Source organism: Cryptomeria japonica, chromosome 10 (genome assembly GCF_030272615.1).
Source record: "Cryptomeria japonica chromosome 10, Sugi_1.0, whole genome shotgun sequence".
Lineage (NCBI taxonomy): Eukaryota > Viridiplantae > Streptophyta > Pinopsida > Cupressales > Cupressaceae > Cryptomeria > Cryptomeria japonica.
Genome location: NC_081414.1, coordinates 195,713,429 through 196,001,786, shown reverse-complemented (window position 1 = coordinate 196,001,786; position 288,358 = coordinate 195,713,429). Strand labels below are relative to the sequence as shown.

General features: G+C 36.9%; 4 protein-coding genes across 5 annotated transcripts; 3 read left to right on the top strand and 1 right to left on the bottom strand.

The window, feature by feature from the left end:
- Window positions 1-55,548: 55,548 nt before the first annotated feature.
- Window positions 55,549-67,101, top strand: LOC131079169 (uncharacterized). Its single transcript, XM_058017077.1, has 2 exons — window positions 55,549-55,854; window positions 66,862-67,101. The coding sequence occupies exons 1-2, from the start codon at window positions 55,549-55,551 to the stop codon at window positions 67,099-67,101; spliced, it is 546 nt and encodes a 181-aa protein (XP_057873060.1).
- A 15,766-nt stretch (window positions 67,102-82,867) lies between these two features.
- LOC131079124 (myosin-1) lies at window positions 82,868-200,973 on the bottom strand. 2 transcript variants are annotated; one of them, XM_058017005.2, is made up of 23 exons: window positions 199,406-200,966; window positions 196,081-196,182; window positions 195,819-195,962; window positions 195,537-195,687; window positions 195,276-195,303; window positions 191,998-192,163; window positions 191,720-191,783; window positions 191,573-191,586; window positions 191,406-191,490; window positions 167,894-167,997; window positions 167,648-167,786; window positions 164,836-164,954; window positions 164,570-164,722; window positions 164,346-164,435; window positions 130,330-130,407; window positions 125,553-125,711; window positions 125,247-125,450; window positions 124,939-125,144; window positions 124,711-124,846; window positions 84,808-84,937; window positions 84,542-84,688; window positions 84,289-84,437; window positions 82,868-84,114 (listed from the first exon to the last, which is right to left on the bottom strand). In XM_058017005.2, the coding sequence occupies exons 1-23, from the start codon at window positions 200,018-200,020 to the stop codon at window positions 83,356-83,358; spliced, it is 3,942 nt and encodes a 1,313-aa protein (XP_057872988.1). In that variant the 5' UTR covers window positions 200,021-200,966; the 3' UTR covers window positions 82,868-83,355. The 2 variants fall into 2 exon arrangements, with proteins under 2 accessions (XP_057872988.1, XP_059069015.1); XM_059213032.1 differs by lacking the exon at window positions 82,868-84,114 and having other exon boundaries at window positions 84,546-84,688; window positions 199,406-200,973.
- LOC131859377 (uncharacterized) lies at window positions 86,776-88,415 on the top strand. Its single transcript, XM_059213033.1, has 4 exons — window positions 86,776-87,079; window positions 87,188-87,523; window positions 87,657-87,729; window positions 87,832-88,415. The coding sequence occupies exons 1-4, from the start codon at window positions 86,852-86,854 to the stop codon at window positions 88,359-88,361; spliced, it is 1,167 nt and encodes a 388-aa protein (XP_059069016.1). The 5' UTR covers window positions 86,776-86,851; the 3' UTR covers window positions 88,362-88,415.
- On the top strand, window positions 183,954-184,626 carry LOC131859378 (uncharacterized). The gene is made up of 2 exons (XM_059213034.1): window positions 183,954-184,145; window positions 184,248-184,626. Exons 1-2 carry the CDS (start codon window positions 183,977-183,979, stop codon window positions 184,481-184,483), a joined length of 405 nt encoding a protein of 134 aa, XP_059069017.1. The 5' UTR covers window positions 183,954-183,976; the 3' UTR covers window positions 184,484-184,626.
- Window positions 200,974-288,358: the final 87,385 nt, after the last annotated feature.

The window sequence follows — 288,358 nt, the reverse complement described above, 5'->3', positions numbered from 1 at the left end:
GTTATATACTTTGTACATAAGCTTGACCCTCCTTGATGTGTACTTATGATGTGTGCTTCACCTAAGGGATCTCTATTTACTTTAGTTTTTGAAATATGGAGATTAGTAGTATTTAGAAGAATGTATAAAAGGTTTTCATTATATCATGAGGGTACATGGTATGTATGCTTATTTCAATCTTGGAAATGTTTGTAGAATATTGAACACAAAATGCAGGCACCCTAAAATGATGTATGAAAAAAATGTATTTCTTTAATGCACTCATTGAAGTGATTCCCTATTAATTAATCTTTGAATTATTCTAGAATGTGAGAGGATAAGAGAAGGTCTAAACAAATTCCTAAAAATATAATCACATAGCATCAAACCATGTTTAAACTGAGATCACAACGGCTGAGAACAAGCTAAAATCATCTATGTTATAATTTAGATTTAATAATTTTAGAAGTCAAGTTCACAAACACAAGATCACCTCCAGACCCACAAAAATGACCAAGGATAGGAAAATATTCATATTCAAGTGGAAAATATATTTATCATGGTAGATATATAACTAGGCATATAATTAATGTATATCCTAAGTAAATGCATTGAGATGTGTGTATGGATTAGGTGTGAGTAAATGCATGGGGATATTTTTTATGGAGCTAAATCAAGGTTGTGTAAATGAGCCCAACTTTGCGCAAGATTGCACCATTTTTTTATATGTACATATAGTAAGACATTCTTCCTAAATGGACACACAAATCATGGGAACTGCCATGGACATGCACAATTTACCATTACAATATGGAATAATCACCTAAACTATTATGAAATGTGTCTCAACCTTTCTTCTAATGTTAAGCATATAAACAATGCATTTTTAAAAACTATGGAATACATAAAACTCAAAATTTTAGGTTATAGACTTCATTTTTTTTGGGCCAAATAAAATTGTAAGTTTTTTGACATTTCTTTGACATATTATTGTTGCATATCTTTAAAATATCTATTTTTTAAAAATTGGGCCTCAGCATACTTTGAATCAAAAGTTATGGCCTTCAGAAGTTGGGCCTCACGCATTGGAAATGTAAAAATGTATAGGACATATAAATATGATAAGAGGGAGTTACACTTGTTAACCAACTTATGGATTGTGTTAGAACACATCATAAGGTATCTCTGACTTGAGATAATAAAGCAAAAATAAGTTGATTACCACGTTCTTATGAAAAGGCAAAGGAATATGTTATTTTTAATTTGTGAACTTATCTTGGGATTAAGATGTTAGTTAGTTTTTTAAGGGGGGTAAACGCTTTTGACCCAGAGCTATGAATCGATGAGGTCACAAATGGGGGACCTCATCCCAAATTAAATATTCAACAAAAGAACCCCAATGGAGTTTGAACCTTGATAGAAAGAATTTTGAAACAACATCACAACTTAACCATCACAACATGCCATCACAGGCAATTATTACTTTTTAACTAAGTATTTGAGTGCCAGATCTTTTGGGGATTTTAGATAATATTTTTTAAATATCGATTGATACTTTTGTTATAAATTATCCTTTTTATAGGGTTCTTGAGATGGACCAAGTATCAACCCAAGATAATACAAGGTACTACTTTTGACATGATTGGAACACGTATGTGCATATGGATGTAAGCATAGGTGTAACAAACGATTAATAATGGTGAATATATTGGAATGTGTGTAACATATAAATGGGCTAAGTGTTAATCAATATAAATATATAAATAGGTGTAAATGAATGTGAAACGTATAGGAATAAGTAGCATCTCATCAATCAAACTTAACACTAGAGTGTGTCACTTGTTGCTATGTAATTGTGTTAAATTATTCTATTAAAAGGAGGCAAAGACTAAATGGAAATTGGCATAGCCATAAAAAAATTTGCCACTGAAAGACTAAAGTAATTAAATTATCATTTGTGCAAAGTTGAATGTCACATTGTACTCAACTATTTTACTAGCAAATAATAAAGTCTAAAAAAATACATTGAGAACTAAATTTTTACCCAGCTATAAATTCATGATCTCTTATCATGAAATATATCCCAAAAATATGTAACAAAAATAATTATTTGTACAATATTGAAGAGTAGTAGTGCAATAACTTCACCATACTCAAGGATTTGAACTAAGGACTAAGGATTGGATACATTTTTTCAAACTGTAAGAATCAAGAAGCCCCCTATAAGCTACAGTTTGGCAAGTAAAATTTTTAATGTCATTGATGGCGTTGGTGTGACATGTCCTCCGATACCACATGAGTAGGGGGAAGACTAGACCTTGTGACCTCATTCTTTATCATAAGAATCTCTCATCAGTCAATACAAACCCCAACCTAGACTGGATACATTATTATAAGGGAAAATAAACCACTTTTACAAATGATATATGCCAACTAGTTAAATAAGGTATTTAAATAACCAATAGATGTAGATGAATAAGTTGGCACTAAAAACAATATAATGTTAAATTAATTATATAAATTTAATAAATTTAATTGTGATACTTAGCTAGAATTTAGTGTTGAGAAAACGATGCTAAAAAACTGAGGAATTGATTCACCACAATTTTGGAATTGTAGGACTTGATCAAACAAGTATCTCAAAATCCATATATTGACTATCTGAGTTGTTTCTCAAAAGAAAGCCTATAGTCATAAGAAAGAATTAGAAAAATGTGACTATTTTAATAGATTTCATCTTGATCTACTAATGTTGGAATCTTAGTAACAACTAAAGGTGCTTAGAAATAATTTTCAAGGAATCTACTAAATTTTGAAGTTTATATTCTCCTTAGTTAGACCCCCAGGATGATCAGTTTAATGAATTTAGAACAATGTTCAATGGAATCTAGCAAGGGTACATTGGGCCTAGGATGTTTTATGTTGGTGTAATTGTTTAATAATGTTGTTATGAATTTTTTGAATAATATATGATAATATATCATTCAATGATTCCTAAGTGATTTCAGAATAAATGAAAGGATGTATTTAAATTAAAAAAATACATGGTACAAATCAACATGAACATCACTAGGTCAACTCACAATGACTATTGATGAGGATAAAATGGTGCAAAATTAAATTTTGAGGTTTACATTGCCAATTGCATAAATGAATCTAAAGAAATCTAAACATCTAGATCTAACCTAGGGTGGTGAATAAAATATCTTAAGATAAAAATCACTCTAGGTGTAAGTGATTATCGACCTAGATAGAGTGAATTAACAAGTTAAATTCACACAAGAATATGCTATTTGTGAACTAGTCATTACATTAAGGCACTCTAATCCAATCAGGGCAAAAAAAAAAGAGAAAATGGTGTGGGTATGCAATATTCCCCATTAAATTTGTTTAATATCTATAAGTAACTCTACAATTTAAATATTTTCATAATTAGCAAAGAATTATTATTAATTTGAAGTTGGTTTTTCTAAATATATCACAATTTTCTTATATTATTCATATAGAAGATTAAAATCTTAGGCCAGAGGCCTTGACTTCAAATGTATATTCTTTTGTGTATTTTATGTTTTTAATTTTTTAAAAAATTAAAAAATTAGTTGAATATAGTTTTTATAAAGTAAACACTATAATTTATTTGTTGATAATGTTGGCCATTTGGTGGAATTGATTATGTGTTGCATTGATGTTTTGTCATTGATGTCAACACTAGTTGTTTGGATGCTTTACCGGCACCCTTCTGGTTCCGGTAGGTTAAGTAGTTTTTGGTTAACTTGGATTTGACATGATCCAGTAGACTCCAGCATAATCTGGTGATGGAATTGGCTTGTTCATGATACTCATACTCATATTTGGTCAACTAGTTTTGGTCTAATGATTGGATTCTATCCTGCTTGCTATGAAGATTGGTTTCTAGTTCCGGCAAGGGTATCATCGGCAGAGCTTTTTGGTGGAGATCTTTGATGCATTGCTTAATCGGTGTTGGTGCAGCTTCTGATGGAGTTTCAGGATGATGTTGGTGATCATGTTCGCGACTTGGCATTTGGAGATCATTGTTGAAGTGTGTGGACCTATACTTGGTCCCAGTTGATCTAGGTTATGGATCGGCATTAATGTAATGTGTGGATAGGACCTATTGTTGTATTTTTGGGATGTCTTATGTGTTGGATATTATTTGTTTGGTCTAAGGCCAACATGGTTTGTAATTATGTAATTGGTTTATTGTCTGGTGGCCAACCTGATTGTTTATGGTTGAGGGTTCGTAAAAACAAGATGTAAGATCTCATTATAGATCATCATGGTTATTGTAAGAGGGCATCGTCAAGGAATGTAATGTGCGAATAATGTAATATCATTCAGGCAAAGGAGTTGGTCAATCATTGGAGATCGAATTGGGTTTGTGTAAGAGGATTTAGTCCTCTGGTATTGAGCTTAACTGGAACTGTACTCAGGCATAGGAGATGCTATATTTTGCAGTTCAACACTTCTTCGAATTGTAGTCTGGATTTATATGTAGTTAGTGAGGCTCCTTTTGTGATGAGAAGTGTGCTCTAGGTTGTTGGCCTTCCTACAATTGCAGGCCCCTTCATTGTAATTCACATACTTACTGCAAAAGTATTATCTGACTGCGGGTAGGCTTCCCACCGTGGTTTTTCCCTTTACCGAGTTTTCCACGTACAAATCTTGGTGTTGTGTGGATGGATTTTATTTTGTGATTATTGTTTATGCTTAATTGGATTAACTTCTATTCTGGTATTATTGTTTTGGGTTCCGGTATTAAATTTTTAAATTGCTAATGCTTTTGGTAATCTATGACAACTAATTCACCCCCCCCCCCTCTCAGTTGTCTTGCAGTTATCTGAATTGTCTAACAATTGGTATCAGAGCTTCCTCTCTATAGAAATATTAACCACTTGAGGAAAATCCTATGGCGACTAACAATTCAAGTTCATCCAATTGTTCTGGAGCTATCTTTCGAAGGGATATACCGAGGCTTGAAGGAACAAACTATATAATATGGAAGATTCGGATGGAGACTCGTCTAAGATGTCTTGGCAAGGAGATTTGGGAGATCACATAGAATGGTGTCACACCCTATAATCTGGGATCTGGCAATCCTCCTCAAGTTAACTTAGACAAGGAGCTTGAGAATGATTGTAGAGCAAGAGAAGCCCTCTTGTGTGCACTTTTTGATCAGCAAATCATGGGATTAATAGACAAATCATCTAGAAAGGCTAAATGGGATAAGTTGTAGACTCTTAATGAAGGTGGCCCTACAATGAAGATTGCTAAACTTGATGGTAACCGAGTGAGATATGATAACCTGAATATGGAAGAAGATGAAAGGATTATTGCATTCATGGAAAGGGTAAATGAGATTGTTATGGGAATTCAATGTTGTGGTGGAACTCTAAGTGAAGATGAAATTGTTTCTAAAGTCCTAAGAGCCCTACCACCAGCTTACAAAATAAAAGGCTACTGCTATTAATGAGTTGAGAACAATGGCTAATACATTATCAACAGAGATACTTAGGCTGGGAAACTATCTACTTTTGAACTTAAGGAATTAGGACCTTCTGGAACTGCGAAGACTGAACCTGATTTTCATGCATCTACATCTACAACTGGTAAGCAAGACTGGAAAGATTTATATGCAAAATAACTAGAAGATATGAAGAGAGAAGATGATGAATTTGAGCAAATTGAAGCACTATTTTCTATAAGAGTACCGAAAGGACCAGGAGGAAGTAAGTATGAAGGAAAAGCACCTTTTAAATGTTTTGCATGTAATAAGATTGGTCATTTTGCATCTAGATGTCCTGAAAGAAATTCAAGATTTGAAGAAAGAGTTAAAAGATCATTTAAGCCTAATCATGAATATCAGAACAAGTATAGATTCAAGAAAAATAGAGACAAATCATGCTACATAGTGGATGAGGAAGGCATTACTGATTTAGATGATGAATTGGCAGAAGACTCTTCTAGTGGATCCGGCAATGGGAAGGAATGGGTATTCTTGGCTATTAAGGAAGATGATCCAGCACTGGAAGAGAATGTACCTGAGGAGAAGACACTTGCAGCTAGAATTGAGGACAAGGATGAATGGGTAATTGACAGTGGTTGTTCACATCATATGACTGGAGATAAAGCAAAGTTTTTGTCTTTGCAAGAAATTGATGGTGGACTAGTTAGATTTGGAGATGACAAGGCATGTATGATCAAAGGAAAAGGAACTATATCATTGGATGGTAAGAATAATACTACCAATGTTTATTATGTTGAAGCCTTGAAGCATAATCTTTTGAGTGTAGGACAATTGGTAGATAAGGGATTTCAATTACAGTTCAAGGATGGAAAATGCAAAATCATTAACAGATTTGGCTTGGAGATTGCAACCGGTACACAGACAAAAGGTAACATATTTCATTTGAACTCTGGTGAGAAGACAAGTTTGATTACATAGATTGATGAGAGTTGGTTATGACATAAAAGGCTATGTCATGTGAATTTTGATTGCAATGTGAAGATCATTTCAACTAAGGATGTTAGAGATATACCTAAGATTATGAAGCCCTATAATCCGGTATGTAAAGAATGTCAAATGGATAAACAGGTCAGAACCTCTTTTAGGAGTATACAAGATAAATCAAATGATGTTCTTGATCTTATTCATACTAATTTGTGTGGCCCTGCTAGAGTTAAAAAATTTCATGGTGATAGATATTTCATGCTAATTATTGATGATTATTCTAGAATGATGTGGGTTACTTTTTTGAGAGGAAAATCTGAACCATTTGAAAAGTTTAAAATCTTTAAGGCTAAAGTGGAAACTGAGACAGGATTAAAGATTAAATGTTTGAGATCAAATTGTGGTGGATAATTCACATCCAATGAGTTTAATAACTTTTGTGACAAGCATGGTATTAGAGGGCAATTTTCTGCTCCCCGAAAACCTCAGCAGAATGGAGTTGTGGAAAGGAAAAACAGAACTATCTTGGATGTTGCTAGAACAATGATGATGGAAGCTAATCTACCTCATATCTACTAGAGAGAAGCAGCGAGCATAGTGGTTTATACATTCAATAGAGTACATATCAAAGGAGAAACTGGTAAGACACCTTATGAATTATGGTTTGGAAATACACCTACAGTTAAGTATTTCAGAATTTTGGTAGTAAATGTTATATCAGGAGAGATGATACTATTGAGAAATTTGATCCTAATATTTCTTGGTTATTCTAATGAAAGCAAAGCATATAGATGTTATAACAAGAGATTGCAGAGAATTGTGGAGAGTGCTAATGTCAAAGTAGATGAGCTGAACAAAAGTCAAATCAGAGTTTATGAGAAGGAACGGGCAGTGGAAATGATTATATCTGAACTGGTAGCACCTTTATCGGAACAAAGAGGTGAACCAGTTACTCTAGCAACATCAGAGAATTATACAGTAACTAAAGAACATGGAAGAGGAACAAAGAGTCAGAAGACTCCTAGGTATGTGAGATTGAATCATTCTGAAGATCAAATCATTGGGGATAAAAATAATGGAGTGATGACAAGAAGAAGACTGGAAACTAATGAGGCATGTTTAATTTCACAAGTTGAACCGGTATCAGTAATTGAGGCATGTAAAGATGAATTTTGGATAAAAGCTATGGAAGAAGAATTAGATCAGATTGAGAAAAATAACACATAGACTTTGGTTCTCCGGCCTAAAAATAAACATGTTATTGGAACTAAATGGGTTTTTTAGGAATAACTTGAATGAGGATGGTCAAGTTATAAAGAATAAGGCTAAATTGGTTTGTAAAGGATTCTCAAAAGGAAGGAATTGGTTATGGAGAAACTCTTGCACCGGTAGCTAGGATTGAAGCTGTAAGATTATTTCTTGCTTATGTTGCTTATAAAAACTACAAGGTTTATCAGATGGATGTTAAATGTGCATTATTGAATGGGGATCTTAATGAGGAAGTTTATATTGAGTAACCTGATGGTTTTTCACTATCAGATGATACTGATATGGTTTGCAGGTTAAGGAAATCTTAATATGGATTGAAACAAGCACCTAGAGCTTTGTATGCAAGGTTGGATAAATATCTTATATTATAAAATCACTGATGATGATATAATGATTGTTGAGATATTTATTGATGACATTATTTTTGGAGGTGAAGATAAATTATGCATAGAATTTTCTAAGAATATGAAGAAAGAATTTGAGATGTCTATGATTGGTGAGATGAATTTTTTCTTAGGTTTGCAGATTACTCAGACTGACAAAGGTATTTTTATCCATCAAACTAAATATGCTAAGGAATTGTTGAAGAAATTTGGTATGGGAGATTCTAAACCAATAAGCACACCTATGGTTACTAGTGATAAATTGACAAGGAAAGATATTTTTGCATCGATAAATCCTACAAGATACATATCTATGATTGGAGGTCTACTTTATTTGACTCAGACTAGGCCTGACATTATGAATGTTTTTTGTAATGTTTCAAATTTTCAGAGTGATCCTAGATAAAATCATGAGATGGCGGTGAAAAGGATTTTTAGAATCTTGTAAGGTACATCAAAATAAGGTTTGTGGTACCCTAAGGATGATAATTTTACTTTATGTATATAGATGTTGACTGGGCTGGAGATGTTGATGACCAAAAAAGTACTTCCGGTAGAGCTTTCTTTCTTGGAAAGAAGTTGGTTTCATGGATCAACAAGAAATAGTCATGTACTTCTTTATCTACTGTTGAAGCTAAGTATGTTGCTACTGCTACTAATTGTACATAGTTTTTTTATATGGTGAAAATGGATACAATAATAACAAACATTGAAAGACTAAATGGATTCAACCACAAAACCCTAGTCTAACAATGAACAAAGATCCACCATAACATATGAAGATAACCTAAGACAATGCAAAATAACTCAAAATCACAAAGATTATACCATCACATGTCCAATAGGGTTTTGATCTCCATTCTTCCTATCTCCATTGATCTTGTTTGATATATTTGCTCTCAGATTTTTATATGCACAAGAGCTCAACAAAGAACGGAATGTGGTTGCAAGTAGGATCGTAGTGTAGTCAATTGCATAAAAGATCATTAGCATGTGTCATTAGGGTTTGACAATGAAGAAAGCATCTCCTTAAATAGAAGACACAATATGAAATGGAGGGTTAAGATTGAGAGGTGTAAAAAGAGAGGTCGGCTAGGATTAGAGGGTAGGTAAAAGAAATAGTAAAATAATGAAAGAGGTAGGTAGTGCATGAATTAAGAGATGAATGACATGTGTCATGTGTAGAAAAGGATAATGAATTAATTAAATAAATAAAGATTTATTTAATTAATAGGAGAAGTAGGACAATTAAATAAATAAGATATTTATTTAATTTAGGAAAGGGATAATTTAAATAAATAAATGTATTTATTTAAATGAGAAATAAGGCTAGAAGAGGATAAATGAATTAATTAAATAAATAAAAATTTATTTAATTAATAGAAGAATTAGGCTTAGATAATTAAATAAATAAAATATTTATTTAATTAAACTGGACAATTTTGAGTGTCTACATTTTGCCCCTCTTTGAGACAATGCGGCTTGTCGCGTTGTTTCAAAGAAGATAAGATGAACTGATACAGAATTGCCCCAGAATGGGAATGATATGCCCCCTCGAGAGATTGGATGAAAATGTCTGAAAAGATTGCAGACAATCTCTCGATAAGAAAGACGGGATAGAATGGACTGATCGGATAAAGTGACAAAGTCACGGGATGAAGAATACTGACCCGGGAAATGAAGACGAGGGCTAGGGTAGGCTATAAGATAGACCACGGGCAAAAGACATCCTCATTGTCATCCACACCCTTAGAAGATCACAGTGCAGAGTGAGAAAAGAGCAGCAGCAGTCAGCAGCGATGGCTTTCATTCATAGATTCGACCGCGTTCGCCGATTCCAGCGACCAGCAGATGCAGGAGAGCCGGTAAGTACCCGAAAACCTCCTCGTACTTTCATGCATTTCAAGTTTTATCATTAATGCATGCTAAGTAGCAATAAATGTGCTAGGAATAGGGTAGTTGAAATATGCAAAAATGCGGAACCGCGTCTGTGTCAGTGCCAGGCGCGTCTGTGTCGGACAGGCGCGTCTGTGTCGGGTCCAGGCGCGTCTATGCCTGGAACCGCGTTTGTGCTGAATACGGACGCATTTGTGAAATGTAGAAGCGTCTGTGCCCTGTAGGGGCGTTTATGTCATGTAGGGACGTCTGTGTTCCCTGGTCGCGTTTGTGCATGGTATAGGCACGTTTGTGTTGCAGAAAGCGCGTCTATGTTGCAGAAGCGCGTTTGTGCAATCTATAAGCGCGTTTATGAGTTTAAAGCGCGTTTACATTTGAAAAGTATGAATTTGCATCTTCTAGGTCAAATCGGTAGTTTTGTGATGAACATACACTGTCGATTGGATAAGCTGCTGAGAGGATACACTCAAGCAGGTCCTCTAGGAAGACTAGGATAGATCAAGGCACTTTGTGATGAACAGTGAGTACCAAGATAGGCAGCACTTTGTGATGAACACGGAGTGCGAATGTGAGTAACACTTTGTGATGAACAGGGAATGTCACACACGTAGTACTTTGTGATGAACAGGGAGCACTACTAGGATAGATAGCAACACTTTGTGATGAACAGTGAGTGTCACTAGGATAGATAACCATATGCATTTAGATAGCAAATAGCATTTTGTGATAAACAGTGAATGCCACGATAACTGACATGATTGATTGGTTGACTACAGGAGTATTTGCCTATGTTGGAGTCACGGGAGAGATTCCCATCGACTCAGAGGTTGCGACCAGAGTTGTCGATTCAGGACATGATTTCTATTGAGGAGATGGGTCTCACACATGTGCTATATGTGCCCGAGTTTCGGGCAAACATGGGTTTGCTGACTGCACTGGCGGAGAGATGGCACTCCGAGACTTGCACGTTTCACTTGCCTATGGGTGAGATGACAGTGACGCTTGAGGACGTCTACAGGATTCTGCATATTCCGATCGATGGAGAGTTGATTCCATATGATCGAGATGGTGACAAGGAGGCACTGAGACGGGTATTCTAGGATCCCGAGTTGGAGATGCAAGCAGGTCACGTGGCATGGGATACCATGACCGCTACAGGTTTAGCTTTACCAGCTGTTATCGGAGGAGTCATCAGTGGGTACTTGTGTCCGGACAGAGCTACACGAGGATTGGCAGTTGGCTGGGGAGGGGCATTGGAGAGACTGGTGACTGAGCACACCAGATATGCATGGGGGCCATGTGTCCTGGCCCATTTATACTATGAGCTGCATCAGTTTGTGTACCACGGATCAGTGGGCTTGGGCTGCGGAGTGACTCTCCTACAGGTGTGGGCATATGAGCACCTGCCGATCACATGACCTATCCACTTCAGAGGCAAAGGGCATGGACAGAGCTTTGTGCATTTGTACGATATGATTACATCACAGCCTCGGATTGGTCGATTGGAGCATTGGAGACGCGTCATAGATGATACTGATATGGTTATCTGGAGGCCATACCTGGAGTGCGAGGAGTGGGATGAAGACGCATTGGAGCTACCCTATGCATTCAGGAGCAGGTTTCTGATTGGGCGGACGCTCTATATTCTGGAGAGGCAGCTTGTTGACAGGGTATGCAGACAGTTCAACAGGATTCAGCGGATGCCACGAGGCTCGGGCATGTATGCCCGTACAGTCAGAGATCAGGTACAGTTCGGGCCGCTGTTATCATATGATCAGGCCGTGACACAGCTGGCAAAGATGATGCCATTACCATGGGACATGTGGCCGGAGGTAGAGGATGCAGGGATGGACGCAGAGTACTCTGCGTATTGGGCAGAGCATCCCTTTCCGAGATTGACAGATCCGGGAGAGCTGTTGGAGGGAGAGGCTGGAGGGGATGATGATGATGATGGTGGAGGAGATGGAGGCAGGGGTCGACGGAGGCGGAGGGGAGTGGTGGGAGAGAGGCGAGTAGCACCTCGAAAGGAGGGAGGACAGGAGAGAGCAGCTCAGGTGGTGAGAGGTTGAGGTGGATTGCCCCTACAGGTACCAGCAGCACAGGGTCCTAGAGCACAGGGACCTAGACAGGTGCAGGGACAGGGACAGGCACAGGGATAGGTACCTATTCAGGCACCTAGACAGGTGCAGGCAAAGGCACAGGTACAGGCTCCTGCAGAGGAGGAGCCACAGGCAGAGGCTGAGGGTGGAGATCCTGAGGAGGATGAGTTGTTGGAGCTGCGAGAGATCTGCCAGGGTCAGGCAGACAAGATTGCTGATTTGGTGCGGGAGAGGGATCGCCTCAGGATCAGGCTCAGGGACACAGAGCGGGAGAGAGACCAGGCCATCCAGAGATATACTGAGGCCGAGACAGCTCTGAGGGCAGGGAGGTGGGCAGCAGAGGATGCAGGGGCAGGCTATGCATATGTGCTGCGAGCCGGAGAGGAGATCGCCTACTGGAGGGATCTGTACTATGGTGTCGTGCCAGCGGATCAGCGAGCGAGGAGCTTCCATAGATCGTCACGCACAGCGACGGCTACGGGAGGGAGCCGTAGGAGGCAGGCATCCAGTGGTGGGGTCATGGGACCTCCACCACAACCAGACAGGCAGGGGGATCCTGGAGCGGGACCATCTAGAGCTCAGACTCCGTCGAGGCTAGGCGGCTCCGAGGGAGGGAGTTCATCACAGCCATAGAGGGCTCCCCTTGTATCAGTATATGTACCATTTTTGTATTGTAGACACCTGCGGGTGATTTTGTAGCCATATGATTCTTTTGACATCATTGTATCATGACACTTTTGATTATATATCAGAGATGATCCATTTTTGCGGCAGCTATATGCATGTGTACCTTATGTGATGAGATGTTCTTATGTGATGTATGTTTTATGATACGGATGCTTATATGATGTAATGCAATATATTTTTGTTCTTTTATGTTGTATATGTGATGCATGATACAAATGTGAATGTATGTAATGCAAATGAATATGATAATGCAGATGTAAATTATGCTAACAGGTGTTGTGTGCAGGATGTGTTGCAATTGTGATATCTATATGTATGTATGAAATACTTATATGTGGTAATGTAGGTGCAGCTACATGAAATGCAAATGTTTTTTTTGTGTGTCATTATACTCAGTCATGTGATAGCAGGCTATGCGGACTCGAGAAGGACAATGGAAGTCAATCAAGAAAGGGGGATGGAAGACAGAAGATATGAACGTGAAAGAGCTTCTTGTGCGTTATCATCATTGAGCTTATTATGGCGAGTAGGTTATGACAATCGAGGCATAAGTTTGACCCAGAAAGTCATTGTACCCGTTTGCATGGAGATAAGACAATCACAAACAAGGAATGCCCCAGTTCACACTAGACGCACAGTGTCCTCATATCCTTGGACAAGTCATAGCATTACTAAGAGACAATCCATAGACAGCAAATAGAAATAGGTGACGATACCCCATCCTCACCTTTCTAGTCAAAGACATCCTGGAGACAGAATCTCTAGTCAGAGACATCCTGGAAAAGCTAAAAGACATGTCACCAAAAAAGATGAAATCAAAAGAAAACCAAGACTCGACACCAACATCCACTGTAGTCCTCAAGTTTAGTGTCTCTTGTCACTTGTTTAAGTCTTATTAGATTGTGGTCACAATGTTCACTTTCACAAAAAGGATAGATAGCACTGAACCATATGTTGTTTGAGTCTGTTGAAAGATTTGATTTGTTGAAGCCCATTGTTGCTGCTGTGTCTCATTTGAAACTGACTGAATCCATGAAACTAATACCTTATTGCGGAGAAGATGGAATTTTATTGCAGATCTGTGATGCAAATGTTGCTTTATTGTGGATTGTGCGCGGATAGACTTGAAGGAAGCTGGAAGAAACTGTACTCCTCGAAACATGTGATGTTCTCAGTTCCACACCCATCACTAGACGTAGGATTTTGCCTTAGCCACAGATAGGATCCGATTTATTATGGATGGAAAGGGAGTGAAAAGGGAGATTTATTATGAATGGCTAACCAATCTTGCGTAGATCAATAACAAGCCATGATGGGACTGGGTAATTTTATTATGAATGAGTAGGTTGTGAGTGTGTGCGAAGTGAAAGGATGAAAGAGAATCCTGAAAGAGAGAGGAGCAAAGTCTCTATGCATGGTGCTGGTGACCCAGTTTTCACCATGGTACTTGCCCAGGGCGCCATCGAAGTGGTTTTCACCGTTGGACGAAATTATTTCTCTTTACTTTTTTGAATTTTTCAAATTTTTTTTGTGTCACAAGGCGCCTATTTGCCAGGTTTTCACCAAGTAACGATTTTTTTGTTTTATAATTTTTTTGTATTTTTGAAATTTTTGATTTTTTTGTATTTTTTTATTTTTGAATTAGGATACTCTGAAGAGCTATGTGTAGAACCTGCGAAGGTGCATGCTATTGATAGGATCCTCTAAGGGTTCACCTTCTGTAGTTGAGAGCTGATATGCCCCAGATCCATATACTGTTGTGATGATGTAAGGACCAAGCCAATTTGGTTCGAACTTGCCCTTCTTATCTCTGTCTTGCTGATTCTTGGGGTTCTCTCTGAGGACTAAGTCACCTACCTCAAATGTGCGAGGCTTAACTTTGTGATTGTAACTGTGACTCATTCGTTGTTGGTAAGCCTTGAGATGATTAAAAGCAATGTGCCTTCGTTCCTCCAGCAGTTCTAGTTCTTGTAAGCGAGAGACCCTGTAGTCTTCATCGTTGATTATGTTTCTCAAGGAGACTCGTAAAGAAGGTAACTCGACCTCAATAGGCAAGATGGCTTCAAAGCCGTAGACAAGTGAGTAGGGTGTAGCTCCTGTAGGTGTGCGGGCACTTGTGCGATAGGCCCAGAGTGCAGGATTGAGTTGGATATGCCAGTTACGGCCAACGTCGTCGACTGTCTTTTTAAGGATTTTGAGAATTGTTTTATTAGACGCCTCAGCTTGGCCATTACCTTGGGGGTAATATGGTGTGGAGAAACGATGGGAGATATGGAAGCGCTCACAGAGTTCACGAACATCCTGATTTTTGAAGGGACGTCCGTTATCAGTAATAATGGAAGTAGGAATCCCGTATCGGCAAATGATGTAGTTCAGGATGAAGGTAGCGATTTGCTTCCCAGTAACTTGTGTGAGAGGCACGACTTCAATCCACTTTGTAAAATACTCTATGGCTGTGATAATGAATTTATGACCGTTGGAAGAAGGAGGGTGAATCTTGCCTATGAGATCGAGTCCCCACTGACAAAAGGGCCAAGGAGATGCAAGTGGTTGTAGTTCCTATGCTGGTGCATGTATGAGGTCTCCATGAATTTGACACTGCTTACACTTCTTGACAAACTGATATGCATCTTTTTCCATAGTAGGCCAGTAGTATCCAGTCCTGATGAGTTTCTTGGCCAAGGTAGGACCACTAGTATGCGGACCACATATCCCTTCATGCACTTCTCGTAACGCAATCTGAGCTTCGTCACTCTCTAAACATCTAAGAAGGGTGCCATCTAGACCTCGTCGGTATAGGATATCTGCTAAAATGACGTATCGAGAGGATTGGCGAATGAAAGTGCGGCGTTGATTGTTCGATAGATCGGGAGGTAAGATATTGTCGCGAAGGTATGTGAATATGGGACCATATAACTGGGATTCAGGACCAACAACACATATCATTTCCGTAGGAGTGATCTCATATGACGGAATCAGCAGATTGTCTACCAGAAATTCATAGCAGGTCTCATTTTGCGGTAGATCAATGAGCGAAGCAATTGTAGCCATGGCATCAGCAGCGCGATTCTGTTCTCTTGGTATCTGCTCAAACTCTATCTTTGCAAAGTGTTGTTCCAGATCATCTACCAGTTGTTTGTAAGGCATTAGCTTTTCATCTTTTGTTTGATAATCATCAGTTGCTTGACGGATGACAAGTTGAGAATCCCCAAAAACACGAAGTTCTTGGATCTTCCATTGAACTGCAATTCTTAACCCAGTTGTTAATGCCTCATATTCCGCTATATTGTTAGTGCACGAAAATGATAAGCGGTATGACTTTGGTATAGAATCGCCTTGGGGAGTTATAAAGAGTATACCCGCTCCTGCCCCGTGCTGTGTGTATGAGCCGTCAAAATATAATTGCCATGGCTTTGTAGGTGATATTGTTAGAATGGACTCATCTGGAAATTCTGACTGTAGAGGAGCATCATCTATCATGGGAGCATCTGCCAATTGGTCTGTAATTGCTTGTCCTTTTATAGCTTTTCTGTCCACGTATTCAATGTCGAATTCACTCAAAATCATTACCCACTTGGCCAGCCGCCCAGTAAGTGTAGCTTTGTTGAGAAGATATTTTAGTGGATCAATTCTGGCAATCAACTTAGTCTTATGAGTGAGCATATAATGTCATAATTTCTATGAAGCAAAGACCACAGCGAGACATGCACGCTCGATTGGTGTGTAGTTTAGCTCATATCCCACCAATGTGCGACTGATATAGTAGACTGCTTTTTCCTTGCCGTCAGGTATTTGTTGTGCTAGGAGTGCCCCCAGTGCTGTCGGAGTAGCTGATATGTAAAGTAACAAAGGTTGATCTAGAATTGGTGGCATCAAGACTGGTGGGTTCAAAAGATAATCTTTGAGCGTCTGAAAAGCTTGTTGACAATTCTCATCCCATTTGAACTTGATGTTTTTGTGTAGCAGGTGCTGAAAAGGGTTACATTTATCTGCAAGTTGTGCTATGAATCTTCGTATAGACTGGAGTCTCCCTTGTAAAGATCGAAGTTGACTGATATTCTTGGGTGGCGGCATGTCCAAGATAGCCTTGACTTTTGCTGGATCAGCTTCTATTCCTCTTTTAGACACAATGAATCCTAGGAGCTTCCCGGAGGTTACTCCAAAGACACATTTCTTTGGATTTAATCTTACCTTGTATTTTTCCAGTCTATCAAAGACAACTGAAAGTATGTCCAAGTGTGTGTCTCTGTCTATTGATTTTCCCAAAAGATCGTCAACATAATCTTCCACGGTTATGTGCATGAGATCATGAAAGATAGTCGTCATCGCTCGTTGATACGTGGCGCCTGCATTTTTCAGCCCAAAGGGCATGACATTCCAACAAAAGGTTCCCCATGGACAAGTGAATGATGTTTTATGTTGATCTTTAGGTGCAATCCTGATCTGATTATATCCAGAAAATCCATCCATTAAAGATAACATTTCATGGCCTGTTGTGAGATCAACGATCAAGTCAATGTTTGGTAATGGGAAATCGTCCTTTGAAAAACCCTTGTTGATATCTCTGAAGTCTGTACATATTCGGATGCTGCGATCCGGTTTGCTGACAGGTACTAAATTGGAAATCCATTCAGGATAATCAATTGGGCGTATGAATCCGACATCCAATAATTTCTCTAGCTCTGCCTTGACTAGCAATGCCACTTGTGGATGCATTTTCCTTAATTTCTGCTTTACTGGTTTTGCCCCTGGTTTGACTGTTAAATGATGCATCACCAAATCCAGGTCTAGCCCAGGCATATCCGCGTAAGACCATGTGAAGTTGATTTGTCGTCCCTTAAGGAAGTTTATAAATTTTGCTCTCTCGGCCTCTGTCAATGATTGAGCCAAAAATATGTTGTGTGGAACCTCTGTTGTACCAATGTTTGTCTTTATAGTCTCCTCTACCAACATGGATGATTTTTCCTCGTATGAGGCTGGGAGAATGTCGAGCCTTCCATCTTCGGGCACCTTAGAGAGGTTTTCACCCTCAGATACGTCCTTTCTTTTTACTTTTTTGGGGTCAGATAGCGCCACAGTGTGGTTTTCGCCATAAGACCCTTGTTTTGTTTTTATTTTCACATTTTTGCAACTAGAAGGCCCGACACCCTCACCAAAGTATGCTATGTTGTTGAGCTCTATGGCGTATCCTGCTTTGTGGTCTCCAAGGGGAAGATCATCTCGAATGCCAAGGTAGTCGATAATAGCTTCGTCATTTTGAAATGTATCAAATTGTGCTGGTCCTTCATGATCCCAGTCAATGAGTTGGGGGTGAACAAGGGGAAGGTCATTAGTGTTTTCAGAGTTTGCAAGGCTAAGAGTGAAGATGTGGTTATATTCGGGTATGTCAAGGCAATCGTCGAGGTCATCGATGGCACTCTCCTCATCAGTTTCGATCGTGAGCAAATCCAAATTGTCATCACTAGTAGCTCCTTCTGGGACAGGTGTCCTCATCCTATGTGATTTCAACCTAGGACCTTGAAACGAAGACTGTGCGGGATCCTTATGGGTTGGTTCTTGACCAACTCTGAACTTTTTGTAAAATTCCTCCTCCTCTGTGGATTCATCTGGCTCTCTGAATGTTTCAGTGAGCTCATAGTCATTGGAGGATTTATCTGAACCCCATTCCCATTCGTTGGAATCTGTGGAGCAGTAATCTTCTTGTTGAACTTCGGCAACTTTGATTCGCCATGCCTCTTTTGTTCTTTTATTTTGTAGTCTGGGATTCAGAAAACCAAGCCCCTTGGAGCGTTCTCTTCTTGTAGTTAGCTCAGGTTGTAAGGGCTCCATGACACCTTCTTTGCGTAGTCCGAGAGGGCTTTTTCCATCATACCCGAATCTTTGCAAAATTTTGAAGCCTTTGCCATAGTTCTCACAGGGTATAACAATCTGATCATGTGTGTCCTCTTCAACGTCCTTATAGAGCATTTTATATAAATTTTCTTCTTCTAGTTCACCCCATTTTTGAAAGATGGTAGGATCCCATTTGAGCATCATGATGGAGATTTGCTTGTTAGGATGTGGCCTCCCATATTCCTTGGGAGAGGTCATGACTTGTCGTAAAAACATTGTTTGATTCAAAGTGTATTCTCCCATGCCTTTGTCTTGAAACTTGGCTCTAAGTTCACCTTGTTTGGATGTCGAGGGCTTTAATGACTCAGGATCAATATATGCTGAAGAAGGAGTAGCCTCACGATTGCTAGGGATGATAGTCTCAGTATGTGATCTCAAGTTATTACAATATATGAATGGATTTGGATCACCATTGACCGTTACCTCGACTCCATTGTGAGGAAACTTAATGCACTGATGGTATGTTGATGGGACTGCCCTCATTTCATGAATCCATAGACATCCTAGCAATATGTTATACGTGAGATCTAGATCTAGGACTTGACAAACCACATCCTTTGTGACTGGCCCTATTCTTAGTGGTAAGGTGACCGTGCCCTTGGACGAGCGCTCCTCATCATCATAAGCCTTAATGGTGATTTGGTTTGTAGAATTCACAGCTTTGTCAGAATATCCCAATTGTCTGATGGTACTCAAGGTACAAATATTAAGACCTGCTCCTCCATCTATAAGGACTCGCTTTATTCGGTGTTTATGTATGAAGGCTTCAACATGTAGAGGTGCATTATGTGGCTGACTTATGGAGGCGTCATCGGCTTCTGTGAATGTGAGGGAGTGTGGAACGGATAGGTATCCCACCATGGCTTGAAACTGGTCCACGTTCAGATCAGTAGGGACAGCAGTATCTCTCAAGATTTTGTCAAGGATAGCTTTATGTGCAGGAGATATACGTAAGAGCTCAAGAATAGAGATGAGTGCAGGTGTCTTCCCTAGTTGTTCTACAAGGTCGTACTCAGGCTTGGTTGATGAAAGATTGGTATTCTTAGTGGAGGCACCTGGTAAGGTGATCTTACCTCGACGGGTTGTAACATGACATTCAGAGGTAGATTCGGATGAAGATCCCACACCTTTTAGGACGATCTTGGGTCTCTGAGAAGAATTCTCAGGATTTTTGTTTTTGACAGTAATGGTAGAGATATGATTGTCCATCGAGATGTGATTGATAGTAGAATCATAATTGTAAGGTGCTCTAGTGTAATTGGCTTGATCATCTGTGACTTTGCCTTTTCCTTTGTCATGTTTTGGGAATGGTTCCTTAAACATCTCATGTTCTTGATTAGATGAATGTCCCTCAATCTCTATATCTCCTCTGTCAATGAGATCTTGCACAATGTTTTTCAATCGATGGCAATTACTTGTCTTGTGACCCTTGCTCTTATGAAACTCACAAAACTCATCATCATTCCACCAATTCGGTTTGACCTTTGGTTCATATGGAGGAAAGTCTGGAACTGTAATCACTTTGTTTGCTACAAGATTTTTGAATACTGATTCAAGTGGTTCTCCCAATGGAGTGTACTTCCTTCGTGGTTTAGAAGTTGTTTGATTGTTCACTTGATTGTTGGTAGAACTTGATCCAGAAAAGACGAACTTTGGTCTCACTGTATTGGCATCAACAACACCATCATTAACCGTGTTCTTGTTCTTATTCCAAAATTTTGGTTTGTCCTTTCCTTTGAAGTCCTCTTTGTTTTCTTTGAATAGTTTGATAACTCCTTGTTCAATTAAGACCTTTTCTGTTGCTAGGCCCTTTTCAATGACATCCTTGAATGTAGACAAACAAGCTTTTCTGAGATCATAGCCAATAGCCTTATTAACGTTTTGTGTGAACATCTCCACCATTTGTTTCTGCGGGATTTCACAAGAGCATCTGCTAGCTAAATTTCTCCATCTTTGTAAAAATGTTGCGAAAGATTCTCCTTCCTTTTGTTTCGTATTGCACAAGGTAGTAACTGAGACATCTGTTTCAATGTTGTAGGAGAAATGCTGAATGAATGCCTATGCTAAGTCGCCCCATGACTTAATACCAGGAGGTAATTGAGAAAACCATTCCATAGCTTGATCGCCTAAGCTCTGTGGGAATAACCTCATCAAGTATGTTTCTTCTGCCGCTACCTCAATGCAAGCTGTGAAGAATTGTCTTATGTGTGCCTTGGGGTCTCCTCTCCCTCTATATTTGTCAAATTTTGGTGTTACAAAGTTTGGAGGAAATGGAGGCATTGGAATGCTCTTATCAAAGGGATAAGGACATATATCTCTCATAGTGTATGTAGGTTTTGGTGTACTCATGTCCTCCATTTTCTTTTGTAGATCTCTAATTTGTTGCTCCAAATTATTCTTGGGAGGAGATGGATTTTTTGTAGCATACCCCATGTTTGAAACACCCATTTGAGGAGGAGCTTGTTGCATGTATGGATGATACTGATCATAGACATGTCCATATGGAGGTCTATATTGTTGTGACATATATGGAGCACTTGGCATAACTTCTTGTTGAGGGACCCCATATCTGTTTTGTGTGTATAAACCATATTCAATAGGCCTTTCATTTTCCATTGTGTTGCCCCCAATTTTGACATGAGGTCTCCTTGTGTCAAAATTTTGAGGATGTCCTTGAGTATCCACTTGTTTTGATTGATTCATACCTTGAGCATGTGATTGAGCATAAGGCCTCCATGATGGTCCTTGAGTGTAAGTATCATATGTTTGAGCTTGTGTATGTGGGATTGCTGGTTTTTGAAGCAAAACTGATGGTGACTCAGGCATCATATTATTCGGTCCTCTATTTCCTCCACTATTTGGTCTCCTTTGATCCATGTTAGGTTGAGTTTGTTGTGAGGGTCGACTTTCCATAAGTTGAGATAAGTCAAAATCATGCGGTATTTTAGCTCCACTTTGTGCCATCATGTTTAAAAAGTATTGACGATCTCTCCTCATTATCTCTTCAACCAATCTATTGAATTGAGGATCCATTATGGATTCTTGTATGTCTGCTAATAGTATTGAAGAATTGTCCACTGTGTCATTGTGTGTAGCATTGTTGTTTATAGTGTTTGCGCTTTCCACATTTGGATTGTGTTTATAAACATTCATGTCTGGTAATGTAGTGTGCTCCGGATTGTAGAATAGATCATTGTCATATTCATAAGAAGTCATGTTTATGGATTCTTGAGCTTCTTTAGCTATTCTCCTAGATTTTTGAAGGCGGGTTTCAACCATGAACTAGGTGTTTGACCAAGATGTGAGAGACTAGGTGGAAAATGAAAAGAGTATGGAAGACCAAGAGTTGTATGGAGTGTAAATGAATCTGGAGGTGTACTTGCAATGTCCAAAGTGTAAGACCAAGTATGTAAGTAGTAGAGTAGGTGTGACTTCCAAAGAGAGGATAGTTTCTCTTGATGAGGTAAGCTGACCTTGACTCTAAGTAAGACCAAATGAGACCCAAAGGTAAGAAACCTTGATGAGGGACCACTTAGCAAAGTGTAGTTGTATGTAGTTTGTTGAAAGAGTATAGTGAGAACAAGCAAGTGACCTTTTTGACTCAAGTTTTAGACAAGTATGAATGTAAAATGAGATGTGAAGCAATAAGGGACTGTATGAGACCTTAGGACAGGCTGACTGCTAGATGAAACCTGAAGAGACAACCTAAGAAGCTCAAGTATGCCGAAACTGATTTTCTTTGTTTGCTTGACTGTTAAAGTTTTCAAATCCTGACACAGACGCCTCTGTATACTTCATAGACGCGTTTCCCAGACACAGACGCCTCTCTGTTTGACACAGACGCTAATAAAAACACAGACGCTATTCTGTACTTCACAGACGCGCTTATCCGACGCAGACGCGGTTTGAACAGACACAGACGCGTTTCTGTAACCTTAGTGCAATTTTTTCTATCTGTGAAGTTGTTTTTGTTGTGACCAAATCTGATTGTTCGACTGTTTTTCGTGACAAGAGGACACAATGTTGATGACTCAATGTTTGTAAACTGTTTAGACTCCAAAATTGTGTTGTTTGATGTAAAAAAAATTTGCATACACTTGAAGACACAAAAGACACAATGTTTTGCTGTTTTGTCTTGAATGTTTGAGTGTTTAGCATAAGACAAGCACAAATCTTAGGGCTGGCCAAGACAATAATTGTTGATCCCACATAGGGTTTTACCCCCGAGGCTACGCTATTCAGAGCGGATACTTAGATGCTTGACCTCACTGGCTCCACCCTCGGCACTCACTTCTCGAGTCAGCCAAGCATCAGTCCCCATGAAAACTCCCCATGGCGAACTTTGTATCTCTACTAAGAACCGTATGTGTGTGGGCCGCTACCAGAGGTCCGACCTCCTGCCCCAACAACTAGAAGGATTTGGGCTTCTAAAACAAAAAGGTGCTAGTAAGGGCATCCGCTCATGTGGCCATACATGCGGCACTTTCAGCTCTGTAAATACAGAAGGCTCCCAGCCGATAGGGGTTATGCCCTACAAATGATCAAATAAATTTGATCAAACGGGTTTATGGGGAGACATGGTGTCGGTATGAACTAATCAGCACACGTTATTCATAGTTTTCACCATGAATACATTTGATTATAGTGGTTTGGATGAGGTGGGTTTTCCTCGCTACCACTTGGGTCGTTCTCTTCTCACTAGTAGTCCTAATGACCACACGGGAAGACAGGCCCTCTAAAGATCAAACAAAAAGAGCCTATTGCTCAAGACACAAAAGACAATGATTCAATTTTAGTGCACCAATGGAAGTGTTTGCTAATCTATGAAAACAAGGCACACAATAAAATTACGAAACCCTAGCTAAGGCCCTGTAACAAAATTGTTAGTAGTTTGGGTTGTTTCAAATGATCACCCCTTCCTGCAAGCACACAAGTTAGGTAAATTTTAGAAAACCCAAAAGACTTTGTGAAAAGGGGCCTTCAACAAAAACATTTTTGCCTCCAAAGCAAGCTGCACAAACCAGGTTAGCTAGATCTGCAAGGGTTAGCCGAAAATAAACCAGATCTGAAACCCTAAGTACAAAATCCGAAAATCCGAATCAAAGAAAATTGAAATTCGCAAAACAGAAAGCACAGACGCTGCTATACCAGACACAGACGCGTCTGTATGACACAGATGCGATTTTGTAATTCACAGACGCGATCAGAGGTCACAGACGCCTCTCCCAAACGCAGACGCGATAATATAATGCACAGACGCGGTTCTGAATCACAGACGCACCTTTCGGGAACCTGCAAAATAAAAATTGACAGAAACACAGACGCGATTCCCAATATCGCAGACGCTTCTGAAACACAAAAACGTGATCCGAACACTCGCAGACGCGGAAAAACCTAAAATATCGTCGAAACTATCCGATCATCACATGTCCAATAGGGTTTTGATCTCCATTCTTCCTATCTCCATTGATCTTGCTTGATATATTTGCTCTCAGATTTTTATATGCACAAGAGCTCAACAAAGAACGGAATGTGGTTGCAAGTAGGATCATAGTGTAGTCAATTGCATAAAAGATCATTAGCATGTGTCATTAGGGTTTGACAATGAAGAAAGCATCTCCTTAAATAGAAGACACAATATGAAATGGAGGGTTAAGATTGAGAGGTGTAAAAAGAGAGGTCGGCTAGGATTAGAGGGTAGGTAAAAGAAATAGTAAAATAATGAAAGAGGTAGGTAGTGCATGAATTAAGAGATGAATGACATGTGTCGTGTGTAGAAAAGGATAATGAATTAATTAAATAAATAAAGATTTATTTAATTAATAGAAGAAGTAGGACAATTAAATAAATAAGATATTTATTTAATTTAGGAAAGGGATAATTTAAATAAATAAATGTATTTATTTAAATGAGAAATAAGGCTAGAAGAGGATAAATGAATTAATTAAATAAATAAAAATTTATTTAATTAATAGAAGAATTAGGCTTAGATAATTAAATAAATAAAATATTTATTTAATTAAACTGGACAATTTTGAGTGTCTACAGTTTTTATGGATGAAGCAAATGTTGAAAGATATAAAGGTGGATTGTGATGCACTGGTGGTTATTCACTGTGATAACTCTGCTGCTATTGATATATCAAAGAATTCACTATTTAATTCTAAGACAAAGCACATATCTATCAAGTATAACTTTTTGAAGGAGAAGGTGGAAGCAAATGAAGTTAGACTAGTTTATGTGAACACTAAAGAACAAATTGCAGATATTTTCACTAAACCTTTATCCAAGGAATCATTTGAGTACTTGAGAGACAGATTGGGGGTTTCTGCCCCTCCGAAAGAGACTTGATTGATGCGGTTTGGCATCAGTCTGACATGCATTATTAGATATACTATTCATTATGACACTGATGTGGGATGCTACTGCTCAGAAGGAGTAGTCAGCTTTGAGATTTAGAGGATTATGTTTTTGCTTTGATATTTTTGTCAAATTTCTAGCATTGATGTCAAAGGGGGAGAGATAGTGATGTGAAAAAGAAATTCAGAACTTTACAAAGATTATTCAAAGGGGGTGAATCTTTAATATTCAGAGCTATATACAAGAGATTGTTGGATGTCTTCCACAGGGGGGACTTGTTTGGCATTTCTTGGTACTTAGATGTTTTTCACATCTAGCGTTGCCATCAATACCAAAGGGGGAGATTGTTGGCCATTTGGTGGAATTGATTATGTGTTGCATTGATGTTTTGTCATTGATGACAACACTAATTGTTTGGATGCTTTATCAACACCCTTCTGGTCTCGGTAGGTTGAGTAGTTTTTGGTTAACTTGGATCCAGCATGATTCGGTAGACTCTGACATAATCTGGTGATAGAATTGGTTTGTTCATGATACTCATACTCATATTTGGTCATTTGGTTTTGGTCTGATGATTGGATGTTATCATGCTTGCTATGAAGATTGGTTTCTGGTTCTAGCAAGGGTTTCACTGGCAGAGCTTTTTGGTGGAGATCTTTGATGCATTGAATAATCAGTGTTGGTGCAACTTCTGATGGAGTTTCAGGATGTTGTTGGTGATCATGTTCAAGACTTGGCATTTGGAGATCATTGTTGAAGCGTGTCGACCTATACTTGGTCCCGATTGATCTAGGTTATGGACCGGCATTAATGTAACGTGTGGATAGGACCTATTATTGTATTTATGGGATGTTATGTGTTGGATATTATTTGTTTGGTCTAAGGCCCACATGGTTTGTAATTATGTAATTGGTTTATTGTCTGGTGGCCGACCTGATTGTTTATGGTTGAGGTTTTGTATAAATAAGATGTAAGATATCATTATAGATCATCATGGTTATTGTAAGAGGTCATGGTCAAGGAATGTAATGTGTGAATAATGTAATATCATTCAGGTCGAGGAGTTGGTCGATCATTGGAGATCGAATTGGGTTTGTGTAAGAGGATTTATTCCTCCAGTATTGAGCTTAACCGGAACTGTACTCAGGCATAGGAGATGCTATCTCCTGTAGTTCAACACTTCTCTGGATTGTAGTCTGGATTTATATATACTTAGTGAGGCTCCTTTTGTGATGAGCAGTGTGCTCTAGGTTGTTGGTCTTTCTGCAAGTACAGGCCCCTTCATTGTAATTCACATACTTACTGCAAAAGTATTATCTGACTGTGGGTAGGCTTCCCACCATGGTTTTTCCCTTTACCGGGTTTTCCACGTATAAATCTTGGTGTTGTGTGGATGGCTTTTATTTTGTGATTATTTTTTATGCTTAATTGGATTAACTTCTGTTCTGGTATTATTATTTTGGGTTCTGATAAAAGTTTTAAATTGCTAATGCTTCCGGTAATCTATGATAATCGATTCACCCCCCCCCCTCTCAGTTGTCTTCCAGTTATCTGAATTATCTAACAGATAAATGGTAAAATTGAAGTTACACAAGGTGCCACACTTTATTTAATAAATTTTACCTTTTTTTTCTTCAATGTTTTTGTGTATATTGATAACTTGAAACTTTAGTGCATGGATATATTTTTTACTTTTTTTTATAAATATATAATTTTCAATAAATTTGAAAATTTGTGTGTGCTAAAATATAATTGTTTCCATCTGGCACCCTTGACAAGATAATCAATCTTATATTTTAGTGTTGATGACCTACTTTTAATAAAAATAAAATATAAAATATAAAAAATAATTAAAATTTTAAAAGATATATATTTTAGAATATTCACTTGTAGATCTATAAAAGGATATTTTTTATATTTCAAAATTAATATTATTTATAAGAATAGGAGTTGTTGAAATGTCGAGTTTTTCAAAAAAAAAAATGATAATTAGACCTAAAGTGATATAAAATCTACATTAAGTAGACACTTCCACTTGGAAAAGTCGTGGCCCATATATAACTTAGCTATAATGAATCTTACAGAACATATGTTTGACTAAAGTTGATTTTTAGCTAGAAATACTTAAATTCACTTGTGCTCATAAGTTGGCCTGAAACGTGACACAATCACTCTGGGTGTAAGTGATTATGGACCTAGATAGAGTGAATTAACGAGTTAAATTCACACAAGAACATGTTATTTGTAAACTAGTCATTACATTAAGGCACTCTAATCCAATTGGGGCAAAAAGCAAAGGGAAAAGGGTGTGAGTATGCAATATTCCTCAATAGATTTCTTTAATATCTATTAACTCTACAATTTAAATATTTTCATAATTAGCAAAGAATTATTATTAATTTAAAGTTAATTTTTCTAAATATATCACAATTTTCTTCTATTATTCATATAGAATATTAAAATCTTAGGCTGGAGGCCTTGATTTTATTTGCTAAAGCATCTTGTTATAGGAAAGAGGCCACACAATTCAATCTCTCCCCATCCCTATAGTACCAAATGGCATGTCATCCCAACATCATCGATCATGTGCAAAATGTTTACCAAGTGCACTACAGTTTAGAGGGGGGCTTACCCAATTCTTGCAGTCTAATATATATATGTATATACATATATTTTGTAGTATCTTAAATTTTATCCCTCTACAATTTCAACTCATTTTGGGCTCACTTTGGTCGTTGTGCCTCATGCCCCTAACTCATGATTGATTGTGATCATCCCATGGGCAAATTTTGAAGCTTAACATAATCTTGAGCTCATTGAACATATTTGTCTCAAATAGATAGGACTATGGCGCCTATCACTATAGTCCAATTAAAATGGACCCAAAATTGAATCCTTAATAGTTAGGAAAATGTGGACCAAGAACGTACTCCCTAATGTCGACCTTATTTGAAATTTAAACTTGAAAAGGTTTAAGTTGTGAATATATACAACTTCCTCCCTCATTTGAACAACTATCACTTTCAAATCATAATTCATATCACTCTAATTGAGCATTCAATCAGGCATCTTCAAGGCAATTAAGGAGAAATCAGAAGCTAAGCATTTAAGTTTAGCAATCATGATCAAGTTTTATGTGTTCACCCATGAATGAAGACATGCATGAATTACTATTAAGAAATATAAATATTTTTGTGATGCTCAAAGGGAAGGAGTTCGCATCAAGGTTTAATTTGTCGATTCAATCATTTCCTTAAGGTTTCCAACCTTTTCCCTACCAAGGGTAAGCTCTCTTTCATCCATCATTGTTGTAGTGGAGGTTAATTCCTACACACGGTTTGACTTAGGAAAACTCCTATACAACACAACATTTTCTCTCTTTGTGTGTAGGGTAAAAATCTAAAAAAAGAAAGTGCCAAAATTGTGCAAATCAAAATAAGACACTTAATTCCATATTTCAAACTGGTGAAAACCTTGGGAGTAATTTGATTAGCTCCATAGTCCAATACTTTTTGGCTAATTTTTGGAGAGAGCGAACTACAAAACCTCCTAATTTGAGGTTTGAAGCATCACCTTATAGGACACCTATTAGGACTATGGTGCCTAGTTGTATATCTATCTATGTATGTTGATTATTATATATTTTACATCATTTGCCATCTTAATCATATCCAATCATATCAATCCAAAAAGTTGAACAATTGATCATAGTGCTCAACTCTTCTACTGGACTAAAGTTGAGCCTAATTGATTGTTTCCTTGATGAAATGATATGTCAATTGAAAATGGTTCCTAGTTTGCATTTCTAAGCTAGAGATTACTAGTTTAACCATTTCATTTTGGTGAACCCAACATAGATAGAATAATTTTTGATTTGGTTGTTCAAATATAAGTTTAATAACATAAAAAAAAGACGTTAAATTTTGAAACCTTTTATGTGCTTGCTTTCATTGATTAGTCCTCATTTTATTAGCTCATATTTCTTAAATAGGTAGTTAATTGATCACTTATTGCTATATTGCATTGCTTAATCACTTGTTTAGTCAATTGTATCTTTGTTATCATTGCATATCATTTGTTAGTTGTTTGTATTATCATTCACAATTGTATTAAAGGCATTGAAAGCATAAACCAATCACTTTACCTTTTTCTATAGCCTTTCTTCTTTCTTTCCTAAGAGAAATTGTGTGTTGTTGGAGCTTGTACTTATGTATGATTTTCAAAACCCATTGTTCTGAATTGAATATTCCTATGAGAAGAAGTTATAGACTCGTGGCTTTTCATGTTTTTAATGCTAATGGTGTTGTTCCTGAGTTGTGTGTGAAATTATTCCCACCTAGGAGCTTGGGAAAATCATATTCTCTTAGTCAAGCACCTACCTTACCTAAAATTGTTAAGAATCCATCCTTTCATACTTCTCATGGTGAGGATGACCCTTTAATATAATTTCTAATGAGAAATTGGGGAAGATTGACAAGCAATTGGATAATCTTCACAAAATTGTGTGTCAAGAGCACGTGGTTGGAGAGACAGACCCATTGATTGAAGGTTTAATTAAGTTGATTCAAAATGATGAACATGGTGTGGAAGTTCTACATGGAGTTTCTCACATTATAAATGGGAACACTATGAAGTTAGCTAGTTACACGGAAGTGCTTGGACATTCCACTACTCCAACCCAAGTTGATATATCCATACCTATGCCTACATCAATAGCCAATGTTACTACATATGCATCTATGGATACTAATGCATATAATAGTAATGATATCCATGTTAGTAAAAGGGGAAATCCTATCAATCAATATGTTTATGCTACACCTTCAACCAATATCTCTTTTGTATCACAAAACATGCACCAATCATCTCCTCCGCCCACCTACCACAATGTTCCACCTACCTACCACACTATACATTCAAATATATCATAAACCATTTGTAGCAAATTGTTTAATTTTTACAACAATAATTAGCCCACATAACCCAATATCAATATACTATCCCTTTATATATTATAAGTAGCCCACTTTTTGTTGAGATCCTTCGAACCCCACTCCCACAAAACATTGAGGTGCCCCATTTTGAGAAGTATAATGGAAAAGGTGACCCCCATACTGATGTAAAAAAAATTGCTTTATGTAGTGACTTCTATGATGAAAAACTTCTTGCAAAAATCTTCCCTTGTTCCTTAAAAGACACAACTTTGGAATGGTTTTTCTCCTTGCCTAATTATTGTTAACTTTCAACAATTGGTGGATGCATTGTTGCAAAATTTTCAAAATAATGTTGGACCACAAGTTACTTTAACTGATTTATTTCATTCCAAACAAGGTGCTAAGGAAAAAGTGACTGATTTTATTGGTAGATATCAATGTTTGTATTATCAAATTTCTTATGTTGTTCCTAATATTGATATTCGAAGAGTGTTTATTGATAATTTGTTAAAGACTTTAGAGAAAATATTTTATTTTTTCAATATCCATCTTTCACACACTTTTGCATACCACTTCATCAATATCAACTTCAAGTTAGTCAATATGAAGTTTCTTCATCTTTGACTCTACTTGATAGAATCGAAGATACAAGCATCAAACATACCAATGATTGAGAAAACAAAATAAAAAATATATTAACCCCAACAACATTTTTTCCTACTCAAGTTGTAGCCACAACACCCCCTGTTGTAGCTCAGTATTCTTCTAAACCATGCAAACATCACTAATTCACACCCATTTTTGAGTCCTTGCATTTCGTTATGCTTTGAATAATTAACGACAACTTGATGAAGCTTCCCCCTATCCATCATGTAGACACCTCAAAAACTTTACCTCCTTCTTTTAATACCAAATCCTTTTATCAATATCATCATCAACTTGGGCATGACACAGAGAAATGTATATGTCTAAAGCATGAAATTCAAGACGTAATTAATTCTAATGTGGATGGTGTGAATGATAAAGGGTAAATCGGTAGCACCACCTACTCAAAACTTGCAAATTTTAACCAATTCTTTGCCTTCCCATTCAACTTGTTGTTGATCATAAAAATGATAGCTATATAGCCATTGATGACATATATAATGAGGCCAACAATGTTGTGAACTTGATAGACCAAGAGAAACCTAAGATCGGATGTGAACCTAATATTACCTTTAAACCCCAAGTGATATCATAGATGCACCTTATGGTCCAATATACAATACTATGAAAATCAAAGATAAACTCTAATGTGGAGTACTTGATCTAGTATGTATGGTGAATGTTATTACAACAAAAATTATCTACATGCATGGATTATATCAAGAAACATATCATAAATCAAACGTCTTGATCAAGATGCATGATGGTTTCACTTTTCCTACCATAGGTTCCATCACTCTCCCCATAGAAGTTGTTTCCAAGTTCCTAAATGATCCTTTTGCCATTACCCCTACCTTAGACTAATTTTGTGTAAATTTGGATCATTCTTGTCTCACATCCATGAAGGAAATCCCTTCTACCATCCATAAGTCTTTGAAGTTTCCTCACAATGGACAAGTCATAACTATACATCATAGTCCTTTCCATCCCTTGGATAATCATGAGAAATTTAAACTTAATTATGTTTGGCCTCAAAAATATCAACCACTTAAACCTCATAAAGATATCATATATCTCTCTTATCAAAATTTCAAAGCCAATAGGAATTTTCCTCATCTCCAAGTAATCCTTCAAAATTACTTTGACTACTACCCCTAAGGATCCTTCCTTGTCTATTGATACAGAGGTAGCTATATCTACCCCACAGGTGAGGAGTGAACTGCATAATGGACCTTCTTACTCCTAACATTCCTCCTATATATTTTGGCATTCCACCTCCACAATCATAAAAAAGACAAAGATGAAAAATGCCCAAATGGTTCCTTTCATTCCTAAAATAATAGAAGAAAATGAATCAATGTTTAATGATCTCCAAACTTCTTATCCACAAGCTTCAACTCATACTATGAGAGTTGACAAAGACATCATGCAAAAGCTCATGAGATTGCTTCTAAAGGCAATTCTTTTCCTAAGAAATTGAATGATGATTTGATCTTGTCTTCTCAGTCTTCCTTGTCATCTTCCACACATAGAGAGGGGCCTTACCTTGACCAACCTTGCCAAAAGTTAAAAATGTCAATTCAAAATGGTTCTTCTTCTTCTCATCCTCCTCCCTACATCATAACTCATATTGTGATCAACTTCAAATAATGATTCTGACGATATTCTTGAGGATGTTGACAATTCTAATGATGATATATCTTCCATATTTTTAAAAGAGTTTACTCTAGATCCTAGTGACACGCATTGTGATCCATAATTAGAGAATGGTCCATGTTTGGAATTAGATGTAGCTCCATCTACCATATACTAGTTGTAGATCCTTTGGCATTCTATCCATCATCACTAAATGGTGGTGAGCAAGATTAGGTAGAAGATGATTTGCTATACTAGCTCATTCAAGCAATAAATGATTTGTTTTGTATGTTTTCTTGCATGTAATGTGGTCTCTTGTATTGGGTTTCTTGGTGTGTCCTTGTGTTTGTTAAGTTCTATTTGGATGACCCTTGATACTATGTTGGTAAAAGGATACAAAGGGATTGACTCTATCATAACATTCCTCTATTTATATCTTCAATCTTATATGTGTCGTATATATGTAATGTTTTAATTGTTCTTTTGTTATAAATGTTATTTTTTTCTATCTACTTGGGGACGATGAAAAGTGTTGAGATATTTTTGGTCTCTTCCATGACCCAAAAAAAAAATGTGTTCATCTTATATGCTCTTCATCCATTGTGCTTTTAGTTCCACTAACTCTGGAGGATGAAGTCAATTCAAAACACTCATACTTAATATACTGTATGATTTATCTAATGCACGTATTGACCCCAGATAGTGGATCCCTCGTGTGTTATTTCATACCTTGTGAGCATCGGTGTTGATTTTCTTATGTTTGGGGGCATTTCATTGTTACCATGTGCTTGTCTTTTGGATGCATGTATGTTGCCTTAAAGCAATTTCTCCTAATAAGGCATACACAATCTCCTTAACATGGGGACATACACTCTACTATATGTTACACTTTGTGCACACACCACAAGATTGGTTTTCATACACTCTACTATATGTTACACTTTGTGCACGCACCACAAGATTGGTTTGTACACATTGACCATACACCATGATGTGTTTGGTGCATACTACAACACCCATTTTTTAGTTGCATTCTCAAATTATTTAGCAATAAAAAAATTTCACTCGTAATCTCCTTTAGCAAGAGTTAACTATCATAACATACCTTGCTAGACCTATTTGAATCTCCTAACATGACTTCTACTAAGAACCCCTTACTAGACCTTGATGGCATGCATCTTCTCTTATGTCTCCTAGTAATAATTCCTCACTAGTCTTATGATGGCATACCCTTCTTTGTTCTTGCATGCTTCATGTGTATGTGCATCCCATGTTGATCATGTGGATCCTTTTATCTTGATATTTTAGACAGACAAAATCCTAAGTCCTAGGGGCTTGGCGTTGTCTTATCTCTTTAATGTCTTGGTGAAATTCTTTATGCTATCTTATACTTTACCAAGAGTATAAGGTCACACTCCCACTAAATTGGGGGCTAAATATAGTGTTGTAAATTGTATCCCTCTAAAATTTCACTCATTTTGGGATCACTTTGGTGGTTGTGCCTCATGCCCCTAATTCATGACTAATTATGCTCATTTTACTTTCAAACTGAGATTTTCAAGTCTGAAGCTTTTCTTCCTTGACCTTATCATCTCCTTCATTAATTATTTAATTTACACCATACATCCTTTGACATCTTGTAGTGGATAACTCAGAATTAGTTAAATGACATATAATAGCATTCATTACTTTTGCATTATTCTTATAGGCCTTATTTCCAACTTGATCCCTTTGGAAACTATTAAGAATTTCATATCCATCCACAAAAGATTGTTGAACCTCAAATTCAAAAGCCACCAAATAAGATTTCATCCTTTCACTCAAAAAAATATAGTTAGATCCATCAAAGAGTGGAACCCAATTCGAATACAAACCTTCTTGAGCAACTAAGTATGTCATCTCATATCTAACTCAAGTTGTTAAACTTCTTCTAAGGAACCTACCAATTGAAGGGAACACGATAAACTGATAAGAGGGGTGAATCGGTATATCCATGTAGTATTATAAATTATCACCAGTCCTATTTACACCTCATGTTTGTACCCCTACATTAGCATGTCATATCCTCATCTCCTTTCTAGGTCCATTTGTGTCTATTCTCCCACTTGAAGGCCATGAACATCCTTTTGTGGGTCCTACCATGGAATACACATCTCATTTAAGCATTATTTTGGTCTTGATTGTGGTGCTACCAGGGCGTGAAACACCCTGGTTTGGACCATGGCGCTCCAAAACGCCATGGTCATGCTTAATCTGGCCCCAAATTGAATAGGGTAAGGGCTATATCTCATCAATAATATTTCATCCTTGTGGCTTCGCACGACTGTTGGAGGTTAGCCTAATCAGTAATTTGCCTAGAACCCCCTATATAAAGACATTTTATCAACCTAATTTTGTCTAAGCGATCCAACTCTCCATTCCTATCATTTAGGCATCTGTGAAGTGTTCATTATTAATTATTTTCAGACATCTTCAATGATGCATATTCCTCATTCAACCATTATGGAGCAAAATTACATCAATCATATGCAAGCATATGTGTGTGATTAGGGTTTTCTCATGTTCATGTCATTTCATAAAACATTTGTGATTACATCCAAAGATAAAAGATTCATCATCAACAATTATAGATTTGAGGTATATATATTCAGCATTTATTTCAGTAAGTTTGCATTATTTCATTCAAGGTTAATTCCTAAATCAGGGTTTGACTTAGGAAAACCCCTATTCCCAATCATTTCCTCTTTCTTTTAATGTGTAGGAAATAGGTACAGAGCTGCGTCGAGAGGATCGGCAAAGTTCGTAGAGATAAACAAGTTCAACTTTTGACAACGAGAAATTCGAAGGACCATGGTGACTTGATGCAAACTGGTCCCAACAAATCTGGTCGAACTTCTAGGAACAAATTCATGATATCTTATTTTGACCATATCTAGGTTAATGGCTCCGTATGACATTTGTAGCTTACTATTACTACCAATTTACATTAGAAATTCCTTGTTTTATCTTAATTTCAGCATTTCAGAAATGCATCCTTCAATATAGAAAGAGGAGCAAACAAACTAGGTGAGCCTAATCAGAATTTCAGACTTCTTCCCATTGGGATTAAGCCTAGATCCATTAGGTCCATCCCTCTTTCAAAGTGGTGGTCTCTAAAGTAAAATTAAAATCCCAAAAAATCAATTTAATTAAATATTAATTGCCATTATTAACTTCTCCAAGAATGAACCTTAAAACATCAATGCAACTCTTACAAATCTTCTTAATGATGTAGAAATTAAACAACACATAAAGCACACATCCACACAAATTACACCAAATATACGTGGAAACCCAAGAAGGGAAAAACCACACTAAGAAGATCTGCTTGGATCTACTGCCAATTCCAACATCACAAAGATAATGAATCACTTACAACATAAGTAGGCATCAATCTACCAGAGACACCAATCACCAATTTTGTTTGCAGGAACCAACCTACTAGAGACACCAATCCCCAACACAAAGATCTAAGAAATGACTCAATAGTTAAGACACTAGTCCTATCCAAATACAAAGATATGAAATGCGGACCATCAAGACTAAAAAATCAGCTTCTTTATCTAGTTAATCTTCAAACACTCTCCCACATTGTTTCTGATCTTCTAATGATACCACACAATGATGAGAATGCAACTCACATTACATCAAATTTGACTATTTAACAATCATTTTGATATTTACATTGAAACCCTCATTACACAACATTCCAACAACTACCACCTAGGGTAGATCCTAGATCACTACATATGCATTACAATCATAAGTGTAATCATATGCCAACCTAAAACATTTTAAAAAAAAAAAATTGCAAGTTAGCCACACCAAATTCCCTAATTAAACGTGTAATAGGCTAGGTCCAAAAGCACACACTACGTGTAGACCATCCACATGCTACCTTTGGTGAGCACACACTACAAGCCTCAGTCACATCGAACTAGTATAGAAACCTAGTTAAATATCACTTCATACTTTTTGTCCACTAAACATAAACTTTGAAAACTCTAGAAAATGATAAACAATGTGTAGGCATACTCTCCTTGCAAACTACATGACATAACTGACAACTATGAAGAAATGCAAAAAATAACAAGTTACCAAAGCAAGCACAATATCTGGGTAATTTACCTAATATATTTTGGATCAAAATTCTAGATCACTTCTACCGACAAGAATAGATGCAATACAATAATAAATACATTCCTCAATTGATTCCATCATCCTATCTAACCACTTATACTTCTGCAACTCAAAATTATTTGATATAATATGACAATATTATGCATTTGTCAATCTTCTAGATGTCATTGCATCAATCACATAATTAACCAGCACACCTGACACTCCCTTAACATCAAGGACAACATTTCTTTGTCATATATGAAAACATGTGTTCTATAGGTGGATAGAGGAGATAGTTGGTGCATGTTTTGATAAACAAAAGAGAGATTGGTTGAAGGTGGAACATAAGCATATGATGAATACTAAGAGGGGGGGTGAATTATTATGCCAAAAATCTTTGCTCTTAAACACTTTGCAAGACTAATAGTAAATTGGTAAAATAGTTTAGCAGACAAACTGGTTAACACACATGCAAACCAAATAGCTAATAATGCAATCACCCACAGAAGCAGAAACACCATAACACAAGAGATTTTGACGTGGAAACCCAAATGGGAAAAACCATGGTGAGATGGAACTCACAAGTAACTATCTGCAGAATAGGAACCAGACCGGTTAAGGTCTTACAATGTTCTTTACCAGAACAGATCCTGTTAGGAATCTCAATCTTTGTTAGGAGATAAGTTTGATTAAAGACTACCTTGCTAGAGGATTTTAGATCCACAGATGTGAACCACCTTGTTAGAAGATTTACAAAAGGCTTTTGGGCCTACCCGGTTAAGGGCTTCAAACTTGTCAAAGATGTGAGTAATCAACAAGTGTTTGATCTAGCTAATAGCACAGACTGCTCGGTTAGATCCTTGATATCTCATTCCTAATGCATTCCAGCATTACTTCAGTCTTCTACACATTCATATTCTCTCTAACTCCTCAATCACCTTAGCAACAATATAAACTTTTGCTACAAACACATCAACAACCTAAAACCCTAGACATGATGTCCTTATAAAGGAATCTGATTTCATGTCGGTTGAATAGGATTACATAACAATTTCCTAGGTTCAATGAACCTGGACATACTTGGTAACATGACACAAAAAGCACCGTTAAAGTGTCGGCACCATCAAACAATCGGTGGATGGTAACTCATCACAAAATGTCGGTTGGTAACTCATCACAGAGTATTACTAGTTCATACAAAATACCGGTTGCCAGTTTGACAAAAATGGAGACTGGTAAAAATGTGTTATGCCACTTTAATCCCTCGTACCGCTTGGGGTCAACATGCCGCTTCAGACTGGGAAACACATTCTGGCAAACACCAATAGTCTAAAGAATATAATACAACATACTGCTTGGAACAAATACCGGTTGTGCTCTAACTCATACATATAAAGGAGATCTCAATGCAAGTGTGTGTCCATCAATGACAATCACAACATAAACATCAAAAATGCCAACAGCATATTGATTGACAGAATTCCCCTCATTACTTACATGAATAGTATTACCATTTTGTGTAGTATTAACCATGATGGAATATGTGTATTTAGGACCATTGGCTATTGATGTAGGCCTATGTATGGATATCTCAACTTGGTTTGGAGGAGTAGAGTATCCAAGCACATTCACACAACTAGCTAATTTCATAGTGTTTCCATCTAATATGTGAGCTATACCACATGAAAGTTCTATATCATGTTCATCATTTTGAATCAACTTCCTTAAACCCTCAATTAAGGGGATTGCATCTTTGGCCAAGTATTCTTAACTCACAATTCATTGATGATCTTCTAATTGCTTGCCAATATTCCCTAGTTGTTCATTAGACACTTGTATTGAAGGGTCATCATCATCATGAGAAGCATGAGGGGAAGCATTCTCAACAATGTTAGGTAAAGTATGTGTTGGATTGAGAAAAGATAATTCACCTAAGCTCTCAGGTGGAAACAAATTAACACTCAACTTGGTCTCAAGACCATTAGCATTAGAAGCATGGGAATCCATGAGCCTATATCTTCTTCTCACATGGAGGATTCAAAACAATAGGTTAGATACACCTCAACAACACACAATTGCTCCTAGGATAGAAACAAAGAAGAAAGGCTAAAGTCAAAGGTAAAGGAATTGGTTTATGCTTTCAATAACTATTATGATAATGCAAGAAACTAACAAATGATATGCAATGATAGCGATCATGTAATTGATTAATCAAGTGATTACACTATGCAATATAGCAATGAAATTATCAGTTAACCACCTATTTAAGAAATTTAAGCTAAAAAAAATGATAATTAATCAATGAATGTAAGCACCTTAAATATGAGTTTCAAAAATTAATGTCTCTAAATATAAAAAATTTATAAAATCAAACTCAAATATAAACATCCATATCAGAAATTATGCAAGTGTGTAGGGGAAAAAGTGAGACTAAGTATGGAAATCCTAATCCCACTCTCATACACACTCATGGAATACGAAAGAGCCTAGAGAGGTAACCCACGTCAGCTACTCCTTATGAGAAAGAGAGAGTTGTGGATTACCTCTTAGGTTTTCTATTTCTTTGTTGTAAATGAGAGAGAGGAATGATGCAAAATGCAATCTAACCTAGAAAACAAGTAAGCAAACAAATCCTAATCTGAGAATGTAGATCAAAGAACAAATGATATACTGCTGAAACTACAGATTAGAAGGCAAAATCAAAGGTGCGCCTGTGTCTAAAATCTGAGCAAAAATGTCTGGGACCAGGGTGCCACGCCATTGTCCTGATTCTACAATTTTTGAGCTGCAGCTGAGAGGACGGATTCTGAGACCTGTGAATTGTTGTTCTGCCAAGTCTTGTTGATAGAAGGTAGGACCAAGGAGCCACGCCCCTGTCTTTGATAGGTTTCCTACACTTCTAAATTTTCTAAGTGATATAGATGCTTGTTCCAGACCTGTACCTGCTTCTAGATTCCTATTTCTACACCTGCAATCTGAAAAGGGAAGGTTTGGGGTGGCTATATAGGGTTTTGTCGTAGTCAAACCCCCGTGTTGGTGATTTCCACCTCCACGAATAGCCGATAATGTACTAAAAATTTATGTGCAAGAACCTTGTGTATATGCAAGATTGTGAGATTTTGCCAAGATCAAGAGCTCAATGAAAAGTACAAAATAGAGAGACAAAATATTGGACAAGAATAAACTGCATTCTCATCAATAGATGAATGATCAATTATTCAATAGTTACATACAATGAATATGAACCTACTTATATAGGCAAGGCTATATGGATATGTGAGAAAACAAACATGACATGTGGCTCAATAAGAAACAAGGGTAGGTAGGAGAAACAATATAATATTCCACATGAGGTGGATCACCCACCGAATGTGGAATGTAACAACAAGACCACAAAAGGTGGAGATTCTCCTACACACACTATCCCAATGTGGCACAAACACCCAAGTGTCTCATACCCAAACTACTATGAAATGCATTATCCTAAGTAAACTTAAGTAAGGTGTAATAACATCCAACATGAATAATTAATTAAACCAACACCCCCCCTTAAGTGCAACTTAATGGAATGCACTTAAGTCTACAAAGCAACTAAGTAATGCAAGATGGGTCTCGGCTACGAGGCCATGTTAGGTACCCATGTACAAATGCAAATTCATGCAAACTAATGCAATGAAATCTCTCACAAAGCGGGGAAAGAGAGAAAAACCCAATGGGAAAAAACCCTCCCCAAAAAGAGAGATGAAAACTAGATACAAAGAACTCTCATAGAAACATGTGAAGGAAAAAACCCCATGTGAGGAAAAATTCCCCCCCATATGAGAGAAGAGAAGCTAGGTATCCCCCCCTCAATATAGAATCTCCACCAATGATAGAAGCTCGAGAATGAATGAAGAAACTGCTCCATGAACGTCGAACAACATTCCTCACCTTAGGAAGAAACAAAACCAAAGGTGTATCCATGAAGTCTCCCCAATCATGAAGGGAAGATGTAGGAAAAAAATTCATGATGAATGAAGTCTTTGAAAGTTGCTCAAGTGTCCCCATGTTGATGCTAAAAAACACCCCCTCCAAAGGTGGTAAACTGATCCACACTGCTGAAAAAGGCACTCCAATATCTAGTGGAGATGAATGTAGAACAAGTCCCAAAGACTCACATGTCTCCTCTAAACATAAAGAGACCTCCTCCAACTATTGTATATAAGATCATAATCATATCAACCTCAAAAGAATGAACATGTAGAAAATAAACAAGAGGGTCAGAGTGCTCCCTCACAACAATAGAAGAAGGACCATCTTCACCAAAGAGAAGATGAATATCATCAATGATGTCTCCCACATCTATAATGTAGGATTTCACAAATAAACCTGCAATGTCTGTCAAGTACTCATCCCATGAAACTAAAGCTAGAAGACATGAAATATCCTGCTGCACTAAATCACAAGAAGGCAAAATTGTCGCACTATCTACATCATCGAGTGCAATAGATGATGTGATATCAATAGGAGGAGATGAAACACAAGGCTCAAGAATGGGGTCACATGTGAGAATCCCCAAGTTCAAGTACCCAAAGTTCTCCTCCAAGTCTGAATCATCACAAGAAGTGTGATCATCATGTGTGGAATCATCATATGTGAAATCATCCTCATCAACAAAATCTGAAAAGGAGTATAATCGAGATGCATGATCAACCACCCCAATCGCAATGATAGATCTAGTCTCCAAGTCTCTAATGAAAACTGACTCAGGTGTGAACTCCAAAATTCTCTTAGTTGCACCATGTGTGATTTGATAGATAGAAAGGAGGTTGTTTGTCAAATGGGGTACACACAACACATCATTGAAGGAGTTATCCCCAATGGCAATACATCCTTTCCCAATCACATCCATGTATGTATGATTTCCCATCAAAATATGTGGCATGGTGCAAGGCTCAAATGTAGAGAACATAGACTGCAAAGATGCCATATGATGAGAAGCCCCTAAATCTAGGAGCCATCTCCCTGAATCATGACTTGTAGTAGCACAAAGAGCTTTTCTTTTTCTTGTCCCAAAAGAGTGAGTCTTCCCACTTGTAGACGTCATGAATGATTTCCCTTTCCCCTTTGATTGTGAGGAAGTGAAAGTTGATGAATCATCCTTCCTGTAGGCATTAGGCAAATCAATGTTATGCTTTTTGAGGATGTGTGTGAGCTCATCAATCTTCTTCGAATGGCAATGACGCTCCTCGTGACCAACCTTTTTACAATAGGCACAAGTAGGTCTCTCTCTGTTTGGTGAATTGTCCCTCTTGGAAGACAATGAATCTCCTTGTTGTGGAGAAGGTGATACTTTGTCCTTAGGCTTTGATTGTCATTTCTTCTTGTTTGAGTTGTCCTTTCCTTGATTTCCTTTGTTCCCTTGATTTTCCACTAATGGTTGAGACTTAGAAGCCTTAAGAATTCCCATGCTTATCAACTTAGTTTGTTCCATCATCAACATTTTGGTGAAAGCATCAAATGTAGGCATTGTGTAGCTTGAACCCATTGTCATCCTATGGGTTTGGAAACTAGAAACAAATGTTGCATATTCTTGTGGAAGTTTGCCCATCAAATTAAAGATCAATTGAATATCCTTCTTATCAATGCCACAATCCTTGAGTTGTGCCCTCAACTCTTTTGCCTTAGTGACATAATCTTGTATAGTATCAAAGTTCTTGGGATCTAACATGGTGAGATCACTATCAATCTGATATCCCCTAATCTCATCAACTTGACCATACAAGTCCTGAAACTTTTGCCAAGCATCCTTGATTAAGGTACATTTCTCAATATGAAAAATTAGATCCTTTGATACATACTTTCTTAAGGTACCAACTGCCATGATATTTTTAGTGAGACAATCCAAGTGATCAATAGGATCAACCTTAGGATCAGCGGGAGCAACAATAGTTCCATCAATATAATGAGTTAGTCCTTTTTCCATAAGTTTACTCCATGCATAAATTTTCCAAGTAGCATAATTATGAGGAGTAAAGAGAGGAAAATTTGGAGAACCCATAGCAGCAAAAAGAAAGGAACACAAGAGCGCAAAATCACAAGAGACACCCCCCCAAAATCACTCAATCAAAGTACCCCCCCCCCCCCCAAATGATGATTTTGGCACTTTATATGTAGTGTGTGTAAAATAGGCCACTTGAAAACAATGGCAAGGTGGACTTATGATTTTATTTTAGAACTGCCCCAACAGGCTGAGAACTATAATGAAAAAGACCAGCAAGATAGATCTATGCAATACAAGTGCCAAATTGGCCAAAAAAGACCATATGTTGAAAGTACAATTTCTACTCAACATCTCTAAAAAATGATATCATATTATGAAAGTAAAGGAAAAATTATGCACTTCCAAAAACAATGGCACCCGAAAAGGAGTTCGTATGAGCCCAAACGGAGTCCCGGAAGTTGCAAAAACGGGGATTGGAAGGGTACAGTCACCAAAAAGTGAGATTTCTGAAAAATATGTCCATCAAAATTAGAAAATAATTCCACCACGAGAAAGTACACGAAAAATTAACCCATTTCAAAAATAATTGCACCAAAAAAGGAGCAAAAATGAGCAAGATATGTGTGAGATTTTGCCAAGATCAAGAGGCAATGGAAAGCACAAATAAGAGAGACAAAATATATGATAGAAATAAACTGTATTCTATCAAGATGAAAATACTGATCAACTAGATAATTAATCGTTCATTACATACAATGATTATGAGCCCACTTATATAGGCAAGGCTATATGGATATGTGAGCACACAAACATGACATGTGGCTCAATAACAAACAAGGGTAGGTAGGAAATAGGTGTGGGTAGGTAGGAGAAACAATATAATATTCCACATGAGGTGGATCACCCACTGAATGTGGAGTGTAACAACAAGATCACACCATAAAAGGTGGGAATTCTCCTACATGCACTATCCCAATGTGGCACAAACACCCAAGTGTCTCATACCCAAACTACTATGAAATGCATGTACCTAAGTAAACTTTAAGTAAGGTGTAATAATATCCATGATGAATAATTATTTACACCAATGCCCCTCCTTAAGTGCAACTTAGGGGAATGGACTAAAGTCTACAATGCAACTAAGCAATGCAAGATGGGTCTCGGCTACTAGGCCATGTTAGGTACCCATGTACAAATGCAAATGCATACAAACCAATGCAAGGAAATCTCTCACAAAGTGGGGAAAGAGAGAAAACCCCAATGGGAAAAAACCCTCCCCCAAAAGAGAGATGAAAACTAGATACAAAGAACTCTCATAGAAGTATGTGAAGGACAAAACCCCATGTGAGGAAAAAGTCCCCCCCATATGAGAGAAGAAGAAGAGAGACTAGGAAGCCCCCCCTCAATGTGAAATCTGCACCAATGATAGAAGCTCGAAGATGAATGAAGAAACCGCTCCATGAACGTCGAACCACGTTCCTCCCCTTAGGAAGAAACAAAACCAAAGGTGTATCCATGAAGTCTCCCCAATCATGAAGGGAAGATGTATGAAAAAAACTCATGATGAAAGGAATCTCTGAAAACTGCTCAAGTGTCCCCATGTCAATGCTGAAAGGTACTCCCTCCAAAGGTGGTAAACTGTGCCAATATCCAAAGACTCATATGTCTCCTCAAAAGATAAAGAGACCTCCTCCAAGTGTTGTTCAAAAGTATCCACAATCATGTCAACCTCTAAAGATTGATCATGTAGAGAATGCACAAGAGGGTCAGAGTGATCCCTCCCAATAATCGAAGGATCATCTTCATCAAAGAGAAGATGAATGTCATGAATGGTGTCTCCCAAATCTGCAATGTAGGAGTCCACAAACAAACCTGCAATGTCTGTCAAGTAGGTATTCCAATCAACTGAAGCTGGAAGACATGAAATATCCAACTGCACTGAATCATAAGAAGGCAAAACTATCCCACTAGCTGCATCATTAGGTGCAATAGGTGGTGTGATATCAATAGAAGGAGATGAAATGCAAGGCTCAATAACAGGGTCACATGTGAGAATCCCCAAGTTCAAATGCCCAAAGTTCTCCTCAAAATCTGAATCATCAACATAGGTAGAATCAACCTCATCAATAGGACTAAAATCTGAAAAAGAGTACAATCGACATGAATGATCAACCACCCCAGTCGCAATGATATCTCCACTCTCCAAGTCTCTAATGATAATTGAATCAGGTGTGTAACTCCACAGTTTTCCTAGTTGCCCCATGTGTGATTTTATAGATGGAAAGAAGATTATTTGTCAAGTGGGGTACACACAACACATCATTGAAGGAGTTATCCCCAATGGAAATAGATCCTTTCCCAATCACATCCATGTATGTATGATTGCCCATCAAAATCTATGGCATGTGGCAAGGCTCAAATGTAGAAAACATAGACTGCAAAGATGTCATATGATGAGAAGCCCCTGAATCTAAAAGCCATCTCCCTGAATCATGACTTGTAGTAGCACAAAGAGCTTGTCCCTTTCCTTTATCTGTCCCAAAAGAGTGATCCTTTCCTTTATCCTTGGAAGAAGAAGCTGATGTAGACATTCTAGAAGGTGGGTTGATTCTATTCTTCTCAAGAAGATTCTTCAACTCATCAATATCCTTCTTATAGCAATGATGTTCATCATGTCCTGACTTCTTGCAATATCCACAAAAAAGATTGTCCTAATATGATTTCCTCTTAGGTGAGAATGGTGAATCACCTTGTTGTGGAGAGGAAGATTGTGCTCCATCATGTTGTGGTTTTGACTTAGGTTGCTTTTGATTCTTGCCTTTTCCTTGATTACTTTGATTCCCTTTGTTAGCCACCAAAGCTTGTGACTTTGAAGATTTGAGAATCCCCATTGTGGTCAACTTAGATTGCTCAAGTATCAACATCTCTGTGAATGAATCAAATGAGGGAGAAGTGTATGAGGAACCTTGAGCTAACCTATGGGTGTGAAAGCTAGATACAAAGGCTGCATACTCTGAAGGAAGCTTGTCCAACAAGTTATAAACCAATTGAGCATCCTTTTTGTCAATTCCACAATCCTTTAGCTTTGCTCTTAGCTTAGTTGCTTTTGTGACATAATCTTGGATTGTATCAAAATCCTTGGGATCCAAAGTTGTGAGTTCACTATCAAGCTTGTAGCCCTTAATCTCATCAACTTGATCATACAATTTCTTTAAAATATCCCAAGCCTCTTTAATTGTTGTACACTTATCAATGTGAAAAATGAGGTCATCTGATACATACTTTCTAGGTGTTCCAAGTGCCATAGCATTCTTAGTAAGCCATTCAATTTGAGCATTAGGATCAGCCTTAGGATCAGGTGGTGATGTAATAGTTTCATTTACATAATGAATGAGTCCTTTTTCCATTAGTTTACTCCATGCCTTAATTTTCCATGATGCATAATTATGAGGAGTTAAAAGTGGAAATTTAGGAGAACCCATAGCACCAAAATGAAAAAACACAAGATAGAGAGAGGCACAATCACACAAGACACCCCCCCAAAACACTCAATCAAGAAATCCCCTCAAAATGGTGATTTTGGCACTTTATACTTAGTGTGTATACAATGGGCCACTTGAAAAACAAGGCAAAGTGGACTTCTGATTTCAATTTAGAACTTCTCAAAATGAGATCTAAGAGACTTCAACAAATACTGCTAGTGATCTAAACTGAGATCCAAGCAAAATACAAGTACGAAATATGTCAAAAATGACCAAATACTGAAAGTACAATTTGTTACTACTTATCAAATTGCCATTAGTTTTATATTCAAAGTCGTACTATATATTCTAGTCGATTATTATTACCGAATCATGCAGTCGGTAGACACAGAGAAGTCAGTATGAACAGTCTAGTCGGTTACAGAAGAAAGCAGTCACAGAACGCAGTATTCACCGAGTTGTTTACCGAGTATTGTTTCATGGCTACCGAGCAGTAAAGATAACTCACCGAGTTGATATTCATCGAGTGAAACGTTTTACCAAATACATTGAACCTAGACATGCACATGAAAATGTGTTACAAGATCGAGGCACATCTAACCATTTTTACATTGGAAATTGCACTAGAAGATTATGTTTGATTGCAAGGTCAATCTAACCAATGAAATATTTTGTTTAGTTATTCATTCGAGGAATCTTTTTGTAAGATCGAAGCAATGAATTAGATCACTGTTGTAAGAGATCTATTTATACAGCATGGGAAGAGAGAAATGAGTATGGATGAATGTGTATGAGTGTATGTGTGTGTATGCATGAAGGAAGACTGTTACAGAGACACAAAGAGGTCATCGAGAAGGCTATCAATGAACAATCGAAGAACAGAGTAAACAGAAGGGTTTACCGAGTTACAATATGGGTTACCAAGGTATGCTACAAGCTAGGTAATCCTATTCTGAGCACATAGAATATGCTATAACATTTCAGATGTAAAGTTGCAGATATTTGTAATGACTCTATTGTAATATTTTGAAGTTGTAAGAGATACCTTTAACAGGGTAAAAGACTCTAACCAAATCTATAAATTGTAAATCCTCTAACCAGGTGCAGCATTTATATAGTGTTGTGAAATCTTTTAGTAAGGTAGATCTAATAGATCTTGTTACTCCTAACAGGGTAAGCTATCAGAAATAGCTAAATGTAGCTCTAACCGAGCAATCTTTATTATTGCAGTAGTGAAGTTGTGGGTGCCATCCCCACCGCAATTTTTCTCTCTAACCAAGAGTTTCTGCGTGACCAAAATATGTGTGTTATGGAGTGAATCATGTATGATTTTTATCTGTTTGTTTTAACTTTATTTTATGTTACTGCACTATTCTATTTATGCATAACAGTAAGGTTATTATTAAAGAAAAATTTTGGAGTATTGATTCACCCCTCCCCTCTCAGTACATTAGCTTTCCATATTGGGCCTAACAATTGGTATCAGAGCTTGAATCTTGGAAAAGGGTTTAACTACCTAAAGAGAAAGATCTTATCAATGGAAGGCTACAAACAATCTCAGAGGATTGTGTATCTACAAGAAGAGCTAGATAATGCAAATCAAGTGATTGCAGACATGTAGAGGCAAATGCAAAAATCTCTGAAAGTAAGGACAAGATTATCTGATGACTTGCAGGATTCTCAAGAGCTAGTGGAACAAATCGAGACATCATCTGAGAACAGTATATCTAAAGAGACTGAACAAAAGATTGGAATGTTGAAAGAAAAGAACAAAGCATTGGTTGATCAACTAAAAGCAATGAAAAGAGAACATGAACATTTCAATACACAGATGACTGAAAATCTAGATGCATTAAGGATAGCTGAGGATAAAGAAAGAGATCTACAAAGGGAGAAACGACAACTTGAAGCTCTAGTATCTGATAAGGATGATGAAATCATAAGGCTAACTGGTATTTAACAAAATATGACAGATCAACTAGGTTATGCACATCATGAAGCAATTCTAAAGAATGATGAAAATCAATCATTGAAACTTGAAGTATCAAGGTTGACTGGTGAACTTGAAACAGAGAAGAAATTCGAAGAAGCATTGGAGAAAAGTTATGAAGCATCAAAGATGTTGGATGAACAACTGAATACAAGAAGACCCTACAAAGATGGAGGACTCGGTTACAAAGGAAAAGAATCAACCGAGAAAGGAATTCATACTACCGAGAGAGGAGAATCATCAAAGCAAGCTAGAAACAGGAATAACATCAAAAGGAAGAAGTCTATTTGCTACTACTATGGAAATAAAGGTCATACTGCCAACATATGCCAGATCAGAAAAGGTAAGCAACCGAATATCACTAAGCCCAATGGATATTGTTACAATTGCAATAAATATGGTCACACATCTAATCAATGTAGGACAAAGTCTGTTAACAACTATCAGAAGGCAAAATTCAAAGGGTTTTGTAGAAACTGCAATAGATATGGACATAGTACCGAGAAGTGTTGGTCTAAGCAAAAGAACTACATGTGGTATCCACACCGAGCAAACACTAGAGGTTACCGATCTCACACAGATCCTTACCGACAATATGCAGGAGTACCATGGGATTACAATACAAGGATATGGTACGAATGTTGTGGAAGATATGAACATATTAGTGCCAACTGCTTTATAAGGTTTGGAATGAACAACCGAAGATCATGGAGAAATCTTGGTATGGCATGTTTTCATTGTCACAAAGTTGGACATTTAGCTGGAGATTGCAGAGATCAACCTAGAAGAGACACTGAAGAGATAAAAGAAAAATTCAAGATGATTTGGAAAAAGAAGGAAACTATGTCAGATGAAGAAAGCACCTTACCTACCGAGTTAGGTGCACCTATTTCAAATTAGTCAAGAAAAGGTATGAAGGGACTACATTCTCTAAAGGTTAAATCATAACAGTTCCTATTCTATTATGTACAAAATTCAAAATCTACATAGTTAAGATGCAATTAGTCAGTTTATATACTATACAGGAAACATGTCAAGTCGGTGTATATAGGAAACCTGTCAAGTCGGTTAATAAAGGAAAGTTGGTTACTCGGTTAAAACACAAAAAGGAGTCAATCGGTAAAAGGTGAACCGAGTGCATTTAATGTCTTGACCTGACTTGCACGGAGCCCGATAAGGTATTTTTGAGTACTTAAAAGTGTTTTCGCGGTCATTTTCATTCACCAAGTTTTCGAGAAGCAGAGCAGAGTGAACCAAAGTGATCAAACTTCATTCAGACCAAATTTCAAGGTATTTACATCAAATTTATTCACTGTTTAGCTAGTTTCCGATCTAGTCAAATTGCTATTGTCCACCGAGTGTGAAGCATCAGTCGTTTGTAAACCCTAAGGATAATTTGTCAAATCTTACCCGAAATCTACCATGGCGCCCAAGATCCAAGACCCCATAGTTGTCAAAAATGTGGAGAAGCCCTCGCTGAAATATTCTTTAACTCCCAAAGTTGCCTCTGAACCGAATGACAAAACTGCATTTTCACTCATCCCGAATCGAGTCTTGTTAGTAGAAGATGTTAGATTCTTCACCAAATGTCGTGTTGAGGAACTCGGTCATGTCGAGATTAGTGACACATATGATGAACTTTGCACTAATGGCAAACTGGATAGCAAATTTGAGCATATCAAAATCAAGGGATTAACTGAAGCCCTAGTCTATCCCCATGTGTTCAAACCCCAGTGGGTTAAGTTTGTCTTGAGCAGAGTACATGATGATTTCATGTGGCTACAAGAGCAACTGTTTAAGATCACTAAGGAAGTCAATCACCTGATCACCGGGTATCCCATCTATGATCATGCACGAGCACAGAAAATGATATCACAAAAAGAGCTAATCAGTCTAACTGGAGTAGAATCTGATTACCGAAGACTGAAATTGAATAATGTCACTGATGCAAAACTCAAGTTTGCAATTAGAGTAATTGGTTATTGTTTCTTCCAATCTACAAGGGAAAATAGTGTACCATGTGTTGCAGTTGACTTGGCCTACAAAATAGTGAAGAAGGGAATGAAAGTAGACTTGTGTGAAGTGCTACTGAAGAACTTGTTTGAGAACCTGAACACAATAAGGAAGCTGAAGAAGAACAACTCGGGAAATACACTAAAGTTCGGTTCACTACTTGTATGTATATTTTTCTACTTTGAGAAGTTCTTTCCCCCAATCGGTAAAGTAGTATGGGAGCTACACCGACCTATCACCCATCAGATCAATGACTTCATCAAGAAGTTAGGTGATAACTTTAATGATATCATGGATGATTACTTCAGCAAGTTCCAAGAGAAAATGCACAATAGGTACAGGATTCCACCACAGCTGGTAGAAAAATACAAGGACAATATATGTTTTGAGGTCGACACTAATTATTGTTATGTAAATGCTATTGAACCGAGGACTCAATCATTGCAACCAATGGGTTATGAGATTGATTATGATATTACACAGAAACAAATTGATGCCTACTTATCATTGCCAAGGCATGCAACTGAACTAAGGTATGGAACCTATGAAGGGGTGAAGGAGAAAGTAAAAATGAGCATTGTAGTACCTAAGGCTACAAGAAAAGCTACAAAAATGATAAAGGTTTTATTTGAGAAATTCGGAGAAGAATCCTCCTCTACACCTATCAAAGGCAATCTTGCCATTACCGAAGAGGAATCAGAAGCTCAAGAGGTAGAAACAACATTAAGCACAGAGTTGCCTAAGGGTAAAGTTTTGAAAAGAAAGAAACAAGACATCTCAAAGGCCCTACCGACTCCACCAACAAAGAGACCCAACACTAGAGCATCAGCTGCATCATCGAGTAAGAAGCAAAAGAGTGTTATTGCACCAAAGGTAACCAAGACCTATAAGAAATCTACTCAGAGACTCATTTTGGCAAAAGAGTCGAGTGATACAGAGTCTGATGATGCAAATAAATTCTAGATTGTGAAAAGCAAAAAGGTAAATATTCACAGTGTTGAAAATTTTTGTGCCAATCTTAAAGAATATGGTGGATTTGTAGGATTTAGATATGTTAAGTATGAGACTAGGAATAATGATGAGAAGCGACAGATTGAAGAAGTTGTCATCTGTACACTTCTGAAGTTTCGGCTAGCTCCATTAGAACTAGCAAAGTCACTTCTGAGTGAACTATACTTACATATTGATAACACATGGAAATATGCAATGCACTCAGAGAGACAAATAAGAGAAAGAAGTCTAGTCCATCTATTTCCTGATATGTCCGTAGCAGAATTCAAGGAGCATTTGACCACATACAATTCTAAATTTCTTGTCAAACAGAGAGCCTTAAAATTGATGAATGGGCTATACATTGATGTGGAGAATGAGACAAAAGCCAAGTGGCAGGAGATCTTCAAATAAAAGGATGTCGGTGAACAATCTCAAATTGAAATTGTTGATGTCACCGAGCAAGATCCAGATGTCACCGAGCAAGGTCCAGACCTGGTTGACACTATTCAAATTGATGAAGATGTAATGGAAGAAGCAGCACTGGAGCAGGAAATGATTGAAGGCACTACCTATGCAAAACTTGTCTCTAGTGAATCTGTCTTAGAACAAGTTCAGCCTTATCCGCCGGTGAAGCCACCTGTCTCAACCGAAGCTCACAAGGACATAGAGCAAGGCACCGAAGGTACCAAATCTGAAGTAGCAGATGATACAACCAAAGATCAGACATCTCAAGCACAGACAAGCACTACAAATGTTACAGCTAAGACCCCTAGCACCGAGCCACCCAGGGACACTACAATGGCTACAGGAACCGAACAAAGTGTTGCACCTACCGAGCAACCTATCGAGGGTCAGCAAGCCTCTCAAGCACTTGTTTTAGTGCCACCGACCAAAGGAAAAGAAAGGAAGGTGAGAAAGCATAGTTTCAAATTTGACTTGTCTAAACCGATAGTGTTGCCCAATGTAGACATCTCCAAATTGAAAGGGCAAGCACTCACTGAATTCGGTGAACTATGCAAAGCAAAGACCAAACAGGAGAAGCAACTGGCCATACAAAAGAAAAATAATGTACTTCAGAAGGTTAGGACACTACTAATAGAAATGCTACCTTCAACAATAGTGTCAACCAATGCAGCCATCCATATTCAATTGGATGAACTCCTAAATCAGATTGAAACATCTGGAGTTGATGCATCTGAGTACTTAAGCAAGCTCAAGGATAAAGAGCTTACTGCTAAAATGATAGAGGAAGTACAGAAATCCATTGCTATTGGCAAGGTAAAACTTGTCAAATTCATTGCTGAGTTGTCCCCTCAACTCAAGCATATTCTTTATTTATTCCAGAAACTATGTACATTTTCCTTATTCATTAAAGATGTCAAAAATAAAACTGATGCAATTGAGAAAGAGATCACCGATCTCTCAACTAAGTTGACCACCGAGCCTAATTCAGTTTAGAATTTTTATACAAAGCTTCAACAGCTCATGGCTCAACAGTTAGAGCTCAAGAATGAAGAGCATAAAATCAGGATGGACATAATGACCCTTCAGACATTATTCCTTCCTCATCTCTCATCAGTATAGGAACAGATCAACAAAGCTACACACCTATCAACTACACAAGAGGGAAGCACTCTTGATGGCTTAATATCACTCTTAGCTGATATTCAAGCACAAAATTCCTTAATGGAAAGTGTAAAGGATTCACTCTCAGTCACCCTCACCAACGCCCAGACCAAGTATCAGTCTATTTTTGATTAGTTACCGCCTCCGGATGGAAATTAAGTTTTTGATGTTTGTCAAAAAGGGGGAGTAATATTATGATACTACATAGAGGAAAGTAATACCCGGCAAAGGGGGAGTAATTCTATATTTTGAGAGTGATACAGTTTTGGTAACACAGTTTTGAGTATTGTATACAAGGGGAGTATACCGACCAGATTATACAAAGCATTCAGAGCACTCAAGCACAGAACAGAACCAAGCAGCAAAATTTAGAGTTATGTACAGAATAATGATAAGGGGAGTATATCTGCATATACTATTTCATTGACTATTGTATATATTTTCAAGTGTAGTCATTTTGAAAGTATATAGTTTTTGAGTTATGACTTTGAAAGTAGTTTTTGTCAAACATCTCAACTAATGTCAAAAGGGGAGATTGTTACTACTTATCAAATTGCCATTAGTTTTATATTCAAAGTCATACTATATATTCTAGTTGGTTAGTATTACCAAATCATGCAGTCGGTACACACAGAGAAGTCGGTATGAACAGTCTAGTCGGTTATAGAAGAAAGCAGTCACAGAACGCAATATTCACCAAGTTGTTTACCGAGTATTGTTTCATGGCTACCGAGCAGTAAAGATAACTCACCGAGTTGATATTCACCGAGTGAAACGTTTTACCAGATACATTGAATCTAGACATGCACATGAAAACATGTTACAAGATCGAGGCACATCTAACCATTTTTACATTGGAAATTGCACTAGAAGATTATGTTTGATTGCAAGGTCAATCTAACCAATGAAATATTTTGTTTAGTTATTCATTCAAGGAATCTTTTTGTAAGATCGAAGCAATGAATTAGATCACCGTTGTAAGAGATCTATTTATACAGCATGAGAAGAGGGAAATAAGTATGGATGAATGTGTATGAGTGTATGTGTGTGTATGCATGAAGGAAGACTGTTACAGAGACACAAAGAGGTCACCGAGAAGGTTATCAGTGAACAGTCGAAGAACAGAGTAAACAAAAGGGTTTGCCAAGTTACAATATGGGTTACCGAGGTATGCTACAAGCTAGGTAATCTTATTCTGAGCACATAGAATCTGCTATAACATTTCAGATGTAAAGTTGCAGATATTTGTAATGACTCTATTGTAATATTTTGAAGTTGTAAGAGATACCTTTAATAGGGTAAAAGACTCTAACCAAGTCTATAAATTGTAAATCCTCTAACCAGGTGCAGCATTTATATAGTGTTGTGAAATCCTTTAGTAAGGTAGATCTAATAGATCTTGTTACTCCTAATAGGGTAAGCTATCAGAAATAGCTAAATGTAGCTCTAATCGAGCAATCTTTATTATTGCAGTAGTGAAGTTGTGGGTGCCATCCCCACCGCAGTTTTTCTCTCTAACCAAGAGTTTCTGCGTGACCAAAATATATGTGTTATGGAGTGAATCATATATGATTGTTATCTATTTGTTTTAACTTTATTTTATGTTACTGCACTATTTTGTTTATGCATAACGGTAAGGTTATTATTAAAGAAAAGTTTTGGAGTACTGATTCACCCCTCCCCTCTCAGTACATTAGCTTTCCATATTGGGACTAACACAATTTCTACTTAAAATCACTACAAACAGATGGCAGATTATGAAAGTAGATGAAAAAAATGCACTTTCAAAAAAAATGGCACCTGAAAAGGAGTCCATATGAGCCAAAACGAAGCCTCCAAAGTTGTAAAAATCAGGATTTCACGATTTTTGAAAAACCTGTAAACAAAAATCATAAAACTCCTGCACCACTGTACAAATCATGAAATTCTACCCTAAAACAAAAAAATTGCGCGAAAAAACAAGTCCGGATGAGTGAGATATCGCTATTTGAAAAATGCCTGCAAAATTATAATTTATGGAAAATTTCCGCTGCAACGTCAAACTTCAAATGCCTCTAGATTTGGCCTTTGAAGTCTGATTTGGATGAAACAAAAGGCAAAACTGACTTTCTTGGACCTCCTAAATCCAATGCTAACCTAAGATTTGACCCATCAAGCTTCAATAATAACTTGCAATAGAAAGCTCCAAAATGCAAACCCTAAATAGCATCAAATTTCTCTCAATTAGCAAACCAATGACACTCTAATGGCTTTGATACCATGTGAGATTTTGCCAAGATCAAGAGGCAATGGAAAGCAAAAATAAGAGAGACAAAATATATGATAAAAATAAACTGTATTCTATCAAGATGAAAATACTGATCAACTGGATCATTAATCGTTCGTTACATACAATGATTATGAGCCTGCTTATATAGGCAAGGCTATATGGATATGTGAGCACACAAACATGACATGTGGCTCAATAACAAACAAGGGTAGGTAGGAAATAGGTGTGGGTAGGTAGGAGAAACAATATAATATTCCACATGAGGTGGATCGCCCACTGAATGTGGAGTTTAACAACAAGATCACACCATAAAAGGTGGGAATTCTCCTACACACACTATCCCAATGTGGCACAAACACCCAAGTGTCTCATACCCAAACTAATATGAAATGCATGTACCTAAGTAAACTTAAGTAAGGTGTAATAATATCCATGATGAATAATTATTTACACCAACAATATGGCCTCCAAAGTTTAACTGCAAAACTAAAAAGCTCAAAACGAAGGGGGCTAATAAATTTTTGAAAAAATTAATGACGTCAGAAACTGCGGAGTTAAATTTGACGGCCATATGGTCGTCGTAGAAAACTTCACCCCCTACTGACGTGGTGTTTGTACTATACGGACGGATGACATTTTAAAATGTGATTGGCTGAAAAAATGACGTGTTCATACGAATGATGACATGTCAGATGACATGGATGTCGAGGTGGCAGTAACTGTGATTTGGCACCTGATCATACATTGATGTGTCGGATGAGTTGGCCCAGTGACTGGGCTACCATGTGGCATTGTGCAGGTCATGTGGCGGGGTCCATGTGGCTGGCAGGGGTCGCGTGGCTGGCAGGGTCGTTGATCGGCGATCAGAGGTCAACGTCAGTGGCGGAGGGCAGAGCTGACCAGGGAGGAGGCCAGCGACAGAGGCCCGATGAGGAAGCGGCCTGGAGGAGGCTAGCGGCAAAGGCGTCGGTAGTCAAAGTTGCGGCACGGGCGACGACCGGGAGGGTCGTCGGCAAGCGGCGGGAGATCGGTCGGGAGGGAACATGGCATCAGAAGACAAACGCCGGAGGAACTCAAGGGTCACCAATGGTGCTGCCGACAAACTGGTATCGACAAACGTGCAGAGACCGAAATTAATCTGCAGTGGTCCCTGGTGGGAAGTACAAGTGACGAGCTATGGGGAGGCAAGGCCCCCGAAAATGGTATGCCCTGCAATAAACGCAGGCTACGGCGAGTACGAGGGGGTGGTCACAGGACCCCCCTCAAAATATAAAAATTTTGATTTTTTTTAAATAAAAACTTTTACATACACAATTAAAAAACAGCAAAAATTTTGATATATTTGAAAATTAAAAATTTTGCAAAAAAAATAAAGTTTTTTAAATTTTTATTTAAATTTCATACCATTAGCCAAATTGGCTAAATTTTTCCTCCAAGCCCCAAATTTGACTTTCACCCAATATAGGCAAATTTATAGTCAAAATTCATGGAAACGGCCACTTAGACGTGATGGCGAGGTCGGATCTGGTCTACAACACCTCCAAAAGATGTTGCTCCTTAGATCTACCACTTGATGTCGTAATAATGCCTCTCAAAGAAGAATCAATGATGCTCTAATGGCTCTGATACCATGTGATATATTTCCAAGATCAAGAGCTCAATGAAAAGTACAAAATATAGGACAAGAATAAACTATATTCTCATCAATAGATGAATGATCAATTGTTCAATAGTTACATACAATGAATATGAGTCAGCTTGTATAGACAAGACTATATGGATAAGTGAGCACACAAGCATGACATGTGGCTCAATAAGAAACAAGGGTAGGTAGGGATAAGTAGGGGTAGGTAGGAGAAACAATATAATATTCCACATGAGGTGGATCACCCACCGAATGTGGAATGTAACAACAAGACCACAAAAGGTGGAAATTCTCCTACACACACTATCCCAATGTGGTACAAACACCCAAGTGTCTCATACCCAAACTACTTTGAAATGCATTATCCTAAGTAAACTTAAGTAAGGTATAATAACATCCAACATGAATAATTAATTACACCAACAAAGATCCAAAGAATGAAAGTAAACAACCTAAAGCAACCCTAAAGAGTAAACCCTAATTGCTTATAATTGACAAAGTAAATGCTCTAAATCCATAATGCAAAGTGATCTAAAGCATGAATATGAATCAAAATGAAGCTTATGCAAAGATTTGAAAACAACATGAAACCATACCCAACCCCAAGCGAGAGGTATAAGCCAATCGCTAGTTGGTGATCTCATGTTGTTCTTCTACATCTTCAAAAGCCCCAATTGATGAAATGATACTTGATGAATGTTTGATGGATGAATGTTAGATGTTGTTGAAGAATTCAAAGATCTACTCTTTTTCTGCAAAGAAGACTATAATACTCCAAAAACCTGCTCTTAGATTCGTATAAGAAGACCCCTTCAAATGAAGAAAGAGAGCTCTTAAGTATGAAACCCTAGATTTTAATTTCATGTTTAGACCGACCTAGGATTTGAATTTCTCACTGATATTTTAGGGTTAAGCATTATCATATCACAGGATTGTGCTCCTGAAATTTTGAGAAAAAAGTCACGAACCATGTGCACTTCCACCATGGTCTGACCAAGTTTTCACCGAATTTTCAAGGTCATTAGATATGACGATATTAGAGCGCATCCCAAAGTTACAGTCGATTTTGAGGTATTTTGATATGAGAAATCGAGCCTAAACGGTTGAAATAAGACATAATTAGGGTTTATGATTAAATGATTCATTGGAGGAATAATATGAAAAGGGGCACCCTTAGGGTAAAGGGACCAACTTTGTAATGTGTAAAGTGATGAGACATAACATTAGATTTAATTAAATGCTTAAAGGGCAATGAGAAATGCAAGATGCAAACACACTAAAGCGAGTGCTAACCTAAGTGTGAAATTGTACCACCCTAGCAAGGGTGTACAATTTATGACACTATATTTATCCCCCACTTTAGCTGTCATATGACACTATGTGCATATGCAAGATAGAGTGCAGAAAAGTAAACATCGTTTGAAAAAGGATATATCCATAAGTTGTCAAACGAAGCCCCCAACGGTATCTGCAGTACATAGTTAGGAACTACACCCTACAAAACCACATATTAGATCAGAGAATCACCTAATTCTTACTAAGGAAGGTGATGAAATTTGCGGGTACCTATATGCCCCCTGTTTCGCTTGCTTATTTGTGAGGTGAAACAAGGAATCATGTTTTCCACGGCGAATTGTGATAAAGATTGTGATGAAGAAAGTTCACAACAAGGCTTGATTATTCATCCAAGCGCATTATGGAACTAACATAGAGTGAGAGGGAAAACTCATGATTCCAATGCCACAATCGGTGTGAGAATCAGAGCTTCCTAGCTCAAGATATGATAGATTGAAGAAAAAGTCCAAAAATTAGGGTTTTAATTTAAAAACATAAAATCAGAAAATGCATAACACATAAATATGAAAATGACACCTTCATTTGTCACTTTCTAACTTTTTGTCACTATTCACTATAGAGGAGCCCACATAAAAGCCATCATGCCTCGATGTCGACCTAAGCGACCTACGCAGATGGAGATCATGCGCCAGCCCATACTCGTCGGCAGGCCACTTGACTAGGTGAGTTGACTTTCCATTGACTGCATTTGACTTTCTCATGTTTTCGTACTTTTTAGAATTTATGATGTCATCGCCTAGTCTGGGTCGGGGTCCACCCTTCTGACACCTAGGGGTCCTAGGGTACCCTGGTCCTCCTAGGGCACCATGGTCCCAATAGGGCGCCCTGGTCCATTCAGGGAGCTCTGGTCCATTCAAGGCGCCATGGTCCCAGTAGGGCGCCCTGGTCCATTTAGGGCACCCTGGTCACTGTTCAGGGTGACCAACTGCGACACTAGATCAGGCGATGAATGATAGGAATGATAGTGTATATGGTGAAAATGGATAACAATAACAACAAGATTGAAAGGCCAAATGAATTCAACCACAAAACCCTAGCCTAACAATCAACAAAGATCCACCATAACATATGAAGATTACCTAAGACAATGCAAATCACATGAAATCACAAAGATTATACCATCACATGTCCAATAGGGTTTTGATCTCCATTCTTCCTATCTCCATTGATCTTGCTTGATATATTTGCTCTCAGATTTTATATGCACAAGAGCTCAACAAAAAACGGAATGTGGTTGCAAGTAGGATCGTAGTGTAGTCAATTGATCAAGTAGTTAGGGTGCTTGATTAGGATGAATGATTAGGGTTTGATAATGAAGAAGGCATCTCCTTAAATAGAAGACACTATATGAAATGGAGGGATAAGATTGAGAGGTGTAAAAGGAGGTCGGCTATGATTAGAGGGTAGGTAAAAGAAATAATAAAATAATGAGAGGGGTAGGTAGTGTATGAATTAAGAGATGAATGACATGTGTCATGGGTAGAAAAGACTAATGAATTAATTAAATAAATAAAGATTTATTTAATTAATAGAAGAAGTGGGATAATTAAATAAATAAGAATATTTATTTAATTTAGGAAAAGGATAATTTAAATAAATAAATGTATTTATTTAAATGAGAAATAAGGCTAGAAGAGGATAAATGAATTAATTAAATAAATAAAGATTTATTTAATTAATAGAAGAATTAGGCTTAGATAATTAAATAAATAAAATAAAATATTTATTTAATTAGACATGACAATTTTAGGTGTCTACATTTTGCCCCTCTTTGAGACGATGCGGCTTGTCGCGTTGTTTCAAAGAAGATAATATGAACTGATACAGAGTTGCCTCAGAATGGGAATGATATGCCCCCTCGAGAGATTGGATGAAAATGTCTGAAAAGATTGCAGACAATCTCTCGATAAGAAAGAAAGGCTAAAATGGACTGACCGGATAAGGTGACAAAGTCACGGGATAATGAAGACTAACTCGGGCAATGAAGGCGAGGGCTAGGGTAGGCTATAAGATAGACCACGGGGGAAAATACATCTTCATTGTCATCCACGCATCCACAAGAGCATATTGCAGAGCGAAAATAGAGCAGGAGCAGTCAGCAGCGATGGCTTTCGTGCATAGATTCGACCGCGTTCGCCGATTTCAGAGGCCAGCAGAGGCAGGAGAGCCGGTAAGTGCCACCAATCCTCCTTGTACTTTGACGCATTTAATTTTGTCATTAATGCATGTCGAATAGGGCAATAAATGCGCTTAGACTAGGGTCCAAAAAGTGTCAAAAAACGTCCAAGCGCGTTTGTGTTGGTGTCAGGCACGTCTATGTTCGCTAGACGCGTCTGTGTTTGTGCCAGGCGCGTTTGTGTCTGGACCCGCGTCTGTGATAAATGCGGCTGCGTCTGTGCCGTTTAGGCACGTTTGTGCCAAGAAGGCACGTCTGTGTCAACTAGGCACGTCTATGCAGAGCATAGGCACGTCTGTGTCCGGCAGGTGTGTCTGTGCAGTCTTTAATAGCATTTGCGTCATGTAAGCGCGTTTGCGTTGAAAAATGCAAGTTTTGGTCTTCTAGGTCAAATCGGCAGTTCTGTGATGAACATACGCTGTCGATTGGATAAGCTGCTGAGAGGATACACTCAAGCAGGTCCTCTAGGAAGACTAGGATAGATCAAGGCACTTTGTGATGAACAGTGAGTACCAAGATAGAGTACTTTGTGATGAACAGGGTGTACCCAAAGTATGAGCAGCACTTTGTGATGAACAGGGAGTGCAAATGTGAGTAACACTTTGTGATGAACAGGGAGTGTCACACATGTAGTACTTTGTGATGAACAGGGAGTACCACTAGGATAGAAGCAACACTTTGTGATGAACAGTGAGTGTCACTATAACTAACATGATTTGATTTGCTTGACTGCAGGAGTATTTGCCGATGTTAGAGTCACGGGAGAGATTCTCGTCGACACAGAGGTTGCGACCTGAGTTGTCGTTTCAGGATAGAGCTGCCATCGAGGAGATGGGTCTGAGACATATATTGTATGTGCTTGAGTTTCAGGCAAACATGGGTTTGTTGACTGCGTTAACTGAGAGATGGCACTCTGAGACGTGCACATTCCATTTGCCGATGGGTGAGATGACAATCACCCTGGAGGATGTTTACAGGATTCTGCGGGTGTCGATCGATGGGGAGTTGATCCCATACGATCGAGATGGTGACAAAGAGGCATTGAGATGGGTGTTTCAGGACCCTGGATTGGAGATGAGGGCAGGACACGTGGCCTGGGATACCATGACAGCCACAGGTTTAGCATTGTCGGGCATGATTGGAGGAACGATCAGTGGTTTCCTGTGTCCAGACAGGGTGACACGGGGATTGGCTGTGGGCTGGGGGGGAGCACTGGAGACGCTGATGACACAGCATACCAGATATGCCTGGGGACCGTGTGTGCTGGCACACTTATATTATGAGCTGCATCAGTTTTTGTATCATGGGTCAGCTGGATTGGGCTGCGGGGTGACACTATTGTAGGTTTGGGCTTACGAGCATCTGCCAATGACGAGACCGATACACTTCCGAGGCTGCGGGGTGAAAAATTGTCTTATGTGTGCCTTAGGATCCCCTTTTCCTCTATACTTATCAAATTTAGGCATCACAAAGTGTGTAGGAAAAGGAGGCATTGGAATGCTCTTGTCAAATGGATAAGGACATATGTCTCTCATTGTGTATGTTGGCTTCGGGGTATTTATGTCCTCCATTTTCTTTTGTAAGTCCCTGATTTGTTGCTCCAAATTGCTCTTAGGTGGAGATCGACTTCTTGGACCATATCCCATGTTTGAGACACCAATTTGAGGAGGAGCTTGTTGCATATATGGATGATATTGATCATACACATGTTCATATGGAGGAGGTCTATATTGATGCGGCATATATGGAGCACTTGGTATAAATTCATGTTGAGGAACACCATATTTATTTTGTGCATGTATACCATATTCTACAGGCATGTCATGTTCCATTGTGTTGCCCCCAAATTTGACATGAGGTTTCCTTGTGTCCAAATTTTGAGCATGCCTTGGAATATCCCATTGTTTTGGTTGTTGATCCCTAGCTTGAGTATGTGATTGAGCATATCTGTTTGCGTAAGACCTCCATAATGGTCTGCGAAGGTGAGTATCATATACTTGACCATGTGTATGTGGGACCTCTGGTTTTTGAAGCAAAACTGATGGTGATTCAGGTACCATATGTGGTCCTCTATTTCCTCCACTATTAGGTCTCCTTTGATCCATATTGGAGTGAGGTTGTTGCAAAGGTCGGTTTTCCATTATTTGAGACATGTCGAAATCATGAGGTATCTTGGCTCCACTTTGTGCCATCATGTGTAAGAAGTATTGTCTATCCCTTCGCATTATTTCCTCAACCAATCGATTGAAATGGCGATTCATAATGGATTCTTCCACATCTGCTGAGTGTATTGATAATTTGTCCAAATTGTCATTGTGTGTAACATTGTTGTTTGTAGTGTCTGCGTTCTCCACATTTGGAATGTTTCTATAGACATCCATGTCCGGCAATGTAGTGTGATCAGTATTGAAAAATAAATCATTGTCATACTCATAAGAACTCATGTTTGCGGACTCTTGAGCCTCTTTAGTTTCTCTCCTAGATTTTTGAAGACAGGTTTCAACCATGAACTAGGAATTGACCAAGATGTGTAAGACTAGATGAAAATGGAAACAGTATGGAAGACCAAGAGTTGTATGGAGTGTAAATGAATCTGAGGTGTACTTGCAAATGTCCAAAGTGTAAGACCAAGTATGTATGTAGTAGAGTAGGTGTGACTTCCAAAGAGAGGATAGTTTCTCTTGATGAGGTAAGCTAACCTTGACCCTAAGTAAGACCAAATGAGACCCAAAGGTAAGAAACCTTGATGAGGGACCACTTAGCAAAGTGTTGTTGTATGTAGTGTGTTGACAAAGTATAGTGAGGACAAGCAAATGACCTTTTGACCCAAGTTTAGACAAATATGAATGTAAAATGAGATGTGAAGCAATCATGGATTTTGTGAGACCCAAAGACAGGTTGAATGCTAGATGAAACCTGAAGAAACAACCTAGGAAGCTCAAGTATTCCAAAACTGATTTCTTTTGTTTGCTGGACTGTAATAGTTTTCAATTCTGGACACAGACGCGACTGTATACTTCACAGACGTGGTTTCCTGACACAGACGCTACTATGTTGAACACAGACGTGTTTCTGAGATTTTATTGCTTATGTTTGCTGGACCGTAAAAAAAATTTGCAATTTTGAACATGGACGCGCCTGTATACTGCACAAATGCGGTTACCCAACACAGACGCTACTCTGTTTAACATAGACGCTGTTATAAACACAGACGCTATTCTGCCCTTCACAGACGCGTTTATATGACTCAGACGCGGTTAAAACAGACACAGACGCGTTTCTGTAAAATTTGTGCAATTTTTTCCAATCTGTGAAGTCGTTTTGTTGTGACCAAATCTGACTGTTTGACTGTTTTTCATGACAAGAGGACACAATGTTGATGAGGACTCAATGTTTGCAAGTGTTTAGACTCCAAAATGACTCCAAGAAAAGTGTGTTGTTTGATGTAAAATTGTTTTTGCATACACTTGAAGACACAAAAGACACAATGTTTTGTTGTTTGGTCTTGAATGTTTGAATGTTTAAAATAAGTCAAGCACAATTCTTATGGCTAGCCAAGACAATAGTTGTTGATCCCACATGGGGTTTTACCCCCGAGGCTACGCTATTCAAAGCGGATACTTAGATGCTTGACCTCACTGGCTCCACCCTCGGCACTCACTTCTCGGGTCAGCCAAGCATCAGTCCCCATGAAAACTCCCCATGGCGAACTTTGTATCTCTACTAAGAACCGTATGTGTGTGGGCCGCTACCAGAGGTCCGACCTCCTGCCCCAACAACTAGAAGGATTTGGGCCTCTAAAACAAAATGGTGCTAGTAAGGGCATCCGCTCGTGTGGCCATACATGCGGCACTTTCAGCTCTGTAAATACAGAAGGCTCCCAGCCGGTAGGGGTTACGCCCTACAACTGATCAAATAAATTTGATCAAACGGGTTTATGGGGAGACATAGTGTCGGTATGAACTAATTAGCACACGTTATTCATAGTTTTCACCATGAATACATTTATTTATAGTGGTTCGGAAGAAGATGGTTTTTCTTTTGCTACCACTTGGGTCATTCTCTTCTCACTAGTAGTCCTAATGACCACACGGGAAGACAGGCCCTCTAAAGATTAAACAAAAAGAGCCTATTGCTCAAGACACAAAAGACAATGATTCAATTTTAGTGCACCAATTGAAGTGTTTGCTAGTCTATGAAAATAAGGCACACAATAAAAATTCAAAAACTCTTGCCAAGGACCTGCAACAAAGATTTATTAGTAGTTTGGGTTGTTTGAAATAATCACCCCTTCCTGCAAACACACAAGTTAGGTAAATTTTAAAACCCAAAAGACTTTGTGAAAATAGGGGCCTTCAACCAAACGATTTAGCTTCCAAGGCAAGCTGCACCAATTGTGTTAGCTAGATTTGAAAATGTTAGTCCAAAAATAAACCAGATCTGAAACCCTAAATGCAAAATCCGAAAACTGAATCACTAAAATTTCAAAAATTTGGAACAGGCAATACACAGACGCGATTACCCCCTACTCAGACGCGACTCTGAGACACAAACGCGGTTCTGTGAGACACAGACGCGCGTAAAAATCACAGACGCTCTTTCCCAACACAGATGCGGGTAAAAATGACACAGACGCACTTCTGTAACACAGACGCGCCTCCTTGGAACCTGCAAAATGAAATATTGACAAAACACAGACGCGGATCCCGTTATCGCAGACGCGCCTGAAAATCAAAAACGTGATCCGAAAGTGCACAGACATGAAAATGTCGAAAATGCTGCCGAAAATGTCCGATCTGCAACTTCAAAAACACAAGATCTGCAACAAGGAGGTTAAATGCAAAGGGACAAGAGTCCCACCGGGCGTGCCAAAATGTATATGGTGAAAATGGATAACAATAACAACAAGATTGAAAGGCTAAATGAATTCAACCACAAAACCCTAGCCTAACAATCAACAAAGATCCACCATAACATATGAAGATTACCTAAGACAATGCAAATCACATGAAATCACAAAGATTATACTATCACATGTCCAATAGGGTTTTGATCTCCATTCTTCCTATCTCCATTGATCTTGCTTGATATATTTGCTCTCAGATTTTATATGCACAAGAGCTCAACAAAGAACGGAATGTGGTTGCAAGTAGGATCATAGTGTAGTCAATTGATCAAGTAGTTAGGGTGCTTGATTAGGATGAATGATTAGGGTTTGATAATGAAGAAGGCATCTCCTTAAATAGAAGACACTATATGAAATAGAGGGATAAGATTGAGAGGTGTAAAAGGAGGTCGGCTATGATTAGAGGGTAGGTAGAAGAAATAATAAAATAATGAGAGGGGTAGGTAGCGTATGAATTAAGAGATGAATGACATGTGTCATGGGTAGAAAAGACTAATGAATTAATTAAATAAATAAAGATTTATTTAATTAATAGAAGAAGTGGGATAATTAAATAAATAAGAATATTTATTTAATTTAGGAAAAGGATAATTTAAATAAATAAATGTATTTATTTAAATGAGAAATAAGGCTAGAAGAGGATAAATGAATTAATTAAATAAATAAAGATTTATTTAATTAATAGAAGAATTAGGCTTAGATAATTAAATAAATAAAATAAAATATTTATTTAATTAGACATGACAATTTTAGGTGTCTACAGATAGAATGATTGCTTTGATTAGATGATGATAGATGATTGATTGATTACTGATGAGAGAATGCTTTGCATTTTGCAGACACTACCTTACATCTGCGAGCATACCATCGGTCTCACCTTTCAGAGCCTTCAAGAGAAGATCCCAAGACTAACAGCAAGAAAGAGGGATTTGCTACATGCAGTGGGTTTTTGGGATGCAATGACCATGTCAGTCATCTGATTTCATTCTACTATGTTGATGGCGCTGATAGAGAGGTGATATGCAGATACCTCGACATTCTCACTACTAGTAGGGGAGATGATGGTCACCCTAGAGGATGTGTATTGTATTCTACGTCTACCCATCAGAGGAGAGACTGTTAGATATCGATCTGACCACAAAGAGGAGGACTACATGAGAGAGAAGGTATACGTTGTGGGGACAGTGATACGCAGCGAAACGAGGGGTCCCATTATGGTCAGTTGGCTCCTACACCATACAGGCGAGGTTCCATTGGTGAGGTGACTCATGATTGCGACCGTTACATTAGTTGTGTTCCCCAATGGGCACGACACACATATGCACAGAAGACTCATCTATGCCATACGAGCTATGGAGAGACACAAAAGACTATACTCTTGGGGTCGGAGCATGCTTGCACATCTCTATCACAACCTTGGAGAGTATGTATTTGGACAGGGATGCAACCTTATGACATGCACACTACTATAGGTGTGGATGTTTGAGCATATCACATGCACTAGACCTGGTGGAGCCCCTATAGAGCTAGTCCCAAAGCAGCCTAGGGTATATGTGATTCGGCAATCTCTTGTATTGGAAGTTGAGCATGGATAGATTGACAGTGGGAGAGATTATATGTAGACCCTACCTCAAGATGTCCATGTGGGTCAGACGTAGACAAATGTTTGGCATGCAAAGGAACCATCTACTAGAGGGACGGTATAGCCACATAGTCAATCCTTTCTACTTTGACCGAGTTTGGCTACAGTTTGGGTTCGAGCAATGTGTTCCTATTGACATGCCACTATACATCTGACACTCACGAGTGATGTCGAGGCTAGGAGCCATTCCTAGGCCTACAAGTGATGAGATTGATATCACTGATTCAGATGGGTCAGATCAGGACATAGCGACAGATTATAGAGATGATTCAGACGGGCACCAACGATACATCACATGGTGGAGGAGGACATACCTCAGAGCCATTTTCCCAATAGACTTCCCTAGAGGGAACCCCGGACCATGGAGACAGTTAGGCGATGGAGAGGGATCTGATGCATCCAAGGAGGATTCAGATGATCAGGATGACGACACAGAGGAGCAAGAGGCAGGTCGAGACGGAGGCAATCCTGATACCAAAGAGGGAGATCGAGATGGAAATGATGATGAGGACGAGGAGGACGAGGACGAGGAGGATGAGGACGAGTTAGGTGCAGTTCATCACTCCAGAGAGGATACAAAATCCATAGATCCATCGAGTCTCCCACGATGAGTAGAGAGGGGTCCCATAAGGGGTCTTGATCTTCATTGGCCTACACCGACTATATAGAGATAGTACGAGCAGGGAGAGCCTAGCAGATCCCAAGATCAAGTAGTTGTTATCCATGATCCTCACTAGCAAGAGGGAGATCCAGGTAATGTGCTCTATTATTGATTAACATATTCATTCTACCTGCTTTAAATTTGATGATATAGAATATTACTGATGAAAAACTTCTTTTTATCCTGCATCCAGCGTCCAGGAGTGGAGTTCTCTGATTCTCAATGACAAACCTTATTGTGACTGCACACATATAGATACCGCACAAATCCCAAAGGAGTGTGGGACATCACAAGGACCTTTTCTCCCCTATTCAGAAGGAGGTGGAGGACCTACGAGACAGATTACGATAGACAAAGCATGATCTAGTGGTTGTGCAAACAGAGGCAGCCACATACCGAGGGATCATGATGGAGAGAGATCGCAGGAGCTCCTCACAGAGTCACTCGCGGTCTGTATCATGATACATCCCCATGGGGCCACCTGCACAACTAGATCAAGAGGGGGCATCTAGCCACCATCCTCCTGCTACTAGTCCTAGGGATAGGAGATGATTTTGATGTATTCATGTATATATGATGACACTCATGATTATATTATTTGTAATGTTTAAACAATATACACTTTGCTTAGATTAGAAGTAATATATTGAGTAATGAGCATGTATATCTAATTTAATTTCCATGTGATTGATTTATCAATACTTCGTGATTAAATTGATACATGTGTGATTTAATTAAATAACTAAGTATTTAATCAAATGCTACTTTGATGATGTAAAATAAGAATGTACTAAGCATGAGAACTATATGACTAATGTGATTTTAATTAATTCTAATTAAACACAACGTGATATAATTCTACTTAACACATAAGAAATTGTATAATATGCTAACACATATGAAATGTAAATCCATTATAGTTTACATAAAAATAATCCAAGACAAACAATATAGTAATGAAACATGCTTGTCAAGAATGAAGTAATGTAGACCAAACAATATAACATCATTTAATCTTACATACTTTAATAAAGACATTCTAACATATTACCCAATTGTGAAGAAAAAGATAGAGAGAGAGAGAGAGAGAGAGAAGAACTAGGCATAGTATCTATAAAGGTGCATAGAATTTATGGGTTCCTTGAGAGGCATACCTTCCATATCTGCTATCCTATAAGCACCTAGTCCATAGACCTCCATGACGATGTATGGTCCAAGCCAATTAGAACTTAATTTTCCTTTCTCCTCAGGTAAGGCATTCACATTGCGTTGATTATCATAAAGTACTAAGTCCCCTACCGAGAAGGAATGTTGAATAACCTTATCATTGTAGCTTTGTTGCAAAGTTTTATGATACGCTTGAATATGTTCAAGGGCATTGATACGTTGTTCATCGAGCATCTCAAGTTGTTGAATTCTTTTCTCTCTATAGGAATCATCATCCACTATGCCCTTAAGAGAAACTCTCAAAGAAGGAATTTCTAACTCCAAAGGCATAATGGCATCACCATTGTAAACAAGATTATAAGGGGTACAACTCGTAGCAACATGTACACTCATGCGATAAGCCCATAGAGCATAGGTTAATTGAGTATGCCAATCCTTACCATGCTTGTTTACAATCTTTCGAAGAATTTGTTCAATTATCCTATTAGAAGACTCAGCTTGACCATTTGATTGAGGATAATAAGGTGTAGAAATTTTATGTTGAATATGATATTTCTTGAGAAACTTCTTCACATCCTTATTTTTGAAAGACATTCCATTATCTGAAACTAAGGCGGAAGGTATCCCAAATCGAGAAATGATGTTTTCCAAAATGAATTGACAAATTACTTCAGCGGTACTGGAACAAAGAGGAATGGCTTCCACCCACTTCGTAAAGTAATCAGTGGTAGTTATAATGAAAGTATGTCCTTGACATGAAGGAGGAGATATTTTGCCAACAAGATCCAAACCCCATGTAGAAAAGGTCCAAGATGCTACCTATGATCAAAGTTCTTGGGCAAAGGAATGGATTAAATTGCTATGTTGCCGACATTGATGACATCGTTCAACAAACGCAAAAGAATCATTTTCCATGGATTGCCAATAATATCCCATTTGGAGCAATCTCAAAACTAAAGACCTACCCCCGAAATTCCCCCACAAGCACCTGAATGCACTTCTTCGAGAGCGATACGGACCTCAACCTTGTTTAAGCATCGAAGAAGAAGACCATTATAACCCCTCCTATACAGAACATTAGAAAGGATAATATATCTAGTAGCCAATTTAAGAACCCTAGCTCTAGTATTCTTAATCGTAGATTCAGGAAAGCTACCATCACTCAAATATCTTATGACATGCGAGTACCATTCATCAGAATCTAAAACGCAACAATATGCCACATCAACAGGGTTATCAGCAATAGTCGCGGAAGTAAGGTTGTGAGTAGTGAATTGAAGGTCTACCATGGGGTCCTCTAGAGACACAAGAGAGGGAACACATGCCATCGCATCAGGATGTTGATTATCTTTTCGACGAATGGGCTCCGTAGTGTAAGAATCAAATTTTGGTAACAAGGATAAAGCTAGATCTTTATATTGAGATAATTTGTCTTGTTTAGCTTGATTAATTCATGTCACTTGTCTTGTGAGTAATTGAGAATCTCCATAAATATGTAGATTCTTCACACTCAACTCCAAAGTTGCTTTAATTCCAACTATAAGAGCTTCATATTCAACAATGTTGTCGGTACATAAGAAATTGAGATGATATGATAAAGGAATAGGCTTCTTTTTAGGAGAAATTAAGACCACCCCTGCCCCCGATCATGTACGACACGTAGAGTCGTCGAAGTACAGTTCCAAAGTTTCATCAACCTCAATGGAAAGAATGTATTCATTGGTAAAAGACTCTAAATTAGGTAGGGAGAAGGGTGAAGGAGCGTCAACTAAATGATCAGTCAACGCTTGACCCTTTATTGCCTTTTGTGAGACAAACTTAAGGTCAAACTCGGTCAACATCATAACCCACTTAGCTAAGCGTCCAGAAAGATTAGTTTTGGAGAAAATATGTTTAAGAGGATCAAATTTAATGATAACATGAATCTCAACATTCAAGAGATAATGCCTTAACTTTTGAGTTGCAAAGACTAAAGCAAGGCACTATCTTTCTATAGCAGAATATCAAACTTCGTAATGGAGTAGAGTGCGGCTTATGTAATAAATCGGGCATTCACTACCATCCTTATCACATTGTGCCAATAAGGTTGCAAGAGTTTGAGGGGAAAAAATAGTGTATAGAAGGAATGGCTTAGTAGGATCAGCAGGTTGAAGAATGGGAGGATTGGCCAAATAAGTTTTGAAGTCTTTGAATGCTTGACAACAATCCTCATTCCATTGGAAAGTGATATATTTTTTAAGCAATTGTGTGAAAAGAAAGGTATGATCTGTAAGTTGAGAGACAAACCTACGAATAGCTTGGATTTTTCCTTGCAAACTTTTTAGTTGAGAAACGTTCTTAGGAAGTGGCATGTTAACAATAGCATCTATCTTTTTCATGTCCACCTCAACGCCACGATGTGAAACTATGAATCCTAATAGTTTTCCACTATCCACACCAAAAGCATATTTTCGAGGATTCAAACGCATGTTGTACTTACAAATTTGCTCAAAGATTTGACGAAGGATCTTAACATGATCTGTATGGAGGACGGATTTGGCTAAGATGTCATCAACGTAATATTTTAAGGTCTTATGCATATAGTGATGGAAAATGAGAGTCATAGCACGTTGATAGGTTGTGCCTGCATTTTTTAATCCAAAAGGCATCACAATCCAACAAAACGTTCCCCAAGGAGTGGTAAAAGAAGTCTTATATTGATCTTGGGGATTGATGAAATTTTTATTATATCCTAAGAAACCATCCATAAAGGATAGTAAAGCATGTCCTGCTACCTAATCCACTACCATGTCAATATTCGGGAGGGGAAAATCATCTTTTAAAGAGGCCTTGTTCAAATCATGAAAATCAGTACACATCCTAATCTTGTTTTCAACCTTAGCCATAGCTACAATGTTTGAAATCCATGGGGAATAATCGATAGGACGAATGAATCCAGCATCTAACAATTTTTCAATCTCAGCTTTAACAAGTAATGCCACCTTACGGTGAATCTTTTGCTTCATAGGTTTAGCATCAGAAACTAGGACAATGTTATGCATGACAATCTTAAGATCTACACCAGGTATGTCAGAATATATCCAAGCAAAGATCTCGGGAAATTCATGTATCAACTCATAATATTGTTTTTGTTCTTCTTCATCAAGACATTTCCTTATCTTGATGATCTTATCTTCAACACAAGGATCCATCTTAATATCAATAGTGTCATTTATTAGGAGATTGCTTTGTTGAGGAGCATCTCTCAATTGAGGAAATTCTTTAACTATCTCATCGTTATTCCTTTCTTTCCCAAACTAGGCTTCCACATTTAAATAATAGGGAAAACTACAATTATGGTGATAACAAGGAAGGTTATCATAAGCTCCCAAGAATTCAGCTAAGGAATCATTGGTAGAAAAAACATCCAAAGCAAAGCCACAAGAAGGGTCAAAGTCAATATATTCTGGGTATTTTAGCGAGAGAGAAGTAGAAATGACATTAACACTAATAGATGGTCTCTTAGAGGCTTTAGTACGTTTGAAAGGATCATAATCAAGCCCAAATGTCATATCACGAAAGTTGTTTTCCAAGGGAACTTTAATCCCTTGTTCTTGAGCAACACGTTCATTTCCATTATATCCGCACCTAGCTAGGATGTGAAAACCAAGACCATAAAGGTTAGTCATTTCCGAAGAAGGAGGAGGATTTTCAAAAAGTGAAGGATCAAAATCCTCTAAACCAAAGACTAAGGGAGATGAAATATGAGAAGTCGCCATGAAGTTATTACTCAATGACCCAGATAAAGTAGATTGCATTTTAGGTTCTTCTTCTTCTTTCTTCTTTTCGACCTTAGGTTCTCTACGGGGGATTTTCTATTCCCCTACAAAAGTAGGATTGAAATCAAGGGATCCTCGATCACCTTTTGCAAGGATCTGTTCATGAGAGAATGTATTCTCAGTCGTAGAGTCGGATTGAGAATATTCTTTACTTTAGGTCCACCTAAGGAAGCATTGGGGATCGACCCAGATATCGGAGACAGGTTTGATGAACTAGTCACACTATTCGAAGTAGAAGCTTTAGATGAATTGTCTAAGATAGTTGGGGAGGAGGATTTAGAACTTGATGTTGTAAACAAGCCTGAAATCTCATGTCTCCTAACAAGGTGTATGTTGTATTGTTGTGAATGAATTTGATTTGCCTATGCAATGTAGAGGGAACAATTTGCATGCTATGAATCAAAGGTCTTCATACCAACAAGTTGTATGTCAACTCTCCAGACATAACATAGATAGGAGTAGGTAAAGTAACAAGACCTACCTTAATACGCAAGGTGATGATACCTAGTGAAGATTTAGCGACATTATCAAAGCAACGGATAGTGAGAGAATCAGGTTTGATAAGAGATGTATCAACATTGATCTTATGCAACAGGTTAATGCTACAAACATTAAGGCCAGAACCATTGTCCACTAATGTTTGTCTTATCGCGCTATCATTTATGATAACTACAATCATTAAGGGATCATATTTTTGTTGAATTTCACGAGAAGGCAGCTCAACTTGTGTAAACACAATCTGAGCTTTAGGTGATGTAATAGAGTGAATCAAGGAATCCATATTATTAGATGTCAATGCAGGTGGAACATTCAATGTTTTCAAGGCATCTTGTAGCATTCCATGATGAGTTGAGGAAGTTTGAAGCAAATCCCAAAGGGGTATCTTGGTAAGTTGTTTGACAGGATCATATTCCTTACCAAGGGTTTGTGAAATACGAGGTGCTTGAGGAAGAATGAGTTGAGGATCAAATAGAGGAGTCAGAACAACTGAAGGAGGGTTAGGTTGCCTATTGTTTCTGGTCTTGTAGGTATGGGCAACTGCATTATAACTCTCCTTAGTAAGTTGTCTAGCATAGCTATAAGGACTCTTAGTGGGATTCCTTCCTTGAACCGTAATGACAGGCTTGTTTGAAGTGCTAAAGGAATCATGACCATATCCACCTTGAACCATGAAAAGAGGTTGATTAGGAAGAGGTGAAGTTGGAGAAGGACAAGCACCTTGGACAACAAAAAGAGGTTTGCTATGTTCATTCACATTGATCATGTTGATTAACTTTTTAGATGCATTATTCTTGTTTGAAAGTTTAGGTAGAGACATAAATTCATCAAGGGCATCATCCAATAATGCATGGTCATAGTGATTGAAAGGCTTATCCTTGGATTCAAAAGGAGTCTTAACATCATAGAGGGAATCGTGGGAATCAACTATGTTGCTAGATCTAGTGGAGGAGTTGATAGGAATATACCCATGAGAGGGATCATTCAACTTATCTTTCTCATCACCATGAAATGGCATAGTAACAAAGTTGTATAATTTTTGGCAAAATGAGGGTTTAGAAGGCTTAGGGTTCAAAAACTCATCTAGAGCTTCATATAATTCATCCTTACTAAACTCATAATCAAAAAAATTGTATACATCATCAAAGGCATGAACTTCTTGCAAATAGAAATCTGACATTTTGAAATGAAAATTGCATGAAACTTAAACACACAATGCAAGGAAAATGAAAGAAACCTTCTTTTCTCTTTTCTCTTTTTTTTTCGTTTTGAAAGCAAATGAAATAACTAGATCTAGATCTAACAATGCAATGCAATGCAAATGAAATTGGATTCGCATTGGGTTCACCAAAGATGTGTAGGGGAAAAAGTGAAACTAAGTATGGAAACCCTAATCCCACTCTCATACACACTCATGGAAAACGAAAGAGCCTAGGGAGGTAATGCACGTCAACTACTTCTTATGAGAAAGAGAGAGTTGTGGATTACCTCTTAGGTTTTCTATTCCCTTGTTGTAAATGAGAGAGAGGAATGATGCAAAATGTAATCTAACCTAGAAAGCAAGTAAGCAAACAAATCCTAATCTGGGAATGCATATCAAAGAACAACTGATACACTGCAAAAAAGTACAGATCGGAAGGAAAAATCAGAGATGCACCTATGTCTAAAATCTGAGCAGAAATGTCCGGGACCATGGTGCCATTCCACTGTCCTGATTCTGCAATTCTGGAGCTGCAACTGAGAGGAGAGATTCTGAGACCTGGGAAATGTTGTTCTACCAAGTCGTACTGACAGAAGGCAGGACCAAGGCGCCATGCCCCTATCCTGGGAAAGACCAGGGCGCCACGCTCATGTCTTTCACAGGTTTCCTGCACTTCTGAAGTTTTTGAGTGATATAGATGCTTGTTCCAGACATGTACCTACTTCCAGATTCTTGTTTATGTACCTACAATCTGAAAAGGGAAGGTTTGGGGTGGCTATATAGGGTTTTTCTATAGTCAAACCCCCGTGTTGGCGATTTCCACCTCCATGAATAGTCCATAATATACTGAAAATGTGTGTGCAAGAACCTTGTATATATACAAGATCCTAACAATGAAAGTAAACAACCTAGAGCAACCCTAAAGAGTAAACCCTAATTGCTTATAATTGACAAAGTAAATGCTCTAAATCTATAATACAAAGTGCTTTAAAGAATGAATATGAATCAAAATGAAGCTTATCCAAAGATTTGAAAACAACATGAAACCATACCCAACCCCAAGGGAGAGGTACAAGCCAATCGTCAGTCGATGATCTCCTATTGTTCTTCTACATCTTCAAAGGCCCCCAATTGTTGAAATGATGATTCATGATTGTTTGATGGATGAATGTTGGATGGTGTTGAAGACTTCAAAGATCTACTCTTTCGCTACAAAGAAGGCTCTAATACTCCAAAAACCTGCTCTTAGATTCTTAGAAGAAGACCCCTTCAAATGAAGAAAGAGAGCTCTTAAGTATGAAACCCTAGATCTTAATTTCATGTTTAGTGTGACCTAGGATTTGAATTTCCCACTGATATTTTTGGGTTAAGCATTATCATATCATAGGATTGTGGTCTTGAAATTTTGGGAAAAAAGTCGCAGAACATGTGTATTCCCGCCACTGTCTGACCAAATTTTCACTGAATTTTCAAGGTCATTAGATATGATGATATTAGAGCGCATCCCAAAGTTATAGCTGATTTCGAGGTGTTTTGATATGCAAAATCAAGTCTAAACGATTGAAATAAGACATAATTAGGGTTTATGATTAAATGATTCATTGGAGGAATAATATGAAAAGGGGCACCCTTAGGGTAAAGGGACCAACTTTGTAATGTGTAAAGTGATGAGACATAACCTTAGATTTGAATTAAATTAATTAATTGAATGCTTAAAGGGGAATGAGAAATGCAAGATGCAAACACACTAAGGCGGGTGCTATTCTAAGTGTGAAATTGTACCACCCTAGCAAGGGTGTACAATTTACGACACTACAACAAGATATGTCGATTTCACCAAAATGAAATGTTCTAGAAATAAGAGTTCACTAGCTCAAACATGCAAACTAGGAATCATTTCCAACAAATTTTCATTGGGAAACAATCAATTAGGCTCAAATTCACTCCCTTACTAGAGGTGAGCACTTTGATCAATTGTTCCCTTTTTGAATGATATGATCAATGTGATTAGGATAAGAAACGATGCAAGAATTAGGTAGCATGCTAGCAATTGACAAGATTCAACATAAATGGATTGAAGCAAATCAGAAAGGAAACATAGAAGTACAAATTTGGAAATGAGATATAGATTGAAACCTGTCACTAAAATCTAAGCCTAAAAATATTAGTCGAGTGTGCTAGGGGTTGTAGACATGTGCTTTCGCTAATGAAAAACTTGGATTCTAGATCAAGATGCTTTGTAGATCACTCCCTCTGAATCTCAGCCAAAAAGTGTCGCTCACATGTGTTAATAGGCATAGACCATGAGTTTTCACCCTTTCAAAATCCAGAACTATGTGGCTTGATCTACTCTCTACAACTCCATGAATTCCAATTGTTAATTGGGAAACCTGCACACGAAAAAGTGGAAAAAATGTTGTGTTGTATAGGAGTTTGCCTAAGAATACCCAAGTAGGAAATAACCTCCACTACATTTATGATATGATGTGAGAGAGTTTACCCCTGGTAGGGCAGAGGTTAAGAACCACGGGGGCTTCACTTAATGAGCCTAAGTTATATCATGTGTGTTCATGGCATACTAAAGAATACCCCTATTTTCAAAAAGTATTGCCCTAAACTCCTTTTTTCACCCCCTCCCAATACACAACTCAAATTAAAATCCCCCCTATTTTCACCAACTATTGCATTTTTTCATAGCCCGAATTAAACATTAATTAAGGAAATGTTGAATTGACAAATGATACCTTTGTTATGAACATTTTGCGTTGAATCCTCATCAAAGATTGATGTTCCTTTATGGGAACTAATGCATGCTTTCATTCGTGGAGAAACAAATAAACTTGACCATGATTATTGAAATTGAATACTTGAATACTTGACTTCATATCTCTACTCCAATGCCTTGAATATGTTTAAATGTAATGGTCAACTAGAATTTGCATGATGTCAAGAGATTAGGACATGTTCAAATGAGGAGGGAGTTGTATTTATACACAACTTACACCTTTTTGGGATGAAATTTTGAAGAAGACCGACATCAAGGGGCACTTTCCTAGTCCACATTTTCTTGATCATTACAGGTTCAAATCTGAGCCTGAAAAGGCTAGACTAGGGCACTAGGTGCCATAGTCTAAGAGGTCTATGGCGCAAGGCACCATAGTTTGAGAGGTCTATAGCACTAGGTGCCATAGTCCAATATTTTTAAGCCAAAACTAAGCTCATAGCGCCATAGTCCAAGCTTTTTAAGCCAAAACTAAGTTAAATGAGCTCGACATTATGTTAGGCTTCTAGATTTGGCCATAGATTAAGCACAATTAGTCATGAATCAAGGGCATTAGGGCAAACCACAAAAGCAAGCCTGAAATGAGTGTAAAATTGTTTAGGGATATAATTCATGACACTACACAGGTTGAGTCAAGAACATACCTGAAAAATATTGAGTGATCTCAATACCCACTAAGTAGTGCAATAATCCCAATTCTAACATCAAAAATCAGTCATGGATGATATTTCTCATTACCTAAATGGTGGATGAGTGATTCCTTGGCATCAACAAGTCATCAACATAGAGAATCGAGAATGTCTAAGCATCATCCTATTGTAGAATATAGACATTCAAACAAGAATTGTATTGAGTGAACCCAAATTTTAGAAGGAAGGAATCCATTTCGGTATACAAGTCCCAAGAGGCATGTTTGAGACTATAAAGAGACTCTCAATAATGGAAAATAAGTGAAGAATCTCGTATGAAACCCTATGGCTACTCTATGTATATCCCCTTATGAAGGTCACTATGAAGCAAGCACTCTTCACATCCATCTTATGAACTTCCAATATGTGGGATATAGCAATAGTAAAGACAAGAAAAATGGATTTCATTTTGTGACTAGTGCAAAACTCTTAATAGTCAATCCTAGAAACTTGGAAGAATCCTTTCGCAATCAAGTAAGTTTTATGCTTGTCAAGCAAGTTATCTGCAACAAATTTTACTTGGTATTTTACTTGTATTGAAAAAACTTTCTTCCCTTATGAGGGGGGGCTTGATACCATGTTTTATTCCTCTCCAAGCAAATGAACTCTTCCTACATTCTGGCTAGATTGTGGCTTGCCTAAGTCTTTCAGGAAACTCTAATATAAAATTGGGCCTAGATATGAAAAGAATATATCCAAAGATATGGATAATGTGGAAATAAGCTAAATGTCAAAAATGTAGTATCCTCCAACAATAACTATATTATTTGTTATACAAATAATTTTTTAAAATATTTAATATTATCTGTGTTTTAGTTGATGTAATATTGTGTACATAAAATGAAACATTTAATCTTAAATCCTCCATTAACATAAGATGCTTATTTTATATTAATTCATCTTGAAAAAAAAAAATTGTTTTCTTTTCAACTCTACTTTGTTATTTCATTTTTTATTTTCTACTTGCAAAAGATGTCAAAATCCTTCACCATGTTTGTAAAACAATCACAACATTATTATAGCCTTATTAATTTTACAACTCTAATAAATATAGTAAAATAATTAGAAAAAATATGTCTCAAGAAATTGATATTAAAGATGTTAGTATTCTTCTAATTATTTTCTTTCACTTAATATTTTTAATTAAATTAAAGTCTTACTGCTACTCCATAAAGTAAAAGGGGAAGTGAGCGAAGAAAGATGTGCTTAAGAAACTAAAAGAAAGCTAGAAATTAAATTCTAGTTCATAGACAAATGAGACCTAAAAATCACAATAGTGACATAAGAAATAATAATAATAAGCTCTAAAATACCTTACCAACAAAATTGGAGAAAGAAGATAAGAACACTATAATGTGTCGATTCAACTACTAAACTATTTTGCTAACCTTCAAATCATGCTACCAACCTAAAATAAATAGAGGCATCCTTTGATCATCTAACTACAACTTTCACAAAATATATGTCTCATAATCACTAATCAACTACCAAAATATCAAAATATCAGTGCCTAAACATGGAAAAGGGGGTGAATGGGTTTATAATTTATTGGATTCCACTTCAATCAATCCCCCTAATGGCAAAGTTCAACCTTAAAAATATTATCATTGAGATGTTGGCAAGCCTATGGTACAAGAGTACATATGTGGTGGATGGTCAAAGATGGAAATATATTATAGAGGCATGGGAGATGCAATCCCCAATGGGTGTCATACAATATTTGTACATTCAATGGATTTAATAATTACTATGAATCTAAGGTGTTATACTACTTTTTATAAAAGAAGCACGGGATGGGATTTGGTATTGAAGGTGTTTATGTGAATGACATAAGATGGGGTATATTGATATGATAATTAAGTTTTTCTAATTTAACAAAAGCGAACATAGAGGAATAACTACTTAGCAATGGGTTTAGTATTTTATAAATTTCAATTCTCTTTGATAATTTTAGGATATTAAATTTAGTATGGACATTTCAAATAAAAATTGAATACAGAAGGAAAAAATAAAATTGGCTATAAAAATATCACAAAAAATAGGTACTTATAAATATTGAAAAATGAGTACTAAATTTTTTAAAATTGTATTAAGTGGGCAAGAGATATAATGTTGAAGAAACTGAAGTAGAGGTATAATTTGGTACCTTATGAATGAACACGATAAAGCATAAAGTCATATGGTGAAACCTTTGCGTATACAGTTTGACTATAGATATGTGTTCTGCTTTGTGAAAATGGAACAGAATAAACAGAATAAAGGAGATGGGTTCACTAAGATGCAATGAGGAGAGAACAGAGAATGGTCTGAATATTTTTGGCTATGAAAGAAGTATTGTTAAGGTATTGAGAATGGGGAAACAATAACAAAGTTGCTGAAAACTAGTCAGCAATATGGAAAATAACTAAAAAATCATAAGAGAAGAAATTGAAGCTGCTGATAATTCAAATAACTAAGAGAGCTTCAAATGTCAAGACATCTAAAATAAAACTTTAATGAGGATTAACATCCATCTTCTAAAAATTTGAAATCAAACCACTTGTTTCAAAAACATAATAGATTAAGAGATATGGTTTTCGAATATTTAAAATTTTGATTTATATATATGAACACTTCTATGGTCACACTAATGACAAACATCCCCATCATAGTTACACTAATGTTCAAATAAACAAATATCTTTATAAAAAAAGGAAAATTGAAAAATATATATTATTACAATTACAATTAGTTAGAGAAACTCTATTAAAAAAAAGACATTGTAATTGTGAATTTTAAAGCTATTTTAAAACATTCCCTGTGGAAAAGTTCACCAAGAAAATAACTACAGTTGTAAACAAAAGTATTTTGAGGGGGAATTTTGAAAATAGAATGAAATATTAATAACTTTTTGTTGATATTCAAACAATAATTATATTGATAACATATAGTATTTAGACTCAGCATGCTTAAACAGGATTAGTAGCTGCGAGTATCTTGGCCTCAGAATTGTTTATTTATCGTATATATTACATAATGATTTTCTCTTGTTTCAACTTACTACAAACTTCCAATTCAAAATTATCGCAAAGTACACCAATCATGCAGTCAAATTAATTCTTAGAATTCTAAGAAAATTGCTCTCAAACTTAACCTTAATTCCTCCCTTTGCTTTGATCTCTGTATTCACCCCTCACCAAATAGTTACATGACATACCCAACTAAGCATACTAACATCATATTTGAAAAATTCGGCCAAATGCCTTCTAAGTATAATCACAGCATATATTGTATAGCCAAACTTGTTTCTCATGATTTGAATATTTGCAACAAACGGATAATCATACCTATCTCAATTTCAACCCATTCCCGCAATGAACATGCATTTGAAATTGCAGAGGCATAATCATTGCTGACCCAATTTTAGCCCATTCCCACAATGAAGATCCCTTCAAATTACCATTTGAGATTGACATTAACAAAAACTTTTTAAGTGATAATTTGCAAGTTTTCGTCAATTTCTGTCTGCATAGATATACTAAATGTGCTGGACACTCACACTAATAGCCAGATAGCAATTGTGTTATAAAGGTGGTAGAGTTTAGTTAGTTAGCATGCCATTCTTAAATTCATGGTTGGTTAGCATACAGTTAGGATTCTATGCGTAGGTAAGTAGATTTAGGCTGATTGATTGGTCAAGGAAGAAAATTGTCGGCGAACTCTCTTCCCTATCTTTATAGTTCAAACCGTGGTGATTTTCCCTACCATTTATTTGTAGATTTGTCAGGCTGCATTTTACATCCTGACTAGCGATTTTTCTAAAATCTTGTGCAGTATTAACCTAAATAGTTTTTAGGTTCAAAGGTTTTTTAAAGCCAATGAATGCAAATTTCAATATGAAGCACATATAACCTTTCAGTTCCCATGAATCCTAACTCATGAATAGATTTCCAATGTTTGTTATCGCTTTATTTTGATTTGATGATGCTTGTTCGTCGCATAGCACAACGGATGTTTTGATTCAATACACGATCTTATTTTTTAAGATAATTTTTTCTCGCATGATTAAAACACTTAAATCACATCATCACCTGAATATACTAATAAGAAAATTTTCAGAAGATATCTTCTAGAAATATTCTTCCAAAAGATATCCTACTTTTCTAGAGCCATGGTGCATTATAACAACAAAGAAATTTTCCTTCTCATGGCTGTTCATTTTGACCAGTTTGTCCCACCAAGAGAGGTATCCTTGTATCCCCCATTTTTTGTTAAATAAGGAAACCCTGAATCATCTCTGGGGGCATCCCTCAGAAGATTAATCAGTCGGTCAAGGCCCAAATTCAAATGCCACAAACTTCCACAGGTCAGCCTCACTACCTTGCAGTCTTCCCACCATCTATCATGCTACAGTTGGTTGCCATTCCACATGCTATCAATGTCCCCTTCGTCTTGTGCATCAACCATTTCCCATCGCTCCTTTGGTCTTAGGAGGCATTGACCTACACCCCCAATACTTCACACCTAACAGCTCTCTGGCTCTCGACTCCAACACTGTCGCTTGTGTTCACTGATACCCTAGAACCCTGATCCCCAACAACACTTAGGAACGTGTCCATCAAAGCCTCTAACACATGACCTTCGACAATTCCCTGAGCAAACAACCCCTTATCTGTCTTTCAAAAAAGGGACATGACATCCCCACAGTTGTAAGTGATATTTCACCTAGTTGAGCAGCATCCCCAAATTTTGAATGTAATAGGGTGTTGGGCTCTGACAGCAAACCTACATACCAATAATCAAAACAATAATGCAGTGTTCCACGGGCGTTGGGGACGGGGGACCAAGGGCCTAAGTTTGGGGACGGGGGGGGGGGGACGGCGGTGGGGAGGTGGTGCTGAAAAGATGTATGACAGTATTACAGTATAAGAATTACATTTCAAATGAGACTATAGGAAATTTGAAATACTAAATCTAAATACCAAGATTTCTTCAATGCTAATTGTGTTGTTATATGGAGCCTAATCAGACTCGGAGATTAAATTTTCCCTACTTCTATCGGTGCGGTTTCCCCCTATATTTTTCAACGGGGGTTTGGGAGCAGCGTCCCCAAGTTGGGGTCAGCGCCAAAAAATAGTTACTGATGCACCACTTTGTAAAAGACGTATCGTTAGTGTCTGTTTCTGTTTCAAATTTAGAGACATATGTGTAATTTATATTGGTAAGAGTGACTTACACATCACATCATAAGCCTTTTTTACATGGCTGCCAGGAAATCCATTGCTGAAAAGTCAACTGCATCCCATCCCCACACCCACAATTTCTGGTAACTACATTTATATATAAGATAATCATTCCCTTACTCGTGTACCCTAATTTAATTGGAGTCCCTGTACCCATATACCCTTCATCACCTCGTAAATGTTTTTTGCTGAGTGTAATGGCTCAAGTTTTGAAAGCAATGATTTCAAAATTTCAACCATCTAGTTTCACCAATTATTACAGCTTTCAGACCTAACTAACATACATCTACAAAAATAATTATGTTTCAACTTCAAACCATTCTGGGACAAGAAACAATATTTATCTCATGAAACAAGAATATTATGTAACAATTGTCTCTGCTTACAACACTTCCGTGAACATGCAGGAGGCACAACAAGAATCCATATGAAATCTGCTGGCAAGCATGTTAATTGCTTTTGTATCTCGTTCAGATATCAGGATGCAACAACAGACAATCAATACCTAGACACCAAATTGAATGTAAATGGCACTCGTTTTCAAGCATCAGATTATCAACTGAGATGCTATCACACTAATATACATCTGCATTTCCATGAATAGCCACATATACAAAAATTTACATATACAACTGAACCTGAGCCTACGTCTCAACCATAACTTGAAGCCCCACATATTTCTAACTTCCTATGGCATTTTGATATTTTTTAACAAATATTAAGAACTGCAACCAATTCAGTTTTTAACCCTGTCGCTTTTGCTTCTTGGTGAAAAACCAGGCTCCTTCAGAAAATTACATTGATACTAAAAGAATGTTATAAAATTTCTAACTGACTCTTTTTCCCCACCATTTTCTCCTCGTCTTTTCAGATGGTTCAGTGTTTCCTAGTTTCTGTAGTGCTGTCTTGGTCTCACGTAGTCGAACTTTGAAGGCTTTTTTCCATATTTTAAATCTAATCTTCAGTTTCTGAAGTTCTTCATTGGGATTAATGTCTGCTTCTGTCTGACCTGACTTAACCTCCAGCAGAAAGTTGGCATCATCATTAAAAACATGTTTTCTTTGTTCAAACTCTTTCATTAGGTGGCTAACTACAGACTTCCCTGCATCATATTCCTTGTTCTGTCCATTATCAGAATGCCGAGAAACTTTGCCTGAATTAATATTGGACTTAGGGGTGTTTGCTCTCATTGAGGCAGCATCTTCCAAATCAAACTCGCCATTGTCGTGGGGCAGATTATGCCTGGTAACAGATGCTCGCTGGTCACTTGCTCGAAGAGTAGATTCATCATACTTCATTTGTTGAATCAGTAGTTCATCAGCTGCCAGATTTTTTTTGGTTGCAGCAGCAAGACTCATTTGTAATGACGACATTTGTTTTTGCCACATTTCCTCCATGGATGACATCTTAGCTTCATATTCTATCCATCTAGTTTCATATTGTTGTAGTCTCTGGCGCAGCACAGCATTTTCATCTTCCTTTTCTCTGAGTGCTGCATCTACAGCTAACAAACGGTTTTGAAAGTCTGCAGGAAATGAAGGTTGAAACTTCAATGTACTTGCTTGTTGAAACGCATCTTCAGATGACTGCCACAAGAAGAACAATAATCAGAAGAGCATATGGCACAAAAGAGAATGACACAAGATAGATAAGACCATTCAATTATACTTTCATATACAAACAAATGAAAATTCTAGCTTAAACCATTCATCCTAGTACAAATCATAGTTTTGTACTGTCTGAAATGTAGTACTTTATACCTGCTTATGTGCAGGATGTGTCTCATCTCTTCTGCCTGGCTTTAGATCACTGACATATTTCTCTGCAAGAATATTCCCAGCTATATTTTCAGTCTGCAACTGCTGCCGAAAAATGTTGGTATGTCTTCTAGCAAGCCATCCTCGAGTAACTGCAAAAGACCACCCATGCTCATTATTCCCAGTACGATATTGTCAATACAGACTATAGACCTATATGCATACAAAATGTACACAACAGCATCATAATTTTTACCTGCCTGGACTAGGATCACCATTTCTAAAGTTCTTGAATAACTTTTTCTAGCAATTCTACACCTCAATTTCTTCTGAATGGTAACCGCTGCTCGATGTCTCTCTTTCAATACTAAGTATTCTTTTTTCGCCATACTTGACCTCACCACTGTAGGCGAAATAAGTTGAATAAGTGAAATCAAAATTGTAACTCCAAGCACATAGTATATGAAGAATTGCAAACCATAGGAAACTTAGCAAGACATGATGGCACAAAATACAACATACATGCTTGCAAGAAAATGGTAGTACTCCTGAGCTTCTTAAACTGGCTACGCATTGCATGGGTTCGAAAGGCATTCTGCATTGAAATAATCCCACGAAGAGTTCTTGTCCTTAATTCTTCAAGCCTACTAATCTGTCAAGATAGATGATGTTATAATCACAGCCATGGCAAAAGTAAAATACCTCTCTGCATTGAAGATTAGATGAGAAAAATGTATTAAGAAACTGTCTATAAAGAAAAAGGTGGTACAAAAGTTATGAAAGTTTGAATTCTATCATTAGTTTAAAACATTCCCCATTGCAAATGCAAAGACATCCAACATTTTAAATTAAAAGCAAAGCTAATTGTGAATCTATTATATAAGTAGTTGGAGTCTATCATATAAGTAGCTAGCAAGATATACTCACACCTGCACACACACATGCACATGTGCATGCCTGAATACACACACCCATGTCCATGCCCTCACCCACACATGCACCCACACCCACACAATGCACATAAGCACACAGATCCTGGTCCACTTTGCTCGCAGACTGGTTCACTGTGGGTGCAGGCAGGATGCAGACTTTGTGCCCCAAATTCAGCCAGGTGCATACATCCATCGATATTCCCAGATGAACTTGGGTTCTAAATCCCTCACACACAGTAAACACTCTGCAAATTGTAGCTTTCTTTCTTCTTTTACTTAATTTTTTTGCATTTTCTTTGCATTCTGATTTTTTTTGTCATCACATTTCACGGAAAGAAAAAATAAAATGCCTTGAACCTCCCCATTACAGACACCATTTTTCTGGTAATGCTGGGGACTTTACAAACAGTACCATTACAGTTAGGAAGCTGAAAAGAATATGTTGGGAAGACTATTCTTCCCTGAGGCTGCTCCTACTTACTTCTCCATCCAATGATAGCCGATGAGTATGTGCATCAAATGATGTTGCTTAGGTGGTGGTGGTAGTATTGGTATTGGTATTTCTCCAGCTCCATGTTATTAAAAACAACAAATGCTTATTGTAGACATATGATTTCCACAGCCCCTAACATTAGAGTCCATAAAAGAATTAAAAATTATATATGTTTGTGTGTGTGTGTGTGTGTGTGTAGCGGACGTGTTTCCCCCCCAAAGGCCCAAGTCTCCCCGTCCCCAAAACTTTTTCCCTTTGTCCCCCTGTCCCCGAAGCCCGTCCCCCTGTCTCCCCATCCCCAACAGCCGTGGAACAATGATATATACTAAGTCACCAGGTTCGACTTCAAATTCGTGTTCAGTAACAATAAAATTCAGATGAGTTCGGCAAGGAAAAAATTCAGAAAAAAAAAATCTACATTAAATTTGACTAATATAAATAAATAAATCTATAAAATTATTATAATAAATATGTTAAATTGTATATATTATATATTAACAATTAGAAATCTAAAAAATATAATTTAAAATATTATATTTCAATGTATAACATAATATGTTAAAGAAGATAAAAACAAAATATAACAAATATTAATACTGTTAATGTTTGATCAGATTTAGAGGTTATGGTATTTTAATTTTTCTATATAAGATATTGATCACAAAGTCTTTATAATTTCTTCTTGAATATTAACATATATATATGTCTATCTGCAGAAATTATAATATCAATACTGATGATATGGAGAAGTAAACAATATGAAGCGATTGCAATATAATGTCGATCTTATTCACTGTTGTATTTATCAGAATTTGTCAATGCTGATTACACAGTATATCGAACTATCCAAGTTAGTATATGACAGACTTCTCACACTGCAGATCGCTCTATCTTCTCTCACAATATTCTCTGTTTTAATCATTAATCTTGACTGTACTTAATATTAACTTCCATATGTCGATTGCTCTCTATACTGTTTGTTGTGTATATCTTTGGCTTGCACTTATTGATTTCTGTACTTCCATTAGAATCGAATTCATCCATATTATATATGTTTCTGATTGGATGGGTGAAGAAGGTGGTTGAAGATGCAAAAAGTGTCACCAAATTCATCTACAACCATACTTGGGTGCTTGCTTTGATGAGAAAATACACAAATGGCAAGGACCTTGTGCGACCTGGAGTGACACGATTTGCTAGCCACTTCATCACTTTGCAGAGCATTCTTAGTGCCATTCCTCATCTTAAGCAGATGTTTGTGTCAGATGCTTGGTTGGGGTCTGCATACTCCAAAAGACCTGAAGCAGAGAAGATTGTGACCATTGTTTTTGATGAAGGGTTCAATAAAAGTGGAGAGGAGTTGACTGCGGTAAGTAACAAACACAAAAGTAAAATTTATACAATCTTGTCTATTTGCTGATTTTATTTTTTAGGGGTTGATTTTGTACTAATTTAAAATTTGTTTTAATTTTTTTAGGTGACAGAACCTTTGGTGAGGGTTCTTCGTATGGTGGATGGAGAGGGCATGCCAATGGGTTTCATTTATGAGGCCATGGATAGGGCCAAAGAGGCCATTTCACATTACTATCGTGGAAATGCAAGAAAATGTGAAATCTTTTGGCACATCATTGATCGTAGGTGGACAAACCAACTCCACCAACCGATACATGCCTTCGCCTACTTTTTGAACCCGAAATTCTACTTCTCTGATTCATTTAGGGCTGATGAGGAGGTCATGGCAGGTGTTATTACATGCATTGATAAGATGACCCCTGATCCTGAGTTGAGAGACAAGGTTCTTGATGAGTTGGAGGTGAGATTTGACATTTGCAATTGCTCTATCTTTATTTATGAATTCGGAAATGTTCATTATTGAATTTGAGTTTGACACTTTGACTATCTAGTATCTATTTTTGAATTTGGAAATGTTCATTCCATTGTTCAAGATCTACAAAAGTGCAGAGGGGAGACTCTTCTCATCACAACTAGCAATTGATAGGAGAGGAAAACAACAACCAGGTAAAACATTTAGTAACTTAGTTCAATAGTGCAAGAAAAAACCTACAAACTTGATTGTTACATTTTTTTCTCAATTCTAATATTTCTAAATGTTTTTTGTAGATTTATGGTGGGAGAATTATGGTGCCGGCACGCCTAATCTTCAAAAGATAGCTATCCGTGTTTTGTCTCAGCCATGCAGTGCTTCTGGGTGTGAACGAAATTGGAGTGTCTTTGAAAGCATTCACACAAAGAAGAGAAATAGATTGTCACAAAAGCGGCTCAATGATCTAGTATTTGTTCGGTACAACCTTCGCCTTCGAGTTAGACAGGTGGAGGGTGTTTCACATGAGGCCATTGACTTGGATGAAATTGATCCATATGGTGATTGGACCATGAATGAACAAAATGATGGTGATGATGTCCTCCTTACCGAAGAAGAAATTGCAGAAATAGAGAGAGGAGCAGCACAAGATGCAGAAGGAGCAAGATTGGATGAAGATGAGGACGAAGATGAGGATGATGATGAGGACTATGACTTTGAAGAAGAATCATCTCACCATTTAGATACCACAACACCCACTGCTACTACTTCTAGCTCAAGGCCTGAAAAATTGAGCTATATTAGGAAAAATACAAAGAGGAAGATGTAGTCTTCTCTTTGGTTTGTTCATTCACATTGCTGTTTTTCACATTTGCAGTTGGACTTGGACATATCATTATATCAGTGTTCCACGGGCGTCCGGGACGGGGGGACGAGGGGGACGCGTCTCGGGGACGGGGGGACCAAGGGCCTAAATTTGGGGACGGCGGGGGGACGGCGGGGGGACGGCGGCGGGGGGGTGGCGGGGTGGTGGTGCTCATATATATACATATAGTACTTGAAAAACTAGTTTTGAAAAGATGTATAACAGTATAACAGTATAAGAATTAGATTTCAAATGAAACTATAGGAAATACCAAGATTACTTAGATTAGTGATACGTAACTAATTGCTAATTGCTAAAACTAAAAGTAAATAAAATTTGACAAATGAAATTGTCAAATTGGAGATTTCTCATTTCTATCATATGAATATCGAAAAAGGAAAACGAAAAATATGAATATCTGATGCCATTGCAAAGTCTATAATAATAAAGATGATTACATGATTCATCATTACAATGAGTAGCCAAATACAAATACGTGTAGCAATAGCATTACAAAAGAGACGAGTCAAATACAAAATGACAAAACTGAAAAGTGAAAACTCAAACTGTAGCTAATGGAGGCCTCTAATCATCTGCAAACTCCTCCTCACTGGAACTGCTGGACTCCTGAGGATCAAGGTCCCTCAAGCTCACACCAACTAGCCCTGCATCTGAAGTGGTAGGATCATCCTCATCAATCTGTGAAGGCTCCTCTGGCTCTACATCCCATCGTGCCGCTGGACTCTCCTTGTACATAAGTGTCTTGCGGTCAATGAGACGCAAAGCACTATGTACAGCCACAAGCTTCTCTGCTCTCTTAGAGGTAAGTCTGTTCCTCTTAAGAGAGTGGATGAAGCTATATGTAGACCAGTTCCTCTCAGCAGCTGAAGAACTGGAAACCTGGGATAGCAGACGGATGGCTAGAGTGGTGGTCAAAGATTTCAGGCCATGACATTTCCACCACAAAAGTGGGTCCTCCTGTGCCATAATGTCTATATCCATCTTTGCTGCATCTGAATAACCTCTAAGAGTGGCAAATCTTCCCCACTCAGTGCGTATTGTACCGGCATCTCTGGAATCAAACATCTTCTCTATGCACCTAAAGAAACCTGCCTTCACCTCATCATCCTCAATCGGTGTCGTTCTACCCGGTCTAGCCTTGTACCACTTAGGATTCAAGGCAAAGGCAGCCATATGCAAAGGAGTGTTCAACTTGTCCCATCTACTCTGAATGATAGGCCGGATTTGCTCATTGTAGAATGCTAGAGAGGGGTCCTTCACTCGCACAGCAGCCCTCATCTGGCCAAGCATAGAGTCAATGCACTCATACACCTCTCCAAGGTTAGGTGCATCCCCATCCCCATATCTGATCACCTGGAATACTGGAGAAATGATGGAGACAATGTATTTCGTATCAGTCCAAAACACATCACTCTTCACTATCTCCTTCACCCTTCTCCCCTGCTCTGTCTTGGCCTCAGCCCACCTATTCCACTCATTAGTCATAACCATGAGTTGCAATGCCTCTTGCAACTCAATCATTCTCTCCAAGAGAATGAAATAGGATGCATATCTAGTCTCAACTGGTTTCAAGAACTCCTTCTTCGCGAAGGTCCTGAATAGTGCATGTGAAATGTGGTGGTTGCAGATAAACATCTGCACATCTCTCGCATCGGTGACCACTCCTCTAATCCAGTCAATCTTCCACATGTCCTTGAGTGCATTGTTCATGGCATGCACACAACATGGGGTCCACCAAATGTGTCTATAGGCTGCCTCAACGAGTCTCCCTGCTGCTCTACACACATATGTTGCATCTGTCACTACTTGGACCACATTTTGTGGCCCAACCTCCTCAATAGCCTCCCTGAGGACCTGAAACTGGAAATCAGCATCTTTACGATGCCCTGTACAATCAACTGCTCTAAGGAAGTATGGGCCCTCTGCACATGTGACCATGATGTTGATGAGTGGACGATGGCTAATGTTCGTCCACCCATCCATAACTATGCTGCACCCCAATGCCACCCAACATGCCTTCATCTTCTCCATCAAAATATTGATCTTGGAATAGCTTTTATCCAAGATCGAGGTCCTCATTTTCGTCTCCCCTGGTGGCACATAAGATGGTCCTCCCTTGGCCACCATATCTATCATCTTCCTATAATAAGGAGACCGTGAAACATGAAATGGAATGCCATTGGCAAAGAAGAAATTGCCAATGGATTCATCTATCTCATCTCTCAGCTGCACATTAAACATATCAGCAATGGGGTTGCTCTGTGGTGTATGCAACTTACGTTTCCCAGTCCTGGCAACAGTAGAAGTGGAAGTAGATGGAGATCCAAACATCATTCCTCCCGCCTGCGAAGCATGATAAGTATGTGGCACTGGCACATTACGGCTGTCGTGAAGTGATGCCCTAGCAGACAAAGTAGTAGGCATTGAAATATTTGTGTCATCTGGAACCCCCCAAAGCCTGTTAAACTCAATTCTGTACTGTATATTTTTGGGTTCCTCCAAAAACTTACAATGTTTCACGCCTTTTCCTCTCCAAAATAGAAAGTGTGCATTCACCCTGCTAATGCTACTGAACCATTCTCTGTCACAAATATTGCACTTCCACTTCCTTGTTCCCCCACTTGAATGTGATGCAGTGCCTTGTACTGATATTTGTGAAGCAAACTGTTTTAGAGGAGACTTAGGATCAAAATGACCCCTAGCATATGGTGCCAACAACTCTGAAGGGCAACCTGTACTAGCTGCTGCACTTGCCATAGAACTAGATTGGGCTCCAGGATCAGCCCCATGGTCACCCCCCTCATTTTCAGGTTCATATTCTGAATCATTCTCACTATGAGAATGGATTTCCATGTTATCTTGACTCGTGCCTTGGGAGCTCATTGTGAAATTTTCAAATTGACACTGCATTTCACAAAATAAAAATAAAAATAAAAATAAAATCAGCCTTGTTTAACAATATATTTTTAAATTTTTAAATTTTTTTTCCTATTCATCTCAAAATGAGATTTGATGTTGAATCTTGAGGGCAAAATGATGAATCATTTTGCCCTCAAGATTCAACATCAAACCTCATTTTGAGTCTTAAGATGAATAGGGAAAAAAAATTAAAAAAACCAAAAATGACATAGAACAATGAAAATCAGAAAGTAAAACAAAAAAAAAACAAGAAGAAGTTGAAAAACCCTACCTTGTGCTTGAAAAATCTCTCCAAAATGTAGAAGAATCTTCTTCTTCCTCTTCTTCTTGCTTCTTCTAGCTCCTATCACACTTGTAGTCACTTTTCTCACCTCTTCAATCAATCTTCTTCAAGCTGTTCCTCCTCTTCAAGCTGCTGGAAAAAAAATCAGTTTTGCATAATGAGAGTGAAATCCAAACTAAACATGTTTTTGTGTTGTTTTGGGGGGTGGGGTGGGGCCCACGTCCAATTAGGGTTACCCCTTAACCCCCCCCAAAAAGCACATGTCATAAAAATTTTTAAAAAAAATGAAAACTGCGCTTTTTATCCCGTGCGAACGCGGGAGACGCCTGGGCGTCCCCCCGTCCCTCGAGAGACGTCTGGGCGTCTCTCGAGGGACGGGGGGACGCCCAGGCGTCTCCCACGGAGACGCCCAGACGTCCCCCAGGAGACGCCCAGACGTCTCCGCGTCGGGGACGTCTCCCCGTCCCGGCGGAGTTTGGGTGGCGGTGGCGGGACGGCGGGGGACGTCGCGTCCCCGTCCCCGCGTCCCCGAGACGTCTCTGACGGGGGGACGCGCCCAAAAATTGGGGGGACGCGTCCCCGTGGTTCACTGCATTATATGTAATTTTGTGAACATTTATATACTTATGCTGCCATTATAGTATTATACATTTTAGAGTTGAAACTTGAAACTTGAATATGCTGCCATGAATGATGAAATTTCAAATATTGCGTGTTTGTACTTTGTAGATCATATGACATGTGTAATGTTTCAATTATGGCACTTATGTTCTCTAAATGCATTAATTTCTTTATGTTTTTTTGTAAAACTACGGTTTTTTTTTTTTGCCGAGTCTTTGCCGAGTCTTTCGCGAGTCTTTCACGAGTCCGAGTCCGAGTCCAAAATTTTGGTTTGCCGAGTCCGAGGCGAGTCCGAGATTTTCAACTATGGATTAAACAGACAAATTAATATTATTATATACTAAGAAATACAAATTTACCAAAAAAAAAAAACAAGCCTAATTATCAAAATAATTGTATACTCAAAAACACGTAGATTGCAAAAATTATGTAAATATCAAAGTTACCCCGAGTTTCCGGGACGGGGACGACGAGACGCGTTTCCGGGACGGCAAATTTTTTTCCCAAATTTGGGGATGGCGGGGGACGGCAAAGGGGACGGCTATATAAAATATAGGAAAAATTTAAAATATATAGGAAAATTTCAAAATTCTAAATGTTCATATGAAAACATGGATACAGCATGCATACATACATTATATTCATATGAAAACAATAAAACATGGATATAGCATGTGTATGATACTATGAAAAGTTGAAAACATTTTAGAATGTAAATTCTGAACATACAACATTGTTAATACTCAATAGACAATATGCAATTATGCATTCATAAATCAAAATTTCAATTCATTCACATTGTCAATATGCATATCAATAGACTCGGAGGTTAAATTTTCCCTACTTCTATCGACGCAGTTTCCCCCCATATTTTTCAACGGGGGTTTGGGGGCAGCGCCCCTTGCGCGCTCCCTATCGTGATACAGGGCAGGGTCGAGGGGCAGCGCCCTGCGAGGCCAAAAAAACTTATTCTTTAATAAAGGCGTTGGGTGTTATTTTTCTATTGACTCACCGAGTTTGGAGATTTTCTAATCTCTGTGTCAAAATACAACTTTTTAAATTTTTTTAATATTTTTTAAGGGCCTTAGAATGAGGGACGTCTGGCCATCCCCGAGACGGATTGGGGACGTCCCGGGGACATCCCCCAAAGCTAGGGCAAGCATCCCCCCGTTTCAGGGATGTCCCCTCAAAAAACAGGGCAATTTGGGGACGGGGGGAAACATCCCCTGGCGGTCCCCAAGTCCCCGAAACGTCCCCGGGACAGGGACAGGGGTTTTCAAGTCGGGGACGCATCCCCGGGTGCGCCCCGAGTAACTCTGGTAAATATGCTTAAAGAATACCATTACAATGAAATTCAAGCATGCACCAAATATTATATTATACTAAGAAAAACTGAAAACAAACAAACAAAAAGATATATATTATGAGAATAATCAACTACACAACTTAATATTAATGTATACTAAAAATGGATTGTAAAACCAGACATGGAAGGTTTTAAAAACTTCCTGGCTGAGAATGATACTCTGTTTAGCACCGAGCAACTGGGGAGGATCTTTGAGCTGAATGGAGGACTTATTTTCTTCTTCCACCAGCTCTAGATCCCATATGTAATCTTTTTATCTATTTTAATATAGGGAGCAGAGCAATTTGCAAAAAAAAAAATGTATACTAAAAATTACTAAATTATCAAAAAAACATGCATTCTAATAGTATAATGTACTAAGAATTACTACAACGAAAACTTAAATTAAAATTATAATAGATTAGATTAAACATACACCTTAATACTGTCATATGATAGGGGGGATGACCCCACGACGCAGCGGTTTGCTGCGAGCCTCCTTTGTGGGAGGTCGAGGGTTAGAGCTTGCTCGAGCCTCCTTGCTCCACCCAACTATGTTGCATGGAGTAGGTGGTGACGTGACCATGACTGCCTGTAGGGAGGTGTTTGTGCTGACAGAGATTTTGGCTCAACCAAGGCAGGCGCTTTGACCAAGGCTAAGGTGGGACAGCTCCCCGTAGCGTGGTTGATCTGCACACAGGTGGCATGCAAAAAGTGGCGTCACCAGCAGGTACAAATGCATGGCACAGGTCAACGAAGGATGTTACGGCAGGATTGGACAGTCACTGCAGTCTGTAGTGACATGGTGGAGGAACACAACAGGCCCCTTGCACAGCGTGACCACGACAGCCTATATGGAAGAATAGGCATGTTGTCCGGTCAGGTGTAGCTTGTGCAGAATGGTGGGCAATTCGTGGTGGAGGTATGATGGCAGGAGTGTGCTGGAGAGATAAGGTATTTGTGATAGTGGAGAGATAAGATGTGCACAATTATGGAGCGATAAGGACCGGAGTGATAAGGAGATTGATGGAGAGATAAGGATTGGAGTGATAAGGTGTGTATGGAATGATAAGGAGAGATGAAATTGGCATAAGGAGATATAAGGTGTTAAAAATGCCAAAAACATGTCTGAGGATGAGGCCCATAAAAAATGTGGTCTCACTGGTTCGTAGCTCCAGTCAAAAGCGATCTGGCTTCAACGCCTCACCAAGCAAAAAAAAAATATTGCTATATGCTAGGAAACACAAAATTACCAAAAAACATGCTCAATAATCAAAATTATTCTATACTAAAAATTACATAGGATATAAAAAATATGTGAACATGCTTAATCTAAACAATACAATGAAATTCAAACAAGCAACATAATAATATTATAGAAATACTGAAAACAAACAACCGAAAGATACATTTTGGCTGTGGCACTCCCTTTGGGTATCCAAACAAACCACCTAGCTGAAGTTGTGGCAGTCTATCACAATTTGAAATTGGCCTGGTCTAATGATTTTCGCAAAATTTGGTTGGAAGGGGACTCTCTTAATGTTATCAATTGTCTTAATAAAACTAATCCCCCTAGTTGGTCTATTGAATTATATATCTTTGATTCCTTAGCCATCCTCAATTCTTTGGATAGTTTTTATATCTCCCATATTTCCACCATAAGCTTGTTGTGTCCCTTCCTTTCTTTCTACTTGCCTCCTTGGAATTTGGTTAGAAAATCATGCTAGGAGTGCCAACTTTCGCATCATGCGTGAGGCTTTGATTTTGTTGATTATGAAGCACTTCAAAGCCCTTCCCTCTCCCTCTTAAAGACCCACTAGGGGTCACAAAACTAGGGTTGAGATTTCATCTGATTTTGGTACTAAGGATGTTGAGTCAGATGATGATGCAGAGTGGAGAGCAGAGGAGGATGAGGATTCATTTTTTGCACCTCTCTTAGAGAAGGAAAAAGGGGAAAATGTCAAATTTGCCAAGAAAAGAAAAAGTACCCAAGTTTCATGGTATGATAGATCCCAAACAAGGGATGAGGATTCTGGTATCTTGTTTACTTTGGAGAAGGGCAAGAAGAAAATATATGGAGTTGCTAAGGGTTATGTGCTCTCTAAAGGTAAGGAGAAACTTGATTTGACAGGGCTTGACAAAGACACAGCACCCTCAAAGGGCAAGGGGAAGGTGGACATGGATGTCATTGAGGATTTCCATAAGAGCCACAACAGTCTTCCTGAAAATGTTGGAAGACCTAATACTAATGGTGGTGATGTGGGTCTTTTTCCTGAAGACCTCCCAGATAACAGGGAGGATATTTACAATGTGTTGGGCCTTGCAAAGGAAAGTGCAATTGGTCAATTTAAACTAGCTAAAATGTTTCATATGGAAATTAATCAAATTAACATAAGATGTGATCCTCACAAAATAGGTTTGTTCCCAATAAGGATACTGTTAATGATTTGGGGTCTGGTGAGATTGGTGATTTTCAATCTGCCCTTGATGTTGTGAAGCAGGACGTGAATTCCTTAAAGAGTCTATTTGAGGAAAGAATTCAAAAATTGAGGACTGACTTTGATGGCAGGATGCAAGCATACGAAGAGCAAAATGCAACAGATTAACCAAATTTTGGAGAGAATTGTTAACGTTAGCAAATGCACTATTCAAAATAGTGTTGAGGCCATCCATATTCTTCATGAGAAGCTTAAGGAAATCAAAGAGGATCAGTATGTGGATTCGCCTATTGCAAGGGAGATGACAGGTTCTAGTCATCAAGGTCCTAGTGCTAGGACACGAGGCAAGAAGAAATCTATGGAAGTGAAAAAGGACTTACAAAAGTTGTATGAACTTCAATAGAACATGTACCAACAAGAGCTTGAAGCTGCTAGTACTCTGAACATGTTATAGTAGTTCTTGTTGCCTCTGTTGTTTGTCTGGTTTTTGTTGGGTGTTTGTTGTTTGTTGTTTGTTTGTTGTGGGTCTACTGTTTTTTTTCCTTTGGGGCAACTTTTTGTTCTCTAGTTTTGTTGCAGGTCTGTTGTGTCTTTCTTTTGTGCAACATTTTGTTCCTTGGTATCTCTACTTATTGCTATTGGTTATTGTTGTGATGTTTTCACACATCGCCCCATTGCAAATGGGGACCTCCACTTTTTTCCTGCTTTCAAGGTTAGATTTTGAGTCTTTTAGCTATTAGCCTTTGCTTTGAAGAAGTGTAGTATCTCAGGTGGCTAAGATATGATCAGGACGAGTCTCTCTCTTCAAGATGAAGTCAAGCATAGCATCTCCTTTGCCTAACCAAGCTGTCGACCTACCTCTCCAAACACTGCCTATGGTTGCCCAAACCCAATTGTTTCCCCATCTATCTCCCCTTTTCATTTCCACTTTTATCTCTTTCCACTCCACCTCACCTTTCAATCTTATTTTCCAATCTTTCCTCTACCCACACTTCTTTATCACCTAACCCTACACCTCCTTTACATCCTAAACCTTCCTCTCAGCCTCACTTCCCACCTACCACTCCCTAAAACCCTCATTTCATATCTCATACCTTTTAATCCCCTTAGCATACTCCTCATACCCCCCTTTGCTAACCTATCATAACTTCTTTTCCCATTTACCTTCCCTGATGGACCAGCTAGGACTCGAACCTAAGACCTTCCATATGCTGCTGGAGTGCTCTACCACTGAGCTACTAGCCCCTCTTGGACCAATCCATCATCGGTCTGGGTGTGGCTTATTTCCAACACCAACACCCCCCCGCTTAAGCCACACCTCTCGTGTGCTTGGGGCTCCTAGCCTAGACCTGGCTCTAATACCATGTTGAGACATGGACCAGCTAGGACTCGAACCTAGGACCTTCCATATGTTGCTGGTGTGCTCTACCACTAAGCTATTGGCCCCTCTTGGACCAATCCATCGTCGGTCCGGGTGTGGCTTATTTCCAACACCAACATTCCCCACTCTCCATTTCCTACACCATCACTAACCCCTTCCCCTAGCCTATCCCTTATATCTCCCATCACCCTTCTTTCCTACCCCTTTCTTTATCCTACCCATCCTAACCTATCCTACCCCTTCCCTTAGACTACCCCTATCCTACCCCTTACACCCTACACCCTTACCTTTTCCTTACTCCTTATAACTCCCATCATCATCCCCTTAACTAGCACCTTACCTGCCTTTACCCCTTTACTAACCAATGCAGCCCTTATAACTCCCACCACCCGACACCAATTCCCTTACATCCCCCACAATCCCTCCTTACCCCATGGTTTTCCCTAAACTCATCCCCTTCCACCTCATACCTTTAATTCCTTTCTACCATGCCACTTCTTACTTGGGCCCACCGTAAACTTTAGACATGAAGATTTAGGAAAAAATTCAAGAACTCCTCCTTTCTAACGTGGCATTACTTGGGCCCCACTATGAGCTTTTGCTTAGAGAATTAAAAGTTTTTTTGAATTTTTTTTTCTGGCCCCACCGAAACTCTAATATGGGAAAGTTTAAAAGTTTTTTTGAGGAACTTTTTTTGTGGTATGCTGGCCCCACGAAGCATTATAGAGCAGATTGAAAATTTTATTTTTAATGCCACTTTAGTAGAGAGTCAGAGTCTTTAAAACTCAAAAAAATACAAATAAATTTAAAAATACACAAAAAAAAAATTAAAAATTTGAAAATACAAAAAATCATGAAAATCATGAAATTTTGGCTAAGGCATGGAAAAATAAGTAGTGCCTCTGAATGTCATTACTGCTTTTAAGCAATGCCCCTTAATGTCATTGCTGCTTTTAAGCATTGCCTTTCAATGGCATTGCTTTATTTAAGCATTGCACTTTTCATGCATTGCTCATCATTGCACTTTTCATGCATTGCTCATCATTGCTCCTAGCAATGCAACTCACAAAATCAATAATGCCTTGCGAGCGCTCTACCGACGCTAAATCAATAATGCCTTGCGAGCGCTCTACTGACGCTAAATCAATAATGCCTTGCGAGCGCTCTACCGACGCTATCCCCACACTTACATTGCATGACGTATCACATTCCACGTGGAATACTGGAAGTCAAAATCAATTCAACTCGATTAAGGCATATTCAATGCGAGGTATGTGGTGTTTGAATTTCGAGCTAGGCAATTGAAGATTTGAATGCAAAATTCAACGCATCCCCTTGATGGTCGATTAGAGGATGATTAATAAAGGTGGCAATGAAATTATAAGTTGAAATCATCTAATGCTTGATGCTTTACAATCTATCGATTAAGGTGAGCTCAGCCAGTTTTTAAAGACACCATGAATTGATCAAACAGTTTTAAATGAGAATACCCAGCGATTTTGAAAAGCTAAGAATGTCATTTAAATTTTGTGAATGGGTATTAAATGAAGGTGCTGGAATCATTTTCAAGGACATTCAATGAGGATCGCCTAGGTGTGATGAGTTACCAACTGCTATTAATTTCAAATTGATCACTCCGTTGATCAATTTGTAAGTCGATTTGCTTTTATCTGCCCATGACCAAATTATACACAGCCAAGGTACATAACAGTGATTAGAATCTGACCAAGTTGGAGCGATTTTAGTCTGGTACATCAGCGAACTTCATATGCACCAGCGACTTTATCAAATTCTGATCAGTGAAAGCATCTCATACATCAGCGATTTTAATTTTTGAGAGGTGGCAAATTTTGTCTCTACACCTAGCTAAGGTCACCGTTGAGAGAGCAACGACTTTAATGCACCGACTATAATCTTTATGGGCAGCAAATTCATCTTGTGAGGGTGGCGATCTAAGCTTAGCATGATTTCATTTCAAGACATCAACAATTCTGATATGATATTACCGACTTTATCTTTGTGCATCAGCGATTTATCTCAGAAACTTACCGAATTTATCAGAGACATCAGCAACTTTATGTTAAGCATTCAACATTGATGAATTTGAGTTCGTGATTCATGTTCTAATCATAGTCATTTCGAACTAAGGCATCGATTCTAAATTTTGATCAGAGGTTTAAAGGTATCATGGCAATTTATGAGGCATGATTTCTTTGTCATCTACAGTTTTGATCATTTGAAATCATTTTGAGCAGTGAGCTGACATTGAACCTATCATTTTCAGTAAATCCAACCTTTCAAGGAGTGATATTGGATACAGATCTGAGACTTAGTTGTCTCAGTTAGCATTGGAATTGATCTAAAATCAGTTTTCATTCACATCTATTGTGTGCCTTAGAAGTGTGACATATCGAGTCCTAATCACCTCCCAAGGTAGCTAGTTGACAAGATTTTGAGGTTTGAATACAATCAGCAAGTACTAAGTGAAATTTTCATATTTAATCAGTCTGATATAAGATATTTGTCTCAGATCTCAGACAAATCAGACCTCATATTAGGACAGATTTGGTTTATTTTGAGGCCTTCATCTTTATCGTCATGTTATTGATGCTTAATTTAATTAAGGACAAGGTCATCATTAAGGATTTGATCAAGTCATCAATTATTTATTTGTAATATCAATACAACTAACTTAGTCAACTCTCACAGGTGCTATGGCAGGTTCATGGCAGGCTCTCATCAAGGCAAAAGATAAACGTCAGCGTCATGCACACAAGAAGAATTTTTTACAAGCTTGAATTTCTTCGAAAATCCAAGAATCTTTGCCAGTATAGCCAGATGAAAGTTCGCAAATGCAAGTGATCACAACAAGGCAAGTTTCAGAAGAGTTAATCAAAGTTAGAAAATTGACATGAGCGAAGTCATCGTCGCATCAAGCGTTGCACAAATGTGATGAGTTGACAATCAATCAAGCTGAGGTGGCGCCAAGTCATCATTACATCCAATCACATCTTCATGAGGAGGCATCCAGATTCGATGTACCTAACTCATCCATTGAAGAGGATAACTACTACAAGGGCACAAAATTCAATGTACCTACCACCGTCACCAATTGGTTGAATTTTCTAAAAAGGACACGTGTCCCATCAATTGTAATTGTATCATTGGTCAAGCATTAAATGCTTTACAATAGGGTTTCTATCTTTCGATCTTGGCCATTGATCTCAAATTGATCTGAGCAACTGGATGTAATGAGAGCACTATAAAAGGCCTCACTTCTTCATTTGTAAAGTTAATAGCAAATAGTAAGTAGGGAATAGTCAGTAGTTCAAGAATAGAGAATAGTGTAGCAAATAGCAATTAAAGTAGAATAGGAGTAGGCAAAGATTGTTGCCAAGACATTGTTGCAAAAGGCATGTAAACTTCATTGAAGATATGGTGAATTCTATATGTTAATTCAACAATTTACATGGTCTCTACTTCTCAATTTGATTTCATGTTTTTAGATGAATGGAAGACTTTGTATGATCAATGGTGAAATTCATATGTCCATACTACTAACACCTTGCCGATGGTAAAGTGTCTTGCGTACTCAACTAGAATCATTCAGCTAAAAGCTTAACTTCAATTATCGCTTCTTCATTGATATGCATCAACTTGATGGTGTCTATGCTCACGCTGATGATTTGAAAATCATAAAGCTATCCTTAGAGATCACACTCATAGTTCAAAAAATCGCGGACTCGCCACGGACTTGCGAGTCCTTGGGAGCCACGAGTCCATCTGAAAGACTCGCGAGTCTTTTGCACGGACTTGCAAGTCTTTCAGATGAACTCGCGCGACCCAGGAAAAACGTCATGCAACCTTTAAAAGTGAGTTTTTTTGTTTTTTTTTTGCCTTCATTTGGCATAATTGAGGGAGTGAAATATCTCATGAAGGGTTTTTTTGCCAATAGAGAAATAACACTCAACGCCTATATAAAATAATAAAAGAATTTTTGGCCTCGCGGGGTGCTGCCCCCAAACCCCCGTCGAAAAATATAGGGGGAAACTGCGTTGATAGAAGTAGTGAAAATTTAACCTCCAAGTCTGATTAGGCTCCATATAACAACATAATTAGCATTGAAGAAATCTGGGTATTTAGATTTAGTATTTCAAATTTCAAATATTGTGCGTTTGTAGATCATATGACGTGTAATGTTTCAATTATGGCTCCTATGTTCTCTAAATGCATTGATTTCTTTATGTTTTTTTGTAAAACTACGGTTTTTTTTTTTTCCGAGTCTTTCATGAATCTTTCACGAGTCCGAGTCTAAGTCCAAATTTTTGGTTTGCCGAGTCCATGTCCAAATTTTTGGTTTGTCGAGTTTGTGGCGAGTCCGAGTTTTTGAACTTTGATCACACTAGCCTTGTGGAGATGTTCATTGCATGTCAAAGCAAGACTTAGTTAGAATTTCATTAAAGATCATCCATTGGTCCTACACTCTTAGAGTTAGAATAGTCTCTCGAACCCTTTTCCTTTTTCCCTTTTTTTTTTAAATCAAGTCAATGAAGTCCCACATTCTAGGGATATCCAAAGCAGTTCAAGCATTCAACGTAAGTCCCCTCACAAGTACAACAAATCACATCAATACCATTGAAGCTATCCAACACGTTAAGACCTAACATAAAAGAACCTTAAGTCATCGCAAGTGATCCTTATGCAAATCTTCAGCATTTGAGAGTCTTTACTCAAGAGAGGATAGAGTATTCAATACTTTATTCTGTGTTCGATAGTGCATCAAAACACCATCAACAGTTATATTATAAGAAGCTCTATGTCAAGGGTTTCGGGTCCCTTCAAAACCTATTTTACCCATAATCAAAAACAATTGAAAAATATATATTATAATAAAATAGTTCAACTATACAACTTAATATTGCCAAATGCTAAAAATTATTAAATTCTCAAAAAAAAACATGCGATCAATACTTAAAATAATTAAATATTATATATCTTTATATTATTATAAAGGTTTAAACTATACAAATGATAAATTAAAGATAATGGATTAATAAAAGATAAAAAAGTACTAACATAATCATTACCAAAAAATAAAATAAAAGGAAACTATACATGTGCATATATGTATGTATGTATATATATGTATACTAGAAAAAATATACTAACATAAATCTATATATTATCAAAAAATTGAACAAGGAAGTTAAAAGGGCACTAACACTGAAAACTAAAAGTAAAACAAAAAAAAATGCTATAAAATTGACCCATAATTTGTTGATTTGAAGCACCCTGATAACAAAACCTTCAGAAAGTTGAGTCGTGCACTTAAACGGTGCCCATAATTTAGTAATTCAAAGCACCGAAAAACATAAAAGCTGCAGAAAATTGGCAGAATAAAGCAATTTCAACTAGTGGCAAGATGTCTGATCTTTGAAACTACGAGCTAACAAAACAAAATGGTCACAATTTAAACAATTATTCCAACAAAAATATCTTTCTGATTACTTTCTACCTAAGTTACCAGGTTCTTGTCTTGATGCCCAGAATCGGAGCCGAGTGCAGTCTGGGTTTGTCCCAGTTGCGTCCCGAGCACCCAGGACACACTCGGGCCAAACCCAGGCGTACCCACACCTGTGGGTGCCCAAAACAGGGCCCACAACTTAAAAAACAAAAAAATTTAACATTTTAAAACCTAAAAACCCTAAGTTCACCCTATAAGTTGACTCTTTCTACTCATTACTCTCATTCTTGATCATTATACTTGCATTTTTCACATTTGTTTCTCTCCAAGCTTATTTTGAAGGTGGTTGCATTTTTCTTCTAAGGTGAAGGTTACAAAGGTGTGAGACACACATCAAAGTCTTAGGAATCGTGGGATAAGGCACATTCAGCCATCAAAGGTGATGGATGTAATGTCCCTTATAAGATTCTCTACTTTGCAATTTTAAGGAGTCAATTATTCTTATAATTCTTATGGTCTTGATTGGAGATGTACAATGGAAATATTGTTGTGCAAAACTTAAACCACGCAAGGCTTAATAAGTGAGTTTTGTATGAATACGATTTGCTCTAATAGACAAGAATACAACCTTCCTCATCTGATACCAATTCCAGTATGCTATTCCAAGTCGATTCTGGAATCTAATATATATTTCAAACATACAAAGGGTTTAACAAATATAAATGCAGAAGGCACTAAGATAATTATGCTTCACTTATTTTATTATTGTTCCAAGAATGCAACTTCTGATCTTTACTTGGTAAGATCGCTATGGAATCAATGTATAAATGATTGAATTCTGACTTAATATGAATATATCTAATCTGCAGGAGTGCTTACAATGAAATGGTTGTAGATATTGATAAATATATGTAGTAGACCCGATCCTAGTAATGATCTGATTGCAGTCTCTGATTCATTTTTTTACGATCATGCGATTGAGTAGTGTATGTTTCTAAAACTGATCACTCTTCCTGTATTGTTGCTTGCTAATTCAAGCGATTCACTTCACACTGTTTCTGTCAGATTGACTCTTTAATCATGTGTTCAAAGCAAGGTAGTTGGTGGTAATGAACTTCCCAAGTACTAGGCAGATCGTGGGCTCCTTCAGTGCCTAGATCTGAAGTAGAATAAATAAGAAATACCAATATAATGTCCCCAATTTTTGAGTGATAATTAATTAACTTGATTTTTATAAGTTGTCAACAAAATAACAAAAAAAAATAAATGACGACTTGATATTAATTAATTTCATTAAATAGTAATAAAGTAATAAAATATTATTATAATATCACTTTATAAAATATATTTCTCCACCAAGTCGGCGGCCTATCTTCTAGATTCTTCTTGGAGATCCTTATAAGGGGGTTTATGATGATGTTTTGGGCATGCTTATGATTTGATAAACGATTCTTGATTTTCTGGAGAAGAAAACCTTCAACAACTTGATAGAAGCTATTCAAATAATATCTGTCTTTGTGTTATTAATGGTCATTTAAGTTGTTTCTAACTTCGCCTCTAGTTAACGATTGTATATTTCTCCACCAAGTCGGCGGCCTATCTTCTAGATTCTTCTTGGAGATCCTTATAAGGGGGTTTATGATGATGTTTTGGGCATGCTTATGATTTGATAAACGATTCTTGATTTTCTGCAGAAGAAAACCTTCAAGAACTTGATAGAAGCTATTCAAATAATATATGTCTTTGTGTTATTAATGGTCATTTAAGTTGTTTCTAACTTCGCCTCTAGTTAACGATTGCTTCTTTTAGAAACATTGTCTTTGTAACTCTATTTAAAAGAGCTTTGTCTCCTTGATTAATTGAACAACATCAATTCTTTGAAATCAATATGCTTTTGCATCTGTATTATGGTATCAGAGAAGAGAATAAATTTTTTTTTAAATTTCTTTGTTATTCTAAAAAATTTCAAAAGGAATTCTTTAAAAAAAAATTCAAAAGTTTTTTGAAGTGGTTTGCTTCCAGTTCATGGATTTTTTGCTGGAAATCATGTTGCATGTCTTTGCCCTCGATCTGCATCTCTTTCTCCAAGTGTTTTTGCTCGATCTGGTTCTTTCCTGGCCGCCTAGGGTTTTTGCAATTTTCGACTAGGGTTTTGACCCTTCAGTTCAAATCGAAATTTTATTCTAAATGCAGATTCTTGGTGGGTTTTTCGAGACCTCACCTAGGTCATTGTCAAATATTTTGGGTGCATCGTTTTCCGTGCTTTCATTTTTGAGCCATCAGATCTACATTTCGATTTCAGATTCTTGGTAGGTGTTTTGAGAGCTTTTTTGGGTTGGTCTCAGATTTTTCTGGGTACCTCACTTTCCGTACCTCAAATTTTGTGCCAACGAATTTACCTTGGAATTTGTACCTATACTTGTCTCAATGCATTGAACTTCATACTTTGGGTTTTGTACATTCAACATCTTCTCAGTATCTCATTTTTCATGCCTCGAAAAAAATGAAGATGGCTTATGGGCATCGGTGTTTGTTTCAGTTCTTAATATTTTTTTACCTAAAAAAAATTCTGATGGGCTTTAATATTTTTTTCCCTTAAAAAAATCTGTGTGTTTTAATAATTTTGTCCTCAAAAATGATCTGTGGGTTTTTAAATATTTTTTGTCCCTGAAAAAAATCATGGGAGGGTTTATGATTTTTCCCTCAAAAATTGTACTTTGCTGCAATCTGCTTTTTAGTCACACTTGGAGTTGTTGTGCAAACATCTGCACTAGTCTCTTGTTTGCAGTCTAGGGTTTTGACCCTTCAGTTCAAATCGAAATTTTATTCTAGTTGCAGATTCTTGGTGGGTTTTTCGAGACCTCAACTAGGTCATCATCAAATATTTTGGGTGCATCATTTTCCGTGCATTTTTGAGCCATCGGATCTACATTCCGATTTCAGATTCTTGGTGGGTTTTTGAGAGCTTTTTTGGGTTGGTCTCAAATTTTTCTGGGTACCTGTTGACATGTATTTTGTACACAATCATACACAGAATAAAATACCTAAAGGCATCTTATCCTCTCTTGAGAAAATAGTCTCTAACTGCTGAAGATTCGCGTAAAGGATCAGTTAGGTAGACTCCAAGGTTCTTTTAGTGGGGTCTCCACGTGTGGACAAGCTCCAGTGGTATGATGTGATTTGCTGGAATCACAAGGGGACTTACATTGAACTTCCGATCTGCTTTGCTGGACACAAGCTCTGACTAACTTAGATTAAAAAATGGAAAAAGGATAAGGGCGAAGAGAGGATCTAATCCTAATACTAAGAATGTAGGAGCAATGATTTGATTTTTGATGAAACTCTAACTAGGTCTTGTTTTGACATCAATGGAACATCTACACAAGGCTAGTGCGATCTTCTAAGGAAGCTTTATGATGTTCAAATCATCACCGCGGGCATAGATACCATCCAAGTTGATGCATATCAATGAAGAAGCGACAAATTGAAATTGAGCTTGAGCTGAACGATTCCAGTTGACTACACAAGGCAAGTCTGCAATCAACAAACTGCTAGTAGTATGGATATACGAATTCCATCATCAATTAATCACATTTCCTCCATTCATCTAATCATCTACCATCTAAGATTGAAGACTTCAACAAGAAACCATGCAAATTGCAAGAAAACGACATATTTCACCATTACTTCAATGAAAATGGAGTTTGTTTACAATCAATGGCAACAATTTCTTGCCTTGTCCTCCTATTCTACTCTCTAACTACTAACTACTTTCAACTATTTCTAACTATCTCTCTCTAATTCTACCTTACTTTTTACAAATGAAATGTTTGGGCTTATATAGTGCCCACAATACAATTTGATGGCTTAGATCAATTCAAGATCAATGGCCAAGATTCAACAATGAAAAACCCTAATTAGGGTTTGTTACAACCATTACATAACATTTAATGTTTGACCAATGATAAAATTGTATTGCTTGGACACATGTCCCTTTTAGAAAAATCGACCAATGGATAGCCGGGGTAGGTACATCGGAGTTTGTGCCACCTTCCATGAGTTAAGTACATTGAATCTGGACATGCTGAGATGGACCTCACTGATTGGAGAAATGATGACTAGGATGCCACCTCATCTGACACTTGTAACTTTGGTAAATATTCAACTTGATGTTGTTGAGAAGCTTTCTTTAATTAATTCATCTAGAACTATTTTGCTTCTTCAACGAGCCCTTGTTCTAACTCCTTGCGTCCTTGATGTGCAGGAAGATGATGTACCTCGCCTTGGAACGCTGGATTGCCCTTGATGATGTTAGTCCAAAGAAGGTCGTCCATGTCCTGGCTTGATCGTCCTGGCGAAGACCGTCCTTGATCCGGCTTGATTTTTTCTTGAAGAGATCTTCATTCGATGCCTACACAACATTTCAAAATTAGTAACATGATTTTGCAATACATAACATAAATTAGAGAGCAAATTTTAGGAAACTTAATGATAAGTCCTTTATTAATCATTTCCTAAAAAAGACTGAGCTAAGGCAAAACAAAATTCCAAAATTCAAAATTAAGGAAATGACGATGAACAATTCAAAATCAAGACAATAAAACCAATATCGCCATACCTCAGGAGAGAGCTAACTCTAGAATGCAAATGAGAAAAATTTGCCTAGGCAAAATTGACGTATAGATAGTCTTCAACGTGATCTTTTCTTCAAAATATCAATTTCGCCACCTTTTGAGTCTTGGACGTGATCTCCTCTTCAAGTTAGCAATTTCGCCATCTTTGATATGTCTTTGGCGTCCTAGGCAACTTCGCTCAAATGGAAACTTCAAGTTCGCACCACCTTGCTTTGAAATAAAATTCGCCCCTTTGAATACAACTTCGCACTTCTCCCTTTGATCGCATTTGAATGATAAAAAGGTCATGTAAAAATGAAATCTTTCACCCCCCTTATATAAGCGCTTACACCATCAATTCATTGAGGCCGACTTGGTAAAAATAAAGCAATTATAAACGATTTTTTTTTAAATAAGAAAGGCCGACTTTCATAAAACAATAAAATTCCAAGCGCTCCTTTTGATTTTTTTTTTTTTAAATTAATTAATTAATTAAATGCCTTTCATTTTTTAATTTGTAAATTTCGATTTTTAATAAAGGCAAAATAATTAATAAATGTCAAACGCCATATTAAATGCTAATTAAATTAGATTTTCAATTTTATCGAACTTAGCATTTAAGGAAAATTTGAAATGTTTATTTGGCGCCAAAATTATAAAAATGAAAGGGACGTACCTCATCGCTCTGGTCCCTTGGAGAGGGACAGGAGCGATTTTGCTCTTGTGGGCCTCATTTCACTTCATCACCTTCGAAAATTATATTCAACGGATTCGCAATGCCTCCTTTCATTCATTCATGCCTTGAGATCGGTTGAAATTTGGCGAGAAAATCATCTACAACAAAAATCGCTCTGGTCCCTTCCTGAGGGACAGGAGCGAACTTAAGCATTTTGGTCCTTTGTTGACGTTTGATAATCTTCAATTTCTCTTCAACGGGTTCGATTGACCTCCTTTCTTGCCTTCGAACATAAAATTTGCTTGGTCTTTGTTCAGGACGTACCTTATGAAGAACTTCGCTCTGGTCCTTCAGTGAGGGACAGGAGCGAATTTGACCCTCTAGGCAAAACTTCATCATTTCATTGTTTTTGATCAAGTCTGGATGTTCTATCATGCTCATTTCGTCCTTCACCATGCCTTTTATGTCTCGATTCGTCCAAACAAGGTCAGGAATGGCTCAAGTAAGCATTTTCGCTCTGGACCCTTGGTGAGGGACACGAGCGATTCGCCTTGGTCCCTTGGAGAGGGACAGGAGCTTTCAGGATGTTTGAGAGTGGTTTCAGACCTCCAGGAGTTATATTGCAAAATCTAGTTTTTGGAGGTTTTTTCCGTTTCCAGACTTAGTCAAATTTCAGGATCAGGACATTCCAGACTTAGCCAAATTTTAGGGTCAGGACTTCACTCAAGCCGGACTTGCTACCCTATTGATCTCCCCGACAGCACTTCAAGTTATATTCATTTGATAAAATGCACCTCTTTGGACCTTTTCACATCGTCCAGACGTTAAAATCTTGCAAGGACAAAGCAAAATTGGATTTGTAGCTCCGGTCCTTCACTGAGGGACAGGAGCGATTTTGCTCCTGGAGGCATTTCTGTGCTCATGAAAATCTTCAATTTATATTCAATGGAAAGATCTTGCCTTTCTCCATCACTTCCAATTCGTAATTCATCTTGACCCTGCAGGAATAGTAAGATATTTGAAAACGAGCTCCCGTCCTTCACTGAGGGACAGGAGCGATTTTGCTCCTACAGGCCAAAATATCATGATTTTACACATTTTATCACTTCACAAGGCGAAAACAAATCATTTCCAATGCCCAGGATTAAATATCAAAAAAGTCAAAATTTGGTCAAAAATATTCAATTGGACAAAAATTCACATTTCATCTTCAACACTTAGACAAATTTAAGCTCTGCATCAACATTCCAATTGAAAATTAGACCATTCTGGCAAATTCATTGCATTCAAAATTTGCATTCTAGAAAAGGAAATTCAAAAAGCTCCCAAAACTGACTGGATTTTGGTCCGAAAAGACGGTAATTAAAACCCTAAGGCTTGACCCTAAATCCAGACAACTAACAAACTAACAAAACCCTAAAAAAAGCAAAGCGAAAACGAACAAAACGAGCAAAAAAAAAAAAAAAAAAAAAACATGGGTCCCCATTTGCAATGGGGCGATGTGTGAAAACGTCACAACAGTACCTCATTATCCGTGCCTCAAATTTTGTGCCAACGAATTTGCCTTGGAATTTATACCTGTACTTGTCTCAATGCATTGAACTTCGTACTTCGAGTTTTGTGCATTCAACATCTTCTCAGTATCTCATTTTTCATGCCTCGAAAAAAATGAAGATGGCTTATGGGCATCGATGTTTGTTTTGGTTCTTAATATTTTTTTACCTTAAAAAAAAATCTGATGGGTTTTAATATTTTTTTCTCTTAAAAAAATCTGTGCGTTTTAATAATTTTGTCCTCAAAAATTATCTGTGGGTTTTTAAATATTTTTTGTCCCTGAAAAAAATCATGGGAGGGTTTATGATTTCTTCCTCAAAAATTGTACTTTGCTGCAATCTGTTTTTTAGTCGCACTTAGAATTGTTGTGCAAACATCTGCACTAGTCTCTTGTTTGCAGTCTATTTTCGGGCATCTTGCTCATCTGCAATAGTTTGGAGGGTTTGCCGATTTTTTCCTCAAAATCGTGACAGTTGTTCTTGGTGTGTCTCTGGTTACAGGGAGTAACAGTTCTCCAACATCAGGTTGGACGGTTGGTGTTGTTTTGGGTATCTCCAAAAGTTTTGCAGTTTCTAGGAGGGTTGGTGGTAGACTTATCTCAAGTGGCAGAGTCAATGGCAGGCTCTTGTCTTCTGTTGCAACATGTTCTGAAAAAAAGGGGGCAACCTTCTCTGTTATTTCTCTTGGTAGTTAGAACGATGACTATTAAGGGAGGGTATTAGAATAATATCTTTCTCTTTGTGTTATTAATGGTCATTTAAGTTGTTTCTAACTTCGCCTCTAGTTAACGATTGTTTCTTTTAGAAACATTGTCTTTGTAACTCTATTTAAAGGAGCTTTGTCTCCTTGATTAATTGAACAACATCGATTCTTTGAAATTCATATGCTTTTGCATCTATATTAGAAGGGCTGGACGAAAATCTGGACCTTCTAAAGGGAGGATTCGTGGTGGAGTCTACATCTGTGCCAAATTTGTGAAGTCTCCGTTGGAGAAAAAATTGTAAGGGTATATTCAGAAACACGATATTTGAAGATATGGTTGGTCAATAGTGTTCAGTATTGGTCTGTCATTTCAGAATTATATGTTATGTGGAAAGTGTATGTATTTTCTACTTTCTCGAATAATAGTATTTGATATCATAAAGTCGTAGCTTTGGAAGTGTTGCGAATATTAGGAAGGCTTGGTTCAAATAAAGCTTAGTGATTTTGAGTTCAGAGTTATACCTTGTTGTGGGACCGACATTTGGTTTTTCCCTAGGTCATGGCATGAAGAGTAAGATTTAACATCCTTATGTTGATTAAAGCCAGCTCTAAGGTTTCCAGCTTCTATCGTGACATTTGGCTATCAACCTTGGCGAGATGTGGCATTAAGAGATGGTGGGATTAAGGCATATGGAACTGTAATATGTGCCTTGATGTGGTGACATTAAAAGCTATTTCTTAGCCTGTGTAATGTCCTCTATTTTTAAGGTGACATTTAGTTAAATTGATTCTTATTAAGTTATCAAAATAGAAAAAAAATATTCATTGATGACTTAATATTAATTAATTTAATTAAATAATTAAATATTATATTGTCACTATTAAAAAAAAGTTTTTGATTTTTAAGTCAGCCTTATCTTCTAGAAAGTTCTTGGAGGTCTTTATAAGGAGGCTTGTTGGGAGTTGTAATGCATGCTTGTTTTGATAAAAACATTTTATGATTTCTAGAGACAGAAACCTTCAGGAGTTGGACAGAAGGGTTGGACGAAAATCTGACTCTTCCGAAGAGGTGGATTTGCGACGGAGTTCACACCTGTGCAAATTTGTGAAGTCTCCTTTGGAGACAATTTACAATAATAAGCGATCTTAATAAGAGTAGGGGAATAAATTATTTTGTCCTTCAGCAATAGTCCGAATCCTTATAAGTTAGCCGTATATTTCATATCTGCCCAGTTTTTCTCTGAAAAAATAGAGTATGGCTATGGCTTTATGAATATTAAAATTATTGTGCAAAGTCGTGGGTTTGATTATTGACGGCAACCTTTCTAATATTCCAAATGATTGGCAATAGAAGTTTGATATCTATAATAGGCGGTGAACATTTGAAAGGCCAAATATTGAACATACGATGTGTCATGAATACTCAATATAAGCTGACTATCATCTATATTTAGCCCTGGTTTAAAAAAGATTATTTTGTTATTGCTTGGCCAACTCAGCTGCATGGTTTCATATAAGGCCAATGTATTAAGGTTTTGGTGCACAATATTATTTTGCTATTTTTGTGTCTTTTACCAAGGTCGGCATCATTCATAATTGATATTCATTTGCCGGAAGGGCAGGCTCGATGTTGCTGTGAAAACATGGCTTCCCGTTATTGATTTTCTGAGAATCGAAGGCATACATATTAATCGCAGAGGTGGGAGAACAGAACAAGAATGATATTGCAGAGTTTTTATAAGCTGTGGGAGTCTATTGTGGAACTTATTTGCTAAAGCAACGCTGAAGCAACAGAACAAGAATGATATCACAGAGTTTCCATAAGCTGTGGGAGTCTATTGTGGAACTTATTTGCTAAAGCATCACTGAAGCAAATACATATATTGTGAGTCCCAGAAGTCCATACAAAAGGAGTTATCATCAAATTAAAATCCTATACAAGAAGCGTGTGTGGTATGTTCCTTATTGTTAAGAATTCATTGGCTTAAGAGATTGCAGAGTTGTAATAATTGTTTTATTTATCTTTACCCTGAATTTCCGATTCTATTGCAATTTTGTACACAAGCTCTGAAAGACAAATATGCAATATCTGAAGCAAGTGTAACAGCAGAGTCGAATCTAATATAATTTCGAATTGTGTTCCACTAATTTGTATCATTTGAGGATTTTTGCTATTATTACCATTTAGGGATTTTACAGCCTGAACATCTGAGGAAGCCATTTATACTTACGCACAAGTGTGGGAAATATTATTTGGGCACTGGATTAATGCTAGCGCACTACCAGGAATCTTGCAGTAACAAATCTCTTCATACTCTCTTATTCAGCGACTTCCAATGCCAAATATGTTTCTGTATTCATTGAGCTGAAGGAAATATTGTTCTAGTTCAGAGTCTTCCTGGAAAATGCAGTCCCACAGAAGGAGAAGCAGCATGTTAATGTTTCTGTTTTCCCTTGCATGAATTAAATTGCTGCAGTTGTTGATAAAAAGATTCTGTTTGTGTTTCGCTTTCTGATTTGTTTAATGGACTGGTAAATTTGGAGTAGCAAATGTATTCTGGAAGTTAATAAATAATTATTCATTGTGTTCTTTGAGCAATTAATCCATCCTAGTAATATAAATCTTCACTTCTTTGAATACTGGGAAATTTTACTTAAACTCTTTATTGTTATACAAGTTGGTATCTTTCAACCAATCTTCAATGCCTTGGGAGGGACTCATTATCATTCTTTAATATGCAATGAGGGGAGCATGATGTGAGAAGTTGTGTCTATAATGTCCACTATTAAGAGACTACCGATTTGTAAAGAGCAACATACGTTACTACTTATTATGCTACATTAATTACATATTAAATAACTATGGTTGCTCATAGTACAACAGATATAGTCCTTATTCAAGCTCTAATCTTAATCCCTTCTAATTCTCAACATTGGATGGGGATTTACTTGTCTAGGGCGCGATGACACAACCTACATAATGCAGCCCAGATTTCAGGAACATCAATCCATTCACCCTTGGGGCTCATCTATTTTTGGGATGGAATTACTACGCCTCTCCTTGGGGAAGAATTAGAATTTGTTGAGTACTTAGGTTATGCATACATTGATATCATGTTGTACTGTGAACATATTAATCTATAAAGAATTCAGACATTCTGATTTATATCACTGATTATCTTAATATCCTCTTTCTGTTATAAATCAGTTATAACTTATAAATCAGACAAATTTATATACTTAATGAAACATGACAATAAGAAAGCATTTTGGCTTAAGTCAGCACAGCGTACCAGTCTGTTATCACAAGACTAGAATGTAACTCCTTTGCAATTCAATACAAACCAGATCTGAATTCCATTGATAGTCCAGTTAATTTCCTCCCATGCCTTCTTTGGAATTACCAATCTACTTTTATAGATTCCAACAATTGTCCCTTGTTATGATCATATCCCTTCACAGGTGGCGTTTCATTACAAGACTCTTACCTCTTAATTCGTCTCGCTTGGAGTGGATTGCTGCCTTACACAATTCATTATTATTTCTTTCAAATCGTACCTTTATGATCATTTGTAGTTATTTTGATCTAAATCATTAGTTGGAATGACTAACCAATGAAACAGTTAGTTGCTGATTGATATTTACTTAATTCTCAACCATTTGTCACTAATTGCTATCATAAGATACCACCTTGTTTAGTTATTATATCGTCTAATCCTAAATGCAGCTTTTCTTGTCTCTTTTATACATGTATTAGTAATTAATTGCTCCAAAGGCAGATAGATCTGACATGCATCATATCTGGTCTGCCAGTTGTGTTTGCTCTATTCCTTAGCAAATATAATCGGTGACCCTCCTCCTAAATAATTACTGAGTTTGCTTTTTCTTATTCTCTATGTTTCACTTAAGAGGCTTGATTGGAAAATCATGAAGCCTTATGAAATAAGACGATTTTCCACAATGTCTGTATGCTATGATTGTTACAAATATACATCTAACTATTAGTACTATGTACAATTGTTAATCTGATTATTGGGTTAAGGATGGGGACATGCCAATGTGTCAACATCTCTAACCCATTGTATACAAATGCTTGCTTTGTACCTTCTCTTTGTTAATTAATGTCATTAGTGGATTAATTAATTGTAGTTCATAGTAATCCTTCTTTGATCGGCGATATTGTACGAGGGAATTTCTTGCCTTCGATCGCCCCATTTCATTCTTTCCTTGGATAGTGATCTAATCATTGCTAACTAAGGTGAGAAATGTCCTTGGCCAACCACGCCTTCGAACCATATTATTACTTATTTGTTTTGCTTTAGAGATTGGCCAGGGATATTACAATGCAATCCCCATTCTTTTCAAGTTTCCAAGAATTTTTTCAAGTTTTTTTTAATGTTTTAAGAAGCTTTGAATATTTTTTTACACTTTGTATGCATAATAGGGGGTTATAATGCCGAATTTTTTCCAATTTTTCTCGATAATGTTTTGAGTTTTCCATTTTAGGTTCATTATTCAAACATAATAGCTGCAAGTGGAAGCTCAGCCTCTAGTTTAGTTGTTTGCGCCTGAACTAAAGCAAGCCCTTTTAAAATTGATGACGATTCGCCACTTTGGCATTATACAACAATGATCAAGCAAGTGTCTGGTGGTGGGAGTTTTCTTTGGCGGTGTAGCCATTGTGGCACAAAGTATAACGGCTCATACTTTTGAGTGAAATGTCACTTTTCCACCATCCCTGGACGTGGAATAAAAGCTTGTAAGGGGCCAAATCAAAGGCCTGTCAAAAGCTCTAATCTTGCAATATATTAGAGAACAAGTGGAAGCTGATAGGAGAAGCAACAAACCAAAGACCAATCATCCTCTTGCCAAGGCAACCTCAAAGAGCCCTCTTAGTGGCTCCACAAGATTAGTTGGCCCACATACTTTCATGGCAATGCCACCACCTTCTATACCAAAGGATGTTGTGGTTACACGAAAAAGAGGCCCATTGGATAGGGTCTTAAAAAATGAAAGCAAAGAGTATGCAAATCAAAGCATTGCTTGTTGCATTTATCACAATGGGCTTCCTTTCAACATTGTTAGATCACCTTATTTTCAGGAGACGGTGAATGCCCTTTGCAATACACCTCTTGATTATGTTTGTCCTAGGTATGAAAAGGTGTGTACCACCTTATTGTTAAAGGTGAAAGCTTTCGTAGAGACCTAATGAGAGTAAAAAAAGATACATGGCCGAAAACAATTGTGTCCATCGTTTCTGATGGATGAAAATATTGCAAAGATAGGCCATTGATCAATGTTATAGCAATGTCCCCTAAAAGGGCGAAGTTTTTGAAAGCAGTGGATTGTTAGGGGCAAGTGAAAGATGCAAGTTTCATTGCCAATATCCTCATAGAATGCACGACATGGTGGGGCCTCAAAATGTTGTCCAAGTCATAACAGACAATGCTAAAAATTGTAGAGCAGTTGGGTCTATAGTAGAGGCTGCATATAGTCACATTTTTTGGACACCATGTACAATCCACTCAATTTAATCAAGCAAAAATATTGGCACACAAATTGATTGGGTCAAACAAGTTTATGTGGAGGGTGAGGAGATTCAAATGTTTGTGACTAATCATAACATGTCACAAGCCATACTCATGACCTCCTCCAAATAGGAGTTGTTAAAGGTAACTTCAATTTTATTTTTTATTTTTTTTAGTTGTTATAACGTGTATTTTTCATGCCATGTTAGGTTGTCGAAACACGATTTGCATTGAACACACTCGTCTCAAGACGACTTGTGAAGATGTGAGAGGCCTTGAGTGTTATGGTCATCAACACCTTGTGGAGTGTATGGAAGCAATCAAACATAGAAAGAGCCCAAACAGTAAGAGCATTGATCCTCGATGATGATTGGTGGATCGTATGGAATATGTTTTGAGTGTCACCGAGTCCATCATGAGCATGAATGGTATGGACTGCATGGGGGAGAAAATAAGAGCAATAATACAGGCCCAAGAACAAGACCCAACGGAAACATTTTTCAAAATTGTGCAACACAATGTTGCTGACCGTTGGAACAAGATGACCACCCCCTTACATCTCTTAGCATTTGCTTTGATGCCAAAGTTTTATAGAACAAAAATACTTGCATTGCCAAGGAGGGTGCCACCATATAGAGATGTGAAGGTTGCTACTGGCTATAGGGCTGCATTTAAAAAGATATATTCAGATGATTAAACTAGAAATATTGTCTTGAGAAAGTTTGACCAGTTCGTATCTTCAAAATATCATGATATTGTAGCTCTTCATGCCAAATATGGGATGGATGTTGATCAATGGCAGTATGTAAATGGCCACGGCTCCATTTTCTTGCAGCCACTTGCAATTAGAATTCTCTTCCAAGTATGTATCTTTTCATTTATTTTTTTTATCGTTTTCCATTTTGATTCTATCATATTAAAATATTTTTATTTTATAATTTATTATTATGTTTTAACTTTTAAGTTTTTAACTAAAAGTTGTATACAAAATAGGTTGCAAGTTCTTCTTCAACTGAAGGGAATTGGAGTACATACTCCTTCATCCACACAATCAAGTGAAATCGTTTAGATACAAAAAAAGCAAAGGATTTGGTCTACATACACTCCAATCTTCATCTATTGTCACATAAGAAGCCTGAATATAATGTGCATGTGAGAAGGAATCAAAATCTAGCCCCCGAGTGTGCTGATTTAGATGCTACAGTTGCACAACTTACCCAACTCTCTATAGATGAGGCAGCTCTGGAACTTGACACAGATTTAGCTAGTGTGAGTGGCAATCCAATGTATTGTGGTTCAAATGATGTTGAAGTTGAACCAAATGATGACCTTGGGCTTGATGCTTCTGATGAAGATGAATATGGAACATAAATCTCCCATGGGTTGTAATTTGAATTTTCATTGTGTCATTTTGAGACTTGAAAGTTGAATATTATCATTTTTGCAAATTATGAATATGATACTACAATATTATGAATATTTATTGGCAATTATGGATTTATGTATGGGGAAGTTACATTGTATGGATTGTAATAATTATAATGCATATACATACATACATTATTACATACATACATGTATGTATGTATGTATGTATGTATGTATGTATGTATAACCCGAATTCTTTGAATTGAAACAAAAACTTCAAACTGTGAATGAATACAAACAAAACTTTGAAAGACTTAATATGTATGTATGTAATAATGTATGTATGTATGTATGTATAACCCGAATTCTTTGAATTGAAACAAAAACTTCAAACTTTGAATGAATACAAACAAAACTTTGAAAGACTTAATGGGTGCGTGTCATTCATTGAAGGACATGACCGTGTTGTTAGATTTATCAATGGTTTAAGGTATGAATACCAAGCTTAAGTATGGTATGGCAAGCCAATTTCAGTAGATGAAGCCGCACAAATCGCTAACAATTTTGAAACTTATCATCAAATTACAAGACAAAAAAGGGAAAATCACAAAAGAAAAAAGGGATCATAACAAAAAACTTTCAAACTAGGAAGACACTATTCCAATCAGAATACAGTTCAATGTCGATCTACCAATATGTTCCATTCCAACAAAGACAAACCTACACCATCAAGAATTCAATGTTGGACCTATGGCTAGAATAATTTGCAACGAAATTGTCCTCGACTGCATCCTTACTGTGGGAAATGTGGCGAGAACCATCATAGACATGATTATGCGTGCAAACCCCAACAACATCAAAACAAAGATAGCAAAGATTCTACACAATCCAACATGAAGATTTATGCACTTGTAGATAAAAGTAGTGTACATTACCAACCTTCTCTAATTGAAATTGAGGGCTCTATAAATGACCACCCCATTGTTTTTCTTGTTGAATCAAGAAGTAGTTATAACTTACGCTCTCCTAGGGTTGTAGTACAGCTAAAGATTGCATCTAAATCAATAGAACCTTTAGCTATTGAAATGGAAAATGGTAAGAGTGGTTAGGAAAATTGGTGAAATTATTGAAAATCTAAAATTTGAATTAGATAACTTTGTGCAAGGAAGCATTGTAAAATATTTTGTAATATGCTTTTCCAAACAGGTGATAAATTTAAAATAGACATTAATATTAAACCTATGGTTCAAGAATTCAAAGGTGTATTTTCTGAAGAATTAAATAGTTTTCCTCCTAAACAATCTGTAGAACATGCAATTGATGTAGTTACTGAAGCAGAACTTGTCTCCAAAGCTCCTTATCTTAAAATCCTTTGCTTTTTTTGTACCTAAAAATTCAATTAACCATTAAGATGTCACCTTTTGAAGCCATTTATGGTTGAAATTGCAATTCACCTATCTCTTGGTCTGACTATGTCCATAAAATTTGGTATGAAAATGAAAACCTATTCGAAATGGATGCCATTATTAATGTACCAAAACAAAACATGAAGGCTACCCAAGATCGGTACAAAAGTTGGGCTGATTCCAAAAGATCCATCAAACATTTTGATATTGGCAGCCAAGTCTTTCTTAGAGTCAAACCGAAAAGAAGTTCATTAAAACTTGGTAAATATTCAAAACTAGCTCCTTGCTTTTGTGGCCTTTTGAAATTTTAGAAAAGATAGGTGATGTTGCCTACAGACTTGCTTTGCCACCTCAATTACAGATTCATAATGTGTTTTATGTAAGCTTACTTAAGAAATAAGCGTATAGTGCAGATCATGTTATTGATTAAAATATCTCCATTAGCCTACTTGAGAATTTAAAATTGAACCTGAGTTAATAATTGAAAAGAGATCTAGAACTTTGAGGAATAGAATTATAGATGAAGTTAAGATTAAATGGATTCATTGTAGTATTGATAGTGCTACTTGGGAAAAAGTTGATTTTATTATAACAAAATATCTATATTTGTTTAACTAAGATTATTTCATGTATTTCAGATGCAGAGACTCCCTGTACTGCTAAGGACCACAACTAAATTACCAGGGGCAAATTGTTATGGGACTTTTTCCCATGAAATGAAATTGTAATAAAAGAACATATAAATGAATGTAATTAATTGACATTATTATAGTTATGAAAGGGTGTGACTTTTGTAACTACCCTTAGGGTATTATTAAAACCCGTAAAAATAAAATAGAGAGGATATACAAACAAACAGGAAAAGAATAGAGGAATCCGAGGGCACAAAAGAGCAAAGGTTAAGGTCTTTGGCTAACATTAAGGCATTTGGAGAGAAGGCACACAGTTTGTCTCCAATTTGGGGTACAATGTACACTCGAGAGTGTCCTGGCCAAGGCTGTGTTATTTATGTCCTGAAGCAAGTTGGATTATGTGTAACAACCAGTTTCCTCTGGGGGTGCTTCATTATTGTGGAGAACCGAGACCTATAACTATTCCTCTGAGTGCCAGAAAGTAGGCTCTCTGTGATTTACAGATGTGCTAATAAATTAATTTGCAGTCATTGCTTTAAATGTTTAATTGATTTTATTATTACTGCTTACAAATGTTATTAATGTTTGTATCATCAAATTATTAATGCATTTTCATATTAATAATATTTGATAAATTAATTATTGCTGCATAAAGTCAATTTTTATGTACTAAAATTTTATTAAGTATATGGACAAATAAATTCAAATTATTTTCTTAATCTTACATTTGATATAACCTAAGAACATTATATCTATTTATAAATCATTAACTTTGGGTAAATAAAAGATAGTTTGGTAAAAGAGAGACTACATAACATGTCTTGAACAAAATGGTACAAGACATTTATGTGCTTCATCCTTGCATAAAAGTTTGAGCTTTTGCCAAACATATGACACTCTGACTGTCACAAAGAACTCTAATAGCTTCGTATCTCACTATTTTTAGATGATTCTTTTACACCTTGTTATTTGCCCCTTTTGGTTTGGTATCCAAAACTATTTTTTAGAAAATTCTCTTGCATCTTGTCATAACTTGACATATTTGACCACCCAATCTAGGTGTCTCCATTCAGAGGTAGTCTAAGACATGTGTCATAAGCTATCATAATGTTCATCAAGATTCCAAAGGAACTTGTGTATAATCATGCACTTTTATGTGTCATAGAATCGGTCATAAGTAAACTCCCCTCTTAACAAATCATAAGATGTTTTTACACATTATAATGGCAGTAGATGCTTTTACAATTTCTTACACATTTTACAAAGTCCAAGAGTGCCACAAAGTGGTGCTCCATCTCCCATATGAAGCCAAAATAATAAATAAAGTCAAGAAATTAATACAAACGTTAGTATGCAAGTTCATAATTTTAGAATTATGATTCTTTCAAGTTGCACATTGCATCCCAGCTGCTGATTTTGCCAAGATCATTCAAGTTTTACCCAAAATAATTTTGATTTTAAGCTGTTAAAACAAGGTTCTCTTGAAGCCATTTTTCACAATTTTAATCTAGAACAAAAAGCCCATTTCACAACTAATCCATTACTAGGAATCACATCTCATTAACTGTTTTCTCATGAATGTTACTGCTTTCTAGTGAGATAATGGTGCTTGCTCTTTACATTGTGTGATGGATGCTTTTGTTGTAATGCGTGTTATTTTGAAGACAAATATTGTTTTTAAGAAAGATGAGGAAGCACAAGCAATGCACTTAACCACATTTTACTGAGAATATAGATAGCTTGTAAAAATATTCTTCCAAAAGGTGTTATGTCTACATTCTAGTAAAACAAATTGCCTTCAAATGCTCCTCACTACAAGAGATCAACTATAATAAAGAACTTCATCCTAACGCAACACTTCTTCCTGTTTGAACAAGGTATATTAAGTTATAGGCCATCACACTGGCTCTCCTTTCGTTAACTGCCAACATTGTACATTTTGGCAGCTGAATAGTCCTAAATAGTTACCATCGTGATCTCAAAATATCTTGGCAGCTTAGATGGCCATCCAAAGGACGCTATAAAGATCTAAACAAAGCCTTGCACTGCGATTGGTTTTCCTCTAATTGTTTTCTCTCAGAAACATCTTGGATAATATTAGATCGTAGAATTCCAGTTAATCAAATTGTCAACTTTTTCTGGATAAACTGCACCAAAACGATTGAAACTTTTCTAAGTAACAGCTTCTGTAATGTCCCCTTCTCCGCAGTGATTAGTTCAGCTGGTCGTTAGCCTATTTTGGAGGGCCGTAGGCTAGTCAGAAGTAGAAATTAGGGTTTCCTATTTTCTAGGAGGATTCTTTGGTGTTTTCAGGGGGTGTATGTGGGAGTTTGACAGTTTGGATTCTGGATTCCTTCTGGGTTTTCAGAGAGCTTCAGGATGGTTCGACATGCATCTCCATCGGGTGACTTTTTCTGGACTTACTATTTTTAGTAAGTGCGACGGCTACTCAGAATGTGGTTAAAATCACTTTGGAAACACTTACTATTTTTAGCAGTATGCTATTTTTAGTAAGTACTATTTTTAGCAGTTCTATTTTTAGCAGGATGTCAGCCGGCTTGTTCAGATGGCTATTTCCGGCAGGTCAGTTTAAGTATTTGGTCTTCCCTCATTTTTTGGTGCTATTCTTGGCAAGGGTTCCTCAGATCAGTTCAATGACTATTTCTGGCAGGTTCAGTATTTGATGAAAAAATGGTGTTTAAAATTAAATTATAACTTAAGGCAAAGGTTGGACGATTTATTTAAAAGGGATTGCTTAAGTTATATTCATATATAAGTCATTTCCTTAATTATATATTGGGCGATTTATTGTTGAAGAAAAATACATTATAAAGTGAAATATTAATTAGGCAAGATGGACGCCTTATAAGAAAACAAGTTAATTTTATAATATATTTCACTTATCTACCTTGGATGCCACATTATGATTTTATTGTCATTTTTATAAAGAATATTTGCTCCTATGAGAAGGTCGATTTGGAGAAAGGAGAAATGAAATGAAATTTCAAAATAATGTGCAGTGAATGTGCATTTGGGTTTGCCGTTCGTTTGGAGGGAATGTGAATTTGAATTTGAGCCCTCAAAATCTATAAATGAGAGTGTTGGGCTTCTCATTTGGCATCTCAAACAATTTACACTGTTATGTTGTCGGATTATCTCCAGACAATCTTCGAGGGTGAATACCTCCTAGGGCTCTTGACAGACTTCGAGTGTGAGACATCACTCCTAGTTGTGATTGGATTTTTTGAATGTGTGGTTCGATTTTAGTGTGCATTTTCAGATTCTCAGTGTGGTGTGGATTTCAGTGTTGCTGGTTTTTGGTGTCGCTGAAGCGAAGATTCGATCGTATCTCCATGCCTGTGCAATCAATTATTCTGGGTAATAGCTCGTTGGAAGCGTATCTAGAGGGCGATCATTCTTCTACCTTGGCGTTTCATTTGGTGTTCTTTCTGATTTTTGGCAGCAAATCGAACTTTCCAGCTGGGTCGTACCATCTCTTGGCTGCCTTGGGTTGCGTGTTGGCTGTTTTTGGTGTTCGCGGTGCAGGTTTGAGTCTTTGGTTGCATTGCCTTAGTCATAGCTTTCATTTGCTTCCGTTTTTGTGTCATTCGGAGTTGATTTGGAGAAGTTATGAGCATTTTGGGGTGTCCGTAGCTTGCTGGTCTGCGTGTTTTCTGTGTGTGTTATTGATTTTCAGAGTTTCATAGTTGTGTGTTAGAAGAGCTTTTGGTGTGAGTAGTCTAAGTTGGTTTGGGAGTGATTATCTATTATTGTTGCAGCTGTTGGACTTGTTATCAGCACTTGATTCTTCATTCTATATGATTGTAATGCTGGTTAGTAGTACTAACAGCAAAGTTATGTTATTTCTTAGTCCCACTGCATAAGTGGAAGAGGATGGCTATGCCACCTATCTTTGGGAAAGTGATATTTCATGTATTGATAATCCATAATGTGCATTGTAAAGCTAATTAGTAGTACTAACAGCTATCTTTTGGACTATTGCTTGTAGTCCCACTACGTAAGTGGAAGAGGTTGACTTAGCCGCCTATTTTGAATATCTTGTAATAGTGTTCTCCCGTTGCATAAGCGGTTGAGTTGATTGTAATGTTGTCCTCCCGCTGAATAAATGGTGGAGTTGATAGTAAATTTCATTTCTAGTCCTCCCGCTGCATAAGCGACAGAGTGATTGTTCTTCAGTTTCTTGTATTATCCTTGGCTGGTTTACCGCCAAGTGATCTTCAATATTCTCCATATCCCGCTGAAAAGTAGAAGGGGTTGGCTTGCCACTCGAGCATTGTATTATTTCCAGTTATTTGAAGCTAACGATCCCCTCAACACCATATGCTCTCACCTTCCCATATTGGGCACTTGGTGATCAGAAAGTGGAAGGGTTACAACTTCAGCATTCTTGTATCTTGATTTCCTAACCTTAACGGGTTCTTGTTGTGATTGTAACTGGAAACAAATTGAAAAAAATTGTTGGGGATATTAGAGCTTCATACAGTTTTTCTCGAAACGCTTCAACACTGATTCGATAATGTCCTCTGCTTTCATTATACTATCAACCATTGACAAAATCAACCGAAGATTACATGTACAATTTTACTATCCATATAACTATTGCTAGTCTACTTGGGGCATTTACCATGTGCATCTGATATGTTACCCCGAGTTTCTAGGATGGGGACGGCAGGGGACGGGGGTACGTGTTTTCGTGATGGTGATTTTTTTAGTCAATTTTGGGGACGGCTAGGGGACGGCAAAGGGGATGGCTATATAAAAATAAGGAAATTTAAAATATTCATATGAAAACATGGATAAAACACGCACATATACATTATAGAACCTTAACATATAAGAACCAGCAGAGTTCTTATGGCAAATTTGTGTTAAATTGATAGTCAAAGTCAAATTGCTTATAGAATTCGTTGTCAAAATCCACTGTCTATATGCAGAATTTATGGGGACGTCTCCTAGGACTCCCCTATCCCCGGGACGTCCTCGGGACGGGGACACCTGAAAAAAATATCGGGGACGCATCCCCTGGTAATGTAGGATAATTGTCTACAATCATAAAAAATTAATTAGGATTCCTGCTGATACTAAGAAACTTCTAAAACATGTTTACTTCTACCAAGAGATACTCTACAACCAATTAAAATTAACAGGTCCAGAAACTAGATCTTATTTATGTACCGAAAAAAAGGGACTTCTATTAATAACAATACTGAAATTCAGATGTGAAAAAGAAAAAGATCCATAAAAAATTAAATCTCAGTATCCAATTAAAAGAAAAATTGAAAATGGCATTCATGACTGCAACTTGAAACCCAGCAAAAAAATTCATACAAAGATGAACTACCTGTCCTGCATGCAAAAACAACTTTGTGAAACCAACTTGATACATCTCATGTGGAATATTCGAACGATGAAGTATTGCAATACACACACTCAGTGCATCATCAGTTGCAATGTTTTCTGGCAGAAGGAATTTGTATCTGCAGAAACAGATCCAGAAACAAAATTAGAATTCAAATAAAGACACACAAAGGATAAATATGTTTTCAAATCTCCATGTTCTAAAATTCACCTTTTAGCAAAAAGCTCATGTGTCATTCGTATGTGATAAGCGACTTTAAACATCCGAACAACATCAAACACTCCATAACAGCGCAACTGCTGGAAGACAAGATCTTGCTCAAACACTCCAGGTAACTGCAGCCTGTTTGGCTTAATACAGCAAATGAAATGCTGGGATGTGTTTTCCACAGAATGCAATAACTTGAATAGTTGTCCCTGTAACAACAATGATCAAATTTCTATGTCACATCATATCATATGCTCGAGCCCATATGATACCTAGAACCTTGAAAATAAATCACAAAAACATAAAATCACCTTAAACTTAGAGGCAACACATGGCCTCTTGCATTCTGTCCCATTTAATCTCACTAGAGGACTCCTTAACTTCAGAGATTCTTTGCTTATATTGAGAGAAAACAATTGGAGCAACCAACAATTGCTCGAAGATAGCAGTTGCAGCAAATCAGAATGCACCAAATCTCTATTCTTATCCAAGAACCCAGTAGCATCATATACAACCTTAATGCAGACACATATACATCATCAAAAAATTACTACAAAACTTTATAACAAACAAAAATTCAGCAATGTGAGATAACTAACAAGTAATGAAGACTGTACCTCACCAGCACAATGGCGAACAGAAAATACTCTCCCTTTGTCTTCTTTGAAGCAAAACTTTCCACCTAAGTACTGCTTAAGTTTATTGACTAGAGTTGAATCAGTCCCTTCGGAAGATACAGACTCTTCATCCATCAATGAAATTAAACCCACAGGATTCTGCATTATGCATATTTACGTGTCATTAGTTTATTCTGCAATAAGGGATAGGGAATCATTATTAATAGCACAGTTGTGCAATATTTTTATGGCACAACTATAAATGGGAGCTTGTTGGGACATGCATAGAAGGCACAACTAGTTCCAAATTCATAGGGAGTCGAGAAGTCGGGCATCTGAGTCAAAGGTAGGCAATTTTTTATTGTAGCACTGGTGCAAATGCATTCTATAACTTCATGCCATATAAATAGGATTTACACAAAATTCAGCTAGCGCATACAAATAGATGAATAAATTGTTAAATAAAATTTTCAATGTCCACATGACAAAGATCTTTCAATTTAACAACATAAAAAATGTTAAATCTATCTTATTTTGGTTGGGCTTCCATCCAAAGAGATAGTATTTTAATGTCATGACAAGTGAATGGTCCATATTTTGAGGTTATATCTTCATTTGTTGATAATACTTCAAATTTTGTGTCTACTTTATAATGGTTTAATTTTATCTATATTCAGATGCTAGGATTTTTGTCAATACTGTAATACGCTGTCACACATGATTTAATTTTTTGTCTACTTCTTATCTATGTCAAATGTTAAATAAAATTTTCAATGTGCACATCACAAGGATCTTTCAGTTTAAATTAACACTAGCATACCTATATTTTATAAATAAAATTTATGTAGACAACGCCAAGAGATATCAAATTTAAAAAATCTTTAGCATAGATTAATAAATTTCATTATAATTTTCATATGATTAATATTTATTAGAATTTAGTTTTTTGAAAATGAAATGATTTGCATGCAAAAAAATATAGAAGTTTCTTTTAAATCTAAATTTAAAATTAATTTTTTAAATTTGAAGTTTCTTTTAAATCTATATTTAAAAGTATAATTTTTTAAATTAGAACTTTTTTCAAATCTAGATTTAAAAATATAATTTTTTTTACATTTAATTAACAATAATAATAGAAAGTTGCTTTTTAATTTAGATTTGTTTCTTTTAAATGTAGATTTAAAAAATAAATTGTATTTAATAAATAATAATAATAAAAAGTTTCTATTTAATTTAGATTACTCTTTAACTTATTTTTAAATTATCCCTTATCTAGTCATAATAAATAATAATAATAGAAAGTTGCTTTTTAATTTAGATTTAGTCTATAACTTATTTTTTAAATTATCGCTATTTATCATTAATAATAAAAAGTTTCTATTTAATTTAGATTACTCTTTAACTTATTTTTAAATTATCCCTTATCTAATCATAATAAATAATAATAATAGAAAGTTGCTTTTTAATTTAGATTTTAGTCTATAACTTATTTTTAAATTATCGCTATTTATCATTAAAATTACACGGATAAAAAAGCTGGGTGGGTGTTATTGTAGTGTTACGCCTCTCGGCGTAGAGATAAAGAAAACGTTAAATCTATTTTATTTTCGTGAAGCTTTCATCCAAAGAGAGTATTTTATGTTATGACAGCTGAATGGTCTATATTCTGAGGTTATATTTTAACTCATAGTGTCTACTTCATATTTTATGTCCACTCTATCATGGTTTAATTTTGTGTCTACTTCTTATCTTGATTTTCTACACAGCTAAATTGTTATTGTGAAGATTGGTTGGTTATTTCATCCAAATAAACATTTGATGGTCTATCTTTTTCTACAATGATAGCCTTGTAAATTAGTTCTCTAGAAAGAATAATCCATATTCTTGGCTAAATGGCTTAAATTTAATGCTAATTTAGGCTCTCTACAATATCATAGATTTGCTTGATTTACTTGATGAATATTACAATGCTATAGTTTCAGTTTTTTGCATAGTCTCATTATTAGAAGTGAAAAGGTAATGTTATGTGTGGATCATCTTTGTCTTCATAACATTTTATTGTTCTCTCAAGTTGTTGTACAAAAACCCTTGGCTGCATAAAAACATCAGCCTGATGTTGATATGTAACCTGGTATTGCAACAAGGTGTCCAATCTTTGTGAGATCAAAATCTCGGTTATTGTGATTTTGTATGCTTATTTTGATATTATACATATTTATACTAAATGTGTTTTGTGTCTACATTCTACTTCCACTTTATATGAGTTAGTCCTTTGACTTGACTAAGATTGAGAAGTTCCACCTTGGACCACCTCTTTGTAGAAAGGTGAGTGAGCAACATTAAACGATATTCCATTTGCATAAAAGAATTGTGCAATCACTGCATCAATTGCTTCTCGACTTAGCACATCAGATAATCTTCCAATGGGGTTTGAGCTGCATGTTGAGAAACATATAGGCTCTAATAATAAAGGTTGAAAGTACTTTATATGAGTTAGTACTTTGCCAAGGTGGAACTTCTCAATCTTGTTGATAAATGTCTTGCTTCTAATTTTATTCTTCTTGAGCATCATTGTGAAGTCAAAGGAGTGTGTGTTCCACAGTAGTTAGTGATGCATGGGCATCTTGGAGACGATCTACAATTGAGGTGAGACGTATGGTTCTTGATGACAATTTTTGTGGACTGTCACTTTATTAAGCCCATATGTTAAGTGATCAAATTTGCAAACTCAGCTAAGCCATCTTTCAGAGAAATTTATAAAGAAATAGATTCCATGTGTGAAAGAGTTAAGAAAATAACATATGCAATTGATATTTCTCTATAATCTTTGATAGAAGAAAAGATACATGGAAGATGGAACAAACTTAACACCCCCCTTTATTGTGTTTCCTATGTTTTAAATCCTCAATATTATGATATATAAGTGAGCGAGAAGAGGGCTCCAAAGAGTATAGAGAGGTGATGAAGGGATTTTGGGCTGCAATAAATAAGATTTATGATTGAGGTGAGGATGCTTCAATTATGAGGACTCAATGGAATAAGTTTTCACATAAGCATGGTGATTTCTCTTCCGTGAAACTTTATATGATATGCACACAAAGAAAGACCCTATAGCATGGTGGTGGAACCATGGAGGTGAAACCTTTGAATTGCAATCATTTGCAATATGGTTGCTCTCACAAGTAGCCAACTCTTCATTTTGTGAGAGAAATTTGAGTTCTTATGGTTTTATTCACTCACTATCGAGGAATTGATTAGAGTCAACAAAAGCGAAGAAGTTGATGTACATTCATAGCTCACTTCGCCTTCTTTCTCATGTAGAGCCTAGGTACAAGGAGGGTCCTTCAATGAAATGGGACCAAATTTCACCTAATGGAGAAGTTGCAGCCTTGGTGGATGAAATGGTTGAAGCAGATGGCCTCTGTGATTTACCCCAATTCGATAGAAAAAAATTTAACACAATTTCCTTCCAAAAATACTTATACTCACATAAAACAATAGTTTATAACTAGGCAGTGATCTAGGATAGGGAGTAAAAAGATGAGGTGTTTTACCATGTCAAAGGAGGGTAATTTTCTCTTGCTAATCACTCACATAAGCCCCTTTAGTTAGTCCTCACCATAGAGTTTGTCTTTATATGACAATAGCAAGCAGATAATGCAATTTTTACATTATTGCACACGAATTTGCTAGTTAGACAACTAAAATGAATATTTGAATTTTTATCTTTTGACATGGAAGATGGTATGAAAGGATTTAGTATATATTGTGAGATAAAGTACAGATGCGTTAGACCTAAAAGTACTAAATTCCACATGGAGAGGGCTAGCTTGAACTCTATGCTTTTTGTATGTCCTTCTATAAAAGTCATTATGCAAGTAACAGTCAACACAATTCCCAAATAACACGGTTCCTCCTTGGATATTTTCAAATAACCAAGTTTGTTTCCCTTGGTTACCTAGCTTAACAAACATGCAAACTGCATTCTTGCACTCAGCTTAAGGCTACAGTAAGCAATATTTTTGGCTTTCCTAATGTTTCTATATTGAATGAAGTGCATAGTTGTGGTTCTATGCTAGAAGGATAGGTCTTATAAAGATGTTAATAGACACTTGTTAGCAGTATAGATTCTGTCAGTAACTAAAAATCCCCTGGCATGTCTCAGTTAGACAATATCACTCCTATATTATAGAACACTCAATAAAGTGTATATAAGTATAGAAAGTTGAATGTTGTCACTACCAATCTTGTGATTATTTTGGCCATATTTTAAGTTCTTTGCCAGCTTCAGCATTTCTAACAGATTTTTATAACCAATTTGCCTAGTTTGAAAGAATATTGTATATGGATTTAATTTACCTCCTTTCTTGCTTAGGAAGAAGCAAGTCAACATTTAATTATTGATATTTTATGGGTTTGTACAATATACGAATATGTTTCCTCATACAAAGGAAAATTTCTAGCTTCATATAGCATTGACTTATCAGCATAGGGATCCTCTTATTAGTATAATTGCTACGAATCAACATCTCTCTTAAATAGATGTTTGGTACAATATGTTAATTTTGTTGTAAAATAAACTTTGCTCTAAAATATTTCTTAATCCATTTGCCTTCAACTCATCTTCAGGCACGTGCAACTACTTATTTGAAAACATACTAGGGTTCCCAAACATAATTCTTTATGAATCGAAAAATCATACATTGAAATTATTTAAATGCAATTGAAATATTAGATACTTGAACTTGCACGAAAGGACCTCAAAATCATTGCAAACCTTCTCAAAGAGATCTAAACACTCTTGATTGTCCTCAAACTCAACTCTAGTCCAATCAATGCCTTCCAAAATATAGTCCTGCAATTTAAAATGTCAAACATTTCAGAAAAATAAGAAGATAAATTACATCACATAAAACCGAAAGATTAGAAAATTTGATAACACGCTTAAAATTTAACATCATATATAAACTATACAAAACTACTTTGTCCAATCCGATAAGTTCCTTGTCTAAAATGTGTGAGGTTGAACACCTCTTTGAGAGACCATGAGAAAAAATGGCCACTGAGCCTATGACACTTAGGCATAAAGGTAAGGAATCTTAACATTTATTTATGAATTGGCCTACTTGAAATAATGACCCTGAAATATTTTTTTATGAATGAAAAAGCAATACCTTCATTTCCACATAACTATAGCAAAAATTGAGTATACATTTGTTAGTGAGTGTGTTTTAGTATATATGTGAAATTCTTGCCTTTAACGAGTTGTTATATAAAGTTAAACCATGGTTTTTAATTTACATCATATTGTCACCTGTTTCAATTTTGATGTGATTTTCCAAACATCTCTTTTCTTCAGCATATATGAGTTTGTTTTGTTTAGTCTCCATGAATTTTTAGTTTCCAGATTCACCATGGTTGTGTAGCAGACTTAAGTAAACTTCACATGCTAGTTTCCAGATTCACCATGGTTGTGTAGCAGACTTTAGTAAACTTCACATGCTAGTTTCCAGATTCACCATGGTTGTGTAGCAAACTTTAGTTAACTTCACATGCTAGTTTACCCTTGCTTGTCATTTCCACCCTGTTGGTTTCCATTCTGTCTTTTATAAGATGCTTAACATGGTTGCTCTATGATCTTTTAAGTAATGCATAAATTACATGTTGAGTTCTCGACCACTAGATGACTATTTTGTTAATCATATGGATGTTGCCTTCAACCCTGCTTTGGTTTCCAAAATAATTTCAGCTTCTGATTGTTGCAACATCATCAGATTAATCCCAATAATCAAAATGAATCTAAAATTTTGAAAGAAGAAAGACAACATTTATTCCAACTTGGCAGCATTGCATGTGCAAAGGCCCTAATGCCAAATGTGAATATATTCTTAAACTCACTCAATGAAGATATTTGTTGCCTCTTTAAATGTGTTGCAAGAATGCAAGATGTTTTGAGTGTATGGCAGCGAAACATCCAACTATACAGACACACAATGCATAATTGTGAAATTAATTGAGCACTCATGAGTCCTTTTGTACCTCAAGAAACTCACCAACAGCTCACCACCAAGTCCATGAGTTCCTAGAGCAGACTTGTTGGATGAAACAAGCATGTGGATGCACTAAATAAGCTGATTTTTTCTCCCTCTCAGATTCCTCATGCTCTGCAATCTTGTTTGAGCATTAAAGGTGCAAATTTCTGCAATTTTCTGAATTCCTAGTTAGTTTTTTAATCTTTTTTCCAGAATTTGGTTTCATTCCCAATTATTTCATCTCCAGGTTCAGTCATGTTTGCAAACCATTCAAATCATTATTAATGTTGTTTATCGCTCTTTTTCTTTTCTTTCTTTTGTGAACAAAAATGCTGATTGTTTTACTAATGTAGGGTTTATCATTGTATATTATCAAAAAAAAAGTTAATTTTTCTTCAATTTACAATGCCATTTATTCATGTTTCAAATATATTTGAATTAATGTTGTTGATTTGTATTTAAAGCGCTCTTTTTAATTTTAAAAATTGATATTTTAGCTGCAACAAAGTCTTTTTTCTGATTTTATAAGTGGCAAGTTTGCACTAAGCATCCAATGGCATCAAGAAGTGTAAGCTGATCCACTGGAGCAAATATTGTTACTTAAAAAGAATGTGGTATTAGAACCAACCACAAAAACCATCATTTGAACTATTGTGAGTTGAACAGAGGTGGAGAAAACAATTGCCTTAAGTACTGCCTTGCATGCATTGTTGAAATTGGTCTAAATGTTGAGTCAAAGATCAAATGAGAGATAAAAGTGGCCCTTAAATTGACAGATTAAAAGAAATTGGAAAGGATAAGAATAAACAAAGCCATTGAAACAGTCATGAATCCCAACATGACGTAGGAAATAGAAGTTGACACAACAAAGATCGTGAGCTCCAATCATGGTCTATGGGTTCACAGCATATTCACATCTTTGAGCTCTGATGAAGTCTAGTCACAAGGATTTTTGTCCCACAAAACACCTAGATCATAGACCACACTTGAAGATACAATTGAAAGCAATAACAAGCACAAGGAAGCAAACATGGCTTGTCCTAATTATTGGTACTACAACAACCTTCCTTCTAAAAGGTAAGAAGCCCACATTGAGAGAATTTTGTCACAACCTTGACAATCGCAAGGAAAGGGTAAAGTCTGCCTACTCCATTTGACATAAGTGAGTCAATGCTCAAGAAAGCAATGACAAATGCAAAAACAAATTATGGAAGAGCAAAGAAGGTAGTGGCACATGTATGGATACCCTAAATAGATAGACTAAATTGCATGCACATCAACTTTCCAATGGCTTCAAATTGTGAAATAGTATTTTTTAGGTCTATATAGACCTCAAACACGGTAAAGAATGAAGAGAAACTGAGTGTAATGTTGGGGTATATTGTGTAAGAACTGGGCATAAAAAAAGTGGTGCATGTTATAACAGATAATGCAGCAGTATATATGGCAGCAAGGAGTCTATTTTAGGAGAGGCATACAATGCATTTTTGGACCCCTGGCATCATCCATTACCTTTACCTTCTCTTGGAGAGCACTGGCAAATTTGATCAGGCGAGACTAGAGATGGAAGACACCAACAACATCACCAAATACATCTATAATCACCATTTAATTCATAGCTTGATGAGAGATCATACCTAAGGAAGAGAGCTTGTGTGAGTGGGTATGATAAGATTTGCAACTAGCTTTCTCACCTTGCAAAGCATTTTCAAGTTTGCTAAAATCTTTGAAGCAAATGTTTGTGAGCCAAACATGGCTAAAGTCATCTTACTCAAAAGTTGAAGGAGAGAAGGAGAGAGAGTAACAAAGAATTTTTCAGTCTTTGTGAAAGTACCTATAGAGATCATCAAGGAAACTTCAAACTTCAATTTAAACCATTATATTGTATCCTTTAATTTCACTTATTGTCAATTATATTTAAAAAATATTGTTCAATTTTTATTTTATTTTTTTTATTACAACTTTAATTTGTTTGTAGGTTTTGGAACCTTTGATCAAGGTTTTGCACTTGGTTGATGGGGAGCAAAACCCAATTGGTAACAATTATTTGGTCACTAATTGGGCCAAAGTCGCCATCCAAAATCACTACATGGGAGACAAAACAAAATTTAAGATTCAGGAGACCATTGATGAAAAGTGGAACAATCAGCTCCACCACCATTCATGTAGTCAAATAGTACATCAACCTCAAAGTTCTCTTCTCAAGTGACTTTAAGGAGGTACGGAAGGCCTCTCAACATGTAATAACTAATATCCCCTCTAAAATAGAACTTAATAATAAATAAAAATACAATTAAAATATTAAAGTATATAAATATGTATCAATAATTTATTGTTCAATCAAATTAAAGATTTGAATGAACTAATTTCATTAAATAGCATCTTATATAAACTGATTTCATTAAATTATATTATTAAATATTTAAATCACACTATATTAAATATCCATTATAGTAATGTTAATAAAGATGATGATAATTCCTAATATTAGTGAAAACCCGATAGAAAGGTAATTGGTCTAATCACCCCTTATTAATTGTTAATATCCTTGGGGAGTTTGACCGACTCATTGTCAAAGAGCATGAGTTGCCAAGGGTGTGTCTCTCCCAAAGGATCGCAAGCCTTGAGAAGTTTATTAACGCTGCATCTCCCTTGGCAAGAGGGAGAGGAGGATATAGGGAGGTTTGGGAAGAAAAAAGAGTCTATATGGTATTCTCGCCTGACAGCAAAACTGGTATGTATACTGCCAGTTAAGAATAATAATTTCTGATCATAATATATAAAATAAATATAAGGAACACGGTGGGGCATATGCAAGGGGGTGTTGTTGTTGGAAATAAGCCACACCCGGACCGACGATGGACTGGTCCAAGAAGGGCCAGTAGCTCAGTGGTAGAGCACTCCAGCAGCGTATGGAAGGTCCTAGGTTCGAGTCCTAGCTGGTCCATGTCTCAACATGGTATCAGAGCCAAGTCCAGGCTAGGAGCCCCAAGCACACGAGAGGTGTGGCTTAAAGGGGGGGGGGGGGGTGTTGGAAATAAGCCACACCCAGACCGACGATGGACTGGTACAAGAAGGGCCAGTAGCTCAGTGGTAGAGCACTCCAGCAGCATATGGAAGGTCCTAGGTTCGAGTCCTAGCTGGTCCATGTCTCAACAGGGGGATATCGTCAGAATAAATCAGAACTGTTATTATGGTACAGGCAGTAACATCCCATATATGCTAATACAGGAAAGCCCGATAACATTCTTTTGTAGAATTTAACAGTAATATAAATATAGATAATAATAATAATAATAATAATATAGTTATTACAATGTTTTATAAGAACTGCATCTGCAGAAATATATAAAATGATAATATCTGAGAATAAATAACGTGTATATTTATATATTGTTGACTCGACAAATAAATATTAGAATACGTATATACATATATAAATAAATATAAATATATGTATATAAATAACAAATATTAGAATATAAATCAGATAGAATCCTTAAGTTAATATCAGAAAGAAGAATATGTTTTTCTGTTACGTCTTCAGTATTTAAGAATTGGGAAATGAGATGTTTCTAAAGAGGGGCAGTCTAAATCCAATCAATAGGATGATTCCCAAGAGAGGGTGGGGAGCAGCGACCCATAAACCTTGAGGGTATAGACCCAAGATAGGTAAGGGCTTGGATCTATAAACTTTGAGGGAACTTATTGTATTTTGGTCTCTAAGAGCTTTGGTAACATACACATCCTCTTCTTCCTTAAAACTGAAGTAGTAACAAAGGTTGACATTTGCATTAAGAATTACGAATGATAAAATTAATTATCTAGTATGATAGAGTTAATTATATGCTAATATAGGAAAGCCCGATAACATTCTTTTGCAGAATTTAACAGTAATATAAATATAGATAATAATAATAATATGGTTATTACAATGTTTTATAAGAACTGCATCTGCAGAAATATATAAAATGATAATATCTGAGAATAAATAACGTGTATATATATATATATTGTTGACTCGACAAATAAATATTAGAATACGTATATACATATATAAATAAATATAAATATATGTATATAAATAATAAATATTAGAATATAAATCAGATAGAATCCTTACTGTCACCTCAGCTGTCAATCTATCGAATGCCACTCTCCAATATAGTAGATCCCCAAATCTCCACTCGCTGGTAAGTGGATAGGCAAACACCCTAGGTCGTTCGCTAGCCGCACTCATCGGATAGCCGACAGGCCTGGTGCATGTGAAGTGCTCAAATATCCACACCTGCAGAAGTGTGCATGTCATCAAGCTACAACCCTGTCCAAAAACATACTCCTCGAGGTCATGATAGAGATGTGCAAGCATACTCCGACCCCAGGCATATACTCTCCTATGTCTCTCCATAGCCCTGATGCACCATGTGAGACCCCCATGCATGTGCGTACCTCGCCCATTAGGGCAGACGGCTAGTGCAATGATGGCAATCATAAGACGTCTCACGAGGGGCACCTCTCCTGTAGGATGTAAGAGCCAACTGACCATGATGCGACCTCTCGTCTCACTCGGCATGACTCTCCCTATGCAGTATATCTGCTCCCTCTAATGGTCCTCCGCTGACCGGTCAGTCGCGTATGTCACGGTAGCTCCTCTGATATGTAGGCGAAGTATGCGGTACACATCCTCAAGTGTAACCGTCATCTCTCCTACTGGGAGATGGAATGTACATGTGTCAGGATCCCATCGCTCCATAAGTGCCATCAACATCGCAGGATGGAATCGGATGGCCAGCATGAAGATCGCATACCACAAACCTACTATCGATAGTGTATCCCTCTCTGCCTGAGTCAACCGGGGAATCTGATCTCGCAAACTGCAAAGAATCTGTCCCGCAGTGTGCTCTCTCATGTATGGGAGACCCTGGGATGCAAAAACATCAATATAATCAGTACTCAATCATCAAAATCATCTATGCGAAAAACAAGAACTGTCGAACATCGAAAGCTAACCCTGACACCCCTTGCCAAGCCCTAATTGGGACCATGGCGCCTTGAGAGGACCATAGCGCCCTGAGAGGACCATGGCACCCCACAGGGACCATGGCGCCCTGATACGACCATGGCGCCCTGGGTGGGACCCAGGGTCAGATTCTAGGGCCCGCATTCGATCACGAAAACTCAAAGTCAACAGAAATGCAGAAAGTCAAAGTTCAGTCAACTCACCTCGTCCAGTGGCTCGTCGCCGACCACGGCTTGTCGCATGATCTCCATCCTCGTGGGACGCTCCGGTCGTCGTGAAGGCATGATGATGGCTATGTGGGCTCCGCTGCAATAAACAATACTCAGAAATCAACAAAGTGACAAATGCAATTGTCACTTTCAAGGTATATATTTTTCATTCCTTTACCTTTGATTTCAAAACCCTAATTTTCCTCTATCACTCATTTCATCATAACTTGGGTTTGAGAGATGCGATTTTCGAACCGTTTGTTGTGTTGGAATCGTATTTTCGTTCCCTTACTCCCTGGATGTTCCAAAACGTGCTCTGATGAAGCCTCTTCAATGAACATCTCTCATCAATAATCTCTCACACAATTTGTCGTAAGTAAACATGCTATCCTGTTTCACCTCCCTAATAAGCAAGCCGAAACAGGAGGGGGCATATAGCTACTCGCAGATTTCATCACCTTCCTTAGTAAGCATTAGGTGATTTTGTGATCTAACGTGTGTTTTGTAGGGTGCGGTTCCTAACTGTGTACTGCAGATACCGTTGGGGGCTTCGTTCGACAGACTTATGGATATATCCTTTTTCAAATAATGTTTACTTTCCTGTACTTTAGCTTGCATATGCACGTAGTACTCATATGACCGCTAAAGTGGGGGGCTAAATGTAGCGTCGTAAATTGTACGCACTTGCTAAAGCAGTACAATTTCACACTTGGTTTAGCACCCGCCTTGGCACATTTTGCACTTTGCATCGCATTTTCCCTTTAGCACTTAATTAATCAAATTAATTAGGTCTAAGGTCCTATTTCATCATCTTCTAGTTGGGCCCTTTCATTAAAGTGTGCCCCTTTCATTTTATTCCTCCAATACATCATTTAATCAAAAACCCTAATTAGGTCCTATTTTGAACTTGGGGGCTTGATTTCGGGGGCCAAAACATCTCGAAATCACCTGTAACTTCGGGATTCGCTCTAAAATCATCATATCCGACGGCCCTGAAAATTTGGTGAAAAGTTGTCGGGACCATGGCGCCCGGAGTGCACACGGTCCCGAACATTTTTCCCAAAATTATAGGAGCGCGATCCAATCATAAAATAAAGCTTAACCCCAAGATATTGGCGAGAGATTCAATCTCTAGGTCGGCCAAAAGTTGAAATTAAGACCTAGGGTTTCATACATAAGAGCTCTCTTTCTTCATTTGAAAGGATCCGATTTTTGGTTGGAAGGACCTTCTAGGCAGCGAAAGAGCAGATCTTTGAAGACTTCAGCAACATTCAACATTCATCCATCAAGCATTCATCAATTTCATTCATCCATTTAGGGCTTTGAAGACATTGAAGAGCAATAAGGGATCAACGACTGAAGATTGGCTTGTACCCCTCCCTTGGGGTTGGGTATGATTTCATGTTGTTTTCATGTCTTTGCATAAGCTTCATTATATCATTTGTATTCATGCTTTAGATCACTTTGCATCTTGATTTGGAGCATTTACATTATCATTTACAAGCAATTAGGATTTACTTTCTAGGTTGCTCTAGTTTGCTTACTTGCATTTTAGGATCTTGCACACACACAAGGTCTGCACACACACTACTTTTACAATACAACTTGGCTATTTCTGGAGGTGGAAATCACCAAAGCGGGGGTTTGACTAAGGCAAAACCCTATATAGCTGCCCACCATACCTTTTCAGATATAAGTGCAGGTTTCGGGATTCGGACGACGCCGCAAGTTGCAGATCCGACGGAAGCGGACCGAGACAGAACTTCACACCAAATTTCAGAGCAAAAGACCAGGACAGGGGCGCTAGGCGCCCTGGTCCCTGGGACAGGGGCGCCTTGGTCCTTCTGTCAAACAGCAATTTTTAGCATTTCCGACAATTTTCCAGGTTGTAAAACAGCAATTTCAGGAGCAGTTTCAGGGGCAGAATCAGGACAGTGGCGCCCGCGCCCCCGTCCCGAACATTTTCACTCAGATTTTAGCTCTGGGTACACATCTGCATTCTTATCTTGTCCTTGTGTTTACAGCTTTCCATTGTTTAGTTTCAATTCTGCAATCTTGTTATTAGTTCATACTTGCATTTTGGGGTTTGGAATTGAACTTGCATCATTTTATCTTTCAGTTACAACAAAGGAATAGAAATCCTAATAGGTAGCCCGTGGCTCTCTCTCTTCCACAAAAAAAAGTAGCCAATTGTGCGATACCTCTAGGCTCTTTCGTATTCCACAATGTGTGTCAAAAGGTAGGATTAGGGCATGTTAGCCTAGTCTCGCTTTTTCCCCTACACAGTTGAAGGCATCAAAGCTCTCGATGAGATCCCATACTCGATTGCGGTATCTTGTCAACCTTTTGTCATGACACGCATATTGTTTCCTTATTTGTCTTATGACTATTTAAGTCTTCAAACACATGTAGGATCTTTACTTTCTTTTTGATGACCAGCAATAACCCATGAATCAATGATTCGCATTCAGCAACGTTGTTTGTACAAGGGAATTGCAATCTAAGAGCAGCTAAATACGTTTCTCCTTAAGGACTGATTAATTCAAAGCCAGCTCTTGATCCTTGTTTTGATTTAGATCCATCAAATCTTAGAATCCATGCTTGATTTCCATCACTCATCTCTTCTGCTTGTGAAGTTTGATCACATGATTTTCCTTCGTCGTCACTTTCTTCTGATAAATTTGATGAAGTGTCCTCTTTAGAAGAACTACTGGCTTCTGGAATTTCTATCTCCTCTAATGTCAAGGCTTCGAGGATCTTTTTGTAAACTTGCTCTAAAGCAATCTTGCACATAGCTCATGAAAATTCGGAATGGAAGGCATTATGTATCCTACACCAATTTGGCAACACTAGATCTTGAATACATGCTAAATTTCCAAGCTGAATTCCTTGTTGGGCATTCTTGTGGACAAATCTCCTGAAATTTTCGAACATTCCTTCATTGTCTTGATCTAAATCGTGATCGCTTTCGAAAATAGCTTCTGTAGATTTTGTGATCTCTTGCGAATTGTCCTTTCCTTCATGACCTTGTAGCATTGGCAACAGTAGATCTTGAATACATGCTAAATTTCCAAGCTCAATTCCTTGTTGGACATTCTTGTGGACAAATCTCCTGAAATTTTCGAACATTCCTTCATTGTCTTGATCTAAATCGTGATCGCTTTCGACAATAGCTTCTGTAGATTCTGTGATCTCTTGCGAATTGTCCTTTCCTTCAAGACCTTGTAGCATTAGGACTTCTCCAACTTTGGGTTTATATGTCCCAAGATTTGTCTCAAGAAAAAGGATTTCATTATCTTCGCCATATTTTGTTATCATCAGTCTCAATCTTGGAGTACTATCGATTTTGATCTGATTGGGGACTCCTCTCCATGGCAGCCACATGTGAGAAAAGTCTGTTGAAACATAATAGTTCAATTTTTACAACCAATCTCTACTCAAGAGCATGTTGTAGGTATCGGGTATTTCTACAATTGAAATATCTATGAAGTGTTGGACTCTTGGGTCGACTGCTAGCTGCATATGGATATTATTGAGCTCCCCTACCAATGGAACTTCAGTCTTGTCTAATTGAGTCACTTTCTTCGTAGTGCATGTAAGAGTTATGCCCAACTTTTGGCAGATGGCTAAGGGCATCACGTTGCTTGAAGCTCCTGAGTCGTATAAACAGTTATGCAGGAGTTTTCCAAAAATACCGATTGAAAGAAGGAATGGAATTGGCTCATCTTTTCCTTGACAGAGGACTGTGGACTTGTCTTTCTGCTCTTGTAGACTTGCTTCATTCTTCTTGATATTATTGCTCCCTTTCGAACTATCCCCTTTAGCATTGTTTTCCTTCTTTAATGTTTTTTCCTTTTTGATTGTATCCTTTTTTATGGTAGTTTCTTTTTTTCGAATAATCTCACTTTAGGTGAAATTTTCTTTTATTTCCGCCATCTCCTAGGTTTTCTTGGTATTGTCTCTTTTGAGCAACGTCTTTCCTTCTAACATATCTTCTTTCTTCGACAAGAAGGACGAAACTTGGACCATGCATTCATTGTTTGATGAGTATTGCTCTTCATCAATTTCTTCTTGGATCATGTTTATATTATATTGAGCAGTATTGGTTGTTCCTCTTGAGGCATTGGAAGAATTCTAATTGTTCGGCCTTATTGTCGTGGTGTCACTCAAGCTATTAATCAAAGTTTCTCTAATCTCAAATACTTTCATCAACTCAAACAATAATAAGCTAACTTTGACCTTCTTGAACTCTTCGAGCACATACAAGCTAAGCTTCTTCAACTCATCTTTTGGAGGAGAAGGGATATTCCTTTGTCTATACTCTAACACGTCTTTGGGACGTTGCAAGCACTTGGATCTGGCGAAGTAGGGAAATTGTTTGGAGGAATTGATGTCGTTAATGGCTCTTGATATCTATAATTCCTCTGATATACTCTCGATCCTTGATTCCCTGTTGATTGTTGTAGCATGTGTACCACCTTTGTGCCTTCAACTAAAACGCTATTGTTGAGAGGTGGAAAAGCGTAGTTTGAATCTTCAACAAGTCTGTTTGCGGAAGCAGGTGGAAATTGAGAACTTGGTGGCACCATTGGTCCATTAGCTGATTCTGGGGAAAATCTCCCATTTTGTGCTTGATCATCTTCATATGCTGGAAGAAACTTGAAACTTTCAATGACCAATGCTTGATCATATCGCGTTGTGGGAACCATCTCATAGCCTTGTAGGAGGATTTTCAGACGTTTCGGTATTGCACATCTCTTGTTGAAATATGTCAACAGCTATCTTGAATTCTAGACATTGAAGCTCGGAGTGTTGGTTCCTATTGTCTAATCTGCACCAACTAGATAATGTTGCTTCCGCTAGGAAAACCTTGTCAACGGGATGATTCTCTTGATTTTGTAAGTTCGGTGTGTTATCTAGTGGTGAAACCACATTCCCATTATTGGGCATTGTATTCCACATTTTCCAAAGTTAGCCCGAGTTTCCGGGATGGGGACGGCAGGGGACGGCGGGACACGGTTCTGAGACGGCAATTTTTTTTGCCAATTTTGGGGACGGCTATATAAAATATAGGAAAAATCTAAAATATATAGGAAAATTTCAAAATTCTAAATGTTCATATGAAAACATGGATAAAGCATGCATACATACATTATATTCATATGAAAACAATAAAACATAGATATAGCATGTGTATGATACTATGAAAAGTTGAAAACATTTTAGAATGTAAATTCTGAACATACAACATTGTTAATACTCAATAGACAATATGCAATTATGCATTCATAAATCAGAATTTCAATTCATTCACATTGTCAATATGCATATCAATAGACTCGGAGGTTAAATTTTCCCTACTTCTATCGACGCAGTTTCCCCCCATATTTTTCAACGAGGGTTTGGGGGCAGTGCCCCTTGCGGGGTCAAGGGGCAGCGCCAAAAAAACTTATTCTTTAATAAAGGCGTTGGGTGTTATTTTTCTATTGACTCGCTAAGTTTGGCGATTTTCTAATCTTTGTGTCAAAATGCCCAAAGGCTACACTACTGCCATATAGTTTCAAAATTATGTCAAAATTAATAAATTCTATATGCCCAATTCATTGTCAAAATTATGAATTAAATTAATAAATTTAAAATTTAATTAATGTTATCTTTTGATATTTTTTATTTTTAATAACAATTTGAATTAATAAGGAGCCTATATTAGAAAATTTAAATAAAAAATTGAAAATGCAACTTTTTTAATTTTTTTAATATTTTTTAAGGGCCTTAGATATGGGGGACGTCTGGCCGTCCCCGGGACGGATTGGGGACGTCCCAGCCGTCCACGGGACGTACGGACGTCCCCCAGAGCTAGGGCAGGCGTCCCCCCGTTTCGGGGATGCCCCCTCAAAATACAGGGCAATTTGGGGACGAGGGGAAACATCCTCTGGCCGTCCCCAAGTCCCCGAAATGTCCCCGGGACGAGGACGGGGTTTTTCAGGTCAGGGGCGCGTCCCCGGGTAACTCTGACGTTTTCCTTTGGAATCCTTGATTATTATTCCTAAACCATTGATTATTACTTGCTTGATAATTTTGATTGTTCCCTTGATGGTTTTGATTATTCCTTTGCATACTTTGCAACTGATTATTTTGATTTCTCAAGTATGTCACTTTGGTTGACAACTTCTTGACTTGCTCAATTAATTCCTCCATTTCTTCTTTCTCTTCCTACATCCTGGTAGATGTTGTCGTATTTTGCAGGTACACTAATTGATTGGATGGTTGCATATTAGGATACATCGTTTGCAGAATTGGATTCATGACTAGAGTATGATGGAGCAAAGCTTGACTTATAGCTTGCATTGGATTAGGTGTCGTTGGAGGTCCCATGTGAAGTAATGGTCCAATGATAGTTTGCCCCATATTCTTGCTTACTTCAATAGCCTTTATGTATGCTGCATTCAAATCACTCGGAGCGGTATAAACCTTCACGAACATGGCGGTCAAATGATCTAGGGCACCGGAATATATTTCCCTTGCGTCTAGAATGAGGTACGGAGCTCGCAACATCGTGTAAGCTCTATGGAACCGATTATTGAATGCGGTAATAGGCTCATGCTCTTGCCTTCTGACTTCCACAAATTGCTTATACAACTTAGCAGGAGTGGTTGGGAACCAAATTTTCCAATAAATGCATCTTTCATTGCATCCCATGTTCTTATTGAACCTGTAGGTAAATGAATGAACCAGAAGTATGCCTCTTCTCCCAAGGAATATGGGAAAAACCTACAGGCTACATCTCCATATTCAATTTGCCTATTGCATAGGAGATCTTCAAACATCTTGATGTGATCTTCAACTGTCTGGTTAAAATGGGCATTTCATGATATGTTGAAAGCTCAAGCTAGGATGGGTTATTAATCAACCATGTAGCTCCATTAAGCACACGAGAGGGAGGTAGAGGAGGTGGTCTCAAGTGGGCCATTGTACTTCTTGCGGTTTGTGAGCTTGATTGAGCGGTTGGCTTGGAGCTTGATTGTGATGTTGATTGAGTACTTGATGAAGTCGAACTAGCTTGACTAGCTGATTGTGTAATTGCTTGAATACTTGTTTAAATTGCAGCTTGAACCTGGTCCTAGAATGATGGGATTTGAGATGAACTAGTTATATCTTCTATTCTTAATACAAGTTCTCTTGATGTATCTCCTTTCTTTGCGCGTTTTGGTTTTGAAGTGAACTGCAAGTCAATCAGCTCCTTTGCTCCTAGTGTGGGCTTCAACACTCTTTGATGCTTCTCGGGTGAGAAAGAACCAATGCGCTCTAGCACGAAGTGGTTGTCCTTTTCAAACTTATTGTGGGTTCCTTTCATTGAAAAGTGCTCTTGCAGCAACTCTTTAAATTCGTTCAACTCTATCGTCTTCTTGTTCTAACACAATTCACACTCTTGTATATTCAGCGTCACTTCTTCTAACATTCCAAGCTAGGTCGCTTAGTCCAGAAATGATGTCCTCTTGCACGTTGCCTAACTCCAAATTTGGATGTACTACTTCATCCAAACCTCTATGGGGCAATACCATTGAAAAGTGACAATCTCCTCAAGAAAGCTTGTTCTTGGAATGACCTATGTAGGATCAATTCGTACTTGTAATCTTTGAGCGAGCAAATCTCTTTCATCTTGAGCTTCAATTCTATCAGCTATCTCCTCTTCTTCGTCCAACACAGAAGTAACCCCGATATATTGTGGTGAACTTGTTTTTACTTCCCAAGCAAGGTTGTTCAAACTAGCTATGATATCTCTTTCGTCTCCCAAGTTTGGTTGCTTAAATTCGCCTTCTCTAGCAGGTTCACCTCTTCTAACAGGAGCAGGTAGCACCATGGTGATTCATACTCAACACAAAAGCTCTTGAATTGGTTAAATTTCTTCTCTGCTGGTTTGTAGTAGGTAGATTCTCGCAATTGACTGTTCTAGGCAAATTTCCCAACTGCTCTTCTTTATCAATCACAACTCTCACTTGTCGGAATTCAGCGTAATTTCTTTGGTTTCTCCAAGCAAGAGAGTTCAATTCTGAGATGATATCTTGTTGTTCACTTAGGATGAGATCTTCTTCAGGCAATTATGTTGATGTGTTTGTTTCGTTGTCTGCTCTTGATATTCACTATAGGAGGAAGAATTGTTTTGAATTGATGACTAAATGATTGTTTTGAACCTCCTTATGTAAGCGCTCTAAGGTAAAGACATGTCTCTTAAGGGTAACGCGGACTTGGTTTTGAAAATTAAAAAAGAATATTAATTGCTTCTAGGGCCGACTCATCTCTTATTGAAAAAAATTCTCTTTTGAATTTTGAATTATGCTTTTGGCGCCAAAAATGTGTTTGAATTGCTAGTTGTGGCCAAAAGAGGGAATTCGTTCTCAAAAAGAAGCAAAGGATTGTTCGCTCCCAAGGTCGAGCAATGGAACAAAATTTTGCTCCCAAGGTCGAGCAATGGAACAAAATTTCGCTCCAACTCTAATGCAAAGGAAATTCGCTTTCAAACACAAGCAAAGAAAGTAGGTTTCGCTTCAACATCTAGGCAATGGAAGATCATTAATTTCAATCATCAAATTAGATTATCCCCTTTCATACCTCAAAATCATCATTTCTTCCATGTGAAATGCTTGCAATTGTCATCAAATTGCCTTGGAAATATTTTCACTCTCAAAGAAGAGCAATGGAACAAGAATTCGCTCCACTCCAAGGGCAATGGAAGTGACCACTTAGTCAAAAACTTCATTCATTCTCTCCATTTCATTGACTCTAACTTAAGGCTTTAATCATCCATAGGTGAAAATAGCTCAAAATAACCTCAAGAATTGTCTTGAAACCAACTTCGCTCCTGTTCAAACGAAGAGCATTTTACTCTCAAAGGGAGGCAATGGAACAAGAATTCGCTCCTAGAGAGGAGCAAAGGAAAATTTTCGATAATTAGCCAAATTCTTGTTCTTCATTCATCTCTTGTATTTAACTCTTCATATGCAAGAGTTGTCCAATTTCGGTCACCAAGCATTTCGTAGATGATTTTGCTCCAATATGGAGGCAATAGAAATGAAATTTGCTCCTAATGAGGAGCAATGGAAGGACATTTCACTCCTAGAGAGGAGCAATGTGTTAGGGGTAAAATAACGTATGTTAGGAAGAATAATATTTATAAGTGTGTTATGTTATGTTTATGTTTGTCGCCGAGAGGTTCCTGTCGGGTAGTTGGGAGTTGGTGACGGTTGGCAACTTGACCAACCGTCGGGTCTTTATATTGTTTGGTTGCAACCTCGGCAGGGAGATTAGGTATGGACATTCTGGACACTGGAATAAAGATATAACTCTTTTGGTCTAACTAGTATCATTGTCATTTATGTTGTGATGTATGATTGTTTTGTTACATGAATAATTGGTACGTGTGGAAAACATTGTGTTATTTGTTCATTCACCAACCATACATTTAGGAACAAACATTTTGGCATCGTTGCTTGAACGAACTTGGAGATAACTATGGCGGCATGCGGAAGCAATTAATGGGCCGACCATTTAACCAGCAATTAATTGTCGTGGACAGCGACACGCGCGAATAGAGTACCGCGGAAGAGGAACGAGAGGATCAGTTGACGGCAGACTTGGTGGAGTTGTAGGACGTGTCAGTCACGCAGTACGTGCAGCAAGAGGTTCAGGAGAGAGTCGTCTCGGAAGGCACGGTACGTGGTGAACTCACCATCAACACCCTCGTCTTTGACCTACTCAGGAGTATTCCAAGGTTACTCGCCAGAAATTTGATTGCACTCCAAGACCAAAGGGAGGAAACGGCAAACTTCGGCGACAACAAGTTCTCCAATGGTACGAGGAACGGAGTCGTAGGGAGGAAGAGGAGAGGGAGGCTAGTCGGCGTCGTACCTCTGGCACTTGATGCCCCTAAGGCCGAACAAAGACAGACGTACCACTACTACCAAAGGAGTAAACGAGGGAACTGTACGGAGATCTCTCCGCATAAAAGAACAAGCCGACAGGAGATGGCGACTAAGAGAGGTTGCCGACTCAAGGAGTCCAAAGAAACACAACAGAAGTCGGAGTGTGAGTTGGAGTCATAGTCGGGAGAGGCAAAAACCGTGTACGTGGAAGGAGTTGGCCGAGGTCGCCAGGAACCTACCACTTCCAGACATAGTGGAGGAAGATCACGCCGACCAGGCCCCACACTCGACGTCAAGTGAAGAAGACTCCAGAGCCGAATCACAAAGCACCCAATCGGAATTTTCCGAACAAGGAGAGGAGGCAGTACGAGACCTGCACGAGGAAATCGCCACTATTTTTGAAGCAACGTTGTCTGGTATTAAAAATTTGTCCTTGTCAGAGGGCATCAAAATAGGAAGGTTAGATCCGGAAACCCCGGGAAGGAGGGACTATAGAGCGAAGGTGACCAAAGCTTGGTTGACCGGGGCCCGACCAGACTAGGAACGTACGGTACCTCCCGGACACATAGTACCTTCCCGACATATAGTCATTTCAAGGCACTGCATTAAACCATACAAAAAATGGCACACCCTCCGGAGAAGCAGAAACTCCCAAAATTCATGGGCGACGGGTCAGAGGACCCCGTACGGCATTGCAAGACATGCGTCACCATCTGGGAAGCAAATGGCCAAGACGACCGGGACTACTAGGTGAAGGCATTCCTAGCCACTCAACGAGAAATAGCTATTGACTGGTACACAGACCTCGATGCTCAACATAAAACGTCCTGGAGCAATCTGAAGAAGGCCTTCGAGGAAGAATTCAAACTCCTACGGGATGACAACGAAATCGTGGCACAAATTTACAACACCAAACAAGGAAAAAAACGAAAGTGTGCGCGCATATAACAGAAGGCTGAGGGAACTACTTAACAAAATGGAGAACCAACTGGCAGATGGCCTCACGAAGTGGTGGTTCGTGGAAGGATTGGTACCATCCCTGAGAAGGATGATGAAAGTGGTCCCTCCGCCATTGTACGATGAAGCATACAACCGCGCCATGGATATCGAAAGTGAAAACAAGACATCTCGGGTGAAACAACGGGCGAGCCATGGTAACAGCACGGACGAAGACAGCGATGGGGGATCCAAAACCATGCAAGCACTCTAGAAGGATATGATGAGGATGATGAAGGAGTTAAAAGGTGACAAGGAAAGTGGGTAGGGAAGGAAAGGAACTATGGTGTACTGACTGCAAGACTAAAGGACACACTAAAGGAAGTTGTCCCCACAAAGTTTTCTGTGACATCTGCCAAGTAATGGGACATTCCACTAAGGAATGCTCGTACAACTTGAAAGCACAGAGCACACAAGTGCTCTACGCCCAACCCAACCAAGCCACACCGCCGGCGACACCTCTAAAGCCAACAGCAAACTCTGACGCCTCCCCTCGACGGTACAATCGACGGGGTAACAATAGATCCAATAATAACACACCAAGGAGCAGAATTCAATACGACGGGAAGGGGCGACCCATGATTCAGTGTAGGAAGTGCAACAAATAGGGTCACTTTGCCCGAGAATGCCAAAAGGGAGGTAATGCAGGAAGTTTGTTGTGCAGATGGTGCAGTCCAAGAAATCACGAGGGCATGGATTGTCCAAAGCAAAAAGGGGTGAACATGTTGGACGTGGAAGGATCAGGAGAAAACGTACTAGCAATCACAAGGTTGCAAAACAAGAAAGCCATGTATCCTGACCCTCGCACAAAAAAAGAAAGGCTCTAGGAGGCAAGGGCGGATATCGAGCGGGCGATGGCTGTAGAGCGGAGGGCTTCGCACTTGGCTGTCGGTACACCAGTCCAGTCAGAACCAAAGAAAACTATCATTAAGCAATTGTTACAAACCACAATACCCGTACGGGTGTATGACCTTCTGCAGACCATGCCACAGTTAAGGATGGCTCTGACAAATGTAACCGGGGACACTACCCTCGGTCAAGAACACCAAACGGTGGCGGAACCATGTAGTACGGACCTGGTGAAGGAATCTGGTACGGATGCCATGAATCCTATGCTCCTTGCAGTGGGCATCTGACGAAAACCGACAGTAGTAGAGATGGATATAATGGGGCAAAAGCTTACAAACACCATTGTTGATGGTGGGTCCGGAGTCAACGTACTACCGGAGGAAACTTGGCGAAGCCTCAGCAAGCCTACACTCTGGCCACCAACCTTCCACCTAGTCGGTGTGGATCAACACGGTATCAAACCCCTCGGTACCCTCATGGCACAAAAGGTGGTAATTGGGACGCAGCAATTCCTTCTGGATTTTGTAGTCATTCCACTGGAAAGGAAAGTGTACGACGCTCTTCCAGAAAGGGGGTGGCTGATCATGGCCAAAGCTAATCATAACTGGAAAAGGAATACGCTCTCAATCGAGAGTGACAGTCATAAGTATGTAATTGATCTAAGGAACCAGTCCATTAGCGAAGAGCTCACGTCATCGGACTCCGACTCAGAAGATTCAAATAGATGGGAGTGGAGTTCTGAAGGAGACAGAGGAGGGAAAGAACCCGACAAGGAAGGAGTGTTGGAACTGGACGGATGTTCCGAGGATGGAACCAGTTCACTAGCGGGACTTTTTCATTGGCAAATGCAGGACTATGAGGTCTTCCACCCGGAGTGTCACATGCTTCAAATATGTGAGATAGGAGAATCAAGCAGCGGGATGGAAGAACAACCCTTTCCCCCGGAGTGCGGTAGATACCAAGAGGGAATGGCGCAGATGGACGACACGCCAACCCACCAATTTGAACGGGATAAACCCATCAAGTACGAGGAAAGGGATGTGAAAACAATCAATCTAGGCAAGGACGAGGACCCGCAGGTGATACTCATAGGGGATGACTGGAACCCCGTACTGGATCACTCGTACGACGTACGCCAGTCGAGGGAGTGTTTGAGTTATCTGTACAGCATACGGTCAACAAAGAAGGGAGACTGGCAGTGTTTGAGTTATCTGTACGACGTACAGTCGGCAAAGAAGGGAGACTGGCATAGCCCGTATGGTGTACGACCTGCAAGCGGAAGAATACCGTACAACGGAACATTGCACCCACAGGAAACTATATGTGTACGACCTGCAAGCGGAAGAATACCGTACAACGGAACATTGCACCCACAGGAAACTAAGTCATACGATCTTGTACGACTATTAATGGATAAAGGAGAAAGACTGTACGGTCAAAAAACAGACATACCGTACGTACAGGATCAATACAATCCCCTCCTTCACGGCGTTCGTACACGCAGGGAGCAGTTGTATGAAAAGTTTGAGGGTATCTGTGCAGAGATTTGTGCCATCCATGTGGAGTTGAGTGAAGAGTTGGCACAGGTTGAAGAGGTTGTACGACCAGGGAGCGGAAGTGCACGAGTTAACCCATACGGTGTAGAGGCAACAGTTGGTCCAATGGTTCGTACCAGTATGGCAAACCAGACACAATGGCAGAGGAGGCCGCACTAGGGAAAAATGAGGTCGCCGTACAGGTAATTAGTACTAGTACGACATGTTCAGGTACGACGAGCACCAGTGTAGTACCAGCAGGTATTGGTACTGTTCCAACAAGTACTGTTACGGCTCCAACTGGTATTGGTACGATATCGGTAGGAACAAGTACAATAAGAATTGGTACGATACTAGCAAGAACTGGTACAGTACCATAGCTACTGGTACGGCTCCAACAAGAACTGGTACAGTACCATGTACTGGTACGATGCCAGCATGAACTGGTACAGTGCCAACATGTACTGGTACTGTGCCAGAAAGCACTGGTATGGTGCCAGCAGGTACTGGTACGACAGAAACTAGTATTGTGCCAACAGGTACTGATATTGTGCCAACATGTACTGGTATTGAGCCAACATGTACTTGTACGACAGGAATTGGTACAATGCCAATAGAAACCGGTACAGATGACTTGGAGGCAAAAACTCGTACAAGTGACTTAGAGGCATTAGCAGCCCAAGTGGCAGAGCTCACCTTACAGTTGGAACAGAAAGACAAAAAGCTACTGGAAGCTACTCACATGGTAAAGAAAGCACGGGAACAACAGCTGCTGGCAGAAAAAAGAACCTAAAACTTCAGGCCGGACAGCAACCTCCTCCTGCGACCACTACAGAGACGCCTCCTCCCTGTTCTCAGCCTTAGCTATGTTTTATATAATTTAGTTTCTCTTGTCTGAGTCGTCTGGAAGACGACTACGTTTTTGGGGGGGCTAATGTTAGGGGTAAAATAACGTATGTTAGTAAGAATAATATTTGAAGTGTGTTATGTTACATTTATGTTTGTCACCGAGAGGTTCCCGTCGAGTAGTTGGGAGTTGGTGACGGTTGGCAACTTGACCAACCGTCAGGTCTTTATATTGTTTGGTTGGAACCTCGGCAGGGAGATTATGTATGGACATTCTAGACATTCGAATAAAGATATAACTCTTCTGGTCTAACTAGTATCATTGTCATTTATGTTGTGATGTATGACTGTTCTGTTACATGAATAATTGGTACGTGTGGAAAACACTGTGTTATCTGTTCATTCACCAACCATACATTTAGGACCAAACACAATGGAAATTCTCTCACACTTAATCAAATTTCGCCCTTCATCGACTCATTCTTGGGTGTTTTGCTATCTATGCAAGTGGAGGCATCAAATCAACTTAAGGGAAAGCTTTATAAGCAATTTCGCTCCGAGACTCGAGCAAAGGAAGGCAATTTCGCTCCCATTGAGGAGCAATGGAAGTGAATTTCGCTCCAATCAAGGAGCAAAGGAAATTATTGCAATTTGGATACTTAGCTCAATCTCATTCACTTACCTTCATTCCACTGACTCAAACCTTAAGTCTTTTGGCCATTCATGCGTGAAAATGTGTCAAATTGACCCCAAAGAAGGCTTTAGAATCAATTTCACTCTCAATGAAGAGCAAAAAGTGTGAAATTTGCTCCCTCTAAGGAGCAATGGAAATAGCTCTCAAACTCACCTTCTAGCTTGGTCTTACTAATTCACACCTTAGGTTTAGCTTTCATGCATCAAAAGACCTCAATGAATGCCCTGAATATGATTTCGCTTTCAACTCAAGGCAATGGAAGGGAAATTTGCTCTCAAAGGAGAGCAATGGAAGTATTTTTCGCTCCTAGAGAGGAGCAAAGGCAGCGACCTCAATTTGCTATCTCCCCTAATTCCTTCGTCAAAATGATGATGCTTCTCACATCTTCTATTGTTAGAATGATGCTAGAGGCTTCTAAACTCACTCATTTCCCTCAAATTTGCTCAAGAAGTAAACATCACTCTCAAGTAAGGGCAATGGAAGAACATTTCACTCCAATTAGGGAGCAAAGGAAGTTGCATCCTCAACCATCTCAATTCAAGAGCATTGATCATTCATTGCATTTCTTGCCCAAATTGAGACATCTTATGATGATTAGAGGTAATTCTAGTGACTTTAAAGACTTGAAGAGGGATTTCACTCCTATAAGAGAGAAATGGAAGCAAAATTTGCTCCAACTAGGAAGGAAAGGAAGTTTTTAGATAGACAAATTTTACTCCCTCATCCCACTTCTCACTAAAATATACTTGAGTCACATGAAGGAGACACCTGCATTGTTGATTAGGCTTGATTAAGGGTTTCTCCATCAAACCTCTTTCTCTTTTTGCTGAATTTGACCTCTCCTCTTCTTCATTTTGCCACTGCAAACCTTGAGCAATTGAGTTGACGACCATCCTTATCCACTCACTCAAACTTGCAAGGGAGACACTAGGCTAAGAGAGACTAGGACTTGAAGAAAAGAGGGGGGGCCCATTTTGATGGGGTGATGTTGTGAATTGGTCACAACAAATCTCTTCCAAATTTAGAGAAATGCATTGCAAATAGGAAGGATTGGCCAAACCCTAAACCCTAAACAGCCTTCCAAGTTCACGAGACCCAAGGACACCACCCTAAGATAAATGTTATGCTTGTGGGCTAGGGGGCCTAGTGTGCCCTTGGGCTTGATGTCCCATCAAGTATGCCACCCCAAGATGGAATGGATGCCAGCCTTCCATGCCTGTGGGCAAACAGGTGGAATGCAAGACTGGCCTTCCATGCCTGTGGGCAAACAAGTGGAATGCAAGATTGGCCTTCCATGCTCTGGTTTGAATTCAAGGTTTAGATTCACAGGTTTGGCAAAAAAAAAATTGGGGTTAAGGGTTCGTTTGGGGTTTGTTAGTACAAAAACACATAAAATCAAAAATATATACATACATGCAGCACTAGTTAAGTTCAAAATACACCACTATACTAATAGTCAAATATCTTAACAAAATACACCACCATATAAAAGGTTTAGTTCAAATAACATAGCAAAATAGTAAATACACCACCATATTAATGTTTTAGTTCAAAATAATGTCACGCTACAACAATCAGCCATCACTGATCAAATATCACATGGGTCATCAAAATTATCATAATCATCCTCCATATGATGTGGGGAATTAGAAGAACCACAAACAGTGTCACTGGTGTCACTGGGCACTAGCACTAGCATTGGCAACAGTACTAGCATAGCTAGTCTAATGATCACTAGATAGCTCATGGTCATCATCAACTCCAAGTGCAACAAGGTGAGGAACTAAATCATCCAACTCAGCATGCTCTGGATTAATATCCCATTGCTTTGTCTCCCCTCCTTTGTAGGCAATTTTTGTGGGTGAGGAGACGCAAATTTGAATGTACAAAGACCAAGTCCTCTGCCTTTTTGGAGTGTATCCTATTGCGCTTTATTGAGTGGATGAACCAGTATGTGCTCCAATTCCTCTCAAATGAAGATGAACTAGTAAACCTATCAAGATTTTGAAATTTGAGAGTTAAGAGTAATAAATAAAATTTAAATTTAAAATTAAGCAAGATAGAAGATTTTTTTTTTAATAACTAAGAACTTGTGATAAAATTTTGATGGTAGTGGGGTGTAGGTGTCGGTATGCTTCTCCATGGAAGTGCCACCAACTATGACCAGAAACCTCATTCTTGTCCCAAAGACCCTCAAAGCCACAATCATTTGTGCTTGAAAAACTCATGAATTTAGCCCTCACCTTGGGCCATAGGTCTTGTGGAAAGATTCTACAAAGGGTTGCCTTGTACCCTCAAGCAACCTCATGATCTCTATATGGGGCAACTCATGTCAGTAAGGAGATCTTAACTATAATACTTCAGGCTCAATGCAAAGGCAAGGAGATGCAATGGAATCATCATTTTGTTCCATCTCTCCACAATAATTTGTTATATTTGTTTGAAGAATGTTTCTTCTGGATCTTGCTCTTTTGCATTTATGATGACTTTCATCTTCTCAATCATTGAGCCGATGCCATCACATACCTCACCTAAACAAGGCCTATTCATGTCAGTGTAACGAATCATGCTCAATATAGGCTCAGTGAAATCCAGGAGGTACTCAACACAATTTCACCAAGAGTCATCCAGTATCATTCTCTTAATGTTTGCTGCCCTTGCAGTGCTAGATTGCCTCCATATGCTCCAATTAGGGCTGATTACCATGCTATATAGTGCCACACAAAACTTCAAAAGTCGTCTCGACAAAAGTGTGTTGGAAGCAGAATGGGTCTCGGCAACCTATTTCAAATGATAAGTAGGAGATATTTTCCATAGCAAGTCAAATTATGATATTGCTATCAGGATTCAACTGTGTAGTTTTTGAGTCAAACTCATTGACCCAAGATTCATGAGTAGTGGTTCACAAGAACCCATCTCTCATGTGAATGAATGGTACACTTAGCACTCATTGCATCTAGGTGATGCTCACAGGGGTGAAGCATTGGTCCTTCCCAGGAGGTCACCCATCTCAATGCTACTCCAACTCGAACACGCTTAACCATGGAGTTTCCTCCAAGGTTAAACCCACTTAGCTTGCAATCCCATTTGCAAAACCTTCAACAAGTGTTGCGCCTTATAAACCATCCATTATAGAGCCCCTTAAGCTCATCAAGTGATAAGTAGGAGATATTTTCCACAGCAAGTCAAATTATGATATTGCTATTAGGATTCAATTGTGTAGTTTTTGAGTCAAACTCATTGACCCAAGATTAATGAGTAGTGGTTCACAAGAACCCATCTCTCATGAGAATGAATGGTACACTTAGCACTCATTGCATCAAATCCTAATAGCGATATCATAACCTATTTCAAAATCAACATAAGAAAAAATTAAAATTAAATTAAAAAGTTTACTAAACATATTTATTATTTAACTAAATTTATAATTAACTTACCTTCAACAACTCCAATCTTGAGAATTGTCTAAACATGCCTTGCGACATGTGGTGGTTAGTGATAAACATTTGGATCTCCTCAACCTCAACATGCACCTATTTGATCCAATCAACTTTGTTGCCAATTTTTTGCAGCATTAGGTTGAGTGAGTGGACCGAACAAGATGTCCAAAATATCTATTGTTACCACTCCTCAACCAATAACCCAGCAACCCTACAACTTTTGGCATTGTTTGTTACCACTTGAACAACATTTCAAGAGCCAACTTCCTCAATGGCTTGGAAAAGAATATTAGCAATGAATCGAGCGTGCTTCACCTGCCCTTCACAATCCAATGCTCTCCAAAACATTGCCCCTTTAGGGGACATTGCAATAATGTTGATCAATGGGTGATTTCTTGCATCTTTCCATCCATTACATATGATAGACACCGCTATTCTGATCCATGAATCCTTGATGGGCTTCAAGGAGTTCTCTACATGTTTCACCCCTTTCTCTAATAAGGAAGTACACACCTTCTCATAACCCGAGCCCTTGAACCCCTTTGGAGCCTCATTAATTGATTTCACCATATTTTGCCAATAAGGTGTGTGAACAACATTAAAGCCAATCTATTAGCATAGATGCATCTAGCTATGTCTTACTCGCCAATTTGTCTACCCTCGTTGTGAAATGATGTTTCCAATGGACCCTTTGCTCTCTTATGTGACGGAATAGGTTGTTCTTGAGGTATAGACAAGAATGGATGGCCCTCTGTATGGTCACAATTGAAAGGTGATGGAGAGGCCATTGATCCTTTCTTAGTCTTACTCTTTACCAAAGGCTGAGAAGATTGTTTCCCAATTGCTTCACCTGCTTTTCTTTGCTCTTCTATATATGCCAATACTTGTGCCTCTGTAAGAGGCCCCTTACCTTTTAGCTTTCCTAGACAAAATTGGATGCCTTTTTGAGGGATAAAGCACAAATGTGCTTTCACTTGACCATATGAGCTCCTATATGGTTCTTTGCAATGAGAACAAATCCAAAGAAAACCTCCTCCACCTAGAAGTTGTTCTATCATTTCCACATATTTCCGAAGGGGAGAGTTTGGATCCATTTTAAATCAGGGTTCACTCCCAACACTAGAAACACTTGCCATTCTACAAACCAAAATGAAAAAATAAAACAAAACTAGAGAGTTCGTTTCAATTTGTGAAAAAAAATGCAAGGAAAAAATTTTTAAAAAAAACAAATAACAACAAAAACCTACCTCTTTTGTTGAAATCTTCCTCTTCAATGTCTTTGAGAACGAATATACACTTGCAACCGCATAGGAGTAGCACAAGAACCAGCTAAGAACAAGCAATAATCAATCTTCAACTCTCCTTGAGCAAAGGCAAGCAAAAAACAAAGTTCAGCAATGGAGCAAAGAAGTTTTGTATTCCATTCTATTGTGCAAAAAATGAAATATGTTTTACCTTTTTGGTGTTTTAATAGGTCAAATTAGGGTTGGAGGGGTTAGATTTGCCTTTATATCATGGTAAACACTTTTTAAAAGTCAAAAAAAATTACTTTACCACCAAAATCCTAATGGGTTCAAGGAAATTCTCCAAAACTCATCTCAAGTTCTGCTAAGTTGAGCAAGGACGAACCCACAGTGTTTGGGCCAGACCCTGTCCTAACCCAAGGAGAACTAGACACGGATCTAGACCTAGGGGGAGCCAAATTGAGACTCAAAGGGTCCCCTAGAAGAACCTAGTAACATAGGAGACTATTATAGGAATCTACTTTGAAAAGGCAATTGCTAATTTCGATTTCAGTATGAATGATGATTATGGATATCATGATGTTTACTAATAATTAGTATGATATATGTTATATGGCTTATGATGTGATGTCAATTTCCAGTGGCTAATATTGTGTACGGGACCTAGACCAAGATTTCTCTTATGAAGGGCATTTCAATTGATAAAGTTATATTCTTAAATATACTACATTTCTTATTTTTAATTGAAATTGTAGTTTTAGGGAAAAATTTAGAAATATCCCAATAAAGGACATTATAGGTGTCCTCTTAAAATATCCAAAAAGAAAGGATTAGACATCCATTTATTAGAATAGAGACCTATTTAAAGCAACTAATTTGAGGTATGTAAAATGTCCCTTTAGGGCACACACATATAATGGATCCTAGCATCTTGTTAGGATACCCATGTATTTTAATGTAGGAAAATTATCAAAGACATCCAAACATTCTTCAAAGTATTTGGTAAGAAAACAACAATGGCAAGTCTTGTTTGTGACTTGCCAACATTGAATATTTAGTTGCATTACAACAAGAGTTAGAGTCCAAGTCTAACGCTTGAACCAAATACTCAAGCTCAAATTGGATAACAAATGTTATAACTTGCTATTATAATAGGTGCAAATTGCAAGGGCAATCTGTATTATAGGTTACTGATAATAAAATCAATACTAACAAACAGATTTAATGTCAGATATTAATCCAAATACTATGTATTGTACAATTTCAGATCTGAAAAACTATGCATATGTTGTTATTAAGATAGTAGAAGAAACTCCAAAATATGTTAGGCAAGTTTCAATAACAAAGTCATGAGTTAAATGCAATGAGATGTTAAAATCAAAAATTATGCATACAATGCTACTATACCACAGTAAAGAACCCCCAATGTCCATAAAAAATGCCAAATATGGTTATGCATATTTCAATAATAAGTTCATAGGGGCATGTATCAATTGAAGATATTATGTGTTGTGCAAATCAAGGTTGTAGATATCGGCACAAAATCGCGATATATCCCGACTCATTCAACCCGCCAATTTTATCGTCGAAAAAATCGGAAACAATTTTTTCAGTAAAACTCGTGAATCGTTTAACTGAAAATCACAATTTTATCGCGTAAAAATCGACGCCTAAAAACGACGGAGCCGCAACCCTAAAAAGTAAAAAAGCTGAAGTAAAAACAAAAAAAGAGGCGAATTCGTATTGCACGCGAATTTGCCGGTTTCGACTGCAGCTTCCCCATTGACATGGCATTCAGACTGTGTTACAGGTTTTTATTTATTTTATTTGCTCATTTGTGATTCGAAATTTCCACGGCATATACTGTGTTAAATTTTTATTTTATTTTTATTTTATCTACTCATTCTTGATTCGCGATTCGAAATTTCCACGACATATACTGTGTTAAATTAACATCTTTGTAATAAATAATAAATTTAATTCAAATAAAAAACTAACCCAAAACTATGTTAAGTTGTATACTGGTAAGTTAACTATATAATGCTATTCGATATATCCGAACTCATTCAACTGTATAACCCAAATCAAATTAATAATAGCGTGTGTAGTGTATCACTGTATAATATATATTATATATTAATTTACAGATCAATATTTATTAATAGTGTAAGTGTGTAACTGTAACTGTATATTATTAATTTACAGTTATTTTTCTGCAACACAGTATGAAATTTGAATAAAAAAAATGTCACAAAATTAATTTACAATTACACTAAGTTATTAACTATTAATTTGCAATAGTTTTAAATTAAAATTCATATTGTGTACTGTGTAGTGTGTTGTATATTTAATATTTATTATTATTATTTTATTGTAATTTTCCTAAGACTGTAGTTTACTATAGTTTCCTAAGACTGTAATTTACTATTATTATCTTACAGTTACTTACTCTATTATTAATTTACAGTTTACTACACAGACACTTATTAAAATTTAATTTATTACTATTATTACACAATAATAGTAATAAATTACTAATAGTGGTGTGTCACTGTGTAATAATAATTAACTGTATCCACGATCTACAGTTACACACTGCAATAGTTGTTTAAAAATAACAGAATTGAGATGTATCTAATTGATAATGGAGGCACCTACAATTAGCTTGATGAGACATTTATCTGGATTCTGTAGTTTGGTACTTTGGCTGTGAGTCGTGACCATCCTAAATTGTCCAATTTTAGTTTGTGTTCATCTTCAATTTATGTTTATTGATCCATGTTTGGTCTCTTTTGATAGGTTTCTTTCGAATTTTTATTAAACACAATGGCTTCTGCAACTAGAGGTGGTACAAGTAGAGGTGGTGGTAGAAAGAGGGATCCTATGTGGAAACATGGCACACTAGGTGCAGTGGCAGGAGAGGTTATTTGTAACCATTGCATAAAAACTATGACCGGTGGCATATACCGACTCAAAATTCACCTTGCACAAATCAGTGGACAAAATATTACAATATGTGACAATTGTCCTGAAGAGGTTCAAAGGGAGGCAAAAGCAAGACTTTCAGAATTTGAGCAAAAGAAGGTAGAAAAAAAGAGGACAGCAGAGGCAATGGCAGCCTCAACGAGGAATATCAGTTCTACAGAGTCAGAAAATATTGGGGTGGGCAGCAATACATCTGGTTTTTTCATTCCTCGTAACACTCTTAGTGCACAACCTGGATTGTTAGGTACTTCATGGAATAAGGAAGTGCATCAGCAGACAAGAGCAGCAGTGGCTAGATTTTGGATTTACAGAAATATTCCGTTTAGTATTATTGAGAGTCCATATTCGGAGCAAATGGTCAGTGGATTGACCATTTCTGGTAAGGGGTTCAAATCCCCAAGTCGTTATGAGTTGAGTACGCCATTATTGCAGGATGAGGTCCAAAACACACATCAGCTGGTGGAACAACAAAGGAGGAATTGGGAAAGGAATGGCTGCACCATTTTATCTGATGGGTGGACGGATAGTAGGAATAGGACACTCATAAACTTTCTAGTTGCTTCAGGGGGACAGGTGGTATTTTTAAAATCGATTGATGCCTCAGATCAAGTGAAGAATGCAGAAACCTTGTGCAACATGTTGGATCAGGTGGTGACCGAAGTGGGAGTGCAGAATGTTGTTCAGGTTGTGACCAATAATGCAGCTGCATATGTGGCAGCGGGTAAACTTCTACAGGCTAGGCATCCGTCAGTAATTTGGAGCCCTTGTGCTGCTCATTGCCAAGATTTACTCCTCGAGGACATAGGGAAACTTACTTGGGTGAAGAATGTGGTTGAAGATGGAAGGGAAATCACAAAGTACATCTACAACCACACATGGGTCTTGGAGCTTACAAGACAACACACTGATGGTAAGGATCTTGTGCGTTCAGGAGTCACACGTTTTGCCACGAATTTCCTCAACTTACAGAGCATATTACATGGATTGCCCAGCCTGAAGAGGATATTTGTTGTTAATGCATTAGTAGCTTCTGCAAGATAAGACTCTCCTAACTCTCTACTCTGTTATTAGTTTACTTATTCATGCTTTATGTTTATCAGACTATAACATTGATCATAATTATGCTATTGATATTGGATAATGATGGATTAGATTGATGATCTACTTAACTATGTTAAGCGTCAATCTAAAGGGCTATCGGGCTACTAACCTGATAGAATACTAATGTCGATTCATATATGAATCGGCATTAATATGCTATCGGGGTATTAACCCGATAGCATATAATGCTAACCATAATTGTTACTGTTTACTTTATATTATATGCTTTGATACCGATTCATTATCGGGTATGTTTTATCTGAAACAATTAACAAATACCGATTCATGATCGGATGTGTTCATAAGCATTAACCGATTCATGATACCGATTCACCATCGGGTATGTTCATAAGCATTAACTGATTCGTAATACCGATTCATCATCGGGTATGTTCATAAGCATTAAACGATTCATTATCGGGTATAAGCACTGTTATCACTATACCGATACATTAATGTTTGAAGCACCGATTAGTTATGGATCGGTTAAAGATAAGTAAGGGTCACGACCAAGTGACATCTTGGTCAGACATGTCTAAAAGACATGTCCGATCAAGGTGCCACTTGATCGTGGTCATCCTTCTACTTATACATCATTCAAACCAAAGGAAATGACATTGAAATCGATACATGTTCATTCTCCTAACCTACAGTAAAAGAAAGATAGCAATATTAGTGTCATAGCCATAATATCAAAATTAAAATACACCACTCTGCATATAACCTGTTCATCAAATTGGAAATTACAATACTTTTACTGAGTGAAAGATGGTTGCAAAGCCCTTATTGTAGGAAGCATGAAGCAGAGAAGGTCGTGAAGGCCGTTTTTGATGATAGATTTGCCAAACTCATGGAGGAGATCATCAATGTAAGTGTTCAAAGTTCAAATTTCAATTGATGATATATTTTTAAATTTTCTAATATTACACATTGCTGATTTTTGTTAAATTTGTCAATGTCTAGTTGTCAGAACCGTTGGTGAGGGTTCTACAGATGGTGGATGGGGATAAAAGCCCCATAGGGTATCTATATGAGGCCATGGATAAGGCCAAAGAGTCAATTCAGCACTTGTATGGGTCAGAGAGGACTAAATATGAACCCATATGGCGCATAATTGATCGAAGGTGGAACTGACAACTCCACCAACATATCCATGTTGCTGCCTACTATTTGAACCCCAAGTTCTTTTTTTCCCACAGTTTCAAAATAGATGAGGAGGTTCAACTTGGCCTTGACACATGTATTCAGAGGTTGGTTCCTGATGAAAATATTCAGGACATCATTGTTGATGAGTTGCAGAGGTACAAGAAGGAAGATGGGCCATTGTTTTCTTCACCTATTGGTATTCGTAAGAGAGACACCCTGTTGCCAGGTTAAAAAAAATGTGCTCTTAAATCTATTTTACGGTTTAACTTTACCATTTATTTCAATCTTTAAGTTTATAAAAATATTTACCAAGTTATAAATGCCAATTTGTATGCTTGCAGATCTATAGTGGGAAGATTATGGTGCCACAACGCCTAATCTTCAAAAGCTTGCAATCCGCATATTATCTCAACCTTGTAGTGCTTTTGGTTGTGAGCGCAACTGGAGTGTCTTTGAGGCCATTCACACAAAAAAGCGCAATAGGATGACTTAGAAGCGCTTGAATGACCTTGTATATGTGCGGTACAATCTTCGACTGCATGAAAAGAGGGTACAAGGGAACAATTCATATGACGCACTTGACATTGATGAGATTGATCCATACACAACGGATTGGATTGCTGAACCTGATGGTGCTACTGGTGATATTGATGTGGATGCATTTATCACTGACACTCAATTAGATGAGATGGAGAGGGAGGCCGCTGAATGGGCGGCAGAGGTGGCAGAACGTGAGGAGGCGGGAGATGAGTTTGTCGATCCAGAAGAGGCAGATTCATCACCGGTTGAGGATATTGCAGTAGCAGCAGCTGCTGCTGCAACACCATCTACTTCAACACCCACTCAACGGCAACAGAGTTTTTTGAGCTTTAGTCGCAAACGCAATCTATGATTTCCAGTTTTCAATGATATGAAACCATGAACTTAATATGTATTCAGACTTCACTGATTTGTTTTGTGGTCTAGGCTCTACAATATGGATTTGACTCAATCGTATTTACTATTTAGAACTTGAACTTGTTTTTTTGGTATATCGCTTTGCTATATGCCATATGGTATGTATTTGACTCAAAGTCTCAAACTATGATTTATATATGATGGAAACCAGTAATATGCTATTGTGTTCTATAAATTTAATGTATACATGTGTTTTTTTAGAATATTTTAAAAAAATATATATTTTCAAATGTTAGATAATTTTGCCGATTTATTGCCGATTTTTTCTCAATTTTTTCCCAATTCCCGATTTTTTTAAAAATTTCGGCTAAAAGATTTATTGTCGATTAAGATATTTACATCTTTGGTGCAAATGTAAAAACTAGAAAACTTTAAATATGTTATTATTACGATCATAAAAGAACCTAATCCTATAGTAAGACCCCTAATCAAAATTGAAATTACTATAACTCTCAGTTAGTTGATTTGTCTTCACTTTGTACTCACATTGTTTACATTTGTAACATGCAATACCCATTTGTGTAAATGAGTATACATCCACTAAACATGGATTGGAGGATAATCGATCATAAAAAATTAAAAAAATCCATCTTAGCATTTAAAAAAAGTTTGAATCGACAAACCTATTACCATGCCCCTACAAAACATATTAGATCATAGCCTTAAGATTGCAGCTATTAATCTCATATCGTGGGTATTTGAAATGAAGATGGCAGCAATTCTATAAAGGAGTCAACTAAAGAATATCAAGGGCAGTGCTTTCCTAAAATGAAAGATATTTAATAAAAATTAAATTAGAAGTTCAAGGCAACAATTAAGAACGAAGGGTTATACTCTTTCAAAAGGTATCAATTATGAAAGGGTGTGACTCCCTCAATAATAAGGTATAAAGGGGAGATCATTTCTTGGGAAGAGGGCATCAATCAAGGATCAAATCATTCCAGCCTTCACTCATCAATCCACAAGCCATCAAAATATTAGCAAAGATAAATCAAGCAAAAAGCAATCATTTAATCAAGCAATCACTCTTGAATTTGAGTAACTTCGAATGGGGAGGACAAAATCCCCTCCAATTTCATGAGAGATTAACAACAAAAACCCTTATTTTTCTTATCAAGCTTGGATGAAAACCCAAATCTTGGTCAAGGAGGATGAAAACCCTCTGTGGTGAACTAAGAGTTTTAAGTACGAAAACACTTGATATTGCCACTGCCAAGTTAGGGATGAAAACCTCTGGTTCAGCAGATTTGAAGGCATTTCCAAATAATTCAAGATATGATTGATTTTCAGAATCATGTTATGACTTATTGATCTAAATATTAAAAGGGTACAAGAGGATGTGTCCCAGAGGTTTTTTGACCCTATCCACCCACCAGGGACGCCTCGGGGATGGGGACAAGGACGGCTTGGGGATGTTTCCCAGCCGTCCCCAAAAATCTTCAAAACGTTGGGGATGTTTCTAAAATGGGGGAACAAGTCAGGGGCAGATTAGGGACAGCCAGCCATCCCCAGGATGCATCGGGGACGTCTGAGATGTCCCTGACCGCCACGGGGACAACAGCTTGCTGTCCCCTTTTTTCCAACGCTCAATAAATAGATTAAAATGCCAAATTTATAAAAAAAAACATTTTTATGGCATTTCTCTGCTAGCTTCGAAATTTCTTTTTTAAACAAGGATTACCATATCAATCATTTTACAGCAGAAAAAATAATCAATTTGCACCTAATATTTGCATTTGCAACAAAAAAATAATCAGAATGTAGTTTACATGAACTTGTACACACTTTGAGTTTAGAAAAATGTAATCAGAACATCTACCTCTTGTATGAGTTTAAAATTATGACGAATAAAGTGTTGCTGGAGTCTCTCATTTGCATAGTTTATGCAAAGTTGTTCAAAACTATTCCTCTGCACAAACATGGTAGACTGTCAAAAGTTTAGATCAAAGAGTGAGTTAAGTAAAAATGAAATTAAAATAGCACATAATATATGTACAAATAAAGGGGAAAAACTAAAGGGAAGAGATTTATAGATACACCCACATTAAAAGATTCAAAGCCATATATATCAATGATATTTATAGATCTGCCTTTGCTCTTTTCATGTGCAGTTAGTGACTTATTCATACAGTCAATAAGCCAGTCGAATAAACTTGCATAAATTGTCCTTGCCAGAGTATCTCTCATGTTTGCAGCCTAAAAGAAGCAATGTCACCAATAAGAAGCAACAAAGATATAAAGTTGAGAGAAAAACTAGTGTATAGAGAAACCAAGTCAATTTTATTACATTGAGGAAAAGTCTTACAAACCTGTGATTGGGAAATCTTTTGCACCACATATTCCTTGCCAGCATAAACCTTGTGTGTTGATAATAGCATCGTAAGCTCCATGATGCTGCAACCCAGGAGCTTTGAAGCATTTCTAATTGCTGTTATCAAAGATAAAGCGTGAAAATGGCTAATAATGAGCATAAGTGATAAACAGTTTTGAAAGTTATAGCCAGTTGCAATGTAATGGCTTTAAAAGAAAAATTTGTAAATGTGTGAAATCCAATCATGATACAACTAGGACACAAAAAAAATTACCTACTGAAGAGTATATGCCATGCAACTGTATTTCTGTTCTGAATAAAACATACTGCTTTTAACTTCTAGGGGAATGTAAAGAAGATCAGTGTGTTTCCAGATCACAAAAAAATTCTTGACTTTGCGAACTGCAGAGATATGAGGGAGGTCTATTTAAATTTAATTTAACAATTAATATATTAATTTTTTTTAGACAAATAAATATATAAAATATGACTTGTACCAAAAGAAGTTGAAAATTTAATATGTATATATATTGTTGAATTTTCAGCGTCATCCCAGTGTGATCAGAGTTTGATTCCGATTCAATTTCAGTGCTTTCCACAACTTGGGTGAGTTATTAAATAATTAATTAATATTTCACTAATGTAGTAGCTCATTGGAAAGGTAATGAAGTGTTTTAAAAGTTCGACACCTAGTTAATCGGGCTTTTGCACATAAAATATAATTTATTATTTCAAAAAAATCATTTTTGAGGGAAATAAGTAATTATTATTTTAAATTGCAAATTCCCTGCAAAAAGATATAAAAGAAGGTGTTGGGCTCATTTGTACATATGCTGAAGATTTCTTATACTACTATGCTTCCAGGTTGAACTTACAAGTTCTTATAAAAATCTTCTGAGGACGAAAACCTCAATTGATTCCTAGTTTCAAATTTGAAAGATAACTGTGGTTCTATTCAGGAATCATCACTATTTTTCACGGTGTTTCAGATTTGGGTTTTCATGACAAATATTTTTAAGGTGTTTTAATGTCACGGATTTTGGAATGAGATTTCCAGTTTCCTGCAGAGATTGTTTGATGCTTGTATTGGGCAATGAATAGTGTCCTTTCTGGCCACACTATTCTTTACCATGCTTGGACGTACCATTTTGAAAGAAATAAGGGTTTATAATACTATTTCTTTGTCTAGCACTAACCTTGTCCTTGTTTTGCTGGTCTTACATGTGATTTTGGGCAGTTTGATCAGCGTAGAAAGCAGCACTATCATATATGTTGGTCGTACAGGTTTCCAGGTGACCGTGGCATGGAGTTTCTAAGCTGCAACGCCTAGGGTTTTGGGACTATCATCACTATTGGTGGCACCTAATCCAAGTTCATCACTTTCAGGCATTTATACGCAGGACAAACAAGGTTATTGGTGGTGTTGATTATTTATTGATGGTCGCCCCTATTTTCAGAGTTATTTTCTAGTGCTAGGTATGATAGAAATAATTAACCTGCTAGTTGTCTTTTCTCATCATTTTGAGATTGACAGGGAGTATTGGGAGTGTGTGACTTTGCTGGGAGGCATTGGAGGTGTTCTTTACCGACTTGGACATGGTTTTGGAATGATAATGGAGCTGGTCATAGCATAACAAAGCTACAATTCAAATTCAGACCTGCAAACGTTCATTACTTGGTTTCATGGTGTTGTTGGGTGATGTGCATGAAATTTTAAATCTAAATACAGTCCTTACGTATTATTGGCAAACTTGGTATGCATTGTTCACAATTTCTGAGTTGTCATTTTACTGTCCAGTACTGTAACATCAAGCTTTTAGACCTTTCCAGACCTGCACCAGCAAATATTCATCAAATTAAAGGTATAATGTTGTTATCTATGAGCTGGGTGGTTTATTTATGTATTGAAAAGCTTTGGGGGGTGTTCTACACAAGGTTGGAGGATATTTGAAGGGCAGCTTCAGTGCTGTTTTGACCTGCAACATTGGACAGAAGACCTGCAACTTCTTGCACAAACATATCAGCCCTGTAGAAGCTCATTTCCAATGTGTACAAATACCAATCTATTTGCATCCTTCATTTTAGGTATTTCTCAGTGGGCATCTTCCTATCTCATTCATTTCATGTATTGCCATCTCTTGTGAGTGATTTTACATCAGAACATTTATGACAGTAGTTTATCAATGCTAATTATTCATATCAGAAATGTGTGACAGCAATTGTGACTCTGTTTAGCAAGTTTATGTTGTTTAATGTTTTCTCATTAGCAAAAAAATTTAAAATAAAAAATCTAGGGTGGTTATTACAATTTGCCTTACAAGAATCTCAAAAGTCCCTTAACAAACATAAATAGAACACAAGGGTGCCATCCAGAGCTGTTCACATCAGGTCCAAAGCCTAAGCCAGATTGCTTTAATGGTAAATCATTATTAGAAGGCAAATATGGTGAATGGCATTAGTCATTGAAGCAGGTCCAATTGAACAGCACTCCAAGTGAAAATTTTAAACATTTATATTTGGATGGGAAATCTTAAACAAATTGAGACATGAAATTCATAAGAATAGAAACATGCAAATTGCTGTCAAGAAAAATGATAAGTATACATGATAAAATAACAATGAGACTACAAAATATATTGTAAATACATGACAAATAAACATAGTAGTTCATGAATTATTCAAGGCAGGCAAAATGAATTCTCGTTACCATTATGTGAGAATAGTTGAAAACTCCTTTAAAAACTGACAAACATCATGCTACAAAAATTTAATACTATAATTTCTAAGTGGTCCCAAGCGTTCCCACTCACCTTCATCATTATCAACTCTCACATGGCATTCACCATCAACAACAGAAAATGTAATATTGCCAAGCCATAACACTGCAGCAAGTATTCGAAATATATTTTCCTGATCATCTGGACTGATTTCAAGCACATTTAAGGCCTCCTGTATACAGAATCAGCCTTCAATGCTCCCAAAAAAACAAAAAAACAAAAAAGCAACTACATTTACTCAGAATTTATCACTCCATAGTAATGACAAACAATATTTACCAGTACAAGTTGGAACCTCTCAGCATCATCTACTTCATCAATTGTTAGAAAGTTGCTCTGGTTCAAATAGTAATATTCACTCGCTGGCTTCAAATTCAACTTTTCTGCATGAGTGATCAAAATCAAACTTAAACAAATGATTAAGTCTTCACCAAATCATCAATTAAGCTCACCTCAAATTCTCATTTTTCAAGCTCGGGAATCTTCTTATTACATGGACAAGTAACAATGTATATATATCAAGTTCATGTAACTTTATCGATGACCTAAAAAATATTCAAATAGTTTAGTAAAGTGTCCATTTTGCATTGATATATGTTATAAAATTCGGACAGGCAACCCAGTAAATAGTAAAGCATGAACATTGTCAACAGGCCAGCATAAATCTCCTTGATGGACTCAGAGTGTTTGATTTGATATGGCATCTGTGAGGTCTGAAATTATCCCATATTGGCAAAAGCAAACCCCTGACACTGTTTGAAAAAAAATTCAGGACAGTCTATAACTTAATATTGAGAATGTATCATCTATGCTGTGCAGTAAAAATTTGATACTGCAACAAGCAATTAACTATGCTTCTTTTCCAATTTCTTGTCATCAGATAGTACCTGACAAAATGGCATGACTGGATGTTATCTGATAATTATTTCAGACTATTCCCAAACTTTAGTAAATAAGGTCCGAACTAAATCAGTTCAATCAATCACAATCAATATCTTGAGTCAAAAATTCATGAGTGGCAACTACAAATCCCCTATATTGATAATTCCATGAATTAATATGTATAGTCAAATGGCATAGAACATAATATAAGTTCATAAAACCAATTCACAAACCAAATGAAGTGTTTCCAAGTTCTAACATTGTACACAGCACTAAACATTGAGGGAGGTACAATGCTAAATGGACAAAAGTTAAACATATTGACTTCACAGTTACAAAAGCAAATGTGTTTTGAGTTACTAAATAAAGAGCAATTGACCATTTATAGAACAAGAGTTATTGAATTTTGGCTTCAATTCTAGGAGTTCTTGTGTTTCAATTCTTAAGTGTCCTATTTGGAACACTACAATTCATGTCCTAGTTGTATTTCAATTCATCTCCTAGTTCTTGTGATTCAATTCTTAGGTGTCTGTAATGTCCCCTTTTTAAATGCCCTAGTTTTTGCCCCAAAATGTCATGTGCCAGCAATAACCCTCCATTATTATAACTTTGTAACCACCAGTTCATCATGTAATGGAATATTGACAGTTATACAAATATATGTATCTCATTGATTTATTCAAAATCCACATTAACATGTTTAGTTGGTGAATAAATGCATAATTAACATTGTATCAGTTTTTTAAATTAATTATAGTTTCTGTGTGATTAATGTTTATATATTAACAGATTGGTTTGTTAATGAGCAGTAAATTAATTATTAATTATTATGGATGTTAAACATTAACAAGTTAAACTAATCCTATCGGGTTCCAAAGGAAATACGATTTCAGAAAAAGAAGTCGTGACTTCAGAAGTCATGACTTCCTCTTTGCATCGCCTCTGTTCCACACGTATACATAGGAGCACGGGGGGGTTAAACCAAAGAGCAGGATATAGGAAATAAGGAGAATATCGCCCAGAGATAATCATCGGGCATTATCACATCCACCTAACCACATTCTGCCACGCACAGGTCAGAATCATAATCGACTTACACCAGCAATTCCTTTATTCACTATAATATTTCTGTAGGTAGAAATCTGGCGGTAATGATGAGGATAAATCTAAATAGAATTGAAGATATAAATAAATTGCTGTTAGCTTACAACTATGGAATAAATAGATAATACATTAGATATATGTTTCTGAGTACCATTAAGTATTATTAGGATAATGTTTTTCAACTCTATCTTGAAGAGAGCACTGGAGATGGTAACCAGTGGCAACGAGGGGCTATCATGTGGTCAGAGACCCATGAAGTCAAGGAGCCAGTTACAATCTCCCTGCCAGTCTTTCCCAGACAGAGCAGATAATTGAGTGTCTGAAAGTATTAAGGTTTAGAGGGAAAGCATAGGGAGACTACCCATCTAGCAAGGGGGTTAGAAGCAATCAGCCCTTGGATTTGGTAGACGAGCAGTCCCTTGCTCTCCTTTTTAGCCTATAATACTGTTTCTCTGTCTGCATGTTAGTGCTGATAGTTTAGGCTAACCATAATGTGTGTATGTTTGTAGGTATTGTGTGTATCTATCCTTGTGATTGCAGGGTTATCCATAATCAAGCTATTGGTAGCAGGCTTAAGGTATGAACTGAATTAAACTATGAGTTATTTCTTTAATTGTAAATCAGGCATGATAATTGGTTAATGCTAGTCAATAATTGATACAGAATTATATTCTCAGATTTAATCAAAAATGTCTCCATAATTATAGGATTGATAGATGCTATAACCATATTGAATAGACTTATTGCTGTTAATCAGGCACTGTATCGGTAGGGGACATTACATAAAACCTACTAGGATTAGAAACATTAACTTAATCATAGGATATTTCTAACTTATTGGGTAAATTCAATCAGAGGGAAATTAGAATAAGGTGACTTGATAGGGTGCCCTAGAGATCCTCTACCCTAGGCCCAAGAGCAGGTATACCATCCCTCTTGGCCTCATGTAGCCCGTGCCATCCATATGAGGTGGTATACCTGGTGAGATTAACCGTTCCCCTTCATCATGTCATCCAATTCCACTTCCTATGATTGGACTCCTTAGTATGTCGATCCACCATGACAGAGGGTCAAGGTGTATTCACAATAGGGTGCCCTGGAAGTCCATCCCTTCCAAGCCCAAGAGCGTTACCCCTTGTACCCCCTTCGCCTCATGGGACTCCCCGGTCTCTACCATGAGGTGGCATACTTAGAAGAGGACCCCAAAGCCATTTCCCTCCTTGTAATTCCTCATTGCCCCTATCATGGCTGATTATAATATTTAAGCAAAACATATAAAGAAACCTATATCATGGCATGTATTCTATATACATATATACTATGCAATCATAAACAAACATCATAATTCTAAACTGTACGTACATTAATCAGCAGTGAGCAGACATAAATAATATTCATTATGCTATGTATAAGAACTCATACCAAAACCAGTATATGATTGAACTGCTGTATATACATATATACTAAGCAATCATAAACAAACATCATAATTCTAAACTGTATGTACATTAATCAGCAGTGAGCAAACATAAATAATATTCATTATGCTCGCTGCTGATTATAATATTTAAGCAAAACATATAAAGAAACCTATATCATGGCATGTATTCTACATACATATATACTAAGCAATCATAAACAAACATCATAATTCTAAACTGTATGTACATTAATCAGCAGTGAACAGACATAAATGATATTCATTATGCTATGTATAAGAACTCATACCAAAACCAGTATATGATTTAACTGCTGTATGCTTAATTTATTATTAATACCAAATCTGATCTGATCTGATCTCTTCCATACTCCCCTCTCATTCAACTCTCCATGATAATCTTATATTTTCCCAAAGGAACGATTCCTTTAGAGCCATCTCTTTTCATCAATGATCATAACCCAAAGACACGTAGCACCCTTTAACTTACGCAATATTAACATATCTTAACATACTATTCAAGGTTTAATTGTTGTTTTTAGTTTTAACATAAGTCACTTGTAATTAGATGTTTCTTTAATAAAACAAACTGTTTCTTTTAATTGCTGTTTAAGGGAGCACTGTCTTGTCAATGTAATCACTTCCTTTGTAAAATGCTTGCCCATACTTGCTGTTCATTAAAACTGTAAATTGCTGTGTAAGCTTGAGAAAGTTGGCCACCTTTATTAATAGTTGTTTGTCTTCAACACAAAGTACTGTCATTATTGCTGTTGTGGCTGCAATCGAGTTTAGGGGCATGACAGTGTCATATTTGGAACACTACAATTCATGTCCTAGTCGTATTTCAACATGATAATTTTCTTCTCAAGGAGGTTTGTTCATCAAAAAGATCCAACCAAATCAAGTGTCACATTCAAGTACTTAACATTATATAAGATTAAATCCATACAAGAAACTGAAGTAAAGTGCTTATTACAAGGTGATACTAAAACCAACAAGAAATAGCATTATATGATAATACAGCTGTGGATCTGCATTGAAATGTAATCTAGACACAAATCAATGAAATATTAAATTATGGGTTTAGTATCCTAAATGATGGACAATATAGAATCAATATCCTCCAGTAGAGAGTACAGAATAAAAAAGGAAAAAGATGAAGAGGGAGCATCGGAGATGTCCTTCAAGCTCTATCAAGAAGAAATAGGGTGTGCACAATCTTGAATGGATTGATGTCATTTGTCTACATCTTCTATGTGTAACGTGTTTCTTGTAACATAAGCCACAGCTTAGCAAGCACTAGAAGTGTAACCTTAATTATGCAGCCCAGGTAGCACCTAATAGCCTCATTCGTTCCACAATAATTTACAGTAAGCTTAAACTCTCCTGCAACAAACTTGCCAATCCTAAACTGTGAAACACTCCCCATGGCCAAAATAAACAAGTAATAAGAGATGAACTTTATTAAGAAACTTTGAAAGCTGACTTACTCTCACTTTGAAAACAGTGACTCACCCCAGAAAATAGACAATCTAGTGGGATCAATTGCTGCTTCCTAACAATAATATTTAACAAAAAACAGACTTGGATGAATAGTAACATATCTCGCAAATCTTATGTTACCATACAAAAGTTTGATGTTATTTAGTATTTGAATTTCCTTTCAACATCAAGTGAGAGAGAGATAAATTTCAAAGTAAGAAAACTATTTGTGAGAACAAAATAGTAAATTCTTTCTACTAAAAGTTGAAATGCATATATGCTTTTCTCCTAAAAGTTGAAATCCATATATGCATACAGATATGCTTCGCAAACACAAATAACAGTTTAAATTAGGAAAAGAGACCCACTTTACACCTGATTTAAATAATGTTAATAATAATGATCCAAAAGGATCTCCATCAATATGTGGTTTTATGAGAATGATCAGCAGCAAAAACACCCAGTTTTATCTACAAAACAAGGACAACCAGTCCCTGCAGAAGGTGATTCTGATAAATTTGGTTCCCTAGAAGAAATGGTTTTATAGCCGCAGAAAGAATTCAAAACTGCCACAGCCATTTCCAAGCCATCAAGAGCAATGTGAAACCAACACATGCATGAGGGGCAGTATCCTCTAACACACAAAATATGATATTTGCAATGAACATTTGACTTTTTCCATCCAAATCCCATTTCGGGGTCCTTCTAGTGTGCAAGGGGGACATTCTAGCATCTATATAAATGCATGAGGATGTTAGGTTGCATCATTGGAGGCTTGTGTGAGTATTGTAGTTATCAACTTTATGAGAACTCTATTTTCAAGCACATCTGGGCTTGATAGTGAGCAACTGAAGCAGCTATCAGTTGTATCTAATGTCTGTACTTATTCTTTTATAATTAATAACATCTAAATAGACATGCAATTGCCATGACTAACTCTGTTTTTTCCGCTTCTTGGAATTCTCCAAAATAAATTCTGAGTTTCGGTGTGATGAATTCTACTTATTTCCACATTTAATTTTCTGGTTTACAAGACTTTCTATCTTCTAAGACTGAATTTGTTGAAGGGAGTAAAACAGTCATTAAAATTCATACTCTAGCCATTTTTAAAAACAAATTCATAGAAAACAGATCAGTTAGCCTGTTCTTAAAAGTTAAAAGCATTAAAAACATAAGACTCACAATGTCGAACTTTAATTTGAAAATTAGTTGTTTCCACGAGCTCATCTAAATTCAAAGGATGAACTTACACAATATTCTAAACCAGTATTGAATGAAAAAAGGGTTTAAGGTTAAAGGTCTAATTTCTGATTTAATGGCGAATTGTGTCAATGTGTCAATTTTTCCCTTTTTAACTTGAAATTGTTTGATACACATATTATACACCTACAATAACAGGTAACAGTAGATCTGCTTGTTATTCTCAAACAATTTTCCATTTTCTACAGTGACTTTTTGACAGTAAGCTTTGCTTGAACTTTGATAACTTCCCAACCTCTAGTAATCCTGATTGCTCTCTTCAACATAATCATATCTTTGTGCTGTTCATTTTCTTTGCATACTTCTGCTGAATCTCTTGTATATCTTGAATATTTTCAACCAATATATTATATGAAACTGAAGACAATGCAGATCAGTTGAACAATTTACCCAAAAACAGAAACTCGGGCTCTGAGTAGGTCAGCATGCATAAATGCACACATTTCAGACAAATAACAGTGACATTTTTGTAGCATTGCATCTGACAGTGTGTTAAAACATATGGTATATTGGTTCTTGAGAGTCCCTTAATGTTCCACCTTAAAGTATATATTAGCAATAAAAACTACAGAGTAAATGGCCTGATAATTTCCCAAAGTTTGATGCATCTTTCATTTGAGTTTTGAATATATATGTCAAGTCAGTATCTCGAGATTAGCTCAACATTTAATATTCTATATGTTTAAGTATACATCTTATACAGCACCATAAAACAAAACAGTTGGAAAAGACAGACTTAAAGTAACTCCAACAATGTTTCAATGTCATGTACCCTTTTTGAGCTAGAGATATGATTTAATAATTTAATTTAAGTTGCCCAAAAAGAAGTAACTATATCAAACCACAAAGTAAATTATTTTCAAAGGTTATAGAATACATCTTATACAGCACCATAAAACAAAACAGTTGGAAAAGACAGACTTAAAGTAACTCCAACAATGTTTCAATCAGTGAAACAAGCATCTGGAAAAAATCGCGATTATACGCGATTAATCGGGAGTCAGGGACATGCCAGATTTTTTCCCCCAAAAAATCGATAAAAATCGGTCAACTGCAGTCAACGATTTTTTCGTTGAAAATCACCAAAAAATCGTGATTAAAACCCGATTTTGAAGGCAAAAAACGGCAAAAAAAACGCGACGGAAAAAGCAACCCTAAACCGCGTGAAAAAACGGAGATATTTTTGCCTGCGTTTTCTTTAAAGTCTGCGGAGAGCACACATCGATCCATACAAGTCAACGGGGGCAGCAAGTCGAAGATATTTAGGTGCCTTTGGTCTTCTACGAAATCTGCAAGTCGAGAGCAAGAGCAAGTCTTTGAGAAATTTCACGGGAGCAGAATCAGGTTTTTACCTACGTTACCCCAAGTTTCCAGGACGGGGGGACGGGGTTACGGGGGGACGAGTTTCCGGGACGGCAAATTTTGTTGCCAAATTTGGGGACAGGGGGGGGACGGCAAAGGGGACGGTTATATAAAATATAGGGAAAATTTAAAATATATAGGAAAATTCTAAATGTTCATATGAAAACATGGATAAAGCATGCATCTATACATTATATTCATATGAAAACATGGATATAGCATGTGTATGATACTATGAAAACATTTTAGAATGCAAACATCGAACATAGAACATTATCAATAGACTCAATACTCAATATGCACTCATAATTCAGAATTTCAATTCATTCACATTGTCAATATTGTTGATTTAATACTTTCAGATTAATGTAAACTCAGAAAATCAGAATTTAATTACTTAACTAAATTGATTAAATGAATAGGTTATAGTTTTCCAGATTTAAGCATAACCAAGAAAAGAGAAAAGTAAGTACAAGACACAATTACCCTGGGAAAACCTCCTACGAGGAAAAACCCAGCCAAAAGAGATCCTCAGATCTGATTATGGATTGAATGCATATGAAGGTTACAACACTTATCTCAAGTACTTGAAGGTGTGTGTACTTAGAACTGATAATGTCTTTCACAAGACTGCACCTTTAACCCTTCCAACATCAATCAGGTCCAAACCCTAGGTTGGTAATGTATGAAGTCTGCTCTTGATTTACTGCAACTTCAGTTTGCTCTCCTTCAACACCAATTCGCTCTTCACATGAATGAATTTCGCACTTTCACTGTCAGAAGTAGTTCGCTGATATAACTGAGGTATTTCGCTGTGATGGCAGATCTAATATTCCTCCTTTAAGTCGCAATGGCAGACATATATTATTTCCTTCTTAACTCGCAATGGCAGACATATATTTCGCATGGAATAAGGATGATCAAGTGTGTATTATTGAAGTGAGAAGTGTCTTTATTTATATGATGCATTGACCATGTATGTCGGCTTGTGTTCATGTCGGCTTATCCTTTTAATTTATTTCTTTTCCTTTAATCCGAAGTGCATTCTATATGGGGTTGGACCTTTGCATGAGACGTGGAGTGGCGTGGGTTCTTTAAGGTGTGCCGTGAGGTATAGGGCCCAGCCCTACACACTAAAGGGAGGGACCAGACCCTTAGGCGGATTCCAATGTTGCCTAGGGCAATTGGAATCCGCCATCCCTAATTATAATCAACAAATATGCATATCATAATAGATATTAAAGAAATAACATACAAAATGCCCAAAGGCCACACTGCTGCCATATTGTTTCATTGTCAATTGCGATATGGAAATCAAAATAGTACTAAGTAAATACTAAAAAGCAAAAGTATAATATTTATCATTTAATATTTTATTATTTAATTTATTTTCTATTTATAAATTTTAAAATTTATAATATGAATTAATTTAAAATTATAAAAATATTTGATATGAATTAATAAATTTAATGTTGCCTTTTAATTTTTGATAGAGGGCCCATGTTAGAAAAATAATAAAATATAGATAGTCGTATTTTGATTTCATAACTATTCAAATTCAATAATAAAAAAATTGATAGTCGTCTTTTAAATTTTTTCAATATCCCCATGTTAGAAAAATTAAAAAAAAATTGAAAATACGACTTTTTTTTTTAATATTTTTCCCTAGCTCTAGATGTGGGGGACGTCTAGCCGTCCCCAATCCGTCCCCAGCTGTCCCCCCGTTTCGGGGACGTCCCCTCAAAATTCTGACAATTTGGGGACGGGGGGGGGCATCCCCTGGCCGTCCCCAAGTCCCCAAAACGTCCCCGAGACTGGGACAGGGGCTTTCAGGTAGGGGACGCGTCCCAGGGTTTCGTAGGTTTTTACATTTTTTTTTATCAAAGTTTTTGTTTATTTCCATTTGCTATTTTCAATATGTTTGTCTTTATTTATGAACTTACTATAGTCATACATTTGTTTTTTTATATTTCCATTTGTTTATTATAGTCTCTCCCCACTATTATGGTCATACTTTACTGTAGATATTTAGGTTCGTTTACTTTACTTTAGCTTAGTCGCTCCTGATAGATATTTCCATTTGTTTACTATAGGAGTAGATTTAGCTTCATTTAGTTTACTGTAAATTTTATTTACAGTTTAGTTTAGCATATGATATTTTATTTGCAGTTTAGTTTAAACTTTACGTCAAATTGGAATTGTATCTTCAATATTTTAAAATATCTCTCTTCAAAATTTTGCTCATAGCTTAAATATGCCACCAAATGGCCTGCACTTCCTTGGCAAGTTGTCAACTATCAAATATGAAATAAATACATACACTTATCCAAAATGTTTTAGCAACAGCCTTAAACAAGTCACATGAAAAAGTTTGCTCCAATACCAACTGATCGGTAATCAACTTAAATATTCTTGTGTAAACTCACCAACACTGATTTTTACTTTTTTTACTTATGTGCTCATCAAATGCAATATACTAATGTACTACTGAAGTCAACACTCATAAGGCCAAAATCGATATTTTTTACATATGGGAAAAGACCAGCAAAGTGGGTTTATGATTCATTATCATCTTGAAAGTTTTACAAGCCAGTTGCTTAAGGACCCTTCAAATGCATTGTGGATCTTCTATAGAACTTCCACAGCTTACCAGCTTGCATTCTGAGGAAGACTTGCTTAATCCTCATGCTTGACTACTGCAACAGTCATCTTCTACATGTCACCAATGCAGGAATTGATGATTCAACAAATTGAATTACTTGTACATGACCTAAATGGGTATATTCATGCTTACAAGAAACATAAGCATTTGAAACTTTCTTTCTTTTATGTAGTCTAAAAGCCTTCACAATTGTCTTTTTGGTCAAGTCATAACATTTGATTGTAGTCATAAAAACTCATATCTTTAAAAGTATCAATTGAAATTGTTGAAAGACTGAACTAAAATGTTTTTGCAGAACTCATTCTTAATCACAATGCCACGTCAAAAAGACTTTGCGTGGACACATTGCACAGCAGTTCCTGGTAGCACGAAGGTCAAGTGCAATTGGTGTCTAGAAGAGATCAGTGGTGGAATTTATCGTTTCAAATGGCATTTGTCCAAAGAACGAGGAAATAACACCGTGATATGCAAGGCATGCCCTGCAGATGTCTCGTATCAGGCAAAGCAATCTCTTGACGGGATTGTTGAGAGTAAGGCCAAAAAGGCAAGAATTGGGGTTGAACTAGGTTCTAGTTCTGCAGATCCCAGGACGAACCATTTGGGTGAGGAGGATGGTGAAGATGGGAGTTTCAAGGAATCTGGGTCGACACATAATTCTATAGCACGTGGACCAAACACAAGTGGAGGAAACACTAATGCTTTCTTCCAACCTCGTACCACACCAGGATCACAAACCACTTTGGAGAGTACAGGATGGAGGAAAACTGTCACTGAACAAGCAAAGAAGGCAATTGCTAATTATTGGTACTCCTCTCACACGACATTCCATGCTTCCAGAAATCCATATTGGCAACCCATGGTAGATGCTATTGCAGTTGTAGGTCGTGGGTTTCAAGCCCCATCTTGTGAATCATTAAGGGTTGGTATGCTGAAAGATGCAGTAGAGGATGTTCAAGATGTTGTTAAACAACATCAATTGCAGTGGGCTAGAACTGGTTGCAGCATCATGTCAGATGGTTGGACAAATAGAAGGAACCGAATTCTCATTAACTTCCTTGTCTCTTGTGAGATTGGCACTGTTTTTTTGAAATCTGTGGATGCATCTAATATGATGAAGTCCACAAATGCATTGTTTGAGATGTATGACGTGGTAGTTACGGATGTAGGGCCACAAAATGTGGTTCAATTTATCACAGACAATGTTGCTGCTTGTGTTGCTGCAGGGAGACTTCTGACAGATAAATATCCTTCCATGTTTTTTACACCATGTGCAGCACATTGCCTTGATCTAACCCTAGAGGACATTGGAAAAATTGAATGGGTTAAGGCGGCATTTCAAAAAGCTCACAAGGTTACCAAATTTGTTTATAATCACACAAGGGTTTTGGCTATAATGCGCTCTTTCACAGGAGGCAAGGAGCTAGTTCGACTAGGAGTGACAAGATTTGCAACATGTTTTCTAGGTCTTTTAGGGTTTTGTCAGTTAGCCTTTGCATTTTGAGTGTCGCCAAGGGGATCGCCTGGATAGCAGGTCCTGCTGGAATGATGTCCTTATCCTGAAATTTGGCTAAGTCTGGAATGTCCTGATCCTGAAATTTGACTAAGTCTGGAAACTGAAAAACCTCCAAAAACTAGATTTTGCAATATAACTTCTGGAGGTCTGAAACCACTCTCAAACATCCTGAAAGTATATATGGAATATAACTTAAAGTGTTTCTTATACTTAAATGTTATATTCCATAAAATTATCTTGACAGAGAGTTCAAAAAGTCAAATTCCGCTCCTGACCCTTCCTGAAGATCCAAAGCGAATTTCACTGCTGACCCTCTCAGGAGGTCCAAAGCGAATCTCGCTCCTGACCCTTGCTGAGGGTCCAAAGCGATTTTCTTTATGTGCACATCTTTAGACCTTTCTTGGACATGAGAACTTATTCATAGCATGAAGCAAGGCAACATCTTCCTTGGCAAAGAAATTTCGAGATGAAAAGTGAAGCATTTTGGTCCAGGTAGCAAAAATCGCTCCTGACCCTCAGTGAAGGCCCAAAGCGAGATTTTCAAAAGTGCACTATTCTTGCAAGATCAAAATGATTTTTATGATTGGAAGGGATGAGGGAAAGCATGTTCTACCCGTTGAATATAATTTGGATGATCAACAAAAGAGGAAATCAACCCAAAATCAAAAAATCGCTCCTGACCCTCAGTGAAGGCCCAGAGCAAAAATCGCTCCTGACCCTTAGAGAGGGCCCAGGGCGAAAAACCTAATATAGGAACTTCTCATCCAAATTTGAGGAAAGCCAAGGTTAGGCATGGGTTTGAAACAACGTTTAAATTGCCTTGAAGTGAAAAGAGATTGTTGAGAGTTAGTATTTTGAAGGTAATTACAAAAATCGCTCGTGACCCTCAGAGAGGGCCCATAGCGATTTTCCAGGATTCTCTCCTTTGTTTGAGGAATTGAGACAAAATCTTGTGTGGATAGGAAGAGGAGATGATGTTTTATGCCTTGGAAGCAATTTGGAATCCAAAAGATGAAGGAATATGCCTAGAACCAAAAAGTCGCTCCTGACCCTTGCTGAGGGTCCAAGGCGAAAATCACAAAATTGCATGTTTTCCTCAAAATCGTGCTAAGGCAAGGATAGGGTGAGGCAAAGAGACCTCCAAAAGCATAATGAATGATGTTTTGCCTTTGAAACTTGATGATTTTGGTCAAAAAATGAAAAATCGCTCCTAACCCTCAGTGAAGGCCCAGAGCGAAATTATTGAAAATCTTCATTTTACCTTGCAACAACAAAGCGAGTTTGGATGAGATGGATAAAGGAAGAACATTGCCAAGTGATGAATAAAATTTCGATAAAAGATGATGAAGAATCAAGCCTAATTTTGCAAAAATCGCTCCTGACCCTCAAAGAAGGCCCAGAGCGAAATTGCCTTTAAGGACATTATTTCCTCCAAAATTGTTGATGAATTAACTTGGTAGTGTAAGGGAATGGATCTTGGAAGTGACATTGTGAGTTCAATGAACAAGTTAAGGTGGATTCCAGCTAGAAAATGAAAAATCGCTCCTGACCCTTGCTGAGGGTCCAGGGCGAGATTTGCATTTCCACCTATTTTTCCTCACACAAAATGCCAAATTTGAAGTGCAACACGTTAACTAGATATCAATTTACCCTCCAGGAGATTTTCAAGTCAAGATGCGAAGTATTCAAGGCTAAAATTCAAAAATTGCTCCTGACCCTCAGAGAGGGTCCAGGGCAAAATCATCATGGAGTTTAATCAAGCCTTGTTTTAAAAATTAACATTCTCCAATTTGCATTTTGATCGCCAAAATTGCTAATTTTGAGGCATTTGGAAAATTAAAATTAAATTGGCATTAAATTAAAAGCATTTTGGCATTTAATAAATTAATTTTAAGCCTTGTGAAAATCGAAATTTTGCTTTGGAGGCATTTAAAATTAATTTTTATTAAATTAAAATTAAAAATAAAGTGCTCAAGGCACTATTTTGCGTTCATTTTGCCAAGTAGGCCCCCTTTTTGGAATTTTATTTATCTTTTACCTCCTTTTATTAGCCAAGTCGGCCTCGAGGAAGCAAGGGGTGAGCGCTCTATATATTGAGGAGTTTGTCTCACATTTTAAATCATTCAATCATTTCCTTAAGTGCGAAATTGGAGAGCTAATTGGAGGAGCGAAATCTGGCTTGCTTGGAGCGAATTTCTTTCGAGTGTTGAAGGCTAGAAGGAAGTGGAGTTTATTCTTTTCCAAGCTAGAGGAGGCGCAATTCGTTCAAGAGAAGGCTTTGATCTACACTTTGCCTAGCGAAATTCATCTATTTTTTACATCATTTCTTAGAGTTTAATACTCAAGAGGAGGTATGGCAAAATCATCTTGACACCCTTGTTTAAGGTTTGATTTTTGGACATTAGTTTTGGAAAAATCTAAGTATTACATGGTTAATTAGGAAATGATAACTCAAGATTTATCTTGAAGTTTCCTAATTAAAATCTTAAATCTTCCTTTTAAGTTTAATTTCTAGATTTCAAGATATATTACTAATTTTGAAATGTTGTGTAGGCGTCAAGATGGCGACTCCAAAGGCTGGAGTATCTTCAAGTTGGCAGACTCTCCTCCAAGAAGATCAAGCAAGGATAAGAGCGACCTCCTCCAGTCTAGCATCGACAAGGACGGCCTTCTTTGGTCAAGCATCATCAGGAATAACTTCTTCCAATCCAGCATTCCAAGGCGAGGTACATCAATCATCCTGCACATCAAAGACAAAAAAAGTTAGAGCAAGGGTTCGTTGAAGAAGCATATAGTTTCAGAAGAGTTAATTAAAGCTAGCTTCTCAGCAACATCGAATTGGATATCTACCAAGTTGCAAGTGTTAGACGAGGTGGCATCCTAGTCATCACTTCTCCAGTCGGATTGGTCCACCTCAGCATGTCCAGATTCGATGTACCTAACTCATGGGAGGTGGCACAAACTTCTATGTACCTACCCCAGCTATCCATTGGTCGATTTTTCTAGAGAAGACATGTGTCCTAAAGATGTAATTTTATCATTGGTCAAGCATTGAATGTTATGTAATGGTTATAACAAACCCTAATTAGGGTTTTCATTATTGAATCTTGGCCATTGATCTCAAATTGATCTTAGCCATCGAATTGTATTGTGGGCACTATATAAGCCCCGACTCTTCATTTATGAAAGGCTAATAATAGAGAATAGAAAATAGTTAGTCAATAGTTAGGAGGTGAGTAGTCAGTTGGTAGAATAGCAATTAGAGTAGAATAGGAGGACAAGGCAAGAAATTGTTGCCATTGATTGTAAACAAACTCCATTTTCATTGAAGTAATGGTGAAGTGTGTCGTTTCTTGCAATATGCATGGTTTCTTGTTGAATCTTCAATTCTAGATGGTAGATGATTAGATCGAATGAAGGAAATTGTTGAATGCACCTGTGTGGAATCCGTTTAATCCATACCACTAGCCTCTTACTGATTGTAAGGACGCCTTGCGTGGTCAACTGGAATGAAATGAGCTTAATCATAAGTCGTTACACGTCTATTGTTTCATGCATTTTCTTGAATGGTGATCATTGTCAGATGGTGTACGATTTAAACATATTGGCAGCATCCCTTAGAAGATCGCATTGAGTTGGTGTTGAATTGTTCAGCCTGATGGTGAGACCCAACCCAGTAGGACTCCACCTAGTCATTCATCCATCTTCTCGCATTCTAGGTAGTAGAGTAGACTTCATGAACCTTGCATCTTTTGCCATTTGTTTGTCATCCAGTTAGTTTGTAAATCTTGTGATTCCAGCAAATCAGACGTTTAGGTCATCAAGTGTAAGTCCCCTTGTGATTCCAGCAAATCACATCATACCACAGAGAGCTTATCCACACGTAGAGATCCTGGAGCAAAGAACCTTGAAGTCATCCCGATTGATCCTTTTCGCGACATCTTCAGCATTCGGAGACTTTACTCAAGAGAGGATAAGGTACCTTTAGGTATTTTATTCTGTGTTCGCATGTGCGTAAAAAACACATCAACACAGTGGCAGAGTATATGCATTCTACCACATTTTGGGAATCTATTGAACAAATTGTAGAATTTTCAGAGCCTTTAGTAAAAGTCTTGAGACTAGTGGATGGAGATAAACCCCCCATGGGATATGTGTATGAGGCCATGGATAGGGCCAAGGAGGTGATAAGGAGTAAGCTGGAAAATAACAGGGATAAGTATATGCCGTTGTGGGACATAATTGATAGGAGATGGGATGGACAAATGCACACTCCTCTCCATGCTGCAGGATATTTTCTCAATCCTCTGTTATTCTATAAGACTGACTTCCTGGAAATTGATGCTGAGTTCGAACAAGGCTTCTTCAAGTGCATGGAAAAAATGTTTCCTGACTTGGAAAAATTTGATGCGGCTACGATAGAGCTGGAAATGTACAAGCATGCTAAGGGCTTTCTCTCTTCTAGGGCTGCTATACAAAGTAGAAAGAAATTTCAACCAAGTAGACTCTATAAACTTTTGACAATCTCTTTATTTTGCCAACCATTAAGTTTGTTAAGATTATAAGATATTCTTAGTCTTACAATATCATCTCCATATGATGTGTTTTTCAGCTGCATGGTGGGCTTTGTTTGGAGATGAAATACCAAATTTAAGGTGGATGGCGGTGCGTATTTTGAGCCAACCATGTAGCTCATCAGCTTGTGAGCGTAATTGGAGTGTGTTTGAACACATACATTCTAAGAAACGCAACCGCCTATCACAACAACGACTGAATGACTTGGTATTTGTTCATCACAACCTCCGCTTGAAGATAAGGAAAGCTCAAGGTGAGAATATTAATATATAGTTGCAGTTTTTTGAATTGTATTCACTATTCATTGGTTTTTCATTTGTAAGGGAAACACTAATTTCTACATGGGCAAAATCAGGAACTATTGAGGAATGCTTGCCAATTGACCTCGATGAGATATATCCAGAGTGCGAGTTGATTGCTGCTGATGATGATGATGATGATGTTGATGATGATTATGTTATTGTTGATCGTCCGCTTGTGTCTAAAGATTTTGATATCATGAGGCAAGCCAACTTTCGTCCTGAATGGGTTGAAGGAATTAGGACAAGCTCTTGCTCAGGAGCTTCATCATCAGGGCCTCCTGCCCTCTAGCATGTCATTGCCTACATTTGAGATTTTGGAATTTTGTACTTAGTTTACAGGTTGACTTTGTTCAAAGTCACAAACTATATTGTAATTGACATTTTGACATCTATCACCATCTAGATATTATTTATGGTGTAGTATATTTTGTGGAACGTAATCAGTGACATGAATATAAACAACGAAAATCTATTTCCTGCAATTCATGTTTTCAAGTGTCTATTTTATTTGCCTACAATATCTCTATGCTATGGAAATACCCTAAAATATATAAAAAAAGTAGTTTTTGATTGTTTTTCTGCAATTTTTTACGTTTTTTTGTATATCCGATTTTTTCCCGATTTTTTCCCAATTTTTTGAAAAAATCTTATACTTTTGTTTTGCCGATTAATTCCCCAAACGATTATTGTTTCTATGGTTTCAATGTCATGTCCCCTTTTTGAGCTAGAGATATGATTTAATAATTTAATTTAAGTTGCCCAAAAAGAAGTAACTATATCAAACCACAAAGTAAATTATTTTCAAAGGTCCTTAAGTCAATTTTTGAAATTACATTTTGGAAGGATAAAAGAGAAAATAAAAAATAATTTTATTTTCCCAAAAGTTCTTATAAAAGGTGGAGTTGAGAATAGGAGGAGGATTCCAACTTATTTCCAATTTCTTATTTCCTGAAAATGAACATGAGTTCTTCTTGGTTTGTCTTAGGATAAAAACCCTTCAGCAAGATAGTTTCAAGGACAAAAACCCTCCTAGCCATTAAATAATTCCTTCTAGGGATTGTCCATATGCAACAAGAATTGGATTTGGGAACTAAAACCCCCATCTCTAGTTGAGAAATTTCATCCAAAGGTCACTATAGCGCTCAATGCTTCTGAATTCAGAGATCCTCAAATTTCAGTTTCCTATTTGTGGCATATTTTCAATAAATAAATTTCAGTTGTTGTAGTGTGAAATATTCAGAAAATTCAAATTATATTTGTGCTTTTCAGATTTGTGTGTTGAAGGTTTTCAGTTTCCAGTTTGATACAAAAATCATTATCTTGTCAAGGGTTTATTTGTTATTCCAGAATATTGTATATAATTGTTCAGAATCAAGCTTTAATGAGTAACATATTTTAATACCACATTTGTTATTGACCATATCAAAACAGCCTAAAATCTCTGCCGTACTGTAAGTGTGTCGTTTTAATATGGGGCACACCTATCACACTTGCTGCAATATATTAATGTTTCACATTGGCACCATTCTTTGAAAGGTTAAATCGTAAGCATCGTGAATTCCGTGGAACGGTTGACAAGCTTTGTAGGTTGTATTGATATTATTCAGCACCATATTCTTGTGGAGGAGCTGCAGAGACAAGTTCTGACAAGATAAAAATTCCTTTGTCTGTTTGTTGGATGGAAAGTGTCAAAATTGGAGAGAATATATAAAACTTAACTATTAGCATCTAAGTGTAGCTAGTGGTTTCCAGTTCCACCAATCATCTGCTGTAGTTAACATATAATTAAAGGAAAAGGAAAAGTCACAAGCTTTAACAAATTATTAAAGTGCGTCTTGGGAATGTCCTGATGCATCCGAATCAATCTTTCTGTCTTCTAACCATTGCCATTTGAAGTTAAGAGTCACCTGTAATGATCTACAGCAGCTCATTATCTTATTTTGTTCTACTCGCAATATTGTGTTTGGTTATTCACAATTTCACAGCATTAAGGTGAATTAGAAATTTATTATGGAGCTGTGAGAATATTTTAAGGTACATATCATGGTAAAATTCTAATCTCTGTATGAAGCCGCAACAAATTATCAACTAATTCTGCCAAGAAGCATTTCTCTTAGTGGCTGCGACTAGGTGATGGCCATGGTAATCTCTACCTTGGCACCTTAATCGACTCAAAAACTTAAAAATTATTATTCATTGGTTGTTCAAATTCTGAACTTGATCTGGTCACACTATTAAAAACTGTACCAGTTGCAATAATTGAATGAGATTGTTCTAATTTGGTCTTTGGCTGTGCATTACGTACTTGGTTGAGCCTTCTGTCTGTTTTGGCAATTCATTCAAGTTGAAGTGTTGTGACAAAAGTAAAAGAAAGTCATCTCTTGAAGCTCAAAATATCTTATATCCAGACATTTATTTATGTGTTTTAATTTTACATTCTAACTGTTTGAAAAAATATCTTGTTTTAGAATGTTGGAAATTTGTTTGACATGATATATGAATTTGGTTATTGAAGTGAAATAATTGTTCTTCTTTCAAGATTGCAATAAATTGAACAATTTACCACCAATTAGAAGTTGCATTGGAATTGCTCGAAAATCCTAGACTGTACACCACCAGCTTTATTTGCAAATCATTATCCCACAATTTGGCATTTATTCAAAATCAGATAATATAATTTGTAATCTTGACATTGACAAATTTCTGCTTGTTATCTATTAAATTGGCATGATCACAATTTGTATATCATCATCTATCATTTTGCATCAATCAATTCTGCCGATTTGATATTGTTTGTATTTTGGTTGACTAGACGCCAATAAATTGTTGGTTATGTACCCACATTTTTCTACTGAAATCATCAACAAACAACAGAAAATACCTGGACCCAAGAACAGAAGGAATAGCCATAGGGCCGCAGATATCAACATGAACAAGAAGTACCTGAGAAGCCCACCATGAATCGCCACTTTTGAAGGGTGTGCAATGTTGCTTCCCAGCCTGGCATGCATCACAAACTCCAAGCTGCTGAGTCTGAATCTCTGGCAATCCGAGGACAAGTGCGTCCCGAGCAAGCTGAGCAAGATAGCGCACATTTTAAGTGCCCATATCGCTGATGCCAACGTGTACTGAGAGAAGACTGCCAAGCAGCCATAGCTAGGTCTTGAGAAACACCAGAATCTGCAAGTCTGAAAAGACCATGATCCTCAAGACCAATTGCAAGTCTGCAACAACCGACTGAGTCTCCCGATCAGGGATGGTACACTGATGTGAACTGAAGGTGACATCCAACCGTGGAGAGTGTCGCAGCATCTGACTGACTGAGAGTAGATTGAGTTCCATCCCAGGAACGTGGAAGACATCGAGGAAAATGAGATTCCTCCCAGCAGACTGAATCTGAATGGTGCCTTTGCCGACAACCGTGTATTCATTCAATAATCGGATGATTACATTGAACGATATACACACGTATATATAGAGGTTACAAGACGATGTTCTATAATTAGAACATAACGTTAAAGTAAAAGATTAAAAAGCTAAAAGCTAAATTAAGATTAAAAGCTAATTAATTAAAAAGAAAAAGCTAAATGCTAAATAAAGCTTAAAAGCTAAATGACCATTAAACAAGGAACTAAATATAGGTGACTAAAATATAATTAAATATTCTAATACCCTCCCTTAATGGTCATGCTATCTATCACACCAAGCTGCCCTCTAAATTTGAGAAACTTTGTCGGGCTCAAGGACTTGGTGAGGATATCTGCAGTCTGATCTTCTGTAGGAATGTATTGCAGTATCACTGATCCATCTTCAACATGTGTTCTTCCCCACCACCAAATATAACAGAATGTGAATAAGGCTGGTAGTCAGTGAACCAGTCTCGACGGTGGGTGAAATGACGAGAGGTCGAGACTGGTTCACTGACGAGAGGCACCTGAATCAATATACCAGGCAGACGATTTGACATGATTTGCGGGTCTTTTAGCCATGAAGGCGTAAAAGGCAGATTCTGTCTGCTCAATATGCTCTGCACTGTTCGCTTTGGGCTGCGAACTAGATTGGTTAGCTTGGGCAGCTAAGCGCTTCCGACATTCAACCTTCATGTGACCATACTTGTGGCAATAGTTGCATTGAATGTTCTTTTTCTTGGAGCCTTCTGATGCAGGAGCAAAGGGTTTCTGCTGAGAAGACTACTGAGAATGAGACTTGCCCTTATCCTTGTGAAAAGATTTAGCAGCAAAGGCTTGTTCTGTGGAGGTGGAGCTGGAACTGCTACTGAACTGTTGTGTCCACCGATCTTGTTGAAGTAGAAGTGTGCAGAGATCTGTGAACTTCAGATCAACACCAATAGAAGTGATGTTGAGAGTTTCGATAAAATGCACGTAGGATTGGGTAAACTTTTAAGGGTGATTACCACAATGTCCTCTTCCTCCATCTTGCGTCCAATGGCAAGCAACTGATCACGGATTTCCTGAATCCTATTCAGGCGATCCTGGAGCGATTTCTGCTCATCCATGACAATAGAAAACGGAGTGTTCTTGAGAAAGAAGGCCCTTCTTTTATCAGAAGTCTCATGTAGGGTTTTGAGATGCGCCCATATCTCGACAGTTGTTTTGCTAGATGGAATTTGAGGGAGCTGATCATCAACTACGGATAATTTGAGAAGCATCACTACCCCCCGATTATGCTGGTCATATGCAACTTGATCAGGACGAGTTGTAGTCGGACGCTGAGTAGTACTCAGAACCACCAAATCACTACCGAGATGTTCGAAAATGGTTAGCATCCGTTGCTTCCACGTGCTATAGTTTTGACCATTGAACTTTTGATTTCCCTCGAGCAGAATATTCGTCAGAGATGCCATGGCACGAATTTATGTGAAAAACGTAAAAACTGAGAAGGCACGTACTTCGGGGCAAAATGTCAGAGGACCCAAAAAAAATGAAGAGGCACTCAGAAGAGCTTGAAAAACCCAGAAAGAATATGCTGTTGGAATCTAGATCTAGTGGCTCAAAAATCGAGGCACCCAAAAAAACGGACGATAGCCCAGTTGAGCTCTCGAAAAACCCACCACGATTCTGTGCTCAAAAAAAATTTCGACTGAATCTGGAGGGTCAGGAGGATCAAAACCCTAGCCAAAAGTCAGAAAATGCGGGTTTGACCAAGTTGCGAGTTGCATAAAAATGTCGAAAACCCTTGCCAGACAGACACGCGGGGTCGCCACGACAGGCAGAAGACATGCGCGGGTTGACGCGTGGCACAAACCAAACCAGCGGCAGAAGTATCAAACAAACGTCACGGGAGGTCACCAAAAATGTAGGTCGCATGACAGAGTCAATCGAGCAGGCCGTGCAGAAATACTCCACGATTTTGCATATACAAGGAGGTCGCGCTAGTACGACTCCGCAAACAGGAAGAATCTCGTTACACGGGATGAACACAATCCTTAACAACCTCGCCAAGAACAAATTTCGAAAATAGAAGATTTCAAAAAAAAGGGAAAAAATTCTTCACGAATTTTTGTTTGAAAATCTTTTGAAAACAAAAAATTTCCGAAAATCTGCAGCAAAACCAAGAGGCCCGATAAATCTCAGAAACAAATTCACAAATTCTTTTTTCAGGCTCTGATACCATATTACGAAGTAATTGGTAAAATATTTGCTTAATATTAACAGAGATCAATAGATCTTTATATACAAGAAGAAAGACCATGTTTCCTTAGGAAACGACGGTGAAGAATAGAAACATTCTATTCTAGCTAACAGCTAACTAAGTATTTACAGAATATTACAGTAGATAACCATTAACAATAAATAGAAACTATCAATTATCATAATAATAATGTCCTCATTTTAGTCTCTGTATGATCTCACCTTGCCCACCTTAGCATCTTAGTGATCAAAAAGAACTAAGATTTGAGTTGATCATAAAAATTTGGTGGGTTTGATCTAACCATCCTACCAAGGGCAGTACATTCAAATAATTAAAGATAGTCAATATACTTTGGTTTAGTTGATTTTTAGATTGCACATAATTTTTCTCAAAGTACCATCTAACAAACTAGATATCAAAATAAAAATCCATTGGACTTTTGTTGAGGAAGAACCTTAAAAAAGGTTTTCACCAAGCATAAAAAGTATTGAATATGCTCAACAATCCTATGCATTTGCGTTCCAATAGAGGATTACAAACGAACTCAAGAAGCTGCAATAAATACACACCATAGTCATCAATATTTAAGAGATATACAATTGGTCGGCAAGGTGTTATTCTCTAATAGATTATTTATGAATTGGAGATGCTACGAGCTTTCAAGAAAATTGAAAGGGAGGCTGAAAAAAAATGTTGATGTATCCATGTCACCAAAAAATGTTATTGGAACAAGAAGATACAAGTAATTTACATAAAGCAATAACATGGGTAAGGGACAAGCAGTTGAAACTTGAGACTAATTCCTATCTTTAGATAAAAAATTTAAAATGGTAGTAAATCTAGAACACCTGAGGATCAATGAAAAATTCACTTGTCACCTCCAATCATTGTAAACTATAAAGTCTCCCATAATTTGTCTTCAAATAAACACATGGGGTTCCCCTGCTCAGTTACATGACTAGCATATCTTTTGTATATTTTAAGGCCCATAAGCATTTTATGTTGGTGGAGAAACTGACAAAAGATACTTAAATGGCAGCGAAAGGCCTGCAGCTTCTACAACAACAGAGTGACAGGCAGACAAGATCTGTCCTGTGGAACAGAACCAATGGCAACAGAGGTAATAAACAGGTTCTATCATTTAGAACACTGCATGCAATTAACAACCAACTAATGGTCAACCAATGTGAATTGATGTTGCATGAAGATTAATATTAATAACAATACTGTATTGATTGCACAAACGTATTTAACTTTTACCTTAATACCAATTGTTTAAGCATTTTAATACTATACCTGACTCATCACATCTAATAAGAACTTAAAATTAATTGTTTTGTTGGAAACATTAAGAGAAGATGTAGTTTAAATGTAGAATAGTGCTCTTCCTCCTTTATACCTTAATATTCAGTTACACTACTTTAGCAACAAAACTAGATGATAGCTTGCATGGAAACATTATCATGGTAAGAAGCCAAAATTAAATAGTCAACTTCAAAGTTTGAAATAGATATTTTAAGGTAGAAATTTAGAAATATTAAGCAGACATGTTAATATACCTCTCAAAGCATGAGAAGCCCCTGCACAAAGCTGATAAAAGATATGATATGATCGTTCCCCTTGAGCCTGTTGAACAATTCTTGACTGTACACAAGTTCGTGATATCAGCTTCCAGTTAGTATGGTGCAAATTAAATATTCAAACAAAATAGTAATGCACTCCTCACCTTTTCAAGCATATCTTCCACAGCAGAGTAACAGTGAAAAAGACATTCCACACTTGTCAGCACAAACTGTATAAAAGAAATTCAAGATTGACAGTATCTAAACTACCAAAACAAATTAAAATTGATAAGAGACTCGGAAATTCTCACGTGTTTGAATATTTGCACCAGAAATCTTGCCAGAACTATTGAAGTGAATGCTAATCAACTTGCCCTGCATACCATTTCAGACAATACCTTTCAATTTCAACATTCCTGCTAACAAACCCAACAACCTTGCTAAGCAACAGGCTGGGTATGCTAAAAAGAGATTTGTTAAATCAGAATAATAAATGTTTGCATATACTCTTTTTAAGTGCAAAGACTCTAGAACATCCACTTAATTTTTTGTAAAATTTGTTGTATATGAAAGTTGATTGACAACTTACAAAACGGCTAGAGTTATCATTTTTTAGTGTCTTCGCATTGCCAAAAGACTCTAGTATGGGATTTGTTTTTAGAAGTGTATTCTCTATTCTGCTACAACTGCCAATTGATGCAAGGTATTGCATTGCTCTTTTTGCAGTTTCTGTTTTACCAGCACCACTTTCACCACTGAAATCCAGATTTTGAGTCAGTTAAATATTCCAATAAGACAGAAGGACCTTGACTTAAGTTTCAACAGATAAAAAAGAATGCTATTACGCAATTTATAGAAAAAATACGAACTCCAAATTAAATATTTCTACTACTTACTATGATACTTTGTAGCTGTTGAAGCAATATAAAATACATGGATTCAAAGTGCAATTATTATTTAATGCTCTTACAACAATAAGGCCAACCAATATTTTCAACAAGGCAAATATAAGATGGTAAAGAATGACAAAGGTTTTCTAATCGAAAGATAAAAACAGCTAAGACAACATTACAAGCATCACATAAAATAGCAAACCAGAAAGTGACGGTATTCCCATGACAATACCAAAGTACACAGAAGAGAAATAAAGTATATTATAAATAGCCTCTCTTTGCCAGTTACAACATAAACTACTCTACCTATGTCACTTCAAGCACATAGCTGTATCATCAGTATCAATAAGACAGATTGCCACTATCATCGAGAATTCAATTCCAATATTCCTCCAACTCACTTCAATTACCGTGTGTCTGGCTTCCAAGTGATGGTTATCAAATGCTAGTGCCTTTAGTTGTACGTGGAATTGGCAAAAAGGTAGGGCTTCCAATACAAATTTTCAGTCTTCTGACATCCATGTATAGAATTCTACAAGGAGTTGATATAGTTCTTGATGCAAAAAGGCTGGATATAATTAATGATTTACATCAAATTTAAGACAGTATCATATGAAGTTTGAATTGGACAAACAAAATGCAACATATAAGGAATTCATCCTCCACTTGAAATAGAAAACGAATTCAGAAGATTGGCAAGAAAGCTGCATTGATAATCATAGCCAAATAGCATGTCATAGAGGCATAAATTAGTACAAAATGTTAATAGTCAAAGATCAACTAAAGATCATTAAAAGAAGTAGAAACAGAAGATGATTTGAAAGATATAATAAACAAGCATACCATAAAATTTTAAGACCAGCCAAAAGTGAACACCCAGCAAATGCATAGTCAATAATTAACATCATTGAAATAGAACCAAATTCAAACCCAAACAATGTTGAATGCAAAGTATAAGGAATTCATCCTCCCTCTTCAAATTCAACTTGTAAACAGAGTAGCCAGATACTCCTTCGTCCCTCCCTAGGCGCACATATCCCCATATCCAAAACGGATACGTATTCAATATGGGCCAGATACATGGCGGCTACTCTACCCACACATGCCAAAAAATCTTGATTCTCCAACCATGCCGGATACTATGTGATTTGATTTTTTTAAAATTTATCGTAAAGCTTCCAAAATTTAATTTAAAAAAAACTTCATTCGAAAAAAAAACAAATGGTATAAACAAAACCTACAGCAAATGAGAAAGACTAATGAAATGTTTTTCTATTTCAGTGACCCATTTTTTTGAGTTATTTTCCAATGCAACTCTACTATTTTTGCATATTGTAAATTGTTAAATCAACTTATAATTATTTATGTAGCAATTATGTGTCTATATTGCTTTTAAAGTAGTGAAAATCTCCTCTAATAACTTAGAAAATTGTGTTAAATATGTGTATGTGTTTTTTATGAATGTCATATCCAGCCGTATCCATATTGGTGGTCTAAAAAAATGGTCGTATCCATATCCAATACCGTATCCATATCTGTGTCCATGCAAATTTGCTTGTAACATCATAAAGAATTCAGAAGATTGGCAAGTTGTTGTATTTGTAATCATAGCCAAGTATCACGCCATCAAAGCATAAATTAACACAAAATACTAACAGAAGATTATTACAAAGATGTAACAAACAAACATAGCATAAATTTTTAAGACTAGCCAAAAGAGAATGGGCAGCAAATGCATAGCACATATGATTGAAATAGGAACCAAATTCAGGCCCAACAGTGTTAACACACACCACATCTGAAAGTAGGTATTGAACACTTGGTGCATAAATTATTAGACCCGCATTTGTCAAGTCACGAATCTAGTGGTTAAGACAATGTGTAGCTTTGTGTAAGACCCAAGTTCAAATGCCATGCAGGTGTAAAGCCCACGAGCACATGAGCTTGTTGAATTCGGGAGATTTGCCCAACAAATCTTTTCAAGAAGAGGAAACCAAGGTCTCAAAGCTCTCCCTTAGTGAAATTAAGAAAAGAGTGCTTTCCAACATCCAAATATCAATTTTCAGAACATATGGAAATCAGATCAAGAGTTCTTGACCAAAAAATGGATTGTTACATCAATGGATCAAATTTTAAGTCATTGTAGCCTATCAGAGGCCTTTCAACTCATCATAGAAGGCCATGAATCATATGTCAAAGCCTACAATCAGTATAGAAGAGTTAAAAAGTTACAGATTTTTAATTTTACAATAAACAGTTAGGAGGTTGGGTTGCCCTTCAAATTCTACACTTAAATTTTGATTTTGCAGTTCAAATTTTAAAGATTTTCAGGATTTACAGGATGTTAAGCTTCCATTAATATGATATATATTACAAAACTCTTTAAAATATTTTAAAATTATCTTATTAAAACTGTTTTATATGCTAAATATTATAGCTAAAACCTTATATCAGCTAAGAGTTTCAGAATGTGATTTCTCATATTATATCTATTTAGGGAATAGAACTCCTCTAAGCAATGCCAAATTTCATATGTTGAGATTGATCACATCAATGTCTCTAGAATGTAAAGAACTTGAGATCAGAGAAATAAATCCAACAACACGTAAGCTAATAAAAATGTAATTTACTTTTAAGATAAGCATGCCATCTTTCCTAGTTATTGTGTTTCTGCCATATTATGAAGCAGCCCCGTGTTTCATCATAAGTAACTAGATTTCAGAGTAAATATTCATGCCAATACATAAAGAACTATCAGGTGCGGCACAAGTTACATGAGCAGCTGTGATGGTAATATTTGAGTTTTAATCTTAAAAAGAAAAAGGCAAGTCAACAAGGTTAAATTAAAGACCAAGGTAACAAAAAAAACATCTAAATAGCCATTTCCCCGTGTTTTAGGTAATGTTACAAATCCTGATTCAAGCATAGCCAATCATCAGTAACAAAAAGATCAACAAGGTACAGTACCGCTTACCTTACAATAATAGATTGACTTATTCCATCTGCACAAGCCAATGCAATAAAAAGCAATAAAGGTCAATACAGACACTGAATGTACTCTAAATCCAATTTTCAGGCTTTATAATCCACCAAGATTATCTCAAAATATGTAAACAAGACAAGCATTATTCAAGCTTGTATAATTAGTCATAAGACACACTTTATCCCAATAGTAAATAGTAATACTGTATTTGTCAAAATTAAAAAGCTTTACTAACACTTAGCATTAACTTACTTCTCATCATTGCATCAAATGCAATATCTGCCATCATGTATACATGTGGATGGAATCTCGCTTTGCATTTATATGCTTCGATGAAATCATGACCAAAAAGGCCCAAATCTTTAAATGGGTTTACCGCAACCAATACAGGTCCTGCTTTAGTCTGGACATCTTTTAATGGCAATGAGTGACAAGATAGAAACCTACCCAGCATTGTTCAAAGAATACTAGCAGAGGAAAGTATTATGAAACTGACAAAAAAGTAACGCTAATATTTATATATCAATGACTTACATAGATCATATCTTGGACATATCTTTGCTGAAGATTATAAAGAACTGAAGGTTCATTCAAGTAACTAAGCTGAATAAGGTCATTGGTTTCTTCAAGAATATCTGGATTTGCAGGTAGTGTATTCCTCACAGAAAATTTGACAGTCTACCAAAGAAACACAATCAGAAGGTTTATAATAATGGGCACAACTATTTGAAAGACGAATTAATTGAACTATTCGTAGGCATCATCTTTAATAAATACACTAATTAACAAAACTTACTTTGCCATTGGAAATTTTGATTATGGCCTCTGTGCCAAAGATTGACTGAACCACCCCTAAACTCCACTGGTTATCCGGAAGCATACACCACACACGTGAATTCTGTTCAGCCATTTCATGCAATTGGTTATGGTCTGGTTTCAACTTGAATAAAATAAAATACAAGTTGTCTGGAATAAACAATTTATAATGAGACAGAAACAGCATGCAAATCCTAGTGGAATTCAGAGCTAGCAAACAAACTTAAAAAATAAAGAGCTAATGTTTCCAACAGCCAATTAAACCACAAGTCAGAGACTGATGTTTGTGATTTCTACAGAGAGCATGATTTACAAAACACCAACATCCTACCATGCAAAGCAAAGACCACCATAACGGTTTGTGAAACTGAAATAACAAATGGATGTAAATAAACCAAAGAAGACAAACATATATTTCATCAGCTAAAAGATATATAGAAAGAAATTTTCTAGTAAAACAATATTAAGATAAGCAATTATAAAAAAGGACAAAAACATATATTTTAATGATTTACTAATTTAATAATGGAGAGCCATGTACTGCCAGTTAATGTGGAGTTCAAGGTTTGTCCTTATTAGTATTGCTGAACACTTTGTTTCAAGAACGTGCTATGGCACCAAATGGTACTAAAAGTCTAAATAGCTAACTTCTGGGTAACAAAAATGTTTAACCATTCAAGTATGACCCAAGTCAGAGACCAACATTTGATTTGTAAACATGGCATTTAGTCCACAAATAATTAATATCGTACGATACAAAAACAATATCACAATAACAGTTTTGTGAAATGAAGATGACAAATGTAACAGAAATAAACTGACGAAGACGCAGCATACATTTATCAACTGAATAACTTATTTATACAGAGAGATATACATTTTCTAGGAAAATGACAGTTGTTTTAAAAATTATCCAAGAAAGACAAATTGAATATGCCCTTTTGATGACCGCCTTATAAAATAATGAAGAGCTATGCATTGTTAGTTTATATGGAATTTGAAGAAGTGTCCTTGTCGCCGACCATTTTATTTTAGGAATGTGCTATGGCCCCAAATGGTACTAAATAGCTAGCTTTTGGGAGATAAGTAAGTTAACCACTCCAATTTGACCTTAGTTATCTTGTGTTATTTGTATGTTTTCAGACAGTTTTGTTGTATAGTCTATAACATTAAACAAAAGTGTTAATTATAGAAATCATACTGCACGTACTTGTAACAGAACTCATATAAACACCATATGAGAGAGCTAGACTGTTTTTTATGTTTTTCTCTATTAAGAATTTCTGTAGGGTTTGGACATCATTTGTTGATGCTATTTCCAACATGCTGATTTAAAAACCATCTTAATAGTGAGTGAGTGGGTCTAACTGACTACCTTAAGAAACTCCATAAGCTTTTATTATACGGCACATCAATTAACAATCACAAGAAACAATTCTTCACGTCTTCTTTTTGACAAGAACCAACTCATTCTTCTTCTTGTTATCTAGAGACATTTTTTACCAATTGGAGTTCCATAGAGCAACATTATTTAGAAGATCTACTATTATGATATTTTTAACTGTACATACTCTAGTCATCAATAATAACCATTCCTATGAGGAATCATTTCTTCTATGACCAATTTTTCCTCATGGTCATTGATAATGATCGCATGGCAAGTGGGACCACAAAGCACACAAGCACCTCTAAGAAATGTTAGTACCTGGTAAAATGAAGATTCCAACACATCATTAAAAAATAATTGGTGGCTATGGTTGAAACTCTCATCAGTATCAACTATATTAGAAATAAGGGAAGGAAAAGGAAGTTCTATCTTAAGGCAATAAAGCAAGAATTTAACATAAGCACAACACTTTTCCTGATGGGTAACTAAAGGTATGCTTATCACCCTGTAGTCACACATTTCCCTATAACTTCCTAGAGCTCTCTAATTATAACGGAGTCACCAACCTGAAGGGTTATGCAATTATGACATCCATTATAGTTTGAACAGATGTCAAGCTATTGTAGTTAAATAGAAGAATTGGACGCGATTAATAACAAACACCTTTAATTTCACATTCCTTGTTTTTTGTACAGAAATAGTGTAGCTTGTAAGTTGTAATACAAAAAAAGGAGATGCTTTCACCAATCATGTCTTCCGAAATGTTATATAAAGATTATATTTGAAAATTCAATAATTAAATAGACAAAATAAATAAATAACAAACCAACATAAAAGCACACACCCAGAGAAAAAACACACATGAACATCAACTATATAACAATGCATGCTTGTTCTTTGCAGAATACTGATTGATACAGCAGGATAGATTTTCATTTAATTTACAAGGCTTGCACTGCAAAGTCAACAATTCTTAAGGCAACCGTATCTACCAAATTCACACGTAATTGAATCCTTAACACTCTAAAGTCTAAACCCATATACATGGGAAACTGAGCAGTAAAGCCAAGCCTTAGATAGCACATCATGATTTTTGTTAAACAGAGACCACATCAAAAGCATTGTCAAAAGGACTATCCAAATACTGGATATCAGAAAGCATGGAATGCGGCTGCAATGTAACAGTATTTCTATGGAAAGACACAAACTCCAGGTTACAAACTATATTTTAGCTTTCAATTCAGATCAATAAGATTTTAAAGGTGATAGCATATTTCTAGTTCCACTTCTGTCCGAGATCCAACCTCGACTGCTTAAGGCTTAGAAAATGTTTTATAATATCAAAAAGGCATTTTAAACTGCTGGCTAAAATCCTACAAAAATTTTGGTACAAAACGGCAAATAAGGGAAATTGATGGGAAAAGACACTGCCATATAAATAAAATAAAGAATCAAGCAAAGGAGGACTTGTATTAGTGTGAAGATAAGTCAATTGTAGGGTGAAATGCTAACGGAATCCTAACAACAAAAGAAATGGCATAGTAAATAAAACGGTGCTTTCAAGACGTACACAATCTTCCAACAAAAGCATTCATCGACTATCAATCTATCACCCACCAAGCAGAAGGAAATATAACTGCCTTGCTAAATATCTAGAATACTAATATAGGGGAAAATATAGGGTGAGATAGATACCAAAATGCTGATGCTGTCCTGTGCCTTACAGGGGCCACTCACTTCATTTTAATAAAATCACCATAAAAGACAGACTCCATGAATAATTATAATTGGCTTGATACTACGCTCCTTGTTTGCAGTACTAGAGAAATTATAAAGGAAGCAATGATAATGCTCAGAGTAATGCCGACATCGCCTATTTAACAAATTAGCAACTTCAAGATGGGTTTCCAGATCAAACCTTAGTCAAGGCACATAAATTGGCATCGTTCCTATTGGTGCATTTTAGCCGGGCGGATACACTGCAAGGAGAAAAATTTGGACCATTGCTTTCATCGTTGGGATCAATTATTTCATAAGGCGAATCCATATTACTGTAGTACAGAAGATCGTTTAGCTCAGATTCCTGAATACAGCTCTCTGATCCAATCCTGATATCTGCATAGGCAAAACCATTGAACTTTTCAACCCTAGTTGAAATTTTCGATGATATTTTCTCCTCTCCAATTTCACTATCCCTGACAAACCCCGCCTCTGTCCTGCTAGGTGGCACTTGAACGGGCACGGATTTGCTTTCAATCGCTTTCAATGGTACCCTAGCTTCGTCCATTTTTAAACCAGACGATTCCAATAGAACCCTGGCCTCACTGTGCGCAGAAGAGTCTGAACTACGACCTACAGACGGCGATGAAGATCTCCTCATTCTAACATTAGACGGGAGTCGAGCTTTTGAAGTCGGTCTAGAAGGCAAAGCTGGAGGAAGATCCTTAGGCTTTTCTTCTTGCTTCTTCAAAGACTCCAGCATTTGTTCCATTGTGCTACGAGTAGCCGAAGTCGCCATGCTTGCAGACAGCATTTTTCCTCCAAATTTATCTTAAGGCTCTGAAAATAACCCCTCCGAGCTAAATATTAAATCCTTAAAAGCTCTGCAGAGCCTCTAAACCATGAAATTGCCTTGAAGAAAAACTTTGCAGGCTTTGGAAAATAAATACTCAGCTAAATATTAAACCCTGAGAATCACTAAGATGCTCTACGTCTTCAAAATTTTAAATACTTCCAGTGCTCGAAATAAACACCAAAGCTCAGATATGCCTACTCAATGCATACAAATACTTAAGTTATGACTCTTCAAAAAAAAAAAATCCTCCGACATAAAACTCAAACCCTTCAAAGCTCAAAAGCTCATTAATTCTCAAAAACTACAATGCACGCCGTAAATATAATCGTCCCTCCTAAAGCAGACATACACTTCAGACATTCCTCGCGAATCGCTCATTTTCCTCTTGACAAATCCAGCTAGACCTTCGCAAACTTCAAGAATTGTGGAGCGCGCATTAAAAAGCTTTTCGAGCTCGAGATCGATGCTCTAAACTGACATTTCAACGCCACTTGCAACCAATTTCACTGCAATCTTCTCGATACTTTTACGGCGCTGCATTCAGAACATCATAGCAATCGCCTCTTCTTGGAAAAGGCATCTTGCTTGCACATTAAAACCCTCAACCGATGAAAAAACTGAATAAATCTCTACAGAGTGTCAATCTGCGAAGAAAAACGGCCAATCCGAGACAAAATTTATCTAGGACCTCGATTTCCGCCGCAGTCAGTGCAGGCAATCAAAAGAATTTTGAAATGTTGATGCCCAGATCGTGTGTAGCGCAAAAAAGTGCGAGGAATTTGTGGATTTTGGGTCGAGAATCCCAGAAAGCTGTCGACACAAGTTGTAGCGCTGCCTATCTTAGTATTTCCCTTGTTGCTAACACGACGTCGTTAGTTTAAACTTATGATTAAAAATAAACATATGTAATTCGTTAAAGCCACAGCCTTTCCTTACACGTTTACTGGGTTTCTCAGTGTGCTGTCAGTAAAGCTAACGGGAATATTTTAAAAATAGAAAATAATATTAATAATAAGTTAGAGATAATGAACGACGTGTTTAAGCCACACATGGCTGCCTTATCGTAGGGTTCCGTTTTCGCAATGCATAACGACCATGATTTTTTCAAATAATTATAAACTAACAAAATAGATTGATGCGGTTGTCCAAAACGTGTAATTTTTTTATTTTTGCATTGATAAAAAAAAATTACTGAGTTTTGAAACATAACAAGAGTTCAATGGTTAGGTTGATTAGTTTGTGCATTGAGTGAAGATAAAAAAATATCAAATAATATTTTTTTTTTCGTTGAGTATAATAATAGAGTTGTTAAAATACATTCAATTGTAAATTTAAATAGTTCTAAATTAAAATCATGGTAGTATGGTTTTTAGATCAACAATATGTTTTGATCATGTTATATTTGGTTCATATAAGTGATTTGATAGTTGAAGATGTAGTTGGAATTTAGATAAGTAGTTATTATTTTTTATAAATGGTGTTCTATTATAGTAATTAGTGGTTGTTTATAGTCATTTTTAACATTAAAACAATAAAAAATATTAGATAATAGTGTACTACTTCAATATATGTAAATCTATTTTTGCAAACATATAATAAAGTATATTTGGCACATAATTATATTTAGTGTAAGTCTTTTTTTCCAAATATCTAATAATTTAAAAGTTGGTAATGCAATTGTTTAGAAGTGAATTTCATTGAAGGCATAATTAATTTTTACATTAATTTGTTTGTCACGTCACAATACAAAAGGACTGTTATGATAGCTATAACAGTATTCAATGTCATTCGAACAAAAACAAAATATTAATAAGTCTCAAATTAATGTTTGAATAAGAGTTACATTATTGATGTAGTTAAGATTGTACCTCTGAATTTTAATGCATTTAAAAACAATAATAAAATTTGAATAATAATTTCATTTATGTTTTTTCTATTCCCAGCATGAATCGGTAGGAAAATAGATAAATGGCATTAAAAATTTAATAACTATAAGATTATTGCACTTTTTTTTTAATTTTAATATAATGATTTGTCAAAGGAGTTAAAGAAATTGCATCCAATGGACACATTAGTAAGATGGGAGCTAATAAAATAAGCATCTATGAAAATTATGAAGAACATACGATTAAAATAATCAAATAAGTGTGGATTAGGAAAAGATATTGATGTACATAATATAAATATATTATAGAAAAAAATGGTATACTAATATAAGAATAACTACATGAAAAATACAATTAAAAGATTGGTTAGGGTGATGGTATATTTCTTAATTATGTCATCCCAAAGGTTCAAATCTCTTGAAGGTATAATAAATAAGGGATGAGACTTAGATCGTATCTTAATTTGATATTATTTTCTATGCCATTACAATATTCATATATGCCCATATGACTTGTATGAAGCTTGGAGTATATGTGTGTATGTTTCGATGCTCAAGTCAAATATTTATTTATAAGTCTTTGTGGTTAAGGTTTCATTCTACGCATAAGCCTTATATGGTTCAAGTTGACTTATATGAATTTTCCTTACATTCATGCCTTTATTCGAAGTGTGCCATGATGTTTATATATATCTCAGAATGTGCAAGATGCTTTGACAATTTATATCATGCAATGTGTTACCCTTATAAGATTAACATTTGTGGGCCTCAACAATTAATTATCATGGAAATCCAATCCCTCATATGGTTTGTGTTGATTCATTAGTGACTTTATGCCTACTACATGTCACTTTTATTGTGATGGCTTGTCCTCTATGAGAAAAATATATTAACATGTGTTATGTGGCACCTTATGTAATGTTGGTGGACCCTAGTGCTTTCTGTGAAGATCAAAGACTTTTCAAGGTGGTTTATATATCCTATTTTATGTGATGTTCATTTCCATTTATGATAGTAACTAATTATGGTGCAATGGTTAAACTCTTTAAAAAGCATTTTCCTTCTAGCATTGTGCACTAGCTTTGGATTTAAAGGTCCCTCATTGTTGATCATTGATCTTCTCCAATGATTGAGGATGTTATTAGTCATGGCCATTACCAACACACTATGTTCACCATTTTTACAGGTACTTACACAAAATTGGAACCCTATGGATGTTTCATGTCCCTAACGAACCCCCACACAAATTCTTTAATCATATGTATGTGGTTTGAGTTGTTCCCCAAACTTCATTATAAGACTTTTCTTACATAGTCAACTAGTGTTGTGAGTACAATGGTCATTGATGCTTTCCTCTTATCCTTAGTGACATAATTGAACTATTTGATGGTCTACGAGGTTAGAACCAATGTTGTAAGTACCCTAGAGTTGTATGTGGAGTCAAGATAGAGGATTTTAAATTGTGCAAGCAACCTCACCTAAATGGTTGATTCATTTATTATTGAGTGTGGGCATGATCCATGGTAGACTTCTTCAATGGTACAATATTTATTTTGTATCCTACAAGTATATGTTTATGTTGACATGGTGTAAATCATGATTTGGCATGATGTGTCACTCTTTTTCCACATATGTGTGGCTAATTTTGAATTGTATTGCTGCATAGAGGTGAAGTAGATGCAATTGAGGTGGGTTGGCTAATTTTGGACACTACCTTACTACAAAGGTGTTTGGTACTATTGAGGTTGTTGTAGGGTGTTAGCCTAGTAATTTAATTTTAATTTCCTCATGTGTCAAGTAGGTGTTGTCAATTTGAAAGGTGCAAGATTATAATCTTTTCTTCATAGCACAAGTGTCTTCATCTTTGTATAGTTGTATTCAAGGGATTGGTATGTTATGTGTTCCCCTTAAGCCATATTTACTAGTACAATATTATAATAGTCTATTATATGTAAGGGTTAGTAAAATTTTATCAAAATGCATATGGTGCATATCTTTGTAGTGTAATATATGAGTTCACTCTATGCATTCATGAATGGTTAAAGTAGACTATGATGTGTATGCTCTTGGTTATTGAAAAGAATATTTTTATTTGATCATATATCGAGCTTATGGTTTATGAATGAATTTCTAGTTTCAATGTTTTATCTTACATGTGTTCTTATATATGCAAGATCTAAGAGCTAACTCAATTACCCAAATGATCAAGGTATCAATTTCCTTTTACATCTTCCCACCACTTTCTTATCATTTAAAGATATCTTATATTTTTTTAGTGTTATTTTTAACCCAACTCTACAAATAATCTAGGTTTATAACTTTTTTGTTAAATATGAAGTAAGCACGTGGGTGAACTATATGTTTAGACAATCATCCATATGGGAGCTCTACTTATATTTGCAACCTAGTGTAATGACTCATTCCAGATAATCTTAAAACCATGTCCAACAAACATATAAAGGGTTGTATATGTGTGATTTTAAATTATATATGTAACATGCCATGTTGAATGTATTCACTTAAGGTAATATGACTTTATTTCACATATTTTGTGTATGTTATATGTCCTTCAATTTTTTATATTGGATGTTAGTGAGGTATTATGCTTGTAACTAGTGTAGTGTTTGTTCACTGTCACTTTGAGTATGGTCATAAGGGTCTTCTATAGTTTTATATTTACTTTTAACTATCATGCTTAGCGGTCTTTAAAAAACTGCCCTCTTAGGTTCAACAAAGCCTAAATAAGAACAAGAACAATATCATCACCCTTGTCAACTAGCTTGAAACTATACACTACTTGATGATGGATAATGAGTATTGAGTATGAACTCTAGGATAACAGGGTTATATATCTAAGCGCCAATACCCTCGGTGAATTTAGTTGAGTGGATACTCATTATATCTCATATCCAAGTCATAAGAAGTTGATCATTCTTGTACCTTGGGCTCATGCTCCCAATACCAATGGGTTATAAAAATGACCTAGGATTGATAAAAAGAAAAAGAAAAGGAAGTATACATAAGAGTGATCCCACAATAGTATGTCCCACTTTATGGCCAAAGTAGGGCATTGAAACTAGCATTTTGCACCAAACTTTCACTTTCTAACACCTATAAAAATTAATCATTAAAATTTTGAACTTTTGAACATAGATTCATAACACAATTTGTACGGTCTCTTCTAAGGACTAGTGATTCGGGGAAGTATGGTTGTGCACTATAACTTAGGGATAAGGATATTCTATACTAATCAACCAATAATCACTATGAGATGCATTCAATTGTCAACTAGGGTCATAAAATTAAGATGAAGTTTGTATTTTGCATACACTAGGAGGCATTTGGGTTTCTATTTGAGCTGTTGAAAAATCAATGATTTCATTAATCTAAGTTTAAACTAAGCTAGTGAATAGCTACAAGAAATGAACATTTATTCTAATATATAGCTCTTAGTTATAAGCAAATGACGATTATATGATGGTTACAACAAATAAATAACTATTTCAATAGAAGATATTGTAGCTAAAAGATAAATGACATTTTCAGTTGAAGACACGTATAGAATGCATATCTATATAATTGCTACATGATTCATAAATTTTATAATATCAACAACTGAAAATACTAAATGATAAGAAAATTTGAAATAATATTCACTAACTAACTATGAGTAGCTCCTCACCGCAAGTGGACCCTACTTGGGTAAGAGTACATGCGAAGATAAATGATCAAAATATAGCTAATACTTTAACAATTCTTAAGGCATGACCTTTCATAGAGATATATTTCCAGGCATTTGACTATTGATAATAAGCAAAAAAATTACACAAGATGATCAATCCAATCCATTATTTCTTTACATCATAAATATAAACTTAACTATTCTAACTATCTTGGACACTTTGTCACTTGTTCCTAGCAACTAGGAAAAGGATTGTTCACTAAAGAGACACAACTAAAAGATGAAAACAAAGTCCTAGTAAAATTCTATAGTCAACATAAGGGAAATTTCGATGACTAGGATGAATGTATAATAGAACAACATTAATAATAGATACAACATAAGAATTCTAAATGTTGCAAATATTTGTTGGTAACAGGAGTTTATAATATTTATTCAATGGACATCTCAACACAACATGCTTATCATTGCAGACCTATGTTCTCCTCAACTATAGGAACATTGTTGTCTATGTGCTTTGTTTGATTAAAGGAAGTTTGCATCATGCGTTATTGATTTTTTTATTTTATTTTATTTTGTCACAAGACATGTTGGTTATTTTCATTCATTTGACATTAGAATAAATCATAATGTATTACCAATAATCATATGCACATATAAATATTTGTGATTTCATGAACAACCATGCTATTGTGCTTAATAGTTGGTCACAGACTTGGAAAACTATTAACAAGTTCACTAGTATTCAAAGGATTTAAAAGACAAAAAAGGTAATTAAAATTTGTTTTTCTTTTTTCATAACTTGCAAATACATAAATCTCAATTTCAACCTGTAATGCAAATTTGACAGTAAAAAAGCCTTGAGTTGATAGTTCAAATTGACTATGAGGGTTCAACCTAAAATGTTGATATTAAGAACAATTACAATAGATAAAATATGTTTGTAACAAATAAATGGTGTTTGAATAGGTCAAAACATGAATAGAAGAAGGCATGAACATATGGAGGCCAATTTATCAATATGGACCCATGGGACTTTGTGAAGGAGAAAACATGTTGGACTTCTTTTTGTTGACAATGAGTGGCAAGGCCACAAATGGGTTGTTGGAAGAGCTTAAGTTGAAACTAGTGGTGAATATTTCTATGCTTGGCATTGAAACGTTGTTGACTTAGTCAATCCTTGGATGCCACTAGCAAAAACATTGAAACTAGCCACAAGAGGCACCACTTGTAAGAACTCTACAACTTTAAACCTTGAATAAAGGTTTTTGACCTCAACAAAATGTCACTCCATATATGATTTGAGGAGCCACAAACACATGAATAGAGGCCACATCTAATGCTTCTTATGTAATAATTAAATTACACCTGCATGTAATGTTGGGTGAAGAAAAAAATTGAACATAACAAAATCGACCAACTAAACTGGCTCCAAAAAGTCACGATTAGCGCATAACACGAAGGTTAGTAAAAAATTACAGATCTTGGTCGTGCTCGACAGAACTAGTTGCGTCATTCATTTTTGGAAAAGTAAATAACATGAAGGTTAGTGATATGTTTTGGAGCCAGATTAACCACGTCTCTCTTTCAAATGCCACACTGGTTGATTCAAAGACTTTCATTGTTACACCTAACACCTAGTGGAAGTGGTGGATGCCTATGGCAAAGGAGTTGGAGGTGTGCAGGTTACTAGAGTTGGTGACTACCATATACATATATGTTTGAATCTCTTTCATACACTTGTCAATCGCCACAAAAGATTATGCATCAAATGAGCTCCTTATTCAAACAAGTCAAATGCGGAAGCAAATGTTGCCTATGAAAGTAATCTCGCCTATATGATGTTGGGCGTGGGAGTTGATGTACAAATGTTTGCCTTGTTTAGATCTCAATAAACACGTGGAGAGAAATGAAAGGATTCATTGAGGATGATGAAGGCACTGCTAATGTACAACAACTTGTTAATATTTTCTAGTATCCTCACACTCATACATGCAATACAAACTTGCACAACAAGGGTTAAGTACCAAAGATCTCTCAAGGCTTGGCCTATTAAAGGCACTAAAGGAAAAATCAAATAGTAGATGGGTTGACACGAATTGCGTAGGAAGAGGGCTTTTTCACAATAAAAGGTTGTTGGTTTTTTATTATTTTAGCAAGGAGAAGGCCTTAAACCTATGAAACAACAAAAACATAGAACAACATCAAAACCTTGGCCTCAAACAACCAGTCATAAAGATCCCAACCCACTCTCAAAAGCGATAAAAAATATCATATCCATGTAACTAAACATGCTAATTCTAACTAGCCACCATCTACTTATCAGCATATCACTATTACGAGTATTACCAAAATTAAAACCAGTAGCAACAATCATCATCCAAATAATATCAGTTTTAAGTGGCACGTAGGCCCATCAAAACATTAATGTTGTTATAACCTTTAATTTCCTATACCTAGTATTCCACTTAACTAAAAAAAGAGATAAATGCCTAATCATTATTGATCAAATTCCAATTGCGTTGGTTGATATAGATGGCATCGCCACTTTCCACCAAAATAAAGGTAATAACACTTCAACCCAAATGATAAAGCCAAATTCAAGTCAAAACACTAGTGAAATTTTTACAAACAACAATAAATAATTGAACCCTTTAAATAGACCAGATAGGCCAAGATTGGTACAATAACTTGAAATGGGTAGACAAGCAAAGGGTCAAGTGGTCCTTAGCTATTTTCTCTACTTTTATACAACTTTTTGTGCAACGATGAAAAATTTGTAAAAATTGAACATTATCAAAATTGATACAACAAAAGGCGTATCTTCATTTTTCAAGCCTTTTGAACATAACACTAGTGTATGTTTGGTTCTACAAAGCTTCAATGATAGGACTATGTGTGAAAATGACAATGTAGGAAGAAACATGCTCTCATGGCTCTAATACTTTGTCGAAGCAACCCAAATTTACTTGCTAACTCAAAAATCTCCACAAATAAGCAATGTGTAAAATGATAAATCGCATAAGCATGCAATACAAAATGTAGAAATGATCTTTGTTTATAAAGGTAAACAAGAAGATGTTAGAAGGTAGGAGATAAACTCTAACTACCCCTCCAAGTATGAAACATGTATAGGACTCTATAGACAAGTATAGGGACACTTGGTGAGTGTACACGAGGTGAGACAAAATTCTAGATAACCTTCAAGTGATCTCAAGTGTAATGCACAAATAAAACTCTACTAAGTAGGATAAAAGCTAACTAGTTTGATAAAACTTCTTTTCACACTAACAAATACTACTAGAACTCTCACTATCCAAAAATTATTTGTTTTCCCATAGTAAGGCCCCCAAACCCTCTCCACATAAAGGAGTGTGTGTGAATAGATAATGGAAGAGTTGAATCTTTGTCATATGTCATAAAATTGAAATTGAAAGAACTATTTATCAAATGTGGTTGTGGTTTCGCATATAAATATTCTTCTTTATAGGCTTGGAACTTAACTTATATAGCAATATGTAACTAAGAAAAGTATTTTAAAATTAATTATTAAATCTAGTTATACATGCCAAACATATAGTTATTGTTATTATCCGAGGGTCCACTCAATATCAACTCCATTATGTTGTCATTGTTTATAGGTATTTTTATTGGTTTACTCTTGATATTAATTAAATTAAGAATAGGCTAGTGAATGTAGTCAACTAATATTTTTAATTTGTCAACGCAAACCCAACCATTGTCAAAATTTTCCATGTCTTGAACTCAAACTTGTCCTTTTTGGTGTAGGATCTTTGCACTTATATATAGTATATGTAGCTAATAAAATTATTTCAAGAGATTATTAAATTTTGTTACATATGTCAAGTGTATAGTTGCTCCTTGCCATTACAATGTAACTATTTTATTATATTTTTGTAAGTTTACTTTCAATGTTAATTAAGGAGAGGTTAAAGTTCAAATGTAGTTGACTAGTATTTTCAACTGGTAATTGTAACCTAGACCATTAATAAAATTTGTCCATGTCTTGAACTTGAACTCATCCTTTTTTTACGATTATTCTTTGCACCTTTGCGATCTAAGAAACTTCACTAGTATACCAACAATCACTTAATGATCATGGAATATACACATGTCTAATATTTATTATGTATAACTAATGAGATTGATTTAGAATTATTTTTATTTTGAGTATTGAAATGATTTTAACACTCAAATATTTGTATGGTTGTTTTATATTAGTTAAAAAATCTTTATTACTTTTACCTCTTGTATATTGATGACTAGAGGATCTAAGACAACTTGCAAAGCACATAAACACCTCTAAATATTTATAAAAACACAACAAAATAACAATTTGAAGAAAAAACATAGCTTGAAAATTTTCAACCTCTCGAGAATGTCTTCCTATACAAAGATTTATAAAGAAAAACAATGTCAACACTATTTTGAAAGATAAAAATAAATTATTTCAATTCAACACATTTGCATACAAACTTTAAATCATGTTAAAGGAACTCTTAAGCTATAAGGCAACTTGAATTGAAGATATCTTGGGGATTAGATGACTCCATCTACAAATTGAAGCTATGATTCATCCAATTATTCATCTTCTCTTAATTTGACTAATACGAGTTTTGAGATCTTATGAGGGATGAGAGAGATCAATGTTTAATGGTGGGCATGAGGTAGTAGGTAATCAATATTGGACAAGGATGAGAGTGAAAGAAAACTTGCAGCCACATAATGATGATGTCCACATAACCCAAAAAAGAAATCTATGTAAACAAGTATTCAAAATCCACATGTAAGAGAATAGACAACATACGGTCCATCAAAGATGACACAAGATATACTTTAAGAAAACCCTCAAGAGGGAAAAACCTAGCCCCCAAAAGCATCCATTCTTAATGTATTATTCAACAATAAAACATACAATACATCTTTAGAGACTCCATGAACACCTCTGAAACATCAAGCCTATCCAATGTATCCTCCACGTGTCCAAGCATGAACCCACACATCCCATGCCCTGCTTCAGATAACAAGATAGTCGATGATGGAGATCAAATATATGATTCTTTATTTGATTTTGGAATGTTTGATGCATTCTTTTGAAGAAGACTCAAAATCCCAACTAGCCAACCTTAAACAACTACCCTTGTGTTTGCTTTTATAGAAACAAGCTCACACAAAACCACCAAGTGGTAATACATAAAACCATGTGACTAATACCACGAGATTACAAAAAGACTTACCCCGTATTTAATATTGGATACTTTATTTTAATAATTTTCCTCAATATTAAATAAATACATTTCCATCTTACATCCAATACATGAAGTGGCCCTGAGAATGTTAACTCCTACTGATGCACATATTTCTAGGTCCCCCCAGGTGCACCACCCACTTAATAATAAATTAAACATTTTAAACATTATGTAAGGTGTAAAATGCCTAATTCCTAAAGAAAGGAATATAAGGAGGTATGTGAGAAGTGCAAGTTAGGAGAATTTACACCCTTGTCAATAAAAAAAGCACTCTGGTCTCCCCACTTAATGCCACACTGATTTCTAATTAGGTTGATCATTAGGTCACAACATATAGAACTTTAAATAGTAATATTGTTAAAGCTTCAAGAACAAGGGCTCTTGAGGTTTAGGCTAGATGGATGATTTATATGATATGTAGATCTTATCTTGGATGCCCTTGTTTATACATCTCTTAGAGAAATCTAGTACATCGTCAATATTTATTAGGTTTAGTAATAAGGAAGCTTCGACATAGAGAATCTAAATGTTAAATATGTATTTCTAAAATTATCAATCAAAGAGTTTCTCATTTGTTTAAGCTTGAGTATCAATCACTACTAAGAAAAAGCATTGTAATAATATTGCATTGAACTCTACAATAGATGAAATATGGACTAATCTTTTGACATGTAGATGTTTGGATGTCATTGATACTATATCTCTCTATTAGATCATGGCCTATTTTCCCAATGCAAGGATAAAAAATATTATCCACGCATAGAGAGTAAGTGTGACTTGATAACGAAAGAACCTAATATTTGCCATATGCCATGTATCTAAAACTAAAATTATTATTTCTCAAAGGTGATTATGGTTGTGTATCATCTAAAACTTTTTTTTAATGGGTTTTGGACCTTAATATGTATGTAAAAACTAAATAGCCAATAAAAGCAATTTAATTATTTTAGTTAGATATGTGAATAGTATCATAGTCGTTCATATTGTACAAAAGATCAATCAAAATCAACTAACCAATATGATATTCTTGTTTCAAGATATTTTTACTAGTTTACTCCTAATTTTACTTAAATTAAGATGGTGTTAAGGTAAATGTAGCTAACATATATTTTCAATTAGTTAATGCAATCTCAATCATCATCAAATCTATTTGTGGCTTGAACTCAAATTCATCATTTTTATTGTTAGGTCTTTGCACTCAACACAATTTAATAATATCAAGCTTTACACGAGCAAAGCAACTATAGTACACCAACAACCCTTGATGATTACAGAATACCCATGTCCAACAATTTTTATTTGTAAAGTTTAATTTCTTTAAACATAGAAATATATTAAAACAAAATAAAAAATTACACTTATTTTTATTAATTAAAATTGCTTTATGACTTTTAATTCATGCATAATGATGTATACAAGACAAGACAACCAACAAAACACATTAAAGAATAATTTGTAAAGAAATCATAGGTTGGAGATTTTCAAGAAAAGTACCTTGTTAAAAAACACTCACGTTAATACTATTTTGAAAGAAATATTTTTAAAAAAAAATAGTTGAAAAGACAATCTTCAAAGATTGCAAATAACCAAATGACTAATTAAAACTAAAAACATATTACCATACAAAATATCTTTACAAAAATAACTATTAGTTTAAAATTTGTTGAAAAGACAATCCTCAAAGATTGCAAATAAACAAATGACTGATTAAAACTAAAAACATATCACCATACAAAATATCTTTACAAAAATAACTACTAGCATACATATCTTAAAATTAATCTATATAGAATATGTCGAGAGATATCCTACAAAGAAAGTTGCAGACCTAGCCAACTTAAGTTGGCAACTATCCATTTTTCTCCTGATGATATATCACATAATGTGATATGAAACGTCGATGCAAAAAAAGAAACACAATCAAATCCAAAAACAACAAAAAACAACACTATAGATTGTAGAAAACTAATATCTCTAATAAACAAATATATATTTTTTTAAATTGTTGAAAAAACAATCTTCTAAGATTACAAACAACCAAACAACACTAAACCTAAAAACATATTACCACACCAAATATCTTCACAAAAACAACAACAATATCCCTACAATTACTATAAGACAACCCTCTAAAAGAAAAAACTTTATTCCATTTCAACTCAGCTCTTTTAAAAAGAGACAAGAATAAATATACATTGAAATGACCACCTCCTCCAAAAAAAAGCCCGGTATTCCCATCTTTGGAAGGTAAAAGACATAGATTCTAGCTCATAAAGACAATCAAATTCATTTAATATCAATAATCATATCAACCTTTGAAAAAAATCAGGTGAAATATTTAATGAACTAATAATAAAATCAAATCATATCAACCTTTTTAAAAAATCATGTGAAATATTAAATGAATTAAAAACTTAATCATGTGAAATATTAAATGAATTAAAAACTTCCCCGGAAAATGGTTGAATTATTTCATGTCTAGTTTGCCGCTCTTTTAGGGCACAACGGTCGGTAGATGGGATGCCCTTGATAATTGCTTAGCGTGGAGGGCCGAACACAATTTGGCCTTTTCTTTCTTTCCACCACTTCACACGTACTACTCAATCCTCTCAAACCCTAGCCTAGAGGTAGGGTTCATTTCATTTTGTGGTGGACAGTGAGGGCGCTGGCATGTGGCAGGTCTATGGTTCAATTCCCGAGATGGAAACCTGTTTCTGAGAAGTGGTAACGAACATGGGACCGATTCCTACGAAAAGGATGTTGACAAGGTCCAGCTGTACTGTGGGTCCCACCTCGGTTGGTCACCTACCCTTAAACTTGACTTTCTTGCAAATGCCTCCAAACCCTTAAAATTATTCATTACGGAGTTTTCTCGAATGCGCGCCTTTTCCTAGACATCATCTTTTCAAAATAATATAAACAAATGTAAGTTTTATTATACAAATAAGTTGATAATGTGAACATTGGGTCTACAGTCTTCTTTTTTTCGCCTTTTTTAAATTCATTTGTCGCGTCAAAGCTAAAGGGCAATTGACAAGCAAGTTGTTAATTTGGAAGGGCAGTTTTTCAATGATTTTGAATTTGGCGGCTAAGAAGTTGCCACGTGGATTCGGGGAGCGGATGAAATGTGAGAGTCGGTTGGAAATATCAATGTTCCTTAGTTATGAATGGTTGTTCAAAAATATGTAACCTATGACCTAGATGTGACCTTGATGGTCTAACTAATCTTTTTGAATTAAAGAAATTTTGAATTAGAAAACAAAGGTTGATTTTATATATATAAAAGGAGTTTCACATTCACTTGGTCTTTGTTATTGGAGTGTTAGTTTTTGTTATTAGTACTTCTTGTTAAAGTAATATTGCAATGAGTTTTCGTTTTTACAATTAATTAGTTATTAAACAAATTTATTTAAACTAATTATAAACAAGTTTTAGTTGGCAGAGGTTGTTCAAGACTACAATGGATCTCTACATACAATTATGAACATCATCCCGGAGAAGCATGTGCTTGACATTCTTGGTGAAAACTGATCAACTTTATTTTATTTTATTTTGCAGCCTGCTTTTAGTAGTACACAAATTGTAATGTAATTTGGCAATGTAGTTTATCCTAAGTTTTTTCTTTCATGATTCATATCCTGAAAGATCTTTATTTTATTAATAGATGCATTTTCAATTAAAAAAAAAGTATTATTTATTTATTTATTAATCATTTTGTTTTCTTAAAGTCTAAAAAACAAATTTTTTATGATTATAATTTATAAAAATATTTTTTTGATGATATGATTGGCCAAACTCATTTACCTCTTATACACGAAATTTTTGGATTGTAAAACACTAACACCAAATTTTGTGAATGAACATTTTATATATAGTTTTTTTTGCATAGTTCCTGTTATGTTATTTTTTTCAGTTTAGAACTTTAGGATTGTTTCCATCTGCTCTTATCTGGTGGATGTTATGTGATTTGTGCGAAAATAACATGACTCTGTACCTCCTTAATAAATGAATCCTCACATAGTTGTTGTACCATTCTTAAAAAAAATATTCTCCAAAGTATTAATTAAGATTGTACCTCCTTTAATAAATGAATCCTCACATAGTTGTACCAATTTTTTTTAAAAAATATCCCCCAAGATATTAATTAAGATTTTGTATTTTTTAAAAATTGTTCATTTTATAATATTTTAGACCAATCAACGCCCTTTTTAATTTTAGTTTTAAAAAAATTATTTGATTTTTTAATTCATCTTTAAAATTTTAATTAAAATAAAAAATAGATATAGATTTAAATTACTAGTGGAAAAAAAAAATCTTTTAAATTTAAATTTAAATAAATATTCTATAATATATTCATTAGATAAGTACTATTTATTATATAATTATATTATATTTAATTATTGCACTTACAATTTAATTTGACATTTTAAAAAAATATGCAAATTAATTTAATATTTTTTAAATTATAGAAATAATTTTTATTTTGCTTAAAGTTAAATTTGTAAAAGCACATTGACTTCAACCCTATATTTCACTTCACTTTACTAATAAACTAATAATTAACTAATTCAAACAACCTTTGTTTTTTTAATATTGAAATATAATAATAATTAAAAAAATTAAAATTAATTTAATAATAAATAACAGTAAGTATTGGCCACTATGTGGCACTTGTTGTAGTATAGTTTACAGTTCTAATTTTAAATTTAATTATATAATATTTTTTAATCTAAATTTAGGATCATGCTTCATTATATATTATTAGGATGTAGATAACAAGATAAGAGAATGTAAAAACGTATTTTAGTAAATGTTATTAGTACTAGCTAGTTTAAGAATATGCATACACATTGAACAAATCAATTACAAGAATGAAAGGTACCAAAACATAGTTGGAAGGAAAAACTAGATACAACCAATTACATCTCAGCTATTAGACTTCAAAAAGGATACAATAAATAAATAAAAATAAATAATAAATAATAATAATAACGAATTACAACTGAGCTACTATGTTGCAATAAATATACAATAAAATTTGTTCCTTGGTTTGCTAAATTTGCTCCACTATAACCTTAACATTTTTCTTGTCAAGAATAAATAAATATCCTTTGGTCTAAGAATTAGTTATATGCAAGACATATAAATGTTTTTTATTAGGAAAGCATGGATTGAAAGGGTCATCACCCTTATGAAGAAATCAAAACAAGGGTGCTCACCCCAAAGAGGCCACAACTGGGCACTCACATCACACAGGACCAAACAACCACAAATAACATCAACCTAAAGGCTACATAAGGAACAAGATGCCACAAATAAAGATGTTGCCTATTGGACAACAACGCCAAAACCAACACAAAGTAAGAAGACTCCTTGCAAACAAAAACAATAAGCAAACAACCCACAAGAGTGGGGAAACCTTACAAGAGGGATTTGAGAGGCTCTCGAATCCAACCAGAAGATCACAATAGCATCACTCCAGTAGAGAGTCAACCCCCCATCAGCAAAACCCCTTCCCACCTCAACAAAAAATGAGTCCACCTCAATAGGAGTAGAAAAGGAGAAGATCGTCAAACTAGGGAACCAACTGTGAACCCAATTCATAACCAATCAACCACTGAGTTGAGTGTAGTGTCCTAAAATTGCACCCCTTGCAATTTTGACCGCATTTGGGTCTTCACCTTAGTGTTTGCACCCCTTGGCCTAATTGAAGGCCTGATTATGTTCATACGCATCACAAATGCTAAAAAACTTTGACCTTGAACTTATCCTACACCTTGATCCTAGCCTAAAATAGGGCAGGACCAGGGCGTGGTGCCATGGTCCTCCCTAAAAGGGGCCCAATTTAAACCCTTTTTCCCATTTCAAATTTGAGCTGTATTTTCACCTTTGTGTCGGATCATGTTGGAAAATTAGTCAATTAATCCAACATGCAAGTATATAAAGAGGATTTCTCCTCTCATTTGAACATACACAAGCATCTATCAAGCATTCAAGCACACAAGAGATCAAGCAATCAAGTATTCAAGAGCAATTGAGCATTTTCAGTCTTCCTTCAAGCCTTGGAGCAGCAATAAAGTCAAGGATCAAGCACTGAAGTGGAGATCTACATCCTATTTCATGAAACCCTGATTTCATGTGGAGGCAAACAAAACTTCCCAAGGAGGTATAATCACTTCATTTTCAGTCATAATACAACATCTCCTTCAAAAGGAGAACATTTCCTTTCAGTCATTTCAATTATATTTATCTCAATTTCATGGTTAATTCCAAAATCCGGGTTTGACCAAAGGCAAGCCCCTATTCCCAACATATTTCCCTTTCTTTCTGTGTGTAGGAAACAAGTGTGCAACTATTCTTCTGGAAATAAGCTTCAGACACAGACGAAAAAACCCTTTTCAATGCGCGAAAAATTTGGAGGACCAAGAGATAGCACCATGGTCCTTGCTTTTTCGAGAAATTTTTGCGGGGCAGATCCAAATCAGCTCATAGTACTTAGATCCAGGTGCATGACAAAATCTCAAACCTGTAGCTCAATATTTTCTCAGTTTTGTCTTCAATTTCAACATTTTACCCTAAATCAACATTTCAACTTACAAAAGAGGGAAAAAAACATATCATAATCTATCAATCCACTTAGTATTCAGTCCTTATCTGATTTGTGATTGAATCTAGTGGATTCCTCCCCTCTTTTGAATGTAAAGGAAATCTCCCCCAAAGCGAAAATTGATTTGGTGATTTCTCCTTCTATGTTGCAAATTGCCAAATCAAATTTCCCCCTTTACATTTTGGTGAACCCGACATGTCCTATGCTTACTTCTGATTTTTCTTTTAGATCTGAGTGTGTTTGCAATTCAAAATTCAAATTTTCATTTACAAGTTTGATTTACTTGCAAATTTGAAAAATTTAGAGGTTAATTTCATTAAAACCCTAATTTTCATTTTCAAAATTGAGCTTGTGAATTGCATAATTTGGGTTAATTGTTTCGAGTGTTATTCAATTTCAAAATTCAAATTTTCACTTGCAAGTCAAATTTCACATTTAAATTTTAAAATTATGTGGTTAACTGCAAAAACCCTAATTTTAAAAAAATTTAAAATTGAGCTTGTGGGTTGTTTAAATTTTGAATTTCCCACTTCAAATTTTGTTTTTAATTTCAATTCAACTTCAAAATTGCAATCTTAGATCTAATTTTAAATAAGTGTTTGAAGAACACAAATGAACACTGAGAGGGGGGGTGAATCAGTGTATTTAAAAACTTTTAACTATGTGTGCTAATACTGCTACTAAAAATTAATTTAGAACATATACAACAAGAGCACATCACATAACACCAAATGTACAATGAAAACCCAATGTGGGAAAAACCTCGGTGAGAATAGTTGTTGGAGTCTACTGCTCCAATCGAACCTAACAATAAATAACATATTACAATGTTTAGGGCACCAATCCCTGAAACTTTAGAGCACCAACCCAAGGAGCACCAACCCCTAATAACATATTAATATGAGAATTACTTTCTCTGCCTATTGAAGTTATTCCTCTGTTTCTCCTCCTTCCTCTGTATGGTTATCTTCTTCTCTCTGCTACAACATTACTCTATAGAATGCTTTGTTCTTGCTCTCTTTTCTCCTGGCAACAACACACTCTATCTTTTTTTGCTCGACTGCAACACCCCACACTTCAACACTTCACTCTACTCTTCTCGTCAACTCATGGAGTTGTCTTTATTTTCACCTTTTTCACTATCTCAACAACCACACCTACCAATGTCGAATCACATTTATAGCTATTGCTAGATTAGATTGACTCTGTACACATCATATTTTTTCTTCTACAACAATCTTGAATATTTTATTCAAGTCGGTTGTCTTAGAGGTCTGTAACTCGAGATTTTATTCTATGTCTGAATAAGATCTCATTTTTGTCGCCTGTAGTAAAGGCATCCACTTTTTCTTTTGATCATTCTCTATATTGGGTTGCTATTTTTAGCAAGCTTGATCTGTCCAACATATCTGATTTTGCCTTTGTCGACTTCCTCGACCCATCAACCATTTGCAACTCAGTTTCCATTAATGCATTCTTCATCCTCTCTAAAATGTTTGACAACTACCACATTGAAATTCACCATCATTGATTTCAGCGGATCAAATATCTTCTTCAATTAGCCAAGGTGTTATATGTTTCCATTTTCTTTGTCTAGATCATTCGATCAAAGTCAGTTTGCCATCATGTAGATCAGTTTTCCTATTGGCATGCAAACATTTTCTTATTCAACGTCCAAGTCACTTGGTCAATCCTGGTCAAACGTCCATGTGGACCTCTGAGTCTATCAACTTGTAGATATGGCCGCAAAGTCGATCACAATCTCCAACTTTGTCGACAAAATACCTTTTCATCATTTCGATGGGTGTCCTCTAATTCGCTCCGTACATGCCATGTCGTCGGGTCAAACTTGGTCAACGCCCAAGTGGACTATCGAGCTGCTCAAATTCTTTGAACTTCATGCAAGTTATACCCATACGAGATGAGCTTCTGTTATTCTAAAGAATCCTTCCTCCTTTTTGTTAGCCCACACCTCATTGGCATGGTCTCTCAATACACACGGGATAAGATTTCCTTTCTCCTCTAAATACCACATGGGATAAGCTTTGTCTTTTGCCTTAACAAGCATCTTCTTGTCCCATGACCCTTTCCTTATCCTCATGGAGACGCACGGGATAAGGAATTCCTTTGTATCCTTCGCTTTACTTTAGTTGTCCTACGTGTTCCTTGTGTAGCCTTTTAACCTACGCGGGATAAAGTAATCCGCAAACTTCCCTTTGGTTTCTTATCCCCCATGACGTTTGTTTGTCACTTTTGACACTGCGAGATAAGAAGGAGCAATTCCTCGCTTTGACCACTTTTGACTTTCTTATCCCGAACAACCAACGTTGATCACTTTTGACAACACAAGATAAGAGAGATCACTTCGTTCAACAAGTCACATTTTGACAACACAGGATAAGATATAACACTGTTTTCTCCTCTTAAGTGTTATCCCGCGCAACAAGCACACACATTGCAGGATAAGAGGGTCCGCCTTGTTCATCGAACATAAGTTATCCTGCACAGTATCTTCCCTGCACATGAACACAACATGGAGCCCACAAATACATGTGAGACAAATAATTTTTGCCACGTGGAAATCGACATGGTGATAATTGCTTATATGACTGTTGTGTGAAGATGATGGAACTGGTTGAAACCATGACAATGAGTCTGGTCGGAACCCTTGCAACATAACACGATGTGCAACTGCTATCTGCATCTCAGTGACCTGCAACCTCTTGACATCCCTTGACATCTACCCGCTTCTTTGCATCCATTTGACATCATCCCTTGACATCTACCTGCTTCTATGCACCCATTTGACATCCTTTTGACATCAATGACAATAATGCCAACAATCTCCCCCTTTGGCATTGATGTCAACACACTTGTAGAATCATTCACAGACTATTTATTTGACCTTTTCTCCCCCTGCGTGAAGGTCATGAAGGCACCATTTCTCCCCATTTGACAACAATGGAAAATGATGCTACAACTAACTGTCAGTTGACCATGAACTTCCTCTGTAATTTTCTATAGTAATGAATGGAACTTCCAATTTCGATCATGACACATCTGCAATACATTAGAAATTTCCTTTACAACATCTTGACCTCTACTGCCTATAGCTAGATGAACCATTATTATAATAAAAAAAAGTAGTGCCAATGTTGCTTACAAAAATTCAGATCTCCCCCTGAGACTGTTCATGAGGTTCAAGGTGGTAAGTGTAGAAACAGTATGCTCCCCCTAAACCATGGATTTCAAATCAATGCTTTAAGTGCAAAAGGAGGGTGAGACAACACCCAATTTTTGTCTCAAGTATTCAAAATTGTCCTTGGGCAGTGGCTTATTAAAGATATCAACTATTTTCTCACCAATACAAACATATTCGACTTTCACTACTTTCTCTGCAACCTTTCCCTAAGTAAATGATATTTGATTGCAATGTGCTTTGTCCTAGAGTACATGAGAGGGTTCTTTGATATATTGATTGCACTTGAGTTGTCACACATGATTGGAATAGAATCCAAAAAACTCTACCTAAATATCCTTGAGAGTTTGGTTCATCCATAAAACTTGAGAACAACATGTGGCAACAACAATATACTCTGCTTCAACACTCGATAGTGAAATGGAATCTTGCTTCTTGTTGTGCCAAGACACCAATATATCTCCAAGGAAGAAATCCCCACCACTGGTGCTCTTCCTATCATCTACACATCCTGCCCAATCAACATCAGTATAGGCTTGCAAAGTGAAATCTCCTTCTTTGGATACCATAAGCCATAAGTAAGTGTTCCTTGCAGATACTTGAAGATTCTTCTCACTGCATTAACATGAGATTGCTTAGGGGATGCTTGAAATCTTGCAACCATGCATACAAATTGAACTATATCAGGCCTTGAAGCTGTAAGATACAATAGGCTTCAAATCATGGATCTATACAAGGTCTGATCAACACTAGGTGACTCATCATCTTTGCTCAACTTGCATCCTATCACCACGGGGGTACTAACCAGTTTGTTGTCTTCCATTTGAAATTTCTTCAACATGTCCTTATCATACTTGGTTTGAGAAATGAATATATGCCCTTATTCTGTTGTGATATTTGCAAACCAAGCAAATATGACAGCTCTTTAAGCATGGACATTTCAAACTCTAACTGTATCTGATCAAAAAATTCTTTGCACAGAAGATCTTTGTTACCTCCAAAGATGATGTCATCTACATATACCACTACTATGATCATATGGTTTCCATCTACCTTGATATATAAATTGGTCAACATTTCCTTTTCTAAAACCTTGTTGATGTAGATACCTATCCAACCTAGATTACCATGCTCTAAGTGTCTGCTTTAGACCATATAATGTTTTCTTCAATCTGCAAATGAAGTTCTCATCTTCATGCAGTTGAAAATCTTCTGGTTGCTCTATGTAGACCTCTTCTTCAAGATTGCTATTCAAGAATGTAGACTTGACATCCATCTGATATACTTTGTAACCTTTATAGGCTGAGAATGCCAAGAATATTCTGATTGCTTCAAGTCTTGCAATAGGTGCAAATGTTTCCTCAAAACCTATCCCTTCAACTTGAGCATATCCTTTACATACAAGTCTTGCCTTGTTTCTTATTACTTTTCCTTCTTCATTCATCTTGTTCCTATAGACCCATTTAGTCACAATTACATTCTTGTTTGTAGGTCTAGGAACCAATTCCCATGTTTTGTTCTTTTCTATCTGCTGCAACTCTTCTTCCATTGCCTTCATCCACTCTTCACTCTTGCTGGCTTCATCATATGTTCTAGGTTCTATCTCAATCATGAGGCAGAAGTTTACTTGCTCAGTGTTCCTAGCTTTCCTTCTAGTTTGCATGTCATCATTTTTGTTTCCAATAATTTAATCCTCATGGTGATTCTTTTGCACATATCTGTTTGGGGCTTTGCTAGGTGTTTCTTCTTCATGTTTACTCTCAGATTGATCTTCATTTTCAACATATGGTTCTTCAGTCTGAGTAATTGAGTTTTGTCTTCCTTTATGTATATCTTCTTCTACTTTCACAGGTACACTCTCAATTATCTTCTTTAGTCTTTTGTTGAAACACTTGTAGGCCTTGCCGTGAGTAGAGTACCCCAAGAAGATACCTTCATCACTTCTTGAATCAAAACTTCCTAATCCATCTTCATCTCTTTTGATGAAGCACTTGCTATAGAACACATTGAAATACTTGACCGATGGTTTCCTATCATACCATAGCTCATAAGGTGTCATTCTGCTGCTCACTCTTATTTGCACTCTGTTTAGTGTACAACAGTGTGAACTACCTCTTTCTAATAAACATAAGGCATATTAACTTCATTCAACATTGTCCTTGCCATCTCCTTGACTATTTTGTTCTTCCTTTCCACAACACCATTTTGTTGTGGTGTTCTAGGAGCTGAATATTGTCTTCTAATTCAATGTCTTTCACAGTAATCTTCAAACTCATTTGACGTGAACTCAGCTCCACGGTCTGATCTCAGACATTTCAACTTGTAACCACTCTCCTTCTCAACCATTTTCTTGAAGACCTTGAATCTCTCAAATGCTTGTGATTTGTCTTGCAAGAAGGTGACCCATGTCATCCTAGAGAAATCATCTATGATCAGCATGGAGTATCTTTCTCCATTTAGGGCTCTTGTTCTTGTAGGCCCACACAAATCAATGTGCACAAGCTCTAAAGGCCTTGTGGTAGAATATTCCTTTGTTTTGAAGCTGACCTTGGTCTGTTTTCCCTTTTGACACTTGTCACAAAAGGTGCTTGCTGGCTTAATAATTTGAGGTATGTGTCTGACATACCCCTTTTTGCTTACCCTAACAAGATTAGCAAAATTGATGTGGCCTAGTCTTCTTTGCCATAACCAGCTCTCATCAACTTGTCCCATCATACATTGAGACTCAAAGCATTCCTTAAGATTATATACATTACCATCTGTTCTTTTTCCTTCAGCAACAAGCTGACCACAACTCCCTTTTCTAATTTCACAGCCCTTGGAATCAAATGTGAACATATATCCTTTGTCACACATTTGACTCACACTTAGTAGATTGTGTTACAGACCTTCCACATAGTATACATCATGAGCTTTTAATTTTCCATCAATGTTTAGTGTGCCCTTGCCTTTTATCTTTATTGAAGAGTTGTCTCCAAAACCTCACTGAGCCACCATTCCAATCTTCAAACTTAATAAATTTCTTCTTATCACCAGTCATGTGGTTGGAACACCCACTGTCAACTACCTACAAGTTTTTCCTTCAGCATGTAAGGTAGTTTGAACAATCAAACTTGACTCAACCTTATCTTTATCCTTTTCTGCCCAAACTTGTTTGGTTTCTATCTTCTTTTTAGTTGTCCCATTCAGTTCTGAATTTGTATTAGGTTCAGATGTTGACACTGTCTTCTTTTGCTTAGCTGTCTTAAGATTACAATGTTTTGCAATGTGGCCCAAGTTTTGAAAATGATAGCATTTAACATAAATACATTGAATGATGAATTTAAAAATCTATTGTAGGACTGAGACACATTTCTCCTACATTCATAACTTTAATGACCATACCCATTACAATGATAACAAATAACATTCATATCCCTCAGAGCAAAAAATCTATTTCTACTTTCAAAACTAGGAGAAGACCTATGCATAAGTCTACATTCTGCAATTCTATGACCATAAGTATTACACTTATAGAGGTAGCCATGGAATTGAGGTACATGCCAATTATGATTGAAGTTGTTTCTCATTTGTCTCCTTGGAGCAACAAAGTTCGGTCTTCTTGAGCTCACCCTTCGTGTATCCTTGACCTTTGTAAAGCCTCCATTATCAAAATTGGCTTTTCTTTTAGGATTAACATGTTGGTTCCTCGATTGATTCTTTGTGGCGGCAACGTATGTCTTCTTCTCATTGGGCTTGTTGACTGTGAAGGTTTGTTTGACTTCACTTTCACTTGAAGAGGTGAAAAGTATCTCCTTGTCTGATGAAGCTTTACTATTAGAACATTGTCCATTTTCAAATCCAACTCCATTGATGTCTTTGTCGTGCTTCTGCTTACTTAACATTTTGTCTAATGCTTCGGTGATGCCATCATACTTAATCCTCATGTTTAGCTCATCTTTCTTCTTTTCAAGTTCTTTTTTGAGACTCACAATCTCTTCCTCCAACTTTTGATACTCTTTATCCTTCCTTTCTAAATCTGACTTTGTCACCTCATACATCCTCTTTGCTTCTTCCAACTGAATCTTCAAATCAGAAATTGTTTTCTTTGATTCCTCAAGAGATTTTTTTAATAGCTCTTATTATTCAGCAGCAACATTCTTGCATTTTTTATATTCTTTTCTTACTTTTCTAAGTTATTCGTGCACTTACAAGTTCACCTTCAAGGTCTACTTCAGCTTCTATTTCCTCTTCTTCATCATCAACAATGTGTTCATTTAATAACTCTCCTTGTGCCATAAAGAGATTAACTTCTCTTTCACCTTCACTGCAACAATCTTCAGAGACACTTTCAACAATCTTCAGAGACACTTTCTTCATCAGAGGCATCATATTCAAAAGTGTAAAGACTGCTCTTATTCTTAAAACTTCTTCTCCTTGACTTATAAGAATTCTTCATCTTTTCCTTGCCAAAGATTTCATGGTTTTCTTTCCATCTTCATCTTTTTCTCCATAAGGGCATTTAGATGCAAAATGTTCAATCTTGCCACAGTTGAAACATTTGAAAGACAACTTACCTTTGTACTTTCTTGAGCCTCTTTTCAGTTTCTTAATGAAATTTGCTACAACAACATCAGAATCATTTTCATCCTCATTTGTGGCTTGTTCTTTTCCTTTCTGTGTGGTGTTGAAGGCAACTTCTCTCTTTGAAGGTTCAACACTTATTGTTCACATCTCATAGGTAGACAAAGAGCCAAACAATTCATCCATAGAGAAAGTCTTCAAGTCTTTAGCTTCCTCAATAGCCGAGACCTTTGTATCATACTTTGAGGTTAATGATCTCAAAACCTTCTTGACAACAACTTCATCTTTAACTTCCTCTCCAAGTCCTCTTATAGCAATCACCGTCTCATCCATTCTTTGCAGATTATCAACTATATATTTTTTTTCTTTCATTTTTTAGGTTTTCAAACTAAGTTCTAAGATTTTGCATCTTAGCTTCCTTCACTTTGACATCTCCTTCATATAGTTTTTGTAGCTTGTCCCAAGTTTCTTTTGCTAATGTGCAATGCATGACTTTGACAAACTCTGTATCTGACAGACCACTTAAGATTGCATTCTTAGCTTTAGCATTTTTCTCATACTCCCTTTTAGCATCAGGGTCGATAGGAGGAACTTGAGGAACAATATATCCATTTTTTATTGACATCCAGACATCAAATCCTAGGGGGGACAGGTAGGTTTCCATTCTTCTACTCCAAAAGGCATATCTAGTACTATCAAAGATAGGTGCTTTAGAGGAGGATTTATTTCTAGCCATTGTGTTCATAAAGTAGGATCTACCCAAGCTAGAGAAAGCTTTTACTACAAGGGAACCTGGGCTCTGATACCAATTGAAGAACACAAATGAACACTGAGAGGGGGGGGCAAATCAGTTTATTTAAATTTTTTTAACTATGTGTGCTAATACTGCTACTGAAAATTAATTTAGAACATATACACACAAGAGCACATCACATAACACCAAATGTACGAGGAAAACCCAAAGTGGGAAAAACCTCGATGAGAATAGTTGCTGGAGTCTACTGCTCCACTCCAGTCTGACAATGAATAACATATTACAATGTTTAGGGCACCAACCCCTAATTTTATGAGCACCTACTCAAAGGAGCACCTACCCTTGCTCTGAGCACCCACTCAGAGATTTACAGTGATTGTTTAATAATGCAATGATAAGCCTTGTTACAAATGAGTTTTGTAACAATTACAAATTTCTCATAATATGAGAATGACTTTCTCTACCTGCTGAAGTTATTCCTCTGTTTCTCCTCCTTCCTCTGTCTCTCCTCCTTCCTTTGTCTGGTTATCTTCTCTCTGCTACAACATTACTCTATAGAATGTTTTGTTCTTGCTCTCTTTTCTCCTGGCAACAACACACTCTATCTTTTTTCGCTCAACTGCAACACCCCACACTTCAACACTTCACTCTACTCTTCTCGTCAACTCATGGAGTTGTCTTTATTTTCACCTTTTTCATTATCTCAACAACCACACTTACCAATGTCAAATCACATTTACAACTACTGCTGGATTAGATTGACTCTGTACACCTCATAATTTTTCTTCTACAATAATGTTGCATGTTTTATTCAAGTCGGTTGTCTTGGAGGTCTGTAACTCGAGATTTTATTCTGTCTAAATAAGATCTCATTTTTTCCACTTGTAGTAAATGCATCCAATTTTTCTTCTGATCATTCTTTGTACTGGGTTGCTATTTTTAGCAAGCTTGATCTATCCAACAGATTTGATTTTGCCTATGTCGACTTCCTCGAGCCCATCAACCATCTGTAACTCGACTGCCATTAATGCATACTTCATCCTCTATGAAAAGTTTGACAACTACCATACTGAAATCCACCATCACTAACTTCAGCGAATCAAATATCTTCTTCGATCAGCCAAGGTGTCATATGTTTCCATTTCCTTTGTCCAGATCATTAGATCAAAGTTGGTTTGCCACAGTGTAGATCAGTTTGCCTATCGACATGTAGGCATTTTCTTATTCAATGTCCAAGTCACTTGGTCAATCCTAGTCAACCGTCCATGTGGACCTCTGAGTCTATCGACTTGCAGACATGGCCGCAAAGTTGATCACAATCTTCAACTTTGTCGGTAAAATACCTTTTCATCATTTCGATAGGTGTCCTCTGATTTGGTCCATACATGCCACGTCATCGGGTCAAATTTGGTCAACGCCCAGGTGGACTACTGGGCTACTCAAATCCTTTGAACTTCATGCAAGTTCTACCCATATAGGATAAGCTTCTATTATTCTCAAGAAGCCTTCCTTCTTTTTATTAGCCCACACCTCATTAGCATGGTCTCTCAATACACATGGGATAAGATTTCCTTGCTCTAAAGACCATGCAGGATAAGCTTAGTCTTTTGCCTTAACAAGCATCTTCTTGTCCCACGGCCCTTTCCTTATCCTTGTAGAGATGCACGGGATAAGGAAGCCTTTTCTTTTCCTTTATACTCTTCTCCCGCAACAGTCTTATTTATGTCGTGAACCCTCTCGGGATAAGGAATTCCTTTGCATCCTTTGCTTTACTTTAGTTGTCTTGCGCATTCCTTATGTAGCCTTTTAACCTATACAAGATAAAGTAATCCGCAAACTTCCCTTTGGTTTGTTGTCCCACACGACGTTTGTCTGTCACTTTTAACACTGTGAGATAAGAGGGAGCAATTCCCCGCTTTGACCACTTCTGAATTTCTTATCTCGAACAACCAACGTTGCTCACTTTTGACTACGCGGGATAAGAGAGACCACTTTGTTCAACAAGTCACATTCTGACAACGTGGGATAATATATAACACTGTTTTCTCCTCTTAAGTGTTATCTCGCACAACAAGCACATGACCTTTTCCACACCGCGGGATAAGAGGGATCGCCTTGTTCATCGAACATAAGTTATCCAACACGGTCTCTTCCCTGCACATGAATACAACATGGAGCCCATGAATACACACGAGACAAATAATTGTTGCCATGTGGAAATCGAGATGATGCCAATTGCCAATATGACAGTCGTGTGAAGATGATGGAACTGGTCGAAACCACGACGATGAGTCTGGTCAAAACCCTTGCAACATAACACAACGTGCAATTCTTATCTGTATCTCAGCGACTTGCAACCTGTGGACATCCCTTGACATCTACCTGCTTCTCTGCACCCATTTGACATCCTTTTGACATCATCCCTTGACATCTACCTGCTTCTCTGCACCCATTTGATATCCTTTTGACATCAATGACAATAATGCCAACATTGTTTAATTAAAATTGCCCTAATTTTTAAATTTAAATTAATTTCACAATTTTCTATTAATTATTCCAATTTTCAAAATTTAAACATTGGCTCTAATTGTAAATTCAAATTTCTTTCTACAGGACCCTAATTTTAAATTTAATTTATTGTGGATCATTTCATTTAATTTTAAAATTAAGTGGTTATTTTTACAAGGCCCTAATTTTAAATTTTCCTTTAGATCACTTTCAATTCAAATTTTTAAAAAGTTAAGAGGTTATTTTCACAAGGCCATAATTTTAAAATTCAATCTCTTTTGGATAATTTTAATTACGCCGAGAGGCGTAACACTACAATGGCACCCACCCAGCTATTTTTTCCATGTAATTTTAATGACTAGATAATGAATAATTTAAAAATAAGTTAAAGAGTAAAATCTAAATTAAAAAGCAACTTTCTATTAAAATTATTTATTATGTCAAAGACATTCCCCATGTGAGCTTTGCAAGCTCAATTGGACAATCCATGATTGATATAATCTTAGAGGCTTGCAAGACGATTGAAACGTTTATAACCATTAGATGGAAAAGCAACACAAATCTCACAATTTTATTTAAACTAGTATATTAAATCTTAGATTTTTGTTTAAAAACATTTTCTTTTGATAAAATATAATATTTTTATAATTAGATAAATAAATTATTTTTTATTTTAAATTGATTTTCTTGCTAAAAGTGATTTTTTAAATAAAATAGAATGTATTTTAGTTAATATATATGTGTGTGTGTATTTAGTAATTTTATTTAATTTACTAATCACTTAAAATTTCTAATATGAAATTATTTACAAAAAATAATAAATTAGAATTGAAAGTTAGTTTTAAATCTAGATTTTAGTCTTTAACTTATTCTAAAATGGACACTTTTTAAGGTGTCAAACACAACAACCTAGTGAGGATTTGAACCTTGGTGGCGGTTTCACCAAGCAAGTGTTTAAACCGATAAACTACATGGATCAACCCCCCCTTACAATTTATTATAATTTTAAAGTTAATTGTAAGCTTAAAAATATTGTGATGATTTGAATAATAATTTTAGATCCAATAATACTTAACCCCACATAGAAATGGAATGATACTTAAAAACACTTAAAATATTTATTATTAATGCCATGTTTATAATAATCCTAACCATAACCCTTATAATACTTAATTATGTTTTGATTCTAGCCCAAGGATTTAAAAAGGAAAAACCATAATTATAGTTAAATTATTAGATGCAATACAATATCTAAATAATGCAAGAACATACCCTAACTAGCTACATTATGCATCACTGATAAAAAAAACTACATTATGCATCATTTAAAATATGATAAATCTTAAGGTCAGGATTTGGATTGTGAGTTAATTAATGTTAACGATTTTTGTAATCTATTAATTATATTTTTTAGGTACATGTTTTTTTAAAAAAATTTTTTTTGGCAAGGTGGCAATGCCACTTGATATATTTTATTAATTTAATATATAATTTTTACAATATATTTAAAAACTAATTCAAACTGAGCTCCCAGAGAAAAGAACCAGCAAGAAAAACTCCAATCATTGCTCATCAACATGGCTATAGAAGAGAAGTAGTGAACAATCCTCTAGCCGAAGCTAGTTACATGATAGAGATCAGCAAAGGAGCATGCAGGCTCATTTACAAATAGGAGCATGCAAACTCATTTTACAGAATAGGAGCATGCAAGCTTATTTACAAAATAAGTTCCTGGGATATCTTGAAGGCCCTGCAACAAAGAACTCCTGCAACCAAAATTGACATGCCCCTACACCAAAAAATACCTGCAACCAAAATATATATATACTACAGAACGCAGAGAATTTACAAGAAACACAAGGGTCCAAAACATGACTGACACCAATGACATGAGATCTGTGGTTAGCCATTATTTTTCAATTTAAAATATTTATTATTTACTATAAAAAAAACAAATTATTCCTTTTTATTAATATTTAGATTTTTGTATATTTTGACTTTGCATTTAGTTTATTCTATTTTTATTTTTATTTTAGATTTAAGTTTGAAATTTATTTTTAATTATTTATGTCTTTTTATGAAATCATAAATAATAATTAAAATTTATTAGAGTTAATTTAATTTATAATTATTTACCTTATTAAAATTTTACTTTATTGTATAAAAATTATATTTTAAATTTTTCTTTTAATTTATATAATACATTTAATGTATCTCTCCATCACTCTCTATCTCTTTATTTACCCTCTCCTTCTTCTTCTCTCTCTCTCTCCATCTCCACATTTCTCTCTCTATCTCTCTCCCTCTCCATCTCTCTCCCCTTCCTCTATCTCCTTACCTCTTCATGCATCTCTCTCTCTCTCTCTCTCTCTCTCTCTCTCTCTCTCTCTCTCTCTCTCTCTCTCTCTCTCTCTCCATCCTTATCTCTCCCTATCTATACCTCTTTGTATCCCTTCTCTATATGCTAATCCCTCTTTCTATATCTCTTTATTTCTCTATCCTCTATCTATCTATCTCCCTAAATCTTGTTCACACATTCCTTGTTTCTCCTCCCCATCTCTATCTCAATATATCTCACACTTTCACACACACTCCTTGTTTCTTCCTCTCTATCTCTCCTCCATCTCTATTTCATCTCTATGTTACCTCCTTTATCTCTCTCTTGCTCCCTCTAGCTCTATCTTCCCATCTCTTCATCTCCCTCTCTATCTATATCTCATTATCTATATCTTTCTTTTTTAACTCATGTTTGGATCCCTATAATTAGATGCATAGTTCATTTTATGCTATCACTTCTTGATTGAAATCTTGGTTGCACAAACAACATCAATTTTTAAATGGCCTACCAATTGAACTTACACACTAAACAAATGTATGCAAAATACACCAAAATTTTCCCTAATTGACCTTCCACACCTTTTTGGCGTACCCATTGCACACCAAAGTGTGATTGCTAGTTATGACTAGATAAAGGATAATTTAAAAACAAGTTAAAGACTAAAATCTAAATTAAAAAGAAACTTTCTATTTTTATTATTTATTAAATACAAAAAAAAATATATTTAAATCTAGATTTAAAACAAACAAATTTAAATTAAAAAGCAACTTCCTATTATTATTATTATTATTATTTATTAATGTAAAAGACTCCAAAAATTATATTTTTAAATGTAGATTCAAAAAGAAACTTCTAATTTAAAAAATTATGTTTTTAAATATAGATTTAAAAGAAAATTCTATTTTTTTCATGCAAATCATTTCTATTCTAAATTAAGACTAAATTCTAATAAATATTAACCATATGAAATTAATTAATCTATTCTAAAGGTAAACATTTTTTAAATTTGATATCTCTTGGCGTCATCTACATAAATTTTATTTATAAAATATAGATATGCTAGTTTTAAAAAATTAAGAGGTTATTTTTACATAATCCTAATTTGAAATTTCAATTTCCTAGGAGCTTGCATTATTGCTCTTTATTCTTTCAATCAATTTGTTCATTTAATTGAGTAATCATTTTTCTTAGAATTTTGCATTATTCAGTTATTTTGCAACTTATATTCCAAAATTCAAATTTCAACATTCAAAATTCAAATTGTCCAATTTCCCTCCCTTAGTGCATGAGTTTTACTATTATTAGTCCAACCTATAGTATCCCCATGAGAAGAAGTTGTAGAATTAAGCCTTCCCAAGGTTTAATTATCGAGGAGATGGAGCCTAATTTGGATAACTTTTTCCATGAGGATATTGGTGGTTCTTCCAATCCTACAAATGTCCCCGTCTATCCTCATTCTTTAGATAATTCTCGTGATGTGGAGGAATCACTAACTAGGGTTTTCGTTGACCAATTGGAGAAGATTGACAATCAATTTGAAGATCTTCAACAATGGATGAGTCAAAAATACCCGGAAAGTGAGGCTCTCCCATTGATTGAAGGATTAAAAATAATGGTTCAAAGTGATAAACTTGGTGTTGATATCTTGTGTGGTATTGCTCATATTGTTGATTCTAATATTATTTTCATGAAGAGTTGTGCTGAAGTCCTAGGTTATACACAACCTCCTATTCAAGTTAATCATTCCATTCCTTTGACTACTTCTGTGGCTAGTGTCCCTACATTTAAATCAAAAATCATGGCTACCTCTACACAAAATGTTATACCTATGAATATTAGTCAAGGGGGAAAATCCTCTTCTTTCATTCCTCCTACCATGAGTCTTCTATTTGTTACCCAATCTTCTCCTATACCTACAAATGTTAGTCAAGGGGGCAACTCCTCTTCTTTCATTCCTCCTACCATGAGTCTTCCATGTGTTACCCAATCCTCTCCCATACCTACCTATCATAATGTTCCACCTCCTTATTCTCAACCCCCACCTTCCTATAACAATATATCTCCTTATTCTCAACCCCCACCTTCCTATAACAATATCCCTCCTTATTCTCAACTCCTTCCTTCATTCAACAATGTTACCCGTCCTTGTCAATCCAACATGTCCAATTTCAATCCTTCTACCGAAGCCACCATCAATAGTCTAGCCCAAACAGTCTCTTATTTACAAATACAAATAGCTTCTATGAATCAATCTAAGTATAATGTTCTCACATTTGATGTAGGGATCCCACTATCCATTGACATTGTCCGAGTTGTCCCTCCTAAACATGTGAATGTCCCTCAATTGGAGCTTTATAATGGAAAAGGTGATCCCTTGGCTCATGTTAAAACATTTCAAACTTTGTGTAGTGACTTTGCTCACGACCAAAGATTGTTGGCTAAATTATTTACTAGAACATTAAGGGATAAATATTTGCAATGGTATTGTTCTTTGCCTCCTTATTCTATTACTTATTTTCAATAATTGGCTAATGCTTTTATTCAACAATTTCACAATAATATTGTTTCTAAAATTACTTTGACCGATTTGATGCATTGTAAGCAAGGTGTGAAAGAAAAAGTGACTGATTTTATTGGTAGATATAAGCATTTGTATTCTCAAATTTCTTTTCCAGTGCCCGATCAAGATATTCAGAAGATTTTTATTGCTAATTTATAAAAAGATATTAGGGATAAACTTCTCTTCTCCAAGTTTACTTCCTTTACGCAATTGTGAGTAGTACTTCACAACTATCATCTTACCGTGAGTCAATTGGAATAATCATCCTCTTCAATGGCTCCAAGTGATAAGGGTGAAAGTGATCAACAACCTTTTGTGAAGTTCAAACCGAATAAGGGATTCATCAAATTCATTGACAACAAAAACACTCAAGTGGTAGCTGCAACATGTGTTCCTCCTTTGTCCAAATACTTTAGAAAATAATTCACTCTTAATGAATCTTTGCATAGTATTATGTCTCAATTGTTACAGAGGAATGTGTTGAAACTTCCCCCTATCAAACCAATTGATCCATCTAAGACATCCTTACCTTAATTTGAATCTAAAGCCTTTTGCCAATACCATCGTCAACCTGGTCATGACACTGAAAAGTGTTATTCTTTGAGAAGTAAGATTCAAGACTTGATTGATAACAATATCGTATATGTGGATGGTGTGAATGACAAAGGAAAAAAATTAGTAGCTCCTCCTAATCAAAACCTTCAAATTTTCGTTGATCCTTTACCTTCCCATTCCACTAATGTGATTGAGACCGATCATCTTTCCTTCTCTCCCAATGATGTTGGCCTTGAGTCTAATAATGTGGTGAACCTTATAGATCAAAAAGAGCCTCCTAAGGACTTGTGCATTACATGTGATCCTAGTGAGACTATTAAATAACCCAATGGCCCACTTTACATCACTGCGAAAATCAAAGGCATACCTTCTCGAGGAGTGCTTATCAATCCAACTTGCATAGTTAATGTGATAATTGAAGAATTTCTTTATACTTTGTAATTGCATCAAGTGATATATGATGATACTAATGTGGTAGTTAAAGTTTTTGATGGCTTCTCTTTTCTTGCTATTGGTTCTATCACACTTCCTATTGATGTTAGCACTAAATGCTTGGATGGTAAGTTTGCTATCATTCCTATATCCAATCAATTTTGTGTGAAGTTGGGACATCCTTGGCTCTCTTCTATGAAAGCAATTGCTTCCACTGTTCATAAGTGTTTGAAGTTTCCTCATAATGATAAAATTATAACTGTTAATCATAGCATATATCAACTTACAGTGAGGTATGAAGATGTTTGTCTTGATTTTTTTTGGTCCGAACAATTCCAACCGATTCAAACTAGAAGTGATTCTCTCTTTAAATCATATCAAAAATAGAAAAATGAGATGGTTTTGTCTTTGAGTAAACCTAGAAATCCAACACTTATCCTTCCTCTTGATGATCATATATCTCTTCTTGAGGATAAGATTATTCTTCCTCCTAAGGAAAGAAATAATCTTCTTCCCAAAGAGGAATCTATTCCTTCTCCTATCTAGATGAGTCCACTCTTCCTCCCAATGATAGAAATGCTCCTCCTCCCAAGTGTCAAACTACTCCTCCTAAGGGTAGACCTATTTCTCCTCCTCATGATGGACCCAGTCTCCTTCCTTCACCTCCCATTCCTCCTTTATATGGTGCGGTTCTGCCTCCTACATCTTACAAAGAGAAGTGAAAAACCTCTCCTATTGTTCAACCTAAAAGAACTCAACCCATTCATCCTTCCTTAAAAGAAGAAAACATGCTTATACCTGATGAATCTAAACCTTCACAACCTCCAACTAAAACTAAACAAAACCATTGTGCGAGAGAACGCCGATAGAGACGTCATGCTACAACTCGTGAACTTGCTTCCCAAACCATTTCTTCTCCCAAGACACATTCTGTTGACATCATGATTCCATTTTCTCCTAATGATGATGTTCAACCTAATTCTCCAAGACTCAAAATGCTTAAAACAAATTATGGTTCAAGTTCTATTCCCATTAGAGCTCCTATTTTTATTAATCTTGATGAAGAAATAAGTGAGAATGTTGTTAATGATGAAAATTTTGATCCTAATATTTTTTATGATGAATATAAATATGTTGATGTTGACAAAGATTTATCTAAATAATTTTAAAAAGCATTAATCGTAGTTCCTAGCAACAAACAAAGTGACTCATCATTAGAGCATGGTCCTTGTTTGGAACTTATGATAGCTCCATCTACTGTGCTCGATATTGCTCCTCTTGCGTGTTCCACCTTCCTGAAATCATGATGAGCAAGATCAGGGGGCAGATGACGTGCTTGATTAGCTTCATTAGCATCATAGATTCTCTCTCTCTCCTCTCTTGCTTGTTTGCGACCTTCTATTTCTCTCTCCATTCTTCTATTTGTTGTCCCTAGTGTTGTCTACTTGAGGATGATGCAAAGCATTGAGATCTCTTTTGGTCTCTCCCATGTTGACTCAAAAGACACATGTGTTCCCTTCTTCCATGGTGGTTTCCTTTCTTTGGGGGATGAGGACAATTCTATGCATATATATACATGATATACACGAGTTATCATAAAAGGCATATTGATCCCAGAGTTAAGGGAAACCACCCCGTGTTTCATGTTTTGTGACCATTATCCTTTGCTTTGTCCTCTCTTGGGGGCTAAATTATTGTGATAACGTGCTTGTCTTTTTTGGTCTATCCTAGCTTAAAGCAATTGCTCCCAGCAAGGCATACACAATCGCTTTAACATGGGGGCATACATTCTGCTCAATGATTCTCTCTTGCATATCTCGATACTTAAAGTTACTTAGCGAACTTTGTCTTTTGCTTTATAATTTTTGATATTTTTCTTTTCATGACTCATAGTAAGAGAACCTTACTAGTTGTAGTCATGGTTCTCTCTTTCTCTCTCTCATGATCTTCCCTTTTACCTTGTCATTGAAGTTGTGAGATCCTAAAGTCCATTGGGGGTTTGGTGTATCTTGTCTCCTTGACGAATTGGTGAAAGTCTTTCAATGTGAACCCTTTGTACTTTATCGAGAGTATGATGGACTTCATACTCCCGCTAAAGTGGGGGATAAATGTAGCATCCTAAAATTGCACCCCTTGCAATTTTAACCCCATTTAGGTCTTCACCTTAGTGTTTGCGCCCCTTGACCCGATTGAAGACCCGATTATGCTCATATCGATCACAAATGCTAAAAAAATTTGACCTTGCACTTATCCTATACCTTGATCCTAGCCTAAAATAGGGTAGGACCAGGGCGTGGTGCCATGGTCCTCCCTTAAAGGGGCCCAATTTAAACCCTTTTTCCTATTTCAAATTTGAGCAGGATTTTCACCTTTGTGTTGGCTCATGTTGTAAAATTAGTCAATTACCCGACAAGCAAGTATATAAAGAATATTTCCCCTCTCATTTGAACATACACAAGAATCTATCAAGCATTCAAGCGCACAAGATCAAGCAATAAAACATTCAATAACAATTGAGCATTTGCAGTATTCCTTCAAGCCTTGGAGCAACAATAAAGTCAAGGATCAAGCATTGAAGTGGAGATCTATATCCTATTTCATGAAACCCTAATTCCATGTGGAGGCAAGCAAAACTTTACAAGGAGGTATAATCACTTCATTTTCAGTCATAATACAATATCTCCCTCAAAAGGAGAACATTTCCTTTCAGTCATTTCAATTAAATTTATCTCAATTTCATGGTTAATTCCAAAACCGACGTTTGACCAAAGGGAAGCCCATATTCCCAACCTATTTCCCTTTCTTTCTGTGTGCAGGAAACAGGTTTGCAGTTGTTCTTCTAAAAATAAGCTTCAGACAAAGAGATGGAAAAACCCTTTTCGATGCACAAAAAATTCAAAGGACCAACAGGCAGCATTGCGGTCCTTATTTTTTCAGGATATTTTCATGGGGCAAATACGAATCAGCTCATATTACTCAAATTAAGGTGCACAAAAAAATTTCGAGCTTGTAGCTTAATATTTTTTGAGTTTTGTCTTCAATTTCAACACTTTACCCTAAATCAACATTTAAACTTACAAAACAGGGAAAAACACACATCATAATCTATCAATCCACTTACTATTCAACCCTTATCTGATTTGTGATTGAATCTAGTGGATTCCTCCCCTCTTTTGAATGTAAAGGAAATGTCCCCCAAAGCAAAAATTGATTTGGTGATTTCTCCTTCTATGTTGCAAATTGCCAAATTAAATTTTCCCCTTTACATTGAGAAGACCACAAAGAGTAACAATCAACCTCTTTCACGTAGAAAGTAATCTCAAAGGGAAAAAACTGGAGACAAGGAGCTGAAAAAGAAGAAGAAGGGAACCGACAAAGCCAAACTCTCACCATGGCTATGAGAACACACCCCACCTCAATAGGGGCAAAAGAAAACTCCAAAGTAGTCTCAAAGGGAAAACCCTGGAGACAAGGAGCAAAGATCCACACCCCACCAACTCCAACAAGGGTTGAAAGAAACCGCCGTAATGCCATCAAGAATCATAAGAACACACCCAAATTGGAGGGACCAGGTGGCATACACCATAAAGAAGCCAACATCTCGCACATCAACAAGTGAGTCCAACAACAAAACTCAATCACCATAACAAGCCCGAGACACCCAGGCTACAGGTACCCACTCACATAGACATACTTAGCGGAAACCGATACATAACTGCCAACGTAGATGCCAGATTTGTCCATGCACAAATATGTCACTAAGGCCTTCAGAGAAAAGATTAGAACAAAGGCCCAATCCGCAAACAAGATCAAAATAAGGAATAGTAGGTGACACCAAAGGTCATGAGATCCAAACCAAGAGGAGCCATAACACCATCATCAATGATCCCCATGAGTAGGACCAACATCAATAGATCCTCAAAGAAACAACCACAACCCCAAAGAAATGGCAAAAGCCCCAAAAGATAATGTCTTTGAGACACGACAACACCCACAATAGTCCACCAAAGGCACACCAATGCAAACATGGAACCACAAGTAGTCCATGCCCCCAAGCATACACCAAGCAAGCTCAATGCCACTGGAGGAAAGAGGGGCACACAAACAATGGAGGAGAACAATTATGTAGAGCCACCCAAGGAACCCCACAAAAACAACATCCTCGGGCGCACCCACAACAGGCCCAAGGAAATCAACCTGCCAAACCCGCCATAAAAGTAGGAAATCATCCTATCTCACGACACACATAGGGAAAGGAGATCCAAATCCCTCTATAGAGAAAAGACCCAGCCACCATCAACAACAACACTAGGATTGTCCCTAGTATCACCATCTTCAACACCTCCCCTACAACCAAAACTGCCAACAAAGGAGGGGAAAACCATCCAATCTTGTAGCACACTAAGGAAACAAAGGGCTCACACTAATGATAGATGAAACACATGGCCTCCATCATCATCTTCACTAGGATGCACACCCAGGGAAACAACAAGGCACAACAACCAGTATAGGCACAACCAAACAACCTCCAAAAGACTACAACATAGGGGCCAAGAGAGGCCAAAAACATGCACCAAAGGGTAAAAAATACTTGTGTCCAGGAAGATCAAAGTAAAAACCGGTGGATCTCCATCATCCTTTGCCTCAACTTCACTGCCATCGCTCTCAGTTTGAAGACATATATATGTTGAATTTATTATGTATGAAAAAAATATATAAGTATTGTTCAAACCAATATGGTTTGTACTTTAAATGGCAAGTTGATGTATAAATATAATTGTCTCTTAGATGATGAGATAATAAATGATTGCAATTATGATTTCATATATAATTAGGATTATCTTGTATGGGACTTGAATAAAGCCCTTAGTGATTTTGCTAATGTTGACTACATTGCCTCTTTGGATTCTTATTCTTGTTGGAATCTTGACTCTCGATCTGTCTTTCCTGCTAACTTTACTATTCCTTTTGGTCCACTTTTTTTAGCATGAAGTCAAAAAAATTTGATACTTGCCACATTAAAAATATTCAAGGTAACAAAGGCTTATACCTTGTCTATGGAGTCTGGAGGGTTCCTTCTACTATCTTAGACCATTTGAATTTTCAAGATTTTTTTGGAATTGGTGTGCTAAGAGTCTTTTTAAGATCAACAAATCAACTTTGTAATTTATTTTTATTTTAGTATATTTGTTACTTTTATGTTATAAATATATGATTACAAGTTCTTTGATGTCATTTTGTTAGAGTTATGTGATGAATGAAGATTTTGTAAAGATGGAGTTTTTTGAATTTTGTTGATTTATTTCTCACTATATTTTTGAATAATATGAATGACTTGTTTTTGGTTTAGAGTTGTTGAATCAAGAAAACAATGAGATACAAATGCAAGAAACAAATGCAATTATATAATGACAATAAAGCAAGATGAAATATTATTTAAAAAATATATTTAAAGATAAGAGAAAATAAACAAAAATGGGTGTATATATGTGATAATGTGCTCACCATATTCATATTATGTTGAACCATCTTTGATGTTTGATTATCAATTTGTCTTGCAATTGTTTTAATAGCAATTATTTTCCTCATTACATATGTTTAACATCTTCATAAACTAAATAAGTTGCTAATTTTACATGTGTTGTAGTCTCATTGAAAAAGCCACAAAATTTTCTCCTTATTTTTGATATGGAATGGATTTGATATATGTTACCCGCTTCTTTTAACCATATTTTGTAAAAAAAAATTAATAATATAAACCTCATTCATCATTGGATGTAATGTTTTTACTACATGAATCTATTGAGCCCCCTATGATGTTAAATACATTGGGTAAATTTTTAATATGATTGATGACATTGACATGACATGCCATCTAGTACCACACAAATGAGAGGACATGACCTCATGACCTCTTTTTTGCAATATGCTATTGTATGTACATTAATTAATTTATAATTTAGATATATATTATTTTTTTGGGTTAGTAAATAGAAATTAAGGGGACTACACCCATTGTATTACTATGAGAACAATAGCCTGGTTCACACCAAATGAGGCCAAAAAGGGAGACTATGGGATTCCTTCTAAGTGTCATATTTTGATGCAAAAAAGTCATGCATTTAACTCAATGGACCAACATATCCCTTTTGAAGTAACCTATTCACTCATATGGGCTTATTTAATTATTGACCATGGAAACATATCTTCTTAGTTGATGCTAACACTGTATGTGTAGTTGAGGAGACTCAAGTTATTCGATCATCTATGTATAGGAAATTAATTGAAAGCAACAAACTAAACTAAAAACATAACTATGTTGAAATTAAATCTAATTATATAATAGTTGCTACAGTTAAATGCTCAATGACATAACAGTGGCTGCGGGTGATTGTTTCTACTAAACTTTAACTATGCTACAACATATTACACACAAATTATCTTAAATTCATTGATAACTAATCATATTAATCCAAATCTAAGAAATTAACTTGACAAATTATCCTACCAACTAGTCAGAGAGTAAATGAAATCAAAGAGCTTGGCGACACTTTGTCAAATGAAGATATAATTGAGAAGATAACTAGCTATTTTTAGAAGGTTTATAGTGCGGTAAATGAAATCAGAGAGCTTGGCGACACTTTGTAAGATGAAGATATAATTGAGAAGATCTTGATGGCCCTAACAAAAAGTTACAATGACAAGATCTCAACTATTGAAGAAACCTATGATTTGAAGAAGTTCACTAGAGAGCAACTTTATGGTACCCTATCAACATTTGGGATAAGGAAGTTTGGAAAAGACAAGGCTAGACCGAATATGCATTTAAAATGTCTGAGGAAGATCCAAAAGATGAGAGTCCAGATGAGATGGAAGTGAACTTTGTGAGGAAATTGAAGAAAGGCATTGACAAATACAAAGGTATGTTACCCTTAAATGTTTTAGATGTGGAAAGATTGGTCATATTTCTACTAGGTATCTAAAAAAAGGTTCAAGACAAAAATCTAGAGAAAATAAAGGAAAGTTTAATAAGAGAGCCTATTATGTCAAAGACGATTCTGACATTTTAGATGATGAATCAGATTATGAAGACGGTGATTGTTTGTTTTTGGTAGAAAAAGATGAACCTAAAATTGATATTTCTAAGACTCTTGCTACTTCTTGACATGTTAGAAGAGATACAAATGAATGGCTAATTGATAGTGGATATTCAAATCATATGACTGGTGACAAAAGAAAGTTTGTAAAACTTGATAAGTATGATGGTGGTTCTGTTAGGTTTTGAGATGATCAAACAACATAAATTGTGGGGATTGGTTCTATTTCTTTTGATGAAAAGCATAATACTGACAATGTTTATTATGTGAAGGGTTTGCATCATAATCTTTTTGGACAAATGAGCAAAAATGGTTACATTATTGTTTTTCAGGATGATGGTTGTGAGATCCAGAAAGGATCTAGAATTGTTATTGCAGCAAGGAAGAGGACTGGTGGAAATATGTATCTTTTGGAAGTAGCTACAAAGCATTGTTTGTTATCTTAGATAAATGACAATTGGCTCTAACACCAGAGGATGTGTCATATCAATTTTGTCAACTTAGTGAAGATCAGTTCATCAAGTGCACTAAGAGATTTACCGAGACTAACCAAAACCAGATAACAACATCTATAGAGAATGTCAAGTTGGAAAGAAAACAAGAGGAACTTACAAAGGAAAGAAGCATTTGTCGACCAGATTGTTGGATTTAGTGCATAGAGACCTATGTGGTCTAACTAGAATAAGGAGAATAAAAGGTGAGAAATATTTCATGTTATTGATTGAGGATTACTCTAGAATGTCATGGGTTGCATTTTTGAGAGAAAAGTCTGAAGCATTAGAGAAGTTCAAGATATTCAAAGTTAAAGTTGAGAGTGAAGACAAAAAAATCAAGTGCTTAAGATCCGATAGAAGAGGAGAGTTTACTTATGATGAATTTAACAACTTTTGTGAGAAACATGGTATTAAAAGATAATTGTCTACCCCAAGAACACCTCAACAAAATGGTGTAGTAGAAAGGATGAACCCAACAAGTCAAGAGGAAAATATAACAACGATTAAAGGAGCAAAATTTTTGGAAGCCTTTTGGAGAGAAGCAATTCATACGACAGTCTATACTCTTAACAAAATTCTATACTGAAAAAAACATGGAAAGACATCATATGAGTTGTGGCATGGAAGAACCCCGATAGTAAAATATTTTAAGGTATTTGATAGCAAGTGCTACATTTAAAGAGATGAGGACAATATTGGAAAATTTGACAAATGAGCTCATGAAGGCATATTCCTAGGATATTCTAAAACAAGGCATATTGTTGTTACAACAAAAGGCTAAACAAAATTGTTGAAAGTGCAAATATGAAGGTTGATGAAGATACTTCTAAAGAATATGATAAATTGGTAGGTTATGAGTCTAATGAAATAGATGAAAGAAAAAGAGAACAGAAGATCAAAGAAAGAGAAGAGAAGATCAAAGAAGGAGAAGAAGAAAAGGAAGCTTCTACATATACATCTAAGACCCCAAGATATGTTCAGAAGAATCACTCAGTGGGTCAGATTATCAGAGATAAGAACACAAGTATTGTCACAAGAAGCAAACAACTCAAGAAAAAGTTATGTTTTGTTTACTTTTAGGGACTGAATCAAAAATAGTAGAAGAAGCTTGTAGTGATCAGAATTGGATGAAGGCAATGAAAGAAGAGTTGGATCAGATTGAAAAAAATCAAACATGGGAATTAGTTTAACAGATCGACATATAAGAATGTGATTGGAACTAAGTGGGTATTCCAGACAAGCTGGATGAAGATAGAAAGGTTGTGAGAAATAAAGAAATGTTGGTTTGTAAAGGTTATACTCAAATTGAAGGTATTGATTTTGAGGAGGCATATGCCCCGGTTGCTAGGATGGAAGCAATCTAGATGTTTTTGGCTTTTGCAGCTTCCCCTAAAGAAGATGCAAGTCAGTACAAAAAAATGATTGGAGGACCGTTAGATTTAACTACTACGAGACTGGATATCATGCATGCAGTCTGTTTGGCAACTAGATTCAACAAGAACTGAAAGATTGATGCAACCATAACCGGTGAAAACCCTCAAAAGAGTCAATCGAATTATGCAGCAAGAGTAACACAATGAAAGCAACAAGAAAAAAAAACAAGTTCATATAAACAATTCATATTCAAGATATAGAACTTCCGACAACCATCCAGTAATCATCAGATTATCACCAAAGAACATCCGGTAGTTAACCGGTTACACGTAGGCTTCAAGCCAGAAATAGCCCAACTGGGACTCTAAAGATCAACCAAATCATAATATGTGAATCTCAACCCTTATTCAAAGTTCTACTTCTTCCTCCCTTACAAATGATTACATAACATCATATTTATACCCATCAGAACATATCCGGGTTGCCCTCAAAAGATTACATTCACCAATGCAGGAAAATGAAACTTGTAATTAGGTCGGCCCTAAGATTTAAGAAATCTTTACAGAAAATCACAACCAAGTGATGTGGATTGGAAGGAAGGTTGACCACATGCCTAAAAACATTAGACAAGACCCAAGATGGATCCACACACCAAGAATCATGCCGGTAATGAAGGAAAACCAATCAGTAAGCAGAAGAACTATTTCGGGAAACTAAGAAACAACCAATCAGAAGCGATAAGTTGCTGAAGAAGAACCCAAATGAACAATAAATATTTAATCAACCACATGAAACCACCAGGAAACTACAAACAAGATCTACCACAAAGAACAAGCAACTACAGGTACATACCGGTAAGAACACAAAAAATTGCACAAGGAACTAAGCAATAACAAAACTGAAAGGAAATATTTTTGGTTGATGCAAGATTGCTCATCGATCGGGGATGCTCCTGTATTAGACAACCTAGGTAGAAAAAGATGTTCCATGAGAGGCAACTCATGAAAATCTAAAAGGATTTGGGATGAAGATCCCATGCTCATTTATGATCCAAACATCTTCTTTATCTGCCAATCTCTGCTCTATCTCTTCCGGTGCTTCAACCAGCTTCTCTAACCTTCAAATCCTTTTGGTCTTATTTCTTTGCTTCAGGTCTGCACATTCTCCCTATGTACTTCCTTCTTTCTTCTACAACTCCAGATTTCTTCTACCTCAAGACTTCATTCGGTTTGTCACCATGAGCTCTCTGTGGACCGGTTCCATTTATCCATCAGACTTGTCTGTTAGATCCTTTTGCCAACTCATGTCACCTTCTAGTATAATCTCAATAATTGGTTATGTCAGATCTTTCTTCAAATTCTTTGATATAACCTCTACAACTGGTTCTGTCACCCCTTCCGGTATACCTCTGCTACCAGTTTTCTGCAACTGTTCTCAGGACTCAGATTCTTCACCTCCTTCTCTTTCTCCTTCAAAGAAATCAATGTGTACTTCTACCCATCCTTCTCAATGGTAACTAGGTTTCTTCTACTATCATAAATATCTCCTCTATCATATTGCCAAGGTATTCCCAACAAGACATGACAAACATTCATTGACACAATATCACATAAAACTTCATCTCTCAAAGGCCCAATATTGAAACTCACACAACACTGCTCCTTTATCTCTACCTTCTAATCATCTTGTAACCAACTAACCTCATAAGGACAAGTATGCTCAAGCCTCTTCAATCCAAGCTTCTCAACCATCTCCTAAGATACTAAATTATCAGTGCTTCCACTATCTACAATGACCTTGCAACACTTACCACCTGATTTGCATACAATCCGGAAAAGACTCCTCCTCTGAGTAAATCTATCCTTTCTTCTGAACATAAGGGAATCTCCTTGCTCCGGTGCACAGTCAGATCCGGTACCATCCGGTTCTTCACTTGCCACACAACTTCTTGACAATCATTTCTTACATTTATAGGATCTATGTCTAGTTTCTCCATACTTGAAACATTTTCCAAGAAATTCTCTACCAAAACTGCTGCTACCCTTCCTTAGTGTCTTTTGTTTTGGTTATTTACTCCACTTAGGTTTTGCATCCTCTTATTCAATCAGTTTCTTCATACTATCATTCACTTTGAATTTCTCCTTTCCTTTATTCAGTTGTCTTCTTCTTACCTTCTCCTCAGCCTTCAAAGCATATTGGTAAGCTTCTTCAGCTATTAAAACCTTCAACATACTCATCTCATCTTGAATGTTAAAAGAAAGCCCATTGATGTACCTCACCACCTTTTCTCTGCCCATCTCTCTATGTCCAGATCTGATTACCACCTTGTAGAATTCCTCAGTATATTCCTTCATAGTCATGTTTCCTTGTTTCAAGTTTTGCAACTTCTTGAACAACTCCAGTTCAAAGTCTCCCGGTATGAACTTGGCCTTCAATCTTGCAACCATCTATCTCCACTGGGTGATCTTCAATTCACCATTCTCAACTCTGTCTTTTTGCAACTCTTTCCATCACAAGGCAACATGTCCTTTCAACTTGGTCTGTACCAACCAGACTCTCTATGGGTCCTTGACATCCTCAAACTCAAAGTAGTCCTCAAACTCTTTGATCCAATTGATCAGATCCTCCAGGTTCAGCATTCCGAAAAAGTTAGAAACATCAACTTTATGCGCTTTACTTGCTTGCGCCACTGCTCTTAGGAATCTTTCCTCTCTCTCATCTTCTGGTCCTTCAACTTCCTCAAGCTCTTCACCGACTTCCTCATACTCATCCTTAGAGGTTTCTTCGCAAACCAGCCAAATCATTTCGGATTTCATTCCTCACTTCATTGTTGAAGTCTTCCATCATCTACTCTACCCTCCAGGGGTTTGTTCTCCTCGGTGGCATCTCTCCTTCCACTCCAGTGAACTGCCTCAACTCGACAGTCTGACTATTGGTTTCAATTGCCTCCCCTCGGTGATCTATCAAACACCCACGCAACCCACCTCCAATTGATTATCTGTCCACCTCAAGGAATGCCTCAGATGATTCTTCCACCAGCCGGTCCATAACTAGCTCTGATACCAATTGAAGAAGCCATAACCAGTGAAAACCCTCAAAAGAGTCAACTATCTTATGTAGCAAGAGTAACACAATGAAAGTAGAAAGAAAACATAACAAATTCATATAAATAGTTCATATTCAAGACATAGAACTTCCAGCAGCTATCCGGTAATCATCAGATTATCACCAAAGAACATCTGGTAGTTAACCGATTACATGCAGGCTTCAAGCCAGAAACAACCCAATCGAGACTCTAAAGATCAAACAGATCATAATATCCAAATCTCAACCATTATTCAAAGTTCTACTTCCTCTGCCCTTACAAATGATTACATAACATCATATTTATACCCATCGGAACATATTCGGGTCAGCCTCAAAAGATTGCATTCACCAATGTAGGAAAATGAAATGTGTAATTAAGTCGGCCCTAAGATCTAAGAAATATTTTCAAACTTGGATGCAGATTAGCAAGAAGGTTGTCCACACGCCTAAGAACGTTAGACAAGACCCAAGATGGATCCACACACCAAGAATCGCGTCGGTAATGAAGGAAAACCAACCGGCAAGCACAAGAACTATTCTGAGAAACCAAGAAACAACCAATCAAAAATGATAACTTGTCAGAGAAGAACCCAAATGAACAAGAAATCTAGAATCAACCACATGAAACCGCAAACAAGATCTACCATGAAGAACAATCAACTATCAGTACATACTGGTAAGAACACAAAAAATTACACAAGGAACTAAGCAATAACAAAACTGAAAGGAAGTTGATGCAAGATTGCTCATCGACTGGGGATGCTCCTGCATCAAAGAGTCATGGTGTGACAGTGAAAAAAATATTCAGATATCTAAAAGGAACAGAGGAATTTGGTTTGTGGTACCCCAAAAGTTTAGACTTTACTTTGACAGTTTATATTGATGCAGTTTGGGCCGAAAGTGTTGATGAGAAGAAAAGTAAAAGTGCTGGAGCATTCTTTCTTGGCTCCCGGTTAGTGGCTTGGTTAAGTAAGAAGTAGGATTTTGTCTCTTTATCTGTAGTTGAAGCATAATACATTACAACGTATTCATATTGCACACAGATTCTATGGATGAAGCAGACCTTGAAAGATATTGGTGTAGCATTCAATGAACTTATATCAATTATGTGTGATAACACTAGTGCAATAAACATTTCCAAGAATCTGGTACAACATTCCAGAACAAAGCACATATCCATTCAGTATCATTTCTTGAGGGAAAGGTGTTGGAAATTAAAGTCAAGCTTGACTATGTACCTACAAAAGAGCATATTGCAGATATCTTCACAAAGGCATTGTCTAAAGATACTTTTGAGTATCTCTGGTAGAAGCTAGGGGTATTACCCCTTTCTGGTTTGCACTAATGTGCATTGGTCCAGTGAGCACATTGCATATTTCTATCTTGACTAATTCTTGGGTGCTTCCTTTTAGGGGAACAGGAGTGAGTTTCATAGGGGGAGTTGTACCCGCCTTTGTCATTGTTGTCAAGGGGGGAGAGATCTTGAGAGTTTGTAGAGTTGTGAGTTTCAGATGGTTGTAGAGTTGTGTAGAGATTGTTATCTGCTTGTTGTTGATGGATGTTTCCATCAATGATAAAGGGGGAGATTGTTGTAATTGTGATATGTTGATTAGTGGTTGACATTGATGTCAACATATTGGTTGTAATTTGTGTCAATATGCATTCTTAGTGATGGTGATCCAGAAAATGTGCTCCTGGAATCTTTGGTGCTCCAGAAGTTGTGTTTTTGCATGAGCAATTGATTCGATGGTGATCCAAATATTTCTGTTTGTTGGATATTGTGGTGACCAATTGTATCTTGATACTATAGTATTTCTGTTGCTTTGGACAATGAGTTTTGGGTCTAGATTGAGTCTGGAATTTGAGGATGTGCAACAACTTGTGGCGTAGTGTGTGCATCATGTTTTGGGTTCAGAAGTTGTAATGTAATGTGTTGATATAACCATTGTTGTGTATATTGTGGTGTGGTCTACTACTCATTCCTTCCCACTACTAGAATGTTTAGTGTTGACCTATTTTAGATCTTTGTCTTGGTCGACTTGGAAGATTATGCTTCTCAAAAGATTTTATATATATATATGTGTGTGTGTGTGTGTGTGTGTGTGTGTGTGAGGATGATATGATGAATTGATATATAGAAAATGTGCAACATTGTTGTAGTCACACAAATCTGTCCAGCTTAATTAAATAAATAAACGCTATTTATTTGATTAAAAATCCACTAGCCATCAGTTAATTAAATAAATATTTAATTAATTCATCTCCAAACATTCTTCTATTAATTAAATAAATTATTCAATTTATTTTAATTAATTCATTAAACCAAATACAAATCAATTAAATAAATAAAATCTATTTATTTAATTAAACCCCCCTTTTCCTCTTTTAAATAAATTAAATAAAACATTTATTTAATTCATTATCCCCACCCCACTTGCATTTTCCTACAAATGCAACTTGCACACATTTATTGAAATAAATGAATTTTTATTTTAATAAAATCCTATTTTCCCTCACCCACCAAATCCACTTGCAAAATCTAATCCCCTTCTAGATTCTTCTAACCCCTTCCTAATTAGCCTAATCCATCCCCTAATTATTGTCACATTCCTAAGCAAAATGGAGTCACTTCTCAAAGACTCCAAAGTCTTTGAAAAGCATTTAATGCTTTGTGTGTTCAACAAATTAACCCCCAAAGTCTTCCAAGACCACTAATGGCTCTTACATAACCATTTATAGTTATTTCAAACTTGTCTCCCCAAACATTTATTGTTTTGACCATATTCCTCCATTTCACATTTGCACAAGAGTTTATCCATTGGATAAAAGCTTTATTCTTTGAATAAAGAGTTTATTCATTCAACCAACCTTGACTTTAAAATCCCAAGGTCATATCAAGCATTTAATGCTTATTCCCTCCCCTCTCAACCTATCTCACATTGACACTTGTCATCCTGGGATTGGGTTGAAAGCCCTCACATGGATTTGAAATCATTTCAATCCTGACCCTTGTTGAGATTGCTCAATCTCAACTATCCATTGCTCCATTTTCCCTATAAATAGAGCCCATTTCTTCATAATCTAGATCCTGAAAACTTGTATGCATTTAAGCTATAGGCATTTTAAGAGAGCATTTTTAGCATAATTAACTAATATCTTGTCTTTTTGATAAAATCAATCATCTTTAGCATCAATAGCATAGTATTAGCTTTTCATTTCACATTTGAAGCACAATACTACAATCTCAATCCTCCATAAGCATCCATAGTGCAAAAAGCTACTGAGAGCTACACTATTTTGGAACTTGGAGAGGAGAGGAACAAGGGAGAAAGGAGCCAAGACCATGCTAAGAGGCATTTGGAGATGTCTCATTATCTTTGTTTCTTTAATTAGATATATTAGCATGTTTTTAGTGTCTCTCTTGGTATGTCTTTTTAGATTAGTTTTTGATTGACTAACACTAACAATCTTTTGGTCTTTTGTGTGTTGTTTGTCATCTGCTAACCTTGTCCATTTAGGAAGGCATCATTTGGTGAACCCGATGTGAATCCAAGCACCAAAAACATACCATTTTTTTGTAAACTAACATGTCTGATTGTTGAATTTGTCACACAGGTTGCACTTCGGCGCTATTGAACACGTTCTAGCGCTACCGACAATTTCTGTTTTAGCGCTATTGTTACTACAATAGCGCTATTGTCAAACTTTCAGCGCTTTCGGATTTGTTTTGGCGCTTTTGTTGTTATTTTGACGCTATTGAAACTCTTTTAGCACTTTTGACTCTCTGTCATTCCTGTTCTTTCAACGCTTCTGTTTAAACGCAGACTAGCGCTATTGCAACAGAATGTTGTAAAACTCACCTTGTAACCGAAAAATTGAAAATCTTAGGCTTGTGGAAGCCCCCCTTTGACATAGATTTTACTAACTATTCATTGTTTTTGCAGGTTTAAAAACTCATCACTAAAATCACAAATTTTCCTTTGGTGCTCTTAAAACACTTGAAAACAAACATTTACTTCCATTGCAACTTAGGATTCATCTTCATTTTGGTGCTTAAAATCAACAAACAAATTTGCTTTCCTTGCATCAAACTTAAAAATCACAAGCCACACTTCAATTTTTGGGCAAATAAAAAGAACAATCCATTTGTTTTAGATTTTTTGCAAAACAAATTTTACTTCAAGCAAACGTGTTTTTCATTAAGTTGACCAGGATTTTCGAATTCTAGATTACAAAACACATTGCCTTTGAAGTTAAAAAGAACACCATGGCTGTCGGAGCAACATCTCCAAATAGTTAGACCACATTTTGAAATGATGGATTAAAAAGAACAAGTGTTTTACGTGTTTGGCACGCTTGTGCAAAAAGTCGGTCGATTGGTCCTACCTCTAACACACACTATCCTCTCCCTTGGCTTTCGTGGTCCTAGGCGCAAGAGAAAAGTGTTAGTAACACTCAAAATTTTATCTTTTTAAGAGAGGCTTTCCAAGAGACACATCACTCTTGGGAACGACCTCGAGCGGTAAATCCTTCAAGCCGCTATAGAAATCAGGTGAGAGCGAAAGCTGTAGCCTTGGGTATAGCTGTTCCTACAGTGTAACTGGCCGAAAGGACAAATGGGCCCCACCACCAGTTACAAGGCTCTTAAGTGAGTCACTGCAGAATGAACTTATGTCCAAAAACATCGAACATGACTAAACACCTTTAAGTAGTATCCCACCCGTTCTATTGATTGAGAATATTTGCGATATAATTTAGTGCAAGAGCATAGATGGTTTTGCTCCCAAGATACTCACCATACATATTTCCTTGAGTAGAAACATAGCTTTTTGAAAAGTCACTTGTGGCTTGATAAAAGTGGTGACTCCCCCATCATAGGGATCATCTATTTGTTATGCTCGTGCAAGACTTAGTATATCACATCCTTACCTGCCACGATGGGATTCATAAGGTATGTAGTACCAAATTCGAAGAAATATCAAGATGTGGGCTAAATTTATCACAACTGACCATTTGACCTTAGGGATAAAAAGTGTTTGAAGTGTGTTCGTTTTAAAGACCAAGTACAAATTGAGCCGACTTCAGGCTTTGGAAATACACCTTAAAATACATCTAAAGGAAGGGTCATATACAAGTCCAAGGATTGGGTTGATCTAGACCCATACTCATTTGTGCCTTTGAGGCAACATTCTTGTGTTTGTGTGCTTGCTTTGTTTTCTTGTCAAAGAAACATCAAATCAGAAAATCACTTCCCAAAAACAAAGTATTCATCCAACCAAACATCTGTCAAAACAACCGAAAACATCAAAAACAAAGTGCAAACAACAAAAAAATCAAACCTTTATGACCATTCTTCACATCTTGCGAAAGAAGCGTCATCAGAATATCAACTTGAAAAGAAGACCATTGAGCTCAAAGGCTTTGATCAAAAGGAGGAAATTCTTCTATATTAATAGACAAATCTTTGTCTCACATAGAGTCTTTCTACATCGTATGCGTCTCTACCTTCAAGGCAAAACAAACGAATTTGATTCAGAATCATTGAACCGCATAGCTTTTATGCAATATAGAGCTCTGAGTTATCACAAAAACCAAGGAGGAAAGATTAATCCCAACTTCTTCCCAAACGTCTGTATCACATACAACACAGCTCGAGAAATACCACCAACACCCGAAAGGGAAGAGATAGAGTTTGTCCCATTTGTAACAAAAAGTTTTTATTGAAGTTGAAAACATTTTCATCCCTCATCTTTTTCATACATCATCACTTCATCATCAATCCATCCCAACTCTCAAAACATTAAGAGGTTCTTGTCCCAAGTTCTCTTTTAGATATTGCTTGAAATCAAACACATCACATCACTTTTTAGATTGTTTCTACATCTAGGATAAGCTCATCCTAAGAGACACATCTAGGTAGGTTAAAACTAGTCCATGAGTGAATCCTCTCATTACTAGGTAGTTAAATCTATAACACATCTCAGATTTCTCTACACCTTATCACATCAAATCTTATCAAAAACAAACAAGCAATTCAAAGAAGGAATTTCGGTTACATCTACCTTAAAGTGCTAGAGATCCACATGCGACACAATTCACCAATCATCAATCTCTCATTTCATCAAAAACTCATCATCATTTTCACTCAACTTCAACAAAGACTCATAAAAAAAATGGCTCAAACCTGATCACGGTCAAGGCAACGAGAAATAGAAATAGAAGAAGAAGAGGAGGAAAATCTCAATGAATTTCAAGAAGCACTTGGGGGAAATGCGAATGACGACAACCCAAGTACTCCTACTCCTGCAACAATCGAAAGGGCTCAGCATAACCCTCTCTTTAACAGATTGTTTGATGAAATACTCAGGAGCAATGCGGATGCTCACTTTTTAAAGCTCGCTCGAGAAGGAGCAAAACTCCCCTCTAACTTTGATCTTGCCCAATTAAGACAAGAATCAGAAAGACAAAGTCACCATGAAGAGGAAAGAGGTAGAGACCCCATCAGATATAACATTCCTCGAGGTAACCACCACCTCCTCCTCCAAATAAAATGGAGATGTTGTGGTAACAAGTCGAGAATCTCACCCAACAGCTTCATAGTGGTGTCAAGACTAACCAATTCTCCCTCAATGACATCTGTCCCTATCCTTTTGATAGGAATATTTATATGCCCCCCTTTCCACGAGGATTTGAAACACCCAAATTTGAAAAATATAGAGGAAAGGGAGATCCCCGTGATCATGTCAGAGAATTTCATTCCGCTTGTCTTGAAGTAGCATATGAAGACACATACCTAATGCGCCTTTTTCCCCAAAGCTTGGGAGGACCAACCACATCATGGTTTTCCCGACTATCAGGTGGCATTAGAACATTTGAGGAACTCATCCAGAAGTTTCTAGTTCATTACTCTCATAACATTGAACGCGACATCACCATGGCTGATCTGTGCAACACCAAACAAAAACCAGGTGAACAATTCTCAGTATTCCTGCAACGATGGCGTCAAATGTCTAGCAGACGTTCTCTTCAGTTACCTAAATGAGAACTAGTGGAAATATTCATTTCCAACTTAAATGAAGAAATGGAATTTCACTTGGATGTCAAAGACACAGACTCTTTTAATGATATGATCACCAAGGGTTTGAAATGTGAAAGGGCACTCATTAAGAAAGGACTCATCAAAATCTTTAATGAACCAAAAGATGGTCCTCGCCCACGCTTCAATAGCGATAAACCAAACTTCTGGAACAAAAACAAGAATATCGTCAATGATAGGGTTGTGGATGCCCGGACTATCCAAAATGCACAACCTGTGGTTCGGTTTGCAGGACAAAATCCTCCACCTCAAAACAACACAAATGTTCCTTCTAATCAAGGTCGCATCACATCTCATGATGAACCTAGACCTCGTCAGCAAAAACAGAAACGCACATACGCTCCCTTAGGGGAACCCATTGAAACAGTATTGCAACAACTCATTTCTCAAAATTTGGTCACTCTACCTAAACTATCAAACTATGAGCCTCAGGTCAAACCGACATGGTGGAGAGATACTGAACACTATGAATTCCATCAAGGACGAGGACATAAGACAAGTAATTGTCACCGATTGAAAGATCTTATTCAAGATCTTATTGACCGAGGAGAAATTGAAATTGAAGGACATGACCCAAAAACAACAAATAATGACCATCTAATGTTAAAAAATCCACTTCCATCACAAGATCAAAGGGGTCCTTCCACTTCCAGGTGAGGCACTAATACCACTAATCATACACAGGCTACGTATAATTACACTGTAAATCATCTGTATGATGCCAGTGAACAAATTGCAACAATAACCTTCAAAAATCCCAACTCAAATTGCAATGTTGTTACACGTCGTGGCAAGGTTACCATAAAGGCAGCTCCACAAGGCACCACCTCCACCCCAAAGTAGTACAATCTTGTGGAACAATTAGACAAAACCCCTGCGCTTATATCCATTTTAGAGATTTTGCGCCTATCGCCATCTCATAAAACTATCTTGGATCAAGCACTCCAAGAGGTGTCAGTCCCTGCAAATCTGAATACAGACCAATTTCAAGCCATGGTTGGAAGTCTAAAGTCATCACCTTGTCTCACTTTTTCTGAAAGTGACAACTCTTCCTTCCAGCAACCTCATAATGCCTCACTCCACATCGAAGGATTTATTAACCAGCATAGGATCAAGCGAGTCTTGATCGATAATGGAGCAGGCCTAAATATTTGTACATTACAGTTGGTCACAGCATTGGGATATGTAGTAGAATCAGTGGATCCTCGTCAAAAGATCACAATCAAAGCCTATGATGATGCAGAGCGTTCATCCAAAGGAGCTGTGGTACTACCAATTCGAGTGGGCCCCGTGGTAAAGCACATCATCTGTCAAGTTCTGGACCTTCCTCTGCCATACAATCTACTGTTAGGGAGACCTTGGATACATGCCATGCAAGCCGATCCATCTACCTACCATCAATGTATCAAGTTCCCACATAACGGTGTAGAGATCACAATCCTGGGTGATGCCAATCCCTTTGCATACTGTCATAATATCAGCCATCAACCAGAGGTTACTGTTCCTAATAATAGAGAAGCCATTTCCTCCACATCATATATAAGTCCCACCTCTCTTGCCAGTTCAAACACTACTGTACCCAAGCAAGAAAAGCTTAAAATGAAAGTAGCAGAGGAAGGTCTTGGGGAATACAACTTGAGTCAACTCTTTTGTGTGGGACAAATGCCCACTTCTCCTCGAACACATGGTAAACCACAACAGTTACTCCAGCAACCATTGATCATGCCTGCATGTGCTTTGATGCCTTTCGTTATTGGAAAGAGTCAAGAGGAAGAAACACAAGATGAGGACTTAGCAGACTGGATCTATAAAGATCCCATCACCACTGATATACCACAAGTTAGACTTCCTACGGATTAGTATGGCAAAGGCCTCCTCATTATGCAAAGAATGGGGTATGATGGTCAGAGTGCTTTAGGATATCGCAAACAAGGATGACATGAACCTCTGCTCCCGGAATTAAAGCCCAAAGGTAATACAGGCCTAGGCTTTGAAAAGGAGATCTTTCCTAAGCTCAGATTCAAAGGAAAACCCAACAAACCATTTTGTCCACCTACTGCAAAGAGGACACCTTTCATAATCAAAGCACCATCAAGCACCATCCCAACTGCCCCATCGAGGCTCAAAACCCCAACACAACTATCACCAATGCCACTCATCCCACCAAACGAACTCATAATCCCATCAGCAACACCATTAGCAGCAACAACTGTATCAGAACTCGCAACAACATCTATGGCACCAACAATACCAACAGAAGCCACTGAGTCAACATTATCGATACTCCCTGTACCAAATCCTTTAATCCCCATCAATCTTCCTGCAGCACCAATCACTACAAAGGTACATCAACCAATCATACCTGCAGTATTCAACTCAAAGGACATTCCAGTATGGTATAGTAATCGGATGCTGGAAAGTGACTCAGAGACCGACTCACATGAGTGGGAATTTGATTCCGTGCAACTTAATACTTCAGATGAGGATGACACATCCCCACCTCCACCACGCAAAGACATCCTTGTTTACGGAGAAGCACAGATAAAGACCACATGGGTTCCTAAACTAGAAACATCTTCCATAGACCCTACGTCTCATCCTACGCCTGATTCTGACAGGGAGAGTACCATTAATGACCTTCACCATAACGTCTTGACCCTCACTGATACATCTAACGTACTTAACCTAATCGATAAAGTAATGCCCATTATCCACCCTGAACTCATCGAATGGAACCAACCAAATTCCGCATGCCTTGACTTCTTCCAAAACGATGAGGCCATCATTGACTTTTTGGAATTAAGGGATAACCTACCAAGCGGGGATCACAAAGCTGGATTCGCCATCGAACTTAATAGCGCAGCATAATTCGGGGCGGATGCCAAACCTTTCAGCTACAAAAATATAACAATAAAACATGGATCTTCTAGTGAAAACCACACTGTGGCACTGTTTGATCCAACAAAAGTAAAAAGAAAGAGCATATCCAATGGTGAAAACCTCTCTGAGGCGCCTGAGGATGAAGGGTTTGACATTCTCCCTGGTAGTACACAACAGGAACAATCAATGATTCTCATTGAGGAAACCAAAGAATACAATGTGGGGACTCCTGACAATCCTCATACCATACATCTGGCATCTCTTCTCACTCCAGAGGAATAGCCTAAATTTATAGAGTTCTTCCAGAAGCGTCAGATCAACTTTGCATGGTCATATGCAGACATGCCTGGGCTTGATCCTGATTTAGTCATGCATCACCTCACCGTCGCAGAAGGAGCCAAACCTATCAAGCAGAAGCTTCGTAAGATGCATCCTCAAATTGCAGTGCTAGTCAAAATCGAACTCAAGAAACTCCTAGATGTTGGTTTCATTAGACCAATTGATTATGCAGAATGGATCTCCAATATTGTGCCTGTCGGCAAACCAAAAGGGGGCATCCGCATTTGTACTGACTTCAGAGATCTAAATAAGGCCTATCCTAATGATGACTTCCTCCTTCCAAATATCGACATCATAGTGGATCTGACAACAGGACATGCCATGCTTTCACTCATGGATGGCTTTTCAGGATACAATTAAATAAAGATCGCACCAGAAGATCAACATAAGACAACCTTCACTTGTCCATGGGGCACATATTGCTGGAATGTAATGCCTTTCGGTCTCAAAAATGCAGGAGCAACCTATCAAAGAGCAATGACCACCATCTTCCATGACATGATGCATACTATGATGGAAGATTATGTTGATGACTTACTAGAAAAATCACTCACCAGAGATGGGCATCTCCACATCTTAGATAAAATCTTTGATAGACTGGAACAATACCGTGTTTGACTCAACCCAAAGAAATGTGTCTTTGGAGTAACCTCCGGGAAGCTTCTAGGATACATTGTCTCAAGCAAAGGCATTGAGGTCGATCCAGCAAAGGTTAAGGCAATCATGGACATGCCACCACCAAAGAATATCAGTCAGCTAAGGACATTACAAGGCCGACTTCAATCCATCCGAAGATTCATTGCACAATTGGCTGATAAGTGTCACCCATTTACACATCTGCTACACAAGAACATCCGCTTTCAGTGGGATGCTCGATGCCAACAAGCATTTCAGACGCTTAAAGACTATCTCATGAATCCACCATTGCTGATGCCACCAGATCCAAGTAGACCGTTGTTACTCTATATCTCAGCAACAAGTACAACATTGGGTGTACTACTGGCACAACATAATGCGGAAGGAAAGGAGTGTGCTGTTTACTACATCTCTCGCACACTGGTTGGATATGAACTCAATTACACACCTATTGAGCGAGCTTGCTTAGCAGTAATCTTAGCAGCCACTAAATTGAGGCACTATCTGTTGACACACAAGGTACAACTCATTGCAAAGATTGATCCACTAAAGTATTTACTCGGCAAAGCAGCATTGACAGGCCGCTTGGCCAAATGGGTGATGATTCTAAGTGAATTTGACATCGAGTATGTAGACTGTAAAGCTATCAAAGGTCAAGTCATTGCGGATCAGTTGGCCGATGCACCTCTCATATGTAATCATCCTCTCATTTCCAATTTTCTAGATGAAGAGATATTCATGATCACAACAGCACAACCATGGAAACTATACTTTGATGGCTCGTACACTAGGCATGGCTCGGGGGTAGGCATTCTGTTTATCACACCCCAAGGTGACAGCATCCCGAAGTCTTACAGGCTCACATTTCCATGTACCAACAACATCGTAGAATATGAGGCCTTGATCACGGGACTCAGGCGAGCCGTACAATGGAAATTACAAGAACTACAAGTATATGGCGACTCACAACTGGTCATTCGACAAGCAACTGATGAATATCAGACCAAGGATGATAAACTCATGCCATATAAGCAAATGGTGGACACTCTAAAGACATCATTTACTACTCTCATTTTTGAGCAGATACCAAGAGATCAGAATCGAGCTGCAGACGCTATGGTTACCATCGCTTCTCTACTAGATCTTCCACAGAATTCAACACGCTACGAGTTCTTGGTCGAATAGCTTTGGATTCCCGCTTATGATATCCCCGAATTCGAAATGATATGTCGCCTTGTCAGTTTTGAATCCCCATGGTATGGTGAGTTCTACACCTATCTCCGTGATCACACCCTTTCTCCCAACCAATCGAATAACCAACGTAAAACCTTCATTCGCCAAACTGCTCGATATACCATTATTGCCGAAACCCTATACCAACGCAGTCTTGATGGTACTCTCCTTTGATGTCTGAAACAAGATGAGATAACAAAGGCTTTGGAAGAAGTCCATGAAGGAATTTGCGGGACTCATTCAAGTGGTCTGTCGCTAGCCAAGAAACTCCTGCGCAATGGATACTATTGGCCATCTATGGAAAAGGATTCCTACTACTTTGTCAGAAAATGCAAGAAATGTCAAGTTCATGGCGACCTGATACATGCACCGGCCCAGGAACTACAACCAATCATGACACCATGGCCTTTCTGTCAATGGGGCCTTGACCTTGTGGGTAAGATTCATCCATCTTCATCCAATGGCCATAAATTCATTATTACCGCCACCGAATATTTCACAAAGTGGATCGAAGCTGTTCCACTTACCCAAGTCACCGACAAGTAGATCGCCTCATTCATCCTTAACTACATCATCTGCCGGTATGGTGTGCCCATGTCCATCATCACAGATAACGGTCCTCCTTTCAAAAATTAGGATGTCCGTGAACTTTGTGAGAAATTTCACATCCAACATCGCTTTTCCACTCCCTATTACCCACAAGGCAATGGTTAGGCTGAAGCATCCAATAAAAACATATTGAGGATCCTAAAGAAGACAGTCAATGATGCCGGCCGTGATTGGCATGTTCAATTGAATCCAGCACTATGGGCATATCGAACTAGCATTCGCACCCCTACAGGTGCAACTCCTTATTCATTGGTCTATGGTACAGAAGCTATCTTACCCATTGAGGTCGAGATACCATCACTACGGGTTTCCTTGCATAATCTAATAGATGATGAAGCTTACAGAGTATCTCGTCTTCAGGACTTAGAGTTACTTGATGAGAAGCGACAAGTTGCATACAATCACCTCAAAGCCTATCAGCAGTGCATGAGTAGAAGCTACAATCACCGAGTTAGACCTCATACATTTGAGGTAGGTGATCTTGTTCTCCGAGAGAATCCTCGTAATCAACCAAACAGAGAACATCAGGGCAAGTTTGAATCAAACTGGCTGGGCCCATATGTTGTCACTGCTGTGTTCGGGTCTGGGGCATATCAGTTGGCTACATCCGAAGGAGAACCGCTTGCAGATCCAATCAACAGCATGCACCTAAAACGGTTTTATACCTAAGCTGTACAGAGCATCAGGCTCCCCTACATACCAGAAAATACCAAAAACATTCAAAAAAGTAAAGAAAAATCATGCATCCAAACGGTGAACAACCACTCCGGTGGCACCTTAGGTAAGTGCGATGGTGAAAACCTGGCAAAAAGGCGCCACTCGTAAAGGCAATGGCTCCAGTATCTTTCAGGCTCGTTGCGAGCACATCCATACACACATCCATCCATCTGAAACCATGGCTTGTCATTCATCTGCAATTAAGAAAGTACTCCATGCGTCTTGCCTCCCGCTTTTTCATAAGTCATGTCTAAACTAGGGGCAATGCCCTTAACCTATTGATGGAAGTGGATTATATATTGTCTTATGATTCATTAAAGTTCTTCATTCAAGCAATTATGAAAAATCCAAAAACATTGAAAAACAATCATCACAAAATCCAAAAACATCAGAAAACATCAAAAATCACAAACAAAAACATGGCAACATCTTGTACATACTCATCCACGCAGATATCAAAACAAACATTGACAAACTACTCACACAATGACCATTTACCAATCGACCACACAATCCACATCAACACTCAAAACTGTCTTCAACAAGGATGCATCCTTCCTTACCAAAACAAAGACAAAAAGTGACGTTTTCTTTGACAAGAAAATTATGTTAAGCTATCAAATACTTGGTTGATTTGTGAGTACAATCATTCGTTTATCTGTATCAAGATCTTTCAGCATTGTTTTGTATGGTTTGCGCATTATTTCCAATGAAGTTTTGGGGCATGTACTAATGGTGTCTACGTGGGGAGTTCACTAAGCTATGTGATCATAGGCAAAAATACAGTCATAGATCACTATGGCTTGCTGACTACAGCGTATACCTCGACCATATGGGCATGAACCATTACCAAGGATCCTTATTCTTTATTCTTTATGTATATACTGTTGGTTTGCAGGTACAATGCTCATTCTTTGGTTCCTCCTCATCCAAATTGGATAAAGGTTTTATCTCTTATTACGGTATGCACTTGTCTCAGGATATGATCAGCCTAAGATCAAGGAGGACGATCCAAGTCATGCATGAACAGAGATAATCCTTGTCTGTTCCGCAAGCAATACTCTGGTCAACTTGACTCTTATATCAAGTCGTTTGTATTAACTTGCTATATAAAATCCATGAAAGGAATACTCAGGTCATCTTGAATCATTATGTCAAGATGCTTGTATTCTCTTCCAACATTTTAAAGCTCAATGATGAAAATAGAGCACTATGGATCATCACTTCATCTCATCTGTTTATATATTGCATTCCATTGCATATCACCCATCCATTCACGCATTCATATATAGGCTTTATATGCAAAATGTGAAAATTAAGTTGGTCTTGGATACAATCACGATCGAGTACTCTGATACATCATCAATGCATCATGCAAAGTCTTACAAACCTTGCATTCCTCATGATCATATCATCCTCGCATTTAGTTGCATCTCGCATTAAGAAACATTCATGTCATTTTTAAAACTTAACATTGCATATAGTTCATTTTTGACATTATTTTTCATTAAATCATTTACATCATTAATAATTAGATTCATTCATGGGATTCAATTGTCTTTGATTATATTAAGTCATTTACTAGGCATTTATATAGCGTCAATTATCCCTCATCATTTTATCATCTTTTATCATTTCTTATTGCATACATTCATTTATAGTTAAGAAAGTGCATTCATTCATCCATTAACTAAGTATCTTATTATGTTCATTTTAGGATTCATTCACATTGCATTCATTATCCTCTTTTTAAATTGCATTAAGGTGCAGTTATTACAACATTAGTTATAGTAACATCACATTATCATTTGTACTTAAATCATATTTACGCATTTAGAATCATAAATCCATTTGTTTCCAAAACATTGGTTCATACCATTTTATATATATCCATTTTACATACACATTCATTTAGGCATTATCATATAAACATTTGTACTTTACATATTGTTTATCCATACTGCATTCATTTAACAAACATCTAGATGCATATTCATCCATAAACATCATTCATTCGACCATTACATTAACATCATCACATAACTCATCTCATCATTATATCAAAATAGGAAACACCAAAAATCCTGTTCATAAATCAACACAAGCATACATCATCATCATGGCATTACAAACATAAAGCATTGCATCAACAAATCAAAACAAATCATACACAAACCTGCATTCATATGTCAGTATCCAACATCATACATCATCATAAACACATACATATAAGAAACATCTCATCAAGTGCATACATATACACATATCCATCTAAAACAATAAACTCATCATCCTGCATCAACATCCATATAAATCAAATGCATCTCATGAAAATATGGGATCTCCTCATATATCTCATCTCATATATCAGAGTACAATGAAGTCTACAAAATCGGCTACCAAGAGCCATCCAAGATACAGTCCAAAAAATAAACAATGATACAAATACATATATGCATGAATGCTCTCTCAAATGCCGCTCTGGCCTGATGTTGTCCCAACACCTCCACCTACTCCACCACTGGTGCCTGCACCCCCTGCTCCATCTCTCCGTGGAGGCCTCATCGAACCACCACTCCCTCCTACATCTCCTGATCTCTCCCGCCTCAAAGGACCCATCACTCCCCCACTGCTCTGCATCCTCTGCGATCGCTCTGATCTAGTCTACCGCATCTGAGTATAACTGAGAGCTCGCTAACTCACTGGCACCACCTGCTCATATAAACCCCGCTAGTACTCTATCTCAGCCTGTGCTCGTCCAAACTACCTCATAACCTCCCCTGTAGGCCCCTGTGCTCCTACTCCAACCTGGACTCTCTCCTACAGCTCCGCCAATCTCTCCACTACAGTATCCCTCTCCCGCAGCACCACCATCAGCTCTGACTCTCGTGCAAATAGCTGCACATCCCTAGCTGCCACCTCCGCCTCCAAATCCTCTATCCGGGTCTGCAAGCGTACTATCATATGATCCCGCAGATCTCCAGTAGCTCCTCCCTCGGTATCCATAGCTGCCTCCCCTGCACCACCCTCTCCAGTAGTCCCCTCTCCTCTGTCCATCGAGATATCTCTCTCCATCCCTCTCCCACTCAGCTGAACTCCTCCTGGTATCAATGGTCCCTGTGATATCTGTAGAGGTAGTCCACCTCTCCCTCTCCGCTGGCTCCGCATCCCCAATCCTCCACCTCCACCTCCTCCACCTCCATCTCCTCCTCCACCTCCTCCACCTCCATCTCCTCCACCACCTCCTCCATCTCCTCCACCTCCACCTCCTCCATCTCCTCCTACTCCTCCTCCATCTCCTCCACCTCCACCTCCTCCATCTCCTCCTACTCCTCCTCCTCGACCTCCTGCCCTCCTCCGGCCCCGTCCCTGTCCCCTCTCATCCTTAAACGCTGGGATCGGCTCTGCTGGATCCGATATCCGTGGGATCGGGTGTGCTACCCGATACTGCGTATACTCATCTATCACCCCTGCATCAACGACCCTCGGTCGTAGGTCCCATGGCCTCGCCTGTAGTGTTCGAAACTCTGTCAGTGCCTGATCATAAGGTAGCGCTGGACCCCATGCATACCTCTCTCGAATCACCCGCACATACTCTCCAGATCCACTGGGCAGTCCTTGCTGCCATCCGAACTACCTCATCACTCTTCCGGGTACCTGTCTCTCTACATGGTATGAGGTCCTCCCAATGAGGAATCAAGTCATGAAGACATACGACAGTGCCTCTACGTCATCATCCCATGGCTCACACTCTAAGTATGGCCGCCATATCACTGCATCCAGGTCATCTAGTGCCCGCCGCCACCACTCTAACTTCCCCAAGTGGGGCTGACTCATCATGCCACTATACATAAACATGTACGGCTGATCCACCACACGGAATCTAAGACTCACTGGTCGAGTCACTGGTAGGTGCTCCCAAGCCTAAATATGTAGCAGCGTCATGCCCACTGCTAAGGAACCCATCCCTCAGTACACTACCTCATGAAGCTCTTGATACATGTGCGCCAGCACGCACGACCTCCATGCAAATCGGGTCCCCTCAGTCATCATCATCTCGATAACCTATCCCCATTCGACGGCCAACCCATTTGATCGCCTATCTGGACACAGCAGCCCTCCTACAATACCTGACAAAATTACTGGAAGAGGCTCATACAGTGCCGCTATATCCTCCCACGTGATCGAGCCATCATCAATGAACACATCCTCAAAAATCCTCTGCACCGAGAGAGTCCCCTAGGATCTATCATATGTCACCAGCTCCCCTCGAATCGGAATCCGTAGGATGCACCACACATCCTCCAAGGTCACGGTCATCTCCCCCTGTGCCAAATGAAAGGTGCACGTCTCACTGTGCCACTGCTCTGCCAGTGCTGTGATCAATCCGTGATTCATACGAATCACGGGCATGTGCATCACTTCGTATAGACCAATCGCGGCAATGCAATCAATCTCCGCCTGTGTCAATTGATCCCGCAACCCCTGTGTCACAGGATGGCACTCGTGTAACTGCAACACGCGCAGCTCCTCCTGCACATAGACATTCATCAATCACCATCAGTTGTTTTGTTTTCAAACTTTTTTAAGTTTAAACCTAGACTATCAATAGATACTTTGATCAAGTATCTTCGGGTTTCAATAGGTAAACAATCATGGCCACCTAGACTTCAACGGACATTTATCCTAACAAATGACCTAAGTCTCATCAGGCTGCTATGGTTCAAAACAACTCCCACTTCACCTCGCCATCCGTCCTTCATTGACATCAGGAGATTTTCTTCATCCAAATTGGGGCATCTCTTTATCCTAAGGCAAAAGCGCTATTTTACCAACAACAGCGCTAGTTTTCAAACAATAGCGCTACAACCCTAACAAAAGCGTTTAATCAGCTATACAACAGCGCTAAAACTGCAAAAGCGCTAAAACCCTTGCACAATAGCGCTACTTTAACTCAATAGCGCTCAATTAAGCCCTCAATAGCGCTACTTAATCAATAGCGCTAAAACTTGCATACAATAGCGCTATATCAAACCAAAAGCACTCAAACAATGGCTCAATAGCGCCATTGCGGCACAATAGCACTAATTCATGGAGCAAAAGCGCCAAAACCGAAGTTCCAGTGCTCTTGCTCCGACTTGACTTGGACCCAGCTAAAAACCTATCAAACATGCATAAAAATTAATTTTTTGAATTTGCGTACCGTTGGTCCATAGTCATCTGGGCGCTAGAACCGTCGCACTCGCTCGAATCTATGCTCAGTGATCGGAATCGGCATCCTAGCTGCTACTCGCTCCTTCAAATGTCCCTATCAGAGCTCTGGTTTTCAAATGGTCGCGGTCACAAATGATCCTGTTTTCACCCATTTCACCCCATTTATACCCTTCGTCGTCACTGTAACTTCTCCCCGCTCATTGCCGTGGTCCCCGTGAACTTCACGAGCCCCCCATTTCTCCATTCTTCCCCTGTTTTCTTCTATTTTTCAACCACGTTCCTGACTCCTTCTCTTCTACCACCTCGCCAATTTTCATTCTTTTTCGAGAGATCGCCCGATTTTTCAAAAATTTTCGGCCCATCTCTCGAGGGGGCATACCACCCATTAAAATTATATTTTATGGGGCATTTTCTTCACACCAATTTTTCTTTCTTTGAAACGACGCGATAAACCGCACCGTCTCAAAGAGGGGCAAATGTAGTCACACAAATCTGTCCAGCTTAATTAAATAAATAAACGCTATTTATTTGATTAAAAATCCACTAGCCATCAGTTAATTAAATAAATATTTAATTAATTCATCTCCAAACATTCTTCTATTAATTAAATAAATTATTCAATTTATTTTATTTAATTCATTAAACCAAATACAAATCAATTAAATAAATAAAATCTATGTATTTAATTAAACCCCCCTTTTCCTCTTTTAAATAAATTAAATAAAACATTTATTTAATTCATTATCCCCACCCCACTTGCATTTTCCTACAAATGCAACTTGCACACATTTATTGAAATAAATGAATTTTTATTTTAATAAAATCCTATTTTCCCTCACCCACCAAATCCACTTGCAAAATTTAATTCCCTTCTAGATTCTTCTAACCCCTTCCTAATTAGCCTAATCCATCCCCTAGTTATTGTCACATTCCTAAGCAAAATGGAGTCACTTCTCAAAGATTCCAAAGTCTTTGAAAAATATTTAATGCTTTGTGTGTTCAACAAATTAACCCCCAAAGTCTTCCAAGACCACTAATGGCTCTTACATAACCATTTATGGCTCTTACATAACCATTTATGGTTATTTCAAACTTGTCTCCCCAAATATTTATTGTTTTGACCATATTCCTCCATTTCACATTTGCACAAGAGTTTATCCATTGGATAAAAGCTTTATTCTTTGAATAAAGAGTTTATTCATTCAACCAACCTTGACTTTAAAATCCCAAGGTCATATCAAGCATTTAATGCTTATTCCCTCCCCTCTCAACCTATCTCACATTGACACTTGTCATCCTGGGATTGGGTTGAAAGCCCTCACATGGATTTGAAATCATTTCAATCCTGACCCTTGTTGAGATTGCTCAATCTCAACCATCCATTGCTCCATTTTTCCTATAAATAGAGCCCATTTCTTCATAATCCAGATCCTGAAAACTTGTATGCATTTAAGCTATAGGCATTTTAAGAGAGCATTTTTAGCATAATTAACTAATATCTTGTCTTTTTGATAAAATCAATCATTTTTAGCATCAATAGCATAGTATTAGCTTTTCATTTCACATTTGAAGCACAATACTACAATCTCAATCCTCCATAAGCATCCATAGTGCAAAAAGCTGCTGAGAGCTACACTATTTTGGAACTTGGAGAGGAGAGGATCAAGGGAGAAAGGAGCCAAGACCATGCTAAGAGGCATTTGGAGATGTCTCATTATCTTTGTTTCTTTAGTTAGATATATTAGCATGTTTTTAGTGTCTCTCTTGGTATGTCTTTTTAGATTAGTTTTTGATTGACTAACACTAACGATCTTTTGGTCTTTTGTGTGTTGTTTGTCATCTGCTAACCTTGTCCATTTAGGAAGGCATCAATTGTTATCGAAGATATGCAAGATTATGAAGGAAGGATCTGATCTTTGATGTTGTATGAAGTGTGCGATGGTATTGAGGCACCAGAAGCTGTCCGATTTTGTAGATTGTGTTTTAGTGGTGGATTCTTTCTTTCTTTCTTCGGTAGTGAGCCCACCCGTAGTGAGCATTCTAGCATTGAGCCACCCCTTTGAAAAAATCACCTTAATTGGTGTTTATATTGAGAACTAACATTCTTTGTGGCAATACTAAAACTCTCATCAGCAAATTGGATGAGGAGAAGGGCACCTTGGACATTGACCCTAACACTGAAGGCACAGGAGATGTTCAAGGACCCAGAACCAGAACTAGAGGAAAAAAGAAAGAGAAGAAGCCTAATAAGGACTTGGATGAACTCAAAGTTGTTGCGGCCTCCTATGACCAACTGGTTATTAAGGAGGACCTTCGGAAGACTCTTTAATTGTATTCCTGGTTTCTATTGTTTTGTTGTTCCTTTCTTATTCTGTCTTTTTTGTTTACTGGTTTGTTGCCAGTTGTTTTGTATCTAGGTTTTATGTTTTGGAACTCTCTGATGACATTTCTTAATATCCTATGTTAAAGGTTTCAGGTCCTGAAAACCTGCTTTTCTAATTAATTAGAACATTCTTTATGGCTTTTTTCCCTTCTGGATTTTCCACGTCATATTTGGTGTTCATTGTTTGATCTGTTTTCATTTTCATGCTATATTTGTGCTAGTTGATTATGTTGGTTTGGATCCAAAGGTGAAAAGAATAAAAGAACTTGTTTTAAGTAATCAACCGATTCAACCCCCCCTCTCAGTTGCTCGGATATTCAACAAACCCATGATGGGAGTTGCTTTATGATTGTGAGAAGTTTCTTTCTTTCATATTAACTGTAGATATTCCTTGAGAAGTTTCATGATTGCAATTCTCCAATAGAAAAAAAAGAGAAACAACCTTCCTTGTAACCTGAAACGATGCCTTTGGCTTTTCTTTATGACAATAAGAGGTCTTCAAATAGAGAAGATAGATCTTCCTTGATAATGAGTGTCATGCATGATTTTGGATGGACTAACAAATGTGATCTTTAGGGATTACACAATCTTTTCCACACTCTTTCTTCCATAGTGGGAGCATATTTCATCGCCAAAGGCTCTTGTAACATTTCTTCTAGGCTTTGAAAATTGAAAAAAACATTGTATATATGCTCCCTTTAGCATATGAATTAAAGGTGAAGTAGTGGATTCCAAATAAAATGGTTTCTTAGGCCTCATTTGAAGGATTGAAATAGAATTGGCTACCATTGTGAGTTTGCAAATGAAGAACTCATAAAGAATATGGTTTCATCTATCAAAACATAAGTTTATAACTTGGAGAGCAGGTTAATTCAAATCGATTGAACTTTTATTCAAAACTGACCTCTATAGATTGTTAAGGGTAATGTCCCATGGAGGGGGGGTTCTTTAAAAAAATTAGTGGGTGTTGCTGAGATGTTATGGGAACATTTTAAAGCTGGTGGTCTCCTAATTTAAGAGTGCAGATCAACTTAAAAGTTTAAGCTCCAAATTTTAGGGAATCTGGTGACCTCATGAAGAATGTCGTAAATAAAAAATTAATAAATAAACACCATTTTCCTTCTATTTCTTTTTAGGTAGAATTTACAATAGTAGATAATTGACAAGCGACATGAAAAATTCCTAAACTAGTGGGGCAATTTCCAGCCTCACCTCGATTGAACCCGCTGAAATATGCAGTCTTAAAATGTAGGGGCTGCTATTTTTCAGGGAAAAATTCAAAATAATCTTGTAGCATAAATATTTTTTATTCATGGGACCTCCTACTCCATGAAAATAGTTCTCAAAGCCCCCCCATGGGACCTTAACCTAAGAAATAAGTGAGTTATTTTGAACAGTAAACACCTTCCATCCATTTCTTCATCATGCCTCTAACTACAACCTTTAAAAGGGATGTTGAGCTCATTCTTAAATATGTAGCTATATTTATTCATTAAATATATATTAGATTTTTAAAAAATATAGGTAAATTATATTTATTATTACACTAGATGGAAAGATATAGGTAAACACTTTTGGTAATTAACAACTACACTAACCAATACAAGACAATATAAATCACTGGTAAACATACTTCTTATATCACTAGTTCAAACTATTTGGGAAGCATATACTAATGGATGAATTCAATCTTGCTTCTTTCTAGATTTAGGGTGTTTTTGAGTCCATATCCTGATATTTATAGCTTCATCAACAAATAGACTTGAGGATTTCACATAGCTATTTTGAACTCTCTACAAATACAAGCTCAAGACTCAAACACATTGATAAGAATCAATGATATCTCTCACTAAAGTATTATAATTATTTGAGATGAAAGTATCAATAATCATTCAAATCTAGGGCTTTGATTCAACAATTATAGAATTAAGTAATATGCTTGTCATCAAAATCTAAATTTAACTTCAACTAAACAATTTCTAAAAGAATGAAAAAATGAAAACACGAATGTTAGATTCATAGTTACATATAGAATTAAGGTCATTTCATTTGCTTGTCGATCCCTTATAATGTTTTATACTTCAAATTGGGGTGTGAGGAAGAAGAGAAGGAGAAGACACCCTTGTAGGAAATATATAACACCCACAATGAGGGGAAATTTAATAAATTTAGTGAAATTATTATGATGTTGAGAACAATTTTAGATTGATTCTTCATCCAACTACATGTATAGAGAAAAGAAAAAAAAGGCAACAAACTAAGAGATAATGGAAATTCTTCAATAGGAACACAATGCATGGATTATTTTGTTTTTCATGGTGGTAATAAAATTTCCTACATATGTATTCAAAAGGTTGCTTTGTTCTCTACTAGCAAATGTGGTTTTATATATCCAAGCATAATAATTTCTTCTTTAACTTTTTATAGTTCAAACAAATTGAGCCAAAATAAGCATATTGGTGTAAATTAATGTTTTTATCATTATTTATAGGACTTCTTTTACCCTTGTAGGTTAATCACTTTTCTAGGTGGTGAGTCAGTAGTTAAAGAGGTAATTATCTCTCAAAGTTTGATATGAAATTTGAATAAATCTTTCCTTCCGATTAGAAAAAAAAATTATTTACTCATTTGATCAATGCAAGTGAATATTTTCTGCCTATAATTTCATGTTAATTTGTTTGTAGTAAGTATGTGAATTACAATTAAGGGGCCTGCACTTGCAGGAAGGCCAACAACTTAGAGCACACTGCTCATCATAAAAGGAGTCTCACTGACTACATAGAAATCCAGACTATAATCTGGAGAAGTGTTGAACTGTAAAAGATAAAATCTCCTACACCTGAGTACAGTTCCCGTTAAGCTCAATACAAGAGGACTAAATCCTCTTACATAAACCCAATACGATCTCCAATGATGGACCAAATCCTTTGCCTGAATGATATTACATTATTTGCACATTACATCCCTTGACCATGATCTCTAACATATATACAAACCCTTGACCATAAACAATTAGGTCAACCACCAGATAATAAACCAATTACATAATTACAAACCATGTCAGCCTTAGACCAAACAAATAATATCCAACACATAAGACATCCCAGAAACACATTGAGAGGTCCAATCCGCACACTTCATTAAAGCCGATTCATAACCTAGATCAACTGGGACCCAATATAGGTCCACATGCTACAACAATGATCTCAATCCACCAAGTCTCGAACATGATCACCAACAACATCCTAAAACTCCACCAGAAGCTATACCAACACCACTTATGCAATTCATCAAATATCTTCATCAAAAGTTCTGACGGTGAAACCCTCGCCTAAACCAGAAACCAAGCTTCTATGCAAACAAGATAGAATTTGATCACCAGACCAAAACCAATTGACTGAATATGAGCATGAGTATCATGAACAAACCAATTCCATAACCAAATCATACCGGAGCCTACTAGATCATGCCGAATCCAAATCAACTAGAAACCACTCAACCTACCGGGACCATAAGGGTGCTGGTAAAGCATCCAAATAACTAGTGTTAGCATCAATGACAAAACATCAATGCAACACATAATCAATTCCACCAAATGGCCAACAATCTCCCCCTTTGACATTGATGGCAACACTAGATGTGAAAAACATCTAAGTACCAAGAAATGCCAAACAAGTCTCCCCCAATGGAAGACAACCAACAATCTCCTGCATACAGCTCTAAAATAAAGACCAACCTCCCCCTATGAATAATATCTTTGTAAAGCTTTGAATTTATCGCTTCTTCCTTTTTATTATTCACTTCATTTTTCACATCAATATCACTCCCCCTTTGACATCAATGCCAGAAATCTGACAAAAATATCAAAGCAAAAACATAAACTATTGAATCACAAAGCTGACTACTTCCCCTGAGCAGTAGCATCCCCACATCAGTGTCAGAATGAATAATATCTCTGATAATGCATACCAGACTGATGCCAATCCACATCAATCAAGTCTGTATTGGAGGGGCAGAAACTCCCAATCTGTCTCTCAGGTACTCGAAAGATTCCTTGGGAAAAGTTTTAGTGAGAATATCTGCAATATGTTCTTTAGTGTTCACATAAACCAGTCTAACTTAATTTGCTTCCACCTTTTCTTTCAAAAATTTATACTTGATAGATATGTGCTTTGTCTTAGAATGAAATACCAGATTCTTTGATATATCAATAGAAGCAGAGTTATCACGGTGAATAATTACCAATGCATCACAATCCACCTTTATATCCTTCAACATTTGCTTCATCCATAAAACCTGTGTACAATTAGTAGCAGCAACAACATACTCAACTTCAACAGTAGATAAAGAAGTAAATGATTGTTTCTTGTTGATCCATGAAACCAACTTCTTTCCAAGAAAGAAAGCTCCACCGGAAGTACTTTTCTGGTCATCAACATCTCTAGCCCAATCAACATTTGTATATGCACATAAAGTAAAGTCATCATCCTTAGGATACCACAAACCATATTATGATGTACCTTGCAAGTATCTAAAAATTATTTTCACCGCAATCTCATGATTTTCTCTAGGATCACTTTGAAATCTTGAAACAATACAAACAACATTCATAATGTCAGGCCTAGTCTGAGTGAAATAAAGCAGATCTTCAATCATAGATTTGTATCTTGTAGGATTTACTGGTGCATAAACATCTTTTCTTGTCAATTTCTCACTTGTAACAATAAGAGTACTTACCAGTTTAGAATCTCCCATACCAAATTTCTTCAACAATTCCTTAGCATACTTAGTTTGACATATGAAAATACCTTTATCAGTTTGAGTAATCTGCAAACCTAAGAAAAATTTCATTTCCCCAATCTTAGACATCTCAAATTCTTTCTCCATATTTTTAAAAAATTCCATGCACAACTTATCTTCACCTCCAAAAATAATATCATCAACAAATACTTAAATAATCAATATATCATCATTAGTGATCTTATAATATAAATTACTATCAGCACTACCCTTAGTAAAACCAAGCTTCAAAAGATATTTATCCAACCTTGCATACTAATCTCTAGGTGCTTGTTTCAATCCATATAAAGCTTTCCTTAACCTGCATACCATACTTGTATCATCTGATAGTGAAAAACCATCAGGTTGCTCAATATAAATTTCCTCATCAAGATCCCCATTCAAAAATGCACATTTAATATCCATCTGATAAACCTTGTGTTTTTCTAAGCAGCATAGGCAAGAAATAATCTTTCAGCTTCAATCCTAGCTAAAGGTGCTAAAGTCTCTCCATAATCAATTCCTTCCTTATGAGAATATCCTTTACAAACCAATCTAGCCTTATTTCTTATAACTTGACCATCCTCATTCAATTTATTCCTAGAAACCATTTAGTTCCAATAACATTTTTATTTTTAGGGCGGGGAACCAAAGTCCATGTGTTATTTTTCTCAATCTGATCTAATTCTTCTTCCACAACTTTCAACCAATATTCATCTTTACATGCCTCAATTACTGATACTAGTTCAACTTGTGAAATTAAACATACCTCATTAGTTTCTAGTCTTCTTCTTATCATCACTCCATTGCTCTTATCCCCAATGATCTGATCTTCTGAATGATTCAATCTCATATACCTAGGAGTCCTCTGACTCTCTGTTCCTCTTCCTTGTTCTTCAGTCACTGTAGAATTATCTGATACTATCGAAGTAACTGGTTCAACACTCTGTTCTGGTAAAGGTGCTACCGGTTCTGATATAATCATTTTCAATGCCGGTTCCTTCTCATAAACTCTGATTTGACTTCTGTTTAGCTCATCTACTTTGACATTAGCACACTCCATAATTCTCTGCAATCTCTTGTTATAATATCTATATGCCTTGCTTTCATTAGAATAACCAAGAAATATGCTTTCATCACATCTAGGATCAAATTTCCCAATGATATCATCTCTTTTGATATAACATTTAGTACCAAAAATTCTGAAATACTTAATTGTAGGTGTATTGGCAAACCATAATTCATAAGGTGTCTTACCGATTTCTCCTTTGATATATACTCTGTTGAATGTATAAATTGCCGTGCTCACTGCTTCTCTCTAGTAGATATGAGGTAGATTAGCTTCCATCATCATTGTTCTAGCAGCATCCAAGATAGTTATTTTCTTCCTTTCCACAACTCCATTTTGCTGAGGTGTCCGGGGAGCAAAAAATTGTCTTTTTATATCATGCTTCTCACAAAAGTTATTAAACTCACCGGATGTGAATTCTCCACCATGATCTAACCTCAAACATTTAATCTTTAATCCTGTCTCAGTTTCCACTTTAGCCTTAAAGATTTTAAACTTTTCAAATGCTTCATATTTTTCTTTTAGAAAAGTAACCCACATCATTCTAGAATAATCATCAATGATTAGAATGAAATATCTATGACCTTAAAAACTTTTAACTCTAGTAGGGCCACACAAATCAGTATGAATAAGATCAAGAACATCATTTGATTTATCTTGTATACTCCTAAAAGAGGTTCTGACCTGTTTACCAATTTGACATTCTTTACATATCGAATTATAGGGCTTCGTAATCTTAGGTATATCCCTAACTACCTTAGTTGAATTAATCATTACAATGCAATCAAAATTTACATGACACAACCTTTTATGCCATAGCCAACTATCATCAATCTATGTAATCAAATATGTCTTCTCACCAAAATTCAAATTAAATATGTTACCTTTTATCCGTGTACCGGTTGCAATATCCAAGCCAGATCTATTAATGATTTTGCATTTTCCATCCTTGAACTGTAATTGAAATCCCTTATCCACCAATTGTTCTACACTCAAAAGATTATGCCTCAAACCTTCAACATATTAAACATTGTTAGTATTGTTCTTACCATCCAATGATATAGTTCCATTTCCTATGATCATACATGCTTTGTCATCTCCAAATCTAACTAGATCGCCATCAAATTTTTGCAAATATTCCCTTTATCTCTAGTCATATGATTTGAACAACTACTGTCAATTACCCATTCATCCTTGTCTTCAATTTTAGCAGCAAGCGCCTTCTCTTCAGGTACATTATCTTGCAGTGCTAGATCATCTTCCTTGATAGCCAAGAACACTCATTCCTTTCCATTACCAGAACCACTAGCAGAGTCTTCTGCCAGTTCATCATCATAATCAGTAATGCCTTCCTCATCCGCTATGTAGCATGACTTGTCTCTATTTTTCTTGTACTTATACTTCTTCTAATATCCAGGGTTAGGCTTAAATGATCTTTTAGCTCTTTCTTCAAATCTTGAATTCCTTTCAGGACATTGAGATGCAAAATGACCAATCTTATTACATGCAAAACATTTAAAGGGTGCTTTTCCTTCATACTTACTTCCTACCGGTCCTTTAGGTACTCTTCTAGCAAATAGTGCTTCAAGTTTCTCAAACTCATCATCTTCTCTCTTCATATCTTCCAATTCCTTTGCATACAAAGCTTTCCAATCTTGCTTACCCGTTGCAGATGTAGATGCATGAAAAACAGGTTCAGTTTTCACAGCTCCAAAAGGTCCAAATTCTTCAAGCTCAAAAGCAGATAATTTCCCAACCAAACTATCTTTGTTGATAGATGTATTATCCATTTTTCTCAGCTCATTGATAGTTGTAGCCTTCATTTTCTAAGCTGGTGGTAGGGATCTCAAAACTTTAGAAACAATTTCATCTTCGCTCAGAGTTCCACCACAACATTGTATTCCCATAACAATCTCATTTACCCTTTCCATGAATGTAGTAATCCTATCATCGTCTTCCATCTTCAGGTTTTCATATCTCACTCGGTAACCATCAAGTTTAGCAATCTTCACTATAGGGTCACCTTCATTAAGAGTCTCCTACTTATCCCATATAGCCTTTCCCGATGATTTGTTAGTTAATCCCATTATTTGCTGATCAAAAAGTGCACACAAGAGGGCTTCTCTTTCTCTACAATCATTCTCAAGCTCCTTATCCAGGTTTGTCGGACGAGGATTTCTAGATCCTGGATTATAAGGTGTGACACCATTCTGTGTGATCTCCCAAATCTCCTTGCCAAGACATCTTAGATGAGTCTCCATCTGAATCTTCCATATTGTGTAACTTGTTCCATCAAGCCTAGGAATATCTCTCCAAAAGATAGCTCCAGAAGAACTGGATGAACTTGAACTATTAGTCGCCATAGGATCTTCCTCAAGCGGTTAATATTTCTACAAAGAGGACCAAAGCTCTGATACAAATTGTTAGATAGTTCAAATGACTGGAAGACAACTGAGTGGGGGAGCGGGGGTGAATCAATTATCACAGATTACTGAAACCGATAGAAATTAAAACTTTAATACCGAAACCCAAAACATTAAAACCAGAATAGCAGTTAAACCAATTAAGCATAAACAATAATCACATAATAAATACCATCCACATGACTGATGAATAATGATGAACAACAAATACCCTAACTGGTACTGAGAGGGGGGGGGGGTGAATCAGTAGAGACAAAAACTTCTGAACAACTTATCAAGTTAAAACAATACTAACCGGTTGTCTTCATCATTGAACTCAACCATGGCAATACCAGTTAAACATAGTAAGACTTAAGACAGCTAAACCAGTAAAACTGAGTACTTCAAATAACAATCAACACTTGATAGCTAGTTCACCAATATACATATGCATGTGTTGTATCAATAATACCATAACCATTAGCTTTGCATGCATATTCACCTAAACAAAGACTGCTTAATCATCACATGAAAAATGTACAACTCATGACACACAAATTTTTCACGTGGAAACCCAAATGGGAAAAACCACAGTGGGGATGAATACCCACAAGCTTGTTTTTGAACTCTTTTGAAGCTCACTCTGTTAGGAGCCTAGTCCGGTTAAAGACTTTACAATAAGGTTCTGTTAGGAACCGATCCTGTTAAAGATCACCCGGTTAAGGGATGGCTATAGACCCCGTTAAAGGTTGAAACCATGTTAAAGGTTACCTTTCTAGAGGATTTGAAGAACTCAATGATCTTGAGTCACCTGGTTAGAGGATTTGTAATAAGCTTGTTAAAGCTACCTGGTAAAGGGATTTTCCTACTATTGAAATGGTTAGAAGACAATAGGTAAAGCTCTGATCTGATAACAACACTATATGCTAAGGAAGATCCTTTTCAACTCCTCTACTCTGCAATCACACTCTGTAGTTTTCCACTCGCTGGTCTAGCAAGTATCTCATCACTTGGATACAAAACACAACATTTGCCAACACAAACAATAATAAACATCATCGACCTTATAGACAACAATTAGGTCAGTAACATAAACCCTAAACCCTAAACATTTTAGGTTTACAATTACAAGCGGTCCAATCCTGACCGTTCAAACACTTTGCATAGAATAAAACAATCTCAAACAGATCACAAGGCATTCTGCATCATCCATTCTTCACCGCATATGGAAATTAGTAACCCATCACGTTCTCTTCACGTACCGCTAATAAGAATGTTCATTCCCAAGGTAGACATTTAATGCAACCGATCTTCACATGCAAGATCCTCAAGGAAATCCTTCACGTGCATAAAACTAACGTGGCATCTCGATCTCATCCTCATCTCTTAGCTAGCTCATCATAGAATGTCACCGGTTGCATCACACAAGCTAGATTACGAAACCGAAAACCCTAGAGCTAAGACTACCAACTGGTAGTCACACTTAGTGAAACCCTGACATCTATCCACTTCATCTCTTCATACCGGTTCTCCAACTTGAACATCAATAACAACTTCTTCCAATCTTCATATTGGTTCACCTGCACTTATTGACATCAATGACAACATACATTATCACCATATCATCATACCGGTTCATCATATGCCAACAATCTCCCCCTTTGGCATTGATGGCAATATCCAGTGTAGCATTGCAACTATAAAAACATAGACTAGTGCAACTATAACATTGATGGCAATATTCAGTGTAGCATTGCAACTATAAAAACATAGACTAGTGCAACTATAACATATATCTTCATCATCAGATATCTTCTCGCATATCATACATCATCAGATATCTTCTCCCCCTTTGACAACAATGCCAAAGTGGAGGCACAAGCTTCCATTCTCCACTATGCTGCTCCCCCTATGGAGTAGCATCCTTCAACACATCAATCCTAAAAGATTTGTCACTGTAGTACTTGACTGATGTGGAGCAAATAACTCTAGTTTACTTCATGAAGGGGCAAAACCCCTAATTCACCTCTCAAATAGGTAAATGTAGTCTTCGGTAAGGGCTTAGTGAATATGTCTGCTAGCTGCTCCTTATTGGAAACATGTTCTAATACAACCTCTTTGTTTTGAACCTTCTCTCTCAAGAAATGATAGTTGAGCTCAATGTGCTTAGTTCTAGCATGCAATACTGTATTCTTGGAAATATTTATTGCACTTGTGTTGTCACAAAATATACTCACTGGTTCAGATATAGGTACTTTGAAACCATCCAATACATGTTTCATCCAGATTGCTTGAGTGCAGTTCATAAATGCTGCAACATATTTCACTTCAGCTATAGACTGGGAAGTACAACTCTGCTTCTTACTCGTCCATGAGACTAGTCTTCCACCAAGAAAGAATGCTCCACTGGTTGTGCTCTTTCGGTTGTTCACATTACCTGCCCAATCTGCATCGGTAAATACTTTGAGATTAAAATCACCATTGTATGGATACCACAATCCATAATTAACTGTTCCTTTCAGGTATCTAAGAATCCTGTTGACTGCTACCAAGTGGGATTCTCTTGGACTTTTCTGAAAATGGGCCACAATGCCCATTGCATGAGCAATATCTGGTTTGTTGTGTACCACATAGTGTAACTTACCGATCATTGATCAGTACTCCTTCTCATTCACCAATGCTGAATTATCTTCCTTAGTCAATTTGCAGCCGGTCACCATTGGTGTACCAACTGGTTTGCTCTCCTCCATGCCAAAGGTCTTCAATACCTCTTTGACATACTTGGACTAGGTAATAAAGATACCCTCTTTCATCTGCTGAATCTATAGACCAATGAAGAACTTTATCTCTCCAATTAGAGACATCTCAAACTTTTTCTTCATTTCGTTTGCAAATGCATGGCTCATTTCATCATCTCCTCCAAAGATTATGTCATCTACAAACACTTCACAGATCAAAATCTGATCACCTTCAGATTTCAGGTAGATGTTGCTATCCTCACTTGTTCTTTGAAATCCTTTCTTCACAAGATGAGAGTGTAATCATTCATACCATGCCCTTGGTGCTTGTTTCAATCCATACAGGGCCTTGTGTAATCTACACACCATGTTACTATCTTCTAATAAGGCAAACCCATCTAGTTGCTCAATATACATTTCCTCTTCTAGGATTCCATTCAAGAACGCAAACTTCACATCCATCTAGTATACCTTGAATCCCTTAAATGTTGCAAATGTAAGTAGCATTCGAACACCTTCCAGTATAGCCACTGGGTCAAAGGTTTCTCCATAGTCTTCTCCCTCTTCCTGAGCATATCCCTTGCATACAAGTCTTGCCTTTTCCTTACAACTATGCCTTCTTCATTCAGCTTATTCTTGAAGACCCATTTGGTACCTATGACATTCTTGTGTTTCGGTCTGGGTACCAAAGACCATGTTACATTCTTTTCTATCTGGTCCTTCTCCTCTTCCATTGCCTTAATCCAATCATCATCTGTAAGTGTTTCTCTAGTGGTTTTAGGCTCAAATTCAGAATTCATGTAGGAGTTTTCTTTCACCTTTCTTCTTGTGAGTATCCCTGGATCTTTATCTCTTATGCTCTGCTTCAGATCATGATGTAGTTTCACATATCTAGGAATGACTCTAGCTTTATCTGCTTTGTTTTCCACTTCTTCTTCTTCTTCTCCATCTTCTTCTTCACCTACTGCAGCTTCTACCAGTACAGGAACACTGAGGTCTTTGCTCGTTTCTTTCTTAATCAGTTCCCAGAAGGCTACACTTGGTTCATCTTCCACTTGCTCACTGGAGGTTTCCTTAGGCTCCTCAGGGGATTCATCAACCCTGACATTGATACTCTCAACAATTTTCTGAGTCCTATTGTTGTAACACTTGATAGATTTTGTCTTAGTGGAATATCCTAGAAATATTCCTTCATCACATTTAGCATCAAGCTTGCTCAGATGCTCACCTCTCTTGATATAACACTTACTGCCAAATACTTTAAAATAACTGACAGTGGGAGTCTTCCAGGTCCAGTACTCATAAGGGGTTTTAACTTTACCTTTCTTGATGAGTACCAGTTCATAGTATAGACTATAGTGCTCACTGCTTCTCTCCAAAAAGTGTGAGCAACCTTTCCTTGGATCAGCATTATTCTGGCCGCTTCAACTATAGTCTTGTTATTCCTTTCTGCTATACCATTCTGTTGTGGTGTCCTTGGGGCATAAAACTGCCTCTTGATACCGTTCTCTTCACAGTACTTGTTGAATTCATCAGAAGTGAATTCACCTGCTTAATCAGTTCGTAGGCATTTTATCCTTTGACCACTTTCCTTCTCTACCAATGCTCTAAAGGCTTTGAAGTTTCCAAATGCCTTAGACTTGTCTTTCAAGAATGTGACCCACATCATTCTTGAGTAGTCATTAGTAAGAATCATGAAATACCTATCTCCCCGAATACTTCTATTTTTCATTGGACCACACAGATCGGTGTGCACAAGATCAAGTAAGTTCTTTGCTAAAAAAGACTTACCTTTGAAAGTTGAGGAAGACATCTTCCCAAGTTGGCATTCTCGGCACAAAGAATTCTCAGGTTTGTTCAGCAAGGTAATCCTCTTACTGCCTTGATATTACTGGCTTTTACAATATTGTCAAAGTTTATATGACAAAGTCTACTATGTCATATCCAACTGTCATCAAACTTCGCTACCAGACACTGACTAATCTTAGCATTTAACTGAAACAAGTTACCTCTGGTCTGCTTACCGGTGGCAATAAGTTCACCACCATTTCTAATTATACTGCAGACTCCACCTTTGAACTCCAGAATGAGTCCTTTGTCATTTAGTGAGATGGATCCTTTACCTTTCACCAAGCATGTTGCATCATTACCAAACTGGACAACACCTCCATCATATTCTTCTAGAGACAGAAACTTTCTCCGGTCACCAATCATGTGGTGAGAACACCCACTATCAATAATCCACTCATTAGAGTTGTCAATGCGAGAGACAAGGGATTTCTTGTCAGACACTTGTTCCTTTACAACTACAAACACTATGTCCTCATTCTCTTCATCCTCAGATTCTTCATCAGTTACACCTTCATCAACTGCAAAAAGACAATTTTGCCTACTTCCTCCTTTATACTTTCTAAACCTCTGCGGTTTATCCTTATTGTCATTGTAAGGACAGTTAACAACTGTATGTCCTATCTTATTGTAGCAAAAACATTTTAAAGTAAGCTTATCTCTGTATTTTCTGGTGCCTTTTGGAAGTCTCTTGGCAAGAAGAGCTTCAAACTACATCAAAATATCTTCATCATCCATATCTCTGCATTGCCTGGATTCATAAATGGTACTTACTTCTTTTCCTTTTCTGGTTGGTGTAGCAGATGCTCTAAAGGCTAAATCAGTCTTCTGAACACTATCATCATAGCTATTCAACTCATATGCCGTCAACTTTGCAATGATAAAGTTTAAGGATACCTTGGTTTTGTCGATAGACCTTAGCTCCTGGATAGAAACAAATCTGATTGCATAGACCAGTAACAATGATCTCAAAAATTTATTGACAACGGTGGCATCATCAATTGTTCCTCCAGTGCTCTTGATATCTCCAACCACAGTCTTGATCCTTATGCCATATTTCAGAATGGTCTCTCCTTCAACCATCCTCATGTCTTGAAATTTTCCTCTAAGGATTTCTTCCTTAGCCTGCTTGACATGCTCATCACCGCCATAAATGGTTTCCAATGTGTCCCATACATCCTTAGGAGTGTCCTTATCTTGTACATCAATGAACTCAATATCAGACAGGCTGCTAATAAGAGCTTCCATGACTTGCCCATTTTCTTGAATCTCTCTTTTTTGATCATCGGTTAGAGTGCCAGTGGGGATTACATAGGCATTCTCAACATAGCTCCAGTGTTGAGCACCCAAACTCTTGATATAAATCTTCATTCTATCCTTCCATATTTTGAAGTTATCTCTATTGAACTTAGGACCTTCCCTCTTCATCATTAAAGCAAGATCTTTTACCTCAAGCGGTTAAGCTTATATCATCGAGGACTTGGAGTTGCTCTGATACCAATTGATGAATAATGATGAACAACAAATACCCTAACTAGTACTTAGGGGGGGGGGGTGGGTGAATTAGTACATACAAAAAAATCTCAATAACTTATCAAGTTAAAACAATGCTAACCGGTTGTCTTCATCATTGAACTTAACCATGGCAATACCGGTTAAACACGGTAAGACTTCAGACAGCTAAACTAGTAAAACCGAGTACTTAAAATAACATTCAACACTTGATAACTACTTCACCAATATACATATGCATGTGTTGTATCAATAATACCATAACCATTAGCTTTGCATGCATATTCACCTAAACAAAGACTGCTCAATCATCACATGAAAAATGCACAACTCATGACACAAATTTTTCACGTGGAAACCCAAATGAGAAAAACCACGGTGGGGATGAATATCCACAAGCTTGTTTTTGAACTCTTTTGAAGCTCACTCTGTTAGGAGCCTAGTCCGGTTAAAGACTTTACAATAAGGTTCTGTTAGGAATCGATCTTGTTAAAGATCACTCAATTAAGGGATGGCTATATACCCTGTTAAAGGTTACCTTGCTAGAGGATTTGAAGAACTCAATGATCTTGAGTCACCTGGTTAGAGGATTTGTAATAAGCCTGTTAAAGCTACCCCGTAAAGGGATTTTCCTACTGTTGAAATGGTTAGAAGACAACAGGTAAGGCTTTGATCTGATAACAACACTATATGCTAAGACATATCCTTTTCAGCTCCTCTACTTTGTAATCACACTCTGCAGTTTTCCACTCATTGGTCTGGCAAGCATCTCATTACTCAGATACAAAACACAATATTTGCCAACACAAACAATAATAAACATCATCGACCTTATAGACAATAATTAGGTCGGTAGCATAAACCCTAAATCCTAAACATTTTAGGTTTACAATTACAAGCAGTCCAATCCTGACCGTTCAAACACTTTGCATAGAATAAAACAATCTCAAATAGATCACAAGGCATTCTGCATCATCCATTCTTCACCGCATATGGAAAGCAGTAACCCATCACGCTCTCTTCACATACCACTAAGAAGAATGTTCATTCCTGAGGTAGACATTTAATGCAATCGATCTTCACATGAATGATCCTTAAGGAAATCCTTTACGTGCACAAAACTGACGTGGCATCTCGATCTCATCCTCATCTCTTAGCTAACTCATCACAGAATGTCACCATTTCCATCGCACAAGCTAGATTGCCAAACCAAAAACCCTATAGCTGAGACTACCAACTAGTAGTCACACTTAGTGAAACCTTGACACCGGTCCACTTCATCTCTTCATACCGGTTCTCCAACTTGAACGTCAATAACAACTTCTTCCAATCTTCATACCAGTTCACCTACACTTATTGACATCAATGACAACATACATTATCATCATATCATCATACCGGTTCATCATATGCCAACAATGACACCAAGATTTATACGTGGAAAACCCGGTAAAGGGAAAAACCATGGTGGGAAGCCTACCCATAGTCAGATAATAGTTCTGCAATAAGTATGTGAATTAAAATTGAGGGGCCTGCACTTGCAGGAAGGCCAACAACCTAGAGCGTAGTGCTCATCACAAAAGGAGTCTCACTGACTACATATAAATCCAGACTACAATCTGGAGAAGTGTTGAACTGCAAAAGATAACATCTCCTATGCCCAAGTATAGTTCCGGTTAAGCTCAATACCAAAAAACTAAATCATCTTACATAAAACCAATACGATCTCCAATGATCGACCAAATCCTCTGCCTGAATGATATTACATTATTCGCACATTACATCCCTTGGCCATGACCTCTAACATAACCATGATGATCTACAATGAGATCTTACATCTATATATAGAAACTCTCGACCATAAACAATTAGGTCAGCCACCAGATAATAAACCAATTACATAATTACAAACCATGTCGGTCTTAGACCAAACAAATAATATCCAACACGTAAGACATCCTGGAAACATATCGAGAGGTCCAATCCACATGCTTCATTAAAGTCGGTCCATAACCTAGATCAACCAGGACCCAGTATAGGTCCACACGCTACAACAATGATCTCAATCCACCAAGTCTCAAACATGATCACTAACAACATCCTAAAACTCCATCAGAATGCTGTACCAACACCACTTATGCAATTCATCAAAGATCTTCATCAAAAGCTCTGTCGGTGAAACCCTCGCCAAAACCAGAAACTAAGCTTCTAAGCAGACAGGATAGCATCCGATCACTAGAACAAAACCAACTGAATGAATATGAGCATGAGTATCATGAACAAGCCAATTCCATAACCAAATCATATCAGAGCCTACCAGATCATGCCAGATCCAAATCAACCAGAAATGACTCAACCTACCGGGACTAGAAGGGTGCCGGTAAAGCATCCAAACAACTAGTGTTGGCATCAATGACAAAACATCAATGCAACACATAATCAATTCCACCAAATGGCCAACAAAGGTTCTATGAGAGCTCATGGATTTGTGGAAGAGTTCTCCCTCCTATGTGCTTGGAAAAATGTGATTTATTGAAGGTGTATTCTCAATTTTGATACCTTCGATATGGGAAGAACCATGTGAGTTGCTTTAAAGTAGCCATGACTTTGTTAGAATACTTAACAAATTTTTCATCCAATCTCATCAACCTTTATAGAGTTTATCAAATCGATCTATTTTTCATATAATTCTCCTCAAATCTAGTAAAATATTGTTGTGTTTTGTATTTTTTAAGGTGTGATTATATTTCTATCTTTTGTCTAGACCAAGTTGAAATTATTTGAAAGACATTCTAATTGAAAGTAATTGTGAACATTTTTATTTTTGGTTCAAATTTATTAACAAATTGTGTTGCTAGTTTTAAATTTATTTCAATGGCATTAATTACATTTTTTTAAAAGTAAAAAGTACAACAACACTAGACTTATATTTATAAAAGATGAGTACATAGAAAAGGAAGCAGAGCAGAGAGACTTGTGCATGAAAAATATTATAGGTCACTATAAAATAATATATCGCGTAGACCCCAACAAAATAATAGAGTAAATTGGAGGATTAAGGGGCATAACCAAAACTTCAACTTGGATGGTAGTAAAGAAATGCTAACGATCCTAGTAGAGGAATCGAGACCAAAAACTTGAAGCATTAGTAAAAAGGCAAATGTATAAGCAAACATTTTATACATTCACGTTTTTATGGTCTAAAGAGGAAGAGGAAGAAACATTAACAGTCACATTTATGTTGTTCTCTTGAGTTGGAGAAGCCATGATTGAAGTTTCTTCATTGTTGTCATTTGTTGTAGGAGAGGGGGCTGGGCTGACCCAAAGTTGGGTACTTTCAGAAGAGGGACTTTGAGTAGGAAGAGGAGGAACCAACCTTCACTAGACTTTATTTCTATTTTCTTTTCTGAGAAAAGAATGTGGCAATGGGCATATAGGGAAGAGAGAAGGACAAATTTAGTGTTATTGACCAAACCACAAGCCATTGTCATTGACATGCACAACCAAATTTTCCAGAATCTTTTAATTGCATCGGTGAGAAAATCCCACCCAATGGGTAAATGCCCTTAGTATGATCGTAAAGCTCCATGGACTAGGCAAATTGGTCATTAGTGTAAATGTCATGTAAAAAATACTTCAGGAAAAGGTAGAAAACAATGGCTATGTAGTTAATAATACCCATTGCACTCAAAATAAAAGCAACTGCTAAATCTAGGCTAGTAAAGAGGGAGGTGAGATCAAGAAAGAGATAAGAATTATCACTCATTGTATAACACAATTCAAACAACATAAATTGAATTTGAAGACATGATAGAAATTGTCTTGTTGAAAGGGCATACAATGTGTCATGCTCTTTTCCCATTTTGCCCTCAAGGATGTGTTATGGTTTAGGTTGACTATAGGAATAAATAATATTAAATATAATGCAAAATAAAGAGGCAAAAATAATAATTCACAATAACATATGGATTAAATGCGGTTCACCAGTGGGCTACAATCATGGATAAACAATTATCCACTTTCTTTCATTATCCGAGAAAGATAAAATTATGATATGATAATTTCACATTTCATAACCACTCATTTATCAAAGCTTGGTGGTTTAAAAAGGTCTGTTTACTTTCCAAAACAGTAACCAAATCCTTTATTAAATAATAAGCAATTTTTTTCTCCTTGATCCTTGACTGGGGGTGTTGCCTCTAACATTCACCATTGGGGTGTTGCCCCTAAAATCCTACCATGGAATCTACCCCAGGGCCCCCTCCTGGGAGAAGATCCCCTTATGCCTTGCAAGAGAGGATTTTCCCTCGTATACTCCACTTATAATTGATTTGGGGGTAAGCATGGATGGAAAAAGACCAAAATTTAAACCCAATAGCATGACCAATCTCCACATATAAATAATCTCCCAGTTGGAGAATAATTAGGCTCCACACCAAATAAAATTCCACTTGGAGACTGATCCTTAGCAACATTGTTGCACCTGTAGCTCCCACTATATTGACACAGTCAAACTTGGCTTATTTTTCATTATCTCTATTATCATGTTTGAAGGCCAATTGAAATTAAGTAGGAAATCAATTTCTCTCGAAATATTGCCTTGGTGAATATATCTATAGGATTTAGGCTAGTGTGTATCTTTTCCAACTTTAATTGTCCATCCTTTAAAACTGATCATATGAAATGGTACCTATGCTATATATGTTTAGTCTTAGAGTGAAGGAATGAGTTCTTTGCAAGATGAATGACACTTTGACTATCACTATACAATTTTCTCTTCTTTCGATTCTTGCCCAATTCCTCCATGAACCTTTGTAACCAAATAATCTCTTTACTAGCCTTTGTAGTAGAAACATGATCTTATTCTATTATTGAAAGTGAAACAACCTTTTGCAATCATAAAATCCAACTAACTATGGTTCCACCTATGGTAAACAAATACCTTGTGCTCCTCCTCTTGCTATTAATATCTTTTGCTAGATGTGAATTAACATATCCTTGTAGAGTAGAGTTGGAACCTCCAAAATATAATGCTTGAGTAGTAATACCTCTCAAATACCCAAGAGTCCACTTTATTGCATTCCAATGCTCTTTTATAGGATTGTTCATATATATGCTCAAAATTCCCAATGCATGTGCAATATCTGGACTTGTACACACATGACATACATCATGCTACCAACTATTGAAGAGTATGAAACCTTGGACTTGTAGTCCATCTCCTCTTGTGTCTTGAGACACATCTTCTTAGTTAGTTTAAAATGACTGCGCAAAGGTGTTGTAATAATTAGTTTTGCATCATACATTTGAAATCTTTTCAACACCTTCGAGCTATGTAATCACATTGAGACAATGTTAATGTGCAATTTTTCCTATCTCTTGTTATTCTCATACCAAGAATTTATTTTTCTACCCCCAAATCCTTCATAGCAAATGAATTTGATAATTTTTTATTAAGCTCATTGATATGTTGTATATTAGATCCAAAAACAAGCATGTCATCAACATATAATAACATGATAATACAACTGACATTGACCAATCTCTTAAAATAAACACAGTGATCATAATGGCATCTATTGTAACCTTTTTTAGCCATAAAACTATTATATTTCAAACATCATTGTCGGAGTGCTTGCTTCAATCCATCTAATCTCTTCTTTAACTTGCACAATAAGTCCTCCTTACCCATGACCTCATAATATTATGTTTTCCACATATAAATCTCTTCCTTGAAATATCCATGGAGGAAAGCTTATTTTACATCTATCTATTTAATATGCCAGTCTTCTATAGCCAGAAGCCCTAAAATAGTTTTGATTGAAGTCATTTTAACAACATGAGAAAATATTTCATCAAAATTTATACATTTTCTCTAGACAAAACCTTTCAATACAAGCCCAACCTTATATATTTTCATGCCTCCATGTCCTTCCTTCAGACTGTAGACCCATTTTTTTGGCAATGTTCTTTAACCTTTAGGTAATTGAACCGTCCCAAGTCTAGTTTTGTACTGAGGAGTCTATTTCCTCTTTCATGCATTACTCCCACTTCTTTCTAGTTTTGATTTTCATTGCTTCTTAATAACTTTTTGGTTCATTGGAATAAGTCAACAAGACATAATATAATGAAGGAGAGTATCATTTAGGGGGTCTACTAATTCTGGTAAATCTTCTTGTAGGAGTTTGAGGGACTTGCTGTTGTTCTAATTGTTGAATATGTAATTGAATTTTTTTGGTATTTTTGGAAATACATTTTCTAGAATTTCATCAAGCACCATATATTTTGTGTTTTCCTATTCTTATTTCTTTTGTTGTAATTGATCTTTGTACACAACCTTCTCATTGATTATGAAATCTCTACTCATAATGATTTTTTGATTCTCATAACTCCATAGACAATAACCAAAACCATTAACTCTATATCCAATAAAAGT

What these genes read in the sequence shown, in the direction of transcription:
- LOC131079169 (XM_058017077.1), top strand. Translation starts at nt 55,549, where the DNA reads ATGTGGCATTGTGCAGGTCATGTGGCGGGGTCCATGTGGCTGGCAGGG. An exon ending in GAACTCAAGGGTCACCAATG is followed by an intron (nt 55,855 to 66,861) that starts GTGCTGCCGACA and finishes CCATGGAGACAG; the next exon opens with TTAGGCGATGGAGAGGGATC.
- LOC131859377 (XM_059213033.1), top strand. Translation starts at nt 86,852, where the DNA reads ATGAGAAAATACACAAATGGCAAGGACCTTGTGCGACCTGGAGTGACA. An exon ending in GTGGAGAGGAGTTGACTGCG is followed by an intron (nt 87,080 to 87,187) that starts GTAAGTAACAAA and finishes TAATTTTTTTAG; the next exon opens with GTGACAGAACCTTTGGTGAG. An exon ending in AGGTTCTTGATGAGTTGGAG is followed by an intron (nt 87,524 to 87,656) that starts GTGAGATTTGAC and finishes CCATTGTTCAAG; the next exon opens with ATCTACAAAAGTGCAGAGGG.
- LOC131859378 (XM_059213034.1), top strand. Translation starts at nt 183,977, where the DNA reads ATGGCGGTGCGTATTTTGAGCCAACCATGTAGCTCATCAGCTTGTGAG. An exon ending in GAAGATAAGGAAAGCTCAAG is followed by an intron (nt 184,146 to 184,247) that starts GTGAGAATATTA and finishes GGGCAAAATCAG; the next exon opens with GAACTATTGAGGAATGCTTG.
- LOC131079124 (XM_058017005.2), bottom strand. Translation starts at nt 200,020, where the DNA reads ATGCTGTCTGCAAGCATGGCGACTTCGGCTACTCGTAGCACAATGGAA. An exon ending in ATGGCTTTGAATCTTTTAAT is followed by an intron (nt 164,436 to 164,569) that starts GTGGGTGTATCT and finishes ATGTTTGTGCAG; the next exon opens with AGGAATAGTTTTGAACAACT. An exon ending in TGTTTTTGCATGCAGGACAG is followed by an intron (nt 84,938 to 124,710) that starts GTAGTTCATCTT and finishes CTATCTTGACAG; the next exon opens with ATTAGTAGGCTTGAAGAATT.